This window comes from Geotrypetes seraphini, chromosome 9 (genome assembly GCF_902459505.1).
Source record: "Geotrypetes seraphini chromosome 9, aGeoSer1.1, whole genome shotgun sequence".
Lineage (NCBI taxonomy): Eukaryota > Metazoa > Chordata > Amphibia > Gymnophiona > Dermophiidae > Geotrypetes > Geotrypetes seraphini.
The window spans coordinates 65,730,137-66,018,494 of record NC_047092.1 but is presented as its reverse complement, the minus strand read 5'-3'; the positions used below and the strand labels follow the sequence as shown (position 1 = coordinate 66,018,494).

The window sequence follows — 288,358 nt, the reverse complement described above, 5'->3', positions numbered from 1 at the left end:
CCATGCTGGCTCGCCTTCAGTTGTCCATTGTTTTCTATGTGTTCGCAGATTGTGTCCTTAACCAGTGCTTCCATCATCTTTCCCGGAACCGAGATCAAGCTCACAGGCCTGTAGTTTCCCGGGTCACCCCTTGATCCCTTCTTAAAGATGGGCGTGACATTTGCTATTTTCCAGTCCTCTGGGATCTCCCCAGTTTTTAAGAAGAGGTTACATATTTGGCGTAGTGTTTCTGCTATTTCGTTTCTCAGTTCTTTTAGTACCCTTGGGTGAATGCCGTCCGGGCCCGATGATTTGTCGCTCTTCAGCCTGTCTATCTGTCTGAGGACATCCTCTTTGCTTACCTCTAGTTGTACCAGCCTTTCGTCGTGGTCTCCGGTTATAATCTCCTCGGGTTCTGGGATATTGGATGTGTCCTCTCTGGTGAAGACTGACGAGAAGAATTTGTTTAACCTGTCCGCTATCTCTTTTTCCTCCTTTATCGCTCCTTTCCTGTCTCCGTCGTCCAGTGGTCCCACTTCCTCTCTGGCTGGCTGTTTCCCTTTCACATACCTGAAGAAGGGTTTGAAGTTTCTTGCTTCTTCTGCCAGTTTTTCCTCATATTCTCTCTTAGCTTTCTTGACCTCTCGATGGCATTCTTTCTGGTGTCTTTTGTGCTCTTTCTGGTTCTCCTTTGTTGGTTCCTTTTTCCATTTTCTGAAGGATGATTTCTTGTCACTTATCGCCTTTTTAACTGCATTTGTTATCCATGCTGGGTTTCTAGCTCTATTTTCCTTTTTGCACCCTTTCCTAAACCTTGGGACGTACAGGTCTTGTGCCTCGAGCACTGTGCCTTTAAGCAGTGTCCAGGCTTCCTCTACGGTCTTCATCTTCCCTGAGCTGTTGCTGAGATTTTTTCCTACCATTTTCCTCATGTCCTTGTAGTTTCCTTTTCTGAAGTTGAGTGCTGTCATTGTGGTTCTTTTCACCTTTGATGTTCCCATGTTTAATTTGTACTGGATCATGTTGTGATCGCTGTTCCCTAACGGTGCTAGTACCACCACTTCCTTTGCGGGTCCCTCTAGCCACTGGGAAGTAGGAAGGACCAGCATTCTTAGTAGACTGGCCACACAGATATCCCAGCAGAGCAGTGGGGCACCTTAGGAGGCACTGCAGTGAACCTCATATAAAAAGTCCCATGTACACATATCACCATAACCCTCTTATATTATATAATAAGTCTTCCAAAACCCACCCCAAACCTACTGTATCCAGCTGTACATCACAACTTGTCAGAAAATATACATCTATGTGCACAATTTATTTTCTTTGGTCATAAATGCCTCTGCCTATCTATTGTGAAAAATGTGCAAAATAAAAAAATACTACTCAGTGTCAATTTGATTCTTTTTTAATTCAATTTAAAATTGCTTTTCTATCCCCTACATTATAAACAAAAACAAAGCAAATAGCAACATTACAAACTCTACTATTTTTTTAAATTATCTTAAAGCAATAACTTTGACAATGTTATCAGTGATATTCGACTCTCTATGCTACAGAAATGATCTAGGGATCATAGTAAAAGGTATATGTTCTCATTGCAGTTTAGTAATTGTGATGGGGATAACATATAACAAGGCTCCTGGTATGTATCTTTATAAAATTGCTCCTGAGAATGTAAACACCACATGTACAATTTTGGAAAACTGATCTCGTGATTGTAAGAGGGGCCGCCAAAAAGTTCTCAACCCAGCCAACAAAGTTGGGGAAGTCTCCATCGAGGGCTATGCACTTAGGGCCTGATTCTCTATAGGATGCTGATTTTGGCAGATGTTTAAGAGGCAGCTGCTGATCGCATGTCAATCACACTTCGGCGTCTTAAAGAGAATCGAGTCTATATCATTGAACAGATGCCTTAAATATAGGCCAGCATTTTGCAGGCCTACATTTAAAGTGTCTGTCTCGTATTTATGGAGACATGTAGGAATGATTAAGCACACCCAAGGCTACCTCTGGGTGAAACCATGCTCACACCCCACCTTAGGCGTGCTTAAGCATCCCTATGCATCTCCATAGAAATGCTACAGATGCCTACAATCTAGGCAACCTTTATCCTACCACCGCCTGAATCAGGATGTGTGTTTCGAGAATCAGGCCCTTAGTCCAGTGATTATTCACTTTTGTTTTGTTCTGTCGGAAAAATACAGAACAAAAAAATGTGGAAAATTGCTGGACTATAATGCCCTGATTCTGTATAGGACGCCCAGGAGAGGTATCCTATACAGAATCATTCCTACACTAAACCCCGATTCTGTAACCGGTACAGACGCCAGTTAGAGAATCGGGTTAAATTAGACGCGGCCGCTACACTTATGGCAGCAAGGGATGTCCCATCGCCGACAGGAGGATGCCCAGTCCTCCTGCCGGAATCCCCTAGAACCCCCCTCCCCCCCAAACTGGTAATCGCGGGCAGGAGGATGCCCAGTCCTCCTGCCGGAAAGCCCGACGACCCCCCCCCAAAACTAACCTCCCTCCCCCAACTAACCTTTACATGTTGGTCGGCTGGACGGGTCTTGCTGCCGTCCAGCCGATGGGTCCGCCTCGTGGAAATGAGACAGGCCCGCCCCTTCCCGGCCCATCCCCGCTAAATCTAAGGCCTGATTGGCCCAGGCTCTAGAAGCCTGGACCAATCAGGCCTTAGGCATAGCGGGTCTGCCCATCCCCACTAATCCTAAGGCCTGATTGGCCCAGGTGCCTAGAACTCTTCGGGGTATGGCGGTATACAAAAATAAAGTTATTATTATTATTATTATTATTTAAAAGTAAAAATTTTTTTTAAAATAAAGTATAATATATGCAATATTGTGATAAAAATGTATAAACAAAGCCCTGCCAGCTGAACATCTTTCTCTAGTTCAGCAGCCAGAACTTTGATATATAAGGAAGGAATAAGCTAAATATTGCAGTATTGAGGCTTGTATGGATGCTGCAGGGACGGGGACGGGGCGGGGACAGTGGTCATGGGGATGGGGCGGGGACAGTGGTCACGGGGATGGGGCTGTGATAGGGACGTGGTCGCAAGGACGGGGCAGTGATGGGGATAAATTTTTTCCCCGTGCCATTCTCTAGTGTGTAGGCTGGACAGACAGACGGAGAATCAATTAAAGTGAGGACAGCCTTTTTTCTGTCCTAACTTTATCCAGGCATTACCTAATTATATTGGACTATCATCCCTAACTGGATAAGTCATGGCTCTGCCCAAGCTAAACTAAACTAAACCTTAAGTTTGTATACCGCATCATCTCCACAGAAGTAGAGCTCAGCACGGTTTACAGGAATTGATATAGAAAGGAACTCCAAAGAAAAGTAGAAGAACTTGGTACGGAGAAGTTTAGAGAGACTTAGTATATCGAAGAGGGAGAGGTCGTTACCTTTTAGAGAAAAGCCATGTTTTAAAATGTTTTCGGAAGAATTGGAGGGAGGTCAGACTCCGAAGCGGGATAGTAAAGCTGTTCCAGAGTTCGGTGATCCTGAAGAAGAGGGATGTCCCTAATGTTCCTGCATGGGATATGCCTTTTAAAGAGGGGAAGTATAGTTGGAATTTTTGATAGATCTGGTGGTGTAGATCTGCTCTGCCCTGGATTGCCATTGGAATGGATCGTGCCAAGACAGTTGACTGGATATTCAGCAGAATTTTCTGCATTATGCCATTACAAATCCAAGTATGAAACCAGTCAGCAGGACATATCTGGGTAGGAGATGTTCCTAACTGATAAGTCCTACTGAATATCGAACCTTACAGTATATATATATAATACAACTGTCTATATATACTTTATAGTGCTGCTGAATAATTAAGGTGTTGACTTCCACCATTGAATATTACCCTCCAAGATTCCACTCAAATACAAAAAAATAATACAACATAAAAGTGGGAGGAGAAGAAAGACGGCTAGAAATGGTCAAAAATGCCAAAAGTAAGTACAATTTTGAAGCATGGTACCCCCCCCCCCCCCCACCATAAACCTTTGCAATGAAATAAAATTGTTTAGAAAGAATCACGGATGGGTTACATATACTAGTACTATAGATGTAGACCAAATCATTGAGGAGGCAGCTTGTATCAGTACGAACCTGACTTAATGAAGAGAACAAGACCAAAAGCAAACTGCCAGTGGAACTTTGAAAAGTGAAATATGGCAGAAACCCAGGATAAATTGCCAGAGCAAAAATATTTGTAAGTGGAATACCTAACTGACAGGGACACTTTCCAGAGAATATTTCAGATAGCATAATTTTTTTTAAAAAGCTTATTTTAAGTGGATCTGGCAAACGAAAATATTAATTTCCCTGCAACAAAAGAACATGAAAGGGCTTACTTATCCCAAACTTGTTACAATGCTAGGCTAGAGCAGGTGATTCATTTTTTGTAGTTGATTATGTTATTCAAAGAAACTTGAGTTTGCATATTTTTTGATTTGTGATCATATAACGGGGGCTCCATTGTTTAAATATTTCATTAGTATATATTGTGAAATACAGCTTGTTGGCTGTTTGCTAACTACAGTGCAAGTTCCAGTAACATGAGAGTGAACAGAATGTATACTTGATACAACTCAGTCAGAATACAAAGCCATGAAATTGCTCAATCACACCTACAAGTGTGGATTATATATGAAAACTGGCAATCAGTGGGAACTATAGACAGAGCACATGAATTACAAGTTCTCATATGCACAAAAACCGGTTTTAGGGGTAGGCGCTAAGCCGATGCAAACAAAAAAGCTAATGATGAAATATCAAGTTCAAGTTCACGTTTATTTGATTAATCGCCTATATAAGAAATTCTAAGCGATGTACAGTTAAAACAAATTAAGGGAAGACTAACTGTCTAATTATTAAAAAGTTAAAAAGCGTAGAACAAAACTGTTAACAGCTTATATAAAAAAGAAACAAGTTTAAATAAAAAACATATATCTCATTAATAGCAAATAAAACAATAGTAACCTGCAATTTAGGGATAAAACTGTACATTTAGTTTTATGACAGACATGACTGAGAGGAAAGGAGGGAAAAGTTACAATTTTTACTCAAATAGAAGTGAAAAACATGTAATGGAAAAAACAAAAGGATGGGGAAAAGAAGAAAGAAAAATCAAGAGACTAACTAATTAGTCGGAAAATGCGTCGTTGAATAAAAAAGTCTTTAATTGTTTTTTAAAAGAGATAAGATCTTTGTCCTTTCTAATAAATAGAGGCAGAATATATCATTTAGACAGCCAAATTCTGCAAACCTTAGGTATAATAGATGTTTTTACTATGTATTCCTGTACTGAGTGTATTAGTTTCTAAGATAACCAATTAAGTATGGTATATTAGTCCTTTATCTCTGTATATGAGATGAAATAATGGATACTGTCTATAAGAGCAATTCTATAACTACATATGTAAGTGATGAGGTAATTTCCACTTATGTGCATATGTGCACTGTTCTGTAAAGTAGCATGTAAGTGCATTAACTTGTAACTGCATGGAGGTATATACATGGGGAGAAGCATGTGTGGTATATAACTTAAAGATACATATGTAACATGTAGCACCCAGTTATGCCGGCCATTTGCTTGCTGTGAGTGCATCTAATTTTTTGTGCACAAATGTGGGTTTTATATCTTTCTATAATGGCATTTCATCTGTGCACACAACTGCCATTATACATTTGACAGCCTATATTCAGTACTATTTAACTGGGCAAAAACATCGCTGAGTGGTTAAAGAGTGCTTAGCCGATTAAATGCAAATATTCAGCATGAGAAACCATTATCTCCACTGAATATTCCCAGTTACAGCTATATTAGCCAGCAATTTTCAGTGCTGAGTGGCTAAGTTTACCAGTCAAATCAGGTCACATAAACAGCAATCCTATCTTTGGCCTCTATAAACCAAACCAGCTGGTGCTGAATATTGACTGAGGGGAAGATTCTCAAAACTCGCCGGTGGACATAGTGGGAGCGATTGTTTTACAGATGATTTTCAGCATAATAGCATGCAAATTATATGCATGTTATTTGTGTGGAGAATCGCCAGTAAAGAGCAGGAAGAACTGTGCCTGGCACTTGTTCAAAAGAGCAACCAAGTACAATTCCTCTCTTCTGTCAAAGCTACTCTCCCTGCCCTAATTAACTGAGCTGCAGTTCTCCCGAGTCCTACTGGCTCAGCTGATTGACCAGCAGGGAGAGCAACAGAGGGAAATGTTCCTCCTCTCGTCTGCCTTTGCCCGGCCCCCCACTCTCTTCCGCTACCATCGTTCCGCTACCCACCCCAACATCCTGCTTCCACTCCCAGCAGGAGGGATACCCATTCGGTCTTGCTGCTGCCAATACCCACACTTGACATCCTGCTGACACCCCCAACAGGAGGAATGCCCACTCCTTCCTGCTGCCACTGTCACCCACCCCCCTGACAAACTCCTGACTCTCTCAACAGGAGGGATGCCTACTCACTCCCTCCTGCTACCAGGGTCCCCTTCTCCATGACAGCTCCCCTGTACCTCTGACAACACCCTGCCCCTATACCTTTAGCATGAAGGCTGGCCAGAGGGATGCCTACTCCCTCTAGCTGGCAGGCCCACATCTTCAAAATGGCGAGTCTAACCCTTCCTGGTGTATCCTGGGATGCACCAGGGAGGGGCCTAAGTCTCTGATTGGCCCAGGTTCTTAAGGCCCCTCCCATAAGAGGGGCCTTAAGTGCCTGGACCAATCAGGGACTTAGGCCCCTTCCTGGTACACCCCAGAATGTGCCGGGGAGGTGCTTATGTCTTTGATAGGCCAAGTCGTTTAAGGCCCCTCCTATGGCACCTGGGCCAATCAGAGGCCCTTCCCCAGTGCATCCTTGGGGAGTGTGGGTTGTAAGGGGTATGGGAGTATTGTCAGGGGGAGGGGGACCCCGGCGGCAAGAGTGAGTGAGCATTCCTCCTGCCAGGGGTGTCAGGAGTTTGTCAGGGTGGGCAATGGCAGTGGTGGGAAAGAATGGGCATCCCTCCTGCCAGGGGTGTCATCAGGTTGTTGGGGTGGGAGGGAGTGGGCAGGTTGGCGGTGAGAGCAGTGGCGGTGGGAGGGGTGTTGACAGGTTGTCTGGGGGGTGGGCGATGGCACATCAGGAGGGAGTGGGCATCTCTTCTACCATGGTTGTAAGCAGGATGTTGGGGGCTGGTTGTCAGGGGGTGCGCAATGGTTGTGGTGGTGGCAGGAGGGAGTGGGCATTCCTCTTGCCAGGAGTGTTGGAAGGTTGTCAGGGTTGTTGGGAGTGTTGGGGGACCCCAGCAGTGGCAGAGGGAGGGAGTAGGCATCCCTCCTGCCGATCTTCAATTCAGGGGTCTTTTTTTTTTTTTAATTTGCAGGGTTCTCAGCTGTCAAGCCTTACTTTCCTTTCCTGTTAGTGCCTGAGCCAATCAGTGCTCAGGCAGTGACTGGAAAGTAAAGCTATGACAGCTCAGACCCTGCCTGAAAATTTTGCCCACAAATGTGGCAATGATAGAGAATCACCCAGAGTGCTCCTTTTAATATTAATGAGCACATTTTACTACCATTTTAACATTAATGACCTTGCTGTACTACATTTGCATGGCAGAGTCAGAGACTGCTAAGAAGCTCGGAAAAGACCAAAGTGAGTCATTCTGATAATTGGCCGGTAAAATACTGCCTTGCTAATCCAGCTGGAGCCAGTTTAGCGACCACTGTTAAAGGCATGGTATGTTTTAAGAATCCTCCTCTCAGTCAATTAAGTTATGACCAGCCAAAATAAACCAGATATTCAATGCCAGCCTCCGGACACAACCTGGAATTAAATATCTCTGGTCATGCTCCCTTTTGAGATTCATGCACTAGAATTTATGTGCTCCATTTTAAAGAATGCGCTTAGAAAATTGTGTGCGTATCTTCTAATTAGTGCTAGTTAATGTCAATTATTAGGTATTAATTGCCAATTAATTGAGTTGACGAGTTTGCTAAATAATTAAGTTGTGCACTACTTGGATTGCATTATACAAAATCTGGGCCTAAGTTCATAAAAAGTGTTAATTCTACAAATAAGCTTATTATATAAGGTGAACGTCAAAGTCATAGATAGAAATATAGCATATGTTTTGAGAGTCCAGTTCAAGGAAGTGTGGCACCCTGAGCTACATTGCATTGGGCTGGTGCCCCCCTCCCTTCAGTTCCATCCCTATGGCTCTGTCTCCCTGCCATCCACCTTTTCCCTAGTCTCCATGGTTCTTTAAACTTTGCTCAAGTTGCCAGTAGCAGCCAGAACAGAGGCTGCTTTTGCCCAGGCCCTGGATCTTCCCTATGCTATTCCACCTCCTCTGATGCAATTTCCTGTGGGCAGGACAAGACAGAGGGAAAACCCAGGGCCTGGCCAAAAGGGCCCTACATTCAAGCTGCTGCCTGCAACTCTCACAAAGTGTGTGTGTGTGTGTGGGGGGGGGGGGGAGGGGTGTTGAAAGAGGTGAAAGAGTAATGATGCTGGACTTGTGGGTGTGGGCGGAGGGGAGAGACTGGGACAGAAGTATGCGAAAAGGGGAGAGATACTGGACATGCAGGAAGGAGGGAAAAAATAGAAGAGAAAGCTTTAACCATTGCACCAGGTTATGTTAGAAGCAGGATGGTCTTTATCATCTGTGTTCTGAGTTTGTGCCTCACCTGGTCCAATGATTAAACTGATCCTGATGTTTTGATACTACTCTAAAGCGAGAGGCTATATTATATATATACATTTTTAACTCAAAGATTATTGAAATCAGAATCTCCATTTAATTAACACTTGTGCCTATGTTAGTGCTTAAAGAACTTCAGCTTTTTATTTTTATAATCCTATCTAATACTGATGGCAGATTTAAAGTACATTCACAAGACTGCTGTTATGCTTCGATTTTGTAGTGCTGTAGTGAAGTTAATAAGCGCTAAGATATAATATTGCTATCTATTGTAGACTTCAGGCAGACTTCAGAATGATGTAGTAAATTATTGTTAGGTGCTATATATATCAGGTAATACAGCTCCCAATTTCCTGGTTTATCTGTGACTGAAATATGAATTATCATTTATCCTTCCTTATTCGTCAAAGCTTGTGGTGGATTTCTCAACTGGAGATACTGAAACCTCTTTGCTGGCTACTAATAGAACAAGCTACTTATGGTAAACTATTTTTGCAGACCATTGTGGACTCTGATTTATCATCAGCTCTTAAATAATACCCCATTGTGACCTCCTCCAAGATGGCCCTTACTTATGTGGATAAGTTGTTGCCAATAAAATGGGCTGAGTCTGTCAAGACCACTTTATGGAATAACCATCTGATAAAGATCCAACAGAGTACCATCTATTGGACATTATGGAAGCAATGTGGCATTTGGAACGTAACACATTGTTTGAAGAATTATCAATGGATGCCCTTTGATGACTTTTGCTCCTTGCATAAATTGCCTCTTAGTCAGCAGTTTCAATGGCTACAATTGACACACTGTTTAAGAAAGACATATCCCAAGGTGGAAGAACTATCTTCTACCCCTGATCTGAAAATGTACGGTATTAAATCCTCAATCTCCAAAGGTATAGCCTCCTCTTGGTATAAACTAATACAATCAAAAAATATGTGATTGAGTCTACTAATAACTTAAAATGGTTTAATGCTCTTCAGTTTCCTGCGCCAACTGATCCACATATAGCAGCTTGGTCAAATATATGGTATCAGCTTTTCAAAACCATTAAATCTGCATCCTTGTTACAGTCAATGTACTTCCTTTTGCATAGAGCAGTTTGGATGCCAATTCTCTCGACCAAAATTAAATCAGACTCTTCCCAAAACTGCAACACTCTCTAGAACATATGTTGCTTCAATCTCCTCACAGTCAGAAATATTGAGAACACATCTGTAATACCATAACCAATGTCCTCTCCATTTCTCCTCCTATTGCTCATTCTCCCATACTTTTGGGTTGTATTGATGACTCATAATCCCTTTCGCTCCCTAAAGCTAAACTCTTTCGTATTATGTGTGCATTGGCCATACAGAATGTACTTTATAATTGAAAAAAATTTATCAAACACTGATCACAACACTTGATGGAACACTCTTTGTCTGCATGTTAAATATGAAAAGACAATTACTGTGAAACGTAATTCTGTACACTCCTTTCAGAAAATTTGGTCTCCGTTGTCTGATTGCAACATTTCAAGTGTTACATGACCTTTGGTATAGATGTGTTATCAGCTTTGGTATAGATGTCATTCATTGGTATAGATGTCATTCATTGGAGAGATGTCATTCATTCTCTCCAATGGTAACTGACCTACCATTGTAGTAGAATAGATTACCATGTCATATGTATATACTCAACTGTCTTTACGCATAATATCTATCTTTCTCTGTGTAAGCATTGTTTATTGTATTTTTATACTGTTTTATTCCTATTACATAAATTAAACTTTTTGAACCAAAAAAATAAAAAATCCTTCTTTATTAGTAGCTACAGTGGTGTGACTACTTCTGACTGAAAATCAGGACAACTGCAAATGATGGTGTCATATGGTAATGCTGCTATGCCTTTTATTTTCAGGGCCAGATGCACAGACTGAATTTCATTTTCCAAGTGATGCTCAGCATAAATAGCATGCAAATTACTGTATATGCATGCTATTTGTGCCAAGTACCCCGGTGAAATGGGGAGGAACTATACCTGGCGCTTGTGCACCAAATGCCAAGAGTTAGCCACCGCTCTTGTGCACGGCCTGTGCACAAGAGCGGTGTCAAATGCTGAAACAACTGCGATGAATCAGCCCATTCCACACTAGGCCTTAGTGTGGAATGGGCTGATTCATCGCGGTTGTTTCAGCATTTGACTTTTCATCACAGCCACGATGAATTGTCCTCTCCACCTCTCCATGTCACAGTCGGTGCCTCTTCTCCTTTCTGCCCTAGTGATGTAGTGTGGACCACCGCCCTGGGTGCCATCTTGCCAGGGGCATCAGTGCCTCTCCTCCTCTCCGCCCCCACGCATACCTCTTGAAAAATTCACCAGTGCGAGCAGCATCTTCCAGCCCTTGCTCACGCCGGCCTTGGCTCCCTTCTGATGTCACTTTCTAGTTGTGGGACCAGTACGTCACGTCAGAGGGGAGCCGAGGCCGGCGCAAACAGGAGGAGGAGGATACTGCTTGAACTGGTGAACTTTTCTAGAGGTATGCTGCGGCGGCAGTGGCAATGAAGGGTGTGTGTGTGCTCGAGTGGTGGGAAAGAGTAAGAGGGCATCTCTAGTTTGGGGAAGGGGGGCTAGGGAGCATCAACCCCCAAACAAGGTCAGGTGCTGCTATGATGTCCCTGTGCTAACAGCCGGGTGTAGGAACATTCTTCGTGGCCGATTCAGCACTGAAATGGCTGCACTGAATCATCCTAGACCAGTATTTCTCCTCAGTCCTGGAGCACCCCCTTGCTAGTCAGGTTTTCAGGATATTTACAATGAATATGCATGAAGTAAAAAAAAAAGTCTATGCATATTCATTGTGGATATCCTGAAAACCTGACTGGCAAGGGGGTGCTCCAGGACCGAGTTGAGAAACACTGTCCTAGACCCATACAGTGCAGGGCTGTGATCACAGAGTTCCTGTAAGCAGCAACAGAGACAAACTCAAATATACATGAGAATCCCACTACAGGGAATTATCCAGAGAATAGAGGATAAAAAGATTGGATAGATTTAATTTTTCATTATAGGATAGATTAATCTATTAAATATTATTTGGATTATAGGAAGGTTAAGTAAAACGGTTAAATGTTTGGTAAATTTGTACACTGAAGTTTTAATTTTGATCGGTAAACTGTATACTGATATTTAAAAATATTTATTTTAATTTGATCTTAATGTATTTTTAAGTCAATTGTATCTTATTCACTGATTGTACAGTTCTTCTATATGTGAACTGCCTAGAACTATGTGGTGTCGTGAAATACAAAAATAAAATTATTATTATTAAAAATTATGAAATGGAAAATACAATTAGTTCCCTGCCTACGTGCCAATAAGGCTCTGTGCAAGTGCTGAAGTTTCGGATGATTGGTGTAGGAATGTAAATTAATCTTGAATGGCGTCATGTTTAAAAAAAAAATAAATAAATAAAGCGCTTGTGCCAAGTACATAACTGCCTTTTATAGGGGCTGTAATCGACCTCTAATGTTACTGCAATCAGTGATATATTGGCTCTAAATATGGTGGGACGTACAATTGAGATCTTGCGCATATGTGGAATTCTTAGATGAATGGCGCAAGAATGTAAGTTAATCTTATTGGTGTCAGAGTTTACAATGTGGAATGCGCATGTGTGAAGCTCATAGATTAATTGTGCATAGGTTTAAATTGACCTCAATGGCGTCGCAGTTCAAAATGTTACACCGAGCAGTATACTGGCCCTAAGTAAGGCAGGATGTCTGATTAAGTAAGTGCTGTATGTGAGCTGTGCTTTTTAAAGTTTTTAAGAGGTATTTATGGATATTTAAGGGCAGAATCTTGATCTTCTTAAATGATATTTATTGATTGTTTAAAATGATACTTGAGAGTTCTTTCACAAACTAATTTGAATTGGGTTTCGAAATGTTAGGTAAGGAGAGTAGTAGAAATACAATTCAAGGGTGTTATAGAGAAAAATTTTTGGTAACCTTTCAAATGGGTGATTAAATGTTTGTATTTTGTAGATTGGCAGAGCATCCTGAGAACCCTTGAAAAAGCCATGTAATTGGCGAAACGGGTCTCCGTCGGGCTTGTCAGCAACTCTGTTATTTTAAAGATAAGTAACTTTTGATAGATAATATAAAAATACAACAGTGCTCATTTTAATACTAATGAGCTCCTTGTAATGCATTTGCATAGGATTCTTGGTGGCTGCTATCGCGATTAGTAAAGGCCCCCCCTTCCCCAGAACTCTTTTGTGCATCAGAGGCTGAGCTAACTTGCAAGTAAGACTGCTACAGGCAGTTTTACTTGCATGGCAAACTTTTGAACATCAGGGCTTTGGTACGTTAAAAAGTATCCAACTACAGCTGTCTTAAAGGAAGTTAAGAACTTCTCTAAGGGGGTCTTTTACTAAGGCGCTCTAGCCGATTTACCACATGCTAAATATTAGCATGTGCTAAATGCTAACGCACCCATTATATTCTATGGATGTGTTAGCTATTAGTGCGCGCTAAATCAGCTAGCGAGCCATACAGCTCCTTTTACAAAGGCACGCTAGGGCCTTAACGTGCGGAATAGCGTGCGCTAAAATGCCGCATGCGCTAACCGCTAACACCTCCTTTTGAGCAGGCAGTAGATTTTTGGCTAGTGCACCTATAGCACGCTCTAATCCGGTGTGTGCGGTAAAACCTGTAGCATACCTTCATAAAAGTAGCCCTTAGTAAAAGACCCCCTAAATCATTCATTAATATACGAAGAGGCGCTGAAAAGTTCTCAGTCCAACTTATAATCTGAAACAATGTCAAAAAATAGAATTTCATTTCTGCAAATTGGCACTTAACAAAATAAAATAACACTCATTTTAGCTACGATGGCAAAATAACGCTCAGAATTTAGGAAGTTGGTTGGTTGGGCTGAGAACTTTTTAGCAACCCCTTGTATTGAAACATTGCTAGTTATAGCTTTTCACCTATATGGGTGATGGATTCTCTATATATGATGTTACAGAATTGTTTTGGAAGGTAGTTTCTGCAGGTTTCTGAAATTGTTATGCTATAAGCTTTGTGAGCTGTTTTCAATTAATTATTTAGCTCTTTAGATTTTTAAAAGTTGTATTCAGTTTGCATAGATTTTGATTTTTCAGCTTGTAAGCATTTCACGCATTCATGAGGACTTGATTCATTCAACAGATTTTTGACCTTTACAAAAATGAAAATCTACTGAGATTGATACTTTTATTTTGAATAGCAACTGCTGTGAAATGAAATATTATGGATATATTCACTTTTATTAGATCATGAGGATTGATTTTTCTTTTTTAAAAGACATTCAGAGTTGCAAGAAATAGAGCTTCCATAGCTGGCCACTTAACATCCTCTTTTCTGCTGATGGATCTTTCCACATATATCATTCTCCTTAGACATATGTGCCTGTTCTTCATCTCTCAGGGACCTCAACTTCAAATGGAATTTACATCTGCTCTAGGCCAATGTAAGACGTGGTGGAATGCTAAACAGACTTTTTTTTCAAATAAAATCTACTTAGAACAGCTTGTACCTATTTACTCTATCTCACAATGTGAGAAAAATCATGTTGCAAAACCAGATACCTTTATATCCCTAGAACTGGTTTTTAAAGAGGCACCACCACTTTTTCTGTGGCATGTTGTTGAGATGTTCAGCTTCTCATGAATATCTTAGACTTGACCTTGATACCTGCTCTAACTTTTACAGCATGCACTTTGTCGCAACCCGCGGGTTCCTGAAACACACAGCGAGCCTGGGGCACAGCAACCAACACTATTCCTAGTGTGTTTCCTTCAACTAGGGAATCCTTCAGGAGCCTTAGGCGTCAGCCTAGGGTGAAAACAGAAAGTAAAACTAACCACAGTGAAAACACGCAAGGAATTCACTCACACAGAAAAGTCAAAGAATGCAAATAGACTTTTTATTCCTGACCCAGAGTCATGTTGTTCAGAGGTTCTTAGAAGACTGTAATATTTCCCAATACATTGTTGCACAAACCAAAACATGCAATATTGGGCCAACCTGGCCACACTGGTTGCACAAACGTCAGAATGGCCCTTATTTTCAAAGTCCAAAAGAAAAAAAAAAAAGAAACACAAAACCAAAATTATGGCTGGACTTCAGTCTTTACCACTCAGTCCTCTTCACCAGCCTTAATAGGTAAAGGTAAGTTCATCACTGCTCTCCTTCCTGGGAAAAAACAGTAAGGAAAAATACACAGAGTTCTTGTAGCTTGGAAAATAAGCTTTTCATAAGCTCAAAGGTAAATTGCTAAAGCTAGGGAACTCTGGCACTAGCTGACTGCAGCTAAGGAACACACATGGAGCTCTTCTGTAGCTGACATTCCCTGCAGTAGCTTATCAGTATCTCTAGCTTATCAGTATCTCCAGCATAAGGAGCATAAGGAAAAGGAGCATAAGGAAAAGGCTCCGTAGTTAAATGTTCAAGCAGTTTAAAGCAAAAGCAATGTAACAGAATGCTTCAGAGGTTAGCACTGAAAGTCAGACAATTCTGCTGTACACAAAAATAAACTCAGTCTCAGGAATTCACCAAAAAAACATAGGTAAGAAAAAGTATCAAAATTATTCCCACCTTTCAGCTTGTGCGCATAACTTCTAACCTCTAACTAGGCTCACTGGTCAAACCAATATCCATAAGTTCATAACTTTCCCACTGCTTCTCAATGGTGGGTTCAGACTCTTCTGAAATGTCCATCTCATACTCTTCTCCTAGCTCATCAGCATTCAGCCGGGGAGAGAAGTCATGCTGCCTTTCAGGATCATGTTCCCAGCTTCTCTGCTCCTCCCCCCTCTTGGGTCTCAGCTGCCTCGTTTTAACAGGCTCCCTACTCTGAAGAGGGGGAAGGGAGAAAGCTCCCTCTGCAGCTGTGTCTGCTTACATGACAGCTTCCTGCTAATACTCTGGCTTTCTGGGAGCTGTAGTTTCCTGGCTCCTGAGTTCTTTTGTGAGCTAATAGCAGGCTTGGTAGCATAACCTGCCTCAGGCCTAGACTCTCCCTGGCAGTCACTGTCTGGCTCATCAATGTCAGTGCAAGGGAAGTCAGTGCTTTCATACTTGGCAGAGCCAACCTGGTCAGCTCTCCTGCATAGGGGCTTACTGCTCTTCCTAGTTAAACCTGAGACAAAGCTAGGAGGAGAGCTAGATTTGTCACAACTTTATTTGCACATGCTTTTTCTTCCATTTTACTCTCTATTCATAGAAACAGAGAAAAATGAGGGCATAGAAAGACCATATGGCCTATCTAGTCTACCTAACCATGCCATCTACTATCCCTTCCTCTCTATTAGAGATCCAAGCTTTCTTGAATTCAGATATACTTTTGATCTCTACCATCTCTACCAGGAGGCTGTTCCAAGCATTCACCACCCTTTCTGTGAAAAAGTATTCCGAGTTTACTTCTGAATCTATCTCCTTTCACCTTCATCCTATGCAACACACCACTGGTAACATCCCTTTCCTCGGAGTGATCTTCATTGAACCCTACCAGTTCCTAAGCCAGTCCGTTACTTTGGAGCCCATACTGAGGGCACTCAGTTTATTAGATGCCTGTGTGGAACCAGTATCAAAGGCTTTGCTAAAATCTAAATATACCACATCTATCCAATTCTCTTGATCACCCACAGAATTCCTCATTCTCGGTTTCCAACCTCTATCCTGACAGAATTCAAATGTGTGACCAATGGACTTTCCTTCCACTGGTTGAAGAAATTGATGAGATTTGTCTGATGAGGCCTATCTCTAGTGAATCCATGTTGTCTTGGGTCCTGTAATCCATTGGATTCCAGAAACATCACTAATCTCTTTTTTTTTTTTAAAGTGTTTCCATTTATTTACTTATTACAGAAGTAAGTCTTACTGGCCAGTAGTTCCCTACCTCTTCCTTACTTCCACTTTTGTATAGAACAGTGGCTCTCAACCCTGTCCTGGGGACCCCCCAGCCAGTCAGGTTTTCAAGATATCCCTAATGAATATGCATGAGAGAGATTTGCATACCTGTCACTTCCATTATATGCAAATCTCTCTCATGCATATTCATTAGGGATATCTTGAAAACCCAACTGACTGGGGGGTCCCCAGGACAGGGTTGAGAACCACTGGTGTAGAAGGACATCAACTCTTCTCCAGTTCTCTGATACCATTACCGACTCTAGAGATGTCTGAAAGCCAGTAGGTAAGATATTCCAATGAAGCTTTTCTTCCTCTTAGCAGATCCTCACCCAGCACCTCTTCAGGATCTTCCTTTCTTTTATTCTCCCTCTCTGCACTGCATCAGAAAATAATCAGTATAATCAACATACTTTCTATATGCATGCTAAGCTTCTTATATGTATTATTTTTTCATCTACTCAAAGATAGAGCATAAATAGTATCCATACATAGGAGCCAGCTCTATGGGTGCTGGGTGCTTAAGCACCCCCAATATTGACTATGTTCAGGGAGAGGTTATTTCCATAGAGTTTAGCACCCCCAATCACTTTGAAAAGTTACATAGAAACAGAAAATAATGAAGGCAGATAAGACCATATGGTCCATCTAATCTGCCTAACCATGGCATCCTCTCCCTTAGAAATCCAAAGTACTTGTCCCAAGTTTTCTTGAATTCAGATACATTTTTTGTCTCCACCACCTCCACTGGGAGGCAATTCCAAACATTCACCATCCTTTCCATGAAAAAGTATTTTCTGAGGTTACTTCTGAATCTATCCCATTTGACTTTCATCCTATGCCTCCTCATTCTACAGTTTCCTTTCATTTGAAAGAGACTTGCCTCAGGCACATTTATTCTATGTGGATATTAAACGTCTTAATCATATCTCCTATGTATTCATAGGTCTGTGTCTTTTCAGGACTGTACAATAATGACAATAGTCCTATCAGTTAGCTCTGCTATATTACATTTCTATTTCAGTAGTAACATTCAGGTATACTAGGTATTTCCTTGTTCTACCATCTACGTTTGCACCTGAGGCAATGGAGTGTTTTGACTTGCCTGAGATTTGCTGTGGGATGTGAACTGGTTTTACCTGATTGTCAGCTTGGTGCTCTAACTGCTAGGCTACTCGTCCATTTTAGGACTTCATCGTATTCATATTTCTGCCACCTACTGAGACCATATGTTGTTTCTGCATACAAAACCAGTTTCACCTTTTGAAAATGGCTTTTATAAAGTTGCATATACCCGTAGTAAAGCAGGCACATAAAAAGAATGTTCCTCTTTTAGACGGACTATACTGTACATAGGCATTTTGGTGGCATCATTTGAGCAGAGAGGATGTAGATTTGTGATGTATGTACAAAGAGTCCATGCACACATTTACACCTTTATTGGAGCAGTGTAATATGCTAGCCTCATATGGCAAACTGGTCTGTACACTCAGGATAGGTTGGAACCAAACACCAGTTCATAACAAAACTGTTTATTCTTTCAGTTGCCTCACACTTTACAGTTAGCTTGGCTTACCTAGGCCAAGCAGTTACAGGCATCAGTCCTTTTCCCACAGCTCTACCCTCAGCTGGTGCCTTTTTCTGTGGAACATCAGGTCTTCCTGTTTTTGCTTCTCACTTTCATTAGACGGATAGGCAACCAGGGAACATCAGGTCTGACAATTGTTTACCTGTATGCGCCAAGATCATTTACAGTACCAGATTCCTCGGGGAGAACTTGGGATCAAAAAGGAGAAGCAGTTCACACTGAAAACCTGCATAAACATCATTCTGTCCAACAGAAGGAATGTTTCCACTAGGGGGGCCAGCACCTACCCTATTTAGTGTGGCTACCTTCTCTTTGTCTCGAGTCAGCCCTTGTGGAAGCGTCTGATGGGTATAATATCTCTTTAAGGTTCTGGTGACGACTGTAAGCAATTCTTAGATCTTTTTCTTTAAAGGTCGGATGTAATTGAATTATGGACCAGCGTTTCCGCAGTATCCTGGCTATATCATCAATGCCTCCACCAAACCCGAGTACACCAAGTTGCATATGTAGTCTGCATTATACAGCAGAAAATTAATCATATATAAAGCAATCAACAATACGAGTATAACCAGTATATACTAATGCTCGAAGTATGAAAAACATGATTCTGGATCTAGAAGCCGTAAGGAAGAAGATGAGTTGGATATAGTGGCGATCACAGAGACATGATTCATGGAGAACCATGACCGGGGTGTAGTTATACTGAGCTATAATCTGTTCAGGAAAGACAGGGTAAGAAGAAAAGGAGAGGGAGTAGCATTATATGTTAAAGATCATATTAAACAAAAAAGACTCAGATATTGTGAAAAGTTAGCAATATTAACAATCTTTAAATCACAGCTCTAATTTACTATATTTTATATAAAATAATTAGTAAAGTGCTCAGACCTGTAACCAATTTGTATTGTGATAACACAAGACTAAGGTTCATATGGGACCATCATCGCTCTTTACGGTCTCAACACCACTCGCTGAATGCCATTCATAAATGAATAAATAAATACAAATAGCTATTCAACTTATCTGAACCGGCAAGTGATTGTTGACAGCTGTTCTCTGTTAACAATAGTCTGGATTTAAAGTGCTAGTGCTCAAACGTGCATTGAAGTGAAACTCTAGCCACAGTAAAATCGATGACCCCCCGACTCAAGTTTTGCAGACTCTTCCTCAGGAGGAGACACTGTTGATTAAAACCACATAATCATCTGACCTATGATGTTACTGCTAATATTCATCTCAAGTGCTACCACATATATTCTTTATATTTATAATCAACTCATGATATCCTAATTTTTTCTTAAATCATTCATTAAATCAATTCTATGTAAAATCACCTACCCTTTACTGGCTCCTACCAACTCGGAGGGCTTGAAGATCAAGACTGAAAAAGGAGCACACATAACCACTCTTCTTTAAAATACTACTGAAACCAAAACCCTCCCCGAGGAAGTGACATCACTTAAAGCACAGATGCTACTAATAATATTCTTAAGATCACAATAAGAACCAATCAATCCTGAGGGGCCGCTTAAAAAAGTTCTCAGCCCAACCAACAAAGTTGGGGCAGTCTCCATCAAGTGACTGAGGGCTAATTATCAAAACGGCGTTCCAATTGTAGGTGGCAGTAGGCATTCTACCGCCACCTAATGGACCAATCGGGATGCATGTTTAAAAAAAATATCGATGTGGTGAGCGATGCCTACAAAGTAGGCCTCTGACTTGCGCCTATGGAATCACCAAAGCATGCCTACAGATGCTTAATGCTGGCATAGGCTTGGTATATGTCAGAAGTGGTCTTAGGTGTCTGTAGGCATGCCTAGGTGCTTCCGTAGGCATGAGTCAGATGTCTTAAACGTAGGTCTGTAAAATGCTGGTCTACATTTAAGGAGTCTGTGCAAAAAATAGATGCGATTCTGGACGCAGTGCCTACCAGTGACTGACTTGTGGTAGGCACCCATTTGCAGGAGCCTACCATGGCAGATGCCGTTTCCAGAATCAGGCCCTTGGTCCAGTGATTTTTTCTTTCCATATTTTTCCGACAGAACATAAAAAATGGAAAATCACTGGACTAAGTATATAGTCCTCGATGAAGACTGCCCCAACTTTGTTGGTTGGGGCTGAGAACTTTTCAGCAGGCCCTCATATACCACAGTACCAGGACACTACTGGGTATCTGATTATCCCTGTTTTGTGGTTTTTCATGAAGGGTTAAAATCTATAACAGCAGGAAATACTAACAGGGTATACTGTAAAACCAGCAGGGTATTGATCCAATGCAATGTAAAAATAAAAAAATAAAAAAGTATAGTCTATTAAAACAACATGCTAACTAGGCTTCCAATTCCAAGAATGAGGAGCCTTTTCCTGGGCCCTGGCTGCAGGAGGGCAGTCTTGAGAATGAGAAGAGCATGAGAGAGTGTCCAGAAATCGTTTCAATCAGTTGGCACAGATCTCTAAACAGTTCTTAAAACATTGCTCAGAACCTCAGATGCAGTTGGATGTGCACATTACACAGGTCTGTGAGTAAAAAGCTGTTTGATTATTTTCATCTAATTTCTATGTATTTTGGTGTGCTGAAAACAAATAAAATATTGAAAAAACTCCTAGACATCATGATTTGCCACAAAATACAAAATTGTCTTATAATTTATCAATTTTTTATATTATGGGTTTTAACCAAATTTAAAGTCCAAATTACTATTAATTAATTCATATAAGTGCATTTAAGATATAAAATGCCCAAAAAACCTTAAAGGGGTTGTCCGAGTTAGGTAAAAAAAATATAGCACTGTAAATCTGATGGTCAGCAATATATACATAAGCTAAGCAAGTTTTAGGGAAAAAAATTCTATTTCCTCATTTCCCTAGTTCTCTTCTGGCCCTTTGTTGTTATTTGCAGGTAAATAATCTCTGCTCCTCCCCCCCCCCTGCAAAGGGGGTGAATACAAGTGCTGCTCTGAGTGACATGTCTGACTACTGGGATACTCAGCAGCATGCTGTATATGTAAGCCTCAGCCCTTGTAATGGTAGAAGGCGTTAATCTTTCCAGAAGAATCCAGTGGGAGGGAGACTCAAGGCAGATAGCAGCAGCTCCAGTCAGTGCAGGGGGGGCCTGGCCAGCACTGTGATGACTCGTATAAAGACAAAGAGTTGCTCTCTCCTGCAGTCCACATGTGTGCACGAATCATCATCAGGTTCTTGGTTCTAGGCCAGTGATGGCTAACCTTTTTAAGCCCGAGTGCCCAAACTGCCGCACAAAACCAAAGAATTTTCTCAAAGTGCCAGCACGTCAATTAAACCTTAATAACAAGATTTTAGTATCTAAAAACTCTTTATAAAGTTGCCTGAACTATGTAACATCATTTTTAAAGGTTGGAATCTTTGTATTGTCAGAGAATCAATTTGATTCACAATCCTTTGGTTTTCATTTCAATTTATTGGCAATTTATAATGTTTTAATGATTTCATTCATGGGCCGAATACACACATACTTTTCTCTGTCGCCGCACTCTTTGACCAAAAGATTTGTAAGCCTGCAACCACGTCAAGGTAGACTCTTTCAGCAGCTCCCCTCCCTCCCCCTTACCTTTGTGGCCAAGTCAAAATGATCTACCAACAATAAAATTTTAAAAACACAAAGCACGCTGTACGCAGAGAAAATGTTAATTATCATTTATATTCTGCGGGTTTTCAAAGAGGTCAAGGCAGATGACTTTATGCAATGTCACCTCAGTAACAACTATACAAAAATAGACAAATATTCCCCTCCCTTTTTACTAAACCGCGATAGCAGTTTTTAGCGCAGGGACCTGCGCTGAATGCCCCACGCTGCTCTTGAAGCTCATAGGCTCCCTGCGCTAAAAAACGCTATTGCGGTTTAGTAAAAGGGGGCCATAGTGCAAAATATAGACAGCATATATAAATTCTCAAAACAGATACATTTTGATCACTAAATTGAAAATAAAATCATTTTCCTACCTTTGTTAATTTTATCAGTCTCTGGTTGCACTTTATTCTTCTGACTGTGCATCCAATATTTCTTCCCTTTTTTCAGCCTCCTGTATGCTTTCTCTCCTCCAGACCTCATTCCCTCCCCAAACTTTTTCTTTGTTTCACCCTGCCCCCTTCTTTCTTTTTCTCTCTCTCCATACCCCCTTTCATTCTGTATGTCTGTCTTTCTCTCTCTCTCCGTGCCCCATTTTTCTTTGTTTCACCCAGCCCTCTTTCTTTTTTTTTTTTGACTCCCTGTCCCCCCCTTTCTTTCTTTCTCCTTGCCCTCCCCTATGCCACCACCATTGGGAAAATGCTGCCACCGCCACTGGGGAATAGGCTGCCACTGCCACTATCGGGAACAGGCCGGCGCCAAGTTCGCCCTGCTTCTCTTCCCCACGGGGCCGACCAACTCTCGCCACTCGACGTCAATTCTAACATCGGAGAGGACGTTCTGGGCCAGCCAGGCAGCGATTGGCTGGCCCAGAACGTCTTCTCCAACATCAGAATTGACGCGGGTGGCGAGAGTTGGTCGGCCCCACAGGGAAAAGCAGGGAGAACTTGGCACCGGCCTGTTCCCAATGGCGGCGGTGGCACTCAAGTGGCTAAAGAGACGCAGTTTGCCAGCCTAGGGAGAACACTGGAGGGTGGCCAGCTGTGCACCCCCTTGGGGCGTAAAACCGGGGCAGACCGCCCCCACCCCCACCTTGGTATGCCACTGTCTGTACCTCACTCCCTCCCTATGACCAAAAATTCTCCTTTCTTCTATTCCCCGTGTACACAACCATCTCTTTCCCTCCCTTCCTCTCTCCCAAGTCCTTGCCTTCTGTGTCCAAAAACCCATTCCCTCCCCCACCTCAGCATCTCTTTCCCTCCCTTCCTCTCTCCCAAGTCCATGCCTTCTGTGTCCAAAAACCCATTCCCTCCCCCACCTCAGCATCTATTTCCCTCCCTTCCTCTCTCCCAAGTCCATGCCTTCTGTGTCCAAAAACCCATTCCCTCCCCCACCTCAGCATCTCTTTCCCTCCCTTCCTCTCTCCCAAGTCCATGCCTTCTGTGTGCAAAAACCCATTCCCTCCCCCACCTCAGCATCTCTTTCCCTCTCTTCCTCTCTCCCAAGTCCATGCCTTCTGTGTCCAAAAACCCATTCCCTCCCCCACCTCAGCATCTATTTCCCTCCCTTCCTCTCTCCCAAGTCCATGCCTTCTGTGTCCAAAAACCCATTCCCTCCCCCCACCTCAGCATCTCTTTCCCTCCCTTCCTCTCTCCCAAGTTCATGCCTTGTGTCCAAAATGCACTCCCTCCCCCTTTTGTGTTCCCCGTTTGCCTCCCAGCCCATCTTAGCAACTTTCTCAGCAAAATGTAGCTCGAGCCGCGTAGGCTTGTCTTCTATTTCCTGCCTGTCCCGCCGCGCACACATAGCCGACCAGAAGTCTTCCCCGACGTCAGCGCTGACGTCGGAGGGCAGGCTTTGCTTAAGCCCTCCCTCCGACGTCAGCGCTGACGTCAGGGAAGATTTCCGATCGGCTGTGTGAGCGGCAGGGCAGTCGGAGTAGAAGACGAGCCTCGTGGCTCGAGTTATATTTAACCCCGCGGGTCCCCCATCGTCCCCGTTCAGCTCTCTCTCCTGTGCAGCCCCTGGTAGTACTGCCCTGATGGCGGCCCTGCGCGTGCCAGCTGCAAGGCCTTCGCGTGCCACAGTTGGCACGCGTGCCATAGGTTCGCCATCGCTTTTCTAGGCTGTTCACACTTTTTTTTATCGCACTTCAGTGTTCCCGCTAAGCTGCGTTGGCCTGCGCTCGCGCACAAAATATTACATCGCAGCGCAAAGTTTCTCTTCACAGCGCACACACGCGTCGGTAAGGTAAGGGGACGCATTGGGGGGATTGCACTTCCCCACAATTGCCATGCTTCGGTTCCTCTTCTTCCTTCCTTCCTCCCCCCCCCCCCCCGCGGGACCCTGCGGCACCATCAACTCTTACTCCCTCTAATGTCGGCCCTGCAGCTCCAGACTTCCTCGCACCTTCTCCCCTCCCCCTTTGGATCGCTATTATTTTAAATGTTATAGCCGCGGAGCTGTATCCATCAGTGGAGATGTCTAACCTCGGCCTGCCCCGGAACTCTTACTGCAGCAGACGCCCGTCTAGGCAGGAACAGGAAGTCACTGTTGCAGTAAGAGTTCCGGGGCAGGCCGAGGTTAGACATCTCCACTGATGGATACAGCTCCGCGGCTATAACATTTAAAATAATAGCGATCCAAAGGGGGAGGGGAGAAGGTGCGAGGAAGTCTGGAGCTGCAGGGCCGACATTAGAGGGAGTAAGAGTTGATGGTGCCGCAGGGTCCCGCGGGGGTGGGGGAGGAAGGAAGGAAGAAGAGGAACCGAAGCATGGCAATTGTGGGGAAGTGCAGAGCTGCAGGGAAGAGTGTTGCGGTACCCAGCTGGAGGGAGAAGGAAGATGAGGGAGGGAATTAAAGGAGATGCCAGGGCTTGGAGCGTAGGAGGAAGGTATGCCAGTCTAAGGGAAAAGGAAGGGGGAGATGTGAGAGCATGGAGGGGGAGCGAAAGATGGAAGAAAAGGAAAGGAGAGAGATGCCAGAGAATCAGGGAAGGGGAGATACCAGACTATGAGGAGAGGTGTGGGAGAGGGAAGGCGAGGAGAGAGATGCCAGACCAATGGGGTGAAAGGAGAGATGGAAGGGGGAGGCATACAGTTTCTGGAAGGGGCATAGAAGGAGAGAAGATGCCATATAGGGGAAGAGAGACGGCAGACAGTGGATGGAAGGAAGAGAGTTACAAGAAGATGAGGAAAGGAGAAACCACAGAAGACAAAGGTAGAAAAAAATTTCTATTTATTTATTGCTTTAGGAGACATGTGTCACTGTTTCTGTGAAGCATTGTATGCAGAGTCCAGCTTCTTGCTGGTTCAATTTAACCTTTGTCTATGTATTTTTATTTTATCCCCCCTTTTACAAAACTGTGAAGCGTTTTTAGCACCAGCCTTGGTGGTAGCAGCTCTGATGCTCAGAATTTTATGAGCATCAGAGCTGTTACCTCCGTAGCTAAAATCCACACTACAGTTTTGTAAAAGAGGGAGGGGTTAGTTTGTGATTACATATTCCTTACTAGGCGAAGGTGTTTTCTGTGTTCTGTGTGTTCGAAAGACATGGTTTTCTGTTAGGATTGACGGTGTAGGATTGATCTGTGCTGGTCTGGCTTGTTTAGTTTTACAATGGGTGTATTGATGTACTGCTCACTGCAATATGTAAGATGCTGCCTTTTCCTAGGTACTCATGTGTGACGTGTGGTTTGTTACTAAAAATCATGTTTTTCTTACAGATGGGGGGGGGTGCCAAAAAATGATGGGCCCCGGATGTTACATATGCTAGGTACGCCACTGTATGTAAAGATACCAGAAAGCTGGCGTAGCAAAAACTTCTAAGTTTTGAGTATTTAACCCTCCCACAATCTCACGGGCACTCGTTTCAAGTTTATTGAGATTTTGATTTAAACGCAATATCAAATATTTTCAATGCGTATAACAAAAATAAATTTGGGGAAATAAATAAAACCATTTGAACCAGTGTTCCCGCTAAGCTGCGCTGGCGTGCGCTGGCGCACAAAATATTACATCGCAGCGCACACGTTTCTCGTCACAGCGCACGATCGGAAGAGGCGTACGGCAGATGGCAGGGCGGCGAGAGGAGAATCGGGCGAGTTGGCTCATAACTTGCTGGCGCCCGATATTTTTGGCTCACGGTGAAAAAAGTTTGCTCACAACACCCGCCCGCTTAGAGGGAACACTGACTTCATGTTAGCTCATCATTCTTCAACCGTTATGTTATGGTTCTGCGAAAGTGTATTAATTCGCCAGACAGTTTCTGTTTCATCTGTGGTGAATATACAGTGTTGAAGCAACAGCAGAATATTACACTTTGTGAAAAAAGTATACTTCGCATACTTTGGACTAAAAATTGGAGATCGAGATAAAGTTTGGGTGCCTCATAAAGTGTGCAAATGGTGTGTTGAGGATCTCTGAAACTGATTCAAGGGTAAGAAAAAATATTTCCGTTATGGGATTCCTATGGTATGGCGAGAGCAAAAGAACCATAGTGACGACTGTTACTTTTGTTCATGCAATGTGAAAGGGTTTAATTCCAAATGGAAGCATTCCATTTCATGCCCCAATCGTCATTAACCAATTCGTCCCATCCCCCATGGCACAGATTATACCAGTACCCAAGTCCCCTGCTACCTTGGAAAAGATACCTAGCTCCGATGAAGGTGAAGTCATACCTGAACCAGATGATGAATCAAGTTCATACTTTGAAGATGATACAAGACCAAAATTGTTTTCTCGGGAGGAGATGAATGATTTGGTAAGAGACTTGAATCTTCCCAAAGATGCCGCTGAGTTACTCGGATCAAGGCTGAAAAGCAGGAATTTATTGTTGCCAGGAGTGTCATCTTCATGGTTCAGACATCGTGAAAAGGAGTTTGTTCCTTACTTCGCCCAGGAAGACAAGTTGGTTTATTGCATCGATGTCGAAGGTCTGATGGGTCAATTTAAAATCCAATATGATTCAAAGCAATGGCGTCTTTTTATAGATTCTTCAAAAAGAAGTCTCAAAGCAGTTTTACTCCACAACGGTGGTTTTTATACTTCCATACCTGTAGGTTATTCCGTACACTTGAAGGAAACCTATGAGAACTTGGAATTGGTTCTTCATAAACTTAAATATGAAGACCATGGTTGGCAAGTGTGTGTGGACTTGAAGGTATTGTGCATGCTGCTTGGGCAACAAGCTGGGTATACCAAATACCCTTGTTTTCTGTGTCTATGGGACAGTCGAGACCAACAAAATCACTGGACCAAGAAGAGTTGGCAGCCGCGGTTTCTAACAGTCGGTGAAAAAAATGTCCTCCGAGAAACTTTGGTATCTTCCCATAAAGTTCTTCTACCACCTCTCCACATAAAATTGGGATTGATGAAGCAATTTGTAAAATCACTTCCAAGAGATGGAAAATGCTTCAAATACTTGGTCACCAAGTTTCCAGGCTTGTTGGAGGCAAAATTGAAAGAAGATGTGTTAGTCGGACCAGACATTAGAAGGCTTATAGTTGATCAAAAGTATGTCAATACCATGACAATTCCTCAAAAACAAGGGTGGACTGCATTTAAAGAAGTCGTACAGAAATTTTTAGGCAATAACCAAGATCCTCACTACAAAAAGATCGTCAGACGAATGCTGAAAGCATTTCAAGCTTTAGGTTGCCTAATGAGTTTGAAAGTGCATTTCCTCCAGTCCCACCTTAATTACTTTCCTGAAAATATGGGAGCTGTGAGTGAGGAACAAGGTGAACGATTCCATCAAGACATTAAAGAGATGGAAAGGAGATACCAGGGAAAAAGGAGCATTACAATGATGGCAAGCTACTGTTGGATGCTTCAGAGAGACATTCCAGATGCTACTCACAAGCGTAAATGTACCAAGAGGAGCCTCACAGGGAAGAAGAATCGAGTTTAGTGTGTGTAGGTGAACTCATTTCAGTTCAAAAAAGGATTTTCATGAAAAAAATTGTAATAAAACTTTAATTTTAGAAGTCTATTTCCATTTATTTTGAGGTATTGACTTATTTAACATAGTTACCTAATTGTCAGGAAATGTCCTATGACAAAATAGAGGTCATTTTCGGATTCAGCACACCAAAAAACATAAAGATTATGTGGAATAACCACAACAGTTTTTTAAAAAAAGTTTTTTGCAGACCTGTGTTATTAGCACATGGGTGCCTCCATGCTTTGGTGTGTTAGTTTATGTGTAATTCAATAAAATTTGGCATCCAGAAAGTATGCGCATCATCAAAAGATGTCATGCAGCCACCTTAATACTGAATAATTACGCACCACACAAATTCATTTCAGTGATGAAACCTCCCCCAAGAGAAAATGGCTGACAGATGTGGAGCAGTGCTTTCTAAAGTGTATTTTGTGTTGGGGGAGCTCAAATATCTAATGAGGGAGGTAAAACAACATTAATGCCCACTCCCTTCTGTCAAGAGACCCCCCTTCCTCTCCCCCAAAAAGGCAGAAGGGAGCTCCCCCGAACCATCCCCTACCCTCCTGAAAAAAAAGGCCATCACATGTTCCCCCAACCCCTCCGTACCTTTGCTAGATGTTGGGTGATGGAGGGAAGCCCCACCCATGGAAAATGATGGGCCTTCTCCTCCCTGGTGCACCATGTAATGCATCTGATGTCTGAGCAAATGAGGACCTTAGGCTCCTCCCCATGCATCACATGGGATTCAGAGGTCTTTGTTGAGTCCTGTCTGTTAGGTGTCCAAATATTTTATCATTTTGATTTAAGACATTTGTTTTATTTGAAGATGGGGAGTATTTTCAAGCCAAAAACTCAGAGAAGAATTCAAGATGAAAGCTATTCAAGCAAGAAGAAGAGCTATACAAAAAGAAACAACAGATAAATTACAGGGCTTCTAAAGCCATCCAGGGAAGGGGGGGGGTGGGTGGAAGGGAGAAGGATAATGTATAGGGACTGGTTTATTTATGAGTTGTTAGTACTATTGTATGGGTATCTTGAATATATTGAAATCAGGGGGGAGAGGGTGAAAATTATTCTTATGTATTTCACTGGGCTATAAGTGCTGTTTTTTCAGGTAACATGCAATTTTTGTATGCACTGTTTTTAGAATGAAAATGAATAAAGATGCTGTATATTAAAATAAAAGAATAAATAAATATAGCAGGGATTAGCTTGGGGCAGACAAAAAAGCAAGCCGTTTTGCATTTTCAATACTGCATGCATTTTTTGGTGGAAAAGATATCTACTGAAAAAGCAGGTGCATATGTCTGAGGGGACCTTCTTGCTGTGCAGTAATCAAAGAGAAAGTAGGTGAACACTCGCTTTGATTATGACTGCAAACCCTGCTGGTATAAAGTACCTATTGTGTTTCTGTAATAATTTTAATGTATTCAAGCCTTCTGCTTAATTATATTTGAGACTGGTATGTAATAGCCATGGTGACATCCCTGCTTGTTAGTTTGGACTTTGTCTTGCTTGTACCCACCCCTTTTTCTGTTTTATTTAGATTACTTTTCAATCTGCCTGGTACTGGAGAAAGACTACTTAGCTGTACCCGAGATGAGACCAGAATCAGAATTTTTTTTCTATAATGAGTTTAATAGGAAAATATTCTAATTTTGAACTGTATTTATTATTGGGGAGGGTCTTGGGTGTTTGAGTGCAGAATATGCTTACAATTACACTGTGATGGCCCAGTAAGTAGTGCTGGGTCAGTACTTTTAATATTAGAGTCCCAAGACACATACACCACAATTTTTGTTGAGTATAACCAGCATTGCAAAGATTTTTATTTTGTTATTTTATTATTATATTTACTATAAATAAGATTTAAAAATGTTTCTTGGGGTAACTCACCTGGCTAGTTTTCTGAAGCTCAAACATCTGGGAGCACTTAGATGACTTGGTAGCATCTTGTCTCTTTTGAACATAGGTTTTTCTCTTATGCATATGATCGAGTGATCCTCAGCCCAATCCATGGGACAATCCTAGCTAGTCAGGTTTTCAGGATATTTTCAATAAGTATGTGTGAGATAATTTGCTTATTTTCAATAAGTATGTGTGAGATAATTTGCTTATTTTCAATAAGTATGTGTGAGATAATGTGCCTTCATTATATATACCGTATTTTCACTTAGATAACGCGCACCCATGTAAAACGCGCACACGGGTATAGCGCACGGGGAACACAAATTTATGTTAAAAAAATGTAATATAGCGCGCACACGCGTATACCGCGCATGCTAAAACCTCCTCCCGCCTACTCTGAACCGGCATCCTCCCCCCCCGCTCGCTTACCCGCGTTTACAACTTTTTTTTTTCAATCCGATCCAGCATCCCCCCTGCGAACCGGCATCCTCCCCCCCTGCTTGCGTCACCCCCCCCCGCGATCCTACATCCCCCCAGCACCAAACATCTCTTACCCGATTGGGCACCAGCACCAGCACCAATGCACAGGACGTGCCAGTGCCAGTGCCCGAAGATCTTCCCTCGTTGGTTTGGGCTGGGCTGGGCGGTGCGGTGCAGGAGAGATCCTCCTTCTTCCTGCGCCGGGCTGGACTAGGCTTTGAGCATTTGCGCATGCTCAAAGCCTTCTGGTCTCGAAGCCTAGTCCAGCCCAGCGCAGGAAGAAGGAGGATCTCTCCTGCACCGCACCGCCCAGCCCAGCCCAGCCCAAACCAACGAGGGAAGATCTTCGGGCACTGGCACTGGCATGTCCTGTGCATTGGTGCTGGTGCCGGTGCCCAATCGGGTAAGAGATGTTTGGTGCTGGGGGGATGTAGGATCGCGGGGGAGGGGGGTGACGCGAGCGGGGGGGGGGAGGATGCCGGTTCGCAGGGGGGATGCCGATCGGATTGAAAAAAAAAGTTGTAAAACGCGTTCACGCATATAACGCGCAAGGTTATGCACGGTTTGTAAAATTGTGTATAACGCGCACGTTATATGCGTGAAAATACGGTGTTTCTCTCAAGCATATTCATCATAACTATTCTGAAAAGCAGGCTGGCTGAGTGAGTCTTGAGAACTGTGTTGAGAGCCCACGCTCTGAATACTTAATACAGACTGGATGGTTAGCCAATGATCCACCTAACTTTCTTTTTACATTTTTTGCCAAATGAACAAGGGAAAGAAAAGGTACAGTAATTTGTGTGGAGTTCAGCTAACCCAATTATTTTGAAAAACTTGCCTTTTCCCGAAGGCAACATTCATAGCCTTAGGGATGACGGAAGTAGTACCTAATTATTAGAACGGGAGTGGATTTGTACAGTATAGTTTGTAGATCTGTCTATTTTATTGGATTGAAAACTTTTAGGTCTAGGAAATCTCAATATTCACATTTTGTTGATTTAATAAGAATAATTGATGGGATATTGAAGAGTTAGCATTTATAGCCTGGGGTGGGAGAAGAAATGAAAAAGTCTGAGCTACACATGGGAAAACTTGCTAGAGGCTTTCCAAAATTGGTGCACACATAGAACAAACAAATTAAAAAATTTGCACTCACTAAATTGAGCATTCTCTGAATATCAGGCTCCTAGTGACATTTGTTGTTTGCTGCTATTACCACAGTTGTATAGTCTATTGAAGATTGCCATTTCTGTCCCTAAAGTCAGCCCTGTGACTCAGAAAGACATAGCAGTAGTGGTCCCCTCTAACAGGCAAGTTTGGGTGTGGCACTGAGAAATTTAAGCACAACACACAAAAGCTAGAGAGGGCAGTCCAAGAACAATGTCTCTTGAAGTCTTTCCAAAACAAGCAGCTGCAGGAGGAAGGACCTATGGAATGGCAGAGAACTGAAGAATCAAACTTAGCAAAGCTTTGTGAGGCAGAGGAAGACATGGAGATTGCTGTACCTGAGCTGGAGCCTACAGAAGCTAAGGAGGTAAATCTGACCATTGCTGTGCTTTCTATTTGCTGTTTGGTTTTTCTATTTTTGCTTGAAGAAAATGTTGCATAAAGACAGGGCTGGGAAAAGCCTTTTGGTTACTTGAAGCCATTTCAGCTTTAAAGGAAAATGTGGTTCTAGAGAACTGATAAAGTGGTTTAAGAAGACTGCTCTTAGACTGTATTTCTGTGATGAAAGTTTTTTTTCTTTTTTCCTGTTTAGGGCCTGATTACAACTGGGACTGCTGAGGAGTTTAAAGTTGTGGGGAGTGTGCTGAAAGATCTGAGTGGGTCTTTTTGTGGGATACTTTTGTACAACAAAAGGTAGTGAAAGCAGATTCAGCAACTTTTCCCTCCGTCAGCTCTAAGGAGCAGGAACCTGCTATTGATGGTGGAGAGCAGGTTTGATGAACTGAAAGTGCTAGAATTTGAACTCTCCTTTTGAACTTTCGTTTTTGATTGAGCTAAAAAAGGGCCCAGTAAAGTGAACTGGGGGGTTGGGGGGGGGGGGGGCTACTGAAGTCCGGGTGTGGCAAGTGGCCAGTCCAAAAGAACTGTACAAACTTTACTGAGTGTTGGGGTTTTTTTTCCCCTCTTTTCTCTCTATTCTTGGTTGGAGAGAAGCAGCCCAAGGGATTTGGGATTTTTGTTTAGTCTGTTTGAACAAAGTGCACTTGTTTTGCCATTTTGCAACAGAACTTAACAAACTTACCTGTGAGTCTAAGTTGATTTTCATTTTCCTTTCCTTTGAAGTAACAATATTAAAAACTTGTTTTTGCCTTCTACACAGTGCTTCTCTGGGGTTCAAGTTTCAAGTTTATTAAAATTTGTTAATCCGCTTATCATATTTCTATGTGATGTACACAGGTAAATAATATAAAATCTGGGTTTTACATTTAAAATCCAAAGATAAACTTACATTGTCAGACAGCAGGTTAGGAGGAAAAAATGCAATATTAGATAGGAGAGCAAGACATTGAGGGTAAGTACATTAGAAGAGGGAATTCATTCTAGAACTGAGTAAGATAAAGTAGCACTCTTGAACCTATTGCTATTACCACCCTGAAGGGCCAACCTCCATTTTGAGGGGCACACCGGAATCAGTAAGGCCATCCTCCACGGCGCTACGGCTACCAGAGCTAAGGTCAGGCGGGTGACAATAAGTATTGTTTTTAATATAAATGTGGATGTGTTTACTGTACACTGCCTAGGTGTTAGGTGGATAATAAGTGCTTGAAATAAATAAATAAAATTTAAGGAATGCATATTAGAGTTCTGTAGGAAGTTGCAATATGTGGCCTATATGAGGGGCTGCTGAAAAGTTCTCAGTCCAACCAACAAAGTTGGAGAAGTCTTGATCGAGGGCTATGTACTTAGTCCAGAGATTTACCACTTTTTTGTTGTCAAAAATATGGAATGAATAAAGTGGAAAATCACTGGACTAAGGGCTCATTTTACTAAAGTGTGCTAAATATACGTGTGCGCTAAAAGGGCTAACGCGCCTTTGTAAAAGAGGGGGTAAGTGTATAGCCCTCGATGGAGACTGTCCCAACTTTGTTGGTTGGGCTGAGAACTTTTCAGCGGCCCCTCGTAAGCCAAGGATGGTTGGTTGCTTTGATGGCTAGTCAGAAGGAAGGAGGAAAATGGTAAACGAAGGCTCATAATGTAGCAGATTCAATACAGGCTGGAAAGCCACAGGAACAGAAGAAAATGATTCAAATCTTTAGAATTCTAAATCTTTAGAATTCTAAAGTTGTATTTGCAGTTTTTTCTTTAACTTCAGAGTGTAACATACACTAGTAAAGATGTGTGTTTAAATCTGTGGAAATGGACAACTTCATGGAGATGTTTCAGAAGTGAAGTTTTGGTTTAAATCAGTGGTCTACTTTAAAAATACATCCAGAGTCTAATAGATACCAAAGCATCATATATATTTGAAAACATAAATTTTATTTATATGCTAATATACAGAAATACATCTTGAAATGTGCAGAAATTAATAGAAAAATATCTGAAGTAAACAGTTTACATTTTGGTCCACAGAAAATATGCATAGTTCAGTTTTAAAATTATTAGAGTTCATAGTTGCTTGTCAAAAATAAGTGCACATTGAACATAGTGATTGCCAGAAATGTCACTGGCAATGGCTTTGTACCTTCCTCAAATTAATTCGGATCAGAAGGCTTGAATCCTTAAAGTGAAACAGCTCTTACCAATCAATCAATCAATACCTAATCTATTAAGGAGGGAATTCATTGACAGGTGCTACTGCAGGTCATGCTCCTTCATGTGCGCCCTGAGGGTGCCTGAAGTTTGAATATGCTATTTTATAAACTATGATTTTTCTTACTTTTTCTGCTACCTGTTATAACACAAATATTTCCGGTAATCTGGGGTAATCATCCATTAAGGCTCCTTACTTTTTGGGCCCCTGTATCATGAGTGCTGCATGAGGCTGAGTTGCAGCCATATCATTCTTCCTATGAGTCCATTTCAGGGCCTGACTTACGACTGGGCTATCTCAATGTTCATTTGTTGAAAGGTAAGTACCAGCTGGTTAAGGATTTGATCTTATTCTATAATTTAAACATGTTATTTGGTGGAGACCTGGCTAACTGATATCTTGCATATTTATCACAGGCTATGCCAACCAATTTCTGCTATCAATATTATAATAGGCCTGGGAAGAAGGGAGGTAGATTAGTGTTGCACTGTAGGGATTCACTTCCCTTATGAGCTGTGGATTTGGGCACCATAGGTACAGCTGAGTATATGGTGTTCCAGATGTCAGGAATGTCTGGGTTTACTTTTCCTTTACTTTATGTACACCTGCCAATTTCAGGTGCTTCTGTCCATATAGTTCAGGCTCTACTTTCACATTATGTAACACTGGCTGCAAATGTGTTCGTTGTGGATGACTTGAATCTTCATATTGAAGGTCATACTGTGCCTTTTGTGAGAGACTTTGAACAGTTTCTAACAGATGGTAGTTTTGAATCACATATTAATGGCCCAATCCATGAGGCAGGCCATACACTTGATGTACCATTCTTAAAGGCTTACATTGCCTCCCAGTTGCCTGTCACAGGTCTCTAAGTACACTTGGTCTACTGCCTCTTTGATGGCAAAATCCATTTCTCAAAATTTGAGTAATTCTATAATGGATTTTAAAGAATTAATACTAGAAGACCAGGCTGAAAGGTGTAACCAAGCTCTTCATACAATGCTTGAGAATGCAGTACCCCTGGAAGAATCCTCTGAGCCAGCTTTGGTACACTATAGGTCTGAACCATGGTATACAGGTCAAATGTGCCTATTAAACAGGCAGTTGAAACCCTTTTTGGGTTCCGGGAGGTTACGTTAGATTGGTTCCTCTTACCACTTCCAAAGAACTGGTTAATACCACTGCTGTTTTCTTTGATTGTGACTGTTGGATCACAATCTTTACCTGTAATGCCTCATACTAAAAGGAAGGGAGCTCTGAAACCGAGTCCCTCCCCGTTCAGAAGATCAACCCTGGTTCTGTAACAGAGCTTGGATCAGTATCTGGACCAACTACTCACCAATTCTCCGAGAGATGGGGGCCCTGCTGTGAACAAGGACGATGGAGTGTCCAGTTTCTTGGGGCATGAAATATCATTGTCCCCTCCGGATTCCAATCCACCACCATGCACAATGTCAATGTGGGTTTCACCTAGGGTGATCCCAGGGGCGGAAGTCGTCGACCTGGGCTCAAGCCAGGAGGGAAAAGCGCCTGCGAAAATGAATGCTAAGGATCAAACATCAGGAGCAACGGCGGGAATTTCCCCACTTCTAACTCCACCGGTGTGACTCTAGAGACGATTTGGCAGGCCTTACAGAGGTTCAATGGAACGCTGACAAAATTCAAGCAAGAGGTACTTAATCTCTCAGTGAAAGTTGATAACTTGTCTAAAAATATGGAAAGGATTAAACAACTCTATTGACCAAATATCGCAGGTTAACTCTGAAATACAAGCTTTAAAGGAAGTAACAACTATGGTTAAGGATAAGATATATATACATTGAAAATTGGAACAATTTGAGAACTTTAATAGGAGGCTCGGTATACAGGTTTTGAATTTCCCTAAATCACCAGCCTTAAACCCTGTGGACTACTTTAAAAAATATCTAACTGAAATATTAACGATTCCTCAACAAGCTATTCCCTCATTCAGTAAGATATATTATATTCCTGGACCTGTTGCCAAGGCTGATGAGGAAGGAAATTCATCTCAAGAAGAAATGAAAGATTTGTCTGCTATATTAGAGGAATCCCATTCTGAAGTAAAAGAAAGGGCAACACTACTTGTTTCTTTAGTATTCGAGCAGGACTTGAACTCTGTAATGAAACTTTACTTTCGAAAATTTCATTTACTCTTTTCTGGGCAAAGAATTTGGATTTATCCAGATATTTGTAAAACTATACAAGATTGCAGAAAGGAGTTTTTGTCTATACGTGATAACACAAAAAAAATTGGGGGCCTCCTATTTACTAGCATACCCCTGTAAATGCTTAATTCATTATCTAGGGATTAAGTATTCCTTTTTTGTACCTTCACAGTTAAGAGCCTTTCTAGACCTGAGAGAGATCTCTAGAGATATACAGAACTAATGGGATAAGAATTATAGATTTGGTTATGTAGGCAGCTTTCCTAAATAAATAAATATTTGATTGGTTTTGTAGTAATCCCCTCCATGGGTTTAATGGATCCCTTCTTCCTTTATGGTGGTCTAAGAAAGGTAGAATGTTGATTTTTGCTATTTAATTTTTTCTTTTTTAAATACTTTTACTTTCCTGCATTTCTGTAACAAGTATTTTACTTGTGATGTTATTGTAAATTGAAAAAAAAAAAAAGAAACCCTGTCTCTGGTACTTCTTCTTTGCAGCTGAGGCAGGATTCAAGGTTGGAAGTTCCTGAATCAGAGACCAGGGTCAAACAACCTGTAGAAGGATGGGATTTGGTGACTTTCCTGATTCCAATGCCCGCAGATGTGGCCCAGGCCTTAGGGTGCCTTCACATCACTACAGCTTCTCAGGACCCTCTCTAATTAAATCACTTAAGGATATCTTCCTTCCATTCTTAGTCCTAGTACAATCCAGTCTGGTCCCACCAGCCTGGAAAACTGCGATGATTCAGCCCAATTTGAAGGACTCCTATTTAGAGACTGATCAAATTTCAAATTATAGACGAATTGTTCATTTGCCTTTTGTTTCCAAACTGGCACAGAGTCGTTAGAGACATGTCTGCCCTCAATATTAGACTGGTTACAAAGAAATAAACTGAAGTTGAATTTGACCAAGACAAAATTACTATTTTTTGCACAAAACCCATTGGTTCCTTTGCTTCCTTCATTAACTGTGCAATACTTGTATTCCAATTTGTTCATCTATTGGAAACTTGGGGGGGGGGGTGATCTTTGATCCAGCCTTGTCATTTTGACTGCATATCAATACTATAGTTCAAAAAATGCAATAGATGCTTATCTTTTGTAGAATTGTGCCTAAGTTAGGCGCCTATCTCTCAATTTTTATTTTTTTCAATTATGAGCTTGTTAAAGCTGATAATTGAAACCAGTTTATTAAGTTAGGTGCCTTTTTCTATTGGCTTTCTTTTCTTGCTTTTGATTTTACAGTATAATCTTGTTATAATAGAGTCGCTTATAACGGAACCTCGCCTATAGTGGTCCTGGTCTTGGCTGAGCGCAATTATAAACATACAGAAAATCATCAGATATAGCGGACTCGCATATAAAGGACTTTTGGATATAACGGACAACTATTTTGGTCCCCAGAGCCGCTTTTAGCTGTAGTTTTATTTGGCTATAATGGATATGCGGGCTCCGCCTACAAGGCACGTGGCATGCTGGTGATATAGTATCAAAATGCAGCCCAGAAAAAAAATGACAGAGTATTTTTCTTTCCAGTACATTGTTCTGGTTTGCAATCATTTCGTGCCATACCAATGTTTGGCTGAGTTTTGTTATTGATGTTGCTGATATGCTTGTGCAGTGACTGTTGTTCATCGATTTACACTGTTTCAAGTTGGCCTAAATAAAGTTTTAATAAAATGCAACTCTGGATATAACGGACTCTGGATATAAGGGACCGTTTTTCCAGATCACTTGAAGTCCGTTATAACGAGATTATACTGTATTGTATACCACTTGTATGGATACTGAATCCCTAAGCAGATAAGCAAATACAATGAACCTGAATGCATGCTAAACACTAAAGAGGCCCATTGGAATATAATGGATGTCTTTAGCATTTAGTGCAAGCTTAACATGGTTAGCACATGTTGATGAATTCCTTCCTAACTGTTAATTATGCCTAAAGGTTTTCAATTTAATATTCTGTACCTCCCTTTACAAAATTGTTCAAGTCTCTGATTTCTTTTTTTTTAATGTTTGCATCAGTCTGGTAGAGAGTAAGCAAGGAGTGCCTTCTCTCTAAGGCTGCCTTCAATTCTCTCAATGTTATAATCATGTTCTTTGAAGATCTATCTATAGTCAGAATTCTGGGAACGATCCCAGACATGGTTACTATATTCCAATCTGCTCAAGTCTTAAGAAAGCTTGCCTAAGCACCTTACCAAGCCTTGGACTTAAGCTATGCCATTGAAAGTCCTTCCTTTGATAGGATTTACAGGTACATACCCTATTTTCTGCTGGCAGTATTTAAAAAAACAGAGTTCCTAAGTGCTTGAAAACTCAACTATTAAGTATATGGCAGAGTAACATATATTATTATCATAGCAGTTCCATCAAGGACCATGTCAAACACATATATTATTCAGGGTTCACACTCAGGAAGAAAATATGAGATACCATTTCATTTTCAGGGGCAGTGGAACATCTTTTTGGCTGGAGGCACCAAACAAAACAATTTCCTGCCCTGCCATCGAGATCTCTAGTTGCTGATGCTCTTTTGGGCAGAGGCCCACCACTTTCTACTACCTATCTTTAATTCATACTCAAAGGTTGTGAAAATTATGCAGCTTGCTCCATCAAAAGTAATAAAATAGATGTGTTAATTAAAAAATATAATTTAATTCTTTCCTTTACAAACATTATGGAAAGGCATACCAAATGACTCGTGCTTCAACAAGAACTCAAACACTGGCTTTCTTCCTGAAAGTTCTCTTTTTGCACACTAACCTCCTCGTTTATTAAGCCGCAGTGGAGGTTTCTACTGTGGCTCGGAGCGCTAAATGCTATGACACTCATAGAATTCCTATGAGCATCGGAGCAGCATTGGCATATTTAGCACTCCGGGCCGCGGTAGAAACTTCTACCACGGCTTAGTAAAAGGGGGAGGGGTGGTAAGTTCCGGTGCTTATAGTGTAGAAAAGGCTGAAGTCTTTTACAGTGCAATCCTTATCAACAACATGAATTGAGCATAATGCCAAGATCCAGTTCTCCTCCCCCTCCCAAAATGAATCAATCATGCTTGTGGGCTACAAAATCTAACTGGTTTCATTACAAGACCTCATTCACCCAAGGCACTACTTAAACATTTTTCTGTGCCCTTAAGGGGCGGTGTGTTCATCATTGTTCTTTTTAGGCATATACAAAAATTGATATTAATTCTTAGTGGCAGGCTCAAATTAAATGAATAATGTGTTTATAGATCGTAAAAGAAGAGCACTTAGCTTTTGCCCGACGGCTGCCCAACCGCTTCACCATACAGCTTCCTCAGGGGCTGTGCCACTTCAATAACCCACCCATCAGCCCATCACCCTTGTTGCGCCCTGAAAACCGGTATAAGTTGTAATTGTGGTTCTTTTTGAACAAACTGAAGTTTTCCCTTTTTTTGTGTGGGCTACAAAAGCCATATTCCATTATAATCTTAGTAACAAATCTATCTTCCACCAAACATGCTATAGGATCTCTATAATTCAGTAACTTACCAACAAAAGGAAATGTTTCTTATAATATTCCAATTAGATATAATATTTTGTTCTTTATCTGTTCAACATGCAGTGATTTGCTCAACCTTGTAGGTCTGATAAATTATCCTTAACTTAGATCAAACTAATTTGAAGAAATAACAGGATCTTTCATATGAGGAAATATCTACAGGATTACTTTCCTCTAATAATCTGTATATTTAACAAAAGGAGCACATATACCCATTAAAGACTGACGGCTAGAGTTAGGACAGTGCATGGCTGCCTGTTAAAGCACCTTATTTATAACAGGCCTTGTTCTATAAAATGCCATTTCTGTGCGTTATTTGCAAATAGGCACCATTGCTTAAAATGGGATTCATGGAAAACATTACATTCTAACATAACATACTTCAGTAACTCTATTACATTTGGCTATGCAACGGAATCTTCCATAATTTTGAGTTGCAGTGGTTCTTTCCACTCTTCATCAAAAATATAAATGATATAACTGTACAAATACTTCATGGGATACAATGTACATACAAACCACATAGAAGTTTTAAATATGTGAACCGTATTTGATAAATGTAATAAACTATGATCTAAAACGTATGAACTGAATACAGAATGGATTTAAGAGGTTATTTTATAAAGGGTCATGGATTTGATATACCTCTTTCTGTGGTACAACCAAGTAGTTTACACTTATATTATATACACTTATTATATTATATGTATGTCCCTAATTTTTGTACCTGGAGCAACAGAGGGTAGTGAGAATCAAACCCAGTTTCTCAGTTTACTGCATTAACCATTAGGCTACTCCTTCAATCCACTTGAGCATTTAGAATTGTATTTTATGTGCTCAAGTCGACATTTATAAAATTGGCTGGAAGTATATGCATAAGAATAGACAGCATCTACTTTTACAAGATAAAAGATTTCTATGGGTGGAGAATAAGAGTGAGAATGAGATAAGCACTTATGGGCATACTTTATAAAATACCTTCATATACATTTTTTTGTGCCTTTCAGGCCCGATTCTATATAGTTCACCTAAAAAATTGGTGCTGACTAATATGGTGTTAAGCGCGATTCTATAAAAGTTAGGTTTCTTTGTCTAAATACCGGCATCTAATTCACAAAGAGATGCCCGACTTGAAAACACGCCCATAATCTGCCCTTAACCAAGCCCACTTTTAGGTAGGCTTTTTGGACTAGTCGCCTACTTTTTACAGAATTGGTTTTTTTTTTCTGATTTGGGTGCCTAACTTTCAATTAAGCCCAATTTAAACCAATTATGAGATGTTAAGTGTCAATTACTGGTGCTGATTAAGGCTATTAATCAATTACCGTATGTTAGGCACTTACATTGGCTAAGTGTGTTGATGTAGGCGCTGAACTTAGGCAGACTATATAGAATTTGCCAGCTCCTGTCTAGTTATCCCGTTATAAAAATTCATTAATTTTTTAGATTGTCTTTTTGAAAGTTAATTTTATATTAACAAATATCAAACATATTGATAAAAAATATACACTTTACTTGGACTAATGGTTTTACGTTATTACATTGGCAGTATAGCATCATGAATCCTACATAATTAAAATCGATTTCAGTTATTATATTGATAAGCTAAAGGTATGACATGTTTGGCCAAGAAATTACGAGTGATCTCTCTACACAATGAATCTCAGAAAATATTGAGATTCTTAAACTTCCCATACATTCTTTATTTTGTTCTCTTGAAGGAATATTATAATCCTTTTTGACTCTAGATAGAAGGGCACAAAGGGTAATTCTGTAAACTGGGCACTAACATGTAGACACTGATTACATGAGTAAATGTTTAGAATAGTGGCACAGATAAGTTTTCTTCAATGAAAAGCCTGAGGACCAATAGTGACCCCTGTAGACCTCTGGGGTGTCTCTCATCATCATTCTGGCTTTTTTTCTGCTATTCTCTGCCGCTCTACTCAAGCTCAGGACACAAAGGGGGTAATAGATGAAGGGAAGAGCTACCTACTTAAAGACAAGGCATTTTCAATAGATGAAAAGAATGCATTTGGAAATGTGCACCACTTTGAGGATATGTCCAATAGAAAGTTTGAAGGCAGGCTGCTGGAGTGGATGTCATTTTGCCACACACTGGTCAGCAATCTGGCATGGAAAGATATTGGTGGCTCTCCTTCAGCTCATTTGTGTTCAAAGTGGCCCTTACTGACTTAAAAATTAGAGAAAACCTATGACACAGATGCTGAAAATCTGCTTGAACACTATTCTGTAAATTTTACAGTTAAGTGGAATCTGGGTGGAGCATGGGTGGGACTCGGTGATACACATAGCTCTGGAAATCAGGCACAAACATTTACACAAGTACTATACCTGGCAAAAGTGCTTGTGCCTAAATTATAGGTGCATATTTCACATGCTAGTATTCTGTAAAGGAAAGTAGGTGCCTATTTTTCTTTATAGAATAGGTGCCACATATAGGTGCACTATTATAGAATTACTTCCAAAGAGGGTAAATTTATAAAAAGGTGCCTACATTGAAGTCCAAGGAGAGTAATTTAAAAAAGCAACATTAGGCACTCAGAAGTAACCCCAGTAGAGCACAAGTCCATATGCACAAATTTTCACCTGCTCCAAAGATAGTTTAAATCCGAGCATGTATTCTATGTATACACTCATGTCTCTTATACAATATGCAAGTCCATTGCAACTGTTAACTAGTCCACCCAAACCATACTCTGGAAATGCCTATGCATATATGTACAAGTGTTTGGAATACATCCCTTTTCTGCACAATTATTGGTCACACAATTTTGTAAAAGGCCTCATGGGAAAAACCTTTATAAAATCACCCCCAAGTTGCCTGTAAACTAGGGTGTCAGGTCAAAACCGCGGAAGACAAAGGCGCGTGCTGACAACTGAGCGCAGCGCGGAGGAAAATAACTGTTTTTAGGGGCTCCGACGGGGGTGTGTGTGGAGGGAACCCCCCCCACTTTACTTTATACAGATCGCGCCACATTGTGGGGGCGTTGTGGGGGGCTTGTAACCCCCCATTTTACTGAAAACTTCACTTTTTCGCTAAAAACAGGGAAAAAGTTAAGTTTACAGTATAATGAGGGGGGTTACAACCCCCCCAAACCACCCACAACGCCGCCGCGATCTGTATTAAGTAAAGTGGGGGGGGGGGCTCCCCAACAAAACCCCCCATTGGAGCCCCTAAAAACTGTCATTTTCTTCGGTGCGTGCCTCCGTCTTGCGCTCAGTTGTCGGCGCGCGCCTTTGTCTTCCGCGGTTTTGTCTATGAACCGTAAATTAGCACTCAAGCAGACTGATTATCAAGAGCGGAGTTCCATATTTAAGGCACTAGAAACATACTTCTGTCAAAAGTATTGCCTTTTGCAACCCTGAGACTGGCTATTAAATGCTAAATGAAAAGTGTTTTGGCACCATAGTTAGAATCTGTTGTGATCTAATATATCCTGTAGTCACATACACTTTGTAAACAATTATATCTCACAGAATGGTCATGCACAAATACTGATTATATTTTCAATGGCCGTCTTTGATGTATTTTAAATAATATTGTAGTAAGCGGTGAGATCTGCAGTTTAGAATGTATATAAGCACTACAGATAGATGTGGTATAAACTGAGAAAACTGGTGTCGAATTACACAATTATCTCAGTGCAATTTTGCCTCTCTTTCAACGTGGGGAGACAACATGGTGAGAGACACGTCAGTAAGTCACAAAAAGACAACCCTTTAACATATCATGGGTGAAAATACAACATGGCAATCCTCCCCCAGTAAGGTAATAATGCTCAAAAAAATATTGAACAGACTTTAAAAAATAGCTGACTATTAGAGATGTGCATGAAATTATAAAATATTAGCCTAACCAGGTTTCTATGTACGTACAATTCAGGCACAGGCGTTCATATCAGCTATAGACCCAGTACTGTATAACAACGGGTATCTAAATACAAAAGATAATCCACCTACTTTATAGTAATCTATATTGTACATACATAAATGTGCTCCCTGTCCACAACCTAATTATATGAATACCCCCTTGCAGATCCACACTATGCAAGATGTGTGCATATTTACACAATAGCACTTAGCCACAAATTTGGCACAAACCAATGTTATATTCTAAACATTTATGTATGTAATATTCTAAACATTTATGTATGTAAGGTGGGTGTACACATCTCCCTTCATATTTGTGGGGGTTAGGGGCACAGCTCCCCTGTGAATATTAAAAAATCACAAATAACTTTAGGGACCCTGCCCTGACTCTCTGCCACCTCCCGGACCCATCCACCTTTAAAGCCCTGGTTGTCTAGCGGTGAAGCTGGGCAGGAGCTATCTTTCTATGCTCCTGGTCCTTGCAGATCTACTATCAAAAATGGCTGCCTCAAGTTCCCGCAGCAGTCTCGCAAGACCGCGGGAACTCATGAGACTGACGTGGGAAATTGCGGCAGCTGTTTTTGATTCAGATCTGCATGGGGCAGGAGTGTAGGAAGATCGCTCCTGTCCCGCTTCACCACCAGGGCTTCAAAGGTTAGCTGTGGAGGCAGGAGGGAGGCTGCTTGTTTGGAGAGTCACAAATAACCAAATTCACGAATCCCCAAACCATGAATATGGAGGGAGACCTGTATAAATTAGTGCCTATTTTATAGAATTTCCCTCTAGAACTCTTTTCACACATAGAAATAGACCCTGAAAATTCTTAAATTAACATGATAAATTGATTTTGAGTGCATTAAGGGCTTTTTTTTTTAACTAAAGCTTGCTAAATGACAAGAAGATAATTTTGTACCAATTTCTATAAATGGCGCAAAAAAGAGAAAAAGAGCACTAAGTGCTGATCAGTGTGGTTGTGCAATTTTGAGTGCTATAGATAGAATTTGGGGATTTTTGTTAATGGGCATTTTTGCAGTTAGTACTTGTGAAATTTTAATAAAAGGCCCTAATCTTACTTTTAGAGGTACATTAACAAACTAAATGCCTACTAACAGTGGACATCCCTGGTGTTCAAACCCATCTATTTAATACAATTGTTCCTTCCCAATTGAAAATATTTCTTGATTTTCTTCATTAGTTTCCTAGTGAGTTATCAAAAAACACAATGTACAGATAAAAAAATATATATATACAGGCAGTCCCAGGGTTAAGAATGAGTTACATTTTTAAAGCTGTCCTTAAGTTGGATTTGTATGTAACTCAGAACTTGTACAACCACACACTGTTCTTAATGTGGCCATGCATCATTCCTGAATCTGCTACAGGAGAAGTGTAGGAGTCTTTGCCACTGGAAATACTGCTCAGTGAAATCAAATGAAGCCGCAACCGCGTTCTTAAGTAAGTCATACTTAAGGTGGGCATCTGTAACTCAGGGACTGCCTGTACATAGAAAGTGCCAAAGGTAATCATTCCACAGTCAGGTTCAAGGCCATAGAGTTCAGTTTTGCTTAATATCAATATATCTGTAGAGAGACATTTCAAAGTCACATATGGAGGGTAATTCTATAACAGGGACCTAGTGTTAAGGGCTAGAATAGTGCCTCAAATCTCACGTTGCTCCTTGTGACATTGGGCAAGTCACTTAATCCTCCACTGCCCCAGGTATGTTAGACTGTGGGCCCACCGGGACAGATAGGGAAAATGCTTGATGTACCTGTATGTAAACTTCTTTAAGTATGGTTGTAAAACTATAAAAAGGCAGTATACAAGTCTCAATCCCTTTCCCTTCCCCTATTTGAAGCCTATTCTATAAGACAACTAGATGCTTACTGTTCTTTATGCAATTCTAGCATTAGGGACAAAAAAATGCACTTATATTTAAGGCACGATCACTTACACAGTCAAAAGAGCTGGTGCAAATGCTCACACCTAGATTGCAAAAGAGCATGTATAAAATTATAATATTTTATAATCTATGCACATAAGTGTGTGCCTGCCCATACTCCACTCAACTCTGCTATGTCAATGCCCATTTGAAAAGTACTCAGCTTCAATCTTGGCATATACTTACAGATTACCAGATAGCCGGAAAACAATCATTTACATGTGTATGTGTCCATTTATGTGGATAAATGCTTAAAACACTGCATTTACACATATTTTTATAACCTAAAACTAGGTGGCTCTTATAGAATTACCCCTAATGGCTTTATTTACTAACATTTTTTTCCCCATTATAAATTATTCCCTAAAACTGTAATGTCAACTTGAAGAAAAATATAAAACGAATATTTTACTTTTACAGGCATTATATACTGGGAAACAATTTCCAATCTAGATATCTCTTGTGAGACATATAATTGATGACACTCTTGTGAGACATATAATTGGGGACACTCGATGAAGTTACAGGGAAATACTTTTAAAACCAATAGGAGTAAAATTTTTTCACTCAGAGAATAGTTAAGCTCTGGAATGCATTGCCAGAGGTTGTGGTAAGAGCGGATAGCGTAGCTGGTTTTAAGAAAGGGTTGGGCATGTTCCTGGAGGAAAAGTCCATAGTCTGTTATTGAGAAAGGCATGAGGGAAGCCATTGCTTGCCCTGGATCGGTAGCATGAAATATTGCTACTCCTTGGGTTTTGGCCAGGTTCTAGGGACCTGGATTGGCCACCGTGAGAATGGGCTACTGGGCTTGATGGACCATTGGTCTGACCATTGTTCTTAACATAATGGCAATAACAAAAACTTTGGGATCCTTTTACCAAATTGAGTTAAATTTTGCAGTTACCGTACCTCAACACAAGAAATAAATGAACAGTAAGTGCAAATTTAATGTGGCGCCTTTGGAGAAGTGTTTGTTCAGCATTTCTTTTGCAGGTCATGCATAAAAATGTCCATTACTGCGCAGTATTCTGATTGCAATTAGCACAGATGCACAGGCACTAATTGAACCTTCACTAACTGCAAAATTGTCAGTTAGTGAGCGGTAATTGCTACAAGCTAACTGCAATAAACTCTCCCTGCCATTTTTCTACCCATGCCCCACCTAGTTTGACACAAAAATAAGAATCTCAAAGCTTAAATCATTTCACATGGGAAAATAAATCTTTTTCACACTGTTCAAAGAGTGCTGTCTCATACGCTAATCTTCCACAAACTTCAGCCAGTGACTCATTTTACATGGAGGTAAAACCCCTTGATTCATCAACCTGATTGGTTTGTCCTTACACTTTTAACTGCCACTGCATCTGTATTGTTATAATCCAAATACTATCCTTTCAAGCAAAATTCATAATTATAAATACTGCTTGTACTTAGTTTGAGATGACCTGGTGCCGGCACAGGCCATGTTTCACTAAACAAAGCACTACTTCAGGTCTCGGTCTTGCAAAAAGAAATTAGCAGTGAAAACCAATACAAAACTTCAAAACAAAACAAGAATGACTCTCCCTCTATACCCCTTAGCTTACCTAACAATTATAAGCAGATCTGATATAATCTGGTATGAGGATAATTGCCACTTTATTCCCCTTTACTTTCAGAGCTTCCATCTTTACAGTTTGCAACTGAGTTTACCTATCAGCCAATTTTTAAGAAAACAATGAATTTGTTCAACCTTGGAAGATTTTGAAGTCCAATCACTTGATCTGATTAAGTGGTTTTTGGTGAGGGGTATCCCAGAGCAGCTGTATATAAAGCTTATTTGAGGGTTTGCTGTGCACAGAGGGACCTTTTGTTGGACTATAAATCTGACACAACCAATGATAAACTTGTGGCGATTATTGTATATACTCAAATATAGGCTGGCCTGAATATAAACCGAGGTAACCGTTTTCCTCCCAAAAAAGGAAGAAAAAAGGTTGACTCAAATATAAACAAAGGGGTTAATATTCAAGGACCCTTCCAAGCTCTGCACCCTGTACTCCCTCCCTTCCTACCCTGTCCCCTCTCCCTCCTTCCCTCCTGATGCCTTGCACACCTCCACTAGGCCTGCCATGAGACCTGGAGGGCTAGAACAAAAGCGATCCTTCCCACCTTCTGTCCTGGCTGAATGTTAAAACTTTTACCCCCCTCCCGCCTACCCTGCGTACCTTTAAAATCTCCGGTGGTCCAGCGGTGAACTGAAGCAGGAGTGGTCTTCCTGAACTCCTGCCCTGTGCAAAGCCGCTAGTGATTGGCTGCTGTGAGTTCTCAAAAAAAATCCAGAGAAGCAAATATTCACTGCGCTAAAGCTTTTGAAGCGGAAGTAAACGCTGTCTCAGCTTTAGCGCAGTGGATATTTGCTTGTCTGGCTTTTTTTTTGTTGAGAGTTCACCTAATTTGGTTATTTGTTCATCTTGTTTGAATTTGTATGGTCCCCTGAAGCAGGCACTGTTTGCCGAAACACGGCCCGTGTTGGATCACTCAATAAAGTGAACTTTGATATCCCAATTTATGAGGCCCCTGGTGCTGTTTTCAACTTATTGTTTGGTGTTTATTTTGACACACCGCCCATCAGAATAGTGCAGACACCTGCTTGCTGCTCTACTAGCATTTCCCATACCATATGCAGCTGTTTTAGAGACAGGTATGTACTATTTCATTCAGATGTTTGGGGGATGGGGGTAGGAAGGGGGGGGTCAGTGATCACTGAGGGAATGTGTGTGTGTCTGGGCGGGGGGTCATGCCTTAATCCCTCCAGTGATCATCTGGTCAGTTTGGGTACTTTTCTGGCACCAAAATGCTTTTATAAACAGTTCTAACTCATAATGGCTAAGTTTCGTCCAGGACATCTTGGGAAAGGTTTGATTATTACCACAAGATGTCCGTCCAAGTCTAAGCCCGCCCTGAACAAGCCTCCATCATGTCCCCCCCCCCCTTAGTTTTGGAAGCATAGTGGCTAGGATGCCTCGCAAGACGTTCAGAAAGAGAGTTTTGAAAATTGGCATTTGAACGTTTTGGTGAGGAAAACATCCACATACCAATTTATGCCATTTTTTTGGATGTTTTAATGTTTTGAAAATACCCTTAATAATTTCTAATTGATTTTAATTAGCACCAATAATTGTTCATTAAAAAGCCAATTACTTATATTAATTAGCTTCAGTCAATTAAACTGCTCATGCAATTTGGGTATGTGACCAAAACTGTGCATGCAATTTTTAACATATTTTATAGAATTTGGGGGTAAGAGCCTAATGCACTGTAGTAAAAAGGCCCCTCAGTTTGTCTAAATGGACTTAATCAGAAACTTTTCTGATTGGCCATTAATAACATACATGGCACTGTGATGCACTGTCAATCTGTAAAGTACTATTTTAGTTTTTTTCGTAATTTATCATCGGCACCCTTCAGGATTTCATCGGCCATAGTTCCCCATTGTTTCGTTATAATCTTCAGACGACTCTCATGTAAGATCTTCTGTGTCAGGTACTTCTCTCGTTTAATCTTCTCTTTGGTTTCTTTCGATACATCCGGAATTGCATATGAAATAATAAACTTCACCAAGTAAACAATATGCTGGAGAAAATCAAAGGATACATTATTAGTCCAAACAGATGGTTTTAGTGAGAAATACACAATATTCAACCAACCATAGAAAAAAGGTTTCTTTTCAAATTCAGTGTTGTTAGTACCTCCCTTCTGAACAGTATAAAGGCATCTATCTGCCAACTAGAGATCATGTCCTGGCATGTGTTCTGTCTGTTGAGTACCAAGATCTCAAGACATTATGGAGAGATTGCTAAGAATGCTGAAGCATACTGACTGTTGCCCAGTGGCACAGTGAGGAAGGTTAGCATCACAGTTTTCCCTGCCGCTTGAGCGCCTCCCTGCGTACCTCTTAAAATGTTTGCTGGCACTTCCATTTGCTGCTCGTGCCTGCCTCGGCTACCTTCTGACATCACGTTCTGGTCCCGCATCTAGGCAGTGACATCAGAAGGGAACCGAGGCCGGCGTGAGCAGCGAGACAAAGATGCTGCTCACACCGGTGGACGTTTAACGAGGTACATGCGGGGAGGGGGGAAGAGAGGTGCCCCCATGAAGATGGTGCTCGAGACGGTCCACCCTCCCCTTACTATGCCATTGCAATGACATTCATCTATATAAGAACATAAGAAGTTGCCTCCACTGGGTCAGACCAGAGGTCCATCGCGCCCAGCGGTCCGCTCCCGCGGCGGCCCATCAGGTCTATGACCTGTGAAGTGGTTCCTGACCATTTCTCTAACCTACCTCTACTTCTATCTGTACCCCTCAATCCCCTTATCCTTTAGGAATCTATCTAAACCTTCCTTGAACCCCTGTAATGTGCTCTGGCCTATCACAACCTCCGGAAGCGCGTTCCATGTGTCAACAACCCTCTGGGTAAAAAAGAACTTCCTAGCATTTGTTCTAAACCTGTCTCCTCTCAGTTTCTCCGAGTGACCCCTTGTACTTGTGGTTCCCCACAGTCTGAAGAATCTGTCCCTGTCTACCTTCTCTATGCCTCTCAGGATTTTGAAGGTTTCTATCATGTCTCCTCTAAGTCTCCGCTTTTCCAGGGAGAACAGCCCCAGCATTTTCAACCTGTCAGCTTATGAAAAGTTTTCCATATCTTTTATCAGTTTAGTCGCTCTTCTCTGGACCCCCTCAAGTACTGCCATGTCCTTCTTGAGGTACGGCGACCAGAACTGGACACAGTACTCCAGATGTGGACGCACCATTGCACGATACAGCGGAATGATGACTTCCTTCGTCCTGGTTGTGATACCCTTTTTAATGATACCCAGCATTCTGTTTGCTTTCTTTGAGGCTGTTGCACACTGTGCCGATGCTTTCAATGTTGAGTCCACCATCACCCCCAGATCTCTTTCAAGGTTGCTCACCCCTAGCAATGATCCCCCCATTTTGTATCTGAACATCGGGTTCTTTTTCCCTACATGCATGACCTTGCATTTCTCTATGTTAAAACTCATTTGCCACTTTTTTGCTCACTCTTCCAGTCTCGTTAGGTCCCTTTGCAGGTCTTCACAGTCTTCCGTGGTTCTAACTCTGCTGCAGAGTTTGGTGTCATCCGCAAATTTAATAACCTCACATTTCGTCCCCGTCTCCAGGTCGTTAATAAATATATTGAACAGGAGCGGTCCTAGCACCGACCCCTGTGGAACTCTGCTCGTGACCCATTGCCAGTCTGAGTAATGGCCCTTTACTCCAACTCTCTGTTTCCTGCCTGCCAGCCAGTGTTTGATCCATCGGTGGACATCCCCCTGCACCCCGTGGCACCACAGCTTCTTAAGCAGTCGTTCGTGAGGTACCTTGTCGAAGGCTTTTTGGAAGTCAAGGTAAATGATGTCTATGGATTCCCCTTTATCCATCTGGCTGTTTATTCCTTCAAAGGCATGAGGCATGACCTTCCCTGGCAGAAGCCATGCTGGCTCACCTTCAGTTGTCCATTGTTTTCTATGTGTTCGCAGATTGTGTCCTTAACCAGTGCTTCCATCATCTTTCCCGGAACCGAGGTCAAGCTCACTGGCCTGTAGTTTCCCGGGTCACCCCTTGATCCTTTCTTAAAGATGGGTGTGACATTTGCTATTTTCCAGTCCTCTGGGATCTCCCCAGTTTTTAAGGATAGGTTACATATTTGGCGAAGTGTTTCCGCTATTTCGTTTCTCAGTTCTTTTAGTACCCTTGGGTGGATGCCGTCTGGGCCTAGTGATTTGTCGCTCTTCAGTCTGTCTATCTGTCTGAGGACATCCTCCTTGCTTACCTCTAGTTGGACCAGTTTTTCGTCATGGTCTTCGTTTGTGATCTCCTCGGGTTCTGGGATATTGGATGTGTCCTCTCTCATGAAGACTGACGAGAAGAACTTGTTTAACCTGTCAGCTATCTCTTTTTCCTCCTTTATCACTCCCTTCCTGTCTCCATCGTCTAATGGTCCCACTTGCTCCCTGGCTGGTTGTTTCCCCTTCACATACCTGAAGAATGGTTTGAAGTTTCTTGCTTCCCACGCCAGTCTCTCCTCATATTCTCTTTTTGCTTTCCTAACCACTCGGTGACAGTCTTTTTGGTGCCTTTTGTGCTCCTTCTGGTTGTCCTTTGTTTGGTCCTTTTTCCATTTTCTGAATGATGTTTTCTTGTCACTTATCGCCTTTTTCACTGCATCTGATATCCACGCCGGGTTTTTGGTTTGATTCTTTTTGCACCCTTTCCTAAACCTGGGGACGTACAGGTTTTGTGCTTCGTGCACCGTGTCCTTGAGTAGGGCCCAGGCTTCCTCAACGGTCTCCATCTTCCCTGAGCTGTTGCTGAGCTTTTTTCCCACCTTTTTCCTCATGGCCTCGTAATTCCCTTTTCTAAAATTGAGTGCTGTCGTTGTGGTTTTTTTCACCTTTGATGTTCCTATTTCTAGCTTGCACTGGATCATGTTGTGATCGCTGTTTCCTAGTGGCGCTAGTACTACCACCTCCTTTGCAGGTCCCCCTAGCCCGTTGAGGATTAGGTCAAGAGTGGCATCTCCTCGGGTTGGTTCCGTGACCAGCTGTTCCATGAAACAGTCCCTCACCGCCTCCAGGAATTTTATTTCTCTCGTGCAATTTGAGTGTCCAATGCTCCAGTCTATTCCAGGGTAGTTGAAATCACCCATCACCACCACACTTCCGCTTTTGCATACCTGCCTCAATTCAGCCTCCAGGTCCTGGTCATTTGCTTCCGGTTGTCCTGGTGGACGATAGTACAGTCCCAATTTTATGTCTGCTCCATTTCCTCCTGTCAGCTTAACCCATAGTGATTCCAAGCCGTCCGCCCCTACTGTTGTTTCCATCCTGGTTGAAGGAATGGAGTCCTTTATATATAGCGCTATTCCTCCACCTTTCTTGTGTGTCCTGTCCCTCCTATAGAGTCTGTACCCTGGTAGGACCACATCCCATTTGTTGTCTTCGGACCACCATGTTTCTGTGACTCCAATTATGTCTAGGTCCTCCTTACTGGCTATAACTTCTAGCTCTCCCATTTTGGTTCTTAGGCTCCTAGCATTAGTGTATAGGCAATTTAAGTCCCTGTTATTTACCTTCTCTGTTGGTTTTCCTCGTGGTTTGGCGCTCCTGCTGATCCCTTCATGGGAGCCTCGTTCCGTTCATCCTCCTCCTGTGGTGCGTCTGTTTTGTCCTCATCCCCCTCCTGTGGTGTGACTATCTGGTCCTCAGCCTGCTTCCCCATTTTTGGGTGTCCCTCTGGCTCCAGCTGTTTCCTACTTTTCCCGTTCTTTAGTATCATTAGTTCCTTGGGCCCCTGCATTGCGTCTTTGGGTTTTTTTTCAAAAAATGTCCACTCAGTCTCGATCTCTCTATCGCTTTTTCCCGGTTCAGTATCCTTGTTTGATACTCTAGTCCGATGTGTCGATGTCAGATCGACTATCGGCTTTCCCCTTCTCCTCAGTTTAAAGCCATGTCTATGCTGCTCTGGACGTTGCGTGCTAGCATCCTCGTCCCAGCCGTGCTCAGGTGCAGTCCGTCCCTCCTATAGAGCTTGTTCTTCCCCCCAAAAGTTGTCCAGTTCCGTACAAAGTGGAAACCCTCCTCTTCGCACCATCTCCTCAGCCAACCGTTTATTGCTTGCAGCTCGGTCTGCCTCCTTGCATCCACCCTCGGTACTGGCAGGATCTCTGAGAAGGCTATCTTCTTTGTCCTCAGCTTCAGTTTCCTCCCCAGGATCTTAAACTGCTCAGTCAGTGTAGTCCTGTTGTAGTTCCTTCTACTGATGTCGTTGGTTCCAACGTGGATTATCACTGCTGTCTCCTCCGTCTCAGCTCCCTCCAGGATTCTCTCGATTCTGTCGGAGATGTCCTTTGTCCTCGCCCCCGGGAGACATGTCACTAGTTGGTCTTCTCTGCCTCCTGCAACGTGACTGTCCACCTCTCTCAGGATTGAGTCTCCCACTACGATTGCAGATTTCCCTTTTCTCAGCTTCCTCTTGGGTCTCAGGTCCATATCAGTGACTCGATCCTCCAATCCTTCCTCCGGGTTCTGATGGGTCTCTGCCTCCTCAGTTCCACCGCAAGGTCCTCCCCCCCTGGGGTCTGGTGGATTCTGTCCTCCATCTTTTGGTTCACTTTTGAATTGCTGGTGATCCTGTGCCTCCACCATCTTGCAGGCCTCCTCGATGAATCTCTCGAGCTCTCTAACCTGCTCGTTGATGTGGCTCTCTCTGGTGGTATCCTCAGTTGCCTCAATTGCCCACGGTTCCTCTATGGTGCGGAGTCCCTCCAGCTCCTGGACCTTGACCTGCAGTCTCGCGACCTCCTTCTTCAGGCTATCCAGTTCCTGACATTGACCGCATATGTATGCCTGCCTCCCGGAGGGGAGGTAGTCATACATATGACACTCGATGCAGTATACTGGGTAGCTTCGTTGGGTTCCTGCTGCCTCCATTTCTCTTTTCTCGAACCAAAAGTTCCTCAGTGTGTTCTCTTTCTCTCGGCCTGCTGCTGGTGTCCTCTCTCTCTCTCGGCCTGCTGCTGGTGTCCTCTCTCTCTCTCTGCCTGCTGCTGGTGTCCTCTCTCTCTCTCGCTCTGCCTGCTGCTGGTGTCCTCTCTTTCTCTCGCTCTGCCTGCTGCTGGTGTCCTCTCTCTCTCTCGCTTTGCCTGCTGCTGGTGTCCTCTCTCTCTCTCGCTCTGCCTGCTGCTGGTGTCCTCTCTCTCTCTCGCTCTGCCTGCTGCTGGTGTCCTCACTTATAAGCATGAATGATACTGCTAAGTATCCTCCCAAATATTGTATATCATTGGACTTCATGGTAGAGGTCTGCACGGGAACGCGGAAATCCCGCAGGTCCCGCGGGAGACCCGCAGGAATCCCCCCCCTAATCCACGGGACCCCCCTCTGGCCCACGGGACTCTCACGGGGACCCCCCTCTAGCCAACGGGACTCCCACGGGGATTGAAGGCTTTGAAAGCAGGGTTCGTCCATATAATATAATGGACACGTCAGCCTTAGTAAAAGAGGAGGTTTATAAGTTAATTACCTGAACAGAAAACAAAAAAAGGGTTCCACCAAAGAGATTCCACAAGGAAAACAGCAGCGCAAACACAAAAGAAACTGTGGAATTGATGATCCTGTCAGAAGTAATTGCTGCTTTTTATGGGGACGGGCGGGGATGGAGGTAATTCCTTGCGGGGATGGGTGGGGACGGAGAGGATCCTGGTGGGGATGGGTGGAGACGGAGAGGATCCTGGCGGGGACGGGTGGGGATGGGTGGGATTTCTGTCCCTGCGCAACTCTCTACTTCATGGTTCTACAAGAGAAGATAAAGCAGACAGATGCTCAGATTGTATTCAATTAGAGAAGTGGCAATTGTCTTCCAGACAGATCGGCAGACTTGCTAAGATTTGGGGATGGTTTATTAGAATTTGATAAATCACCTACTTTGTCAGGGAAATTAAGTTGATGTATGCCATTAAAATATAGGATATTAACTCACACATGCAAGATGCCCTTTCATACTATAGTGTCAGTAGCTACAGCCACCCTCCATCTGGTGACAGATTTGCCCAAGCCCTCCTGGATCTATTTCTCTCTCTCTCTTTTTTAAAGCATTAGTAAAGAATTGTGTTTTTATGTTAATTTTAAATTGTTTAAGAGAGAAGAGAGATGGGTGGACAAAACCATCAGGTAAGTAAAATATTTAAAAATTTTTATACAAACTAAACTAAAGTAAAACTTAGGGCTCCTTTAACTAAGCTGCGCTAGCGGTTTTAGCAGGCGTTTAGCGTGCACAGCACTGCCGCGCGCCCTAGACGCTAACGCCACCATTGAGCTGGCGTTAGCTTCTACGCATAGTGCGGGGTGCAGCACATGCTAATCTGCAGCGCACGCTAAAAACGCTAGCGCACCTTAGTAAAAGGAGCCCTTAGTTTTATAGACCGAGTCATCAACCAAGAGGAGCTCGACTCGGTTTACAATAATGTAAAACATAATACATAAATTTGTCAAGAAAAAGTAGACTGAAATAGTTAATTTCCAAAATGTTTAGCAAACAGAAAAGTTTTCAGAACTTTCCGGAATAAAGCAAAAGAACCTAAACTTCTTAATGTAAGCGGTAAAGCATTCCAGAATTTGGTTAATTTAAAAGCAAAAGAATGACTAAATCTCTTAAAGGTTCTGTTTTTACCACTGAGAGAGGGGAATGTAAGTTTTAATTTTTGAGAACTTCTGGCAAGATGAGATCTATGAACGTTCCAGTCTAAAGGAATCAAAGTGGCAAAAATGCCAAATAGGATCTTAAATGCAATACAAATGCACTTAAATTGAATTCTGAAATACACTGGAAGCCAATGTAATTCCTTGATCAGAGGGGTTACGTGATCAAATTTACTCTTACCGAAGATAAGTTTAGCTGCAGTGTTCTGTATTAATTGAAATCTCTGCAGACTGACCTTTAAAAGACCCAAATAACAAAGGTAGAAAAGGTAGAAAAAGTGCACCGCCTGGAAAGCAATGTATATTAATGCCCTTAGCATGGGGACTAAAGTCTGAGATCTACAGTGGAATGAAGAAGGAGCTGTGATCCTGGGCTTCAATTCTCACTGCAGTTCCTTATGACCCTAAGCAAATCACTTAACCCTCCACTGCCCCAGGTACAAAAAACCCACCTTAGACTGTGAGCCCACTAGGGACAGATAAAGTACCTGCATATAATGTGTACAGTGCAGTGGGAGAGTAAATCTTTTAATAAACTTGGATCTAACAAGTGGCCAGAAAGTTGGATTGGGGAGAATGCTAGATGCAGTGTATTTGAATTTCAATAAGACCTCTGACATATTTTTGTACAGGAGGCTTATACATAAATCAATTTCCTTTGGTATGGGTCCTAAACTTTCTAACTGACCAGGTTAAAAATTAGTCGAGTGGAAGGTGATAAGCAGTAGAGGTAAACTGAGTTCACTCTGAGGAAAGGAACATTATCAATGGTGTGTCATGACCGGGAAATTGGAAGAACTACGACCGTCTAAATTTTCCTTTCTGGTGGGCAAATTTTTGCTCCAGCTATAGATATGAAAAAATGAATGCCGATAGTTTGGGGCACAGTAATTTATATAAGCTGGTTTGGGGGCCGTTGACATCATATATTACTTCACTATAGTAGGTCTTGGATTATGAGTCAGTTTTTGTTTATTTTTGTACACATCCAGGAAAGAGTGGGGTGGGGGGGCTATTTCTGTCCTAATTTGACTTTTGAGTATGTCCACCAGGGGTAGGAGGAGGGTGGAAGGATATTTTTAATCTGAATAGGGTAAGGTTATTGGGATAGTCTATGTTTCTGTGTTTTATTGAATAATCATTGGGTGGGGGTGGTGGAAGAAAATGGTTGGTTATGCATATTTGTAAGTTGAATGTGTTTTTATTAACTTATTATATGATATATATTTGTGTATTGCACTTTTGAAGTTTAGAAAATCAATAAAGAATTAATAAAAAAAAAGGTGTGTCATAGTTATTGATCCTTAGTTCATTTTTTCCCAAACATTTTTATTAGCAATACTGCAGAAGGGCTATCAGTATAGGTTTACCTATGCTATACAGTGGTGCCTCGCATAACGAACGCCTCGCACAACGAACGCTGCACACAACGAACTTCATGTCTTGATTCACACAACGAACTTCGTTTCACACAACGAACTTCACACAACGAACTTCGTTTCACACAACGAACTTCGTTTCACACAACGAACTTCGTTTCACACAACGAAGTCGCCCGAGCTGCCGATGTATTGCATCCTTCCGCGCAGGCACTGCAGGCAGTCGTTAGTCACTGCGCTTAACTGCCCTCTCTCACTGTATACAGTCGTCTTTTTAAGATAAACTCAATATTTTTTATATATCATGGCTTCTAAAAAAAGCAGGAAGGTGATTTCTGTTGAAATGAAACGGGAAATAATTAGGAGTGAATGTGGGGTAAAACAGTGTGACCTCGTCAAAGAGTTTGGCCTCAACAAGACCACCATTTTCACCATTTTGACAAATTTATCTTTTTTTATGTCATCTTAGCATATTTTATGCTGCAGAACGAATTATTTTTTTTAACATGTATTGTTATGGGAAAACGCGTTTCACATAACGAACTTTTCGCATAACAAACTTGCTCCTGGAACCAATTAAGTTCGTTGTGTGAGGCACCACTGTACTTGGAAAGTATAGAATACATGAGAAGAGATCTACTGAAGCCTGGAGAATGGTCTAGAGCAGTGTACTGCAAACTTTGTTGAGTTGCAGCACACTAAACGTAGTGGCCAAGGCTCGAGGCATCTGGAAGTGTGCAGACGTCACCATGATGATGTCATGCGCATGCGTGAAGGCCCTCCAGATGGGCCCTGAGTTGCCAGTGGGGGGAGAAAGAGGCGCCGGCGTTGGCTGTATCGCTCCATGGTGCGGCCTAACCTGGAGTACTACGTTCAGTTTTGGTCTCCTTATCTCAAGAAAGATATAGCCGTGCTAAAAAGGGTTCAAAGAAGAGCAACCAAGATAATAAAGGGATAGAACTCCTCTCGTATGAGGAAAGACTAAAAAGGTTAGGGCTTTTCAGCTGAGGGGAGATATGATTGAAGTCTACAAAATTCTGAGTGGAGTAGAACAGGTACAGTTGGATCGATTTTCCACTCCGTCAAAAATTACAGATACTAGGGGACACTCGATGAAGGTACAGGGAAATACTTTTAAAACCAATAAGAGGAAATATTTTTTCACTCAGAGAATAGTTAAGTTCTGGAACGCGTTGCCAGAAGTTGTAGTAAAAGCGGATAGCAAAGCTGGTTTTAAGAAAGGTTTGGACAATTTCCTGGAGGAAAAGTCCATAGTCTGTTATTGAGAAAGACAAAGGGGAAGCCACTGCTTGTCATGGATTGGTAGCATGGAATATTGCTACTCCTTGAGTTTTTGCCAGGTACTGGTGACCTGGATTGGCCATCGTGAGGACGGGCTGCTGGGCTTGATGGACCATTGGTCTGACCCAGTAAGACTATTCTTATGTTCCTTTTCTATGCTATTGATCCAGGACAAGCAGTGGCTTCCCATGTGTCTGTCTCAATAGCAGATTATAGACTTTTCCTCCAGGAACTTGTCAAACCTTTGGGATGTAAAGAATCCAAAGGAGCATTACAGCAAGGGTGTGAAGTACTTCTGTGTATAAATTACAAAAAGGATATGAAATGATTGTATCTGATGAACTTAAGGTAGAAGATGATGGCAAAAGCCAGAAAGGCTCACAGAATGAGTGAGGATGAAAGGTGCAGACTCAGCAGTAATCAAAGAAACTCTTCCTTTAACAAAAGAGTGATGAATGTTTGGAATAGCCTTTCTAGTGGAGGTGGTGATGACAGACAAAAACTGAATTCAATAAAGCTTGGCCAAGTATAGAAGATCTATGCTTGAGAGAGAGAATGAAATTATAGAGTTAGGTAGCTGGTATGGATAGGCAGACTAGGATTAGAGGGCATAGAATGAAGCTACTAAGTAGTAGATTTAAAACAAACCAGAGAAAGTATTTCTTTACTCAATGTGTAATTAAACTCTGGAATTTGTTACCGGAGAATGTGGTAAAATCAGTTAGCATTGCAGGGTTTAAAAAAGGGTTGGCTAATTTCCTAAATGAGAAGTCCATAGGCCATTATTGAGATGGCTTGGGGAAATCTTTTACTTCTTGGGATCTTACCAAGTACCTATAACCTAGGTTGGCCACTGTTGAAAACAGGATACATGGCTTCATGGACCTTCGGTCTGCTCCAGTATGGCAATTCTTATGTTCATATTAGATCCAAACTGTGATTTTTTTTAACTGATATAGTCACTTTAAAGGCTGTTTATGCTGTATTTATACTTTGGTGGTGTCAGCAAACATTTTGATGATAAGTAGAACAGCAGCACTTCCAACTTTATTTAGAGTAGCTCAACTACTGGGAAAGAGGCATTTATGAAAATTGAAAACAAGAGTATTGCTTCCAGAGAGCCCATGAGTTCACCTGTTTACCATCTCTTGTGTGAAGATGGCTAAAGTGAGGGGATCTGAGGAGTAAGGTGGGGTGGGGTTCCCTCCAAGATGTGAGGAATCGAAGAGGCACACAGGTATCCAATTTCAACATTTCGTACACTTTTAAATGGTATAATAGGTGTGTGTGTGTGTGTGTGTTTTGCCATCATTGGGCTGGATGGAAACTTGTCAATGGCCACAGTTTGCTCTCCTCTAGATTAAGGTTTTGAATCAATTTTACCTCTTGGGATCAAATTAACAGCAGGCTAAAGCAATTGGATGTTTCAGGTGACAGATGAAAAGTAAATAATGGCACAGGAGGATTATATGGTGACACAAAAGGTAGTGCAGGAAAATGTGGGTTAATGCCAGGGCCAGCCCATCCTTCAGGAGAGATTAAGCTGTTACCTAAGGCAACAGCTTAAGGGGGGTGGGGGTAGCAAAGAGCCGCTATAGCAAAAGCAAAATAGATCCCAATAGCCACATAAACTCAAAGATCCATCACCTGCAGGAAGGATTGGCAATTTTCAAATAAGTTTCCACAATAAAGCAAGAAACTGGGCAGAAAAGATAAATATCACAAAACACACTTTCATCTATTCTCTACTACTGAGAGAGAGAGGCAGTAATAGTGTCACAAACCACTGGAGAAAAAAGACCTCACAATTATATCAAAGAGCTTAACATAACGGCTAAAGCTGAAAGCAAGTAAACTCAATCTTCATTATAGGTCAGAGAAAAACTCCACACTAGACAATATGCTCCTTCTTCTATGGCAGGCAAAGTCTTTAGAGGCATCGGTTGCTGGCCATACAAGTCTACTCACAAAATAAGTTCATTCATTCAATCACAAATTTGTAATCCATACGGGAAGGAAAAGCAAGCAAGCAAAAGGCAGTACTTAGCTGAAATTCACTGACAGTCCATCTACTGATAGCGTCCCTAGACTACAAAACATTTAGAAAAGAAATAAAGACCATACTTTTCAAGAAACCCCTGAAAAAGACTTAACACCCCAAGTTTACTTCGTCCTCTCACTAAATCCCCGACCCCCCCTGAAACAACCTGCTCTACTCTTTTATTTCCCTGAAAATGACCAGATATTTTTTTGTAATACACCTTCTATAACTCTTTTGTAATCTGCCTTGAACCGCAAGGTAATGGTGGAATAGAAATCCCTAATGTAATGTAACTTCATGTGCGTACTTCTCAAATTCAAAAGTCCCCAGTACCCTGTTTTGCAGTTGTATCTTCAGAGGGGGGTCATCGATGAAATGCACGACCCATCGCGTATGGCAGTATAGAGTTAATAAATGAAGAACAGGCGATTAGGGATAAGAATGTGTGGGGGGGGGGGGGGGGACTGGTTTGTGACAATATTGCTGCCTCTCTCTCAGTAGTAGAGAATAGATGAAAGTGTGTTTTTGCAATTTTCAAATGGCCCTTTTACCTGGGTAAATAACTTTTGGAAAGTGCCCTCATTATTTGTGTGTGTAGGTGTGGGATGTAAGTGAAAGTTTGCCTAGGGTGCACTGTTCCCTCTAAGCTGAGTGAGAGTCCTCCACCTATATTCTGACCAATAGTTGGTGCTATTTTGCCATCACATTTTCAAAAGTGAAGGACAAGCAAGCTCTGTAGGACTCTAGGGCAGTGTTTCTCAACTCAGTTCTGCCAATCAGGTTTTGAAGATATCCACAGTGAATATGCATGAAAGAAATTTGCATATAATGGAGGCAGAGTATGCAAATCAAGTTTTTGCATATTCATTGTGGACATCCTGAAAACCTGACAGGCAAGGGGGTTACTCCAGGACTGAGTTGAGAAACATTGCTCTATCCCTGCTTATCCCTAGCAATTGAAAACACAAAATTGAAGCAACACCCCCTTCCCTCACCCACACAGACTGGCGGCCATGCAGTTGGAGATCTCCTGCTCATATTAGAGGGGACAGTGCTAGGATACCCAATATCCTTGCACCCCTGGTTATTACTCTGTTCTCTGCTTCTCCCTTATATCACCAATGTTGCTTGAATGAAGAACGGGAGAAAACATTTTGAAAACAGAGGCCTGTGTGTTAATACCAGTTGCTAAACAAATAGAGAAAAGTCCAAAGACAATACTAAATTATTAACAACCAAAAACTATTTTTCTTGTCAAATGAAAGCTTTCTGTCATAAACCCCCCCTTTTACTAAACCACGATAGTGGTTATTAGCGCAGGGAGCCGCGCTCAGTGCTTCGCGCTTCTCCCAATGCTCATAGGAACTCTATGAGTGTCGGGAGCAGCGTGGAGCATTCAGCGCAGCTCCATGCACTAATAACTACTATTGCGGTTTAGTAAAAGGGGGAGGGGGGAAATTTTCTGCTAAATTATAAACCAGTAAAAATAGAAAAAAAAAATGAAATATACCTCTACAACAACAAGAAATGCCAGTTTTGCTGCAATCACATGCCAGTAATATATATTGTGCGAATATTCATATTCATGTCCAGGGGGATATCGGAAATCACGATACCTGAAAAAGAATAATAATTGAAAAAAGACATCCTTAATTATAGTGCACCACAATCAGAAGATGTACAATTTTTTTTTCTTTTAATCTGAAGTAGCTAGGATTGAATAGTATCAAAACAAAAGATGCAAGTAGGACCCGCAGTCAGCAGTAATGAAGAAGAATGTAGATCACAGGAGATGAGATAAAAATGCTTTTATTAACAATAGCCCAACAAGGCCTCGTTTCGTCTATAATAGGCTGCTTCAGAGGCAGCAACTGTTAATTAAACATACAGGGAGTCTTTTACTAAGGCGCGCTAAATGCTAACGTGCCCATTATATTCTATGGACGCATTAGCGTTTAGCGCGCGCTAAATTGGCTAGTGCGCCTTAGCAAAAGACCCTCACAGTGACTAATAAATTAAAAACAAATAATAAACAATCTAAACTAATAAAGACATAAATAAGACTTAAATTTTCATAAATAAAAACATATCTAAATCAGATCCATCAAAACCATGTAAAAACTGTAAGTAAATATGCCCAGCAAAGTAATCAAATGACAACCAAATAAACTATATCAATAACATTGAAATAAATACCAATAAGATCAATGAAATATTACTTACTGTATGTCTAATTAAGAATTGCTGCCCCTGAAGCTGCCTTTTCTAGGTGAAATGTGGCCACATTGGCCTATTGTTAATTAAATTATTTTAACGCTATCTCCTATGATCCACTTTCTTTCTTCGTTGCTAGGATTAAATAGGGCTTCTTTTATCAAGCCGCGCTAGCGAGTGCCTCGTGGCAATTCTCCAAAGCCCTTTAAACCTCTACGAGCTTTGGTGCATTTGTCTCGCCGGCCCATTCTAATTTCCTTAATAAATACCATGTTTCCCAAGGCAATGGGAACTGAGTGATCCCTTTCAGACCTCAATAAGTTACATAGAAACATAGAAACATAGAAAGAGACGGCAGATAAGGGCCACGGCACATCAAGTCTGCCCACTCCAATGACCCTCCCTATCTATCTTTGCGGATAGATCCCACATGTTTGTCCCATTTGGCCTTAAAATCTGGCACGCTTCTGGCCTCAATAACCTGAAGTGGAAGACTATTCCAGCGATCAACCACCCTTTCGGTGAAGAAGAACTTCCTAGTGTCACCGGGCAGTTTCCCGCCCCTGATTTTCCACTGATGTCCCCTTGTTGCCGCGGGACCCTTGAAAAAGAAGATATCCTCTTCCACTTCGATGCGAACCGTGAGGTACTTGAATGTCTCGATCATATCTCCCCTCTCTCTACGTTCCTCGAGTGAGTAGAGCTGCAACTTCCCTAACCGCTCCTCGTATGGGAGCTCCTTGAGTCCCGAGACCATCCTGGTGGCCATTCTCTGGACCGATTCCAGTCTCAGTACATCCTTGCGGTAATGTGGCTTCCAAAATTGCACACAGTACTCCAGGTGCGGTCTCACCATGGATCTATACAGTGGCATAATGACTTCAGGTCTACGGCTGACGAAACTCCTACGTATGCAACCTATGATTTGCCTTGCTTTGGATGAAGCTTGCTCAACTTGATTTGCAGAGTTCAGTTAGCAGGGGGAGGGGGGTATGTGTAAAAACTGAGCAATATTTGGGGTAGAGAGTGTATAGATCAGGGGTATCAAAGTCCTTCCTCGAGGGCCGCAATCCAGTCAGGTTTTCAGGATTTCCCCAATAAATATGCAAGAGATCTATTAGCATACAATGAAAGCAATGCATACAAATAGATCTCATGCATATTCATTGGAGAAATCCTGAAAACCCGACTGGATTGCTGTCCTCGAGGAGGGACTTTGACACCCCTGGTATAGATGAATAACAGGCCGCAAGGTTCAATTCTTTCTCCCCTTCTCTTTAATATATTCCTAGCTCCACTACTCACCCTGGCCCAATCTATAGGTTTCACTGTATACACTTATGCCGATGATATTCAATTACTTCATCTCATAAATCCTAAATCCACTGAAGACATAACAGAAATTAATCAAAAACTCAACAAAATCAGCCTTTGGCTTCGGCATAATAAACTATCGTTGAACATTCTTAAAACTACCAGTGTTCTTTTCTCGATTTCCCCAGATGACCATCTATGTCTACCCATCAGTACCCAATTCAAATGGATAACAAAGTTAAACTCCTTGGAGTCATTCTAGACAGGGATCTTACTTTCCATCAACAAATTAGTGCAGTCATGCAGAAATGCTTTCATAAGCTCAGGCTCATCCGTTCTATTCCCTCTTTTCTCGATTATTCCTCTATTAATATATTGATTCACTCCCTAATAATCTCAACTATTGATTACTATAATGCCCTCTATCAAGACATAACCCAGAAAGAAATCCGTCGTTTACAATTATTACAAAATACTGCTGTTAAATTAATCTATCATGCTATAAAGTTTGATAATGTCACCCCTCTTTTTCGTAAAGCAGATTGGTTACCTGTTTCTCATCGTCTTTCCTATAAAATACTTCTCCTCACCTTCAAAACTAAAACCTCTAATCAACCGGCATTTATAGACAAACTTTTGATCCCCTACTCATCATCAAGGGTCCTCTGTTGAAATAATCAAAATTTACTTTCTATACCGTCAATCCGGGAACTGTTTCATGACATCACTCGCAAATCCAGCTTCTCAGTTACCACCCCCTTTTTGTGGAATGCCCTTCCACTCGACATTCGATTAGAGAATTCCCTTGAAAAATTTAAAACTAAACTTAAAACTTTCCTTGTTAAATATGCTTTCACTCTCTAGCATCAGCCTCCATTTTTTAACTTCCTGATTCATATGTATTTTTGAAATGTCTAACACTTCTTCTTAAAGTCATCCCCTCCTGTTGTTTTTACCACTCCCCATTTACCGTCCTTTTTTATTAATTTTACTTCGATGTATTTTAAACAACCTCTCCCTCCCCTACCATCCTTTCATCCCATGTATGTTAATTTAAATTTGTCCAGTATTTTTAACATTTGATAAGCTACCGTTTTTTATTTGCCTCCTTTAATTGTTTTTATAATTTTTTATAATGTACACCGTCTAGACATGTATTTTTTATAGACGGTATATAAAAAATAAAGAATCTTGAATCTTGATTATGGATAAGAGTGTGTGTGTGTGTGGGGGGGGGGGGGGGGCTGGTATTTTGGAATGTTGGGCAGGGAATTATAGGCGAGGAGTGTATAGAGAGCTACCAAAGACAATAGGGGTGTTTTTGTAGTGGGTGAGCTGTTTGAAGTGAGGGTAGTGATATTGTAAGGGGTGGGTGGGAGGTGGGAGGGTGGACCACTCCGAACGCTTAGTGGGAGGCGCCGGCACCTCTCCTTCTCTACACCCCCCCGTACCTCTTTAACTCTTCGCTGGCATGAGAAGCATCTCCAAACTGCTGCTCGCACCGGCCTTGGCTCTCCCTCTGAAGTCACTTCTAGCAGTGCGGGTGCATCAACTCCCGATCCTGGCCTTCACTGTGTGTTTCCTGTTCCCATGCAGCCAGTGGTGCAGCAAGGGTAAGAGGTGCCTAGGATGCTGGCACCTCCCTCTCCTGCGCCCTCCTCTCCGCTTTCCCCCACTTCTTTCCCCCACTCCCGCTTGCCAGCCACACTTGTGTCCTCCCTTCGCCTGCAAAAACAGCTTCTCTGGCCTGCTGCTCACGCTGGTGTTCCCTTTGATGTCACTTCTGACATCCGTGAACTTGAAGTAATTTCAAAGGAAGCCAAGCTGGCATGGCAGCTGGCTAGAATAGTTGCTTGTGCTGGTAAATATATTTAAAGAGGTACGTGGGGGGCGGGGAAGGGAGAACGTGAGAGTGTTGAGGGGGAGTAGAGAGGTGCTGGCGCCTCCATCGAGATGGCGCCCGGGGCAGCTTGCCCCACCCTCCCCACTCTACGCCACTGCATGCAGCCACTGTAGCACTTACAGTAAATGCTTCATCTTGGGCTGCTTTGGGGTTCATAGTCTCGTGGTATGAACTATGAACTCACGGCATTTATCCAGAGACTTAGAACCCAACAGTAGCTCAAGATGAAATGCTTATGGTTGGGTAGTTGAACAGTCGGCTGGAAAAGGACCCGACACCTCACCTTGGGGAAGGGAGGGATCTCTTCTATCCCAGTTCATCTCACCACTGTATCACCAGGATTTAAGCTAGGACAGGAAAAGGCCAGCTCTGGGTATGGGAGGGGGGAAGGGGTGCAGTGGGTATAAAGCCAGCTGGGACAGGACCTGACATCTGTCCGAGGAGGAGGGACAGATCGCTCCTTTCTTGACTCACCACTTAAGAAACTTAATCATTGCTTTTTTCTTGATCTTTTCATGTTTTTGATGTATATTTTTGTCTGTGTCTGTTTGCTGTTGGTGAACTTATGCAATATATCATGTGCCTGCAAAACTGTGTCGATGATCCTTATCAGTTTTTTGTCTGTAAGTGTAGTTGTGCAGCAAATCATGTGTCTTCATTAGCGTCGGAGCACTGACGTAATGACACTTCCGGTTCTGACGACAACATACTGGGAGTATTCAAATCTAGTGCGAACTCTGTGAAGCCATCTTTGGATGTTTGAGACACATTCAGCGTCCGAATTAGAGGTAAGTTCTGCTGGTTTTATTGAAATTTTATGAAGATATTAGTGTTTAAGTCCGTTAGATTAACGGATGCTAGAATAGATGAGCAGACTTAACAGTTTAAAAAATTTACTGAAAACTTACCGTGAGAGCTTTAATATCCATTGTACAGTTGATTTCTTTCTGTATATCTGTCTCCCTGTCTGTTTTTTTGTTGTTGTCTGTCTCCTTGGCCGCTGTCTGTCTGTCTGTCTTTATTTCGGTCTGTCTCCTTGGCTGCTGTATGTCTGCCTGTCTTTTTTTGCTGTCTGTCTCCTTGGCTGCTGTATGTCTGTCTGTATTTTTTTGCTGTCTGTCTCCCTGGCCACTCTTTGTCTGTCTTTTTTGCTGTCTGTCTCCTTGGCCACTGTATGTCTGTCTGTCTTTTTTTGCTGACAGTCTCATTGGCCGCTGTATGTCTTTTTTTGCTGTCTGTCTCCTTGGCTGCTGTCTGTCTGTCTATCTTTATTTCAGTCTGTCTCCTTGGCTGCTGTATGTCTGCCTGTCTTTTTTTGCTGTCTGTCTCCTTGGCTGCTGTATGTCTGTCCATCTTTTTTTGCTGTCTGTCTCCCTGGCCACTCTTTGTCTGTCTTTTTTTGCTGTCTGTCTCCTTGGCCACTGTATGTCTGTCTGTCCTTTTATGCTGACTGTCTCCTTGGCTGCTGTATGTCTTTCTTTGCTGTCTGTCTTCTTGGCCACTGCCTATCTGTCTTTTTTTCCTGTCTGTCTCCTTGGCCACTGTATATCTGTCTGTCTTTTTTTGCTGACTGTCTCCTTTGCCGCTGTATGTCTTTTTTTTGCTGACTGTCTCCTTTGCCACTATATGTCTGTCTGTCTTTTTTTGCTGTCTGTCTCCTTGGCCGCTCTATGTCTTTTTTTGCTGTCTGTCTCCTTGTCCACTATATGTCTGTCTGTCTCCTTGACCACCTTATGTCTTTTTTTTGCTGACTGTCTCCTTGACCACTGTATGTCTGTCTGTCTCCTTGACCACTGTATGTCTTTTTTTTGCTGACTGTCTCCTTGACCACTGTATGTCTGTTTGTCTTTTTTTGCTGACTGTCTCCTTGGCCACTGTATGCCTTTTTTTCTAACTGTCTCCTTGGCCGCTGTCTGTCTGTCTTTTTTTCTGTGTGTCTCTCTCTCCTTGTCCGCTGTCTTTTTTTTCCTTTCAATCTCTCTCCCTGGCTCCCTGTCCGTCTGTGTGTGTCTTTCACTGCCACCTTTTCTGTCAGTCTGTCAATGTCCCGTCTTTCTGGCTCCCTGTCCTTCTGTGTCTTTCACTGCCACCTTTTCTGTCAGTCTGTCAGTCCCGTCTGTTTGGCCCCTGTCCGTGTGTGTGGAGATGTCAGAGGGATGTCGGTGGAGGTCCGGGATGTTGGGGGAATATTGGGGATCTTAAGCGGGATGTAAATTATTGCGCCTCTTCTCCCACCTACCTTTTTAAAAAAAAATCAAGCAGCAAACGGCAACCGGCACAGAATAACGCTGCTGGGAGAAGTATACCGCCACTCACAGCAAATCGAACGCGTGTGCGCGCACGCCTCACGCATCGCAAGTGCCGCACACGCACGTATGCTTTACCAACTTCTCTGCTGATTTGTCTGCCGACCACGGAGCTACGAAAATTGAAGTGCGCATGCGCGCTAAGGGAATTATTATTATAGATGCAGTGGTCCAGTTCTAACTTCAAGTTTGTGGTTCTGGTTTCAGCTTGATCGGATACGTTACACCCTGAGGCAGCAGACTTGTGAAACACTGGCCACCGTTGGTGTACCGATCAACAGAAGATAAGTTGAATATGTTTTTTCATCTATCTTGCAATATCTTCTAAGCTAAGCATAACACAGCACAGTGCTTGTTTCTTTTAAAGGAGGTTTTTTGCCAGTGAGGTGAACGCTCCACCACCGCTATTCCATCATTGTGGAGGTGGGAGGGCCCTGGTCTGAGGCTTTTTCCTCCGTTTGAAAATTGTTATTCAGCCTGCTCTGTGTTATCAAAACATCAAAATACCATCGAACATAGTACATCTTACTGTTGTGGAAGTGTTTTACTAATTATTGTCTATTTTCACTATATCTGAGTCCTTTTGACTCACCACTGGACCATCGAGGCTTAAGAAAGGCTTGAGGAGAGGTATGTGGTAGGTCTAGGGGGGGGCTGGTAGGTGCAGAGTCGGCCGGTACTTGGTTTATATTCGGGTTAACATTTTTTCCATCCCAAAAGGGGGAGGGGGAAATGTTATATCAGTTTATATTTAAGTATACACTGTAGTTTTTCATTGCTCTACTAATATTGCTTAAGATACATAATGAAATATTTCATAACTATCTATTCAAATAATTTTTAACAAATACAGTACATCACTGCGAATTCGCTATCGGCGGACTCAGTCATTCGTGGTATTTTCTGACCGCTTCTTCTGGTCAGAAAATTCAGCGAATGACTGACCAATGGAAAAGCTCTCTGTTACTATGGGCCTTCCCTTCCCCAACCTGCGGTTTTTCCTGGCCACATGCCTGCCGTGCATCCTCCCACGCCTCCCGTGAATCCTCCCACAGTGAGAGAGGAAAGCAGAATTACAAATTCCCTCATCCTACCATCAACATTGCGATTGCGTCACTCCCGTCAGCATCTTCACGCTCGCGAAAACCTGTGCTAGGTAACGCCCCTTCTCACGGAAACCTGGAGCACGCGTCCGTGTTGGGTTGTGCAGGAGGAGGAGGAGTGCGCAGGAACCAGCAATGGGGGAGCTGAGTTTCCCAAGACAGTGAACCGGTGGGTGTGAGTAGGAAGAATTGGGCTACACAGTGAGACCTCTCCATTGCTGGGTAGGTATCCCTGCTTCACCTTGAACATAGGAGTGGGGGGCCATCTGCATAGAAAATCACTACTGTCTCCTCTAGGTGCGAAACCGGCTCTCTGCGTGCCAGGCTCGGAAGGGGGAGTGCCAATTACAGTACTCTTCCGATATTTGCGTTTTTTCAATATTTGCGGTCACTCCGCGAACGTAACCCCCACAAATTTCGGGGGAGTAGTGTAATTGGAAATAAGGGTCAAAGAAATTGTGGGCGCTATCCTTTCATTGGACGAAGAGTACATCTGTGACGAGCATACAAGAGTTATTCTTTTCATCTGATTAGAAAAGAAACAATGCAGTTACACTGGATTTAAATAGTACAGACTCATGTAGGTCTTAGGCTATCTACAGTATACAGGTCATTACAGCACAATATAAAGGGGTTGGGGTACAAGGGGAGTGGTTGACTTAGGTGGTATGACAGTAACATTTTGAGGTTGAAATGCCCTTTATCTGATAATGGATGAGCTATACCAGAAAAAAGGTATTCATAACAACTGAAAAAGAAGGAATTAAAAGAAACCTACAGAAACTAAGCACCAACTTCAGAGAGTAACTGGAGAAAGATCTACAGGAATTCCATGAAGAGCAACAACACAGAGTCATTCAGAGAAAAACAAAAGAAAACTGAATGGCCTCATGCATAACCAGCTGGAGACCAGTAACACCTCCCAGGCCAACAGCACTTGAGGCAAAAGACCAGGCTAAGAATAAATCACTTGATACTATGGTGCCAACTGATGAAGATGAATGTTAGAACTAAAACATTTAACTGCTAAAACTCCCACAAACAAACCTTTACAAATACCTTCAACTGTCACAGTGTGAGCTCTCAGCACTGTCAAAAGGACTAACACTCTGCTCTTCTAAAAAAAACACAACTGTTTTGACCTGGTGAATTCTTCACAAAAATGTATCTAAAGATGCATGTCTACATAAGGGAGGACACTCCTTTAATTATACTTGATTACAAAAAAAAAAAAAAAAAGAGAACACTTGCTATACTCCTCCAGATGAACAGAATCATAAACTAGATAACTACACAGAAATATTTAGACATATTGTAAAGACATCCCCCAGCGATATTCAGCCGGCAGCGGTCAGTGTGTTTTTACATGCTGATCACTGCTGGCTAAATTATCTGGTGATATTCTGTGCTGAGTCTTGTGTGGGCACTGGCACTGAATGTCCCTGGATAATTCTGACCAGCTAAATATCAGGCTGGCAGCATAATTTTTTGTTTTCACAAAAATCTACCCCCATTGCTATAACATCAGAGGCTTTAGAGCAGTGTATCACAAACTGTGTGCCCTGAAGGATTCCAGGTGTACCCCATGATGCCGGTGCGGAGGAGAGGTGCTGGCTGCCTGCTTACAGGACATGCCTCTTGCAGAGAGAGGCACGTCCTGTAGTCAGTCAGCCAGTGCCTGCGCCTCTCCTCGCTGGCGCCTCTGTTCCTTCTCCTCACCCTTCTTCTGCAGTCACCCCCCACCCAGCGGTAATAGAAGGCTCAGGGCTGCAGACATTGACGTGATGATGTCCACCCCCTACACAGTGGTAATAGAAGGCTCAGGGCTGCGGACGTTGACGTGATGATGTCATGCATGTGCGTGATGTCATTGCGTCAACAACCGCGCATTTCCGGATATCCTCCAGCCACAGCCCTGAGATTATTGTGCCAGCAGCTTAAAAATTGTGTGACATACTGCAATAGAGAAACCATTAAAAGATTCAGTGAACAGATTAATCTCTTCTCCTCACATAAGAAATCCCCCTGACCCCCCTTTCTATCTCTTCTGACCCTCCCCCGAACATGGGGGGGGTATTGTTGGGAGACAGAGAGAGACTTGGGTGTGCTGGTGGATGCATCACTGAAGCCATCTGCACAGTGCGCAGCAGCCTCGAAAAAAGCCAACAGGATGCTGGGCATCATAAAGAAGGGCATAACAACCAGAACACGGGAAGTCATCATGCCATTGTATCGAGCGATGGTGCGTCCGCATCTGGAATACTGCGTTCAGTATTGGTCGCCGCACCTCAAGAAGGACATGGCGGTACTTGAGAGAGTCCAAAGGAGAGCAACGAAAATGGTAAAAGGGCTGGAACACTGCTCATACGCCGAGAGGCTGGATAGGCTGGGGCTCTTCTCTCTGGAGAAAAGGAGACTCAGGGGAGATATGATAGAGACCTTCAAGATCATGAGGGGCATAGAGAGGGTGGATAGGGACAGATTCTTCAGACTGAAGGGGACAGCAAATACGAGGGGGCATTCTGAGAAACTGAAGGGAGACAGGTTCAAAACAAATGCAAGGAAGTTTTTTTTTCACCCAAAGGGTCGTGGACACTTGGAATGCGCTACCGGAGGAAGTGATCAGGCAGAGTACGGTACAGGGATTCAAGCAGGGATTGGATGGATTCCTGAGGGATAGAGGGATCGTGGGGTACTGAGTAAACCAACCTGGTCGTACATGTGCAAGACCGGAGGGCTAGGACTTCGATAGGAGGGCAGAACTTAAATGGGAAACCAAGGTGGCAAGGGAGCCCCTTCTGATGATTCAGACAGGCCTTGACCTGTTTTTGGCCGCCGCGGGAGCGGACTGCTGGGCAAGATGGACCTGTGGTCTGATCCGGCAGAGGCACTGCTTATGTTCTTATGTTCTTATGCTCCTCTGCCCTCCTTCCCAGACCGCTACTCTCCCCACCTGGTAAGCCCTCTAATCCCCAAAATATATGTAGGCCCCCCAGGCCTACCTTTGTCTCTGGTGGTTCAGCGTGGGTTGGTGGGGGCAGGAGCACAGCCTCTTGCTCCTTCCCCTAGCGGCAGCTCTTCAAAATGGCTGCTACGATCTCTCACAGCAACTTATGGTACTTATGAGTACCGCAAGCAGCTGCAAGAGGTCACAGCAGCCATTTTGAAGAGCCACTGTGAGAAGCTGTGCTCTTACCCTCACTGGACCATCAGAGACAAAGGTAGGTCCAGGGAGGCTACCTTCACATTGAGTGGGTTTTGGGGGGGGGGCCTTCTGAGAGGGTGTGCAGCGTGGGTGGGAGGGTGGGGGAGGGGGTCAGGAGGAGGAAGGGCAGGGGCATGTTTGGAGGGAGGGTTGGGATTTTGTCTTGTTTAAATTTAAAGAAAAATATGCCGGCACCTGCATAACCTGGGGTTCCTCCCCAGTGCTGCCCCTTTCCACTTTCTACTTGGGCAGTCTGAGGGAATATTCAGTGGCATGTTCCATTTAACTGCCATTGAATATCCCTACTCTAGGCAGTGGCAAGTGATTTAAGTGGGCAGGAGAACGTCCTACCCGCTTAAATTGTTCTGAATATTGGTTCCACTGTTCTTTATTTAAAAAAATCAGTATAATCTTTCTCCAGAAAAAAAGGAATGCAATTAAAAATTTGCAGAACAGTTTTAGGTCAGTAATTTTATACCGTCTGTCTCTCATAGGGAAAAATTAGAGGGTTCAATTACAGAAGCAGAAGTTGCCTTGGTCATTTGCTCCCTCCCAGCTCATATAACTCCAGGGCTTGATGGCTTCCTAGTTAATTTTATAAAGTTAAAGCACAAGTCCTTTGCCCTAGGTGGTAAAAGGCAGGGCCAGCTGTGCAGGACTCCACCCTTGCATGTCCCCTATTTCTGGACCCCTGCACTACCCTACCTTAAAAGACCATTTCTTCCTAGAGGAGTCAGGGCAGCAGCAGGGATTTACACAGGCTGTCTGCTGCTGACTCTGATGCCTGCTTGCTGCTGCATTCCACCAATTTTTGATACAACTTACTGCTTTTACAAAGGCATGATGCAGCACAGAGTGTAGGCTCCAGGCTTGGAGGCAGACAGCACTGCTGCTACCCTAAGCCCTCATGTTGAGACACACTGCCCTAGAGGAAAGGAGGGACAGGGGAGATATGATTCAGACGTTCAAATACTTGAAAGGTATTAACATAGAACAAAATCTATTCCAGAGAAAGAAAAATGGTAAAACCAGAGGCATAATTTGAGGTTGAGGGGTGGTAGACTCAAGAGTAATGTTATGGAAATTCTTCTTTACGGAGCGTGGAATGTGCTCCCATGGGAGGTGGTGAAAAAAACGGTGACAAAGTTCCAACAAGCATGGAATGAACACAGAGAATTTCTAATCAGAAAATAATGGGTATACATTGAAGGAACTAGGGGCTAGGTTTACTAAGTAAACCAATTGTGTACCGATCATTTTGTGACCCGATTTTCCTCTGACCCGATTCACTAACCTCTGTGCTGATCCGATTCTGATCCGTGCATGCAAATGAGGGGAAATGGCATGCAAAGTAGGCAGGGACGCGATTCACTAACAAATCTGGGCCACCGACTGGGCTGACCAATCAACAGAAGAAGCGACTGTTGGGGACCAGTCGCACACGTCCCTGCCGACTCTCCTGCTCCATTACCATCCTGAAATCTCCCGTGTTTGTTGGGAAGGGGGGGGGGGAGGCGTTTTTTGACAGGTCTGCCTGTCTTTACATTTTTTTTCCCATGGCACAGATATTTTGCATGTGTTACATACACAAAATATCTACCCCATTAAAAAAAGACAGGCAGACCTGTCAAAAGACGGCCGAGGGCCCCCCGACAAATGCGATCCCCCCCTGCAACCTAAAAATAGCAGGAGGGATGCCCACTCCCTCCTGCCACTAGCTGCTCCACCCGACGCTGCCCTCCCCTCCCGACTCAGCAACTGGCCCGGCCCACTCCTGACCGGCCTGGCCCAACACCCCCCTCTGTAACACCCCTCGCTGTACCTAAAAGTTGGGAGCAGGAGGGGTGCTCAGTCCCTCCTGCTCCTTAGGACTCCAGTGCTGTCTTTGGGAGCAGGAGGAACTACAAAGTCCTCCTGCTCCTGCTCCCAACGCAATGTGAATGTGGGCCTTAGGCCCCGCCCTGGTGCATCATGTGATGTATGGGGAGGAGCTTAAGGCCCTGATTAGCTCAGGTGCCTCAGACTCCTCCTTTGGCAAATCATGGACTTCCTTAGGCTCAGCCCTAAGGAAGTCCCTGATTGACTCAGGCCCCTCAGGCCCCTCCCAAGGGAGGAGCCTGAGCCAATCAGGGCCTTAGGCTCCTCCTCGTGCATCACATGATGCACCAGGGCGGTGCCTAAGGCCCACATTCACATTGCGTCGGGAGCAGGAGCAGGAGGACTTTGTAGTTCCTCCTGCTCCCAAAGACAGCACTGGAGTCCTAAGGAGCAGGAGGGACTGAGCACCCCTCCTGCTCCCAACTTTTAGGTACAGCGAGGGGTGTTACAGAGGGGGGTGTTGGGCCAGGCCGGTCAGGAGTGGGCCGGGCCAGTTGCTGAGTCGGGAGGGGAGGGCAGAGTCTCAATCAATACTGGTCACCTACATACATACCTGTACATAGGAACACAAATATAATGATAATAGATGTTGACTACGGAGGAGAAAAGACCTCAAATGTCCCTGTACATTTGAGGTCTTTTCCCCTCCGTAGTTAACATCTATTATCATTGTATTTGTGTTCATTTTTTATTTCATATTTTATTTCTTGAGCACATATTGCCTTCACTTTAATTAGTGATTATATATCCATTCTGTACATAGGAAACCAGCTGACAGATGTAATTTCTTTTATAGCTCTGGTTTTCATCCTTCACATATGAAAAAATCCATTATACACAGCCAAGCCACACAACACCAACATATATTACCCGACCCACAGGATAAAATTAATACCTTAATTAACCCCTGGTTTCCTATGTACAGGTACATGTAGGTGACGAGTATTGATTGAGTCCTTAAAGCAACAGAATCCAAGAAATTTCCAAGAAAACTGTAAGGAGAATCACGAAACGAGTACCACTAAAAAAACCTAAGGAAAATGATACAAGATCTTCAACTCCTATTTCTGGAAGATTAATTACTAAAAGAAATATTCTGTGCCCCCCCTCTAGTCTTATTCTAGCAACCACCTACCCTGAAACAAAAACATGTTAGGAGTAAACTCCAGAATCCAAAATAAAAGAATATGGCACAAAACCACACAAGACACCATGATGCAAACAATGTCAACACATATCATAGAACCCTACAGCTATCCATATGGCAAATACATTCAACATGAAAGGTTTACATTGCTGCTTCTCTCTGTATGTAGTATACATGTCCTAATGCAAAATAAAAATGTAGAGGAGTGTTACATCAATGAAACAAATAAAAAATTAAGGATGTTAGGTATCAATCTTAATAGACAAATTACTACAGAAAAAAAACCCCCAAGACAGGTTTAAGAACCACTGGTCTTGATAGAACAAGAAGGACTGCATGAATGTCAGTACTACTCTTAGACGGCCGTACACATAAAACTTCCTCTCCCCCACATATAATTATCTCCTTCCACTCCTCAACACATATACAAAAATCCCTCCTACAAAAAATTCTCCCACATAAGGTCTCCTTCATGTTTCTTTTTCTCTATTTTCCTTCCCCAACTCCACGGTCTCTAGAATCCTTCTCTTGCCTGTCCTCCCAGTGGTCTCCTGCATCTCTCTCTCTCCTCCTACCTCCCCTTTCATCCATATGAATCACAACCCACATGCCATGGTTCCCCTCTCTTTTCCTTGCCTCACAATCTATGTGTTATAGTTCTCCTCTTCCTTCCCTGCTCCACTATTCATGTACTCCAGTTCCCCTCTCTATCTCCCTTCTTACCCTATCATTTTAAAAGAAAAATACTGTAGTTTCTTCTACAGAGAACTTGCCTGCATGTGGTGCCATTGCCAAACCAAGCTATGGGGTCTGGTCGGCTCTCCTCTGTAAAATCTGCTATGCTGAAGACTGAAAGTGAATTGTTGATGTATCCATTCATGGTGTAGCTGCTATGATTCCCATAAGGAGGGACAGAGAATGACCAGTAATAAACCAACCGGGGAATCATATCCGATGTAAAAGCAATTATCATTGCCTAAAAGAGAAACAGATTATTATTTTTAATTTATATATAGTCCTACCTATGATTTCTGAATCTTATTTGCCAGTTTTATCTTGTATTTATAGTGCTTCACTTTGCATAAGCTATGATTAAAATGGAGTGGCAAATCTAGGGGTTTACTATTTTGTTTTTTTTAAATCAACTGCTAGTTATTTGGATTTTACATTTACTCACCTTTCCAAATCAAGGCAAGTTACAATTCAGGCAGTGGTAGTTCTTTCCCTGCCAAGGAAGGCTTACATTTACTGAGATTAATAATTTACCCCCTTTTATAAAACTGCCAATTTTGGGGGAAGCCACAGCTCCAGTGCCCCCCACCCCTCAGCTCTTTCTTCAGGTACTCTCTCATTTTACTAAAGACTGCACATTTGAAATCCAGGAGTTTGAGTTTTATGTGGCTGCCTTTCACTTTAGCTGTTATATCAAACCAAATCATTTGATGATTATTACTGCCCATGTAGACACCAACTCGGACGCTATAAACACTTTTCCATTTGTGAGCACCAGATCAAGCATTGCTCTTTCCTTCATGGGTTCCGTCACCATTTGCCTGAGCAGAGCTCTTTGAAGGCATTCATGATCTCTCTGCTTCTTTCCGATTCTGCAGACAAAACTTTCCATTCACATCCAACAGGTTGAAATAATCCAGCAACAACAGAACTTTCCCTTTCCTTCCCAACTTCTGGATATCTGCAACCGGATCTATATCAAGTTGCTCCAATTGTGTCAGAGGTCTGTAGACAACACCTATGTAGATAGAAGTTCTATCTTTTCGTTTCAAAGTAATCCATATCACTTTTTTCCTCAGGCCCCCTGCATTTCAGTTACTTGGATATTGTTCTTCACATAGAGAGCTACTCCTCCACCTTTTTGGCCGTCCCTGCCCTTCCTACAAAGATTATAGCCCAGTATGTTGGTATCCCATGGGAATCACTGAACCATGTCTCTGTGATGGCAACAATATCTAAGTCTGCCTCTAACATCAGGACCATCAGGATCATGAACTTTGTTGCTTAGACTTCGAGCTTTTGTAGTCATTGCTTTCCAGCTACCTTTCAGGGGCAATCTCACTTTTTGTATATTTTTTGGGTTAGTCTCATTTACTACTGCATCACTTAGAAGTGAATAGCTAAGTTTGTTGTTCACATTGCTATCTTTACTACTGGGACATCTTGTATTTTGCTGGAGGTGGCCACCAGAAGTGATATGCATCCATATGTCACCTCCACCTTCTAAATTTAAATGCCCAAAACATATTGCCTAAATTTCTCACCAAGGATTCTTTTTCCTGTCACAGTAAAATGCAGCCTGTCATTACAATGTAGACATAATTCCTTCTCCCCCATAAGTTACATCTTGGTGGACCACAAGTCACTCTAGGCTATTACAGAAGAAGATATAGGGGAATCATGTATGGTCTGACCACAGACCTATTTGGGTGTTTTGAAATAGAGAGCACTTAAAGCAAGGGCCATATTTCTGTTAACTAAATTAAACATTGTTAGATTTTAAGGTGACACTGAATAAGTTGTGACTGACCATTACAGAATACTTTGAGTTCAATGCTCAGGATGATATTTACCCTGAGACTCTTTGGGAACAGTAGCAAATTGCCTGGACCGGATGGTATAACATCCCAGAGTACTGAGAGAACTGAAAATTGAACTTGCAGACCTATTGCTAGTGATTTGTATTTTATCTTTAAAATCCAGCATGGTAGTAGAAGACTGGAAGGTGGCCAACATAATGCAGATTTTTTAAAAAGGTTCCAGAGGTGATCCGAGAAATTATAGACCAGTGAGTCTGATGTCGGTGCCGTGCAAAATGATAGAGAATATACATAAGCATGGATTAATGAAATAGAGCCAACATGGATTTAGACAAGGGAAATCTTGCCTCACCAATCTATTCTACTTCTTTGAAGGGATGAATGAACATGTGGATCAAGGTGAGCTGGTTAGTATTGTGTATCTGGATTTTTACCTCATACCTCATAAAAAACTTCTGAGGAAATTAGAAAGCCATGGGATAGATAGGAGGTAATGTCCTATTATGGATTAAGAGCAGGTTGAAAGATAGAGAGTAGGTTTAAATAGTCAATATTCCCAATGGAGAATGGTAAATAATGGGCTCCCCAGGGGGCTGTACTGGGACTGCTGCTTTTTAACATATTTATCAATGATCTAGAGCTGGGAATAACTAGTGAGATTATTAAATTTGCTGATGACACAAAGTTGTTAATTTGCAAGAGGACTGTGAAAAATTACAAGAGGACCTTGTGAGACTGGGCATCAAAATAGCAGATGACGTTTAATATAAGCAAGTGCAAAGTGATGCATATGGAACCCGAACTATAGTTATGGGACCCAGGCCAGCCTCCCCCCTCCCAGGCAGGCAGGCCTACCCCCCTCCCAGGTAGCCCCCCAGTCAAGCAGGTCTCCCCCCTCCAGGCCTCCCCACAGGCAGGCAGGCAGGTCCCACCTCGCCCTCCTTATTTTTAATTCGGCAGGCAGGCAGGTAGGCACCCACCTCTCCCCCCCCGTACCTATTTTTAATTAGGCAGGGCAGCTCCTGGCCTTCCTCCCCCCACTGTTACCTTTTTAAAATTCTGACACCATCCCTTGTTGGACGCGGCTGCCTGCCTGGTTCCTCGAGCACTAACAGCTAATGCGGCTGCTTCTGAGTCCTCTTCCCTTGCAGCAGAGCGGCGCACAAGGCTGTCGGCCTGATACCGCACCACTTTCCACGAGAACTCTCCTATTAATAATTAGTGAATCTAGGCTAATGTTAGGCATTATTAGAACATTTAGGAAAACAGGAGGCGAAAGAGGACTATCTAGACAGATCCAGAGCTGTCAAAAAAGCAGTCAGAGAGGCCAAAATCCGAATGGAGGAAGATCTAGCATGGAACATTAAGAAAGGGGATAAATCTTTCTTTAGCTATATTAGTGACAGGAAAAGAAACAAAGATGGGATTGTACGCCTGAAGCAATCGGACGGTAACTATGCAGAATCAGATTCTGCCAAGGCATAATTACTAAACAAATATTTCTGTTCAGTCTTCACATGTGAAGCACCGGGAGATGGTCCACAGCTTCAGACAGGAGATAGCCAGAAAGATCCGTTTCAAGATTTCGAATTTACGGCCAGTAGCGTCTACAGCGAACTATCAAGACTCAAAGTGAACAAAGCCATTGGACCGGACACCATACACCCCAGGGTGCTCAGGGAGTTATGTGAAGTCCTGGCGGAACCATTATCTGTGCTTTTCAATCTTTCCCTACGCACAGGAAGAGTCCCCTTGGACTGGAAAACCGCCAACGTAATCCCACTCCACAAAAAGGGCAGCATGACAGAGACAGCGAACTACAGGCCAGTGAGTCTCATGTCTATAGTGTGTAACTCATGGAGACATGAGGAAAACCTACGTGATCCCCACCAACACGGGTTCACCCAGGGTAGATCCTGCCAATCCAATCTTATTAGCTTTTTTGACTGGGTTACTAGACAACTGGATGCCGGGGAGTCACTGGACGTGGTATATTTGGACTTCAGTAAAGCATTTGATAGCGTCCCACACCGAAGGTTATTGAACAAGCTGAAATCGATGGGTTTGGGAGACACTTTAACTACATGGGTTGGGGACTGGCTGAACGGTAGACTACAAAGGGTGGTGGTGAACGGTACCCCGTCAGAAGCATCGGATGTGCTCAGTGGAGTGCCGCAGGGCTCAGTCTTGGGCCCGATTCTATTCAACTTATTCATAAGAGATATGACGCAAGGGCTTAGGGGAAAGGTATCACTGTTCGCCGATGACACCAAAATTTGCAACATAGTAGGCAACAGCTTATTACCTGACAATATGACACAGGACTTACTGCTGCTAGAACGATGGTCAACGACTTGGCAGCTAGGCTTCAATGCTAAAAAATGCAAGGTAATGCACCTGGGTAAGAGAAACCCGCGCAGAACTTATGCACTAAATGATGAGACCTTGGTTAGGACCACGGCATAACGTGATCTAGGAGTGATCATTAGTGAGAATATGAAGGCTGCCAATCAAGTGGAAAAGGCTTCCTCCAGGGCAAGACAAATGATGGGTTGTATCCGTAGAGGTTTTGTCAGCAGGAGACCTAAAGTCATTATGCCGTTGTACAGATCCATGGTGAGGCCTCACTTGGAGTACTGTGTTCAATTCTGGAGACCACACTACTGTAAGGACATGCTGAGGATCGAGTCGGTTCAGCGAATGGCCACCAAGATGGTCTCGGGGCTAAAGGATCTAACATATGAAGAAAGACTAAAGAAGTTGCGGCTGTACTCACTTGAGGAACGAAGAGAGAGGGGAGACATGATTGAAACGTTTAAGTACATCACGGGTCGCATTGAGTCGGAAGATGATATCTTCTGTCTCAAGGGACCCTCGACCACCAGAGGGCATCCACTGAAAATCAGGGGAGGGAAGTTTCATGGAGACTCCAGAAAGTACTTCTTCACCGAAAGAGTGGTGGATCAGTGGAACAGACTCCCACTGCAGGTGGTTGAGGCCAGCAGCGTGACGGATTTTAAGAGTAAATGGGATGCTCACGTGGGATTTTTAAGGGAGTAAATTCGGGAGCGAATACTTGGAATGGGCAGACTTGGTGGGCTATAGCCCTTTTCTGCCACTATGTTTCTATGTTTCTAACACAAAATTTTATTTTTATACCGCAAAACACCATGAAGTTTGAAGCGGTTAACAAAAATGAGCTAAAGACCATACAGTGAGGTAAAGTACAAACAGCTTAGGAGCAAGACAAAGTCAGCATCAGATACAATCACACTAAATATGAAAAACCCAAGAAAGTAAACAGCCTGTGAATACAGTTAAAATTATAGATAAGGATTCCCAAATGGAGGTAGCTAAGGGGGAGAGGGGTAGGACATAGTAATCCCTAGGTATATCTGTGCATGGAGCATTTATAGTTATCTGGGGGGGGGAGGGGGAGAGAGAGCATGAGTGACATGCAGAAAGAGCACAGGGTTTAAGGCTTTGCTCGAAATGTATTGAACAGGTATGTTTATAAATCATCATAAAGCCTCTGTACTACTCATGGTGCAACTGCATCTTTGAGTACTGTATGCAATTCTGATCGCTTCATCTCAAAAAAGATATTGTGGAATTAGAAAAGGTACAGAGAAGGGCAACAAAAATGAGATAGAACGGCTTTCATATGAGAAAAGACTTGGAGGTTAGGGCTCTTCAGTCTGGTGGACAGAAGGCTGAGGGGAGATATGACAGTGGTTCTTAAAATCCTCAGTATAGTGCAATGGATAAATGCAAATTGATTGCTTTTTTCAAAACATTTAAGACTTGGAGACATACCGTAAGGTTGCTAAGGAGTACATTTAAAATAAATTGTAGAAAATACTTATTTACTCAACACATAGGGGTCCTTTTATCAAGGTGTGATAGGAGTTTAACGTGCGGGAATACCACACGTTAAACTGCCTGCCGCGCTAGTCGCTAACGCCTCCATTGACCAGGCATTAGTTTTTTTTTGCTTGCTGCGGGGGTTAGCGCTTGATGAAATGTCCCCATAGTTTAACTTGTTGCTAGATGATGATGTAAAAGCCATTAGCTTAACTGGGTTTAAGAAAGGTTTTATACTGGCGGTATATCAAATAAACTGAAATTGAACTTTAGACAAATTCCTGGAAAAAAGTCCATAAACTAGTAAGGTAATCCTGGGGAAAAGTAGCATGGAATATTGCTACTTTCTGGGATCCTGCCAGGTATCAGTGATGTGGTTTGCTCACAGTTGAAAATAAGATGCTGGGCTAGATGGGTTTAGCAGACTGTCAGAATGAGTGCAAAAAATAAACGGTCTTTTTTGCTGAATCCATTCTTATACAATAATTATACAGCAGTGAAATTCTGCATTAACAAATATATTTAAAACTCATGCAAAGCTTTTCAATAAATTTATATTTTCTACTCTCAGTAAACGCACACATCTATATCCAGCCTTGCCCCCCTGAAATACTATTAATAGAGTGAAAATAATTTGGAGTTGTTATATTGAACCTACATTGGTTGCCACAGCAAGAATAGCTACACTTTGCATAATGGGCTGCCATGCTCCGATGTCCTGTGCTTTTTCTGGTACTGCACGTCTATATTGGCTGGTAAGCTTCCAGGCATCCAGTCGTATTTCCATCAAATTATTAACAAGTGCCAGAAGAGGTGCCAGTGGGAACGAAGCCACAAACAAAGTCACAAATCCAAACTGTATAACTGAGAATGAAAAAAATTAGAAAATTATTCTCTATATAAATTGGAAGGAAAAATTTCTGCTCTGATTGGCTCTTGGATTCGTCTTCAAAATAAATATCTAACGTAACAAGATTGGTAAAACAGCTGTACTCATATTAGGAGTCGAGCCACAAAATGGGATCATGACATAGTGGACAGAGTAGGAGAGACAGGACTGCCTCCTCATATGCTGTTCCCACCTGTAGCGGGAGACAAAGGCTCGGTCCTCTGAGCACACAAGGACACTTGTTGCTCTTACTGCCGCCACTGTCATGCACTTTCACATTTTTGGCCTGTTCTGCAGCTGCTGCTTCTTCCCTGCTTTAAGTAAATTGAGTGGAAGAGGCCAGCTGAAGGAGGGAGAGTGGAGGCTTGCTATGGGGAGGGGGACAGAGTATGAGCTGGGTCGGGAGGTGGATTTAACACCTCCCACTTACAAAATGCTCTCCCTTGGCATCTCTGGAAGTATACATACATCAACCAACCATTTATACGTGCTCTGAAGCAGGTACAATGCAAACCTGCTCCTGTTCTGCTCAGACTCCATTGTGGGAAACACTTATGCACTGTCTTGTCACCAAATATACTTATAGCAAATAAACCACAGGGGAATTTTATTTAAAAAGTTTTTTTCTGTGTTCACAACAAGCTTTACATGTGGAAAAACTTTTATAAGATTAACGCCCAAATCCAAATTAATGGATGGATGGATCATGCCACTGACATCCACCCTGTGATGTTTCACAGCAGAGTACAGGGGTGATTTGCCATTGTCTTCTCCTATGCAGTGTGTGGCTTCAATGTGTCACTGCTGCCCAACATGGGGCCTCTCAGCCTATATAGCAGCTGGTATTCCCAGGTGGTCTCCCATCCAAGTACTTCTAAAAGCAAAAGCAGGTTTACTCAGTGCAGCCAGGCTGTAGGCAATACATACCAGTAAATCTAGCCCTAAATTTGTACCTGAGGCAACACAAGGTGAAGGGTCATTCCCAAAGTCACAAGAAACATCTGGAGGATTTAAACTCGGTCTGCTGTCCTAACCATAAGGATATTCATCCTCATATATTTTAAGGACTCTTTTACTAAGCTGTGCTAAAAAAGTAGTCAGAGTTTTCCTCAGCACAGGGCTCTCCTGTTTGCTGAGGCCACTTTTAGTGCAGCAGTAAAATGTGGTCGGAGTATATTCCTCTTTAGTGTGTGATTAGAGTATATCCTGTGGTAGTGCTATTCATGTCAGGGCTTACCACAGCTTAGTACAAGAGCCCCTTAGAGAGGTAGGCCAATTTCCAGCTAAAGTTGAAGCAGGTTTGTAGAAATCCAAATGATATTTTAAGATATGCTTAATGTGAACATTTATTTTTTTTCCTCAAAATGGGATATCTACTAATTTTCAGTCTCGCCCCCAAATTCTTCCATTCATTTTTAATGTACACACAATATCTTATTAATTCATAATGGTAACCATAAAATTAAAAAAGCACAAAGCACACTGTATGCAGAGAAAATGTTAATTATCATTATCATTTATACTCGGTTTTTTTTCAAAGAGGTCAAGACAGATGACTTTAAAATATGCAATGTCACCTCAGACAAATATAGTGCAAAATAAAGACAAAAGATATAAATTCTCAAAACTGACACATTTTAATCACTAAATTGAAAATAAAATAATTTTTCCTACCTTTGTTGTCTAGTGAGTCTCTGGTTGCACTTCCTTCTGACTGTGCATCCTATCTTTCTCTCTCTCTGCCCCCCCCCCCCCAAGCTACCGCAGCCACACTCCCCCAACTTTTGCTCTTTCTTTCTTTCTTTCTCCCCCCACCCATGCCACTGCTGCAGCAGATTTCTCCCTGCTTCTCCGCTGCTGCTGGCACAGCAACAGGGCCAGATGAGCTGCGTGCAGCGACTGTACAATGGCCGGCCCACAAGCCTTTCCCCGTTTTCAATTCTGACATCAGAGAGGAAGTTCCGGCCAGCCGTTTCCAATTTGGGCAGGTCTGAGGGATTCACTATGGAAGAATATTCAAATAGGGGCGCTCGGGTGAATGTCCCTATTTGTGAGCAGGGATCGCAAATGTGCGACCCCCGCTCATACGCAGACCCTGACAGTAGTGACAGGAGAAGCAGCCTCCAGTCACTGCTGTCAGGGCTCTGCCCTGATCTCTCCTTCCTTCCCTGCTCTGCCCCGATCTCTCCTGCCTGCTCGCCTCGACTCTCCTGCTCTCTGCCGCCCTTCCCCGCAGTGCAAGGCCCATGGTTTTAAAGCAGGCCTGCACTATGGGGAACGGCGGCAAAGAGCAGGAGAGTCAGGGCGAGAAGTCAGGAGAGAGCAGGGCAGGCAGTAGATTCTGCAGTAAACTGCAGGAGAGACTGCAGTAGCCCGACACCCCCCTTGAATCAACCCCGACCGGCCCACTGGCCCCACCCATGACCAGCCCACCCCAGGTCTGGCCAGGCGGCTGTGCCCGACCCACCCGCCTGGCGTACCTTACTAATCGTTGGGAGCAGGAAGGGTGCCTGGTCCTTCCTGCTCCTTAGGCCTCCCCATGCATATCTTCAGGAGCAGGAGGAAGCGCAAAGTCCTCCTGCTCCTAAGGCCACTATGCCAAATGCATCAAATGATGCATCGGGGCATGGCCTAAGGCTACACTTGTTGGTGGAGGAGGCGTGGAGCAGGAGGGACTGAGCACTCCTCTTGCTTCCAACAATATTACGGTACTGGGAGGGGGTGGCCTTGGCCGGTCATCCTGCCGGCCTCAGAGGAGGCCTGGAGCAGGAGGGGCTGAGCACCCCTCTTGCTTCCAACAATATTACGGTACGGGGAGGGGGTGGCCTTGGCCGGTCATCCTGCCGGCCTCAGAGGAGGCCTGGAGCAGGAGGGGCTGAGCACTCCTCCTGCTCCCAACGATTTTGAAAAGTACGGGGGGAGAGGGTGGGCCAGGCACAGTCAGCAGGCCTGTCTAGGTTAAAGTACAGGGAGGGAGGTTGGCTGGGCTGGGCCTGGCCAGGAGAGGTTTCACATGGCAGGAGGGACTTGGCATCCCTCTTGCTTTTTGTGGGGCATTGGCACAGTGTGAGTGGCATGGGGGGGCACTGGTGCAGGGGGGGCCGCATAGGGGAGCATGCTTCTGCCGTGACTTTAAAAAAAATTTTTTTTCTTTTTTACTTTAGGCCGGGGAGCCTGGCTTAGACCTCCAGGCCTGGCTTAGATTTTTTTCTTTTTTTTACGTTAGAAGCCCGTGGTTTTAACCCGCTTATAAGCCTGCGGGTTAAAACCACGGGCTTGTACTGTGGGGAAGGGTGGGAGTCGGGGCAGGCAGGCGATCGAGGCAGGCAGTTTTCGGGGCAGGCAGGCAGGCGTTTGGGGTAGTGGGAGAGTTGGGGCTGCAGGAGGTTTTCAGGGTCGTGACTTTTTTTTTTTTTTTTTGCTTTTTTCATCGGAGCGGCAGGCAGGAGAAGAGCATGGGGCAGAGAGGGCAGGAGAAGAGCATTGGGGCATGCAGAGAACAGGGCTAGAGGGTCGGAGAGACATTTTCAACTGCTCCCCAGCAGTCACTTCTTGGGTTGATCGGCCAGCCCAGTCGGTTTTAAATTTTTGGTTGATGAATCGCGTCACTGTCCAATTTGCATGTATTTCTCCTCATTTGCATGCACGGATTCGAAGCGGATCAGAGGAGAGGTAAGTGAATCAGGCCCGAGGGAAATTTGCTCGGTAAGGTGTCGCAAATCGATCGGTTTGCTTAGTGAATCTAGCCCCAAGTGCACATTGCACTCAGAGCAAGATTCAAAGCCAAAGTACATGTGTACTTTCACTTTGAAAATTGATTACAAAACCTGTGGGTAAAAGTACATCCTGTTTCTATCACAATGCAGAAAGGTTGAAAAACTGCTCCATAAGAAAAAAAAAATCAAATAAAAACAAACAATTCCTATTAAGCTTGTAGTTATCACTTCATTTACATTTTCTGCCCTGTTATGAAAACCCTAGATGTGAATGTAATGTAACAGAAGAGCTGTAGTAACTTACCCATTTCAAGATATTCATAAAACAGCCCTAATTTGCCAATGGGCTGCAGATGATAGTCCTGTTCCCAACGAGGAAGAATATGTTCTGAGCCTGTAGATACACGACATCTTCCAATCATATTCTTAATCCAGCTATTAAAAATGGAGAATAGCAATATTAAGATCATTTCACAAAACATTTCTTCATCAAGACCTTTGAAACTGCAAAAATAATAATAAAAAACCCCCCAGGTCATTTAGAATTACCCCCATAACTGCTATTAACAGGAAAAACTCTTTGTCTTCCAAATAACATTCTTAAATCTATTGTGCGATAAATTGCTTAGCTACGACCTATCTACAAGTTGTTCACCGTAATGAATACAGATAGAATATATGATCACATAGACTTTAATAATATCATGGCAACAGAAGATCAACAAAGAAATATTTGGAATCAAAATTAGCTGATATTGAATAAAGCCACCATGGATAGATATATTTATTTATTTAAAAATTTATATACCCCATAAAAACTATGCGGTTTACAAAATAGAAAATGAAAATCTCGGTAAATGAATAAAAAAGCTTGTGAAAGCATCCCACATTCTTGGATAATAAACTACCTTGAAATGTACAGAATAAACACTGAAATGATTGACTACATCAAGTTTATCATGAAAATGTGAAACATTAAACTATCTGAATTATTAAAATGGACAATATATCATTCCTAACATCAGATTTAGCAATATTTCAAACATTTCCCGTCAACATTTTTGTTTTTCCCGGCATTGAGAGCGGGATTCTCAAAACTTACCGTGCCTTTAATAACGGTCACTAAACTGTCTCCAGCCAGTTTAACGTGGCCATATTTTACCGCGCAATTATCTGAATGGCTCACCATGCAGTCTCCAACTCTGCCATGCAAATGTATCACAATGAGGTCCTAAATATTAAAATGGTAGTAAAATGGACTCATTAATTTTTAAATGAGCACTCTGAGCGATCCTCCATCATTGCTTGGTGATTCTCCAAAACACGATGCTGGCTTTTAAAGACCAAACATTACTGGCTGGTTCGGAGCTGTCGGTACTATGAAAAGCGTGTCTCAAGCATGTGTTTCTGGCTGTGGCTCATGATAAAATTTTTAAAAAAATACATCATTCACATAAATTATAGTAATAGTATAACAGCTTTGGGGGGTAAAAATCTCAAAAGCACGCATCTTGGGTGCGTGTACTACAGGCATGTCTTATGTGCGCTTGTTGAAAGCCAATGCTTGCACCTCCTCTCTCTTCCCTTCTATCCAATAGCGATGTCATGCCTATGATTGACAGAACAGTCGCATGTGACACGCACCTATGACGTGTTCTTATATTGTGCTCCAATAAGGCATGCCCACGATATGCATGCATATGACATAGCTTTTTACCAGTACATGCACACATTTATACCTCTTTCCATAGTATATTCTGTGCTTGTGCTCAGGGCTGGATTAATGGATATACCCAGTAGGCATGTGCCTCGGGCCTGAAAATAATAGGGGGGCCTCAGGGCCGGCATTAGGTGTTTCCTGCCCGCCGCAGTTCAGCAGCGGGAACTGGAGCGGGCTGGTCGACGGGCGCTTGAGTACGGTGTAAACGGCAGAAGCAGGTGGCGGACACCCTGAAGAAGAGAAGAAGAAGGAGGAGGAATGGCAGCAGCAGTGCTGGTCGTAAACCCGTTACCCTTCTCCCCCTGCTCTGCGGCGGTATGTCCTGGGGCGGCTGAGGAATTCTGGTCTCTGGCCCGAGTATGAAGCCGCTGCTGGTGGTGCTGATGGAGGTGCGCTGGGGCGCGGCCTCCTTCCCCCTGGAAGTGCTTGTTAGCAGCTACCAATTGCCCCAGGTCGTGCGGTTAGACAGTGGTGAATCTGTCCGGAGCTGTGTGTGTGTGTGTGGGGGGGGAGGGATGGGACTCTGATGCAGAGTTGGCACTTAGCATGTTTAGGGATGGAGGGGGTGAAAAGAGGCTCCACTAGGGAAATATCAAGGTGTTTGGGGGGGGGTGACAGGGCGGGACTGTTTCTCTCTCTCTCTTCTGCCAACTCCAGGAGGTGTGATGCGCATCTTAGACGTCACTGGAGTTAGCAGAAGGGGACGTCTGGGCTCCTTGGCTCCCATTTATTTAGAGAACTAAAATATATATGTATTTGCGGTGCAGGAAAGCTAGATTACAATATCAAGTTTGTTTTCATCAGGATACCGGAGATGCAAGGTAACCTGATTTACTAGGGTCACAAAGCTGGTGAAAAAAATCATCTCTAGTACTTTTTCCTAAAGAATCTATTGCTCTGACATCTAGATCCCCCTCCACTTCCCTTTATGAATTGTACAAATGATTTGGATGGTTGTTCTTAAGGTTAATGATTAGGTTTGGTAACTGATCAGGTAATAGTTTGAGGGGCAAAAGTGCTATTGTCTAAAGCTGAGTTAAAATGTTTTAAATTTCTGGGCATTAGTAATGGTTCTCTTTTACTGTTGCCTTCATGAATGGTTTTGTAGAAAGCTGGTCAGATTTGGCTGAATGCAACCGAACAAGTGTTTTAACCTTGTGTATGTGGGTGTAAAGAGTTCCTTATCAGTTATTCAGTTCCTTGTTTTTAAAGATTAGGTACAAATTCTGTACAACCTAGCCAGCAGATTAACCATTCCCCTTAACTGTATCATGGCATCCAGTCTGTCTTGTCTGTTTAAATTATAAGCTCTTTCCAGCACGGTTGTCTTCTTTGTGACCCTGTACAGCGCTGCGTACATCTGATAGCACTATAGAAATAATAGTATTAGTAGTAGGGGGGTGCAAACAGGGCAGGGGGGCCCCCGACTGCCTGGTGAGGTCAGCTTCCCTCCCTTACACTCCCTCGCTGCCCTCATACCCGCAAGCAAACTGAACCCAGGCCGCGGGGCTCTAACACTGCATGCACCAATTTCCCTTCTCCTCCCTCCCCCTCATGATGTAACTTCCTGTTTCAGCGGAGAAGGGAAGCTGGCGCACACAATGTTATGGCGAACTGAGCCCAAGCTGGGGTGGGGGGAGGACTCAAGCTGGAAGGAAGTGGGGAGGAGAAAGGAAAAAGGGCACATGCTGGATTGGGGGAAGGGGATAGAGTTAGATACTGGAAGGGGTGAAGGAAAGAGGTGGCAGGCTATAGTAGACACAATGAAAGCGGGAAATTGAGGACAGTAGTAAGAAAGAATTTGGACAGAGGCAGAAAATAAATTGAGAAGGAAGACCGGGGAAGAACAGGAGGAAGGGAGCGGAGAGAGATACCAGAGTGTGTGTGGGGGGAGGGGGGAGGGGAGGAGACAGAGATACCAGACCTGGGAGGATGAAAGGAGGAAGGAGACAGATACCAGATCTGAAGGGAGGAAAGGAGGAGAGAAAGATGCTAAAATCTGCTGGGAGGGAGGGAGAGATGGAAGGAAAGAAGACAGATGCCACACCATGGGGGGAGCGGAGAGAAGTAGATGGATGCCACAACATTGGGGGGGGGGGGGGGGTTAGGGAGAGATGGAAGGGATAGGCAGACAGTTTCTGGAAGAGGCATGGAAAGAGAGCAGATGCCATATGGAAGAGGCAGAGAGAGGGCAAACAGTGGATGGAAGGAAGAGAATGATGAGAAGATGAGGAAAGCAGAAACCAGACAACAAAGGTAGAAAAAATTTCTGTTTGTCCTATTTATTTATTTACCCCCTCTTCTACAAAACCGCGCAAGTGGTTTTTAGCGCAGAGAACCGCGCTGAATAGCCCGCGCTGCTTCTGACGCTCATTGAGTTCCTATGAGCGTCGGAAGCAGCACGGGCCATTCAGCGTGGCTCCTCGCGTTAGAAACTGCAAGTGCAGTTTCGTAGAAGAGGGGGTTAGTTTTGCTTTAGGATAAAGTATTATTGTAGCTGTGTTAATTGTTTATTAATAGAAAATGGAAATAAGTTGATCTTGTTTATTGGACTAATTTTAACACATTTTTTTACTAATTCAGAGACCATAGCTCCTTTGCTCAGGTCAGGACAGGGATACTGTAACAGCAGTATAGTTTACTGACCTGAAAAAAGAGGTTTTAACCAGAGGAAAGATCCATTGGAAAATTTAACATTATTTCTTGAAATGAGTTACAATGATATTTCAGATCGTGCCACCCTCTTGGTTACCTTTGCCTCAGAGAATTGTAAAAGTATGGTGTTGGGGGGGCGCTGCTGAGCCTGAGCGGAATGGCGGCTGAATTCTAGAACTCCCGCGTTACACCTCGTGGAACACTAAAATCCTGCTCCAAATCGGCTCCTAAACGCGGCGAAACGAGTTGGTAAACATTCGGAAGTGTCACAGTCCAAAGTAAGCTCATTCATATTTACCCAGCGCCTCTTTATCGATGGCTGAAAAGAAAGTAGGGAAGCGGCACAAGCCCGAGCCGCTTTCCCCTTCAAAAGCGCCGCTTCTTCCCTCCACCGGCGACTCGAGCCGCGAGATCTTAGCGGAGCTGCGAGAATTGAAAGAGCTAGCAACGGACACGCGGGCATGCACTGACGAGATCAACGAAAAAGTAACTACTCTGTCGGCGGATTTCACCCAGCTGCAAACTCGAGTGTGCACACTCGAATCCAAAATGGAGGCAACCACGCTGGAGGTCTCTGGCCTCAGAAAACAAGCTGCCCGCATAGCTGCACTGGAGAGGGACCTGGAAGACAGCAACGACAGGTCCAGAAGATGTAACATCAGAATCTTGGGCTTACCAGAAAATGGCCGTGACGGGGAGCTTATAAAAACTTTGGAAACTTTGATTCCTCGCCTTCTGGATCTCACTTTCATCCGGGAATTTGAAATTGAACGTGCACACAGGATACCCTCATCTACTGCTGGAGACCGTCGCCCCAGACCAGTAGTTCTCAAGCTGCTCAGATATCAGCACGTACTAGAGATCATGCAGCGGGCCAAGATTAGGGCACCGATCAAGCATGAGGGTTCTACCATCTTATTTGTTCCTGACTTGAGCAAAACTACTGCCCGCCGACGCAAGATGCTTCTCTCATACAGACCTCAGCTAAAGTCCCTGAATGCAAGATTTGGTTTACTTTACCCAGCACGCATGAGAGTGACTCTGAACTAAGGACTTTGTAAACCCTGAAGAGCTGGCTTCCTTTATTGAGCTACATTCACCCACTCCGATAAATCAGGTTTGACTGTATGCCATCATGCCTTTCCTACTGCTGTTACATTGAAAGTTTATATTTTTGCAGTGCTTGCCATGGTTGTTTATTATGATTTCCAGGTACTGCACTGAATCTATGACACCTATGCATACTATTCAATGACTCGTTTTGCTATTGTATATGTTTATGTATCAAATTAATTGAGAAGGGGGTGTGGAGATTTGGCTGTCATTCTGGTTCCCTCAGATGCGCTCACACGGTTAAGGTATAGAAGTGACCGTTTTGTCACTTTTGTTAGTTCAGGGTGTTTGTCACTGGGTTTATTCTATTATAACATTCTGAGATATGTACTGATATGGTGTTTGTTTTACTCCTGGGTTCAAGCTATAGGAATGTATAATTGGTCATACTATACACATGCCTATTATTGTCTCATGATAACATGCCTTTTCTACCTCCACAATGTCTCTTAAAATCATATCTTTAAATGCAAAGGGTCTTAACAACAAAATCAAACTGAAAAAGGTTTTAACATATCTTGATAGCCACAAACCAGATGTTATAATGCTTCAGGAATCTCATTTAGATGCCTCTGCCTCAGCTAAGGTGCTCCTCCCCTGGTCCTTGCCTCCATATTACTCCCCGGCATTAGATAAAAAGGGAGGAGTTATCACGCTGATTCGTAAATCCAGTAATATTACCATCATTTCTTCTTCTAACGACCTTAATGGTTGCTGGGTCAAAGTCACAATACATTATGCAGGGGAAGATTATTGTTTGTTTAATATATATGGCCCAAATCTTGAGCGCCCAGATTTTTTTCATTCTGTATCTGAATCTCTATTGGAAGAAACCACGGCAAATCTAATTGTAGCTGGTGATTACAATATGGTCTTATGCCCCAAAATTGATAGGAAATCAAATTGCACATATAAGAAAACCAAAGCTTGGTACACTTTGCAAGACCTTATTACTGATGTTCACCTCCTAGATATCTGGAAACACATGCACGCAGAAACGGAAGCCTATACTTTTTTTTCTCCTCCACACGCCTCGTATTCAAGGATTGATTTCTTTTTGGTGAGTGATTCCTTGTGCTCTACCATCATAGATGCCACAATACATCCGATCATCATCTCTGACCATGCGGCCATTACAATAACTCTTAAAGGTCAGGCCCGTCCATCGAAACCTCAACAATGGCGTTTCAACAACTCACTACTACAAGATGAACAGTTTTGTGCATTGATAAGATCTCAAACACAGGAATATTTCCAGCTCAATACTCCTGAACAAACTTCATGGACTTGCTGCTGGGATGCTTACAAGACTTTTATACGCGGAATTATAATAAATTATACAGCTCACAAACATAAACAACTAAAAATAGACCAACAAAAGCTGGAAGATGAAATCAAAAGTCTAGAATCGCAACATCAACAAACTCCTAATGACGTTGATCTCCTTATCAGATTAAACAAGACTCGTTTCTCCTATAATTCCATATAAGAACATAAGAACATAAGAAGCGCCATCTCCGGATCAGACCTTCGGTCCATCAAGTCCGGCGATCCGCACACGCGGAGGCCCTGCCAGGTATACACCTGGCTTATTTTATAGCCAACCATATCTTTATATGCCTCTCTCAAGGAGATATGCATCTAGTTTGCTTTTGAAGCCTAGGACTGTCGATTCTGCAATAATCTCTCCTGGGAGAGTATTCCAGATGTCAACCACTCTCTGTGTGAAGCAGAACTTCCTGATATTAGTCCTGAACTTGTCCCCCCTTAGCTTCATTTCATGTCCTCTTGTCCGTGTCAAATTGGACAATGTAAATAATCTCTGCTCTATTTTGTCGATTCCTTTCAGTATTTTGAAGGTCTCGATCATATCCCCACGCAGTCTCCTCTTCTCAAGGGAGAACAATCCCAGTGTTTTAAGTCGATCCTCATATTCCAGTTTCTCCATACCCTTCACCAGTTTAGTCGCTCGTCTCTGCACCCTCTCCAGCAGTTTTATAAAGCTTCCCATGCAATTTTCCAACAGTCTGCATCCTACTTCGCTGAGAGTAACAAAAGCAGTCATTTATTGGCAAATCTACTCAAACAACGTGAGGTGAAATCCAATATTGCCTCCATTAAATTGGACACTGGATCTGAAATTACAGATCCTATAGCCATTTCACAAGCTTTTATGTCCTTTTATAAATCTCTATATACCGCTGACTCAAGTGAACAGCAACAGATCACGGAATTTCTGGCCAATATCCCTCACCCATCATTAGATGAGGAAGATAATGAATACCTTAATAAACAGATTTTGCCGTCAGAAATCTCCATGGTCATTCATTCCATGGCCCTTAAAAAATCACCTGGACCCGATGGCCTGACAGTTGAGTTCTATAAAGCTTTCCAAGAACTATTACTTCCGTTCTTCCTTCCATTCCTCGAACATCTCATCTCTACTGGAGAAGCTACTGGCACTTTCACAGAAGCCACCATAATTGTGCTGCCCAAACCGGGAAAGGATCCTCGCCATATAGCTCATTACAGACCACTTTCTTTAATAAACGTAGACACAAAAATATATGCCAAACTACTGTCGACTCGTCTACAATCGGTCATAACTAAACTCATACCTGCTTCACAAAGTGGTTTCATTTCTGGGAGATCCTCTAGTGATAACACAAGAACATTTTCCCATATCATAGCTCAAGTGCAACATCAGAAACAAGATCTGCTAGCGGTTGGGCTAGATGCGGAGAAAGCCTTCGATCGTATTGAATGGCCGTTCCTTTTCAACACCTTACTCTGGTTTGGCTTCTCGGAAGACTTTATTAATAAAGTGAAAGTTCTATATTCCAAGCCCACTACTAGAAGTTCATTAATGGTACTCTGTCAGACGCTTTCTATCCCAATAGGGGTACCAGGCAAGGCTGCTCTCTATCTCCCTTGCTCTTTAATCTGGCGTTGGAACCACTGATACAGAGGATACGTAACAACACTGGAATAGTTGGCTTCAAAATCAAAGAACATGAACAAGAAATTAAAATTTCCGCATATGCGGATGATATCTTACTGTATATCACACCCTCTTCTTTCGCCAAACTACTCTCAGAAATAGAGTTGTACACTTCTGTCTCGGGATACAAACTCAATATGAGTAAAACCGAAGTGATGCCACTTAACTGCCCGGAAGTACAGTCTGATATCATAGCACATGGCATAAAATGGTCAGCAAACTATATAAAATACTTGGGCGTGCTATTTGGGCCGAGCATTGATGAAACTATTCGCCTAAATGTAGATTATATGCTGGACATCATCAAAACATCTATATCCAAATGGACTCCACTAACTTTGACATGGTGGGGAAGATTAGAGACGATAAGAATGATGATTGCCCCCAAGATCAACTACATAATATCAATGCTACCCTTCCACCTACCTTTAACATGTTATAAACAAATTGATTCCTTACTCACGAAGTTTCTGTGGAAAAATAAACAACCCCGTATAGCACTGGTTAAATTAAAAGCCCCATGAGATATGGGTGGAGTGAACTTTCCCAGCTTCTTACACTATCACCACACCTTCATCTTGAAGCACTGGTCTATGGGTTATCATAGACCAGATAATATGGATACACCCGTCTGGATACAGATTGAAAAGGTCATATATGGGGATAGACGCCTTAAATATCTGACTGGATTCACGTTATCTAAACTAGATAAACTTGATAGAATATTGGTAGCTTATAAACTGGCGGTAGATAATGCAGACTCCACCTTCTCCTCTAGATGGATAAATACCACCATGATACCCCTATGCAATAATACCCCTCCTCCTATAGGACAAATTAATATCACTACAATCCAGAATCTAATATTTGATCATTGCACGGCCACTACCCATCCATTGATCTTGGGTGATTTTAATATACATTTCGAAGAACAAACAAACTCAAGTACAAAAGATATGCTCACTTTTATTAACACTATTAACTTATCCACAATCATTCATCAACCAACTCATATAGCCAATCATACCCTTGATATGATACTAGTACCTAAATCTCCAACCTTTGCTCATTCTATACCATTAATTCATTCAGTTCCTTGGTCTGATCATTATCTTATATCTTCTACCTTTACTTTTCAACAAATTATTCCAGATCCATTACTCACCTCTCGTAAACCAATCTCATATAGAGACTTTTCTAAAATTGAAATGAAAGACGTCTCCACTATCTTTAGCTCTATCAGTACACAATTCTTTTCTTCTTCTTTTGACGTTCAATTACAAATTTGGGACGATACATTAAAGAATCTCGTTAATACTAAAGCTCCATTAATATATAAAAATCCCACATTACGCAAACTACTACATCCCTGGTATTCTGAAGAACTTTCACTGTTAAAACAACAACAGAGATCACTGGAAAGAAAATGGAGAAAAGACAAATCCACTAGTAATTTACAAAATTATAAGGAACATGCATCTTTCTACAAACACAAAATCAATCAGGCTAAAAATAACTACTATAATAATAAAATCATTGAAGCAAGAAACCCATCGGCTTTATATTCCCTGGTGAAATCCATTTCTCCTTTAGCTAGAAAAAACCCTACGCAAACATGTTCTCTTTCATCTCAAGAAATCGCAGATTATTTTTCAATGAAACTAGATCTTATACATAATTCTTTTCCATTAACCACCCCTTCTCAAATCACAGACAATGATAATTCCTACTATATTTCAACTTCTAAATGTTCTAAATTCAAAATTCCAACATTAAATGACATAAAACTCAATTTAAGTAAAATTAATCTAAAGGGAACTCGCAACGAACCTATACCACCATACTACCTCAAAAAATTTTTCTCTTGTTTAGGCCCATTCATTCTGTCTTTAATACAACATAGTTTATCTACAGCTACCCTTCCTCGGGAATGGAAAAATTCGTTAACCTTTCCGATTTTGAAAGACCATAAGGTCTCCCCAGACAATACTTCCAATTACCGTCCTATCACCAATATTCCTTTTATGGCTAAACTTACAGAGAAACTGGTCTTTGAACAACTCTCTGATTTCATTGAAACTACTAATGTTCTTCATCCACAACAAACCGGATTTCGCAAATTTCACAACACTGAATATACTATGATAGGCTTGACTAATAACATTCATTACTTTTTGGATCATCACAAGTCGGTAATTCTTATTTCTCTAGATCTAACAGCTGCTTTTGATACCATAGACCATGACCTTTTATTAGACCGTTTAAAATCAATCGGGATCAAAGACCAAGTTTTGGATTGGTTCTCTTCTTTCCTCGCAAATCGTTCTTCTGTCATCAGCTTCAACAACAGTATCTCCAAAAGTTGTTCAAATACTTACGGCATTCCACAAGGATCAATACTATCTCCCCTTCTCTTTAACATTTTTCTTTCTCCACTTCTAAATTTAACCCAGTCTCTAGGCTTTACAACTTATGCATACGCTGATGACATACAATTAATTCATCCTTTAGACCCAGAAAGCCTAGACGATATTACAAGTATCAATAATAAACTTCTCTCAATAAAAGATTGGCTTACCACAAACAAATTAGCTTTAAATTTAGATAAAACGAAAACAATGTTTTTTTCCTGGAAAAGTGATCTAAATTTAATTTCTCCAATTTCTATTAATAATACGGAATTAAAACAGGTTTCCACTATCAAAATTCTAGGCGTCTTATTAGATAATAATTTCACTTACCATGATCACATTAGTAATACTGTCAAATCATGTTTTTTTAAATTATGTCTTATTCGTTCACTTGCTAAATTCTTACATTCTAAATCCATTAATATTCTTATCCATTCTCTAATCATTTCCAAATTAGATTATTGTAATTCCCTTCTCATCAATACCACTCAAAAGGAAAAAAGAAGATTACAATTAATTCAAAACACTGCTGTAAAATTAATTTACAATGCCAAAAAATACGATCACGTCACTCCCCTCTTAATAAAATCTCATTGGCTTCCTGTAAACCACCGCATTACGTTCAAAGTATTACTTCTAGTTTATAAAGCCATAAATTTTAATGAGCCACAGTTTATAAATAGATGGTTAATCCCTTACAATACTTCTCGTTCACTTCGCTCCTCTTCTTCTAACCTTCTTACTGTCCCCTCTTTAAAGGTAATTGGTACTAGGCGTAATGATATGTTTTCAGTATTTGCCCCTCAATCATCGAATCATTTACCTCAGTATATTAGGGACTTAAAAAACTTAGCTGTATTTAAAAAAGCATTAAAAACTTTCTTCTTTAAAGATGCGTATGATTCTTAAAGTTTTTTTTTTGTTCTTTTTTACCAAATTTAACTTCCCCTCCTATTTGTTTTTTTACCATAGTTGTAACCCTCTTTTTCTTGCTAAAATATTGTAATTTCTCCCCTATTTTTCCTCACAATTCTTGTATGTTCTGTCTAAAACTAATATTTGTTTTAATATGTAAGTATTTTTGTTTGTCATTTTTTTTTTTTTTTTTTTAAATCTATAACAAAAATCAGTTTTTATATTATCACCATTGTCTATTTTACATGTTTTATGGTTTTGTACATCGCCTAGTAATCTATAATAGGTGATTCATTAAGAATCAATAAACTTGAAACTTGAAAGATTTAAGATTGCACATAAGCAAATCTCCTGGCAGGAATGGAAAAATTGTGACATTTGGCTGGTGCAGGATTTAATGAAGAATGATTCTTGGGTATCCTTTTCAGACCTTTCAGCAGAATATGGTCTTGTTGACGCTCAATACTTTAGATGGCTTCAACTAATTCACTGCGTTAAATACTCAACACAGGAGGATAGTTTACGATCAATGGAACCTGGTCTTTTTCATTTTCTTTACATCTCACATAATGATTCTATTAAAGCCTCACATTGGTATAATATCCTACAAAGAGCTACTTTCTCGGATCCTTTGGAACTAGAAAAGAGATGGTGCAAAGAACTCAAGTTACCCTCTGATGCCATTGACTGGATGTCATTGTGGCTAATCTTTTACAAATCCATACGGTCAGCCTCATTACAATCTCTATATTTTCTACTTCACAGAGCAGTTTGGACACCTGTGTTGTCAAACAAAATTGATCACAATTCATCCTCCTTGTGCTGGTCGTGTTCAACATCTATTGGTTCTATAGAACACCTTCTTTATACATGCCCACTTTTACAGGATTATTGGAATAAGGTGTGGAATGTGATATGTGATACACTAGGTTTCAATATATCATTAACGTATTCTATTCTTATTATCAAAGCACAAGCTATTCCTGAACCTATAGACTCAGATAAGGTACGCTTACTATCCATTATGATATCCTTGGCTAAACAGACGGTGTTGTTCTGCTGGAAAGATTTTACCAAAATTGATTATCATATGTGGTGGAATGCTCTTTGTCTTACAGGGAAATATGAAAAAGTATATGCTGATAGAAATAACACTATGCGTAGATTCCTAGCTGTCTGGCAACCTCTCTTGCATTATTGCAATGCTTAACCCTCTGCATTTTCAAGCCTCTGTAACTTCGCTTGCTTACATTCCTTGCAATTAAATCTCTTAATAATACATCCAAGTCATGAGTAATTTGATATTGTTTCTTACAATATCTTAATCCTACTGGAGTATATTAAGATACATTCCTATATTCCTAAGTACAACATTTATTCATAGCGGTGATTTGCATTCTGAACTGTATTGTATTGTGTTGTTTGCTTTACTTCCTTATGTAATTTTGAAACTTAATAAAAAGTTTTGAACTCAAAAAAAAAAAAGTATGGTGTTGAAAAATTATTTCTTGAAAAAAGATTTCCTCTTTTGTGGGCAGAAACTGCAAATGTTTCTAGACGTTTGTAGAGCGATATTAGAGAATCTGGCCCTGAATCTACTAAGTATTCTTATCAGCTTTTTGAACTATGTATTTGGTTTGTCTTAATCCTAGAGACAATAATGACTTACAAACAACTACTTTAACACCTTGTTGTGCAAGGTGGTATATGAGAATAAATCAAATCAAATAAAACGTCATGTCTACTATTTTGATGACCTAAAGTCTGAGGGACATAGAGAAATAAGGGGCCCATGTAGAAGACTCATTTCAGGGCCTTATTGCATAAATCAGTAAGGGCTGAAAAGCAGGACATGAAAACAGGGCCACGAGTGATAAACAGTTGCTCAATGGTAGGGCTGGCCCTGAATGTACAGGGGTAGGCAATTCCGGTCCTTGAGAGCCACAGGTAGGTTAGGTTTTCAGTATATCCACAATAAATATGCATGAGATAGATTAGCATCTCAAGGAGGCAATGCATGCAAATCCATCTCATATATATATTCATTGTGGATATCCTGAAAACCTGACCTGCCTGTGGCTCTCGAGGACCGGAATTGCCTACCCCTTAAAGGAAAACTAAGCAAAACTATTACTGTTACTACTTCTTATCATTTCTACAGCACTACTAGACGAATGCACCACTGTACACAAACACATAAGAGACAATCCCTACTTAGAGCATATAATCTAAGACAGCCAAAACAACTACAGTAAAAACATTTTCCTGACTGAAGACTAACATAAAAGAACTTCAGCAGGAGGTTAGGTAGAAACATCTCAGAGTTAAAGATTTGCAAAACTGCAGCAGACTGAAACTGATTGAAATGTGCTTTAACTGCACAGAATAAGCACTGCACTTTCTACCGTTTTGGGTTCACAAAGATATTGAACAGCTGGATATAAAAACAAGAAAACTCTTCTATGCTTACCAGGCAAACTTTAGGAACCAGTTTACGTAAAGACTGTACATTCCATAATGTGAGAGCGGCATAAACATACAAATAGATCAGGTACACTCAACAGAATTATTAGATCCAGTATTCAAAAAGCACTGAAATATGAAAGTTAATGACCAGAATCAATTTCTATCTCTAAGCTTGGACAAGTGCTCTGACAAATAGAAAGAATGAATGACAATCAACCAACACACGAGACAAGGCATAATAAAGGAAAAAAATCATTTAAAAAGCTGGAGCAGCAAACAGGGAAAACCAAATGGCCAAAGCACAAAAATAGCAGGACATACAGAGAGATACTTTAGAAAGTATATCAAAACCCAAGGCTCACAGCCAACATAGAAAAAAATTGGTAAAACAAACAAATGCAAATTCTCTAGCACAGAACTTGAAACGGTTACACATTGTGTTATTAGATGTGGTATGCTGATGGTTATGTCCTGTTTACTAAAGTAGCATGGCTCATCCATTAGAAACTGAGGGGCAAATTCTATAAATGTAGGCGGTGGTAGGCATCCTACTGCTGTCTAACCAGCCAATTGGGACGCACGTTTTTTTTCAAAACCACCCTGAAGCAGACTGCCTACATTGTAGGCATTTTCATGAGCCTAGGGAGGCGTGTAGGGCCGCTTAAGCTCGCCGAAGGCTAGGTGTGGAAGTGACCTTAGGCGTCCCTAGGCATCTCCCTAGGGCCATGATAGGCGCTTGAAATGTAGGCCAGCATTTCAAATAGATGTGGCTGCTGAACTGATCGCAGCAAGCGAAGGTGCATTCACACTTCTAAATTACACTATTTTACTTTTGACAAGCTGAACCTTTTACTTTATATGCTCACCCCCCTTTTACAAAACCATAGCACGGTTTTTAGCGTCGGCCGTGACAGTAACAGCTCCAGTGCTCATAGAATTCCTATAAGCGTCAAGAACTGTTACAGTCACAGCCGGTGCTATAAACTGTGCTATGGCTTTGTAAAAAGAGGGGGGTGTGTGTGTGTGAATTTTTATATGCTGAGCTTTTAAGAATGTAAGTATCTTTATTTCAGTCATTATGGGCTCCTTTTACTAAGCCACGCTAGTGGTTTAACATGCGTAATAGCGCGCGCTAAATCGCCGGATGCGCTAGCCGCTACCGCCTCCTCTTGAGCAGGCGGTAGTTTTTGGCCAGTGCGGGGGTTAGCGCGTGATGAAAAGTCATGCGCATTAACCCTGCTAGCGCGGCTTAGTAAAAGGAGCCCTATGTCTTTTATATATAAGTGAAACTTTAAGCGTTTTTTTGAGCCTCTGGAATAGTGTTATATGAGTGTATGATATATGCATTTTTACTGAAGTTTGAGGTTGAAATTTATTATTATGGATGGTTCTCTTTTAGATTTCCCTTTCAGATGTGCTTCAGTTTGTTTATGACCCATTTTACTTTCAAATTTTGTTTTTTATAGGGCTTATATTGCACCCATTTTTGTATGTTATGTGAGTAGGTGCTGTAACATAGTAACATAGTAACATAGTAGATGACGGCAGATAAAGACCCGAATGGTCCATCCAGTCTGCCCAACCTGATTCAATTTAAATTTTTTTTTTTTCTTCTTAGCTATTTCTGGGCGAGAATCCAAAGCTTTACCCGGTACTGTGCTTGGGTTCCAACTGCCGAAATCTCTGTTAAGACTTACTCCAGCCCATCTACACCCTCCCAGCCATTGAAGCCCTCCCCTGCCCATCCTCCACCAAACGGCCATACACAGACACAGACCGTACAAGTCTGCCCAGTAACTGGCCTAGTTCAATATTTAATATTATTTTCTGATTCTAAATCTTCTGTGTTCATCCCACGCTTCTTTGAACTCAGTCACAGTTTTACTCTCCACCACCTCTCTCGGGAGCGCATTCCAGGCATCCACCACCCTCTCCGTAAAGTAGAATTTCCTAACATTGCCCCTGAATCTACCACCCCTCAACCTCAAATTATGTCCTCTGGTTTTACCATTTTCCTTTCTCTGGAAAAGATTTTGTTCTACATTAATACCCTTTAAGTATTTGAACGTCTGAATCATATCTCCCCTGTCTCTCCTTTCCTCTAGGGTATACATATTCAGGGCTTCCAGTCTCTCCTCATACGTCTTCTGGCGCAAGCCTCCTATCATTTTCGTCGCCCTCCTCTGGACCGCCTCAAGTCTTCTTACGTCTTTCGCCAGATACGGTCTCCAAAACTGAACACAATACTCCAAGTGGGGCCTCACCAATGACCTGTACAGGGGCATCAACACCTTCTTCCTTCTACTGACTACGCCTCTCTTTATACAGCCCAGAATCCTTCTGGCAGCAGCCACTGCCTTGTCACACTGTTTTTTCGCCTTTAGATCTTCGGACACTATCACCCCAAGGTCCCTCTCCCCTTCCGTGCATATCAGCTTCTCTCCTCCCAGCATATACGGTTCCTTCCTATTATTAATCCCCAAATGCATTACTCTGCATTTCTTTGCATTGAATTTTAGTTGCCAGGCATTAGACCATTCCTCTAACTTTTGCAGATCCTTTTTCATATTTTCCACTCCCTCTTCGGTGTCTACTCTGTTACAAATCTTGGTATCATCTGCAAAAAGGCACACTTTTCCTTCTAACCCTTCAGCAATGTCACTTACATACATATTGAACAGGATTGGCCCCAGCACCGAACCCTGAGGGACTCCACTAGTCACCTTTCCTTCCTTCGAGCGACTTCCATTAACCACCACCCTCTGGCGTCTGTCCGACAGCCAGTTTCTGACCCAGTTCACCACTTTGGGTCCTAACTTCAGCCCTTCAAGTTTGTTCAACAGCCTCCTATGAGGAACTGTATCAAAGGCTTTGCTGAAATCCAAGTAAATTACATCTAGCATATGTCCTCGATCCAGCTCTCTGGTCACCCAATCAAAAAATTCAATCAGGTTCGTTTGGCACGATTTACCTTTTGTAAAGCCATGTTGCTTCGGATCCTGTAACCCATTAGATTCAAGGAAATACACTATCCTTTCTTTCAGCAACACTTCCATTATTTTTCCAACAACTGAAGTGAGGCTCACCGGCCTGTAGTTTCCTGCTTCATCCCTGTGACCACTTTTATGAATATGGACCACATTCGCTCTCCTCCAATCCCCAGGAATCACTCCCGTCTCCAGAGATTTGTTGAACAAGTCTTTAATAGGACTCGCCAGAACCTCTCTGAGCTCCCTTAGTATCCTGGGATGGATCCCGTCTGGTCCCATCGCTTTGTTCACCTTCAGTTTTTCAAGTTGCTCATAAACACCCTCCTCCGTGAACGGCGCAGAATCTACTCCATTTTCTCGTGTAACTTTGCCAGACAATCTCGGTCCTTCTCCAGGATTTTCTTCTGTGAACACAGAACAGAAGTATTTGTTTAGCACATTTGCTTTCTCCTCATCACTCTCCACATATTTGTTCCCAGCATCTTTTAGCCTAGCAATTCCATTTTTTATCTTCCTCCTTTCACTAATATATCTGAAAAAAATTTTATCTCCCTTTTTTACATTTTTAGCCATTTGTTCTTCTGCCTGTGCCTTCGCCAAATGTATCTCTCTCTTGGCTTCTTTCAGTTTCACCCTGTAGTCCTTTCTGCTCTCCTCTTCTTGGGTTTTTTTATATTTCATGAACGCCAACTCTTTCGCCTTTATTTTCTCAGCCACTAGGTTGGAGAACCATATCGGCTTCCTTTTTCTCTTGTTTTTATTGATTTTCTTCACATAAAGGTCCGTAGCCATTTTTATCGCTCCTTTCAGCTTAGACCACTGTCTTTCCACTTCTCTTATGTCCTCCCATCCTAACAGGTATGCATTTATGTTTCTTGATTATACATATGTTCCTTGGGTTATACATGTGTTTTCATCTTCTTGTCTATATTTTATATGTAGTTTCATTTTAATAGAACTTCTTTGATGTAATTTTTAAATTTATTTTTAAATTTCACATTTCATGTATTTTAATTGTTTATTTTTTTATTATTCATTGTACGTTAAAGCAGTGTTTCTCAACTTCTTCAAGCCAAGTACCCCTAAGCCTAACAAATACCAACCAAGTACCCCCGCCCAAGCTCCACACCAGACCTACCCAAGCTCCGCCCCTAACTTCACCCCCATAATAATAGTACTAATTGTAATGCAATTTCTTCCATCCATTTTTCATATACACACAATATAATCACATTAATATATAATGGTAACCACAAAATTAAAAAAAACACAAAGCATACTGTATGTAGAGAAAATGTTAATTATCATTTATATTCTTTTTTTTTTCAAAGAGGTCATGGCAGATGACTTTAAAATATGCAATCAGTAACAACTACAGAAACAACTAAAGAACTACAGTAACAACTATAGAAAAATAGACAAATATAAAGCAAAATATAGACAGCAGATATAAATTCACAAAACTGACATATTTTGATTTCTAAATTGAAAATAAAATTATTTTTTCCTACCTTTGTTGTCTGGTGATTTCATGAGTCTCTGGTTGCATTTCCTTCTGACTGTGCATCCAATATTTCTTTCTTTCTGCCTCCTGTATGCTTCCTTTCCTCCGGACCCCATTCCCTTCCCCAACCAACATCTTTCTCTCTGTCCTTCCATGAGTCCAATTTTTCTTCCTCTCTCCTCTACTCCTATTGGCAATATGTCTCCCTCTCTCTCTCACTGTCCATCTTTCTTGAGAGATCCAGGCATCTCTCCCACATCCTCTACTGCTACATCCAACATTTCTCCCTCTCTCATCCCTCGGATCATGTGTAGCATTTTTTTACGACTGCCCACCAGCCCCATGCCCATTTCTCCTTCTATCACCCTCTCCAGCACAATGCCACATTTCTCCCTCCATCACTATGTCCAGCATTCCTCCCCCTTGCATCCCCTTCAATCTGTCCCTCTGTTCCCTCTCCACCACCATATCCAACATTTCTCCTCTCATCCTTCTCTTCCCATGCATCTCTATCACCGAAGGCAGCATGCTTACTTTACTTATGCTGCCAGTGGCCCCGAAGAATGAAAGAGTGGCTACAACGATGGATCCCACCAGTGGGGAGGGGGGTGGGATGGAATGGAACCCTGGACTGCTTCATGAGCTGGCCAAAAGTTCTCTATGGGCCACCATTGACTTGCGGGTCTTGCAATGAAGACTACTGCCTTCGAGGGAACATTGCTGACTACCCTGTAATGCAGCCTATTGGCATCCCTTACTCCCCCTAACATACTTTACAAGCATGTTGCTGCTTATAGTTTGGCCTACTGTGGTACCCAGGCCCTAGGCTGACATGGCCCAAAGCTGCAGCCCGACTATACATTTGCATTCATGTTGTAGACAGGCTATTATAATAAATCTCAGTTTTTAATCTCTCTGGTACTTATAGAAGCGACAGTATCAGCCATAGCCACATGTCAGTTTTTTTCTATTATAGGCTGCAGTTTCACTCATAGCCATAAGACGTCTGTGTGTTTTCCAGACAAACACCAGGTAATTATTATCTGAAATCCAGACCTAATTTACAGTCAAAGGGAGTATTTCTCTTCTGTAACCTCTGAGAGTTTTCGTAATGAATCATCATGAACATGATTTTCATGCATGCTGTTATGCATCATTGTTCAGCATACTTACGGCAGAAAGATTTCTTGGATATTATTCCAGATGGCTTTACCCCCCATTATTATTGTCAGCTGAGTTGTGAGTTCCAGGAGACAACCACCAGGTTCACACTTAACAAATGGAGAAACAAAGAATTCAGTGGATGTTTACCAAGCATAAAATAGTGTATCATTATATTTCTTCAGCTTAGACACTCAGAGGAGTGTGTGGCGCAGTGGTTGAAGCTACAGCCTCAGCACCCTGGGGTTGTGGGTTCAAACCCCGCGCTGCTCCTTGTGATTCTGGGCAAGTCACTTAATCCTCCATAGCCCCAGGTACGTTAGATAGATTGTGAGCCCACCGGGACAGATAGAGAAAATGCTTGAGTACCTGATTGTAAAACCACTTAGATAACCTTGATAGGTGGTATATAAAATCCTAATAAACAAAAAAAAACCACAACAGTAACTAGTGATGGTTCAATTATTTTTAGGGGCTCTTTTACCAAACTGTTGTAAATAGTGGTTTAGCGTATCCTTACGCAGGCTATTCTTGTGCACTAATGCCATTTTTTTCTGCAGGGGTAAAATGGCTGATTTTTCTGTTTTCAGTACTAATTTTCCCATTAGCGTGTGAGCTCTCACTACTGCCTATTTTGTAGGTGGTAAGGGCTCATATGCTAACCATGGGCTAATCGTCTAGACAGGTAGTGCTGGAAGACCTACCGTACTTAATCAATATCTATAACACCCTACTTGATCAGTGTTTGTCGATATTTATAACACCCTACTTGATCAGTGTTTATCAAGGCTGTGCTAGTGGTTGCTGTCCCTCCCGGGAGGGAAGAGCCGCTTGCAAGACTGTTCGGCCGAATGCATTTGGAGCGTGGAATGCTATGTCGAGGCAGTAGTGCTTGGTGAAGGTGTGCATGGAGGACCAAGTGGCTGCATCGCAGACGTCCCCTATTGGTGTGTGGTGCAAATGCGCCGTTGTGGTGGCTATGGCTCTGAGCTGGTGGGCGTGGGCTCCCACCTGCGGTTCACACTGTGCTCTTCTATAGGTGAAGGGGATGCACTAGGAAGCGAGAGCCTGCGTTTGGTGGCCGGCAGTCCTGGTCTGTTTTGGTCGTAGGAGACGAACAATTGAGGCTTGTCTGGTCTGTTGCATAGTCAGGGCCCGCACACAGTCCAGGAGGTGTCGCTGAGGTGGCTGTGTGCCTCCCTGTGGGGGGATGTAGAGTGCAGGGAGGATGATATAGGTCTAAGTGCCCCAAAGGTGAACAAACTGACAAGAAGACCACTGGAGGGTTTAAGGCATGACCTCCCCCCTTACTCCCCTAGTGGTCACAACCCCCTCCCATCACCCAGAGATTGGGGAGGGGGGGAGAATAGCACATTGAGGGCTTGCTGTCAGCTCATTGCGGCAGAGAAATCCCCATCAGCTGAGCTGGTTATGGGGATTCCTACCCCCCATCACCCGACACCCCCAACATGAGGCAACAGTGCCTCCCACATCACCCAACACCCCCGTGCCTTCTGATGCAAAATCGGCAGGAGGGAAGTCAACTCCCTCCTGCCTAAAGGGCTGCATGCTGCGAATGAGGGATCTTCCCCCTCCCAGTGCATCTTGTGATGCAGTGGGAGGGGACTAAGGCCCTGATTGGCTCAAAATCACCATTTTGAGCCAGGAGGCATTTTGTATATATTTCTAAGACATGCAGTTATTCTGCCTTATATATACATGTAAGATTTGACTGAAAAGTAATGAGACTGGCATCTGGTTTTCTTTCCAAGAAGTAGACATGGCAATGCTGTGCTTGTTCTTTTGATGCTCATACATTGATGTTTCTAAACCTGCAATGCTCATACATTCATGTTTCTGAATCTGCAGTTGGACTGCTGTGGGTCACAGCGAGAAGAAGGTGTATGATTGAATTTTGTGTTAAACTTGGAAAGAGTGGTAATGAAACTCTTGAAACAATGAAATCCTGAAAAAACAACTAAACGGAAAGAAGTTCTCTTCAGATGATGAAGTGAAAAACACCACAGCTGCAGTGCTAAAAGTGATGTTACAAAACAGTCTACTGAATGTCTTTGAATCATTTTTGAAACGCTGCAAAAAAATGTTTTGAATGTGAAGGATGCTACTTTGAAAAAGAAAAATGTTCAGATTCTGTAGTCATCTGATTCCGAATAAAAAACCCAAATGGTTTTGTTACTTTTCAATCAGTCCTCATATATGTATAGAATTGGATTATTTTAATTTGGTAAAGCTAATGAATCCATTTCTGTCAGATATATGAAATTTGGATAAATTGCACCTTAAAACTTTTTAAAAAGGACATTCTTAGAAAGAAAGTACTCTGTAATACTAGTTGTACCTCTTCATTTCTGTATCTTCCTGGCCAGTAAATGGGATCGCCAGGATATCCTACAAATTTTCCCTTAAAGAATGCAATGTAGAAACAAGAAGAGTAATAGTTGACAAACTGAAATAAGAACATTTTTGTAGTCAGACTATTTTCATAATCCGTTTGTGTTCTTGGGAGTTCTGCAAGAAAAAAATAAATGAAAATTTAACTGGTGAATCTTCCTGGGAAATGTATAGTGGGAACAATTAAAACACACTTAAAATTTAAATTTTAAAAAATGTAATATAAGTGAACGGGGTACTAACAGTAATAATATACTTCCCCTTTTACAAAGCTGTATTAGGCTTTTCTATCACCGGCTGTGAAGGTTTAAGCTCTGACGATATGAGCATCGGGGCTAATACCGCCATGGCAGGCAATAAAAAAGCCTAACGTGGCTTCGTAAAAGAGGGGGGGGGGAATAGTTTGCAATAAGATTTGAGGGTTGATTAATGCATTTTACAGTCAATGTTCACAGTCATTGAAAAATCCTCCAGCTAATCTTAACTAATTATGTGTAGGTTAATTTTCAGGCAAACCTAACTGGCTAGATTTTCATCTGGAAATTCTCTTACACCCAGCTGGACACAATGGCCCTGTTTCTCTAAATGGTGCCTAGGCTAGGCGCCGCCTAGCTTATTTTGGTACAGAATTAAAAAATTTTTAATCGGCACGATAATTGAAAACACCATTAAAAGCCAATTTAAAAAAAATAAAAAAATGATTATTTACTAGTGCCTAACCAAAAAGTAGGCATGGTTAGGGGTGGAGTTTGGGTATGGATTGACTTAGATATCAGTAGGCTTCTCTGTTAGGTGCCAGGAAATTAGGCCAGGAAAACCCTGGCCTAATATACCAGCACTTAATATTATGTCTACCAGTGCATTAGTTGAGCTAGGCACCATTAGACAAGTGCCTAACTTTGAATGATATGCAGTAGCTGTCATTTCCAACGTCACCTATCGAGTTAGGTACTGTTTATAGAATCAGGGCCAATTTGCCTGGCTAGATTTGGGGACAGCTAGTTGAGGGGTTCTTTTATAAAGCTTAGCATGTGCTAATGTAATCAGCAAGTGCTAAATGCTAAGCAGCCCAGTTCATACCTTTGGGCTTCTTAGTATTTAGCATGTGCTAATTCTGTTAGCATTCACTAAGCTTTAGTAAAAGGGCTCCTGAATGGCTGGATTTGCCTGGATAAACTGAAGGTCAGTACTAGCCACCAAGTCATAAGCCCCAGTGGCGTAGTGAGAGTGAGAGGCTCTTTTCCACCTCCTGCTCCTTCCCTGCCCCTTCTCTTCCTCCTGTGATAAGCTACCTATGCCTGCTAGCAGTGTCCTAGTAACAAAGGAATTATTGGAGCCTAACATGAACAACACACTACAGTTAAAAACACACTTTTCAGAATCTGAGGTTGTTCCTTCCAGAACCTCTAGTGGGAGCAGGAGTGCTGGCCTACCTTTAGCTCAGAGCACACGTCACATTAAAAAGTTATTCCTTCAGTCATGGGGGGAGGGGAGGGGGGAGGGAAAGGATGGAGTTGGACAGCACTGTGAGCAACTCCTCCACCTGAAGGTTTGAGGCATTGCAGTAGTTTCTTAACCAGGGAGGCAGAGAGAAGAAATGCATGACATCAGCAGTGCAAGGATCTCTCAGGGCTGAGGGTCCAAGAGGGCACTGAGCAGTCAATAGCCATGGAGCTGGAGGAAGCTGGTCACAGAGCCAGAAAGCCTGGTTAACCAGCCCATGGAAGTGGAACCATTCATGGACCTGCCAAGCCAGAAGTAGCAGGAGATGGAAGTTTGCTGTACAATGAAGGCAAGTGAGAATTAATGTCTTGCTTCAGAACCAGTTAAAAGTTTTGTTTTTGTGAAATGAAAAGACTTTCTTTTCATCTGCTGGTAATCCTTGCAAAAGACTATTGATTATAAGTGACTGTTTGAAAGCAGTGGAAGTTTTTTTTTTTCTCATACCTGATACCTGAGGGCCACGTGACAGGTTTTTTCTATGTGTCTCTCCTGGTAAATACAGGGCTTTAGACTTAAGAGCTTTTGCAAGGGTTATGCAAAAACTGGCAGTAGCCATTCAGTGAGTGGCTCAAGGCTGAGCAGGAGCGCAGAAAGCTCGTTCCTGCCCAGGACATCACTGGGCCATGAGAACTTGAGGCAGCCATTCAGGGAGGGGCTCAGTGCAGGGCAGGAGTGCGGAAAGCTTGCTCCTGCCCGATACACCATTGGACCACCAGGGATTCAAAAAGGTATGCGAGGGGAAGTATGTAAAAAAAATTGTCAGAGTCTGATGGGACAGGAGACACAGGAGATGGGAGGGATCCCTCCTGTCCCAGCCCACCAAGTCATATTGCAGGCCGGGGAGGCCTGTAACAAGTCCAGAAAAGGGGGGTGGGTGGGCGCTGACCTGAATATAAGATGAGACCATTTATGGGCCATATTTTTGGCCCAAAAACCTTGCCTTATAATCGAGTATATGATATATGGTATTTCCATAAATCTTTGCTTTTGTGACCAGGAAGGATAGTCCTTTTTTGAAATTTACCTATTTAAAACATGAAAATGCCAAATTGTCGCCATTTCATTCTTATAAAGTCATTAAAAGCAACCTATGAATCACAATGAACATGAATTTATATTGAAGTTATACAAAGATGACCACAGAAGATTTTGAAGTGAGTAGTCTCCTATCATGTTCTCATTATATTATCCTTGATAGCAGTGTTTGAAGTCCAGTATATCCTGGTGGAAGCGCTCACCTTGCTCATCTGAGTATGCTCCAGTATTTTCTTTGGATGTCTCAAGATGAGCATAAAGGACATGGACTTTGAGAGACATCCTCCAGCCCATTTTATTGTAATTCTTCACCAGATTCTCAAACAACTCCATGTAGTTTTTGGCCTTGTGATTGCCCAGGAAGCCCCTGAACTACTGCAACAAAGCTGTTCCAAGCCACTTTCTCCTTCCTAGTTAGCGTCTTAGGAAATTCCTTGCACTCAAGCATCGTCTTTATCTGTGGTCTGACAAAGACTTTGGGAGAGTTCACTAAGCAGGCAAAACGAGCCTTGACACATCCTTTTTGGCGAAACATGAATTCATGCCAGCAGTAGTTTCTTTCCCGATGAGTTGATAAAGGGAAATATTTATGAGCTTATGAAGCGTGTGTTAAAATGAAGCATATGAAAAACAAATAAGAATACTATAGTGAAAATTAAAAAGTGTTGGACTGATGATGATGTTAATGAAATTGTAAAATATATGTTTTCTACGATCCAGGACAATGTAAACATTTTCAGGATAAATTTCTTATCTAAATAGGAGAGTTGACTACCACATACTCATGAGTGTTTTAAGTTGATTAGGTATGACGAGCTCAATCTAAAGTCTGTAATTCAGCCTTTTCCTTTGCAGTAATTTCCTGAGAAAAGTATCCCTGTGAAAATGTTGTTTCGATTTATTCCCTTCTATTTTGGGGACTATAGAAGGATTCCAACTCTTTATTGCTGGCTGGTAAGATAAATGCTCTGATACTTATAGAATTCCTATGAGTGTCAGAGAATTTACCTCGACCTCGGCCTGTGGTAAAAATCTCTACCACAGCTTTGTAAAAGGAGCCTTATATTTGTTGTTTTCTTTTATGTATTTTCTTTTGTATTTTTGCTAGAGTTTGAGAAGCTATTTGCTGTATGAACATATTTCTTGTTTGTATTACATTTTCAAATTACTAATTGAAATAAAATTAAAAACATATTTTTTTAGCACATGGTTTGCGCACTCTGATTAGGAATTTACCACAGGATGCTTTATCATGTTCCATAGTAAGCCTTTTTAAACTGCAGTAAGCATATTATTAAGATGGACTTGGGGAAATCCACTGCTTATTCCTAGGATAAGCAGCTTACAATTTGTTTTACTCCATGGGATCTGGCTAGGTACTTGGGACTTGGGTTGGCCACTGTTGGAAACAGGGTATTGTGCTTGATGGACTTTCAGTCTGTTCCGGTATGGCAACTCTTATGTCCTTATATTTTTGTGCAGTAGCAGTTACCGCAGCTTAATAAAAGGACCCTACATTTTTTGGCCAGCATACATACTTTCAGAGGAAGACTAGAGCTGTTGGCAAAGCTCATCCTGCCAGCCAAAACAGTGGGCAGAGCCCAACCAACCAGCAGTGATAGAGAAAAGGTGGCTTACATGCTATTGCAGATGCTTTGGAGGGAGGGAATGCAGATAAGGGAGAGGAAACGGAAACAGTATACAAGAGGAAAGAGGAAGGGGGGATGAACTTTACATTAGTGTTCACAGGGAAAGACAAAAAATGATGGGCGGAGAGTGAAAGGGAGAAATTTCAGCACAGACATCACTGGGTAGTTTGGAAGAATTTGTCATTGTTCAGCTGTTGAAACAGGAAACAGTGTTTCTTAGTAAAAGGGCAGAATGAGTCATGTGGGAAACATATTTGTCTTTGAGGTGAGAGGAGAAATCCCATGCTAGACAAGGAGCACATGTTTTCTTGAATTCTCTTTAGCCACAATCTGCCAATTATGCTGTTTTGCAAGCGAGCCTTTATGTGTGTATGTGTGGGTGGGTGAATGAGTGTGTAAAAACCCCAAATTCCCCAAATCATGGCAGTGTGGTTTTAAACTACTGCAAAATCCATGGGAAATGAAAAGTGAGGAAGGAGCCCTGGAGAAAAAGAATCTCAATAAGTTTCGTAACAAATGTTACATGTTTATGCAATCTTTTCTTACAAAAAAACATCCAGAGTAAAAGACAAAATTATAAACATTTCATGAAAAATAATATTCCAAAAGAATTCCAAAAATTAAAGGAAGATAACTAGTAGAAAAACATAAACATATGTGCCTAGAAATTATGATAAACGATCAATCAAATTTTTAATAAACTTGAGAACCCTTAGATATGAAACTCATCTAAGCTATGGCATCAATATTTCGCTGTTACACAGATGAAAATTTTGGTTTCTCTTTCATTGGAAAAACTCCACTTTTTTCTTTTTTAACATCCTTGTAGACTAAGAACATAAGATTTGCCGCTGCTGGGTCAGACCAGTGGTCCATCGTGCCCAGCAGTCCGCTCACGTGGCGGCCCTTAGGTCAAAGACCAGTGCCCTATTTGAGTCTATCCTTCCTTGCTTTAAACAATCAAACTGAAGTGTTATCCTAAATAGTGCATACGATCTTCCTTCACCGATACATGATCTTCCTTCACCATTGCTTTAATTATGTACTGAATACTTTTCTGACACGTCGTCAGGAGCAACGTTCTGAAAGTATGAAAGTCTCTTTTTCAGTTTCTCTTCAAGTGCTCCCCTAATAATCAGGCTCGACACCATGGGTTTCGCCTCAATGACTATTTCAAAGAGGTGAGCTGCAAATCTAGTCCCTTGTCAGGAATCATCAATATCCAAAATGCTACATAGTCTCTATTTTAAGATGGTGTGACAGCATTCTACTGTGCAGTGGCGTACCTAGGGGGGAGCGGGGGGGGGGGGGGGGGGGGGCGGGCCGCCCCGGGTGCCAGCCCTAAGGGGGTGTTCCCGGCCTTGCCGTTCAGTCCCCCGCCACCCCCGAAGGACCGCTCGCCCCACTGACCTTCCTGCACCACCTGTGAAGCAGCCCGCAGCAGGATCGCGAAGTCAGCGTCAGCATCCCTGCGCTGCTTCCTGCGCCGCGATCCCGCCCCTCCTCTGACGTCAGAGGAGGGGCGGGACCATGGCGCAGGAAGCAGCGCAGGGATCGCTGACGCTGACTTCGCGATCCTGCTGCGGCTGCTTCATAGGTGGTGCGGGGAGGCCAGGGGGGCGAGCGGTCCTTCGGGGTGGGTCGGGGCATCAGGCCTTCAGGGTGGGGCGGGCGGGCAGGCAAGCAGGCTTTCAAGGGGGAGGGGGGTGACAGGCAGGCAGGCAGGCCTTCAAGGGGGGACAGGCCTTCGGGGGGGGTGCAGACCTTCAAGGGGAAGGGACAGGCCTTCAAGGGGGGTGCAGGCCTTCAGGGGGGTGCAGGCCTTCGGGGGGGTGTAGGCCTTTGGAGGGGTGCAGACCTTCAAGGGGGGGAACAGGCCTTCAAGGGGGGAAAGGCAGGCAGGCCTTCAAGGGGGGGACAGGCCTACAAGGGGGGGGGGACAGGCCTTCAAGGGGGGGTGCAGGCCTTCAAGGGGGGTGCAGGCCTTCAAGGGGGAGACAGGCCTTCAAGGGGGGGAAAGGCAGGCAGGCAGGCCTTAAAGGGGGGACAGGCCTACAAGGGGGGGGGGACAGGCCTACAAGGGGGTGGGACAGGCCTTCAAGGGGGGGACAGGCCTTCGGGGGGGTGCAGACCTTCAAGGGAGTGCAGGACTTCGGGGGGGGGTGCAGTCCTTCAAGGGGGTGCAGGCCTTCAAGGGGGGGAAAGGCAGGCAGGCAGGCCTTCAAGGGGGGGACAGGCCTACAAGGGGGGGAGAAGCTACAAGGGGGTGGTACAAGCCTTCAAGTGGGGGACAGGCCTTCGGGGGGGGGGGTGCAGACCTTCAAGGGAGTGCAGGCCTTCGAGGGGAGTGGTGCAGGCCTTCAAGGGGGTGCAGGCCTTCAAGGGGGGAAAGGCAGGCAGGCAGGCCTTCAAGGGGGGACAGGCCTACAAGGGGGGGGGAGAAGCTACAAGGGGGTGGGACAGGCCTTCAAGTGGGGGACAGGCCTTCGGGGGGGTGCAGGCCTTCGGGGGGGTGTAGGCCTTTGGAGGGGTGCAGACCTTCAAGGGGGGGAACAGGCCTTCAAGGGGGGAAAGGCAGGCAGGCCTTCAAGGGGGGGACAGGCCTACAAGGGGGGGGGACAGGCCTTCAAGGGGGGGTGCAGGCCTTCAAGGGGGGTGCAGGCGTTCAAGGGGGAGACAGGCCTTCAAGGGGGGGAAAGGCAGGCAGGCAGGCCTTAAAGGGGGGACAGGCCTACAAGGGGGGGGGACAGGCCTACAAGGGGGTGGGACAGGCCTTCAAGGGGGGGACAGGCCTTCGGGGGGGTGCAGACCTTCAATGGAGTGCAGGACTTCGGGGGGGGGTGCAGTCCTTCAAGGGGGTGCAGGCCTTCAAGGGGGGGAAAGGCAGGCAGGCAGGCCTTCAAGGGGGGGGACAGGCCTACAAGGGGGGGAGAAGCTACAAGGGGGTGGTACAAGCCTTCAAGTGGGGGACAGGCCTTCGGGGGGGGGGGTGCAGACCTTCAAGGGAGTGCAGGCCTTCGAGGGGAGTGGTGCAGGCCTTCAAGGGGGTGCAGGCCTTCAAGGGAGGAAAGGCAGGCAGGCAGGCCTTCAAGGGGGGACAGGCCTACAAGGGGGGGGGGAGAAGCTACAAGGGGGTGGGACAGGCCTTCAAGTGGGGGACAGGCCTTCGGGGGGGTGCAGGCCTTCGGGGGGTGCAGACCTTCAAGGGGGGGACAGGCAGGCAGGCCTTCAAGGGGGGGACAGGCCTACAAGGGGAAGGGACAGGCCTTCAAGGTGGGACAGGCAGACCTTTAAGGGGGGACAGGCCTTTGGGGGGGGACCATGATTTAGACGTACACGGAGGGAAGGGGGTGTTCAAAGAGACATGCATATGCCAAACTTTGGGGGGGGGAAGAAATAATGGGTCTGAAAATAGAGGAGAGGGAGAGAGATGATGGACCATGGGATTTAGGGAGGGAAGGAACAGAAAGGGAGAGAAATTGGACACAAGGGATGGTGTGGAGGAGTGATAGAGATACTGGATAGGAGGGTAATTAGGAAAAGAAAGGGAGAGATGGTGGACTCTGGGATGGTGGGGAAGGAGGGAGAGATGCCGGATGAAAGGGTATTTAAGAAAAGGTGGATCTGTGGAGGGAGATGAAAAAAAGGAAAGATACCAGACTTCCTGGGAAGGGAAGGGAAATGGAAAGGGAGGACAGAGTTGGCAGATGGATGGTTAGCATGCAGAAAGAAGGAGACCCTGGCAAGCAAGTTATCAGAAGAAAACCAGAGCCTTGGACCAACAAGATTTGAAATATAACCAGACAACAAAAGGTAGAAAAATTAATTTTATTTTCTGTTTTGTGATTATAACATGTCAGATTTGAAATGTGTATCCTGCCAGAGCTGGTGTTGGACTGCAAACGTGAGCTAGGATTTAACAGAAAGAGGAAAAGTCCTTTTTGTTTCTTTATTTTATTTACACCACAGCGCCAGTGTGGTTAGGAGAAGCCAAAGGGGGTGAAAAAGCTATAAAACCCACCAGGAGTTTTGAAAAAAATCACCCAACTGGGCAGGAAAATCGAATTGAAAAACCAATTCAATAGGGCTGAATCGAATCAAAATTTTTTTTTCCTGTATCTGGCAGCATTAGTTTGCGCTACTGTCTTAGACTTTAGGACCTGGGATTGGGGAGAGATGGCATCCTCAGTACTTTATAATGCAAGTGAAACGAGGATTTGGTCAGACTTTTGAAGGGTCTGCAGAAAAAAAATATTGTATAGGCCGGGGACATGAGACAGCAGGAAATGGGAACTTTTCTTCCTTCTATTTTTGTGAATGGAAAGGCTGAGGATGTCAGAGAGGTCAGTTAAAATATGTGCTTTATAAGAAAATATAATAATGTGTTTTATAAAGTTTATAGCATAGCTGGCCTACCCAGTGAGGTGTTCCTAGTGGTGATGGTGGCAGCGTGTCAATGTGTTGAGAGGAAGAGGTGGTCTGGGAAATTCTGCTGAGCAAACTCCGGGCCCATTTCCACCCCCCAGTTAGTCCACTCCACTCAACTGATTCACACACTGAGTGGGTCTTTGGGTGTTGTTTTGGGATCTCTTCCAGTGGTTTATCTCCTTCTGGTCCAAGGAAGGAAACTTTGTTATCCTTAGCATTGACCTACAGAATATGTTTGTAACAGCGCTGCTTGTGTGGCATTAGGCTATGTAGTGATTGAAAGAAAAAAACAGACCTTTGCACATTTTTGCACTATATGGTGGGTGTATGAGGAGATTCACATTTCCTGCACAGCTAAGTCCATGTGAAGTTACCTTGTGCTGTATTTGACATCTAGCAAGGTCTCTGTTTGAAAGGAAAGATCTAAACTTAAAAATGAAGTGGCCAGAAGTTATGGTAAAAGCAGATAGTGTAGCTGGTTTTAAGAAAGATTTGGACAAATTCCTGGAGGAAAAGTCCATAATCTGTTATTAAGACATGGGGGAAGTGTCTGCTTGCCCTGGATCGGTAGCATGGAATGTTGCTACTCTTTGGGTTTTGACCAGGTATTAGTGTCCTGGATTGGCTACCATGAGAATGGGCTACTGGGCATGATGGACCATTGGTCTGACCCAGTTAGGCTATTCTTATGTTATGTTCTCATCTGTAGGGGCCTTTGTTTTCACTTCTTATTTTAATGTATTTTTTTTCTGGGAACTTATCAGTGTTTTTTATAATGGGAACAAAAATGGAAGAGAATTAATGTGTGTGGAATGGGGGGGTAACTAATTTCTTCAGCTAAATAATTCAATCCACTTCAAACAGACATAGGAGAACTTGTGCACCATTCACACACCCTCCAACCAAAAACGTCAAAAGAAAAAAACTGTTCGACAACCTCCTAGCCATTCGAGCTGCAACACTCGACCCCCAACTCTACAACCAATTGATATCAACCACAGACTGCAAAACCTTCAAAAAGAAATAAAAACCCTTCTATTCAAAAAACACATAAAACCGAACTAACACAATCAGAACTGTCCCAAGCATCACCTGCAACTACTCCATATGTACTTCTAATGTCATGACAATTTAGACATAATTTATGTTATGTTATGTTTGGAATAATGGTTACATATATGAGGTTCAATAAAAGAAAATTTTCACTGCCTGTTTCTATTCTGACCATTTATTCCATTTCATGGTTATTGCAAAAAAAAAAAAAAAAAAAATTTTTACATGGGGGGGGGGGGGGGGGGGGTGGTGTCAAAAAATGATGGGCCCCAGGTGCCACATACCCTAGGTACGCCACTGCTACTGTGCCTTTGGAAGAAGGAACTTGACTTGCATTGGCACAGTTCTTCTACTCTTAAATATGAACTTTTCAGGTGAAAATACTTTAACACTGGACCTTTGAGCATTAGCATCCAGGTCACAAATACCTGGCAGATTCCCAAAAAGTAAAACAGATTTCATACCTCTTATCCCAGGAATAAACAATGGATTTTCCCAAGTCCACCTTAATAATGGTTTATGGACTTTTCTTTTAGAAATGTGTCCAAACCTTTTTTTTAACCCTGCTATGCTAACAGCTTTTACCACATTCTCTGGTAATGAATTCCAGAGATTAATTAAACATTTAATGAAGATATATTTTCTCAGATTTGTTTATATGTAGTTTATACTAGATAGCAGATTTATTTCATGCTATCTAGTATTTTCACTTTCAAAAATAGTAAACAAACAATTTACATCTACCTGTTCTAGTTTACTCAAGATTAAGAACATAAGACTAGCCTTACTGGGTCAGATCAATGGTCCATCTAGCCCACTAGCCCATCCTCAAGGTGACCAATCCAGGTCACTAGACCTCTATCATATCTCCCCTCTGCTGAACCCAGGCCACTTTGGCATTTCCTTATATGGAAGCCATTCCTCTCTCTTTCATTTCGGTTGCCCTTCTCTGTACCTTTTCTAATTCTTTTTGAGCTGCAGTGACCAGAATTGCACACCATATTTGAGGTGCAATTTTGTCCTCCATTCCTTTCCTAATAATTCCTAACAATTCTATTTGTTTTCTTAACTGCTGCTGCACACATTGTCAATGATGACACCTAGACCTTTTTTCCTTGGTGTTTAGTATAGTTTCTTGCATCACTTGAAATTTTTTTTTTTTCCTTTTTTCCCTCTTTGATTCATTTCAGGAGCAATGTCAATACTGAATACTATTGCTCAAATAATGGAGGAAAGTGAATAGTGAAGAGTATGACTTAGATGGCCAGCCACAGTCACTGAATGCGTCTGGCAGAACACTGAAGAAAATTATGCTAGTGCAATCTAGCTTATTTATTATAGATCCAGACCAGTGAATCCTATTCTGGTCCTTGGCACCTTGAATTAGTGAGAGATAGGGCTCCTTTTATCAAGCCGCGCTAGCGGGGTTAACGCGTGCGACGTTTCATCACATGCTAACCCCAGCGTTGGCCAAAAATTACTGCCTGCTCAAGAGGAGGCGGTAGCGGCTAGTGCGGCCGGCAGTTTAACGCACGCTATTATGCGCGTTAAACCATTAGCGCGGCTTGATAAAGGAGCCCATAATCATGATGAATTCTGTCATCTTTCTTTATGGATTTGCAACATTGCTTATTAATTAGTATAAATGATTTGGCTGACATCAAAACTTTTTTTTCACACTTGTGGTCTGATTCAAATTTGAACTTAAGTTTGAAAAATAGAAACATAGGGGTCCTTTTACTAAGGCACGATAACTGATTTAACACACGCTAAATGCTAAGGCGCCCATAGAATATAATGGGTTCCTTAGCATTTAGCATGCGCTAATCTTTAGTGCGTGCTAAATTGGTTAGTGTGCCTTAGTAAAAGGACCCCATATAAAAATGAAAGCAGATAAAGACCATATGGCCCATCTAGTCTGCCTATCCATCCCATCTACTATCCCTTCCTCTCCCTTACAGATCCAATGTACATGATCCAAGTTCTCTTAAATTCAAATACAGTTTTTATCTCTATCACCTCTACTGAGAGGCTGTTCCATGCATTCACCACCTTTTCTGTGAAAAAGTATTCTCGGAGGTTACTCCTGAGTCTATCTAAGATCTATTCTGCTTCATCCCTTCTAAGATGTAATTTTATTAATGCACAAAATAATCTTACCAAAGTCAGTAATTAGAATTGCCACGCGTTCATACACCATGTTCAGAATCATGATAATTACAAAGCTAATGAAAGAAGCAGAGATTGAAGTGGCTGTTTGTGGAGTCAAGTACTTCTGGATTGCTTCTGTCCCATTTATATGCCGTGGCAAATTTGCAGAAAATACAAAGAATACGGAGAGTCGATACACAATAATTCCAACTACTGAGGCAATAATCAATAGAATCTGAAAAATATAACAAAAATAACTGCATGTATATATATATATATATATATATATATACTACACCATATGCAATTTTTCCATTAAATTAATTATTAACTATAACAGTGATAAACTACACAATTCCTTTCATCCCAAAGAAATTTCAGTGTTCAAGTTAATATTTAGAATTCTTTTTCTACCTCTGGGATGAAATGTCTTTACTGTTACCCAGATGGCTTTTAAGAATTCAGTTGAGTAAGGGGAGATGACCCATAATGAGGACATTAAGCAAAGTCCTTACTGTGGGTATTCAACAATATGTATGCCTTTACCCCTTTAAGTATGTAGGGGTTCCAGAGGCAAGCCACCAAAGTTGGTGTGTAAACTAACTAGCAGCTCCTTTTATCAAGCAGCGATAGAGTGTTTTACTGCGGGCCAGCGAGGTAAATGTTCCAATGCTCATAGGAATTGAATGAGCATCGGAGCATATACCTTACCGACCCTTAGTAAAATGCTCTACCACTGCTTGATAAAAGGAACCCTATCAATCAATAATTGGTATTAACAAGCACTTGACTGGCAGTATTTAAGTATTATGGCCCTGATTCTGCAAAGTGCTACCGATTGTAGGCAGCTGTAGACGTCCTACAGCTGTCTAATCAGCCAATCGGGAGGCATGTTTTCTAAAACAAAATGCTCCCCAGGCAGGCCGCCTATATTGAAGGTGCCTCCAGGGAGCCTAGAGAGGCCTACAAGCCCGCCTAAGCTCGCCTAAGGCTAGGCGGTAGCCTTAAGTGAACCTAGGCGGTCCTACGCGTCTCCCTAGCAGAGCGGGAGACGCTTACAATGTAGGCTTGCAAAATGCTGGCCTACATGGTAAGTAGACACGGCTGCTATACCTAATCGCGGCAAGGATCTCCCTGTCGCAATTAATATAGCGGCCGCGGCTAGGGCCGCCAGTCTCCCCTTCCCAACCCCCCCGACGATCGCGGCAGGAGAGTGCCCATCCACTCCTGCCAACAAAATCCATGATCGCCGGCAGGAAGTTGCTCAACATTTCCTGTCAACAGAACCCGCCCCCCCTGATGATCACAGCAGGAGGGTGCCCAACTTCTCCTGCTGGACCTTTCAACGGCCCCCCCCCCGAAAATCACCGGCAGGGGGGTACCGAACTCCTCCTGCCGGATCCCCCAACAGCCCCCCCTATGATCACCGGCAGGAGGGTGCCCAACCCCTCCTACCGTACCCCCCTAACGAAATCCCCCACTCCGGAACCCCCCTTGGGCTTACCTGCAAATTGGCCGGATGGCTCCTTGCACCATCTGTCCAAATGAGGCGGGTCTGCCCCTCCACTGCCCAACCCACAGGATCCTAGGGCCTGATTGGCCCAAACGCTTAAGGCCCCTCCTATATCGGGATCTGCTCTACACCCTTTTCTATAACATACACACCTAAATTTCATTTCAACAACCACAACCCAGTCAATAGTATCTTTTATATCAATTTTATAACCATGTATGTAAACGATCATTTATACCCCCAAATTTTTTTGAATGCATAGAATTCTCAGTAGGCTCTCATTTCTTTACATGCATTTGATATAAGAATCGCACAAGCCACTTTCTTCACCAGATCCTTTTATATATATATATTTTTTGCTTAAACACCCATAGTGATTTAATACTTAATATTTAGTAGGAAAACTTATCTTATAAGTAAATCATGGGAGCGCCTCCACTGACAATACTTTTCTTCAGGGTTGAGGCTCCCAGCACAAAATTAACGAGCTGTGTTGGTGAAATTTAATGATATCCCAGTCGAATTGACAGCCTTTAGTTTAATTTGAACACCTAAATTTCATAGCACACAACTCCAAAGGGGGCATGGTCAGGGGAATTCCCAGAATTCAGTTGCGATGATATAAGAATATACCCAAGTTAGGTGTGAAATGTGCACTAAGCTATTATTCCATAAAGGCTGTTCTGCACAGACGGCCAGATTCTTTAAAGGGCATCGAGATTAGGTGCCTGGTTGTGGATGCCTAGTGATGCCTAACTACAATCTGCATGCAACCCAAATTATGTTAATTAGCTTAAAAGGCATGGTAACTGACAGGACCACTGAAGTTAACTGATACATTAAAAAAAATTAAACAAGAATTCCTTGCAAAACTCAGAGCATCGCCTAGTGACACCTAAGTCGAGGCATCCTCTGATGTGTAACATCATCTATCTGAAAAGTAGGTCTGGAACAGAGAACAGACACCTAATGTACCGGCACCTACCTCTAGGACACCCAGTGATGCCTAAGTATGTGATTGGTTCCTCTTACCATGGTCCAGCATTTCTCTCTTCCCTTCCTTCCATTGAACAGCATCCTCACTCCCTTCTATCCTGGTTCATTCTCCCTCTTTTTCCCCTCCCCACACCTGCACAGCATTTCTTCCTCTCTCCTCCAACCCCATAGAAACATAGAAATAGACGGCAGATAAGGGCCATGGCCCATCTAGTCTGCCCACCCCAATGACCCTCCCCTACCTTTCTCTGTGAATAGATCCCACGTGTCTATCCCATTTGGCCTTAAAATCAGGCACGCTGCTGGCCTCAATAACCTGAAGTGGAAGACTATTCCAGCGATCAACCACCCTTTCAGTGAAAAAGAATTTCCTGGTGTCCCGCCCCTGATTTTCCATGGATGCCCCCTTGTTGCCGCGGGACCCTTGAAAAAGAAGATATCTTCTTCCACCTCGATGCGGCCCGTGAGATACTTGAATGTCTCGATCATGTCACCCCTCTCTCTGCGTTCCTTGAGTGAGTACAGCTGCAACTTATCCAGCCGTTCCTCGTACGGGAGATCCTTGAGTCCCGAGACCATCCGGATGAACCTATGATTTGCCTTGCCTTGGATGAAGCTTGCTCCACTTGATTGGCAGTCTTCATGTTCTCACTGACGATCACCCCTAAGTCTCGTTCTGCTTCAGTTCTTGTTAGGATCTCGCCATTAAGGGTGTAAGTCTTGCATGGATTTTGGCATGACTTTGCATTTTTTGGCATTGAAGCTGAGTTGCCAGGACCTAGACCAGCGCTCCAGTAGGAGTAGGTCATGCATCATGTTGTCGGACATTGAATTTATGTCTATTGTGCTTTTGCCCACTACATTGCTTAGTTTGGTGTCATCGGCGAATAATGTTATTTTACCTCGTAGCCCTTCTGCCAAGTCTCTTATAAAGATGTTAGAAACATAGAAACATAGAAATAGATGGCAGATAAGGGCCACGGCCCACTAAGTCTGCCCACCCCAATAACCCTCCCCTACCTTTCTCTGTGAAGAGATCCTACGTGACGATCCCATTTTGACTTAAAATCAGGCATGCTGCTGGCCTCGACCACCTGCAGTGGAAGATCATTCCAGTGATCAACCACCCTCTCAGTGAAGAAGTATTTCCTGGTGTCACCGTGTAGTTTCCCACCCCTGATTTTCCACGGATTCCCTCTTGTTGCCGTGGGGCCTTTGAAAAAGAAGATCTCTTCTTCCACCTCGATACGGCCCGTGAGATATTTGAACGTCTCGATCATGTCTCCCCTCTCTCTGCGTTCCTCAAGTGAGTATAGCTGCAATTTTTTCAGCCTTTCCTCGTACGGGAGATCCTTGAGTCCCGAGACCATCCGGGTGGCCATTCGCTGGACCGATTCAAGTCTCAGCACATCCTTGCGGTAAGGTGGCCTCCAAAATTGTACACAGTACTCCAGATGGGGTCTCACCATGGATCTATACAATGGCATAATGACTTCGGGCTTCCGGCTGACGAAACCCCATATACAACCTATGATTTGTCTAGCCTTAGATGAAGCTTTCTCCACTTGCTTGGCAGTCTTCATGTCCTCACTGATGATCACCCCTAAGTCAAGTTCTGCTTCAGTCCTTTGTAGGATTTTACCATTAAAGGTGTAAGTCTTGCATGGATTTTGGCTGCCAAGGTGCATGACTTTACATTTTTCGGCATTGAAACTGAGTTGCCAGGTCCTGGACCAGTGCTCCAGTAGGAGTAGGTCGTGCACCATACTGTCGGGCATTGAGTTTCCGTCCGGCCCTGTGCTTTGGTCTGACGTGTTCCTGTCTACTACATTGCATAGTTTTGCATCATTGGCGAATAGCGCTATTTTACCTTGAAGTCCCTCAGCCAAGTCCCTTATGAAGATGTTGAATAGGATCGGGCCCAAGACCAAGCCCTGCGGCACTCCACTGATCACCTCCATCATTTCGGAGGGGGTGCCGTTTACCACCACCCTCTGAAGCCTACCTCCAAGCCAGTCCCTAACCCATGCTGTCAACGTGTCTCCTAATCCTATAGAGCTCATCTTGTTCAACAACCTGCGGTTTGGTACGCTATCGAATGCTTTGCTGAAGTCCAAGTATACGATGTCTAGGGACTCCCCAACATCCAGCTTCCCTGTCACCCAGTCAAAGAAGCTGATTAGGTTAGATTGGCAGGACCTCCCCTTAGTAATTCCATGTTGACGCGTATCTCGTAGATTTTCCTCGTTCATGATCGTTTGATTGGCGTTTGATTAGAGTTTCCATTAGCTTGCACACTACTGATGTGAGACTCACCGGTCTGTAGTTAGCAGCCTCCGTCCTGCATCCTTTTTTGTGGAGTGGAATGACATTAGCCGTTTTCCAGTCCAATGGGACTTTACCTGTACTAAGGGAGAGATTGAAGAGCGCGGATAGCGCTTCCACCAAGACGTCACATAATTCCCTGAGTACCCTGGGGTGTAGGTTGTCTGACCCCATTGCTTTGTTAACCTTGAGATTAGATAGTTCAAAGTGGACAGTGCTGGGTGTAAACTCGAAATTTCGAAATGGGTCTGCCGAACTATCCCTTTTCTGCAGCAGAGGGTCGGATCCCGGCGCCTCACGGGTGAAGACTGAGCAGAAGTATTCATTTAATAGTTTAGCCTTTTCGGAGTCCGATTTTACATAGTTCCCGTCTGGTTTCCTAAGGCGTACTATCCCGCCTGTGTTTCTGTTTCTGTCACTAATATACCTGAAGAGGGGTTTATTACCCTTCTTGATGTTCTTCGCTAGATTCTCCTACATTCGAAATTTGGCCTCTTTGACCTTTGTTTTGACTGCTCTTGACTTGGCCAGATAGTCTTCTCTAGAGTCCTGCTTCCCTGATTGTTTATAAGAGATGAACGCTCTTTTCTTTTCTTTTATGAGGTCTCAGATCTCTGCAGAGAACCACTGTGGCTTATTGTTTCTTCGCCGTTTACTTACCAATTTAATAAAGCGGTTGGTTGCTTCTTGTATGGTAGCTTTTAAAGTTGACCACAATACTTCTACATTATCTGTTTCTGCTCGGTTATGCAGCGTCTGATGGATGAAATCCCCCATGCCCTCGAAGTTGGCGTCCTTGAAACTGAAGACCTTGGTTAATGTGTTAGATTTTGTGAAACCTTTCCTGAGATTGAACCATACCATGTTGTGGTCCCTGGAGGCCAACATGTCACCCACCGAGACCTCTGTGACACTTTCTCCATTGGTAAGTATCAGGTCCAGTATTGCCCGATCCCTTGTTGGCTCCAATACCAGTTGCCTGAGTCGTGCTCCCTGAATAGAGTTTAATAGCCTCCTGCTGCTGTTGGTCGCAGAGGAAAGTGTGGTCCAGTCCACATCAGGCATATTGAAGTCACCTAACAATACAGTGTCCCCACGCAAGGTGATATTCTCTATATCCTCGATTAATTCCATATCCAGGTCCTCGTGCTGTCTTGGGGGTCTGTATACTACACCAAGATACAGGCATTTGTCCTTCCCCCTAGCCAGATTCACCCAAAGGGATTCCCCTGTGTACCTGACATCTGCGATTCTGGTGACTTTAATGTCATCTTTGGTATAGAGTGCTACCCCTCCTCCCAATTTACCCTCCCTGTCTCGGCGAAGCAAGTTGTAACCCGGTATGACCGAGCCCTGCAGCACTCCACTGATTACCTCGTCACCCAGTCAAAGAAGCTGATCAGATTGGATTGGCAGGATCTCCCCTTAGTAAATCCATGTTGACGGGGATCCCGTAGATTCTCCTCGTTCAGGATCGTATCCAATTGGTGTTTGATTAGAGTTTCCATTAGTTTGCACACTATTGATGTGAGACTCACCGGTCTGTGGTTTGCTGTCTCCATCTTGGAGCCTTTCTTGTGGAATGGAATGACGTTAGCTGTCTTCCAGTCCAATGGGACGTTACCCGTACTAAGGGAGAGATTGAAGAGCGCGGATAGCGGTTCCACCAAGACATCACACAACTCCCTGAGCACCCTGGGATGTAGGTTGTCAGGCCCCATTGCCTTGTTAACCTTAAGCTTTGACAGCTCGCAGTAGACACCGCTGGGTGTAAACTCGAAATTACTAAACGGGTCATCTGCGTCAACCCTTGTCTGTAGCTGAGGGCCGAGTCCTGGCGCCCCGCGGGTGAAGACTGAGCAGAAGTATTCATTTAACAGTTGGGCTTTTTCCGAGTCCGCTTCTACATAGTCTCCGTCGGGTTTCCTAAGACGTACTACCCCGCCTGAGTTCTTATTTCTGTCACTGATATACCTGAAGAAGGATTTATCTCCTTTCTGGATGTTCTTCGCTAGAGACTCCTCCATGCGGAATTTGGCCTCCCTAACTGCTGTTTTGATGGCTTTTGACTTGACCAGATAGACTTCCCTAGAGTCCTGTTTCCCTGATTGTTTGTAAGAGATGAATGCTTTTTTCTTCTCCTTGATGAGGTCCGAAATCTCTGCAGAGAACCACTGTGGCTTATTGTTCCTTCGCCGTTTACTTACTGATTTAACATAGCGGTTTGTTGCTTCTTGTATGGTGGCTTTCAAAGTCGACCACATTTCTTCCACGTTATCGGTTTCTGCTTGGCTTTGTAGCGCCTGGTGAACGAAGTCTCCCATTTCTTTGAAGTTTGTGTCCTTGAATTTGAGGACCTTGGTCATTGTGGTAGATTTAGTGAAACCTTTCCTGAGATTGAACCATACCATGTTGTGGTCACTGGAGGCCAATGTGTCGCCCACCGAGACCTCTGTGACACTTTCTCCATTGGTAAGTATCAGGTCCAGTATTGCCTGATCCCTGTTGGTTCCAACACCAGTTGCCTGAGTCTTGCTCCTTTCATAGAGTTTAATAGCCTCCTGCTGCTGCTGGAAGCAGAGGAAAGCGTATCCCAATCCACATCAGGCATGTTGAAGTCACCTAACAATATTGTGTCCCCACGCATGGTGATATTCTCTATATCTCCAATTAATTCCATATCTAGGTCATCCTGTTGTCTTGGGGGTCTGTATATTACGCCAAGATACAGGCATTTGTCCTTCCCTCTGGCCAAATTTACCCAAAGGGATTCCCCAGTGTAGTGGACATCTGTGATTCTGGTGACCTTAATGTCATCTTTAGTATATAATGCTACACCTCCTCCCATTTTGCCCTCTGTGTCCCGGCGAAGCAAGTTGTAACCCGGTATGACCATGTCCCACCCGTGGGAGTCCATGAGCCAGGTCTCAGATATCGCCACCACATCCAGGGTGGCATTCCTCATTTGTGTTTCTAATTCCAGGATCTTATTTCCCAGACTGTGGGCGTTTACGTACATAGCCCTCCATGTTGTATGTTTGTTACGTCTCAGTGGGGATGTTCCCGCTTGAGCTACTTGGACACCTTTAGCATTATTCGCATGTTTTGTACTTTCCCTAGACCCAGAGTTACAACGTGCACCTATCCCGGACTCCCCAGACCCAGAACTACAGTGTGTTCCTATCCCAGACTCGGAAATGTGTGTACCCTGTGGGGGTATTCCCGCTTAGGCTACTTGAACTCCTTTAGTACAATTTGCAATGTGTTTTCTCTCGCTGGACCCAGAATTACAATGTGTACTCCCATTAGACCCAGAATTACAATGTGACACAGAATTATAATGTGAGCCAACCCCAGACTCGAAAGTGTGTATACTCTCCCCTGACCCAGATCGGTGTTTACTTACCTTAGTCTCAAAAAAGTAATGGCAGCTTAGCTCGCCAGTAGGTTGTTTGTGCCCGTACCCTCCCCCAACTTACCTAGTTTAAAGCCCTGTGTAGTAGGCGGGCTAGACGGTGTCCAAGGACGTTCTTCCCTCTTCTGGTCAGGTGTAACCCGGTCTGGTCCCTGTAATCCTTGCAATGCCTCTCCATGGTGCAAGAACCCAAAGTTCATCTCCTTGCACCATCCCTGCAGCCAGTAGTTTTCCCTCTGGATGCGATCCTCCCTGCCCCTTACTGGGAGGATCGAGGAGAAGACCACCTGCACATCCATCCTCCTCAGCTTCTCACCCAGGGCTCTGAAGTCTTCAGGTATGCTCTCCGGGGTGCTTCTGGCAGTGTCGTTGGTTCCGACGTGGATGAGAATCATGGGGAAGTGGTCACGGGGCTTGATGAGTCTGTCCAGGCAAGCGGTTACATCCCGGATCCTGGCCCCTGGCAAACAGCAGACCTCTCTTGTGCAACACGTCTCCCTCTCTCTTTCACTGTTCATCATCTCTCTTTCTCTCATTCCCTCCCTTGCTGCAAAGGGAGTGGGGAATGACAGAGAAGGATCCAGGGTGCATCTCTCCCATCCCCTCTACTGCCACATCCAACATTTCTCCCTCTCTCATCCCCTGGATCATGTGCAACATCTTTCGTCTCTTGCCACCAGCCCCATGCCCAACATTTCTCCTTCTATCACTCCTCTCCAGCACCATGCCACATGTCTCCCTCCATTCCCTCCATCACCGTTTCCAACATTCCTCTCTCTTGCATTCCTTTCAATCTGTCCCACTGTTCCCTCTTCACCACCATATCCAACATTTCTCCCTCTCATCTTTCTCTTCCCCATGCATCTCTACCTCACTCCTCTCCCTCCCTATGCCCAACAATTTTCCTCTTTCTCCCATTCCTCATGTGCATAATCTCTTTTTCCCTCTCACTCTCACTGACACACCCATGCCCAACAATTCTCCCTTTCTATTCCCTCCCTCACTCCATTATCTCTTTCCCTCCCTCCCTCCATCCTATGTTCCAAGTTCGTGCCCCCTTCCTCTCCCTTCAGTGCCCCAAGTTCATACCCCCTCCCTTCCTTCTGTGTCCAAACACTCTTCCTCCCTCCCTTTTGTGTCCCAATTTTGTGCACTCTTCGCTCCAGCCTTTGTCCCAAGCTCATGTCCCTTCCATGTCCCAACGCGCTCCTTCCTTTATCCCAAGTTCATGCCCCCCTTGGCCCAATGCACCCATGTGCTCGCTTGCTTGCTCGATCCATCCTTTCTGTGGTCCAACTACTTCCGTGCTCCCTCCCACGAGACTGTATTAGAGTCATCCATGTTGGCTTCCTGCCTTCCAGCCGCACTTTCTTCTGACAATGGAGGGAAGGCTTCAGGGTTGGCTGTGGGTGGAGTGCTGGGAGCGCTGCACGCTGCTTTGTGAAAGAGTTGAATGCAGCTGGAGGGCAGGAAAAGGAAGCGCACTACTGAGGTAACTTGAGCCCCTCGAGGTGCCTCCATCTCAGCACAATCCTAGTGACCCCAGGGAGATCCCCATGATCCAGGGGGGTCCCTGTGGGATCCTTGCACCCTGTGAGTTCCCCGGGATTCTTTTTGCCCCGTGCAGCTAATACAGAATTTAGGGATTAGTGCAAGTTAAGGTCTTAACTCTGTTTGATGAATTCCCCCCTTAACTTAATATCACATTTATTCCACTTAGCCATAACATTTGGTTCAAGAGTCAATATTCAGCTACCACAGTCAGTGTTATTGTTTTTTTTTTTGTTTTTTTTTTAAATGACATCTGTGATGGTCAATAAATTTTCAGATATTCTGTGCCACTATCTGGCCCTGTGCTGACAATCCATATAAAGTAGAAAGAACTGGAACCTTTCTGGATAGTTAATTTAGGGCAGCATTTTATCTGCCCTAAATTAACTAGATAACCAAATAGCAGACTGAGAGGAAGATTCTCAAAATTCGCCGGTAAAATCCGATGAGTCCCATAGTGGGAGTGATGTATTTGACGGGGGATTCTCAGCATAATAGCATGCAAATTATACACACGCTATTTGTGCGGAGAATTTCAGGTAAAGAGCGGGGGGAGCTGTGCCTAGCAATTGCTCAGAAGAGCAATTGCTAAGCACAGCTCCTCCCTCCTGTCAAAGCTGCTCTCCCTGCCCCAATCAACTGAGCCACAGGTCTTCCCAAGTCCTGCCGTCTCACCTGATTTACAGGCAGGGAGAGCAGCAGAAAGGTGAGACCTCTCCCCCTTGCATGCTGTTGCCCAGATCCCCCCAACATACTGACTCAATATTGGCAGGAGAGATGCCCACTCCCTCCTGCCACTGCTGCAATCACTGGGCCCTGTCAGCCCCACCCAACACTCCTGCTGCCGCCACCAGGCCCTGATAGCCGCCCTGACACTCCTGGCAGGATGGATGCCCACTTCCTCCTGCTGCTGCCAGTAGAGGGGGGTGGGAGAGATGTGCCCTGTACCTAATCTCTCTTTCTATTCTCACTGTCTGTGCAGCAAAGGAAGACGTAACAGAGAGATGGTGAACAATGAGAGAGAGGGAGACATGTTGGACATGCAGGTGGAGGAGAGAAGGGGGGGAGGGAGATGGATACAGAGATAGTAGGGACTTTGGATGTTGTACAATGGAGGGAGGGAGGGAAGAGACTGAGAGAAATGCTGGACCATGGTAGGAGGGACAGAAAGAAATAAAGAAGGGAGATGAGGATGCTGGTGGGGGTGGAGATTTCAGGCTTTGGGGGTGGGGAAGGGAGAAAGAGGGAGCAGATGCTGGACAGGAAGGGTAAAGTAAGGGAATAGCTGGGAATTGTGGCACCATGTGTATGTGGGGGGAAGAAATGGCAGGGAAATGAATGAGCAGAGAATAATGATTACAGTGGGTAAAAATATGGTAATGGGATATAGACTGAAGATAGAAGGGAACTGAAGAATGGGTGACAGAAGAAGATGGAGAGTTGATAGGTAGCTGAAAAGTATCTGATAAGGGCCATGTCAGGTTCTCAATAAAGTTTATCTCCATATCTATGAGGGACTGCTGAAAAGTTCTCAGCCCAACCAACAAATAAGGGGCAGTCTCCATCAAGGGTTATACACTTAGTCCAGTAATTTTCCACTTTTTTTTTGTTCTGTCGGGAAAATATGGAACGAAAAAAGTGCAAAATCACTGGACTAAGTGTATAACCCTTGATGGAGACTGCCCAAATTTGTTGGTTGGGCTAAGAACTATTCAGTAGCCCCTCATACTTGTGCCCAACTGCACTTCCTTTTGGAATATTACTATATTTCTGAGCTGGTATTCCCCTCTGCTTTGTTGGTTATGATTTCTGTCACCCATAAAAAGGTCATTCACTTCAAGCTGCTTCATTTACTAAAACTGCTGTATTACCATCATTTTCAGATTAGAAAACCATAGATTAAATAATAGACAGATCAAAACAATTTTACCCAGAAAAGGACAGCACTGGTACAGACCGCCATCCTGAAACATTTTCCACAAGCTGTGTAAGGAACGTGTTCTTCTCGCTATAAGCAGAAAATAGCACAATTCATTAAACAAGGCAATTATCCATCCTTTATCAGTCAAACACATGTAGCACTGTAATTTTTCACTTACATTTGTAAACTTTAACAATATCTTTCCTTAAGTCAGTTTAGTGGTTGATGCTAATTCTGTTTCATTCTTTTCAGAGACTATGCCAAAACATTGTGGGATTGCCTTGTTCTAAAAATACAGTATATTAAATAACACAGGCCAACAAAAATAATTTTTTTTCTTGGTGTCTTCGGTTTTTGATCTGTTCCTGGGGTTTTTGACCTGTTCCTGTGGTTATTTGGGGTGCTGATTCAGAAAATTGCATTGGATAGATTGCAACAGCTCTAGTTTCTTAGATATGGTATCCTTGCTTTTTATGCATTTGGGATAGTAGAGTCAAACATAAACATTGGGCAAAAAAAGATTGGCCTTCGAGGGAATATATGGTGCTTAGAGGATAAAATATAATCCATGAACCTTTGGTAGCATGAGATAGAATCATACTGCCACCACTACATGTAAAGCTAAGCCTGATGAAACATTTTATAAAGCCTTTGAATAAAGATGGTTCATGCATTGAATACTTGGAGGGGCATAATAAAAAAAAATGTCTAAGTCCGATTTGGACGTATGGTGCTAGACGCCCAAAGTCGGCTGTGGTAAAATGTCCATTCTCAAATAGGAAGACAAGACATTTTTTAGATTTATCAGTGATAGGAAGAAGTATAAAAGTGTAATTGTGAGACTCATAAGTGAAGGGGAGGAATATGTAGAAGCTGATAAAGAAAAGGCTGAATTGCTTAACAAATATTTCTGTTCTGTGTTCACAGCTGAAGATCTGGGAGTGGAACCACAGAAGACAAATGTGAATAGGGATGATGGAGTGGTAGACCCTGATCAGTTTTCAGAGGGTTGTTTTCATGAGGAGCTAGCTAAATAAAGCGATGGGGGCTGATGGTGTACATCCAAGGGTGCTGAAGGAACTTAGGGAAGTTCTGGTGGCTCTGCTGACTGACCTTTTCAATGTTTCTCTATAACAGTAGTCTCAAACTCAAACCCTTTGCATGGCCACATTTTAGATTTGTAGGTAGTGGTTTAAGAGCATAATTTGTTCCAGAAGCATGCTCTTAAACCAAAACACTCGTATATCAAAGCAACTTTCCCCATAGAAGATAATGGAAACTTGAATAATTTGTTCCACATCCCCAAAAACTTAATTACCATTAGGGACGCCTCCACCGCTGCTTCTGCCACAGACCCATCCACGCGGCTCCTCCAATTCTCTTCCTCTGCTGCTGTTGGCTGCCTCTCACTGCCGGGTGGTGATGGCTAAGCAAACGCCGCCACCGCCGCAACAGAGCCCAACTGGACACTGTTGGCTCTGCCGCTCCCGGACGCTACCCCTCCTCCCCCCGGATGCCACTACCCCCTCTGCTGGGACTCTCAAGTGCTGGCTCACTCCTGCCAGACGCACCCTGACTCCCATGCTCCACCCGAGGCCACCGGCGCTATCGCCTCTTCCTCCTCCCTCCCCGACTGGCCCTGTCCTTACCCCTGCACCGCCGGTGATAAAAGTGCCTGCTGCTGATAAAAGTGTCTGCTGCTGAGCCTTGAGCATCTGCGCATGCTGAAGGCCTTCTGGATCGGAGAGGGTGAGATCCAGAAGGCCTTGAGCATGCGCAGATGCTCAAGGCTCAGCAGCAGACCGGCGGCAGGCACTTTTATCACCGGCGGTGCAGGGGTAAGGACAGGGCCAGTCGGGGAGGGAGGGGGGAAGAGGCGATAGAAGCGCTGGTGGCCTCGGGGGGAGCAATACTGTTGGTTCCCGCGGTCGGGTCGGGTCGAGTTGGGTGGGGGCTCGCAAATCGAGTCAATGCTCGGTTTACGAGTCATAAGTTTGTTGAGTGTTTTGCTCGTCTTGCAAAACACTCGCAAACCGGGTTGACTGTACTTGGAGGGCCTCAGAAAAAGTAGTTAATATCTTATTAAAGTAGTTAATATCTTATTAAAGAAATGGCAATTTTGCATGAGGTAAAACTCTTCATAGTTTATAAATCTTTCCTTTTGGCTAAGTCTTAATAATAATATTGTAATTTATAGCTAATGAGACATATGATCAAGAAAATGTTTTATTATACTTTTGTGATTATGATAAACATACCAAGGGCCTCAAAATAGTACCTGGCGGGCCGCATGTGGCCCTCGGGCTGTGTGTTTGAGACTACTGCTCTAGAGTCAGGAGTGGTACCAGAGGACTGGAGAAAGGCGGATGTAGTCCCTTTACACAAAAAGTGGAAGTAAGGAAGAAGTAGAGAAATACAGGCCAGTAAGTCTGACTTCTGTGATAAGCAAATTAATGGAAACACTTCTAAAACAGAGAATGGTAAAGTTTCTGGAATCCTTTGGATTACAGGACCAGAGGCAACATGGATTCACTAGAGGTAGGTCTTGCCAGACAAATCTGATCAATTTCTTTGACTGGGTGACCAGAGAATTAGGTAGAGGGAGTGCACTAGATGTGGTGTATTTAGATTTTAGCAAAGCCTTTGACAGTGTACCACACAGATGTCTAATAAATAAACTGAGTGCTCTTGGGATGGGCCCCGCTCTTCTACAAAAGTTCTTCACTCCCCAGACTATACTGATCCCTGGGGTTTTTGCAGCCCATAAGCATGACCTTGCATTTCTTAGCATTAAATTATAGCTGTCAAATTTTAGACCAGAACTACAGGGATAAGATGGGCTACACCTGACCAGAAGAGGGAAGAACGTCTTTGAACTACGTCTGGCTCACCTACTCCGGAAGGCTGTAAACTAGGAGAGCTGGGGGAGTGGACCCACTCTTATCCTCATAAGGTAAATAACTCCATCTTTGAGTCTGAGGTAAGTATCTGCGTCAAAGACAGTAGTGAGGGGGGCAAACTAACTCTAACGGGAAAATCTCCATGTAGACCGGACAAACATAGAGAATGGAAGGCTATGTATGTTAATGCACGTAGTTCGGACAATAAAATTCTGGAATTGGAAACAGAAATGAGAAATACCGACCTGGATGTGGTAGCGATAACGGAAACCTGGTTCTCGGAATCCCATGACTGGGATATGGCTATACCAGGGTATAACTTGCTCCGTCAAGACAGAGAAGGCAAAACCGGAGGAGGGGTAGCACTATATATCAGAGAGGACATCAAAGTTACCAGGATCATAGATGTCAAGTATATGGGGGAATCACTCTGGGTGAACCTTGCCAGAGGCAACGACAAATGCCTGTATCTTGGTGTTGTATACAGACCTCCAAGACAACAAGACAACATAGACAAAGAACTAATCGAAGACATTGAGACCATCACTCTGCATGGAGACACTGTGCTGTTGGGGGACTTCAATATGCCTGATGTAGACTGGAACAAACTTTCCGCTATGACCAGTGGCAGCAGGAGGCTACTAGCCTCCATACGAGGTTCACACCTCAAACAGATGGTACTGGAGCCCACCAGGGATCAGGCGATCCTGGACCTGTTGCTCACCAATGGTGAGAGTGTCACAAAGGTTTCGGTAGGTGAGGCATTGGCCTCCAGTGACCACAACATGGTTTGGTTTCACCTCAGGAAGGGAGTCACTAGGTCAAATACATCGACAAAAGTCCTTAACTTTAAGGGAGCTAACTTCCAGAGCATGGGAGATTATGTCTATGAGACACTGCAAAACCGGGACACAACGGACAGTGTTGGTTGCTTCCCTACAGGAAGCAACCAACCTCTACATAAAGACTGTGAGTAAACGACGGAGAAATAACAGACCCCAATGGTTCTCAGCGGAGATCTCGGAACTAGTTAAGCAGAAGAAAAGAGCATTTGTATCCTACAAACAACGACCGGAAGCTAAAGAAGCTAAACAAGCCTATCTGGTGAAATCTAGAACTGATACAACATCAGTCAGGAATGCCAAACTCTGGATGGAAGAGAATATAGCTAGGCATGTAAACAAAGAAGATAAATCCTTTTTCAGGTATGTTAACGACAGAAAAAGGAATACAGATGAGATTGTACACCACCCCAATGGATTTAGAAGTCATGGAACCCCTCAGTTTGTAGATTTTACCAGTGTGGGGATGTTGGAAGGTATCCCCCTTCAAAGGTAACTCACATACCGCACAATTCTGACATGCCATGTGACCTTGATGCCCCCAGGCTCCACTCATATTATTTGAATGCCTTACAGAGGTGAGATGGTTGGCCAAATTCTTAGGTCTCGAGTAACACAGGGACCCTCACATAGTGAGCATGTGCCAATGCTGGCGAATACTGTGAGCCACTTGAGAAGCCTTGTCAGAATAAGAAAGGACACACACTTGTTTCTCCAAAGGGGGGCGGTGTTGAGGTTGTAATAGCAGTGAAGGATTAGCATATGGAGCTCTTCGATATGCTTGCTGTATAGTCCATTCAGGATAAGAACTTGCTTGGAACCGTTGAATAAAGTTCTTGGCTTGACGTATATATTCCTGTTTTGTTGAGCATATACGTCTTATCCTGAGAAACTGCCCTATAGGTAAGGCCTGTTTAAGTCTAGGGGGATGACAACTGTCATAAGTCAGGTAGGTATTCTTGTCCGTAGGCTTACAGAATACTGTAGTGGTGAGTTGTTGGTCCACTTTAGCAATTTTCACATCTAGAAATGTTGCTTCACTCAAGCTATATTTCTTGGTAAATTTTAAATTCTTATCTACACCATTCAACCATGTGAAAAAATTCACCAATTCAAGTGAGTTCCCATCCAAATGCAAAATACATCGTCTATAAAATGAACCCAGATGTTAATTTTATTAAACCAGTCAGAAGTATGCAAAAATGTTTCTTCAAAGTTCGTGACATATAAATTCATCACCTGAACCAGTGCTAGTGGGTGAGCAAACAGAGCAGTTGCCTTGGACCTCACAGCTTCAGGGGGCCCCCTTGGGCCAAGATGTCCTTTCCATTTTCCCACCTGGCCCCCCCTCACCAGTAAAAATGCAAGGAGGTCATTGGCGTGACAGTGATTCTCTAGCTGTGTCAGTGGCCTCCTCAGCGCTGTTCCTTTGTGTGGCCTGCCCCCTCTGAGGCAACTTCCTGTTTCCGCTTGTGTAGACTGTGGCAGAGGAATAGCGCTGAGGAGGCTACAGACAGCATTAGAGAATTGCTACTGCTCTGGCGACCTCCTTACATTTTTACAGGTGAGGGGGCTTTGGAACCAGGTGGGGAGAAGGGAAGAATGTCTCGGCTCAGAGGGGCCCCTGGAACAGCTGATATTAAAAATGAAGGCATGGATGTTGGAGGGGGGTTTATTTGGTGAACCTGGGGTGGGGAGGGAGGGATGGAGGAAGAAGAAGGGAAAAATGTTTATGTTTATTAAGAACTTTATATACCACATAACAGCCTAAAAGGATCCAAGCGGTTTACAATACACAATTCACATTCATCAAGAGAACTCCATTAAAAATAGAAAAGGAAAGATTAAGAACAAAAGTTAAAAGATTTTTTCCCCATAAAATATCATAGCAAATATTTCAACAGTAACAATTCTAATAGTAAAACAATAAAACACAGATCATAGTCCCAAACTCTGGAAGGGAGGGAATTTGGTGGGTGGGGAAATTGGGGAGGGGAATTGAGGAGCCCTCACGTTCTGCCCTGGGCCACAGCATGTCTAACACCAGCCCTGCAGGCCACACATGCGCAAATATGATTTTATAAAATTACTCCCCAAAAGCCTACTTTGCTCTTAGCTGCACATTTAGTTAGAACATGTTCCTTACTTGTGTGATTGGATTTATTACTACACGAGTGCATTTTGCTTCATATTCTGGACGAGGGTGTTCTTCCTGTTCTAAGAACTCTGCAGTGTCCCAGTTATACTCTAGCTCAGCCTGCTGTCGCTTCCAGAGCTCCAGAAACACTGTCACTGGAAAAAAAGATAATGAACAGGGCTATCTGAAATGAATATACAATTTTGGTGTTACCACTATTCTCTGTGGACAATCTTTTCCTACTTAGTCGTGAATGGCAATGATGCCTGGGTGAAAGAGCCAAAGAAAGGATCTCTGTGATATGAAGGAGGAGATTCCTGTCTCCTTAAACAAAACAAAGTTCATTCTCAAGAAACTGGCAGCATATCAGGATGTTACATAAAAGGTCGATGATACATAAAGGTCATTGTTATTTATGCATAGCACATAAATAGAAAAATTGTGGTCACTCTGAGTACTATGCTCCCATAAATCACAAATTCTCAAAATCAGAGTGTGCATGGACTCAAACATATTTGTATTATTTTGTTTCTCAAGCAGATCTAAAAAAGTATTTTAGACAAGCAGACTCTAGTTTATTCTCCATGTCAGCACCATGAGGAGGTGCTGAAAAGTTCTCAATCCAACCAACCAACTTCCTAAATTCTGAGTGTAATTTTGCAAATGTAGCTGGTCTAATGTATGCTTTATTGAAGATACAGTCATAAAATCCACATAATAAAATGTCTAGGACCCATAAGATGGCAGGAAAGTCGGGCCATTATTTTCAGGGGACCATAGGAGAGCAGAGAGCAGGAGAGTCGGGGCGGCTTCTTGGGCAGGAGAGTCAGCAGGGACGGGAGCGACTGGTCCTCAGCAGTCGCTTCTTTATTGATCGGCCAGGCAAGTCGGTGTTCCTGAAAATGTTTAGAGAATCGCTGCCTTCCTACATTTGCATGCCATTTTCACTCATTTGCATGCGCAGATTGGATTGAATCGGAGGTTGATCGGCACCAAGGTTAGTGAATCGGGTCGGTACACAATCGCAAACACGATCGGTGAGCATAGTGAATCTAGCGGCCTATAGTGATCCTTTTTCTAAGCTGAAGTAAGTGCTAGCACATGCTTACCACAGCTGTGCATGATTAGCGCACAAGCTTTTACCAACTATACAAAAGGGGTCCGTAAGGGCTCACACTAATTTGTTTTAATGGTCGCTTGCTAATGGCTGTGGTTGAAAGTGGCCTTAGTGCACAGGACAAAGGAGCCCATAGACTTAAGAAACCTCACCTCTTGTAGTTGGCAGCACAGTTTTAGCTCACTGGTCCCACCCCATTTATTTTGTCTGTATTTGTCTTTATTGGATTTAGGGATCAAGATGGAGAAGGATTATGTGTGTCTGAAAAACACTGTGTACCTTTGGAAATATTATACAAATAACAGCTGCTCCTTGTGACCCTGAGCAAGTCACTTAATCCCCCCATTGCCCTGGGTACGTTAGACAGATTGTGAGCCCACCGGGACAGACAGGGAAAAATATTTGAGTACTTGAATAAATTTATATAAACCATTCTGAGCTCCCCTGGGAGAACGGTATTGAAAATTGAATAAATAAATAAATACTAATAAAATAACTCAAAAACACCACGAGAAGAATTTCTGGTAAACATAGTTTGTAAACATCAGGGTCAACATTCACAGTCACTAAGTTAGGACTGCATTTATGTGGCCTGATTTGGCCACTACACGTGGCTGCTCAGCATGGAAAATTGGCAGTTATCGTGTTATATAGAATAAGAACATAAGAATTGCCGCTGTTGGGTCAGACTGGTGGTCCATCATGCCCAGCAGTCCGCTCACGCGGCGGCCCTCTGGTCAAAGACCAGCACCCTAACCGAGCCTTAACTGAGACTAGCCCTACCTGCGTAAGTTCTGATTCAGCAGAAACTTGTCTAACTTTGTCTTGAATCCCTGGAGGGTGTTCTCCCTTATTACAGACTCCAGAAGAGCGTTCCAGTTTTCTACCACTCTCTGGGTGATAAAGAACTTCCTTACATTCGTACAGAATTTATCCCCTTTCAACTTTAGAGAGTGCCCTCTCATTCTCACTACCTTGGACAGGGTGAACAACCTTTCCTTATCTACTAAGTCTATTCCCTTCAGTACCTTGAATGTTTCGATCATGTCCCCTCTCAATCTCCTCTGTTTGAGGGAGAAAAGGCCCAGTATCTCTAATCTTGAACTGTACGGCAACTCCTCCAACCCCTTATCCATCTTAGTCGCTCTTCTCCAGACCCTTTCAAGTAGTATCGTGTCCTTCTTCATGTACAGTGACCAGTGCTGGACACAGTACTCCAGGTGAGGGCGCACCATGGCCCAGTACAGCGGCATGATAACCTTCTCTGATCTGTTCTTGATCCCCTTCTTTATCATTCCTAGCATTCTATTTGCCCTTTTCACCGCCACCGCACATTGCGTGGACGGCTTCATCGACTTGTCGATCATAACTTTTATCCACTGACTGAATATTCAGCATAGATAACCGATTATCTCACACTGAATATTCATATTTAACCGACTAAATGCTATTTAAGCAGTCAGCGCCATTTCTGGATGGTTAAATAGTGGTATATACATTTTGTCAGATTTTCTCGAGATACCTTTAGATAAAACTGAATGTTAAAAGGTTTGCAAAAGAATAAAAAGTTACTCAGCTTACCCCATATCCCCATGAATACTGCAAACACTAGTGTTCCAAAGCTATCAAATATGCAGAGTTTCTGTAAAACATTCAACACATTTTATTTTTAGTTTAGTTTATTCCCATTTCTAGCCCCCCTTTATCCAAGGCAGGTTACAAAATATACTTACACAGTAAAACAATTAAAATACATACAAAGCAATCAACAAAGCTCTTTGCCTCACACCCAGGCATCTCACCAGGGCTGCTAGGGAAAATTGAAAAGCCTTCCAATTCCAGATAAAAACTCAAAAATAACAAAGTCAGTTCAGAGCAGAGCAGAAAGAGATCTTCCAACTCGTGTGTAGAAGGAAAGACTGAGGAGCTGCAGCACAGTCCAGTGAGGAAGGAGGTGGAGCTGAAAAAGGTAGATGATGTCTTCTACACCAGTGGTTCCCAACCCTGTCCTGGAGGACCTCCAGCCAGTCAGGTGTTTGGGATATGCATGAGAGAGATTTGCATATAATGGAGGTGACAGGCATGCAAATCTGCCCCATGCATATTCATTAGGGCTATCCTGAAAATCTGACTGGCTGGTGGTCCTCCAGGACAGGGTTGGGAGCCACTGTTCTACATAACTCGCGGTTAGAGGAAAATAACCCATTGGTCAAGACTGATGTGCCTTTTGCACCAGAAGTTCACATTAGTGTCTGGTACCAGCACAAAACTGAAACCAAAAGTAGGGTCTAAAAGATGGCTCTTCTTCCTAGGTGCATATCTAACATCAAGGTTTATTATCTCATACGAAACCCAACACAGTTATCATGTTTTGGCAAAAAATGCCTTCCTCAGGGGTTAGCAAATAAAATCTAGAAATTCCTGCAGTTAGAGTTCTTGCAAAATACAGGGAGCTGTAAGTAGCAGAAGCTCTGGGTGGAGGGTTGGGTAGGAAACAAAACCTAGGAAGTTGCTCAGACTCACAGCTTGGGGAAGGCAGATGAGTAGGGTTACTAGATGTCTGGGAAAACTTGGACATGTTCTCTTTTCAGAGGAATGTCCGGGTACCCGGATAAATTTCCCAAAACCTGGCAGTTTGTTCTGGAAGGTTCCGAGCTCGGGGCTGCATCTGGAGAGCCATATCACTGTGTTGCATCCACGCACGCTCAGTGGCCCTCCAGATGTAGCCCCGAGCTCGGGGAAGAAGAGACAAGGTTTGTGTGTGGGCAGAGCTGGGAGTGGGGCTGGAGGCAGAATGGGGCGGGGCTACGTCTTCTTTTTGTGCACAAACAAATAGGATAACCCTGGCAAAATTACTCCCCAGAAGTAATTTTAGATGAGGACCTTGTCAATGGTAGTAGCAGAGACTTTCACTCACCTGCACAAAATTAACATGGGAACACTTACTACCTTCTATTTAATTGGTGCTAAGGGCTCCTGCATTAACCTAGTGTTATCCAGTTAGTGTGCACTAATTGGAACGTGTCAACTGAATAATGCTTCCACATCCATTCTCCACCCATGACTTTCCACCTGAAATATTTTTTAATAATAGTGAATGCATGATTTAGTGTGTGCTAATAGGCAAAATACCACAAAATACTGAGTGTTAAACCTTTTCTTGAGCGATAAATGCATGTTAGGGTTTAACGTCTGCAAGCTGGAAAGCTAATGAAGCAGTGTATGTTCAGGTACAGCATTTATTTTTGTGACCCTAAAATGAGGCAATGGAGGCAATGGCCAGTGACGTAGTTAGGGTAGTAGGTGCCTGGGGCGGTGGCACTCCCCGTTCACTCCCCGCCACCCCCCCTCCTTCTGCGTTCCCCAGGCTACACTCGTGCCCTCCCTTCCCACTCCCGCACCTCTTTAAATCTTTGCCAGCGCAAGCAGCTTCTCTGGCCTGCTCTTGTGCTGGCATTGGCTTTTCCTCTGGTGTCATTTCCTGGTACTGTGACATGGAAGTGTTTTCTGAGGGAGCCAGGCCAGGGGGAGCAGCAAGCCAGAGTAGTTGCTTGTGCTGGTGAAGATTTAAAGAGGTACGGGGAGGGGGCGTGGAAAGGAAGGGAGGGCATAAGCATGGTGTGAGGGTGGGGTGGGGTGGCGAAAAGGTGCCAGTGCCCCCACCAAGATGGCGCCTGGGGCAGTCTACCCTCCCGCCCCCTCTTACTACGGCAGTGGCAATGACTTGCCTAAGATCACAAAAAAGCTTTAGGTGAGATTAGAACTGGGCTCTACTGGTTCTCAACCCACTGCTTTAGCCATTGAGCTATTCCTCTACTCCAGCTCCATTTTTATTTTATGATTCACAGAGGCAATGTCATATGCTGGCAAAAATATCACAGTATTGTAACTTTATTTTCCCAGTGAGAGCAAGTCCATTTGCACTGGTGCTGCAAGTAGGACTTGCTATATTATTTGTAGACTACATGGTAGGAGGAAATGTACTGCCTTTCTGTGGTGCAACCAAAGAGATTTACATTTATTATATATCTGCTCTATCCCTAATGGGCTCACAATCCATGTTTTTGTATCTGGGCCAATGGAGGGTTATGTTACTTGCCCAGGGTCACAAGGAGCTGCAGTGGGAATCAAAGTTCCCTTAGATCTTCCTTGATAAAGCCTAAACTAGAAAATGACACGGGGACAAATTTTTCCCTGTCTCCACGGGAACTCATTTTCCCATCCCGGAGAGTTCTTTTCCTGCCCTTGCCCTGTTCCTGCAAGCTCTGTCCTCATCTGCACAAGCCTCAAACACTTTAAAATCATAAGTGTTTGAGGTTTGTGCAGTTAAGGCAGGACTTACAGGAATGAGACAAGGACAGGGGCAGCAACAAAACTTGCGGGGACGGGAATGGGGATGGAAAAATTGAGCTCCTGCAGGGATGGGAAAAATTTTGTCCCCGTGTTATTCTCTAGCCCAAACCAAAGAACATATTCAGTCTGTCACCTTTAGACTTATTCTCCCCAAGTGTCATGTTTCTTCCCTATTCATCTAATGGTCTGACTGATTCCCTCACAGAATGCTGCATTAAATGTAATTGAACAAATTTTTTATTATGAGCTTTTGCCTCAAATTCCCATTTTGCCTTCTATCCAGATAAGTGGCTTTGAATACTGGGCTGTCTAACTTTATAAAGCTTCTTATTAGATAGGTGCTGTACACTTAGAGGTGCATAATCGAAAGGGACGTCTAAGTCCGTTTACGTCCATCTCGCAAGTCGTCCAAAGTTAAAAAGAGCCTAAGAGACATTTTCGAAAGAGACGTCCAACTTTTTTTTACTGATCGTCCAAGCCACTAAATCGTCCATCTTTATACCACATTTCCGTCCAACTTTCCGTCCAAGTTCAAAATGCCTAGAACAAGCCCTGTTGGATGTGGGAGGGGTCTGCAAAGTGATGGACTGCACACCCAGACATGCCACCTAAATAGTGGGGTACCTTACAGGGCACTGCTGTGAACTTCACAAAAAGGGTGCCATGGCTTCTCCTCACTACAGCTCCCTTATAGGTGACGATGAGCCCCCCCAAACCACCTCCAGAATCCCCTAGACCCACTTATCTACCACCCCAATAGCCCTTATGGCTGTGGGAGCCATTTATATGCCAGTAAAAAAGGGTTTTGGGGGTGTATAGGGGAGTGCATATGTTTAAGTATCAATGCCCTGATTACAGGGGCTTATGGGCATGGGTCCTCCTCTCCATGGGTCCCTAACCCACCCCCAAGACGACTTAAGCTGCCTCTGGGCTGGACGACTAGGCTTTCCTATGCCAGGCGGTCAGGTGATGATGGTCTGGAGGCTGAATTTTAAAGTTCTGAATAAAATTTTTATGGGGGTGGGGGGGGTCGGTGATCACTGGGGTAGTGTGTGGGGGTCTGTGTTATGTGTTTGCAGTGCTTATCTGGTGAGTTTAGGTGGGTTTTTGTGACTTAGACCATGTTTTACATGGTCTAAGTCACAACGTCCAAGTTCCGTCTAGGCTCTGTTGTTAAACTTTCGGTTATACATGCTGTACGACTAAGCCTAAGCCAGCCCATGTACCGCCCAACTCCTGCCTTCAACACGCCTCCCGAAACACCCCGTTTAGCTTTGGACGTTGAGCGGCACTATGAAGGCCTAGGTCGTTTAGAAATACGTCCAAAACCCGTTTTTATTTTCGGCGCTTGGACGTTTCTGAGAAATGTTCGTCCAAGTGCCGACTTAGGCCGGTTTTTGGATGTTTTTCTCTTTCGATTATGAGCCCCTAGGATACAGCCACACAGATATGAATAATTAGAAAGAAGATCAAGTGTGGGATAAATAAATAAAATAATTTACCTTCGATGATTCACAGGTGATGTTGAGACGCCAGTATGTACATCCTTTATCACATTGAGGGCACATTATAATTTCACCACCAATGTTGGCATCGCACACCTCTTTGCTTAATAAAAACAAAGAATAGCTCAATTATATTTCTTATTATGAATACTTCCTCAATATTTTCATTCTTCTCTGCATTCTCTCCATTTATGCTCCATTCTCAGTCCCTCACTAGGGATGTGTTTTCATTTCAAATAAAACTGGAACATTTCCACACATTTTACTGTTTCATTTCTTTCTTTCTTTCTTTTTTTTTTTTTTTAAAGAAAAATAGGAAATGCCACTTCTTCCTTTCATTATTAAATGTAAAGCAGGTGGATGGGGCCCATTCCCTGCCACTATTTTAACTCCATTCCTGGGTCTTCTACAAATCCTCACAGCTTCCCAAACAGCCACTTAATCCATTCCATGAGTTTAAAAGGGACAGAAGCCAACCCGAGGTCAAAATGGTGTCTGCAAACCAGAGGCTGGTGCCATTGTATAATCTTGCCAAGAATTCAGCTAGCAAAAAAAGGACAAAGGGCCTTCAAGTTTCAGGCAGTCAAACCCAGTTTTATTATAAGACCCTACAAGAACTGTGTTTTGGCATACCCACCTGCATCAGGGGTCTGCATAAAATAATAGATATAAAAAATGATTGACAGGCAATTATAAACCATAAGATGTTATTACAATTATAAAATAATATAAAAACATGGTACAAAAAACCATTAAAATCTGATCAACAAAAATGTACCGTATTTTTCGCTCCATAAGACACACTTTTTTCTCCCCAAAAAGTGGGTGAAAATAAAGGTGCTTCTTATAGAGCGAATACCCAAAACCAACCTTATTTTAATTCTGGTGCCCCCCTATCGCTGGATGCGGCTGCCTCCGAGTCTTCTTCTCTTGCGGAGAGTGGGCACAAGGCTGTCTGCCTGGTCCTGTGCAGCTTCCCGTGAGAAGTGACAGCTGACACAGCTGCTTCTGAGTCCTCTTCTCTTGCGGCAGAGCGGTGCACAAGGCTTCCTACCTGGTCCCGTGCCATTTCCCGCGAGAACTGACAGTTCTCATGGGAAGTGGCATGGGACCAGGCAGGCAGCCTTGTGTGCCGCTCTGTCGCAAGAGAAGAGGACTCGGAGGCAGCCGCGTCAGCCGTCAGTTCTTGCGGGAAGTGGCAGGGTCCAGGCAGGCAGCCTTATGCGCTGCTCTTCGCTAGAGAAGAAGATTCAGAAGAAGCTGCTTCCAGCGAGGGAGGGTGCCAGAATTTTAAATAGGTACAGAGGTGGGGGCGGGCTGGGGCCTGTCTGCCCAGCCAAATTAAAAATAGGTACCGGGGGGGGAGGGGGAGGCTGAGGCCTGCCTGCCCTGCCAAATTAAAAATTGAGAGGGAGAGGCTGGGGTCTGCCAGCCTGCCTGGGGGGAGGCCGTGGGGGGGGGAGGCCTGCCTGCCATTAGACCTGCCCTGTGCCCTGTACCCTGTCCCAGCCTACCACTAGACCATCAGAGGGGGGGACAGGGTACAGGGCACGGGCAGGTCTAGTGGCAGGGTACACCATTCGGTTCAGAATTTTTTTTTCTTGCATTTTCCTTCTCTACATGTAGATGCGTCTTATAGTCAGATGCGTCTTATAGAGTGGAAAATACAGTATATTCAAATAATTGCCATATCAAATAAACTGATTGAACTAATATGGAACTAATGCAAAAAACATATGAAGTGACATTGTGTGGTTGTCAAATGTACTCCCTGAAGTGGTTGTTCTTTGGAAGACCAACAAACAAGCCATTACAGTAGTTCATGCGTGATGATAATAATAATAATAATAACTTTATTTTTCTATACCGCCATAATCTTGCGACTTCTAGGAGGTTCACAATGAAGAATAGCTGAACAATCAGCGAATTACAGTAAGTAAATAGGTAAGAATTACAGTAAATAAATAGGTAAGAGGTCACTGAGTGGTCAGTGATTACAGGTGCAAGGTGATTAGAAGCAAAGCTAAACATAGGTTGCAGTATAAGAATTAACTATTATACATATTACATTGAAAATGGTCGGACACCAGTGAGTATCTGGATAACAATTGTGGAGAGGAAATTTTTTTTTTTAAACAAACAAAGGGTGTAGGATACCTAGTATGAAGATGAAAATCGGGCTAAGGTGTGGGAGTTTTGTTCGCGGGGAGAAAGTCTGGCTAGGACATGAATTTCTTAAACAAAGTGGTCTTTAATTCTTTCCGGAAGACGCTGTAGGTCAGCCTAGCTACATCCATGAAATAACCTAGCCAAGATTGCTGTCTGGCAGCTTGGAACTTGAAGGTTCTGTCCAGGAAGATTCGATATCTGCAGCCTGCGATTTTCGGGTATGCAAAAAGGTTGCGGTTTCTGGTAGATCTAGTGGAGGAGTAGAATTCGAAGTGGGGTAGAAGGCATACAGTAACTGGGCGAAGTCTGCTTCAGAGAAGTACCTTCTAAGTTTTTTTAAGTTGTCGGAGATAATAGAAGGAGGTGGACACTACCTTAGAGATATGGGACATTAGAGTCAAACTGAGCAATCCACTTTCTGCCAGTGCAACTGTTGAATACCTTTTTAGCTGTGCTAGTTGAATAGTGATTCATAAGCACACTTGCATGAATGACAGTCACTTTCCAAAATTTAGCTTTCATAAAAGCAAGTGAATTGAACAGTAGAGTAGTAAATTTGTTGGGATAAAAACATTAACAATAGTGCGTTCATTGTAGTTTCAACAGTTTTACTTTTTACTCAAAAAGGCAATAACTTTTTTTTCACTTTTAAGTAAATTTTTAGTGTGTTCTTCATTGTACTTTTACTTAAGTATTAAAAATACCTGTATTTGTACTTTAACTTAGGTACTTTGACCAACGCAACCTTTGAGCTGCATGTTACTTAGCACACACTTTGTTAGTGTGCTAAGTAGTAAAATGATATTCTAGCAAGCATGAACCTCCATTCTTCCTCTTTAGTTGCTTTCTGGGCTTGTTTTCTTAACAATTATTTTGTTTCGGAACTGTATATTATGTATATTAATATTAGAACCCTACTATGTGTCAAGTAGGATAAAAACTTGTACGTAAACTTGTACTGAAATTATGTATGTTTAACCTTTATCCCGTTCTGAGCTCTTTGGGGACAACAGGATAGAAAACAAATTACATAAATAAATAATGAAGAACTGCAAATACTTTTTAAAAAAAACAAAACAAGGCCTCTTATTTAGTATCATTTTGCGGAATATAGTCTCACTAAAATCATTCTAGGGCTCACTCACAAAAACATTCAACTTTAAAGCACAAACACTATTGAGAGCGTTATAGTGTTTTTGCATTACCATATTATAATTTGGCCACACTAGCTTGTTAACCCCCATAGCATTATGGTTAACCCCCATAATACTATAGTGCATGCTTGTACTGTTCCAAAACCCAATTGCTAGCAAGCCTAGAGTCAATGAGCTGGTTAGAAGTAAGGCTTTCCTCCCTCCCAGGCAACAAGAAGCCTGTTTGAAGCAACCCCATTTCTTCCTCTATGCTGTTCCATCACAATCCCACTCTGCCTGGTGAAAAATAAAAGGCTTCTATCCCTACCACTCAGAAGGCTTCCCCATGTCAAAAGATCTATAAGGACTTGGACCTGTTCCAAATCCCTTGGATCCCCCATCCCCTGCCAGCCCCTCGGCTGAAGCTGAACTCACACATCTAAAGTTCCTGGTTTTCATAGGAAAGGATGTAAAATGATATTACTAGGGGTATTTGACCACTGTCATATGGGTGTGTGTGTGTACAGGGGTCCAGGGTTTCTGAGAGCTTTTGATATGGGTGGGGAATCCTTTGACATGAAGGAGGGGAAACTGATACAGTGGAGGTGGGGGACAAGGGGGCTTGGGGGATGCTAGACAGGAACTATGATCACCACAGGAGAGAGGGAGGAAAGGATAGAGATGTCCCAGATGAGGATTGTCATTGCTACACATGGGAGGAGTTCCCCAATTGCTACCCTAACCCACTTGCTTACTTTGAGCTGGTTAGCGGAACAGATTTCAAATGATACTAGGCACAACAATAAGTTAAAACTAGATCTTAACAAGTTTTACATGACTGTTTACTAAAAAAATTGTAAATAGCATGGAAAGTAAGCACAGTCCCATGCTATTTATTCATTTCTGGCAACCCTCATTGCCATAGGATATTCATTCATTTTTAGGCCTGGGGCTACACATTTTTAAGTGCTCAGAATAACATTTTCTAGGATTATTTTAACATGCATAGTAGGTCCTCACTAGAAGAGACTCCAAATGTAAAAGAAAACCTAATAGCTGAAAATCTGGCTTTGAACTGGGTCCATAATTGACTGGAAATTTCAGCCTTTCACATTCTTTCACTGGATTGTGATTCCATTTTCCTATTAAAGCACTGGCGCTCAACCTGAAGAAGTGTGGAAATACAGAAGATCAGCATTTGCTTAAACATTACCTCCAAGTACATGAGTCCTGAGATTTATATCCATATAAAAAGCAAGCGAGTCCGACTATTGCTGCAGAAACCAGCATTATTGTGTAAAAACCAAGCCAGGCAAAATAGATTCCAATTTTCTCCCCGTAATATTTCCTGTAAAAGACAAATCTTTATCAGCAAATCTAATTATAGTCTATTCTTCAAATTCACTTAGGGTGTAATTTTCTGAGAGTTATATATTAAACTGTAGTTCAATCCCATGCATTGGTGAAGGGCAGTTTCAGACCTAGAAATTGACTAAAATCTCTTAACCTGACATAGGCCAGCATTTCTCTCTGCCTCCCTTCCACCTCCTATGGAAAATTATTCCCTCTATTCCTGCCCCCGCCAGCCTGGGAATTCCCACCACCAGTACCTACAAAAAGTAGTTTGCGCCACAAAGCAGTGATCCTTGGAGACTGCTTGCAGCCTGCCCTGGACACTCGCTATGATTCCTCTTGTCAAATAGGAAGTTGACTCATTTCCTGGTTTGTGGGGGAAATGAGAAAGAATGCTCTAGGGCAGGCCGCAATCATCCTCCAAAGATCACTACTATAACCCAAGTTGCTTCATTTTCTAATTCATTTTCTCAAAAAAGTGTGGGATGAACACAGAGGATCTCTAATTAGAAAATGAATGGTATACAAAACCAAAACTTAAATGGTTGCATGTGTGTTTGATATGCCAAATGGTGCTTAGATGGTGACTTTGAACAGACTTGCAAGATCTGTTTCCTATATATTGCAATTTGGTTTTGGATGAGCTGGAGAAGGCTTTGATAGAAACTCCAGTAATTTGGAATGTGAGGATAGTGCTGAGCAGATTTTTATGGTCAGTGTCTTGCAAACGACGAGATGGTTTGGATAGACTGGTGTTTGCTTCGATGGCAACTCTAGTAGTTGGAACTTAAGGGCAGACAGTCCCAGAAATGACAAAGAAACAACTTAATCATGAATCAATGACTGTTGGGCAGACTGGATGGATCATTGAGGTCTTTATCTGCTGTCATTTAGTAATTTTTTTTGCTGGTACTGGTGGTGGGAATTCCCAGGCTGGCAGGGGTAGGAAGAGGTGGTGAAAGGCAGTGAGAGAGAGGTGCTCAGTAGGGGCCCATAGATAAGTTGATCCGGTTGTTTCCAGGGCTTTTTCCCCCCCAAATTTCTTGACTTATAGTTGAGTATACGGTATACGTGGCAGACTTTGTCTACGATGTGTACCATTTGTGGACAATAACAATATGAATGATCAGAAAAAAACACATTTCTTTTACTTTTAATGTTTCAGATTAAACCATTATGTATCACATAATGCTTAATCATTAAACCATACCATAGCAATAAATCATTACACAAACCATAGCAATAAAGGAAATAAAAGATTCCTGTTCAAAAGTTTTCATACCCTCAGTTTTTAGTATCATGTATTGCCCCCTTTTGCATCAATGACAGCTTGCAATTTTCTCTGATAGTTGTGAATGAGGTCCTTTATTTTCTCATGTGGTAGAAACATAGAAATATGATAGTACATAAAGGCCAAATGGCCATCCAATCTGCCCATCCACTATTTCCCCCTCTTCCTGCCTTATCCATAAATTCTTTAATTCAGACACAGTCTTTCACTCCACCACCTTTACTAGTAGACTATTCCACGCATTTACAACCTTTTCTGTAAAAAAAAGTATTCCCTTAGATTACTCCTGAGCCTATCACCCCTTACCTTCATCCCATGTCCTCTCACTCTGGAGCTTCCTTTCAATTGAAAGAGACTCACCTTATGCCTATTTATGCCACATTTTCCCTTCTCCTGCTTTTCCTCCAAAGTATACATATTGAGATCTTTGAGTCTGTCCCCGATTCTTCTTGGCAAAAAGACTCCAGGATCTTTTATTCATGAACGGGTCTGATCTCTTGAGATTAGAGTAGCAGATTTGGAGGAGCTGAGGGAGACATAGAGTACATAGAGGAGATCTATAGGGATGTTGTAGAGAGGCCCCTCTTTCAGTCTGGAAATCTCTGTGCTGCCTTGGAAGAGAAAGGTCTCCTGAAAGGAGAGCATTACCATACAGATATTACCATAGAGACTCTGGAAGTGATTCTGTAGCCAGGAACTGCCCTCCAGTGGATGCAATGTTCTCTTGCAGTGAAGATATGTCTCCAGGGGCTTTTGCCCAGGATGGATTAGGATGGCTATTGTAGTGGGAGATTCAATCATTAAGCATTTAGATAGCTTGGTGGCTGATGGATGTGAGGACTGCTTGGTCACTTGCCTGCCTGGTGCAAAGTGGCAGACCTCACGCATCACCTAGATAAGATTTAGACAGCTGTCTTGGTACATAGGGAAATGTAGTAGGGAGGTTCTGGAAGTCAAATTTAGGCTCTTAGGTAAGAAGCTAAAATCCAGAACCTCTAGGGTATCATTTTCAGAAGTGCTCCCTGTTCCACACACAGACCCAAGAGACAGGCAAAGTTCCAGAGTCTCAATGTATGGATGAGGCATTGGTGCAGGGAGGAAGGTTTTAGATTTGTTAGGAACTGGGCAACACTGTGGGGAAGGGGGAGTCTATTTTGCAAAGATAGGGTCCACCTTAAGCCGGGTAGAACTAGGCTGCTGGCATCAACATTTAAAAAGGAGACAGAGCAGGTTTTAAACTAGAAACGGAAAAGACTGACAGTTGTTCAAAAGAACATGGCTCGGAACAAGGTACCTTTAAAAAATATCACCAAAACACGAAAGAAAGGGCATCCTGATAGCGAAGTTGTAATAGAGACTATAGTAGACCAAGTGTGCTTAAATAAGAGCAGACAAATTTTAAAGATTGCAAATTATCCATGTCAACTGCTGAGCTAGTTGTAAATGGGAATGACAAACCTTATTTGAATTGTCTGTATGCAAATGCCAGAAACCTAACAAAGAAGATGGGAGAGTTAGAATATATTGTATTGCACTAAATGAAAAGATAGATACAACAGGCATCTCTGAGACCTGGCGAAAGGAAGATAACCAGTGGGGCACTGACATACCGGGATCCAAACTATATCACCATGAAAGGGTGGATCAAATTTGTGGAGGCATAGTGCCATATGTTAAGTAAGGCCTTGAATTGAATAGACTAAAAATTCTACAGTAACCAAAACACACCTTGGAATTCCTTTGGGTAGAAATTCCATGTGTAAAGGGGAAAAGGATAGTGATAGGAGTGTACATGTACTTGGTATTGTTCCTGCTGGGAGAAAGGGATTTGAATTTGAATAGAAGATCCTTATACCTGAGAAATGAGCTAAGTAGCGTTAGGCAGCCTAAAGCACCTATGGAGGCGCAATTCACATCATAGATAGGTGCTGGAAATGTAGGTCAGGAAAATCCTGGCCTTCATTTCCAGTACCTACTTTTGCCGGAGGCACGATTCTGTATCCAGCACCATCACGTGATTGAGAGTCAATCGGTGGCCATTGACAACGGCACCAGTTACAGAATCCGGGCCTTAATGCCAGTTGATGGATACGGCATTGGCATTGGATTTCCAGGTTTGCCGCAGACCACAGGAGATATCGGGGCGGGGGGGGGGAAGGGGGCGGATAGTGTTTATGGTGACCATAAAGTTCAAGTTTGGTCTCATGACTCCAAATTATTTTGTTTCAGAAGTTTTGAGGCTTCTCTAGGTGCTGTTTGGCATATTGTAAGCATGCCATTTTGTGGTGTTGGTGCAGCAATGGCTTTTTCTGGCAACTCTACCATGCAACCCATTTTTGTTCAAGTATCTCCTTATTGTGCATGATGAAATAACACTTTATTTCAGAGAAGTCTATATTTCAGTAGAAGTTGCTTGTGAGATTTTCTTTGCATCCCTACAAAGTTTCCTGGAAATTATGTCTGAAATCTTTCAGACCCTGTCTTGGTATTAACACATTTCTTTTACTTTTAATGTTTCAGATTAAACCATTATACATCACAGAATAGCACAATCATTAAACAAACCATAATAATAAAGGAAATAAAATATTTCCAATGGTGTTTGCCTGGCAGGAGCCAATTATGCTGGTGAGTATGTAGGTTTAAAGTTGATATACTGCCAAAGCACAAGTATTTGGTTGGCATTACATGGCCCCGTTGGAATCAAAATTCTTCAATCTCACAGCTAAGTTATTTGATATTATTAATGCTATTTTGACCACATTAAGCTATATATAAATGTATAAGAGTTTTTTTTTTAATGACCTGTAATTACAGTGATGTCTTGTTCAACTGACCAGCTTTGGCAGCTTTGAAATAACATAATCGTTGTCTGAGGTCTTTTTCCCTCTTTCTTGAATAATTTGCCATCAGGTTTGACATGATCCCATTTGGGAATAGTCATATAAGCTCTACTTTGTGTGTTGGTATTAACAGAACCCATAATTTTCCAAATCTTGATCAGAGTTTGAACTGAATGAATTCTTTGCTTCGGTCTTTACGGAAGAAGATGTAAGAGATCTACCTGAACCAGAAAAAGTTTTCGAGGGTGATGATGTGGAGGAACTGAAAGAAATCTCGGTGAATCTGGAAGATGTACTAAGCCAAATCGACATGTTAAAAAGTGATAAATAATAACTTTATTCTTCTATACCGCCATAGTCGTGAGACTTCTAGGCGGTTCACACCGAAGAGAGCTGGACAGTCAGCGAGTTACAATATGTAGAAATCCGGGATACAGTATTTAGAAAACTTACAAAAAAGCACATAGAATCTTACAAAAAGGTCCGAGATACAGTATATAGAATCTTACAAAATGCAGTGAAATATAGCAAGCAGAATCTTAAACAGAATCTTAAAAAGGCAGCAAAATTAATGTTGGGCATATCAGACTTAAAAACTGGAGAGGATATATGTAGTGTTAGGTGTAGATACTTTATTAGGTGGTGATTTTGTCGAATAAGGTAGTTTTTATGGCTTTCTAAAGGCATTATATGTCAGTCTTGCTCCATTTATGTAGCTGTCCAACCAGTGTTGTTGTTTGCTAGTTTGGTACATAAAAGTTCTATCCAGGAAGGTTTTGCATCTGTAGCCGGTAATGCTTGGGTATACAAATAGGTTGCTGTTTCTGGTTTGTCTTGTAGGGCTGTAAAGAGTGAAGTGAGGTAGCATGTAGGTAGGAGCTAGTCCCTAAGCCAGTTTGAAACATATACAAGAGAACTTGAAAATTATTCATGCCTCCATTGGCAGCCAGTAAAGCAGTCTGTAGTAGGGGCTAACATGGTCGCTCTTTTTTAATCCAAATATCAAGCGGACCGCTGTGTTTTGAACAATCTAAACTAAACTAAACTAAACCTTGGGTTTATATACCGCACCATCTCCACGAATGCGGAGCTCGGCACGGTTTACAGGAAGAAAGATGAGAGAGGAACTACAGTGGAGAGATTAAAGAGTTAGGTGTAAAGGGGGAAGGTGAGAGGCCTAAGAGGGGGGAAGTGTTACAGTTTTGAGAATAGCCAGGTTTTTAGGTGTTTGCGGAAGAGTTGGAGGGAGCTTGAGGTTCGGAGAGGGGAGGTGAGGTTATTCCAGATCTCAGTGATTCTAAAGGGGAGGGATGACCCAAGTTTGCCTACATGGGAAATACCTTTTATGGAAGGGAAGGATAGTTTAAAAATTTGGGAGGATCTGGAGGAAGTAGGGGTTGGGGAGTTCCAGGATAGAGGGATAACGGCAGGAAGGATGCCATGTAGGATCTTGTAGGCCAGACACGCACATTTGAAGTGGATCCTGGGGATTACTGGGAGCCAATGGAGCTTAGACAGGAGTGGTGAGACGTGATCAAATTTGCTTTTCGCAAAAACAAGCTTAGCTGCGGCGTTCTGAATCCGCTGAAGTCTGAAATCCTAAATTTCCTTACAGTTTTTTTGGGTATACCCATATAAACAATATTGCAGTAGTCCAGTGTTGAAAATATTAGTGATTGCACTAGTAGTCTAAATGATAGAGGGTCAAAATATTTTTTGATGGACCTTAATTTCCACAGTGTCAGGAAACATTTTTTTACTACTATGTTCGTGTGTTCCACCAGGACCGAATGGTATACATCCCAGGGTACTAAAAGAACTCAAACATGAAATTGCTGACCTGCTGTTAGTGATCTGTAACCTGTCGCTAAAATTGTCTGTAGTACCTGAAGTTTGGAGGGTGGCCAATGTTACGCCGATTTTTAAAGAGGGCTTCAGGGGAGATCCAGAAAATTACAGACTGGTAAGCCTCACTCCAGTGCCGGGCAAAATGGTAGAAATGATTATAAAAATTAAATTGTGGAACATGTAGACAAATATGATTTGAGATGGAGTCAGCATGGGTTCAGCCGAGGGAGATCTTGCCTCATCAATTTGTTTGACTTCTTTGAAGGTGTGAATAAACATGTGGATAAAGGGGAGCTGGTTGATATAGTGTATCTAGATTTTCAGAAAGCTTTTGATAAAGTTCCTCACAAGAGGCTCCTGAGAAAATTAAAGTGTCATGGGATAGGTGGCAAAGTTCAGTTGTGGATTAGGAACTGGTTATGGGATAGAAAACAGAGAGTAGGGTTAAATGGTCATTTCTTTCAATGGAGGAGAGTAAACAGTGGAGTGCCGCAGGGGTCTGTTCAGGAACCGGTGCTATTTAACTTATTTATAAATGATCTGGAAATTGGAACGATGAGTGAGGTGATTAAATTTTCAGATGACACTAAACTGTTCAAAGTTGTTAAAATGCATGCAGCTTGTGAAGAATTGCAGGGGGACCTTAGGAAATTGGAAAACTGAGTGTTCAAATGGCAAATGAAATTTAACATGGACAAATGCATAGTGATGCACATTGGGAAGAATAACTTCAATCACAGTTACTGGATGCTAGGGTCCACCTTGGGGATTAGTACCCAAGAAAAGGTTCTGGGTATCATCGTAGACAATACGATGAAACCTTCTGCCTAATGTGCGGCAGTGGCCAAAAAATCAAACAGGATGCTGGGAATGATTAAAAAAGGGATGGTTAACAAGACTAAGAATGTTATAATGCCCTGTATTGCTCCATGGTGCGGCCTCATCTGGAGTATTGTGTTCAATTCTGGTCTCCTTATCTCAAGAAAGATATAGTGACGCTAGAAAAGGTTCAAAGAAGAGTGACCAAATGGTAAAGGGATGGAACTCCTCCTGTATGAGGAAAGACAAAAATGCTGAGGGCTCTTCAGCTTGGAAAAAAGACAGCTGAGGGGAGATATGATTGAAGTCTACAAAATCCTGAGTGGAGTAGAACGGGTACAAGTGGATCAATTTTTAACTCTGTGAAAAATTACAAAGACTAGGAGGAATTATTTTTCCACTCAGAGAATAGTTAAGCTCTGGAACGCGTTGCCAGAGGATGTGGTAAGAACAGATAGCGTAGCTGGTTTAAAGAAAGGTTTGGACAAGTTCCTGGAGGAAAAGTCCATAGTCTGTTATTAAGACATGGGGGAAGCCTCTGCTTGCCCTGGATTGGTAGCATGGAATTTTGCTACTCCTTGGGTTTTGGCCAGGTACTAGTGACCTGGATTGGTCACCATGAGAATGAGCCACTGGGCTTGCTGGACTATTGATCTGACCCAGTAAGGCTATTCTTAGTACTGGTTGGCATTTTCAAATCTTTGGATATCTTTTTATATCCTCCTGATTTATAAAGTTGAACTACTTTTACTTACAGATACTTTGACAGTTCTTTTGCTTTCCCCATGCTTCAGTAACCAGCAAAGTCAATGCAGCCCCAGATGAAATGCACTAGATTTTCTCTAGAGCTAAGAAGCTCATTGATTATTATATACAGACAATAATTACAATCAAACAAGGCACAGGTATGGATACTTACCCTTCATTGTCATCTCAACCTGTGTGTGTCATGAATCAGCCCAAACATTCAAGGGTATGTAAGCTTTTGATCAGAGCAATCTATGTGTGTTCAGTTATCATTACGATTAGTAAAGGACACACAAAATTCTGTGATGATAGATTGCTTCACATGACCAATATTCCTACTACTACTAATCTTTTACACCTAAGCAGCAATAGGACCAGCCGCCACTACCGGGAACCCTTTGCCACGATCCAGCCAGACATATAAGATCTTCCCCCAGCATTCCATTGGATAGATCAATCTACCTGCTTTAAATATCTGCAGCAGTAGAAAAACAACTGCTTTTACATACAAGCAGCAGCGAGACCTACCGCAACCACCAAGAGCCCACAGACCCGATCCTGCCAGGAGTGTGAACTCCTCCCCCTGCAGTCCATTGGAGAGATCAATCTGCCTGCTTTCAAATATCAGCAGCAGTGGAGATCAACTGCTTTTACACCTAAGCAGCAACGAGACCAGCCACAACCACCGAGAGCACACAGACCCGATCCTACCAAGAGTGTGAACTCTTCCCCCCCTGCAATCCGCTAAGAAGATCGACTGTCGGCTCCGGGCGGCTTTCCCGCAGAGGAGAGAATCCTGCATTCACCGTGGGCCTCATCTGGGGCAGCCTCCTTGGAGCGGCTGAGGCATGGGCAGTGTGTCTGGGAGGGAATGCATGGATGGGAGAACATCGCAGGGAAGGAGACATAGGCATCCTGGGACTGTCGGCCAAGTCTCTTCCCTGAAGAAGCCCTTTCTGGAAACGTCAATCGCTCCTCCTAAACTTACTTGCTCCACTTCATCACTGACGCTGAAACCGTGGATTGAAGACAAAGTTTTATTTTATTTTTCTTTCCAGCTTATGATTTATCTTTAATCTTATCTATTGTTTTGCCTTTCTATCATTTAAATTTCTCCAGAATTCTACTGTGCAACGGCTCCCCCTTCTGCTTCTATTCCTTTCTCTCCTCTCTTCTACCTTCCAAAGTATTTAGATCAATGCTGTCTTGTTAAAATGTTTATTTTATTTTTATTTTTCCTCTAACTCTACTTTTCACTTCTCTATTACCCTCCAGGTACTTTAGTTAGATTGTGAGCCTTCAGGACAGTAAGGGAATTTTTCAAGTACCTTTCTTATTTCTAATCTTAATGTATATTTTCTGTAAACCGCTTAGAACCTAACGGATGTAGCGGTATATAAGAAATAAATTACATTACATTACATTACATAGTGCTACTAGACATATGCAGTGCTTTACACATTATGCAGGTACTTTCTCTGTTCCTAGTGGGCTCACAATCAAAATTTTTGTACTTGGGGAAACGGTGGGTAAGTGACTTACCCAGGGTTACAAGGATCTGCAGTGGGAATTGAGCTCAGTTCCCTAAGATCACAGTCCACTGCACTAACATTAGTTTGATTTTCTTGTAAATGTATTATAAAGTTTCCTGATAAGTACTTTTTCTTTGTACCTCAATAGCTACATTCTTTTTTAATCTTAAGAAGTTAGGAACAGCAACTGTGGGCTCCTACAACCTTGATATCATGTATAGCTGATCTATAAAATATAACCTAATCATTCACCAGCTTCTTAGTTTCCTATTTTTTCCTTACTTTAGGTTGTCCTCCACAGCCAATCAAAGGCAGACCTCACATGCTCCTATTATATTACTCCTGTGTTCTGTGTAACCTGTCAGGTCTATTCCAAATTGAAGTCAGTGAGAAAATTGAGCCTGTATTTGGAGGACACTACAGCCAGGCACTTCTGGAGTCCTGTAAAACAAGCTTGGCCTTCACTACTGAAAATGTGATATTGAAACAGCACCTCCACTAGCAGGATTGTAGGTGGAATCCCCCCACACAGCTAGAAGGTACACAGGTCAGGTGACATACAAAAAGAAGAGTAAGCTTCCAGTACAGGGGAATCTGCCTTTGATTCTCCTTTCTGCAGAACTGACAACTGACTTAGTTACTCTATTTAATCTACTATGAAGGTCTTGGGGGTAATACTGGACTAGGGCCTAACCATGAAAGACCAGGTGGACTCTTTGGTTAGAAAGGGTTTTTTTTACTCTCTGGAAGCTTTAGTCCATTAGAGCATATTTTGATGCTTCATCATTCAGAATTTTGGTACAATCCCTTATACTGAGCCAACTTGATTACTGTAATATCACCCATCTAGCAATTTCCCAGAAGAATATGCGGTGATTACAACTGGTACAAGATGCGGCGGTCAGGCTGATTTTCAGGTTGAAGAAGTCCGATCATGTAACTCTTTCCTACCGACTCCTGCACTGGTTGCCGATGGAAGCACGTGCGAAGTTTAAGTTCAGATGTTTCTGCTTCAAGGCACTATCTGGTTTAGCCCCTAAATATATAATTGACCTCTTCTCTTTCTGAACCAATAGACACAAGAGAAGCTCACACTTGAAGTTTGTTTCTCCACCGGTTAGAGGATGAAAATTTAAAAGACATCATCAACATCTTTTCTCTTATCAAGCAGCATTATGGGGCAAAGATCTAGAACAATTGCTTATGCATGCTGATAACTATGGGGAGTTTAGGAGACATCTCAAAACATATCTATTCCTGAAGTACTTAGCTACTTAGGTAGCTGATGTGCACAACCTTTCCCACAACTATTGATCTCTAGAACTGTTAGTCACTAACTTCTAACTTTGTTCGATCTACTCAATTTGTAGCATTTTTAATCATTGTAAACTGCATAGAACTTCACAGTCCTACGGTATATAAACTGTTATTATTATTATAACATAGGGTTCCTGAGTCAGTGGAGTCCTAGGTGCTGATCTAGATCTAGGACAACAAGAAAAGGTGTATGGGTGAAGTGCTAATCTAGCTTCATCTTAAACCAATGAACAAAGGAACCAGAGGCTCCCCCAAGAGTTTTCCTGCTGCTCATAGACAGGTGGGTACCATGTTGTTAGTCAGAACTCTGTGAAGGGAGATCCTAAAGTGCTAATCCAGCCAAGGGCTGAGGAAGAGAAGGATTCTCAGAGATCAGGTATAAGAGGCCTAGCAAGACACAGGAAGGAATCCATGTGGAGTGAGTGTAAAAGATGAACGAGAGGCCATAAGAGAATGTGAAGAATCTGAGTGGAGGAGTGGCCTAATGGTTAGAACAATGGGCTGAAAACCAGGGGAACCAGCTCCTTGCAATTTTGTTCAAGCCACTCAATTCTCCATTGCCTCAGGTACAAAACTAGATTGTGAGCCCTTCGGGGACAGAAAAGTATCTCCTGCACTTGAATATATACCAATTCAATAGCTTTTAAGTTTGCAGGCAGTATATAAGAAATTAAAAGTCCAGGACCAGAGAAACCATAAATATGAGTAGTTGCAAGTGTGAAGACAGTGACAACTTCTACCTTAGTAGAGAAGTGGGGAAAAAAGAAAAGAGGAACAAAGAAGAAGATTCCAATGTCCAGGAGGTAAAGTCTCATTCAGTATGAAGTTAAACTACATTTGAGTGACAGCATGATTTACTAAGTGCCATGAAGGTCCGTGTCCATGTCCCGTGTCCATGTCCATAACCCAAGGGAAATAGAAAGTCATGCACAGATTGAGAAGTTATTGATTTACCTAAGAAGCTAAACAGAGGTGAAAGGGTGTAACCCTTGAGACAGTTTTTATTTGTGAGGCAACAAACTGATATTAATTTCTTACAACCCATGTTCTCACCCATAGTAACAGAAGGCAGAAAAAGACCAGCATTGTTCATCAAGTCTTTCCAGCAAGATGGTTAGAATCATATATGCGGCTCTGTGTAGAACATGCAAGTTACCTTCTCTATGCCTTTGTTTAGGATTACACCTACCTCTCCGCATATCTTATACCCCTCTATGTCATTTGCTTCCCTCCTCTTGCTAGATAGGGATCCTCTGTATTTATTCCATGCCTTTTTGAAGTATGTTACAGTTTTTGTCCCCATCACTTCTACAAGAAGGGTGTTTCAGACATCCATCGCCCAGTTAATTAAAGTTATTAGAGGAGAGTGATAAGAAGGAAGATGTAGACTGGTCTTGAGGACAACACAGTTTGCATCATCTAATCAGGGCCCTAAAAAAAAAAATTGTTCCCCATGTATCCCCAGAATCCGCTTCATCATAAAGTTGGTTTGCTTACAAAAAGCAGAACATCTGTAGAATATGTAAGGAAATCTACGAACATCTTGTCTTTAGGATAGTGAGAAAAAAAAAAATTCCCTCTTTGGATATGCTATCATTCAACCAAAAAATGCTAACCATAAGCCAAAATAGAACGAACAATAGGCACAGTAGAGAGATTGCTTAGCTTATGAAGATCATATAAATAAATTGATGATAGAGTATCACCATGGAAATAAAAAGGAAATGGTTGATTGGGTAGCCTCACTGACATCTAAGGATTTCAGGAAGACTTTATTTCATACTTCCCATCACCTGATAAGATCCAGTGGCTGTAGTTTTAAAAAGCTTCGCGGATGAGCCCAGTTCCTGTAGAGAAGATATCGTTCACTAGGGTGGTTTGGATCTTCTGCAGGACAATTAAATTTGCACTGTATAAAGTAAAGGATAATGTAAAATTTATTAAACAGATTCTCTTTCAGACTTTGGCAACTCTCATCACTCTTAATTCTTGTTTGGATGCTGAACAAATTTTCTCTCTCACCCTACAACTACCTTGACTTTAGAAAATTACTCAAAACTCACCTATTCCGAGACCAAGACCCTTAATGCCCCTTTTCAATCCTCCCCCCCGTTCTGATCTATTCCCCTCCCCCATCTCCCTCCTCTCTCCCCTACTTCTCTCCTTGCTGTTTGCAACTCTATGATCAATTCGATATGTAAACACTTGTAACTACTCTCGCCTTGCTGTTTGCAACTCTATGATCAATTTGATATGTAACCACTTGTAATCTCTGTCTAACTAATGTGAACCGCCTAGAACTCTTCGGGGTATGGCGGTATACAAAAATAAAGTTATTATTATTATTATTATTACAAAGACCCCAGTTTCCATTAAGACCAATACATAGCATACAAGACCATCAGAAAAAGGAAATTTTATGGCAAAAACTAATAGAAGTAAGATTATGTTTGTGGCTAAAATGAAGTGATGGTCTTCCTAATGGAAGAGGTAACAGGAGCAATGAAACTTCCAGTGCTGTAAATTTGGCAGTTTCACGTGTATTAAACCAAGGTACAGAAAAATAATCATGTACCTGTATTAAACCATTATTTATTACAAAGAGAAATAAATAAAACACTTTTTTATGGCTTATTAGGCTTATTTTGTTTGTTTTAATACAACCCAATACAATAATCATAAGAATAAAAATGTTAGGAAGGGTTTTAAAATATGATGTAACAGGGTGTTGCTCTGGCTGGCCCTAGACCAGATATTCAGCCGCACTGAATCTAATAGCACTACTGATCTACTTCGAGTACCATGTTATGATCCTGTTAGTGCCAAGGTGGACCCGGAAGTTATCCGGCTAGCTAACTGGCAGTTGGAGCACAAAAAAAGCAGTCTTAACTATGGCCAGTTAGCTATGCAATTATGGCACTGAATCTCAGTCATACCCGGATAACTTGCTGGTGCCTGGATATGTGCCGGCACTGAATCTCTGGGCCTAATTCAGCCCTTGGCAGTCAGGCCCTGATTCTAAAAAAGATGCCAACAGTTAGGCACCTAGATCGGTGTGTCTAGCTGATCTAGGTGTCTAACTTAATTTTTTTGAATTGGCTTAATAAGTGCTGATAATTGAAAGCACCATTAAAAAAACAACTAAAAAAAGATTTTAAAAAATTAATTTGCCGGTAGGTGTCTACAATGAGGCACCTACCGGCAAGTAGGCATGGTTAGGGGCAGATTCGGGATGGGTTTGGATGTGGATTGACTTAGGTGCACTCATTTAGGCTAAGAAAACTCTAATCTAATCTAATTCTTAGTCTTATATACCGAATCATCTCCTAAAAATAGGGGGTGGGTCAGTAGAGTGGGCAGACCTGATGGGCTGTGGCCCTTATCTGCCGTCATCTTCTATATTTCTATGTTTCTATGTTAATTAGATCACAAAGAAAGATTCCTTAACGTTCATTGGAGCTATAACCTAAAAAGCCATGAAACATAGTGGTTTTTAAGGTTTTGCAAAAGATCTGAATAGAGGAGGAAGTCAATTCCATATCGCAGTTAGTAAGTATGGAAAGGCGTGTGAAATTTTACTAATGGACTTGATTCCTCTTAATGATGGAAAAGAAAACTTATACATATGAGTTGTTCACGTGCTCAAATATCTCATGGCGTTTAGAGATAAAGACATTAAAGGAGCAAATAATCCATATAAAATTTTAAAGATTATACAGGAACATTTAAATTGAACTCTCAATTGAAATGGAAGCCAATGTAATTTCTTCAACAGAGGTTGATGTGGTCTAAATGGAAGCGCATCTAAGGATTTAATGCTTACCAGTTGACTGGCAACTGCGCCAAATGGTGACTAGGAGTTAAACGTCATTTATAGAATCAGGGCCTTAGTGCTTACAAAAACTCTGACTGCTGTGAATTGAACATTGTTTCCTTAACTTACTGGGATCCTTGTGTAGAAGGCTTATTGATACATGCATTATTTTTTGGGCCAAAAATAAAGTTTTCAAGTACATCCTTACATCATGAAGAGGAAAAGCTGCCTTATAGATTCCAGAGTCCAGCAGTTTGTTAATGCCAAATTTCTTCACGTTGTCTCTCACTGCATACTCATTTCGGGAAAGAATAAAGTGAACCTGCAAAAACAAAAATATTTTAGGTCTTGACAACTTTTCTAGGAGCCATACTATGAACTTAGGAGCCAATAATTGAGACCTCTCATCCTCTCTCCCCAGTTCCCAATTGTCCCCAGAGAGTTCAAGAGCAGGGCAGTGAGATGTATCCACCCTGATGTCTGTTGCAGTTCTTTCAGGTCCTGATTTCCCGAGAGTTTTTCAATTCTATTTCCAGAGGTGGGGAGGGAGGGACTGAGAAAATCAGACTCATAATGTGCTATGGTGAAATTAGCCTCCAGTATCTCTTTTCCAAGCATTCTGCCAGCAGCATACTAGTGTTCCCTTTTAGCTGCATCAGAATCGACTTTGTCTTTGGTTTACTTGTTGACTGTTGTGAACCATAAATATAAACCTGTGAACTGAAGCACAACTTCCAAGTTGACTGCAGACATCAATAAACTGCTAGATATTGAAAAGATATACTGAAGTAGGGTTACCATATTTTGAGAAGAAAAAACCTGGACACATGGCCCCGCCCTGTTCTGCCTTCAGCTCCGCCCACTTCTGCCTCTAGCCCTGCCCTCAGCCCCACCCCAACAAGCCTCACTTCTTCTTCCCTGACCGCCAGACTGTGTCTGCAGGGCCTCGAGCATATGCGGATAGGTGTGATGTCATCCACACATGCTCAGAGGCTCTGCAGATGCCGCCGGAGCTCATCGGGGCTTTACAAAATCCGGACAAACTGTTGGGTTTTGGAAAGTCCATCTTTTCCCAGACATCTGGTAACTCTGTATTGAAGCCTCTATTCAACTACGGCTTATGTGCAGGAAAAGGCTAAGTAGAAATGTTTGAGATTTTAAAAGGAGAGGTGCTGTCATCCTTTAGACAAGTGGTTCTTAATCTTTTTTGGTTTCAACATCCTTTTAACTGATAAATGAAACCTCAAGTTACTAGTAACAGCTTCATATGTTACCGTTAACTATTAATAGTGTTAACTGCTAACATGTCTCTAAAATTACAGTAATACACAACACAGTTCTCTCTAAGCTGAGCAGGAGTCCTCTGACTGCATTGCTACGTGTGTGTATGTGTGTGTGTGGGGGGGGGGGGGTTTGCTTCAATTCTGTGTTTTCAATTATTAGGGGCAGGCAAGTTCCCTGGAATCCTGCAGAACTTGTCTGTCCCTTGCAATTGAAGATGTAATAGTGAACCCCCCCCCCCCCAGTGGCAAGACTGGAGGTGGAGGACTCCTGCTCAGCTTAGAGGAAACAGTGGTATACAAGTATACTAGCAAAAACTGATGGTCAGTAGAATTTGTTATCTGGCATCCATGGGGATTGGTGGATACTAGATAACTGTTTTTCTGATCGAGAGTGTGTTAGAAATCTTGTCTAACACACTCTCAATTCCCACAACCCCAGAAACACTAGCGCAGCAGCGATTCTGAGCCGCAAAGCTTTCCTCCCTCCCTCAAGCCCCAAAGTGGCAGAAGCAGGTGGTGGTCCTGAGCCGCGAAACCCCTCGTTCCCTCCCTCTCTCTCTTCCTTACCTGAAGTGCAGTGGTCAGCAGGAGGCAACCTCAAAAGAGGCTACTTGTGGCTAGCTCTGGCAGGACCTTTCCTCATGTCAGAAATGATGTGTCAGAGGAAAAGCCCTGCCGGGGCTGGCTGCGAGCAGCCAGTGCCTCCTGCTGACCACTGCACTTTGGGTAAGGAAGAGATAGAGGGAGGGAGGGAATGAGGGAGTTCATGGCTTGCTTCTGCTAATTTGGGGTTTGAGGGAGGGAGGGATTGATGGCTTTGCAGCCCAGGACTGCTGCTGCGCTGGTGCTTTGGGGTGGGAGAGGAATTCGTAGCTGCTTTGGGGTTTGAAGGAGGATTCGCGGCTCAGGATGCTGCCACTGGTGCTTCGGGGAACATTTTTTTCCCACCAGCAATATTTTTAACGGTTGTGTGAGAGTCCCAGTTAACTAAGACCGAGTTAACTGAGACTCTACTGTAATAATTGCTTTCAGTCTGTCTAGAAAGTTTCAATACATTGCCTCAGATTTCAAGACCCTTCCCACCCTGTTTGATCTCTTCTAGATACCACTGGTTAAGAACCCCTGTTGTAGACTTACAATTCGGCTTCTAGTAGCTGGGGTGAAGAAATCATCTTTTTGCATAACATAAAAGTGTTCTAGCTGGTCCTTTCTAAAGGGGGCTGTGAAAAATTCTTGCTCTGGTTTAATGATGTCCTCGCTAATTGTGAAAAGCTTGGTGAACCACTTGAAAGCAGATGGGCTCTCCTTTAAATCATTGGCCTGCAGAGGCAGTTTGATGTGCATTATCTCGGCATACGTGCAGAGGATCTCCCAAGGAGCGTGCACTTTCACAAAGACAAGCTTTGGATCCATGACCTGCAGCAATATAAGAGTGATAAAAATAAACAAAAATGAAAATGTGAAAAAAAACCAATGTTTGCCATACAGCTGGAAATAATCCCATGGATGACAAAGGCCAGATAAAGCATTAAGGAGACAATATTAGAAGGTTTATATGTGTAAAGAATGTCCGTTTAAGTAGTGATTTTAACAAAGGTGCTTCAGTTACACCTATGTGACTGTAAGTACAGATTTCACGGGAACGTGTTCTGGACATGGTTTTGGCAGACCTTTAAACTATATGGGGTAAATCTATAAATTTGGTAGCATGATGTAGGTGCCGCAATGGGGTGTACATTCCACCAATGCTCCAACAACTTCTGGGCATATAGTATTGAATACTAGTACAAAGCTGGGTATTATTAAGAAGGGTATTACAACCAGAACGAAAGAAGTCATCCTGCCGTTGTATCGGGCAATGGTACGCCCGCACCTGGAGTACTGTGTTCAATATTGGTCACCGTACCTTAAGAAGGATATGGCAATACTTGAGAGGGTCCAGAGGAGAGCGACACGAATGATTAAGGGCATGGAAAACCTTTCAAACACTGAAAGATTGGAGAGACTGAGGCTCTTCTCCCTGGAAAAGCGGAGACTCAGAGGAGACATGATAGAGACCTACAAGATCATGAAGGGCATAGAGAGAGTAGAGAGGGACAGATTCTTCAAACTTTCAAAACATAAAAGAACAAGAGGGCATTCGGAAAAGTTGAAAGGGGACAGATTCAAAATGAATGCTAGGAAGTTTTTCTTTACCCAGCGTGTGGTGGACACCTGGAATGCGCTTCCAGAGGGCGTAATAGGACAGAGTACGGTATTGGGGTTCAAGAAAGGATTGGACAATTTCCTACTGGAAAAAGGGACAGAGGGGTATAGATAGAGAGCTACTGCACAGGTCCTGGACCTGTTGGGCCACCACGTGAGCGGACTGCTGGGCTCGATGAACCTCAGGCCTGACCCAGTGGAGGCATTGCTTATGTTCTTAAGTCAAGCATGCTAATTTATGCAATGGCAATGATTAGTGTAAGTTGGCGCACCTAAGCACACTATGCAACACACACAATTGATAGTATTCAATAAGATGCATTTGTGGCTTTTTTACACTCCCTTGCAGTTGTGCACCAACCCCCAAGTTCTATAAAATTGTGGGCCCAAATTACACTTAGCACTCACATTGGCACATTCAAGTTATAGAATGTCAGTTGCGCATACAAATTAATTGCATAATAATTAGGAGCTAATTGGGGTTAATGAACAATAATAGGCCATAAATGGCCTTAATTGGCACACGTTATCAGAGGCAGAGAGAGGGATGTTGGTGTCAGGGTAGTGGCACCTGGCATCACCTTGCCATGTGCCCCCACTCTTCTACAGTGCTTGAGCGCCCCTCATCCTCCACATACCTCTTGAAAGGTTCGCTGGTGTGAGCATCTTCTACCTGCTGCTCCAACTGGCCTCGGTCCTGTGACTAGGAAGTGATGGCAGAAGGGAGCTGAGGCCGGCGCAAGCAACAAGTGAAACATTTAAAGAGGTAAATGGAGGGGCAGAGAGGAGGAGAGGCGCCAGTGCCCCCCCCTCTGAAGATGGCACCTGGGGAAGTCTGCACCTTCACCCTCCCTTACTTCACTACTGCTCATTAGCTCATTAGCAATGCCCTTGGTTGGTATTCTAGCTCATTAGTGCCCATTAGCTCATTAGTGAAACTGCCCTTGGTTGGTATTCTAGAAGTTGCGTGGGTAAAATCAATTGCATGCAACTTCCATGGGGTTGTGGACATGGGATGGTCAGGATAAGCATGTAGAGGTTATAGAATACTATTAGTTACATGCATAACTGATGCAGGAACACACATTTACACCGGCCATTGAACTGGCAAAAGTGGTCACACCTAAAGTTAAGTGTGAAAATGGATACTAAGGGCTAGATTCACAAACCTTGACTTCTGCTGCGGCTGATTTCAGCAGGCCCGACGAATTCACAACAGCCCAATATTGTAATGAGGGCGCTCAGAAGAACGCCCCCCTCTGCATGCACGGATCACTAGTGTGCGATCCTGATGCATGCGCAGACCATCTGCTATCCCTGCAGATGGTCTGCGCATGCATTTTGTGTCCTTTTTTTTTTTTTTTACTGTGGTTTTTTTTTCAGGCCCCGACTCTCCTGTTCTCCGGCAGCAGCAGCCTCTTCCCGCCGGCGGCGGAAGCCTCTTCCTTTGCCGACACTTAGCTGGTCCATGCCCTGCTCTCTGCACCTTTCATGCAGTGCAAGCCTGTGGGTTTAAAGCGGTGCCGCACTGCGGTGTGCAGCTCCGCTTTAAACCTGCGGGCTCGCACTTCAGGGAAGGTGGCAGAGCCAGGGGGAGCAGAGAGGACATGGAGGAGAAAGTAGGGCAGGAAATGAACCTCTGAGGGCAGAGTGCAGGGCGGCAGTGGAAGATTGGGGCAGAGTGCAGGGCAGCAATGGAGCAGGATGTGTGCGATTAGTCCCCAGCAGTCGCTTCTATTCTTGATCGGCCATCGCAATCGGTGTCCCACAAATTAAAGCTTCATATAACGTAATAGATGATTCTAATATAAGGTTGATTTGTCCCCAAATTTACCTACAGAAACTAAGTAGCATTGGACAAAAATACAAGGGAGAAATCTCAAAAACCAGTATAGTTTGCTGGTCCTATGCTTCCAGACAGATTTCCTAGGGCATCAGGTTGCCCACTGGTACAAATTAATATCTGAATTTTTGAATAAGAAATCAAAGACTGGTCTTCGTGACATTTGGAGCATTGAGATAAAGCAGCAGATTTCTGCATCTCAATGGCTACGAATTTGGACTTGGAGGATGAGATATATGGCGTCTGCATCTATGAGACAAACATGGTTTTTCTTGTTAAATAGATCTTTTTGGACCCCTGTTTGTTTACAGAAATTGGATAGTTCTAAGTCTAATAGATGCTCGCACTGTCATCTCAATTTAGGGACATTGGATCTAGAGAGTTGCGCGGGGACAGAAATCCCACCCGTCCCCGCCAAAGTCCCACCCATCCCCACCCGTCCCTATGAGGACTCCCACCTGTCCACACGAGGAATTCCTCCGTCCCCACCCGTCCCCACGAGGAATCCCCTCCATCCCCGCCTGTCCCTATAAACTACAGAAATAGTTATTTCATTTAATTATGCTACTGAATTAGAGGTTCTGGTAGAAACCCATTTAAAAATAAGCAAAAAGACTTTATTAATTTGGAAATATTAATTGGAAAGAATACATACTTTGTAAATAGGTTTTTACCAGAACCTCTAATGTTTATAAATTTTTATCAACACAACTAATATACTACTTTATCCTGAAGCAAAAAAAAAAAAAAAGAATTTTTTTCCTACCTTTGTTGCCTGGTTTCTGCTTTCCTCATGTTCTCATTCAATTCCTTCCATCCACTGTCTCTCTTCGTCTTCCATTTGCTCTGTTACTGTGCCCCTCCCTTTCTCCCCCCTCCCAAATTGGTCTGGCACCCATCTTCTTCCCTCCGCACCCCCCATAGTCTGGCATCTCTGTCTTCTTCCCTCCAGCGTCTTCTCCCCACTCTCTCTTCCCCATTTCCTTTCAGCGTCCTTCCCCCCCCCCCATCTTCCCCATGTCCTGTCAGCATCCTTCTCCCCCCTCTGCCTTCCACATGTGCTTTCAGTGTCCTTCTCCCCCCTGTCTTCCCCATGTCCTTTCAGCGTCCTTCTTCCCCTCTGTCTTCCCCATGTCCTTACAGCGTCCTTCTCCCCCCCGTCTTCCCCATGTCCTTTCAGTGTCCTTCTCCCCCCGTCTTCCCATGTCCTTTCAGCGTCCTTCTCCACCCCTTTGTCTTCCCCATGTGCTTTCAGTGTCCTTCTCCACCCCTTTGTCTTCCCCAGTGCTTTCAGCGGCCTTCTCCCCCCTCATTTTTACCCATTTCCCTTAAGCGTCTTTTCTTCTCCACTCCACCTTCCCTCCCTTTCTCCCTCCCTGCCCCTTACCTTTGTGGCGCTTCCCCACCCGACCGACAACAGAACAGGCCCAGTCGGACAAACCTCCCTGCCCTGTAGCCGCGAATCTAAATTACCTTCTTACAGCAGCTGGAGTATTGAAGCTGCTGTAATAAGGTAATTTAGATTCGCGGCTACAGGGCAGGGAGGTTTGTTGGCCGGGCCTGTTGTCGGTCGGTCGGGGGAAGAGCCACAAAGGTAAGGCCCCCTGACCGTCTGTGCACACTCCCCCCCATGGCTGCAACCGGGGCAGACCGCCCCCTCCCTTTTGGTACGCCATTGCCTTCTCCCTACCTGCCCTGCCGCATTCAGCCAACCGGAAGTCTTCCCGATGTCAGCGCTGACGTCGGAGGGAGGGCTTTGCTTAAGCCCTCCCTCCGACATCAGCGCTGACATCGGGAAAACTTCAGTTTGGCTGTGTGCTGCGGCAGGGCAGGTAAGGCGAAGGAGACTAGCCTCACGGCTCGAGTGCCATCCAACCCCGCAGGAACTCCGTGACCCTCGGAGGCGTCCCCACGTGATCCCCGCGACCCTAGGGGGCGTCCCCACGGGATCCCCGTGACCCTAGGGGGCGTCCCCACAGGATCCCCGTGACCCAAAGGGGGAACCCGCGGGATCCCAGCGGGATTCCTGTCTTCCCCGTTCCCGTGCAGCTCTCTAATTGGATCATCTACCGTACTATTGTCCCTTGATACTTAAGTTTTGGAGATCCATTTAGGGTCAAGTGAATAAAATATTGGAAAATCCAATGGCATTAATGTACAATACAGTGCTATTTGGCACGTTAATGAGGGCTAAAAGCCCAATATCTTCCCATAATAATAAGCTTCTCTTTATTATGATGGGAGTTGCCATACAACTTATTTTGAAGAACTGAAAAAACTGGGACTGGTTAAATTATAATTTCTGGTGGGAATCTTTATGCCACATTTTTAAAATGGAACGTATGATTGCTATACAGCAGGGTCACTATAGGAAATTTAAGGATGTTTGGGAGCCATTGACAAAATTCTGTAAGGAGTGATTATGGATTTTGCCCTTTGAACATACACGTCCAGGGTGGGGAAATACTTTTAATTTAATTATGGTTGAGTGCAATTCTTGGTTATATAGAAGGGGGGGGAGGATACATGTATTTGTTATGAAATATAATTTGATTGAATTTAAGTGCTGTTGAAGTGTAAAATGTCTGTATAATATGTTGCACTTATTTTTAGCTTTAAAATGAATAAAGATATTTAAAAAAAACCAAAACAATTCTATAAAAATAAACCCATAGAAGGTTGATTAACCAGCTTTGTGTTGGAAAGTTGGCCACGGCAAATAGTTATTTGAGACATTTGGAAAAATATATTATAAAGCTATTCTAAGTTTGAGAAATTAATCCTTGAGGTCCAAACAGCAGTGGGACAAAACCTTAACAGATATCAGGAGTAGATCTGATTCCAAGCTGTAGAATGCATTATTAGCCTATTTCTTCCTTTTGAGACATATGTTTTTCAATTCTATTTGCATGAAGGAAGTATACAGTCTGTGAGCAACAAATTGCATAATTGCAACTAAGGAAAAGAAGGAAAAAATGCTAGCCTGTGTTGCAATTATCATACTTTTCCATTTACATATATTCTTATACTTTTTTTTTTTTTTAACCAGCCTACAGAATATAAGGGAGAAATAAACAGCAGCAAACCATATATGTGTTGCGAAAACCCAAATAAAATCCCTGTTGATAGAAGCAGATTTGCGGGGCTAGAGAAAACATTCTGTATTTTATAGGTCCTGGGCATGAAGGGGGGAGGGGGAGACAGAAAGGGGGAGGGGGCAACCCTTCTTCTTGTACAAGGAAAGGCTAAAAAGGTTAGGGCTCTTTAGCTTGGAAAAGAGATGTCAGAGGGGATATATGACTGAAGTCTACAAATTCCTGAGTGGTGTAGAATTGGTAAAAGTGGATTAATATTGTACTCTTTCAAAAATTACGAAGACTAGGGAACACTCAGTGAAGTTACATGAAAATACCTTTATAACAAATAAGAGGAAACATTTTTTCACTCAAAAATAGTTAAGCTCTGCAACTCGTTGCCAGAAGATGTGGTAACAGCAGTTAGTGTAGCTAGGTTTAAAAATGGTTTGGACAAGTTCCAGGAGGAAAAGTCCATAGTATGCTATTGAGACAGACATGGGGGAAGCCACTGCTTGTCCTGGAATTGGTAGCTTGGAATGTTGCTACTATTTGGGTTTCTGCCATGCACTTATGACCTGGACTGCCGCTGTGGAAACAAGATACTGGGCTAGATGAGTCATTGGTCTGACCAGTATGACTATTTTTATGTTCTTATAAAATGCAATAGTTTTGGAAGCTATAAAATAGAACCAGCTGTGGTCCTGAGGATCATATTTCAAAATTTTATGCATAAGCTTTTCCCATCTATACAAATTTTCCTTTCTTTCAATCTTAGTAGTCTTATCCATAAACTTACAGTATGGCATCCCCTATCAACACTCATCCCTTGTACTGGTTCCATGCCTTGAAGCATTGAAGATCTTTGTGTGACATCAACAAAAGATAAGAAAATATGGCAATGGAACCTTATCTGGCTCACATCTGCCTGGCCTGCAGAACAACACAGATCATTCCCAGCATTATAATAATAATAATGATAACTTTATTCTTATATACCGCCAACAATCTTGCGACTTCTAGGCGGTTTACAATGAAGAGAAACTGTACAGACAGCGAATTACAGAGTATAGCATTGGACATCTAGTGATAGTGCTATACTCTGTAATTATATATTATAATAAAGGGTGCCTTCATAAATGCCACTTTTGTCTGGGCTCAGTATACTTTTCGACCTCATCTGCCACTACATGGAGAAAAAGATTATGGTAATAGGAACATTCTTAAACCTTGTGTCTACCTTGGGTCAACTTCTAAAGCTAACCCCCACTCCATTTTTGTCATAATTTTATAACATTTTTCTTTTAACCACTCTTAGCTGAATTTTTCACTTAGGGCTTCTTTTAGAAAGCCGTGGTTGCTGCTACGATAATCTCTCTGATGTCCATAGGGATTTAATGGGCATCGGAGCATTTGCCGCACAGCAGCTGCTCCCGCGGATTTGTATAGGGGGGAGGGTGTTAGTTAATATACATGCAAGCCTAATACTCAAAAGGAATTATCCAGATAACAGCCATTACCTGGATAATTCCCTTAACCGGTTGCTCTCCATGAATATTTAGCAGTACTATCCATATCATCCTTAATTCTAATTGTGCGTGCCCAATTTTGAGCTCAGCATACATAATTGCATATGGAACTTATAAAATACCTCCAGTTACACACGTAACTTAATTGTTAATTTAGGTTCAAATTGGTATTACCAATCAATAATTGGCTATAATTGGAGCTAATTAGCGCTAATGTGCATTTACACATGTAACTGCACTTAGTTGGTATTCTATAACTTTAGGAGGAAATTCTATAGGAGGCACCTAAATAAATAGGTGCTTAAAGTTAGGTGCCTAATTTAATTGGTATATTGGCTTTAATAATGAGCTTTAACAAGCTCAGATTTAAAAAAAATTAATTGGGAGATAGATGCCTATCTTCTTAGATGCGATTCTACAAAAGATAGGTGCCTATCGGTGCCTAATATCAAAGTAGATGTGTTTAGGGGTGGAGAAAGACTTAGGCACTGCTAAGCGCGATTCTCTAAAGGACTTAGGCACCTATAATGTAGGCCTTTAAAACCCTGGCCTACATTACAGATGCCTAAGTTTTAAGTTAGAAGCAATTCTGTAATGGGCACCTAAGTGTAACTGCCCATTTGCCATGCAACTTTAATTGCCTTTTTTTTAGGCACCAATTACAGAATTTGTCCCTTAGTGCATAATTCCTTTAGCGCTCATAAGAACATAAGAATTGCCATACTGGGACAGACTGAAGATCCATCAAGCCCAGTATCCAGTTTAGTTATTCCATGTCAAGTGATCAAGGGCTCCCTGCATGACCATCACGGATTTTGATAAAACTTTATGCACAAAGTCCCACATGTATCAAACAAACTTTGGTAAAGTTTTAGTTTCGCCTGTGGAATATTCGTGGAGATATAGCCATTTGTTTGACCCCATACTGCAATGACATACAGTATGACAGTGACATTCTGACAACTTTGAGACACAATATCTCACGAGCTATGTTTCCAAAAAAACTGAAACTTAGCTACCCTGCACAACTTTTGGAGCTCTATTCAGTGCTACCAATAATAATTTTTGTCGAGCACTGAGTGAATGGCTGAATTACAGTAAACTTGGCCGAAAAAATTAGTGCTCCAAAAAAAGTCAAAGTTTGACATTACTTAGCTCCCACAATAATTGAGTAATAAATGCGAAATTTGGCGCATGTCTCAGTACAACGTTGTTTTCAAAAGTACAATTTCAACCTCCAAGCTCTTTCCATTAGTTTACAAATTAAGTGTAAAGTTGCTAATTTGTGTAAAAAGGCCAAAAATAGGGTATTTTCAGCCTGCTTTTACAGAAAAATACCTTTTAGAAACTCTTTCAAATCAGTCTCATTAGAAAGAGCATATTTCAAACCCCCTAGAAAAGTGGGCTTCATTTTTCAACGCAGGTTAACAATGCCTGAAAAAGGGGGACAAAGTTGGGAGATGTCACCATGGCAACGGCCTACGTTTCAACTTACAATTATGTCACTTTTCACACTGTTTTTCCCTGTTTATTTTTACTCAAGCTTTGGGTACAATTATAGTGTTCTTAATTAATGATTATTCCTAACTAGAAATTGATGTGATAATTTTGTTGCATGTAGATCACAAATTATAACTTGTTTTCTTTTTCAGATCCACATTATTATTAATTCAGTTTAAAATGGATGCCAACGAATCGACTAATAATAATCCTTTTCTGCCAGACTGTGCCATTGGGCAAAAATTGTTGTCAAAGTGTCATGACGGCACATTTTATTCTAAAAAATGTGGGCTAATTTTTTTACATAATTTGTCAACTGATGAAAAATTGCTTATCACTCGGCGCTCTGAAGTTGAACTGATGGATAAAGACCAAATCTGCCTCCACCACAAAGCAAAGTATCTCGACAAATACGAATTAAAGCAAACATCGTGTTGTAATCCATTTGAAAAGAAAAATCACATTGTTCAAAGTGGAACTTAAAAAAAAAAAAAAGTCGATCTGAAAAGTGGCAAAAATAAATATCAAGCCAGGTCAGAAACTTTGCAGTAGGTGCAAAGCCCAATACGTTTCAATGAGTGAAGCTACTGCAGCATCTTCATCTTCAGACGATTTTGATATCAGCATCTTCGATGCAGTTGATCAAAGCTTGACTGCTTTAGGAATCTCTCCATTGAAAATTCGAAGGTTAGCTAGTAGAGATAAAGCCGGCTATGTGATACGAAAAATTGAACGTGTGCAGAATGTGATAGCCAAGAAGATTACATCTGCTGCTGGAGTTTCAGCTGAAGAAGTTGGGCCGTCTCGTCAGTCTGTAGAATGCAAGTTATGTGAAGATTACACTGACCTCATTGAAGAAATGAAAACGAAAATTGCAATATCCAACAGGTCAATGAAAGTTCAATTATTGACGATAGCCCCAAAAAGTTGGTCAATAAAGGAAACAGCAATGAAGTTTGGCGTTTCAGCGCGCATGGTCAGAAAGTAAAAAGTAAAGAAAGAGAAAGGCATTTGTTCTATACCTGATGCAAAAATTGGCAAGTCCCTTCCAAAAGAAATTGCAAATAGAGTTCAAGATTTTTACGAAGACGATGAATTCAGCAGAATATGTCCTGGCAAAAAAGATTGCATTTCAGTCCGCCTCAATGGTTTAAAAGTACAAAAGCAAAAGCGGCTGCTGTTGTGTAATTTAAAAGAGCTGTACGTGGCGTACTGTAACAAATACGGAACTGAAATTGGTTTTTCCAAATTCTGTGAGCTCAGGCCAAAGTGGTGTGTAACCGTTGGTGCATCAGGTGCACACTCCGTGTGTGTCTGCACGATACATCAAAATGTAAAGCTCATGCTACAAGGCGCCAATGTCAAAGAGAACTACAAAGTTCTTATGGAAAAAACTGTGTGCGACCTAAATGTCAAGGACTGTATGCTACAACGATGTCAAAACTGCCCTGGTTAAGAAGCACTAACAGCATACCTGGAAGAAATATTCAAGGATTTAGATCCAGAAGAATCAATAGAATTTAAGCAATGGGTTCACGCTGACCGTGAAACATTAGAAACAAGCGTACTAACCATGGACAACTTTATTGAAAGACTTGCAAGCAAGATTTGGAAGTTGACAAGCCACCATTTCATTTCAAAACATCAAAGTGAATATTTGAAGATGTTGAAGACAGGCTTAAAAGAAACGGAAATGATCGTTTTGATGAATTTCGCTGAAAATTACTCATTTGTTGTACAGGATGCCGCCCAAGGCTTTCACTGGGAAAATTCACAAGCTACGGTACATCCTTTTGTTGCATATTACCTCAATGAAGTGGGCACATTGCAAGTTGTAAACTGTTGCATTATTTCTGATCATATGCAACATGATACGATATCTGTACACGTGTTTATTCAAAAGTTGATCGAATTTTTGGTAACTCAAACAAACATTACCAAAATATACTACTTCAGTGATGGCTCAGCTGCACAATATAAAAACTACAAGAACTTTGTGAATTTGTGCAATCACAGAAATGATTTCAACATTGAGGCTGAATGGAATTTTTTTGGAACTATCCACGGAAAATCACCCTGCGATGGAGTTGGTGGAACAACTAAACGACTGGCTGCCCGGGCTAGCCTCCAAAGACCATCAACGGATCAAATATTGACGCCAAAGGATCTATTTAACTTTTGTGACCAAAATATACACGGAGTTAAATACATTTATGTTCCAAAAGAAGAAATTGAAGAAAGCAAAAAGTTTAAAGAAGAAAGATGGCATGAAAGCAGCACAGTAGCCGGTACCAGAGAGCACCACCAATTTGTACCAGTCGACTCAAACTCGGTTCGTGTCAGCAAAGTTTCAAATGACACAATAAATTTTGTTGCCAAAATTTCTGATACTGCCATTCCAAATTTGAAAGTGTCCGAAATCTTTCCTGGTTGCTACGTTGCCTGTACTTACGATAATCAATGGTGGATAGGCAACGTTGTTGAAGTCTCAATTGAACAAAATGATGCATTGATAAAATTTATGCATCCTCACGGTTCAGCTCATTCATTTTATTGGCCAGAAAGGCAAGACGTTTGTTGGGTTCCAGAGCAACACCTCATCTGCATGCTTTGTGCCCCTTCAGTTACATCATCCGGCCGCCAATATCAATTTCCAGAAACTGCATTGAAGAAAGTGGCTCAAAAATTTAACAGAATGTTATAAAGATTGCTGGCAGTTAAAATCAAAGTGGACTTCACTTCGGCTTGGGAACCATATAAGATACCCAATTTAGACTTGGGAACCTAGGATAAGACACCCTAATCATTGGCTTTGGAACCAGAAAGATACCAACAAAAGGCTTTGGAACCTTGACAAAGAAACCAAATGCGAGGCTTGGGAACCTGGACGAAGTGGCCCACCTGTGGCTGGTATTGCACAGCTATCGGGCGTGACCCCTATGGCGATGGGGTTGCCAGTTCAAACTCTTGAACTGGTAGTGACAATGTCACCATGGACCAACGCAATAGAGTAGTAGTAATACTATGTCAATACAAAACTGTAACTTTAAAAATGACAGAACTATGTTGAAATAGAGGTTGTTGCCGTGGCAACGTCTCCCAACTTTGTCCCCCTTTTTCAGCCATTGTTAACCAGCGTTGAAAAATGAAGTCCACTTTTCTAGGGGGTTTGAAATATGCTCTTTCTAATGAGACTGATTTGAAAGAGTTTCTAAAAGGTATTTTTCTGTAAAAGCAGGCTGAAAATACCCTATTTTTGGCCTTTTTACACAAATTAGCAACTTTACACTTAATTTGTAAACTAATGGAAAGAACTTGGTTGAAATTGTACTTTTGAAAACAACGTTGTACTAAGACATTATGCGCCAAATTTCGCATTTATTACTCAATTATTGTGGGAGCTAAGTAATGTCAAACTTTGACTTTTTTTGGAGCACTAATTTTTTCGGCCAAGTTTACTGTAATTCAGGCATTCAATCAGTGCTCGGCAAAAATTGTTATTGGTAGCAATGAACAGAGCTCAAAAAGTTGTGCAGGGTAGCTAAGTTTCAGTTTTTTTGGAAACACAGCTCGGGAGATATTGTGTCTCAAAGTTGTCGTACTGTATTTCATTGTGGTATGGGGTCAAACAAATGGCTATATCTCCACAAATATTCCACAGGCGAAACTAAAACTTTACCAAAGTTCGTTTGAGACATGGTGGACTCTGCATATGAAGTTTCATCAAAATCCGTGATGGTCATGCAGTGCACTTTCCAAGAATCTGATCACTTGACATGGAATGACCCAGTTTCCAACAGTGGCCAACCCAGGTCCCAGGTACCTAGCAAGATCCCAAGTAGTAAAACAGATTTTATGCTGCTTATCCTAGAATAAGCAATGAATTTCCCCAAGCCATCTCAATAATGGCCTAAGAACTTCTCTTTTAAGGAATTATCCAAACCTTTTTTAAAGCTAACTGATTTCTCCACTGCTAGGGGGTGTAGATGTAGGAGGAGCATGGGCAGGTCAGAGGCGTGCCTAGCACTTATGCCTAAGGTTATACAATACCAACAGTTGTGCTCCTAACTGACAGATGTTAAGTGTGAACAATTATGCTAGTCATTGAGCTAGCATAAGTGCTCACACCTAAAGCTAGGCATGTCAACCATATAGGCAGCTAAACATGATGGGGATGATAAGTTGAATACAGTCAGCAGTATGTCACATATCAGTCATGATGCCTTCCCCTCCCTCCTAGGCTGCTCAGTCCCTCCCACTTGCAGTATGTGACAATAAAATGATCAACACATTGGAGTTGTTGAACCTTCACCTTTTGCTGTGTGCAGGACACAGATCATAAAAGTCTGTCTGGCATTGGGTTCTATTCCCCCAAGCTGGATTTGGCCACTCTTCTTGGTCTCTCACCAAGCATGGGACACAGACCATATAGATTTGTCCAGCATTGGGTTCTGTTCCCCCATCCTAAATTTGGCTACTCTTCTTGGTCTCTTGCCATGTGTAGGACACAGACCATACAAGTCCATCCGGCATTGAGCTCCTTTCCTCTATGCTGGATTTAGCTGCTCTTCTTGGTCTTTCTCTACGTGCAGGACACATACCATATAAGGCTGTCTGGAATTAGGCTCTATACCCCCATGCTAGATTTGGCCACTCTTCTTGGTCTCTTGCTCAATCTTTCCTCTAATGATCAAGTTCATGTGAGCAAAAATTTATTTTCATGAGCAAAGGACTGAGTTGATGTGAGCAAAAATTTCCTGTTACATTACCCTGATGGTATTATACATATTACATTACAAATTAAGAATTACAAATATAAATTTTAAAAATGGAAAATAATATGATATTTTATTGAAAGGACTTACAACATTTCTCAGTTAGCTCTCAGAGGCCAAAACCTCCTTCCCCAGGTCAAGAAAGTAAACTGTCCTGACCTGAGAAAGGAGGTTTTGGTCTCTGATAGTTGGTCAAAAATGTATTAAAATTAGTCCAATGAATAGATATCATCTTAATTTTATTTTCTATTTCTATTTATTAACCTTTATAAACACAAGTACCACATTATCCTAAATTAAAAATAAAATTCTTTTTCTACCTTTATTTTCTGGCCATTTACTTCTTTAATTTCTGCTTTCCTCCATTTTAAGCCTCTTGCCAGGATTTTTCTCTCCTTTTCGTTTCAGCTTTCTTCAATTTATTTTTCTACTTCTATGTTCAGATTTAACTCATTCTTACTATCTAGTCAAGCTCCCTCTTTTTTACAGTCTACCAGCAGCTTTCCATCTCTTTCCCTCACCCTGGCTCTCCTATTTTACTTCCTCTTATTTCCAGTCTTTCACCAACTCTGCCCTCTTCCTCTCCCCCTTTTCTATACAGTGTTGGCCCCCTATATCTACCCTTTCTTTCCTCTTCCATAATCTCCCTCCTTTCTATCTCTCACCCCTTCTATCCAGCAGATAGATCTGTCTCTCATAAAACCATACTGCCTCGGTCAGGCAGTCCATTTGATTCTAGAAATCTTACTATCCACCACTTAAGAAGCATTTCCATTAGTTTACTCACTACCGATGTCAGACTAAGTGGCCTATAATTCCCAACCTCTTTACTTCCGGTCGTGCAGAGAGACCACATTCGTCCTTCTCCAGTCCACCAGGACCACACCAGACTCTAAGGAAGCACTGAAAAAATATGAGACACCACTGACAATATAGCGGCAGTATGGCCCACTTTACCTGGATATTCAGCATCACTTGAATGGGGCTAGCAGTGGTGATTATCCTGCTTTAACTTCTTCAGCTGGTGTTTAAAAAAAAAAATGCTGATCACAGCATTTGAATAGTGATCCAATAGAGTTTTCTGATATTTTTATTTCATAAACATGACTTTAAAAAAATGATGCTTACCGATCTCGTCGCCTCTAATTGCAAGCCCTTGATGATGATGTTTGACTCAAATACTTGTCTCTTCCTCTGTTAAAATGGAATTAAATGTAAATATAATATAATACTTTTACATTTAATTTAAAAGCACAATGCTCTAAGAGCTGTTTTTAATATGTCAAATACTTGGCAGGTAAAGTATAAGATGAAATCAGGAATTTAAACATGAAAAATGTGCTATAATTTATGATGGAAACTAGCATTCCACAGAGACCTTTAAAATTTTCTAAGGACTGTTATTAAAAATACTGCACTACTATTTATTTATAAGAATTTAAACAGTTTCTGGGTAACTTCCTTTCAAAATTAATATGAATTTGAGATGGTTATCACTTAGTTCCCCTGACAGGTAGCTGAATACTAAGCATAAAACTCTTCTTAGAAAACAGTATTAGGTTTAGCAAGCTTAACACATAAGAGGCATTGGAAGACCGGCGGCAAGATGGATTGATTCAATCACATTGACTATGAAGATGCCATTGAGTAGTCTTCAAGTCATTCTACAGTATCACCAGGATTCTATGAAGGTCGCTCAGATTTGGACACCCTAAATAATTAGTCAGTGGGGCTCCAATGATATAATTATTGGGGCTAATAAGCACTTAATCATCACTAATTATGATTTGGGTGCCAAAATACACATACAGCTCAAATGGGGTGTGAGCATGGGAAGGGCATGAGCAAGTTAGGGGCATTCAAATAGGATGTGCGCAATGTTAAGGAATAGTGGGGATTCATGTCCAATTTACATGCCAGGATTCATATCAGTTTTCAACTGGTCTAAGTCCTTGTGACCAGCTGAGTGCTCAAAGCTATTCTATCTCAAAGCTCCTTTTATAGAATAGCACTGAGCACTGAATTTTATTGGGGCTGAATTTTCAGTGCTATTTATAGAATCTGGCCCTACATGGTCACCAGGAGTCATCCTTGACTGGACATTGCTTGATCATCACTGAGGGTCGGACACACAAAAATTGTCATTAAAATCCTGTAGGTTGCCGTGGGGCTGATTAATTGTCCGATTTGGAAAATGCAATTGATGTTCAAACAATTTCACATGCAAATGAGTTGCCCAGAGTTCCACCTTAATCCCATCCAATCAGTTGTCGGAGACAGCAACTGAGACATGTGCAGAGCTGGCAGGGGAAGTCCCGAAGAAGCTCTGAAGCAGTATCCTACTGCTCAGCTGTTCAGGGCAGGAAGAGTAGTTTGTTTGTTTTTTAAATGGGCAAAGATATGCATGTGTTACACATGCATAACATGTATGCCCATTTAACAAGAAAAAGTCATGCCGGGACACCCCCTGAACTTTAAAAAGAAAAATCAGTGTCAGCCTTCTATTTTGGCCATCCAGACCCCCCCAACATGTCCAATCCCCCACCTTTAAATTAAGTAGTGGCAGGAAGGATGCCCACTCCCTCCTGCAGCCAGGGTCCCCTCAAACTCTTGACACTCCCTGAAATCTCGACACCCCTCCAGAACCCCCAATACCCTCCCCACAACCCTGTAGCTGTTAGATGACAATCCGGCAGAAGGGATGCCAACTCCCTCCTGCCGGCAGATCCACCTCTTCAAAATGTGGGCCTTCCCCTTTTTGGTGCATGCTGGGATGTACTGGGATAGGCCTAAGACTCTGGTCCAGGTGCCTAAGACCCCTCCCATAGGAGAGGCTTTACGCACCTGGGCCAATCAGGGCCTTAGTCCCCTTCCCGGTGCATCCTGGGATGCACTGGGTGGGGCCTAAGCCTCTGATTGACCCAGGCCCCTAACATAGGAGAGGCCTTTAGTGTCTGAACCTAGCTGTACTACAAAAAGGAGGTTACATATGTAAACCACTTTGATTATAACCTTAGAAAGGTGATATATCAAATCTCATCCCTGTTCCTTTTCATATGTGATATGGTAGATAATGATTTTTCTTCAGTGGGATTACAATGTGTGCTGGGGGTGGGGTGGGGAGGGGAGGCAAGCCAAAATGACATTTCTATACATCATGCTCCCTTCTCAACTTCAAATAAACTCTATAAGATGCTACAAGAAAAAGTTCAAAGGTTCTTCTAGATATAAAGAAATCACCCCAGCAAGTTCCATCCCAAAAATAAAACCACTGGCATAGTAAGGAGGTTGTGGAGCGTGGTGGTCCACCCCAGGCGCAGTATTTGTAAAGGGGCAGGCACCCGTGCCCTCCACCCCTGTCACACGCTTGTGCTCCTTCCCTTGTACCTCTTTAATTTTTCCTGCACAAGCAGCACTAAGAACTTGCTGCTCGCATTGGGCCCCTCATCTAGGAAGTGACATCAGATGCAGGCAGCAGGTTTGTGCTGTTGCTCTTGCCTGGAAATTTAAAAAGGTGCACGGCAGGGAGGTTTGGGAAGCAGCCGGGGGTGGTGATGGGGAGTGGAGAAGAGAGCAGTGGGGAGGGATACTAGTTACCCTCACTAAGCCACTGAATACAACTATCATTATAAATAATTGCATTATTTGACAAATTCTTTTATATGGAATAAAAGTCTGAATTCTATACAGGACTGGATAGAATGAAAATATAAATCTGAATTTCCCGTTTTGGGTATCATCTCCCTCTTCTCTTTTCTCCTTCCTCTCGTCTTCCCATCTTTCTTTCCTCTTTCACCTGACTTCCATGCTCTCCTTCTTCATTTCTTTCCTTCCCATCATCTTTTTTTCTCTTGCATCTTGATAAGCTCTTCCTCATCATTTGCTATCTCGTATTATTCTCTTTATCCACCTCCAACCCCCCTTATCTCTTTCCTTCACTGGCCCTCTATCCCTTTCCCAGGGCTGGCAAAAGTAGTGACATCTTATAAAGCATCAGTTCCTTAAAGTGTGCAGGGATTGTCTTGTGATATTTGCAATGAGATCTATGGGAATTCATACTACTTAAGAAGCTTTGTGAAGGTTGCTGCCCATACAGAGGAGGATTAGTGCATATTCCTTATCTTTGTCAGCATCCTGCCTGCCTGCCTGCCCATTTGCTCTGTGGTTGGGGGCAGCCAGCATTCAAATTTGCTGCTGCTGCAGGTATGATTTGAAATATATTAGAGTGTTTGCACAGAAGCTGGTAAGGCAAGCCATTTTTTTTTTTTTTGGAGGGGGGTGCCATTTGCCACCCCATAGTGACACCTCTGCTGAAGAGTTAAAATTTTCCTGTTTCAGTGAGAGATTGTTATAGTTGTTTTAAAATAATCAGACCTCAGCATGGCCTTCCTTAACATCCAGCTATAGACATTGGAGGGATGACTTGATCCAGAGAGTGTCTCCATGGTGCCAAACTTTTTTCACATTACGATGATGAACTTAACAGTACCTTGAGGAACATTACTTTCAAACACATTTCCCCCCACCCCAATATTCAATGCCAGGCCAAACATGGGTACAGTTCTTGTTCAGCTGCAGGAAGTTACCTTGGAATGGCCAATATTCAGTACCAGTACCCAGATAACTATGTGTACAGTTCTACTGGTCAGATAACTATTTGGGCATCAGCACTGAATATTGGCAGTACCCAGATGGTTCATAGTCATTTGCGCGCGAGACTTCAGCACAACAGCAGCGCGAACAGTCTGAAGTAAAGTGGGGGGTTCCCCCCCACACCCACTGTCGGAGCTCTTTAAAAGTCACTTTTTAGGCGGCGCACTGGTGTCTTGTGCTGAATTGTCGGCGCGCTGAAGTCTCGCATGCAAATGTCCCGTCACCACTCAGATACCAGGTCTATCCCAATTCTGCCACAGACTGCCCTGGCACTACTTGGATAGTCTATATTTTCTCACATGCACCCGTGTTATCCTTGTTATCAGAGCCTCAGCAATACCACTTAAAGCTCAGGATCTTCATTGCTTTAAGCTTTATGTGTTTGCTCTTCATCGGCTCATATTTTATCAAACTTATTATTTTCTTTAGTTTAACTTTATAACTGCTAAAACCAGTTTATATATGGTTTATATATGTTTAGCAGTAAACTGCTAAAATGAGACAGCATACAGATGGTGGTTGAGAAAAAGGTAGGAAATTTGAATTGTTGCGAGGTTTGTGATTCATAATAAGACTTTTAATGAACGAACCCATTTAGACTCATGAGTATTTCTAATTTAAATCTTGATTGACTTGTATAACAAAAAAAGGGAAGTTGTTAAAGTATCGTTTATTATCTTTCATGGGCAGCCTTGACAAAGCAGCAGGTGAAACATGTTGGCAACACTAGTTCCTCATGCTTAAAACCACAAGCTAAGTAAAATTCAATTAAGAATACTTTGGTTATAAAGTTAAAGAAAATAATAAATTTTATAAAATATGAGCCGATGAAGAGCAAACACATAAAGCTTAAAGCAACGAAGATCCTGAGCTTTGAGTGGTATTGCTGAGGCTCTGATAACAAAGATAACATGGGTGCACATGAGAAAATATAGACTGTTTATATGCAGAATTGGTTGCTGCACAGTACTCCCCAGATACCTTTTTGGAGTTCTTTCATACTTTGCATGATTTTGTGAAGTCGGTGGCTTGGCAGTTGACTCAATTTAAAATCCTGCATAGGGCTTATATCACTAAACAGAGGGGGGCTCACATAGGTTTGTGGGAAGAGACTTTGTGTACCAAGTGTTGTGAGGCCCCTGGGACGGTACTGCATTCCTTTTTGGAATGCCCTGAACTATCCATATGGAACTTTTCCTTTACATAACTTCATCTAGTCCTGCAACGCACCGTTGAGTGGGATTACCAAACACTGCTCCTCGGTGACCAGTCCTTGTTGGAAGAGCAGGGCCTTATGGTTCCTCAACGGCGTTTCATTTATCTGACTTTGTTGACGGTTAAACGAACGATCTTACAATATTGGGTCCAGGAAGGGTCTATTCCCTTTGACAGTTGGCTCAGCCAAATGATTGAGCTGGCGCGTTTTGAACTCTGTTATTATAAACACTCCACTAACCCTGAGGTGTTGGCCTATTTGGCCCTTTGGAGGGTGTTTCTGCGGTCACCCCTGGTCTTCTGGCTTGGGGGGGGGGGGTAGGGAGGGGAGGGCCTGACTGACTGGGGAGTGTGAGCGGGGTGTATGTCTGATTGCTTGAATGTTGTGTGTTGACTGGTATGTGTGTTGTTCCATGAGTAGGGAAGTCTTGGGGAGGGATGACATATATTAAAAACTTTCTGAGGCCACATAGAGAGGCGGGCTGATTTGCTCTTGGACAGTCCAATGTTTTCTTGGTGTATTTTGAACTTTTGTTGCTGACTATTGTGCCCTTGTACTGGTTGCTACTGTTTGCATTTTCCTATTTTTATTTTGGAACCATGCTTGCTCTCTTGTGGACTCTTCAATAAAAAATGATGTTAAAAAGAAAAGAAAAGATAGTTATCCAGAAAATAATATTGAGCTGAATTAGTTAATTTGACTACTAGGATAGTAACATGGCTGTCTGTGCTAATGGTCTAGTTAAATGCTATTGAATATTAGTGGTGGGGCTCCCTACATGATTTAACTGGGCAGGATCCTCTCCTTCCTGGTTAAATTATTTTAAATATCTACCTAAGAACATAAGCATCGCCTCTGCCGAGTCAGACCATAGATCCATCGCGCCCAGCAGTCCACTCCCGCGGTGGCCCCCCAGGTCAGTGACCTGTAAGTGATCCTTTATTTAAGGCATTTTGTCCTGTGTAGTACCCCTCTAATTATACCCTTCAATCCCCTTTTCCTTCAGGAACTTGTCCAACCCCTTTTTGAAACCCAAAATCGTACTCTGCTCTACCACCTCCTCTGGAAGCGCATTCCAGGTATCCACCACCCTCTGTGTGAAGAAGAACTTCCTAGCATTCATTCTGAATCTATCTCCCTTCAATTTTCCTGAGTGCTCTTTTGTTCTTGTTTCCCCCACCAGTCTGAAGAATCTGTCCCTCTCTACCTTCTCTATACCCTTTATAATCTTGTAAGTTTCTATCATGTCCCCTCTAAGTCTCCGTTTTTCCAGGGAAAAAGAGCCCCAGTTTCTCCAGCCCTCAGCATATGGAAGGTTTTCCATGCCCCTTATCATTTTTGTTGCTCTTCTCTGGACTCCCTCGAGTGTTGCCATATCCTTCTTAAGGTACGGTGACCAGTATTGAATGCAGTATTCCAGATGCGGGCGTACCATTGCCCGATATAGCGGCAGGATAACTTCTTTGGTTCTGGTAGTGATTCCTTTTTTGATAATGCCCAACATTCTAAACTAAACTAAACTAAACTAAACTTTAAGTTTATATACCGTATCATCTCCACGGATGTTGTGGAGCTCGGCACGGTTTACAAGAACTTAAAATATAGGAAGAGAAGGAAAAAAAAAGGTTTACATGAACTTATATATAGAAGAGAAGAGTAAGGGGGGATAGAATTACATTTTAGTGAAAAGCCAGGTTTTCAGTTGCTTGCAGAATAATTGGAGGGAGCCCAGGCTCCGCAGCAGGGTAGTAAGGTCGTTCCAAAGACCTGTGATTCTGAAGAGAAGGGATTTTCCCAGTTTGCCTTCATAGTGAATACCATGTAGAGAGGGAAAGGATAATTTATACCTTTGGGTGGGTCTGGTAGAATCAGGACTCGAGGAGTTATAAGATAGTGGGATTAAGGGAGGAAGGATGCCATGAATGATCTTAAAAGCCAAGCAGGAGCATTTGAAATGGATTCTGGAAATCACTGGGAGCCAGTGAAATTTGGCTAGGAGTGGGGAGACATAGTCAGACTTGTGTTTTGCAAAGATCAACTTGGCTGCAGTATTCTGGATTAGCTGGAGTCTTTGAAGACTTTTTTTGATAGGCTTAAGTAGATGGCATTGCAGTAGTCTAATTTGGAGAGGATGATGGATTGGACAAGGACGGCAAAATGTTGTTGGCGAAAATAGGATCTTACTTTCCTCAGCATGTGGAGGCTGAAAAAGCATGATTTAGCCAAGGAGTTGAGGTGGTCATTGAGGGAGAGAGAAGAATCGATAATGATGCCAAGGACCTTGCTTGAGAACTCAAGCTGCAGTGCAGCGCCTGAGGGTAGTGTGAAGAGGGTGGGCAGGTGTTCTAATTTTGGGCCGAGCCAGAGTAATTTTGTTTTTGATTCTTTCAATTTCATTTGTTTGCCTTCTTTGAGGCTGCTGCGCATTGTGCCCTCGGCTTCATTGTTTGGTCCACCAAAACCTCCAAGTCCCTTTCTAGGTTGCTTTTCCCCAATCCCATTCGCCCCATCTTGTAGTTGTACATCGGGTTTCCTTTCCCTATGTGCAAGACTTTGCATTTCTCTACATTGAAACACATTTGCCATTTATTTGCCCATTCACTCAGTTTGTTCAGGTCCTTTTGTAGTTCTTTACATTCCTCAACAGTTCTAACCCTGCTGGAGAGTTTTGTGTCATCCGCAAATTTTATAACTTCGCACTTCATCCCTACTTCCAGGTCATTAATGAATATATTGAACAGCAGTGGTCCCAGCACTGACCCCTGCAGGACACCGCTCGTAACTGCTTCCCATTCAGAGTAGTGTCCTCACTGAAATGTTCCCCCAGATGTGCATTATACTGTATAACTATCCTGGAATTCCTTCTGCAGTTCAAATTCACTTCATACACACAGACAACCTCCCACAAACCCAATTACAAAAACAAACCCCCTACATAAACCCCACAACTCAATTCTTCATTCAGGAGTATTTCAATTAGCTAAACTACTGTGATTGGACCCAGTGGGTGGGCTTTAAGTTTCATAAATTAAATTAATTAATCAAGGGTTTTGTTAAAGCAAGTTTTGTAAAGTGAGTTAATTTGGGTTTTGTTGTGATATGCAATTGAGATTTTTAGTTTCTTAGGGGTTCTTTTACCAAGCTGCGGCAAGCACTAGTGTGTGCTTACCTCAGCTTAAAATGGTTTACTGTAGGGTGTGCTTGGGAGGCCTGGAGTAAGTTCCGGGTTAGCATGTGCACACTACGTGCTGAAAAATTGATCTTATTTTTTTCCACTAAGGGGACATGTCTAGGGGTGGGGACTTGGTTTCTTTGGTAATCAGTTAGCGCAGCTACATTTCCATATGCTAACTCATTAGCATATGAGCACTTAGGCCCTGATTCTAGGCACAAAGGAGTGCAATTGTCAATCAACTGCTAGGCGCCATTTACAGAATAACACCTAAGGGTGCCTAAGTGGTCTTAGGCATCAGTAAATGTTGAAACCTTAGGCGCTCTCCATTTACTCAGGGTTTTCTTGGCCTAAATGAATGCACCTAAGTTAGGCACCTATCTGTGCCTGTCAAAACATGCCTAAAATCTACCCCTAAGAATGCCTTCTTTCTGGTAGGCACTTTGGAGTAGATATCTACCTTGAAGTGGTAGGTGCCTACTGAGTTATGTGCCTAACAGCTAATTGTTTTTAAATTGCTTTTTAATGGTGCTTTTCAATTAACGGCACTGATTAAACCTAAATGAATAAATATGCTTAGATTGGCTAGGCGTGCTGATCATTTATAGAATCTGGGCCTTACTGCCTACAAAATATGTGGCACTAAGGAATCATGCGCTAATCTTGTTTTAATGGCTACACACATATGGCAACATTAGCGCGTGGCCATTAATGCAAAAATTCAGAAATCAGCCATTTTACTGCTGCGCTACAAATGTCCTTAACACATGGGAAAGTCCTGTGTATGGGCATGCTAAGGCCACTTTTTAGTGCTGCTTTGTAAAATGGTCCCTTAATCAAATTACTTTGTGAATATTTTTTTATAATTGTTCTTTCATGTTAAAAGTCAGTTAGCTTAGTAGGGTTTAAAAAAGGTTTGGATAATTTCCTAAAAGGGAAGTCCATAGGCTATTATTGAGATGGCTTGGGGAAATCCACTGCTTATTCCTAGGATAAGCAGCATAGAATCTGTCTTACTACTTGGGGTCTTGCTAGGTACTTGGGACCTGAGTTGGCCACTATTGGAAACAGGATACTGGGCTTGATAGACCTTCGGTCTGTCCCAGTATGACAATTCTTATGTTCTTAATATTGTAGATCAGTGAAATAAGTTCTTTTATGCATTATGAATAATATTTTATTAAGACAACATCATGTGAAAGATGTACAAGGATGTAAAAGATACTGAATGCATCCTGAGCTTCTCTGCCCTTCTGGCACATGTTTTAGTGAAAATAAAAATATTTTTCTAGGACAATAAAATAAAAACAAGCTGTCGAGTGTTCAGAGTGGAATTATATTATGGTATATTGTACTACAGCCACGCTCCAAGCAAGAGAGAGCAGGGACCTCAGTGGCATCAGCTGCCTAATTCATCTTATAAAAGCTTTTGCCAAAAAGATGAAAAATGACTTTATGGCCTACCTGGAGATAGAAGGCAGATAAATTCATAACTGTCAGTAAGCAGCTGAAAACTTGATTTAAAAAGTAATGCAGTACAATGGAAAGATCAAATCTCTGAACTTTTTTCCCACTGGCCCAGATACAACTGAGCAAATGCAAACATTTGTCATTGCAAATATGGTTAGATGTGGGCTTTTTTTTATCAGGCTAGATTATTGTCTAAGGTTTGATCAGATATTACGGCTGTCTAAATTTTCTTTATATGTCTTAATGTTTTCAAAGCAGTCTTTCAAATGTTCCTTTTGGCTAGCTGCAGTAGGGAAAGTGGCTAAGCATGAAAAAGGGGGTGGCCAGAAATTAGATCTAGTTGCCCTTTATGCCTCCTCCTCTAATACACACTAGAGAATGACACGGGGAAAAAATTTATCACCGTTCCCGCCCTGTCCCTGTAAGCTCGGTCGATTTGATTTAGTACATCTTCCAGATTCACCAAGATTTCTTTCAGTTCCTCCGCATCATCACCCTTGAAAACCATTTCCAGTTCCAGTAGATCTCTTACATCTTTTTTCGTAAAGACCGAAGCAAAAAATTCATTCAGTCTTTCCGCTTTAGCCTTATCCTCCCTGAGCAAGCCCCTTTTGCTCTTTGATCATGCAACAGTCCCACAGATTCCCTTACAGGTTTTCTGCTTCTGATGTACCTAAAAAAAATTGCTGCGTTTTTGCCTCTTTTGCAAGTTTCGCTTCATATTCTTTCTTAGCTGTCTTTATCAATGCTTTGCATCTAACTTGTCAGTGCTTGTGTTTCTTCTTAATTTTCTTCATTCGGATCCTTTTTCCATTCTTTAAAGGATGTTTTTTGACTCTAATAGCCTCTTTCACTTCACCTTTTAACCACACCGGCTCTTGTTTCCTCTTTTTTCCACCTTTGCTGATACGTGGAATACATCTGGTCTGGGCTTTTATGATGGTATTTTTAAATAACATCCACACCTGGTTTACCATCCTAACCTTTGCAACTGATCCTTTTAGCTTTTTAAAACCATTTTCCTCATTTTATCATAGTTGCCCTTTTGAAAATTAAACGCCCCTACAGTAGATTTCTTTTGCAACGTTATTTCCAGTATCAGCTCAAATTTGATCATGTTATGATCACTGCTTCTCAGCGGACCCAACACAGTTAACTCCTCCTATGTCTTGCATTTCTCTAAGGACCAAATCTAAAATAGCACTCCCTTTTGTCAGTTCCTGGACCAGTTGCTGCAAGAAGCAGTCATTTATGACATCTAGGAATTTTACCTCCCTAGCACTCCCTGATGTAACATTTAACCAGTCAATGTTGGGGTAATGATTGGGTGAAAGAAACAAAATAAATTGGAATAAATCAGAAGTTCTTCCACTAAATGTACATTGTGTAAAAGGATTATTTGATTCGTTTCAGTTTAGTTGGAAGGAAGATGGAATAAAATATTTAGGTATTTGGATAAAAAGTACATTGGAAGAAACAATGAAGGTAAATGAAAAATCCTTATTGTTGAAGGTTATGGAATTGTGTGAGCAATGGAATCATTTATATTTGTCTTGGTGGGGGAGAATTCTAACAGTAAAGATGATGATTTTGCCTATGGTTTGTTACCAAATGGGTATGTTGCCAGTTTATTTTCAAGGGTCCTTTTACAAAAAATTAAACAGTATACTATCAAAATTTGTTTGGCTTGGGAAAAAAACAAGAATTGCTTTAGTATCGTTACAAAAACCAATTATGAAGGGTGGGGTAAATTTTCCCAATTTTTATAGGTATCATTAAGCCTATATAATGTGTCAAGGTATGTATTGGATCCTCCCCGAGCTTATGGAACATCAACCAGATTGGTTATATCTTGAATGGAAAATTATGTCCCCTATGCGACTATCTCATGTACTAAGTATTAGATTACCTAGATATGCTAAGGAGAACATAATTTTATTGGATAAGTGGAAAATAATTAAATTTATTGACAAATTAACAGAGGTTCCAATAATGAATTCTACTTTACAGTCCTTATGGTTAAACTCCAAGATTCAAATAGGCGGTGCTGGGATCGCTTGGAAGAATTGGATGCAGGCAAATATTAGGACATTAGATGACGTTATATCTAATGGTAAACTGCTTGAGTTTTCACAACTGCAGCATTCATTTGGCATTTCAAAGTCTCAACAATATAGATGGTTGCATTTGAAGCAAGCTGTTAAGAGTGGGTTCCCTGAATGGAAAAAATTAAAAACTTATTTCAGCTTGCAGATCCTTTGCTACCAAACAGATTTAGTAAGACATCAGGCAGCCCAGTGGTACAAATTGATTTCTGAATTTTTAAATAAGAAGCCAAAAAATAGTCTTAGAGACATTTGGAGTTTTGAGATAAAACAGTATATTTCTGTGTCTCGTTGGCCACGAATTTGGACTTGGAGGTTGAAATGTACAATGTCAGCATCTATGAGACAAACATGGTTATTTTTATTACATAGGATTTTCTGGACTACAGTTCGGTTAAATAGAATAGATAATTCTAAATCTAATAGATGTTGGCATTGTCATATGGATATAGGGACTTTGGATCATCTGATATATTTTTGTCCATTGATACTTAGTTTTTGGAAGTCAATTTGGGGACAAATTAATCTTATTTTTGAAGCATCTATCCCCTTGACATATGAGGCGATAATATGTGGAATGATTCTCCATATTAAACCCACTTTAGATAAAAATAAAAGTCGCCTTTTAATGATTTTGACAGGAATAGGGATTCAAATGATTACATGCAATTGGAAAAATCATGATAGGATTAATTTCAACTTTTGGTGGGCAACTGTGTGTACAACATATAAGTATGAAAAGATAATGGCAGAACATTTAGGTACGAGCAAGTCCTTTAATGAGATATAGGGTCCATTGACTAATTTTATTACGTTATAATTATGATTTTTTTTTTCTTTTTTAGATTCCTTTACACATCCAGGGAGGGTGGGAGGGTGGGGGTGTGTGGAATATTTATTTGGAAGAGTAAAATTAATTTTTATTATATTGATAGTATAATATATTGTTCAATGTAATAATGTGATGATAACAATATATTTTCATACAGTTTTTTCTGATTCTTTAATTGTATACATTATAAAGTTTTGAAATGTCAATAAAGATAAAAAAAAAAAAAAAAGAAACAAAGGGCTGATGCATTGGCAGTGTGGTGAGAAGATGTGACAGAGGCAAGAGATTGCAAGGGGCTGCTGAAAAGTTTTCAGCCCATCAAAGAAAATGTGAAGCTTACAAGTTATTCCACACTTTTCTTGAAACTTTTCATTTCAATGATATGAAATGAAAAGTATCGAGGAAAGTGTGGATGAAAGAGTGGCCTAGTGGTTAGAGCTAGAGCCTCGGCACCCTGAGGTTGTGGGTTCAAGTCCCATGCTGCTCTTTGTGACCCAGGGCAAATCACTCAATCCTCCATTGCCCCAGGTATGTTAGATAGATTATGAGACCATTGGGACAGATAGGGAAAATGCTTGAGTACCTGATTATAAACCACTTTAATAAGCAGTATATAAATAACGTGCAAGTTTCATGGCTCTACATCATTCTCTTCTTGATTGGGCTGAGAACTTTCATCGGCCCTTCGTACACTTGATAATCAGCAATGAAATCCATGTCCTTGCTAAAATTCATGATCTTTATTTTGAAATGCATGATCATTTTAATTTTCTATATTGTACATTCTTAGATAGTTCTGAAGTTAAGAACATAAGAATTGCCGCTGCTGGGTCAGACCAGTGGTCCATCATGTCCAGCAGTCCACTCACACGACGGCCCTCTGGTCAAAGACCAGCACCCTAACCGAGACCAGCCCTACCTGCCTACATTCCGGTTCAGCAGGAACTTGTCTAACTTTGTCTAGAATCCCTGGAGGGTGTTTTCCCCTATGATAGACTCCGGAAGAGCGTTCCAGTTTTCTACCACTCTCTGGGTGAAGAAGAACTTCCTTACGTTTGTACAGAATCTATCCCCTTTCAACTTTAGAGAGTGCCCTCTCATTCTCCCTACCTTGGAGAGGGTGAACAACCTGTCCTTATCTACTAAGTCTATCTCCTTCAGTACCTTGAATGTTTTGATTATGTCCCCTCTCAATCTTTCGCTGTACGGCAGCTCCTCCAACCCCTTAACCATCTTAGTCGCTCTTCTCTGGACCCTTTCGAGTAGTACAGTGTCCTTCTTCATGTTCGGCGACCAGTGCTGTATGCAGTACTCCAGGTGAGGGTGCAACATGGCCCGGTACAGCGGCATGATAACCTTCTCTGAACTGTTCGTGATCCCCTTCTTTATCATTCCTAGCATTTTGTTTGCCCTTTTTGCTGCCGCCGCACATTGCGTGGATGGCTTCATCGACTTGTCGATCAGAACTCCCAAGTCCCTTTCCTGGGAGGTCTCTCCAAGTACTGCCCCGGACATCCTGTATTCTTGCATGAGATTTTTGTTACCGACATGCATCACTTTACACTTATTCACGTTGAACCTCATCTGCCATGTCGATGCCCATTCCTCGAGCCTGATGATGTCACGTTGCAGATCTTCGCAATCCCCCTGCGTCTTCACTACTCTGAATAACTTTGTATCGTCCACAAATTTAATCACCTCGCTGGTCGTACCTATGTCTAGATCATTTATAAAGTGTTAAAAAGCAGGGGGCCAAGCACCGAGCCCTGTGGCACCCCACTGGTGATGCTCTTCCAGTCCGAGTATTGTCCATTTACCCCCATTCTCTGTTTCCTATGCTCCCGCCAGTTTTTAATCCACGTGAGTATTTCACCCTCGATTCCATGGCTCAATTTTCCGAAGTAGTCGTTCATGCGGAACCTTGTCGAACGCATTCCAAATCATTAGGTCACTGATGCAGTTGTCTGCTTCTGTTTGAATAGAAGTTAACCACAGATTTCAAGCACATCAGAGTTCCAGCTCAAGCATGGCTAATAATGTTTAAACAATGGAAAAGATAAAATTAAATTCTCATTTTTTTAGTAAGAACAACAGATTACCCTTATATGGAAACAAGACCCCTCAGCAGTAATATTGCAAGACTACCTTTAAAGATTAAGGATTGCTGTTGCCGATTTAGATGGAAGGTGCCAGAGGGGGCAGAAATGTGTGGGGATTGCTCCTGCCTCTGTGGAATCTGTAAATAAATAACACTAGCTTGTGCTCTGAATTAACAATCATTTATTAATATATCGATATATGAGGACCTACACTACTTAAATATAGACAAGGTATGTTCTAAATTCAGATCTAAAGCCAGTCCTTATATAGGGAATTTGGCATCTTAAACACAGAGAAATCACATGAATACATAAAAATAGATTCATTATCACAGATGCATAGGTTAATTTACTTTTCCATGATACTCTCTCCTTCACCCCTTGACCATCTGGAGGCCTGGAAGGGCATAATTGAAAGGGACGTCTAAGTCCATTTACATCCAACTTGCAAGTCGTCCAAAGTAAAAAACAGCTGAAGACACATTTTTGAAAAATACGTCCAACTTTTTTTTCGTTTTGAAAATCGTCTAATTATACGTCCTGCCGATCTGATCTTCCAAGCTGCTAAATCGTCCATCTTTATACCACATTTTAGTCCAACTTTTTGTCCAAGTCTAAAACGCCTAGAACAAGCCCTGTTGGACGTGGGAGGGGTCTGCAAAGTGATGGACTGCACACTAGAGAGTTGCGCGGGGACAGAAATCCCACCCGTCCCCACCCGTCCCCGCCAAAGTCCCACCTGTCCCCACCCGTCCCCGTGAGGAATCCCACCCGTCCCTACCCGTCCCCGTAAGGAATTCCTCCGTCCCCACCCGTCCCCGCGAGGAATCCCCTCCGTCCCCACCCGTCCCCGCGAGGAATCCCCTCCGTCCCCGCCCGTCCCTATAAACTTCAGAAATAGTTATTTCATTTAATTATGCTACTGAATTAAAGGCTCTGGTAGAAACCCATTTACAAATAAGCAAAAAGACTTTATTAATTTGAAAATATTAATTGGGAAGAATACATACGGGTTTCTGCCAGAGCCTCTAATGTTTATAAATTTTTATCAACACAACTAATATACTACTTTATCCTGAAGCAAAATAAAAAAAAGAAATATTATTCTTTTCCTACCTTTGTTGCCTGATTTATGCTTTCCTCATGTTCTCATTCAATTCCTTCCATCCACTGTCTCTCTTCCTTCTGCATCTTCCATTTGCTCTGTTACTGTGCCTCTCCCTTTCTTCCCCCTTCCAAATTGGTCTGGCACCCATCTTCTTCTCTCCGCTCCCCCCATAGTCTGGCATCTGTATTCTTCCCTGCCAGCGTCTTCTCCCTACTCTCTCTTCCCCATTTCCTTTCAGCGTCCTTCTCCCCCATCTTCCCCATGTCCTGTCAGCGTCCTTCTCCCCCCTCTGTCTTCCACATGTGCTTTCAGTGTCCTTCTCCCCCCTCTGCTTCCCCATGTCCTTTCAGCGTCCTTCTCCCTCTCTGTCTTCCCCATGGCCTTTCAACGTCCTTCTCCATCCCCCCCCGTCTTCCCCATGTCCTTTCAGCGTCCTTCTCCACCCCTTTGTCTTCCCCATGTGCTTTCAGCATCCTTCTCATCCCTCTGTCTTCCACAAGTGCTTTCAGAGTCCTTCCCCCCCGCCCTTCCCATGGCCTTTCAGCGTCCTTCTCCACCCCTTTGTATTTCCCATGTCCTTTCAGCGTCCTTCTCCCTCTCTGTCTTCTCCATGGCCTTTCAACGTCCTTCTCCACCCCCCCTGTCTTCCCCATGTCCTTTCAGCGTCCTTCTCCACCCCTTTGTCTTCCCCATGTGCTTTCAGCATCCTTCTCATCCCTCTGTCTTCCACAAGTGCTTTCAGAGTCCTTCCCCCCCCCCCCCCGCCCTTCCCTTCCCTTCCCATGGCCTTTCAGCGTCTTTCTCCACCCCTTTGTATTCCCCATGGCCTTTCAGCGTCTTTCTCCCCACTCCTTCTCTACCGCCCCGGGTGCAGCACAGCCGGCCAGGTCCCCTTACTTTTGTGGCACTTCCCCGACCGACTGACAACAGCCCCGGTCCGACAAACCTCCCTGCTCTTAACTGCGAATCTAAATTACCTTATTACAGCTGCTGTAAGAAGATAATTTAGATTCGCGGCTACAGGGCAGGGAGGATTGTCGGACCGGGGCTGTTGTCGGTCGGTCGGGGAAGTGCCACAAAAGTAAGGGGACCTGGCCGGCTGTGCTGCAACCGGGGCGGGGTGTGGCGGGGCGAACCGCCCCCTCCCTTGGTAGCCACTTGAACCGCGAGGCTACTCTCCTCCTTACCTGCACTGCCTGCAGCACAGAGCCAAACGGAAGTCTTCCCGACGTCAGCGCTGACGTCGGGAAGACTTCCGTTCGGCTCTGTGCTGCAAGCAGAGAAGGTAGGGAGAAGAGCTGCGCGACTGAGTACATCCAGCCCCGCAGGAACCCCGCGACCCTCGGAGGCGTCCCCACGGGATCCCCGGGACCCTAGGGGCGTCCCCACGGGATCCCCGCGACCCTAGGGGCGTCCCCACGGGATCCCCGTGACCCGAAGGGGGAACCCGCGGGATGCCCGCGGGTCCCGCGGGATTCCCGTCGTCCCCGTTCCCGTGCAGCTCTCTACTGCACACCCAGACATACCACCTAAATAGTGGGGTACCTTACAGGGCACTGCTGTGAACTTCACAAAAAGGGTGCCATGTCTTCTCCTCCCTACAGCTCCCTTATAGGTTACGGTGAGCCCCACAAACCACCTCTAGAATCCCCTAGACCCACTTATCTATCACCCCAATAGCCCTTATGGCTCCAGGAGCCACTTATATGCCAGTACAAAAGGGTTTTGGAGGTGTATAGGGGAGTGCACATGTTTAAATATCAATGCAGTGATTACAGGGGCTTATGGACATGGATCCTCCTCTCTTTGGGTCCCTAACCCACCCCCAAGACGACTTAAGCTGCCTCTGTGCTGGAAGACAAGGCTTTCCTATGCCAGGCGTCCAGGTGATGATGGTCTGGAGATGGAATTTTAAAGATGTGATTAATAATTTTATGGGGGTGGGGGGGGTCGGTGATCACTAGGGTAGTGTGTGGGGGTCTGTTTTATGTGTTTGCAGTGCTTATCTGGTGAGTTTAGGTGGGTTTTTGTGACTTAGACCATGTTTTACATGGTCTAAGTCACAACGTCCAAGTTCCATCGATCGTGGGCTGTATAACTTTCGGTTATACACGCTGTACGACTAAATCTATGCCGGCCCACGTCCCGCCCAACTCCCACCCTCGACACTCCTCCCAAAACACCCCGTTTAGCTTTGGTCGTTCAGCATCACTATGAAGGCCTAGGTCGTTTAGAAATACGTCCAAAACCCATTTTTTGTATCGGCACTTGGACGTTTTTGAGAAATGTTCGTCCAAGTGCCGACTTAGGCCGGTTTTTGGATGTATTTCTCTTTTGATTATGAGCCCCCTAGTGTTTATTAGGGTTATACAAGTGAATTATTATGTTTTTCCAGAAGAGCAGTGAAAAGCAGATTCAGCAGAGGTCATTCATAGTGCATGTAGTTAATGATCTTACTAGATCCAGAAGAATCCTAGCTTAATACTAGAGATATATTTTTTCCACACCTCGGTACCACTGGATCATTAGTCTTGTCCTGGCAGGTGTGGTGGTGGTTGTTGTGGTGGTGGTGGGAGGAGAATGGGTATGGCTCACGGGGTAGGGATCTTGATTTAGGAGGCTGGGATGAATACTGGACACTAAGATGGGGCCCAGGAGTATCGGGCTGCAGCTTTGAGGCCTGTTTCTCTCAGGAAGGTAAAATAACCCCACCTTTTTGCTGGAGCAATTTTTCCAGCTATACTGTGGCTTGCTGTATGGCATTTGCATAGTAATGAGATGTTTTAATAATAATAATAACTTTATTTTTTTATACCGCAATACCACAAACAGTTCAGAGCGGTTTCCAAAGTAAGAGACTGTACATATACAGCGAAGATACAATGTAAGGGAATGTATTATGCAGCTGAGAGCAATTTACAATGCAGGGGACTGTACATATTCAGCATAGGTGTTAATACAGCGGAAAACAAAGCAGATTTACAAAGCAGGAGACTGTACATATACAGCAGAGATATTTATACAGTGAAAATACGGTGCGAGAGACTTAAAGAGTAAGATACAGTGCAAGAGACTGGATAATGCGGTTGTAGCGGTTTACTATGCAAAGATAGTTACCTATATAGCGAGGATAAAGAGTAGTAAATGACAAGTATCAATTACGGGAGGGTGCCGAGAGGGGAGGGGTAAGTAAGAAGGATGAAAGTATTGGATTGAGGGGGAGGAAAGGAGAGATCGGGGGGGGAGGAGAGGTGGTAGAGTTTGGTTATTTGGAGGGGAGGGTTCAAGAAATTTATCATAGAGGTAAGATTTGAGAGATTTCCTGAAGAATGAGTAAGATGGGGCAAATGAGATGAGGGTGGTCAGGCAATCTGTCCATCTGCCAGCTTGGAATGAGAGAGTTCTATTAAGGAATCTTTTGTAGGTGCATCCCTTTGGGGATGGGTAGGTAAATAGGCATTGCGTGTGCGAGTGGTGCCTGGGAACGCAAAGTGGTGAGAGAGATATATCGGGGACAAGCCAGTTAGGGTTTTGAAGCAGAGGCAGGCGAATTTGAAGATGATTCTCGCTTCTAGTGGCAACCAATGAAGTTTTCTGTAGTAAGGGCTGATATGGTCTGACTTTTTGAGGCCATAGATTAGGCGGACGACATTTGTATACTTTGGATCTCATTACTATTTACCCTGCAGTGATTTCACTTACACTAACGGTTGTTATTGTCCATGCATCTTGATAATTTCATTCCTAAGCTTGATGGTCCCCAAACATTGGTGGTCTAAAAACCCAGAATGCAGGTAATAGTGTAGCTATGGGTGGGTGGGGGTGGGCACAGCCTACGCATTCTTGGCTCAGGCCCACCCAAAGCAATTCATCAGTGGTTGTCTTGCTTCCTCTATCTTTCTCTTCTACATCTGGATCCGGCATCTGCCTCTGCCTGCCCACAGCCCAGCAACTCCTTGAAAAGAGGAGACTGCGAGGGGACATGATCGAAACATTCAAAATACTGAAGGGATTAGACTTAGTAGAGAAAGACAGACTGTTCACCCTCTCCAAGGTAGGGAGAACGAGAGGATACTCTCTAAAGTTGAAAGGGGATAGATTCCGTACAAACGTAAGGAAATTCTTCTTCACCCAGAGAGTGGTAGAAAACTGGAACGCTCTTCCGGAGTCTGTTATAGGGGCTCCAGGGTTTCAAGACAAAGTTGGACAAGTTCATGCTAAACTGGTGAGACTGGACTCATTTGGAGCACTGGTCTTGACCTTGGGGCCGCTGCGTGAGTGGACTGCTGGGCATGATGGACCATTTGTCTGACCCAGCAGTGGCAATTCTTATGTTCTTAACTCCCCTCTCTCTCTCTAAACCTCCCCCTTCACGGTGTTCTTCATCACCTTCACAGGTGGAGGTAGCAACACACATCCACTGACTGTGCCAGCCTTGCAGGCTTTCCTCTGCTTGTCCCACCCTCACTAATGTCACTTCCTGTTTTCTCTCTGGCAGGACATGGCAGATGGAACTCTGCAGGTCTGAAACAAGCAGCAGATACGCGTCACTGCTGCCACCTGTGAAAAAGCTGAAGAACACCAGGGGTTGGGGAGGGTGGGGGGGAGTTGTTGGGCCTGGCTGGCTGGCAATTGCCAAATTCAAAGGCAGAGAGAACAAAAATGGAAGACCCACCTGACTTAACTGTGGGACCACACAAAATAACAGGTCTGGCTACGCTACTGCATGAGGGATACATGAGGAAAGAAAAAAAACAAAACAAAACACATTTATGTAAAAAACAATCACCCATCCACATTTCCAAATACCATCACATCCAATAGAGTCTAGGTATGCCTTCCAACCCACTTTCCCACTAACATGGAAAAACCTCAAATGGGAAAGCTAAATAAAATATTATCTTGCAACTTAATGACACATTTACATGGAGCAAAAAGTTCTTTCTGTGAAGATGGGAACTGCTTTCTTTGTCTTTGGGATTGTTTTGACACATTCTGAAAACCTCACAAATGCCTTTTCAAGATGCACTTGCTTTTTATGTAAATACTAGTGTTTAAGCCCGTTACATTAACGGGTGCTAGAATATATGGCTGTCTGTCTTTCTTTCTTTATGTCTCTCTCCCTGCTCCTGTTTCTTTCTTCCTTTCTTTCTGTCTTTCTCCCTCCTGCAATTTTTTTCTCTCTCTCCCTGGCACCCTTTGCCTGTCTGTCTTTATTTCTGTGTCTCTCTAGTAGCAGCATTTCCCCCCACCCACCCCCCATTCCCTTCTCTCCCCCCCCCCCACTTTCCTTTGCAGAAGCAGCAGCGGTATTTCTCTTTCCCTCCAGGTCCTTGCTGAAGCAGTAGCAGCATTTTCCCCCACCCCCCATTCCCTTCTCTCCCCTACCACCACTTTCCTTTGCAGAAGCAGCAGTGGTTTTCCCTTCCCCTCCAGGTCCCTGCTGAGTAGTAGAAACATTTTCCCCCACCCCCCATTCCCTTCTTACCTTGAGCTGCCCTGCTCCGTTCGGCCCCTCCCCCTTCCCTTCCCGTGTGCTGGCCTGCTGCGGCTGAAGGTTTTTTTCGGCGACTCCTCCTGTTAAAACTCCCCCCCCTCCCGCAACCGCTCCTGTTCAAAGCGGCCTACTGAGGTTCGCGGCCGCTGTAACGAACCTCGCAGGCCGCTCTCCAACTCGGTAGCATGTTCCCTCTGACGCGATTGCGTCAGAGGGAACGTGCTACCATGTGGAGAGCAGCCTGCGAGGTTCGTTACAGCGGCCGCGAACCTCAGCAGGCCGCTTTGAACAGGAGCGGTAGCGGCTGTTGCAGGAGGATTGGGGGGGGGGAATTCGTGAGCGGCGGCAGGACCATGAGGCGGGATTGAGTTTTTTCGGCTTCCCCTATCTGGGGAAACCGCCGTGCCGAACTGAGCTGCGCGTGGGGCCGTAGTAAGCGCGGGGCATGCTGCAGTCTTGGCGGCCACGGACATACGGATCACGGAAGCACGCCGATAAGATTGCGCATGCGCCGCCTACGGTTTTATTATATAGACTAGTCTTTAAGCCCATTACATTAACGGGTGCTAGAATAGATGTGTCTGTCTGTCTGTCTTTCTTTGTCTCTCTCTCTCATTGGCCGCTGTCTTTCTTTCTGTCTCTCTCTGTCTCTCTCTCTCTCTGGCTGCTGTCTGTCTGTCTTTCTTTCTTTCTTTCTGTGTCTCTCCTTGACCACTGTCTGTGTGTCTTTCTGTCTCTCTCTCTCTCTCCTTGGCCGCTGCCTGCCTGTCTTTCTGTCTCTCCCTCTCTCCTTGGCCGCTGTCTTTCTGTGTGTTTCCCTCTGTCGCTCTCTGTGTGTATCTGTCTTTCTGTCTCTTTCTCTCTTTCTCCTTGGCTTCTGTCTGCCTGTCTTTCTGTCTCTCTCTCTCTCCTTGGCCGCTGTCTGTCTTTCTGTGTGTCTGTCTGTCTTTCTGTCTCTCTTTCTCTCTCTCCTTGGTCACTGTCTGTCTGTCTCTCTCTTTGGCCGCTGTCTGTGTGTCTGTCTGTCTTTCTGTTTCTTTCTCTCTTTCTCGTTGGCAGCTGTGTGAGTGTCTGTCTTCCTGACTCTTTATTTCTCTCTCTCTCTTTCCTTGGCCGCTCTCTGTGTATGTTTCTGTCTCTTTCTCCTTGGCCGCTGTTTATGTGCCTTTCTGTCTCTTCTCTCTCTCATTGGCTGCTGTGTGTCTGTCTTTCTGTCTCTTTCTCTCTCTCCTTGGCCGCTGTCTATGTATGTTTCTGCCTCTTTCTTGCTCTTTCTCCTTGGCCACTGTTTATGTGCCTTTCTGTCTCTTTCTCTCATTGGCCACCGTCTGTCTCTCTATCTCCTTGGCCACTGTCTGTGTGTGTGTCTGTCTTTCTATCTCTTTCTCTCCTTGGCTGCTGTCTGTATATGTTTGTGTCTGTTTCTCTCTCTTTTTCCTTGGCCACTGTTTATGTACCTTTCTATCTCTTTCTCTCTCTCTCATTGGCCGCTGTGTGTCTGTCTGTCTTTCTGTCTCTTTCTCTCTCGTTGGTCGCTGTCTGTCTTTCTATCTCCTTGGCCGCTGTCTGTGTGTCTGTCTATCTTTCTATCTCTTTCTCTCCTTGGCTGCTGTCTGTGTATGTTTCTGTCTTTTTCTCTCTCTCTTTCTTGGCCGCTATTTATGTGCCTTTCTGTCTCTTTCTCTCTCTCTCTCTGTCCTTGGCCGCTGCTTGTGTGTCTTTCTGTCTCTCTCTCTCTTTGGCCGCTGTCTGTCTTTCTATCTCTTTCTCTCTCTCTCTCTTTGGTCACTGTCTTGTCTGTCTCTTTCCTTCCCTCCCTCCCGTTCCCTGCCTGCGCCCCGCTCCCCTTCCTTTGACCGCCTCCCCAGTCCATCCCACCCCCTCTTCGGCAGTGCCACCAGCCTCCAACAAATCCTCATCCTCGACCTGGAAATTCACCCAGAGGGGAGAGGAGAAGGCTGTGCGACCACGGAGCGGCAGTAGTTGTGGCCTTCCCTCCCCTAGCTCCGTAGCTCGGTCGCCGCCGCTGCCTCCTTCTCTCCCCGATGTCGGCTCCCAATGTGCGCAAGCGCTGCACACGCCCCACACTCTGCAACATTTCTCTGCCAACCACAGAGCAACGGACGCATGGAGCCACAAAAATCGAAGTGCACATGTGCGCTAAGGGCATTATTATCTTAGATACTCAGCTCAGTTTTATGAGATCCCTTTTCTGTGTATAAAATGGGCTTTACCCTCAGAAAAAGCTTTACAAAATGACCCCTTTCATCGGCTCTATGCCTTATATAAAAAGAACAGAGGTGAAATAAACTTACTAGTTGCTTTTCAATCAGGGCACTTTTAGTATTTTTAATCTGGGCCTTCATATGTTCATCTTCATACACCAGAACATAGTCGATTCTTCTTTTACCATCATTAAAAAATAAAAAGTCTGACTTTGCATCAAACTCCACCTGTGGGGAAGGAAAACAGTTTCTTTCATGCCAGCTTATGCATTTTTTAGCCTTTAATCAGACCACTCCTCTCCTACAATGTGTTCTGCCTCAGGTTCCCTTGTGGCTCAGGGCAGTTCTGGCCAATGTTCCTGCTAAAGACTGAGCTTATAGTTTATTGACTTATATCCCATTTATGCAAAGCGGGTTGCAACTGATCCATACACAATTAAGAACAACTTTACATACAGTACAAACAGATCAGACATACCAAATCTATCAGCGACCAGTGCTTACAATTATAATAAAAACTCATGTGAGTTCATGCGGGCAAAATTTTTTTTCGCGAGCAAAGGAATGAGTTGATGTGAGCAAAAACTTTCTGTTATATTACCCTGATGGTATTACACACACTGTACATTACAAATTAAGAATTACAAATATAAATTAAAAAATGGAAATTAAGATGATATTGTAGTGAAAGAACTTAAAACATTTTTCAGTTAGCTCTTAGAAGCCAACCCCGCCTTCCCCAGGTCAAGAAAGTAAGTGCCCCTTTTACGAAGCCACGCTAGCGGTTTAACGCGCATAATAGTGCGCATTATACTGCTGGACACGCTAGCCGCTACCGCCTCCTCTTGAGCAGGGGGTAGTTTTGGGTCAGTGCGGAGGTTAGCGCGCGATGAAACGTCGCGCGTGTTAACCCTGCTAGTGCGGCTTAGTAAAAGAAGCCCTAAGCTGTCCTGACCTGAGAAAGGAGGTTATGGTCTCTGACAGCTGGTCAAAAATGTATTAAAATTAGTTCAACGAAAAGATATCATTTTAATTCTATTTTCTATTTATATACATTAACCTTTATAAACACAGGTACCACATTACTTTATCCTGAATTAAAATTAAATTATTTTTTCTACCTTTATGTTCGGGCCATTCACTTCTCTGGTTTCTGCTTTTCTTCTTCTTAAGTCTCTTTCCAGGATTTTTCTCTCCTTCTTTTCCTTCCGGCTTTCTTCAATTTATTTGTCTACCTCTATATGTGGATTTAACTCATTCTTACCATCTAGTCTTCAAGTACCCTCTTTTTTATATATTACCATCATTATCTCCCTCCTGTCTCTCCCCTCCAAATATCTGCTCATTTTTCTCCGCTCTTCCATCATCTGCCCCCTTCTATACAGCATCTGCCTCCTCTCCCCCTTTCCATCCAGCATCTCCACTATCTCTCTCCTCCTCCATTAGTATCTTCCCCTGTCTTTTCCCCCTTTCATGTAGTCATCTGCCCTTCTATACAGCATCTGCCTCCTCTCCCCCTTTCCATCCAGCATCTCCACAATCTCTCTCCTCCTCCATTAGTATCTTCCTCTGTCTTTTCCCCCTTTCATGTAGTCTGCTCCCTCTCTCCCCTTTCAGTTCTTCCTTTCATCTCCCTCCTGTCTCTCCCCTCTTCCATCCAAGCTTCAGTCTCCCTCCTTCTTATTCCTCCTCCCCTTTCCTTCCAGCATCTATCCTCTCTCCCCTTCCATCAATATTTCTATCCTCTTTGTATCTCTCCCCTTCCATACAACATCTGTCATCTTTCTCCCTCTCACCTTTCATCCAGCATCTCCCTTTTCACTTGCCATCCTGCAAAGCCATTCCATCATCTCCCTCTTCTTTGTACCCCACCCCAACATCTGTCCTCTCTTCCCTGTTCTATCTAGAATATGCCTTCCCACTTCTATACAACATCTATCCCCCTCTCTCCCACATCCCAAACCATTTCCATTAGCTTATGCCCTCCTCTTTCTCCTCACACCTCACTTCCATCAGTCTACTCCCTCTCTCTCCCACACCTTTTCCAGCAGTCTGCCTCCCTCCCTCTCTCCCACCCAACCAACCACATCCACCAGTGCCTGTTCCCTTTCTCCCACCCACCCACATTCACCAAAATCTGCTTCCTCTCTTCCCCCACCCCACATCCACCAGCATTTGCCCCCTAGCATCCCCACTACTGCTTTCCTGAAGCAGAAGTGGCAAACTGAAACACATCGGCTCTAGGTCCTTACCATACATATGTGCAGCTGCTGGCTTTGCTCTAGAACAGTGGTCTCAAACTCGCGGCCTGGGGGCCACATGCGGCCTTCCAGGTACTATTTTGAGGCCCTTGGTATGTTTATCATAATCACAGAAATAAAATAAAACAGTTTCTTGATCATTTGTTGCTTTAGCTATAAATTACAATATTATTATTAAGACTTAGCCAAAAGGAAAGATTTATAAACTATAAAGAGTTTTACTTCATGCAAAATTGTCATTTCTCTAATAAGACATTAACGGTTTTTTTCTGTGGCCCTCCAAGTACCTACAAATCCAAAATGTGGCCCTGCAAAGGGTTTGAGTTTGAGACCACTGATCTAGAAGAAGAAGTGAAATCAGAGAGGCAGGCTGGCAGCCATGGGTATATATGGGAAGATCCCACAGCTGGTTTGTTTCAGTTTGCCACTGCTGCTTCAGGAAAGCAGCAGCAGTTGTGGCCCAAGATGAAAGAGTGATACCAGATAGGTGCTGGTCCAGACTCCACTGGCTGCGGTCTCCTGCTAAAAGGTATGCAGTCACGCAGCTTAGAGGGACCATTGGTTCCAGTTCTAAGCATTGCTGCACTAAAGTCAACTCTCCCCACTCCTTCCCTCTGGCATCGAGTAGCACATGAGAGTGTCCCACTGCACTGTGTAATGTTACAGCTATAAGTGATGATGGCCACTGCATTACAGACAAGTTTTACCAAAATATGTAGAAGCAGAACTCATAGAAAAACCTAAGAGCAACACTAGTGCCACCAACCCATGCAACTTGAAAATTTTAAATTATTCTGTTATCCAGAATAACACATAGTAAAAGTAGTCCTAAAATAGGCTATTTCACATCATCATTTTATAGTTTTTATTTTTATTTTCTTATTTGCATTTCTGAAAAATATATCTTCCCATAATCAGCAAGGAAAAAGTATGTAACTCTATATTATTTCATACAAATACTCTAGGAAATAACCAAAAAAATACAAGCCCACATCAAGAATGAAGGAAGATTCAGGGTCAGCTGGGGTGGCCCCACAGTCTGGGCAACACCAAGCTAACTCCAGTGATGAAGAGCCCTCCTTCTTCTGCCACCCTCCCACTGCCTGTGAGGAAGTGCAGATTCTATACATGGCCCAGCACTGATGTTAACACAGAGTCTTCGAGTCTATCCTCTCATGAGGCCCTGTTGGTACCGCCCCTCTGACACAAATGTGTCAAAGTGGGTGAAGCTGACAGAGCCTTCCCGAGCGCATGAACGTTAAGGCTCTTTGTTGAAGTTAGCGCCGGTGTCAGGTCCTGTGTGGAATCCAGATTTTGGGTCAGGCAGTGGTAGGGTGGCTGGGGTAGAAGAGTGGGAGTCATGTTGGACTGAGGGATGTGGGGAAATGAGAAGAGTTGGTAAGGCTGGCTGGTTGGCTGGGTGTGGAGAAATGCTGGACATGGATGAAGGAGAAGGGGAGAAAGGATATGCTTCTTATGGAAGGGAGAGGAAGGGAAGAAAGAGGAGGAAATGCAGCAGTGGAGCAGGAGCCTGAGCAGTGGAGCTCATTGAGCCTGCGAGTTGAGAGAAGAGCTAATCTACATAGAGCTGCATGTGCTGCTGGGAGCTGTCCACTCACCCTGAGTGGATTGGGGTGCTGAAAAGAACAGTTCCCAGCAGAGAGCTCAGATGGCAAGGAGCTGGGTGACCCTTGGGAGGAGAAATGCTGGTAAGCCTATTGCTGACTGGAGCTGATAGGGAGCCTAATACAGCAGAATAGAGTAGCCAGGCTGATCAGTCCTGACAAGGTGCAGTGGAGAACAGAAGCTTGGTGGTGGGAGGGTCCACAGGTACCTATATACTGGCAGGAAAGTGCTAAGAAGTAGCTGGGGCCCAGTAGAGCATGGTGTTGAGGGGCTTAGGCTTGATGATCAGAGGTAGGACCAGTGAAGAAAGAATCCAAGTGAGCCTTCAGTGTATGTGTCTGCAATAAGACAACTGAGGGGCTACAAGAACCCTCAGTGTGTGTGCAGGATAAGATGACTGAGCGACAGTCTTCAGGGCATGCATCTGCAAGAAGACAACTGAAGGGCTGGGAGAGCCCTCAGTGCATGTGTGCAGGATTAGACAATGGAGCAACGGAGCAGCTAAGAGTCCTCAGTGCATGTGTCTGTGAGAAGATGGCTGAGGGGCTGGGAGTGCCAGGATAAGATGACCGAGTGACAGAGAAGATAGGGAAGTAAAAGAACCCTGGGAGCATTGGCCAAAGAACTGAGGAGCAGAGGGACCAGCTGGGATAGTGGCAACCAGCAGAGGAACTGGTAAATGGCATGGACACTGCCAAAGACCTGGAGGGCCAATGCAGGGTCGGAGGAGGAACTTTGGAGAGGATCTGGAGAGATGGAATCCTTGGGGACTCAAAAAATGATCAGGAGGAGCTGGGAAGATCTGTCAGGATTTTAATGGAATGTGTGATATGTATGTAACCTTGTATTTGTGTTTTAACAGAGAACCAAGGTACCCGGGGGTGGATATGTGATGGGTAATACTGCTCGGCCTGGTCACATGATGACAGTCTGCCTGTTTGCTTTTTGGGACTATTTGGAAAGGGCCAAAGTGGTTTTACTGGATAATACTGCTGAAAATCTAGTTATGGACCCAATCAGTGGAACTTACCCAGAGAGGAGCCATTCCGACAACATTGGCATACAAATCTTTTCCAGAGATGGGGAAGCGGTAAAACTAAGACTTGGATTGATTTGTCAAGGTGATAGATTTAGAGGTAATATCAGGGAGTACTTTTTCATGGAAAGGGTGGGTAGATACCTGGAATGCTGTCCTGGTGGAGGAGGTACAGACTAGTCCTTCCTGATTCAGGGAAAAAATTTTGATTCGATTTGATTTGATTCAGCCTATTGAATTGGTTTTTCGATTCGATTTTCCTGCCCAATTGGGTGTTTTTTTTCAACTTCCTGGTGGGTTTATTTTATAGCCTCTTCACCCCCTTTGCCTTCCCTAACCACACTGGCGCTGTGGTATTAACAAAACAAACAAAAAAGACTTTTCCTCTCTCTGTTAAATCCTAGCTCACGTTTGCGGTCTAACACCAGCTCTGGCAGGATACACTTTTCAAATCTGACATATTGTAATCACAAAACAGAAAATAAAATTATTTTTTCTACCTTTTGTTGTCTGGTCAATATTCAAATCCTGGTGGTCCCAAGCTCTGGTTGTCTTGCTAGCCAGGGTCTCCTTCTTTCTTCTTTCTCCATGCTAACCATCCATCTGCCATCTCTGTCCTCCCCTTCCATATCCCTTCCCTCCCCAGAGGTCTGGCATCTTTCCTTTTTTCCGTCTCCCTCCACAGATCCACCTTTTCTTAACTACCCTTTCATCCAGCATCTCTCCCTCCTTCCCCATCACCCCAGGGTCCACCATCTCTCCCTTTCTTTTCCCAACTACCCTCCTATCCAGTATCTCTATCCCTCCTCCACACCATCCCTTGTGTCCAACTTCTCTCCCTTTCTGTTCCTTCCCTCCCTAAATCCCATTGTCCATCATCTCTCTCCCTCTCCTCTATTTCCAGACCCATTATTTCTTCCCCCCCAAAGTCCAGGATATGCACGTCACTTTGAATCCCCTTCCCTCCCTCCCTCCATGTACTTCTACCACAGGGCCCCCTTCCCCTGAAAGTCTGTTCCTCCTTGAAGGCCTGCACCTCCCCCTGAAGGATGGCATCCCACCCCTAAAGGCCTGCCTGTTCCACCATCCCTGAATGCCTGCTTCCTCATTGAAGGCTTGTCCCCCCCTTAAAGGCCTGTCCCCCCTTAAAGATCTGCATCCCACCCCTGAAGGCCGGCCTGTCCCCCCCCCTTGAAGGCCTGTCTGCCTGTCCCCCCCTTAAAGGTATGCATCCCACCCCTGAAGGCCTGCCTGTCCCCCCCTTAAAGGCCTGCATCCCCCCGAAGGCCTGCCTGTCCCCCCTTAAAGGCCTGTCCCCACTTAAAGGTATGCATCCCACCCCTGATGGCCTGCCTGTCCCCCCCCTTGAAGGCCTGTCCTCCCTTGAAGGCCTGCATCCCCCCTGAAGGTCTTCCTGCCTGCCCCCCCCTTTGAAGGTCTGTTCTGCCCTGAAGGCCTGTCCCCCCCTTTGAAGGCCTGCATCCCCACTGAAGGTCTGCCTGCCTGCCTGTCCCCCCTGAAGGCCTGCCTGCCTGTCCCCCCTGAAGAACTGCTCACCCCCCCCTCGGGAAGGCCTGCATGTCCCCCCTGGTCTCCCCTGGTGTCCGGCTTCCTCCCTGACCTCCCCGCACCGCTTACCTTAGAGGAACAGCAAGCAGATATGATCGCGATGCTAGCGATCTTTTCACTGCTTCTGAGCTGCTTCCTCTGCTGCGGTCCCGCTCCTCCTCTGACGTCAGAGGCAGGATCGCAGAGGAAACAGCTTAGAAGCAGTGGAAAGATCGCTAGCATCGTGATCTTATCTGTAGGCTGTTCCTCGAAGGTAAGTGGTGCGGAGAGGCCGGGGGGGGGGGGGGGGAAGCCGAATGCCAGGGGAAGGAAACGGATGCCAGGGGGAAGCCGGATAGCAGCCCTTCCTGACTGACCCTCCCCCCTCGCCCTCTAAAGCAGTTGCGGCAGCGGCCGGCCAGCAAGAGCAGCGCTGCCGCTCTTGCTTTAGGGGGTGAGGGGGAGGGTCAGCCAAATCGGGAACTGATATTTTTAAAATTTGAATCGATTCGAATCGATTCACCTGAAGTGAATCGATGAACCGATTTGAATCGTGAATCGGGCAGCATTAGTAAGAACAAAACCAGTGATGAAATTCAAAACCACAATGGATAAACACAGAGGATCCCTAAATAGAAAGAGGATATTATCAAAACAAAATTTAAATAACCTCATAGCTGTTGACATGTTATGATGGACAGGAGTGGTGCAACTCCAGCAATGGGGAAGTGAGGCCAGTATTGGGCAAATGTTTCTAGTCTGTGTCCCATATTTAGTAAGATAGATCAAGATGGGCTTCAAGAACAACTCCAGAAGATGGGAAGTAAGGCCAGTGCGAGGCAGACTTTTATGGCCTATGTCCCCAAAATGGCAAAGACAAATCAGGATCAAATATTTGACCTTGACTACTGTAACTTCCTCTACTGTTGCATAGCTGAGAAAGACCTTAAAAGACAGGCTAATCTTACACAAGACCAAATATGAGAGGGCAACACCTCTACTTAAGGAACTACACTGGCTGACAGTCAGAAGCAGGATCTAATTCAAAATTGCATACTTGGTACACATGGCCATATATAGAGAAACTTAGCTGGCCTCACATCCGCCATCCAAATCACATAATCCTTCCACAACTTGAGGCCAATCCAATGCTGGAAATTACCACCCCTGCGCCCGCAAGGTTTGAAGGAAGGCTCTCTTTGAGACCACCTTCGAGTTCCAGGACCACAGAATCTAGAACAGCCTCCCGAGCAGCCTGCGAGAAATGCCCACATACTTCCAATTCAGGAAAGCGCTGAAAGCACATCTATTCTTCTCACTGCTCTGACATAATCCTATGCAATCACCTGCATGATAGCTATGTCTCTGTAACATTTCTAATATAATTTAAGCCACAATGATTCCTAGTCAACATTTGCAGGATACAAGAATTGATATGGTATGGAATATGGTTTTTTATACCACAATATATATATCACATGCTTAGTACGGTTGCTGTGAAACTTAGTGGGGGAAGGGAGGATATTCTAAAAGTAGAATATTGTTAGTTAATAACATTGTTGGATTGTTGGTTTAATCACAAACTGATAATGAATGTGACTTGGACATACTGGATGGAGTGCACTGATCTTTTTATCTGCCATCATCTATTATGCTATTACTAGTATTTTAGCCCAAAACATTAATGTGTGCTAGAATATATGACTGTGTGTCTTTATTTCTGTCTCTCTCTCCCTCCCGCTGTCTCTCTCCTTGGCCCCCTTTGTCTGTCTGTCTTTCTGTGTCTCTCCCTGCCCCTGTGTCTTTCTTCTTTTCTTTCTATCTGTCTCTCTCCCTGCTTCCTATGCAGCAGCATTTCTCTCCCCCCACTTCCCTATACAGCAGCCACAGCAGGATTCCCTCCCCCTCCATTTCCCTCTCCCCACACCACTTCCCTGTGCAGCAGCAGCGTTTCCCCTACCCCCCCTTCCCTTCCTTTCCTGCGGTCTGGCCAGCTCTCTTAGTCCCTTACTGCCCCCACTTCCCATCCCGTGGTCCTGACTAACCTTCCGATTCCAGCGATTCGGGAAGCAGCGTGTGTAGAGTGCTGCAGACGCTGCTTGAATCGGAAGGTTTCAGGACCCACAGCCCTTGCCGGACCCGAAGCGAGTTCTGGGTTGTTGTTTTTTTTTTTTTTTACGCGGGCCCAGCCGGAGCAGGAGGAGAAGCCTGGGAGGCAGCAATCAAGGTCCGTTCCGGCCCCCGCTGACATCGCCCTGGCCAGTTCACATCCTTGAGACTGCAAGAGCGCTGTGTCCGACAGGCTCCGCGCCGCTGCGCGCATGCGCACTCCTACCTGCGGGTCTCTACAGCTCACAGAAAACAGGAGCACGCAGGTGGGAGTGTGCATGCGCGCTTAGGGCTTTATTATATTAGATGTTATTGTTACGTCCTGCTAAATACTGACACCTGTATTCACCAACTGTTCAGTGCCAGGGGGATACCATTTGTATTCTGAAATTTGCTGTTTGTCCAGCCCTCTTCTCTGTAACATGTTGATATTACGTTTCTCACTAATTGTACTCTGTAATCACTGACTACTCAGTGACATCTTCCCTATTTGTACTCTGTAATTCGCTGATTTTCCAGCTCTCTTCACTGTAAACCGCCTAGAAGTCGCAAGATGTGGCGGTATAGAAAAAAAAAAAAAGTTATTATTATCTTTATCCATTCACAAGTACTAAAGAAATCTATTATGTATGTCACAATAATCACAAACAGTTCCGTGCATACATTTCCAGGATGCACGAAACAGAACAGAAACACATACACTTCTCCCTAAGTATTCGCAGTTTCCCTACCTGCTGTTTTGCTTATTTGTGATTTTTCGGCCGCTGACTCCCCCCCTCCCCCCCAAAAAATGTCATCACTAAAGTTTTTTCCTTTTACTTTTCTGTACAGTACCGATAAAAAAGTTTCATTTACCATTACTGTAATTACTGGTTGGCTGCCCAGAAATCACTGCTTGCATGCCTTCCAGCAACCCAAAGAGACCCGATTAGGCTTAAGAGCAGAAACCAAGTCTCAGATTGTAACCCAGATCTCCCACATGGCAGTGCAGCACTGCCACGGGAACATTCAAACGATGGCAAGCTCTGTATTTATTCAGACTGTTTGATGTGAAAATACATTAATTCACTAGCTGGAAAAAAAAAACATGTGCTGTGTACTTAAACCAGTGATTTTTAATTAGTCAATAAATTAGCAGAAGCCTTCTCACAGTAAATGTATGTTAGAGATTCATCTCATTGTACAATTACTGCTGTGAGAACAGTCCTAGCACTTCCGTAAATCCCCCCATTATTTAGCTCTGTGCTGGACGGTGCAATCAAAGGCAAAACCCACGTCTGAAACGTAAGAGCACTCTTTAGCCTATAGCAAAGAGCCATGGATTTACAGATGATCATATGGATCGAAAGCGATGCACTGAAAATATATTTGACCAGCAGAATATAGAGTAATGTCTGGGGGTTTGTCTTTAGAAAGTGATTTTTTTTTTTCTATTGAAAACTTTTTCCACTTTTCGATATCTTCTTGGTTTTTATCTTTCAAGGGAATTCTGGCTTCTAATATACTTTCTTAATCAAGGGCTACTGTTTCTGACATGCACAGCTGCAGTAATGTGTATTTGTGTATTTATTGTAATCTAGCTACTCATAATTAAAAAACCGTGAATAACAGTTGATACGTTATTTAAGGTTTCAATAGTAAAAACGATGTCACTTTCCAAAAACCGCAAATAACAATTAAAAAAGTTATTCACGTTTTTTTCATATTTGCGCCTATTGCCAGAACGCATCCACCGCGAATACGGATGGAGAAGTGTACAGGATCCAAATCCAAAAAACAGAACCAGGATAAGAACCAGATTTTTTGTTTTGTCACTTAAGTTTGCTCTGAGAACTTTGCAGTTTCCCTCAAAAAGCAAACATATGTAGCACAAAGGATATAAAAACTGTTACTATTTCTGTTACAAAACAATGTGGCAAAACAGGCTTTGTAGCTTTGTGGATAGAACAGAGTAACAAAGGCTGAAGTGTCTCTAACAGCAAGCCAAGCCTCAAAATGACTCATCCACATGTAATAGTTTTAGTAACTTAACAGTTCAAGAAGGCATTTCTTAGATACTAGAAATGATTTAAAAAATTCTGACACAGTAGGAGCTTATAATGGGCCATAACCAGTGTACTAATATCCTAAAATATTTATCCTTACTATTGGGACACTAGGAAACATTTCAAGCGAGCAGAATCTTAGGGGTAAATATTCATTTTTTAGCCACTGCTGGCATTATGTCCAGATATCTAATGCCAGGCCATGTCTGGGAATCAGCATTGAATATCTGGGTTTATGTGGCTATCTTTTATCTGGTTAAGGGCCCCTTTTACTAAGCCATGGTAGAGATTTCTACCTTGGCTCAAGACGCTAAATGCTCCGACGACGATAGGAATTCTACGAGTGTCAGAGCATTTACTGCTTCGGGCCACGATAGAAACCTCTACCGCAGCTCAGTAAAAGGGAGGGGGAGGAGGGGGGGAGGGTGTTATTCAGCACTTAAACTGCCTAAACAAAACTAGATAAAGATAGGAAAGTGTTTAATATGGTCCACTTTCTTCAATTAACTTAGGTTGTTAAGTGCTAAATATCAACATTTAACCGCATAAGTGCCGACTCCGTACCTATACACCCACAAAATAGCTGGCTATGGCTTTAGTGGCTAGTGCCAATATTCAGCAGCACTAACTGGTTCAGTGTCAGTGATTACTGGTATCACCCCAATAAACAATTTAACTGACTAGGCCCCAACTGACCTGTTAAATTGCATTTTATAAAATCACATAATTCAACATCAAACCTTGTTTTGCAGGTAAAGGTTCTTTGAGTTTGTGTAGCTGTAGGACTTACTCTTGTGCTTTGGTTGCAGCTGCTTTTTCTTGCTCCCCCCCCCCCCCCCCCGAAGCTGCTGCTTAAACTTGCCTAATGGTTAGGTCTGCCCCGATTATTACTATCATTATTACGCGTATAGCACATAGAGAAGACTGCAATATAGTACAGAGAAGCACAGAGGCTGCTTTTATAAACCACTTTGGTGCATAAGATGACTATTTCCATGCATAAATAGAAACAAAGAAACATAATTGCCAATAAAGGTCAAATGGCTCATCCACTCTGCCCATTCATTATCTCCTTTCTATAAGAGATCCTATGTGCTTGTCCCATGCTTTCTTGAATTCAGGCATAGTCTTTGTCTCCATCAACTCTACCGGTAGACTATTCCATGTATCTACCACCCTTTTTGTAAAAAAAAGTACAGTAAAACCTTGGATTGCAAGTAACTTGGGTTTACAAATGTTTTGCAAGACAAGCAAAACATTTTATTAAATTTTAACTTGATAACCAAGCAATGTCTTGCAATACAAGTACATACAGTATACACACATCACATCATCGCAATTGAGCCAATGGCTCTTCTCTCTCTGACACTGCAGGAGTGTAGTGACTATTCTAAACAAGAGAGGTCTTGCAATACAAGTACATACAGTATACATGCGTCACATCATCACAACTGAGCTGATGGTTCTTCTCTCTCTGACGCTTTGGGAATGTAGTGACTGTTTAATGTGGTCCACTGTTCTAAATGAGTGAGCTTATGCAATACAAGTAAATGTACAGTATTTTGTATTAAAGTTTTTGGGTTGTGGAACAAATCATCTGAGTTTCCATTATTTCTTATGGAGAAATTCACTGATATAGGAGTGTTATGGATTACAAGCATGGTTTCAGAATGAATTATGCTCGCAAACCAAGGTTTTACTGAATTTCCTTAGATTACTTCTGAACCTATCACCTCAATTTCATCCTATGCACTCTCATTCTGGAGCTTCCTTTCAAATGAAAGAGTCTCGTCTCATGTGCAATTTATGAGTGCCATGTAGGTATTTGAATGTCTTTATCCTATGTCCCCTTCCTTTACTCCAGAGTATATATATATTGAGATCTTTACTGTCTCTTCTATATTTTGATGTATAGTGTTGCATATGTCGAGTGGCGCTAGAAATGATAAGTAGTAGTAATAGCAGTAGTCATCTTTAAATCTGTTCCCATATGTCTTATGATGAAGACCACCAACCATTTTAGCAATTTGGAAGCTTTGTGAAAGTGTTATGTGTTATTATTATTATTGTTATTATTAGTAGCTTCAGTTCAATACAAAAATTATAAGTAAAAAAATATAAATTAAAGATCACTCACAAAATCTGCCTTATGTAGAGATGGCTGTTGTTCCTGCATCGTTCCATAGGCAGGGGCAATGCTTTGTTCCATGGTGTCCAAGACTAAGTAGGAAACAAAAGCAAGATAAAAGACAACACATGAGCATAATAAATTCATGGATGAATGGCTCATTGTTTTTCATAAACTCATGCAAGTACAATTTATTGACAAAGCATTGCAAGAGATGCTGGGATTACACAACGTGCATTTATCTCATGATTATGTCAGTTAGGGGGTAATTGACCAAGTGCATACATCATGCCGTATCAGTAGTTGTGCAAGGTGAGTTACATTCAGGCACCAAAGTTTTTTCTCTTTCTCAAGAAGCCCTTTTATTAGGATACACGCTGTGCATCCTAATATGGGACTTTCTTGTTGTGACAGGGAGAGTCCTGTCATGCTGGAAGAAACACTGCAGTTCTCTAAAACTATCCCTAAACCTACCCCTAGAAGCAGGCAGGTTAGAGAAACTGCCCTGCAGAATTTATCCCCAGTGAAAGGTAACCCAAAAGTGACCCGATTATACTTGCCTAGTTCTAGTGTTGGAAATGCTAAAGGAAAGAACTACAGGTACCCACATGCACCAGGCAGGTGACAGCAAAACCCACAAAGGGATTAGCTCCTGCAATCAGCTCTGCTGGGGACAGGGTCAGTGAGCAGGGAAGCAATCCAGGCTCATTAGCAAAGCACCAGGGAACCACAGGTGTATTGAGAGGCAATCAGCCCCATGCTAGAGAAAAGGGTGTGGTCTCTAGGCCAAGGAGGCAGCCACAAGCTTACAGCATTGCTGAATCCTTGGAGAGAGGCAGACCTATGCAAGCCTGGATTCAGAAGGCAGAGATTAGCACTTCCCAAAGCAAGCAGGTAGATAACCTCAAAACTAAAGCCTCTAATCATGATTCCGAAGGTACTAAATATGATGAGGAAATGCCAGAAGAAATGTTATAGGGGATATTAAAATGGAGCCTGAGGAATTAGACATGTTTGAAGGCATGGTCACAGAATAACATTTGAGGGAAGTAAAAGCTGTTTCTGATAAGGTGGTGTTGCCTCATCAAACAAAGTAACAGAAAAATTAAGAATTAATGCATCTGATTTGACTAAAAGTAACAGAAGAGATAAGAATCTCATGCTCAGGGTGAGAAGGATCATTACATCCTGAGAATTGCTCCAGAGGCAAGCTGTTTGAAATTGCCTGTTTTTCTTAAACAGTCATGTAAATAAGCAGGTTGGGCTAACAGGCTGTTTAGCCACCAATGAGAGTTGTTTTTGTTTGTATGTTTTGAGTTGCACTACATTATAAAACCAGAAAATAAAGTCATCTTAAAATTCAGTTAAACACTTGTACTGGACCTCTTTTATTTTGATGCAGACACCCTTCTACCCTCCATGCCTCAATCAACCGCTCGGCTGAGGCTTGGGTGACCCAGGTCAAGGATCAGGCTACTCCAGTCCAGCCCATTTCTAGCATGTCCATAGCAAAGGGCATGTTTTATTTTATTTGCAGGTCATGTGCTAATGTTGTCATTAACAAACAGCAGCTACAACTAATTAATTAATCAGGAGCTCTTACCACCTCCTGTTTAGGAGATGTTAAGGGCTCCTGTGCTTAACCCTGTTTTATTCAGCTAGCGTTAATGTGAACACACTACCTGACTAGCACTTCCATGCCTATTCTCTGCCTCTGTCACTTCCCCTCTCCAACAATTTAAAAAACAAAACAAAACAAAACACTGCACAGTTAGCACATGCAAAAAGGAAAATTACCATTCTCTCCAAATTCAGTCAGCGGTGGGAAATGTTGTTAATGTCTGGTGCCAGCGTTGAACCCGGATATTCAATGCCTGGCCATATCCAGTTACCAGCATTTAATATCCAGGTTAAAAAAAAACCCAAAACAACCTGGCTAATGTTTGTGGTATTGCGGTATACAAAAATAAAGCTATTACAGTGGTGCCTCGCATAACGGACGCCTCGCACAGCGAACGCTGCGCACAACGAACTTTATGTCTTGATTCGTACAACAAACTTCGTTTCACACAACGAAGTCGCCCGAGCTGCATCCTTCCGCGCAGGCACTGCGCTTAACTGCCCTCTCTCCGCCTGGCTCCCTCTTGCCCCCCCCGACTCCCCGACACGATCGGGGCAAGAGGGAGCCCAAGCCCTCTTGCCCCCCCGACTCCCCGACACGATCGGGGCAAGAGGGAGCCCAAGCCCTCTTGCCCCCCCGACTCCCCGACACGATCGGGGCAAGAGGGAGCTCAAGCCCTCTTGCCCCCCCGACTCCCCGACACGATCGGGGCAAGAGGGAGCCCAAGCCCTCTTGCCCCCCCGACTCCCCGACACGATCGGGCCAGGAGGGAGCCCAAGTCCTCCTGGCCACGGCGACCCCCTAACCCCACCCTGCACTACATTACGGGCAGGAGGGATCCCAGGCCCTCCTGCCCTCGACGCAAACCCCCCCTCCCCCCAACGACCGCCCCCCCCAAGAACCTCCGACCGCCCCCCAGCCGACCCGCGACCCCCCTGGCCGACCCCCACGACACCCCCAACCCCCTTCCCCGTACCTTTCTGTAGTTGGCCGGACAGACGGGAGCCAAACCCGCCTGTCCGGCAGGCAGCCAACGACGGAATGAGGCCGGATTGGCCCATCCGTCCCAAAGCTCCGCCTACTGGTGGGGCCTAAGGCGCCTGGGCCAATCAGAATAGGCCCGGGAGCCTTAGGTCCCTCCTGGGGGCGGGGCCTGAGGCACATGGGCCCAACCCGACCATGTGCCTCAGGCCCTGCCCCCAGGAGGGACCTAAGGCTCCCGGGCCTATTCTGATTGGCCCAGGCGCCTTAGGCCCCACCAGTAGGCGGAGCTTTGGGACGGATGGGCCAATCCGGCCTCATTCCGTCGTTGGCTGCCTGCCGGACAGGCGGGTTTGGCTCCCGTCTGTCCGGCCAACTACAGAAAGGTACGGGGAAGGGGGTTGGGGGTGTCGTGGGGGTCGGCCAGGGGGGTCGCGGGTCGGCTGGGGGGACGGTCGGAGGTTCTTGGGGGGGGGCGGTCGTTGGGGGGAGGGGGAGTTTGCGTCGAGGGCAGGAGGGCCTGGGATCCCTCCTGCCCGTAATGTAGTGCAGGGTGGGGTTAGGGGGTCGCCGTGGCCAGGAGGACTTGGGCTCCCTCCTGGCCCGATATTGTCGGGGAGTTGGGGAATCGGCGGGGCAAGAGGGCTTGGGCTCCCTCTTGCCCCGATCGTGTCGGGGAGTCGGGGGGGCAAGAGGGCTTGGGCTCCCTCTTGCCCCGATCGTGTCGGGGAGTCGGGGGGCAAGAGGGCTTGGGCTCCCTCTTGCCCCGATCGTGTCGGGGAGTCGGGGGGGGGGCAAGAGGGCTTGGGCTCCCTCTTGCCCCGATCGTGTCGGGGAGTCGGGGGGGGCAAGAGGGCTTGGGCTCCCTCTTGCCCCGATCGTGTCGGGGGGGCGGGGGGCAAGAGGGCTTGGGCTCCCTCTTGCCCCGATCGTGTCGGGGAGTCGGGGGGCAAGAGGGCTTGAGCTCCCTCTTGCCCCGATCGTGTCGGGGGTGCCAGGGACCACACGGAGTCACCCACCGTACCACCCGATTCGGGTAAGCGCAGGTATCGGTGGGTGGCTTATTTGCGGGGGGGGTGCCTTATTTTACATTTTTTTCTAAAAAGGGGGGGCTGTCTTATTTGATGGCCCTGCCTTATCATCGGGGAAACACGGTAGAAAAAAAAAAAATGAACAGTTAAGTCCCAGTTTTTGCCGCTGAGACTCTGCCCTCTCTCACTGTAAAATTAGACTCTACTTAGTCTGTCTTTAAATTTAAAAAATGTGTGTTGTTTTAAAAAACAATTATGTTTTTAGATGTATCTAAATAAAAATAATAACCAAAAATTTATCTTTTTTTATGTCATCTTAGCATATTTTATGCTGCAGAACGAATTATTTTTTTTTACATGTATTCTTATGGGAAAACGCGTTTCACATAACGAACGTTTCGCATAACAAACTTGCTCCTGGAACCAATTAAGTTCGTTGTGTGAGGCACCACTGTATTATTATTATTATTATTATTATTAATAATGTATGCCCAATGAATTCACTATTTGGCACTAACCAGCAATTTGTTAGCACATAAAGATAGGCCAGCTACTGTATTTATGTGGTCCTACTGATCCACTCCACACACAAAAAAGAATGCAATGCAATTCCCACAGAACACTAAATGTGGCAGAAAACCAGTGGAAAAGACAAAAAACTAACCTCAAAACAAAAACCCGATGATCCAGGAATTTCCATGATAAAAATCTTTTATTATAACATCTTATGATGTACAGTTGTTGAGTGGTACGGACTTGACATGAGTTGTGATTTGGCAAAATTTGTCAGGAATCCAATAAACAACTAAGAAAGAACATAAAAATACTGTACATATAAACCATTGTGAGGGAGTCTATAAGATGCTACCACTCCTACTGCTGGATACCCTCAGAATGCCACAGCCACTTTAATATAGATTGTTCCTTCTTAGGGGGAAGTGACACGGGAAGGAGGAGGCAGGGAGGCTGGAACCAGGAAGTATAAGAGGCCAGGCTATAACTAGCTAAGGCCCAGGGGAAAGAAGGAGGAAAAGGTGATTCCCGTATGCATCTTATCAACAACCCTTAGATACTACTCATAATGCCTGTGCTTCAGAGTAAGTAGAAGTGTCTGATGCACAATCTTGACATCATTTTGACATTATCAATATGCATCTAGATGACACAATGCCACTAAAAAAATAGGAATATGTGCTGGGGTATTTGACCATACTTGAGATTTGAACCCATGACCTTTGGAAAATGGAAGCAGTGTCTTTAACCACTGAGTCACAGGTGCTTTCTTTTAGGTATGGTGGGTTCCTGCCATGTGTGATGTAAGGGCATCATAAACAACCTTGGGGTAAAAATAAGTTTCCCTCTAAACCAGTGGTCTCAAACTCAAACCCTTTGCAGGGCCACATTTTGGATTTGTAGGTACTTGGAGGACCTCAAAAAAATAGTTAATGACAATTTTGCATGAGGTACAACTCTTTATAGTTTATAAATATTTTCTTTTGGCTAAGTCTTAATAATAATATTGTAATTTATAGCTGAAGAGACATAAGAACATAAGAAGTTGCCTCCACTGGGTCAGACCAGAGGTCCATCGCACCCAGCGGTCCGCTCCCGTGGCGGCCCATCAGGTCCATGACCTGTGAAGTAGTTCCTGACCATTTTTATAACCTACCTCTACTTCTATCTGTATCCCTCAATCCCCTTAACCTTTAGGAACCTATCCAAACCTTCCTTGAACCCCTGTACTGTGTTCTGGCCTATCACAACTTCCGGAAGCGCGTTCCATGTGTCCACCACCCTCTGGGTGAAAAAGAACTTCCTAGCATTTGTTTTAAACTTGTCCCCTTTCAGTTTCTCTGAGTGACCCCTAGTACCTGTGGTTCCCCACAGTCTGAAGAATCTGTCCCTGTCTACCTTCTCTATGCCCTTCAGGATCTTGAAGGTTTCTATCATGTCTCCTCTAAGTCTCCGCTTTTCCAGGGAGAACATATGATCAAGAAACTGTTTTATTTTACTTTTGTGATTATGATACACATACTGAGGGCCTCAAAATAGTACCTGGTGGGCCGCATGTGGCGAGTTTGAGACCACTGCTCTAGACCCTGCAAAGGGCAGAGTACAAATGTAAATGACAAAGTCCACAATCCATACTCTCTTATGAGACAAAAAAGAAGCTATTAAGGTACAAGGGTGAGTTTGTGGGGATTTGAACCCATGACCTGTGGAAGATAAAAGCAGTGCTTTTGACCACTGAGCCACAGAAGCATTTGTTTAGGCAGGGGTTCCTATTATTTTTTTTAGTGCCATTCTGCCTTCTAGGTGCATATTGATGATGTCAAGATTGTGCATCACACATTCAAAGGCCAATAATAAATAATCAATAAATATCAGCTTATAAGTGAAACAGTTCAATAAATCAGTCCAAAACCTTAGGCTACACTCTTATAATCATTCCTTTTGTTTAAATATGAATAAATAAATAAATACTCAATCTTCTAATATCATTCCAATGCAGCTTCATTAATCTTTAGATACTTTCATAATCAAAAATCATTTTAGCAACTTCATATATATAATGACCTCAGTGGCTACACTCAAACCATCTCTTTCATGTAAGGCTTTAGTATATGTAGCCAGCATCCTCATTGGTCATACTTATTTCATTGCTGTGAATAATTCAATAATAATTTAGTATTGCCTATGGCAAACTTATCTTAGGCAGCAGGGAGGGACTCCAATGTGAATTCGCATTTCGCCATTAGTTGTATCAAGGATAGTCCCCATAATGATCAGATCACCACATACTCCATCTAAATCGCGTCTACCTAGCGCCCAGCTCATGCTCAAAAGTAGACCTGATTTTGCAATATCTACATTTTAGGCTTTAGGTAGACACGTTTGGGTGCTGAGCGGCATGCGATTCTGTAAATGGACGTCCAAATTCAAGCCATTCCCGCATCTATTTTTTAGGTGTGAATTTTCCGATAGGCATCCATGAAATTGTGGACGTCTATTTGTAGAATCATGTCCAGCATTTGGATGTCTAAGTTCCAATTAGAGAATGTCACGGGGACACATTTTTCCCCGTCCTTGCAAGAACTCAATTTCCCTGTCCCATCCCCGGGAGTTTTGTCGTTGTCGCTGTCCCTGTCCCATTGCTGTAAGCTCTGCCTTAACTGCACAAGCCTTGAACACTCATGATTTTAAAGTGTTTCAGGCTTGTGCAGATGAGGACGGAGCTCGCAGCAATGGGGCAGGGACAGGAAAAGAACTCGTGGGGACGGGACGGGAAAATGAGTTCCCACGGGGACGGGGAAAAATTTGTCCCATCGTCATTCTCTAGTTCCAATTAATGCTTGTTAAAGTCATTAAATGGACTCATTATCCACTTTATTTAGATGCCTAAGTCGATGGACGTCCACATTGTTGACGCCTAAAGTTAGACGTCTTTTACAGAATCTGGCCCTTTGAGCACAGTATGTTTTTGTAGATATGCCTAATGAATGATAGAAACTCTGATAATCACCTTTAAGACAGTGTAAGCTATTGAACTGCTATCGTATATATAGAGGCCTCAAAACTACAAAGACTGGTGAGTTCTTCAGCTGTGTCTGACTCTCAGCTTCCTCTTAGAGATGGAATGAAGGGACATTTTTGATTCTTCCTTTTCCTCTTTGTAAATTGTCATACAAATCAAGAACCAAAACTGGTCTTCTAATCCAGAGGTGGCTCCATGCAGATCTGTAGGACACCCCTAATGAATATGCATGAAGAGATTTGCATACCTACTGCCTCTCTCTCATGTATACATAAAAACAGCTTTACTGGATCAGACCAATAGTCCATCTAGCCCAGCATCCCGTCTTTATGGAGGCCAATCCAAGTCACAAGTACCTGGCAAAAACCCAAATAGTAGCAGCATTCCATGCCACCGATCCAGGGCAAGCAGTGGCTTCCCCCACAGCAGTTTATGGACTTTTCCTCTAGGAACTTGTCCAAACCTTTTTTAAAACCAGCTACATTAACTGCTTTTACCACATCCTCTGGCAATGCATTCCAGAACTTAACATAAAAAATATTTCCTCCTATTGGTTTTAAAACTATTACTCTGTAACTTTATCGAGTGTTCTCTAGTCTTTGTAAATCTTAATTCAGTAAAAAAATTGATCCACTTGCACCCGTTCTACACCACTCAGGATTTTGTAGACTTCCATCATATCTCCCCTCAGCCATCTCTTTTCCAAGCTGAAGAGTCCTAACCTCTTTAGTCTTTCTTCATATGAGAGAAGTTCCATTCCCTTTAACATCTTGGTCTTTGAACCTTTTCTAGTGCTGCTATATTTTTTTGAGATAAGGAAATCAGACTTGAACGCAATGCTCAAGGTGAGGTTGCACCATTGAGCGATAGAGAGGCATTATAACATTCTTAGTCGTGTTTACCAACCCTTTTTTAATAATTCCTAGCATCCTCTTTGCTTTCTTGCCCGCTGCCGCACATTGGGCAGAAGGTTTTAGCTTATTGTCCATGATGACACCCAGATTTTTTTCTTGAGTGCTGACCCCCAAGGTGGGCCCTAACTTCTGGTAACTATGATTTGGATTATTCTTCCCAAAGTGCATCACTTTGCATTTGTCCAAATTAAATTTCATCTGCCATTTGGACGTCCAATCTTCCAATTTCCTAAGGTCTTCCTGCAGTTTTTCACAGTCCACATGTGTTTTAACAATTTTCCACAGTTTAGTGCAAATTTAATCACCACACTCGTAGTTCCAATTTCCAGATCATTTATAAATAAGTTAAATAGCACTGGTCCCAGTATAGATCCCTGCAGCACTCCATTATTTACCCTCCTCCATTAAAAAAAATCAAACAGAAAACCCCCCATTTAACCCTATTTTTTGCTTTCTGTCTGATAACCAATTCTTAATCCACAATTGAACATTGCTTCCTATCCCATGAATCTTTAATTTTCTCAGGAGCCTCTCATGAGGAATTGTCAAAAGCTTTCTGGAAATCTAGATATACTACATCAACTGGCTCGCCTTTATCCACATGTTTATTCACACCTTCAAACAAGTCAAGCAAATTGGTGAGGCAAGACCTCCCTCAGATGAACCCTTGCTGACTCTGTCTCATTAACCTGCTCTTTTACAAAATCGTAGCTCGGTTTTTAGTGCCGGCTGCAGCAGTAACAGCTCCAACGTTCATTGGAATTCTATAAGCATTGGAGCTGTTACCGCTGTGGCAGGTGCTAAAAACCATGGTACAGTTTTGTAAAAAAAAAAAAAAAAAAGGGGGGGGGATAAATCATGTTTATCTACAGTATATGTTCCACAATTTTATTTTCTTGTTTCCACTATTTTGCCCAGCACAATTTTTTTTTAAATTGTTTCCACTATTTTGCCCACCACTGAGATCAGGCTTACCGGTCTGTAATTCCCCAGATCTTCTCTGGAACCCTTTTAAAAAAAAAATCGACGTAATTGGCCACCCTCCAATATTCAGGTAATACAGCCAATTTTAACAACAAGTTACAGATCACTAATAACGATTTGGCTTTGTACGTCTTCCAGGTTCACTGAGATTTTTTTCAATTCTTCCACCTCGTCACTCTTAAAAACCATTTCTGGTTGTAGAAGATTTCTTACATCTTCTTCCGTAAAGACTGAATCAAAGGATTCATTCAGTCTCTCTGCTATGGCCTTATCCTCCCTGAAAACCTTGGTAGCCTTTCAAGGATAGGATCTGAAGATCAAAGACCTAGACCAGAATTTTGGGTACCTAGGGATGTCCCTTCAGGAGCATATGGAGTGATGATTTTTCTGATAGAGTAATATACTGTAATATTACATTCTCCTTTTTTCTCCTTCTAAGACATTGTGAGTCCCTATGATAACTGAAGGTTATAATGTACAATGATTCTAATGCAGAAGCTCTCAGTGCCAGGCTATGTCAGCAGTGCCTGTAACATGGTATTAAGCTTTCTCCTTCCTCCTTCCTCATTGCTTCCTCAATGAAATTTGCATTGCCAGCCCCTGCAAAGACCAGGAGACCAATCCAAAAATATTTTTGTAATGTAGCATGTAATCCACTGGAGTCTGATATTTCAGTCTTAAAATGGAATTCATAGGCACGGTCTATCATAATGCATAACAATTCCACAGCTGTACCACACTGTTACAAGACTTTAAACGCATTCATTTTGCCTAAGGAAATCCTTCACAATATGTTAAAAAATAGGCAGCATCTAGGAACAAAGAGTGCACTTTATCTAGAATAACAATGGTACGATTGTGTCAATCTTTGATAGCTAACTTCATTATACATGCTTGTAGAGCTTTAAGCTTGAGTTAATTATAGAAGTATGCAAAGTCATACGTCAATAGTAAAATTCATATTATAAAAAGAAAAACATTTGCTCTGTTTAGTGTGCCGGAGCTAAAAAAAAAGTTTGAGGGACACTGAAATAGAGGGTTAAATGACTTGCTTCTTAGGTCTCTGGCCACTGCTCTCACCATTAGACTACTCATTCATGGATGTTACATACTCTTTATAACACCAATTTATATACTCTTTATAACACCAATTTAAAAAACAACTACCACATTACCAAACCTACCTCAAAATGAGATTTGCCTGAGAAATATCTGCGAAGAGCTTGTAGAAAATGGCATAAAACACCCTTTCCTTAAGCTTATTGCTATAGGATTATTGTGAAGCTAGTGTTTGCTCACTCTGTGTAAGGAGGATATCAACAAAACAGAATAGCACAACCCTTTTATAAATTCTTGTGCAAATACAGACATCCTTATTTACCCTCCCTAATTTAAAGTGGCAGCACTAACTACATTCATCAACTCACTCACTGAGTCAATGCTATTCATTTCTAGTTCTTTTTTTTTTTTTATATCTTTATTAATTTTTCAGTCTAAAAACAGTGCATAAAGGAATACATACATTTGAAAAACAGAACTTACATTAATCAATAAATATATGAGAAACCATTTTCATCCCCCTCCCACCACCCTAATTCCAATGTATTCAATAAATCATACAACAGTACAGACCACTTTCGGGCCCCCTCCAGCACCAGCAGGATCAGAGGAGAGGTCGCGTGGGAGCCCTGCTCCGCCCCTCTCCCCGACCAGCGGCGGACCCAGGACACACTACCAGCGCCAACGGCGCAAGACCACTTTCGGGCCCCCTCCAGCACCAGCAGGATCAGAGGAGAGGTCGCGTGGGAGCCCTGCTCCGCCCCTCTCCCCGACCAGCGGCGGACCCAGGACACACTACCAGCGCCAATGGCGCAAGACCACTTTCGGGCCCCCTCCAGCACCAGCAGGATCAGAGGAGAGGTCGCGTGGGAGCCCTGCTCCGCCCCTCTCCCCGACCAGCGGCGGACCCAGGACACACTACCAGCGCCAACGGCGCAAGACCACTTTCGGGCCCCCTCCAGCACCAGCAGGATCAGAGGAGAGGTCGCGTGGGAGCCCTGCTCCGCCACTCTCCCCGACCAGCGGCGGACCCAGGACACACTACCAGCGCCAACGGCGCAAGACCACTTTCGGGCCCCCTCCAGCACCAGCAGGATCAGAGGAGAGGTCGCGTGGGAGCCCTGCTCCGCCCCCTCTCCCCGACCAGCGGCGGACCCAGGACACACTACCAGCGCCAACGGCGCAAGACCACTTTCGGGCCCCCCCCAGCACCAGCAGGATCAGAGGAGAGGTCGCGTGGGAGCCCTGCTCCGCCCCTCTCCCCGACCAGCGGCGGACCCAGGACACACTACCAGCGCCAACGGCGCAAGACCACTTTCGGGCCCCCTCCAGCACCAGCAGGATCAGAGGAGAGGTCGCGTGGGAGCCCTGCTCCGCCCCTCTCCCCGACCAGCGGCGGACCCAGGACACACTACCAGCGCCAACGGCGCAAGACCACTTTCGGGCCCCCTCCAGCACCAGCAGGATCAGAGGAGAGGTCGCGTGGGAGCCCTGCTCCGCCCCTCTCCCCGACCAGCGGCGGACCCAGGACACACTACCAGCGCCAACGGCGCAAGACCACTTTCGGGCCCCCTCCAGCACCAGCAGGATCAGAGGAGAGGTCGCGTGGGAGCCCTGCTCCGACCCTCTCCCCGACCAGCGGCGGACCCAGGACACACTACCAGCGCCAACGGCGCAAGACCACTTTCGGGCCCCCTCCAGCACCAGCAGGATCAGAGGAGAGGTCGCGTGGGAGCCCTGCTCTGCCCCTCTCCCCGACCAGCGGCGGACCCAGGACACACTACCAGCGCCAACGGCGCAAGACCACTTTCGGGCCCCCTCCAGCACCAGCAGGATCAGAGGAGAGGTCGCGTGGGAGCCCTGCTCCGCCCCTCTCCCCGACCAGCGGCGGACCCAGCACACACTACCAGCGCCAACGGCGCAAGACCACTTTCGGGCCCCCTCCAGCACCAGCAGGATCAGAGGAGAGATCGCGTGGGAGCCCTGCTCCGCCCCTCTCCCCGACCAGCGGCGGACCCAGCACACACTACCAGCGCCAACGGCGCAAGACCACTTTCGGGCCCCCTCCAGCACCAGCAGGATCAGAGGAGAGATCGCGTGGGAGCCCTGCTCCGCCCCTCTCCCCGACCAGCGGCGGACCCAGCAGATACCACCAGCATATACCACCTTGAACTGGAAGCAGCCAGAACTTTAATCTCAACCTATACATCATAGCTTACTAAACCGCAGTCCTCACAAACAATATAAAAAAAAAAAAAAAAAAAATGGCAATGCGTACACCCAACCTCATCCTTATCCTCATACTAATTGCCACATTTATAGCAAAATGGAAAACTACCGGATATCAAACTCATACCATCCCTATCCTAACAACAACGCACAGACCTGTTCTACAAACCAGAAAACTGCATACCACTAGAACGCTAATTCCATGTCCAATATCCAACCAAGCCAGCAACTCCACTATCGGAGGAAAAAGACCCCCAACAACGCCTAACTCAAGCACACAAAAACACCAAACTTCACTAAGAACTATCACAAACACTACCTATAACCCCAACACAAAAATCTCCGCAATATCTTGCGCATACATGAACATTAGATCCATCAACCCAAAAGCAGAATTAATCAAAGACTGGCTGATCAAAGACAATCTAAGCTGCCTCTTTTTAACGGAAACATGGCTCACCTCTGATTCAGATCCAAGCATCACAGAATTCTGCCCCAAAGGATATAAACTAGAACTAGTATGTCGAGAAAACAGGAGAGGAGGAGGTATAGCAATCATAACAAAAAACAATTTCAACATAGACGTCCTAAGCAAGCACTCCACCCCTTACCTAGATCTATTAGCCTGCCAAATATCTGACAAATCACTCATTGGAAACATGAACTGTCTTCTCTGCTACACTACACCAGGAAAATGGAACTCTGCAAAACAAGAAATCGAAGAATTCATCTTCCAGAACTCTCTCTCCTCCACACATAACTTGATTCTAGGAGACTTAAACCTCCATTTAGAAGATCAATCATCCAAACAAGCAACAGATATACTGTCATACCTCAACTCACTATCTTACCAAATTCTCAACCCAGAACCCACTCACGAAAAAGGTCATCAACTAGATATAGCAGCTTATTCATCTCCAAACCAAAACACACAAAATATTCACATCTCAAACGGGTTCTGGCACCCCACCCTCTGGTCAGACCACTTCAAATACTCATTCACTATCAATTGGGCTCAAAACAACAACAAACCCATCCCAAAGAAATCACACATCATGATCAGACCGAAAATCGAACCTAACACATTCTGGAACACTGTCGACCCCAAAATCGAACCCAACAACCCCAAAGAATTCATAAACAGCTGGCGGACCCTAAGTGAATCTACACTAAACGAACTAGCTCCAATAAAAAATAAAAACAAAATAGACAGACCATCTAACAAATGGTTTGACGACGAACTCTTACACCTAAAAAGGAAATGCAGACAATTAGAAAGAACATGGAAAAAACAGAAACACAATCATACCAAAGAAGAATGGAAAATCCAAATAAAACAATACAATACCAAATTGAAGGAAAAACGGAAAAACTTCTACTCTAAACTAATCGGCACCGAAAAACCAGACACAAGAAAACTTTTTGACATCATAAAAAACCTCACAGATACTAAACCATATCTCGCCACCCAAGGAAACCAAACTCCCACAGCCACTCAATTAGCGGACTATTTCAAACTCAAAATCCTCACAACCAGATCCACATTCAACAATTCAAGAACCAACATAGAAGAAATACAAATCAATCACACAAAAGACGAAGCAATCCCAGCAGACAGGACCTGGACAAATTTCCCAAAGATACAATGGTCAGACTTGAACAGACTTTACAAAAAATACAGCAAATCCTCATGTGACTTGAATAATTGCCCCTCATACTTATTAGCTACAGCTTCCACCAAATTCAAAGCTGGCCTCACATTATGGCTCCAAACTACACTAAGTGAAGGCCATTTCCCACCGGAATTAGGAGAAATCATAATCACACCTATCCTGAAAGATCCCAAAGGTCCTACAGACAATCCTGCAAACTACAGACCAATCGCTTCAATCCCATTATACATCAAACTAATAGAAGGCCTTGTCGCACAACACCTCTCCAACTACCTTGAAGACCATCACATACTACACCCCTCACAATCCGGATTCAGATCTAACCATAGCACAGAAACTCTACTGGTATCACTATTAGACACTGTCCGACAACACCTCAGCATAGGTAACAAACTGCTTCTCATTCAACTTGATCTCTCAGCGGCATTTGACCTAGTTGACCACCACATACTACTCCAGATATTAGACGCAATAGGGATCTCAGGTAACGTTCACAACTGGTTCCAAAGCTTCCTAAAAACTCGAACATACAGAGTCAAGTCAAAGGAGCACATATCCGACCCATGGTCAAACCCATGCGGAGTACCACAAGGATCACCATTATCACCAATATTATTCAACCTCTTCATAACATCCCTCGGCATAACCCTAGACGCCCTAAACACAGTATCATTCAGCTACGCGGATGACATAACTATCATCCTCCCATTTAACAGTCAAGACCCCTTACCCACAAACCACTTGAAAATAATAATGGAAACGGTAGAAAAATGGATGTCAAGTCATAAACTAAAACTGAACACGGAAAAAACCAAATTCCTCCTTCTAGAGAAGGAAAAAAACCCATCTTTCACTGAACTAGAATTAAATACAATCAAGTACCCAATGCAAAACACACTCAAAATCCTGGGAATACAACTTGACAGAAATTGCACAATGCAGACTCATATCCACAAAATCATCCAAAGAGCATTCTTCACTATGCGTAATCTGAGAAAAATAAGAAAATACTTCAACAAAGATCAATACAAGTTATTGGTACAATCCCTGGTACTAAGTATGTTAGATTATTGCAACAGCCTCTACTTGTCTTGCCCAAACTATATGTTAAGACAACTGCAGTCGGTTCAGAACACGGCCCTCAGACTCATCTACTCCCTTGGCAAATATGACCACATCACCAACGCATACCTAGACTCACACTGGCTACCAATAAAAGCAAGATCCCAGTTCAAATTCTACTGTCTACTATACAAAGTAACACACGGAACAGCACCCATATACCTAAATAACAGACTACACCGTAACCTATCTCATAGATTAAGGAGAACTCGGAGCCTATTCATTCACCCCCCTCTCAACGGAACAAGACGAAAGAAAACATACGACAGCCTTTCAGCGACACAAGCAGCAAAGATTGATCCCACCATCAACAACCTACTGATAAATTCAACAGACATCAAAATATTCCGAAAAGAAATCAAAACTCATCTCTTCAAAAAACACTTTCCATCATCATAACCCCTCAACAACAATAGAAAATACTCTCATGACCACCACCATCACCACCATAGCAATACATCAGAACCCGGACTCTTATTATTTCTATTCATCACAACAACCTACCAGAATCCTGACTTTACTATATCTACTCATCACAACTACTTATCATAATCTACTATTAGTTTTCAAGTTCTTCCGAAAAACCCAGATTAACAAGTGTATCTTGACACATTCTTGAATTTATGTACTGCACCGCTACTGGAAATGTCCAGTCTTATAAATTGTAATCCGCTTAGAACCGCAAGGCACAAGCGGAATATAAATCACTAATGTAATGTAATGTAATACATGTAATTAATAAACCAATCCAAATATAATATCCCTCTCCCTCCCACCCATCCCCCTTCCCTGGATGTGCAAATCAAACCGGTAACAGGGGAATAAAACATTCAATTAAAATTGGTCAATGGACCCCACGTCAGTTTAAACAACTTATTATTACCCATTTGTTCAGAATTCATTTTCTCGCATTTATAACACAAGCATAATGAATTCCATCAAAAAGTGAAATTTAATCTGTCGAAATTCTTCCAATTTTTAGTGACCATTTGCATGGCTACCCCAAGTCATTATATCAAGTAATCTGCTTTTATGTCTATTGTCACCGGCAGCCTCAGGGCAATGGGTCCTAGGCCACCGGGACAAGAAAAACTCTTGTGAGCTGCTGCGGGCAGCACAAGGAAAGGAAAAGAAATGTTAACAGAAGGAAACACTACCTCACCAGGTAGGTAATCTTGAGTAATAACTGGGTTTATTCTTGAAACCAAAATAAATCAAGCTAATTTGCTTGCTTTCATATTAATCAGTTCAAAACAAAACACAAACTTGTCAGGATGTTCAGTGAACAAGAATAGTCCCCAAAACAATCAAAATATATCATTAAACAGTCTCTGAGTAAATGTAAGTTGGATGCAAATCTTCCCTAAAGCTGTGGCTGACTCTCCAGCCAATTAACTGTCCAATCACTTGGAAAAACTTCAAACCAAAAACAGTCTCTTGTGCTGATATCTTCAGCCTGAGTCAGTGCTACGGCACTGACCCTCCCAGCAGCTGACGTGCTGGCCAGGCAGTGTGCTCCACTTGGTAACAACTTTGCCAACAATAGGCCCTCTATCCCACCACTGAGAATGCGGGGTAAACCCCACTGCCTGGGACTGGAACAGTCCTTTTACCCCTCATCCAGGAGAAAAAAAACCCCTCAAAATTCAAAACATGTCTTTCACAGTTCCCATAGGAGCCCTCACAGTTCTTCAGCTCCCACAGGGTTACCAGAAACAACTTGGAGGCAGCTTAGATAAGCAAGGTTACTCACATAGGCAGTATCAACTACTTGCTTCTGGAACAGCAAACTTCCATGGGCAGGACTTCATTCTGTAACTCAGCCTTTGGCTCTGGGTCCAACTCCATGTTCTGAGGAACTTCAGGTATGCAGAGAGGCGGTTCCACTCCAGCCTCAGTCAACTCCATGCATTCCACATGGGGGCTGCCATTCAGAGCTCTCAGCCCTGAGCGCTGCTGCCGGTCCCCTAGCTGTAGCTGCTCTCTCTGATTCTGCTTCTGCCTCTCTAACAGCTCAGCTCTTTGGGATAACAGTCTGCAGCCACGCCCCAAATCCTCAGGTGAAAATGATTTCCTGGGAACTAACCTAGGATTGTGTGGTGGATGGGAAACCTGCACTTCTGCTCTCCTACACCCTCTAGAGGTCAAAGTTTGGGGTTTAAAAGGAGCTGTTTGTGGAGTGTCAGCTCTTGAACTGTGCACTGCTCTGGGGACACTCCTAGCAGGCATATGCTGCATACCACACTATCTAGTGGAGGTGTAAGAGATAACAATGTTGCACAGATTACCGCTTCATACGACAGCGGAACCACAGTCTCCAGAATCAAATTAATATGTCCCCAATATAGAATTCCAAAAGTTGAGTATCAAAGGACAATAGAACAACAGATGATCCAGTGTCCCTATGTTTAGATGACAGTGCCAGCATCTATTAGATTTTGAACTATCTAACTTTTGTAATCTAACAGAGGGTCCAAAAACTTCTGTGCAACAAAAAAACCCATGTTTGTCTCATAGATGTTGACGCTGTATATCTCATCCTCCAAGTCCAAATCTGTGGCCATTGAGTAGCAGAAATTTGTTGCTTTATCTCAATGTTCCAAATGTCTCTTAGACTAATTTTATTATTATTATTATTATTATTCTTTATTCTTATATACCGCCATACCCAGTGAGTTCTAGGCGGTTTACATCAATTAGTAAATGATCTGCATTGAATAGCAGATTTACAACAAAATTAGAGGTAGATTTACAAAATTAGAAGCAGATTTACAGCGTTGAATAGCAGATTTACAACAAAATTAGAAGTAGGTTTACAAAATTAGAAGCAGATTTACAGCATAATTAGAAGAATTTTTGACAGAAAATTGCAGGCTGAATTACGATAAATTACAGTGATTTGTCGCAGTCAGCCGTGAAGTTACAGCGATTCTTAACTGTCTGCAAAGAGGGCAGGTTTACATCAATATTACAGAAATTGCAGGTTTGACCGAGCTAGGTAGGGGAGGTAGAGAGTGGGGGAGGGAGGGACTGGTGAAGGAGGAAGGGGGCAGCGGTGGGGTAAGTGTCATGTGAGGTGAATGGGTTATTAAGGGTCGTGTTTGCTGAAAAGGTACGTTTTTAGTAGTTTTCTGAATGATAGGTAAGTGGGGGTCTCGAGTATCATCTGAGCTAGCCATGGGTTCGACTTGGCTGCTTGGAAGGCAAAAGTTCTATCCAGGAATCTTTTGAGAGGGCAGTGTTTAGGCGAAGGGAAGGCGAACAATTGAGTTCTCCGTGATGTCCTGTTGCTGCAGTAGAGGTTAAAGTGTGTGTTTATGTAACTTGGGGAGGAGCCGTTAACCGATTTGTAGCAGAAGCATGCAAATTTAAAAAGAATTCTAGATTCAAATGGTAGCCAGTGTAGTTGGTGATAGAAAGGGGTGACATGTTCCCATTTCTTTAGGCCAAAGATGAGGCGCACCGCGGTATTTTGGACTGTTTTTAGTCTCCTGGTAGTTTTCTTAGTGGCGTTAAGGTAGATGATATTGCAATAGTCGAGGATGCTGAGGATGGAGGATTGTACAAGTAGGCGGAATGCATTGTCATAGAAGTGTTTTTTTATGGTGCGGAGTTTCCAAAGTACCGAGAAGCTTTTCCTAATTATGAGGTCGGTATGGTTATCTAGAGATAAGTTTTTGTCCAGCGTGACTCCCAGAATTTTTATGGTCGGATCAAGGGGGAAGGTCTTTCCTTTTAGTTGAATTGTGGTTTCCTTAATTTTATCTTTGGGGGAGGCTAGAAAAAATTTTGTTTTGTCTGGGTTTAATTTCAGTCTGAATGAAAGCATCCAGAGTTCTATCTGGTTGAGAGTGTTTGAGATGTGGTCGAGTAGTTCTTGTGAAAAGTTGGTTAATGGAATGGTTATTGTGATATCGTCTGCATAAATGAAGAATTTGAGATTTAGGTTGTGTAGGAGTTTACCTAGTGAGGCAAGGTAAATGTTGAATAGGATGGGGGATAGGGGGGAGCCCTGTGGGACCCCGCAGGTGTTATCCCAGCAGTATGAGAAAGAGTTATTCTTGAGTACCTTGTATGATCTATTTTGTAGGAACCCCTGAAACCAATTGAGGACCTGGTCTGAGATGCCTATGTGCGCTAGGCATTCCAGGAGGATGGTGTGGTCGACCAGGTCAAAAGCACTGCTCAGGTCGAGTTGTATGATCAGGGCACTTGAGCCTTGACTGAAGAGTGTGAGGAGGTGGTCGAGAAGGGAGGCTATGATGGTTTCAGTGCTGTGGTCCGCCCGAAATCCTGATTGGTTGTCACTTAGAATGTTAAATTTTTCAAGGTATGCGGAAAGTTCCGCTTTTACCAGCCCTTCCGCTATTTTGGTAAATAGGGGGATACTGGCGATCGGCCTATAATTAGAAGGGGAGTTTGGTGGTTCTTTCTCATTTTTTAAAATTGGGGTGATCATTATTTGACCCTGCTCCGATGGGAAGTTACCTTTGGATAATAGGTAATTAACCCATGTCATCATTTTTGCTTTAAAATGGGGGGGGGCCGTTCTCATGATTTTTGGTGGGCATGTGTCCAGATGGCAGTAGGAGTGAGTATACTTGTTGTAGTAAGTATTGAAGGTTTGCCAATCGGTTATTGCGAACTGTTTCCAACTAAGGTCGACTTTGGCTCCCGGGTCTGGGTTTGGTGGATTCATGTCTGTGAGGATGGGGAAGAGCTCGAGGGGGTTGGGGCTGGCTGGTAGAGTTGTTCTTATTTTTTGGATCTTGGTATTGAAGAAGTCAGCCAGGGTGTTGGCGGTTAAGGTGGCTTCTTCGTGTAGGTTTGTGTAGGTTTCTATGTTGTAAAGATCATTTACCAATCTGAAGAGGTTATTGCTATTGGTATTAGGATTACCGATTTTGTTGGAGTAGAATTTTTTTCTTTTTTCACTAGTGAGGGTTTTGTACTGTTTTAATTTTTGTCTCCATGCCAGTCTGTGTTCTAGCGTTCCGGTTTTTTGCCATGATCTTTCGGCTTTTCTGAGGTCCTTCTTGCATTGCAGCAGTTCAGAATCAAACCAGCCTTCTTGGTTGGGGGTTCTTATTCTGCGGGTTTTTTTGGGGGCAATCTCGTTTAGTATATTGGTACTATCTTGTATCCAGGAGGTCATGATTTGTTCCGTATCTTCTATTGGATTGGTGTTGATTTCGAAGTGGGACCAGAATTCCATTGGTCCATTTTAGGCTTTTTATTCAGATATTCAGATATTAATTTATACCACTTGGCTGCCTGATGCCCTAGCAAATCTGTCTGGAAGCATAGGCCTGGCAAACTATACTGATTTTTTACGTTGCGCCAATCAGGGAACTCCTTCTGAATGGCCTGTATAAATGCAATCACTTATGTTTGAGACTTTGCAATGCTGAATGATTGTTGCCGTTGTGAAAAATCAAGCATTTTCCCATTTGATAACACATCATCTAAAGTACGTATACCTGCCTGCAGCCAATGTTTCCAGAGGATCTTAGACTCGCCAATTTGAATCTTGGAGTTCAACCATAAGGATTGATTGACACGTGGATTGTTGCACTGATATAGATGTTAAATTATCAATAAATTTTAAGGTTTTCCAGGTGGTAAAAAGAATGCTATTGTCCTTTTAAATTCATTTCTAGTTCTTAAGGGCAGCAAGAGGTTCAAGTTTTCAAAATATCCCTAATGAATATGCATAAAATAGATTTGCATCCAATGGATGTAGTATGCTTACAAATATACCTCATATATGTTCTTTAGTGTTATGCTAAAAATCTTTGGGGCGATTTTTAAACACAGTTTTATGTTCATTGGTGGCCAACGAATATAGAACTTTGCTATCCATATTTTCAAATCTTATATGGATAATGTTGTGTTGAAAATCTGTCTGAACAATTATCTGTCAGAGGAGCTAACTTTTGAAAATGATTGGGGGTACTCAACTCATAACTCACAACAAATTTCCCCTCACCCAGCAAAGATAAACAAAGCAGGAAAAACAAAATACATCTGGTAGCGAATGGTAGTGATGACCAGCCTATATCTAAATGTCAAGAGCAGGGGTAGGGAATATGGACAAATGAAAAGCTAGGGTCCATACACTCTCTCCTTCCCCTCCCAGCATGTCAGCATTATATTTTCTCTCTCCCTGCCTCCAGTCAATTCATTTATATGAGGGATCTTCAAAATATTTCTGCACTTTTAATTTTTAACACTATTAAATACAGTGGAACCTTGGTTTACGAGCATAATTCGTTCCAGAAGCATGCTCGTAAACCAAATTGCTCGTATATCAAAGCGAGTTTCCCCATAGAAAGTAAGGGAAACTCGCTTGATTCGTTCCCACCCCTCCCCACCCCCGAGGCCAGCAGCACTGCTCTATCCCCCCCGAGAACCAGCATTGTTCTCCCCGCTCAAGAAGGCCTCCCCGCGTGATCCGGAATCTCCCCCGCCACGAGCTGGCATCCCTCACGTGATTTAGCACCCCCCCCCCACCACAATCCAGCACCCCCCTACCACGATCCGGCACCCCCCACCCACCCACCCGAACACTTCGCTTACCCTCCATCTGGCACCCGGCACTAGCACCAACGCACAGGACATGCCGGTGCCCGAAGATCTGCAGTCCTTTTTGCTGGGCCTTGAGCATCTGCGCATGCTCAAGGCCTTCGAGTTCCCGGTCTCTCCGAGATTCTCGAAGGTCTTGAGCATGCGCAGATGCTCAAGGCCCAGCGACAAGGACTGCAGATCTTCGGGCACCGGCACCGGCATGTCCTGTGCGTTGGTGCCAGTGCCGGGTGCCAGATGGAGGGTAAGCGAAGTGTTCGGGTGGGTGGTGGGGTGCCGGATCGCGGCGTGGGGGGGTGCCGGATCGCGGGGGGGGAGGGGGTGCCGGATCACGGGGGAGGTGCTCGTACATCGAGGCAAGCTCGTTTTGCGAGGCACCAATTTTGCGAATGTTTTGCTCGTCTTGCAAAACACTCGCAAATTGGTGCACTTGTAAACCGAGGTACCACTGTACATCACTTTTCCAAATAATTACCTTGTTTTGCCTGACTGACTAGTCACATGGAATTCTACAACACACCCTCTTATCACTTCTCCTGCCCTAACCATTTCCCATGAAAATATGAAAGCATGGAAACTTTTTGAAGAACCCTCATACAATAACACTTTTCTCCTGCCCCGTGGTGCCGCTAGACCATCAGGTAAGGTCCGGGGAGGTTCAGGCAGCCTGCAAAAAGAAGAAGAAAAGAATAAGAAAAAAAAATCGCAAATAATCAAATAATAATCGCAAGTAGGGAAACCACGAATCCGGAGGGAGAGCTGGTAGCCTTATTTTTAAGGTGAAAGATCAGTGGGGATATGTGCCAAAGAAGTTTTTTGATATATGGGTGTACGGAAGGATGACATCATGCAATGAGAACATTACAATGCTAGCAGGCTGAAGATGAGAAACAGATTTGCATAGCAAGGACTTTATTTTACAATATAATAGTACTCTCAAGTAAAAAGAATTCCATGAGCCATGCTCTACATGCTTTTACCAACTATGTAATGAAATAAACATTCTTTCTCTCATTCTATAACAGGTCACCTAAATTTAAGCACTTTTTCACACATATGCACTTATATGTGCAAACAGCAATAGCATGTGTAATGGCTATTCTGTATTTACATGCTAAAATGGTTTAGCATATAAATGCCTCTCCCCTGTGAACACCCCCTTGCATGAGCAGGGCTTAGGAGGGTCTGACATTTATCTACGTGGAGGCCATATTCGACAGATCATCTAAGTTCGACTTTGGTTATCCTGAGAAGTACGCCTAAAATACAAATTCTGAAAATGTCCATTTTTGAAATTGCTAAATGTCCAAATTCTCTTTTCGAAAATTGCCTACTTCGATGTCTTGGCTGTCAGGATGTCCAATCTTAGGATAGCTAGCTTTTTTGGGCATTTTCAACCACAAACCTTCCTTCAAAATGTCCAAATCCAGACCATTTGGACATGGGAGAGGCCGACTCCTAAAAAACCTGGGCTTCTGCGACCCCGTCACCCCTGCACTTCCATGCACTGGCTGCCTATCCAAAAATGATCCGCCTTCAAAGCCTTAGTGTTAGCTTTCAAGACATTCCACAAGATGACAACAAACTACATAGCATCAAAACTACAAACTTATGTCTCCAACCGATCACTGAGATCTCAAACAGAAAAACGGCTGATCCTGCTACCTGGCCATTCGCTCACGTCTGAGACAGCCCAAGGATGCTCTTTTTCTCATTACATACCCAGATTGTGACACATCATTCCCCCCATCCATTAGATCACCAGACAGTCTTTGGAACTTCAGGAAAGCTGTGAAAACCTTTCTCTTTACAAACCCAGCTCCTTAACAACCCGCGTCTACACCCCGAACAGATGGATCTCAAAGGCACCGCCTAATACACCAAATGACATCTCTAAACTCACAGGCCACCACAAATATAACCGGAATTACCACCACATTCTCTGACAACAAAGATACACCCACCTGCTAGGAAAGCTGTTACCTCCATGTTATATCTACACTGTAAACGCTGCAATTTAATCCACCCTATACCTACTAAGTCTGTATTTTAAGTCTGTATGTTGTCTTCACTGTAAATGCTGTAACCTAAACCCCCTTGTCTATACTGTAAATGCTGTAAAGTCTGTATTTCTCAGTAAAGTTTGTCCTACCCATACTATGAATGTACTTCTGTAACCTGTTCTGGGCTCCTTTGGGAGGATGGGCTAAATAAATGACTAAATAAATAAAATAAATAAATTGTAATGGACTGGCCGGATAGACATGCCAATAGAGCAGTGGGGCACCTTAGAGGGCACAGCTGTGAACTTCACATAAAGGGTGACAGAAGTATATCTCACTATAACCCCCTTCCAATTATGGCAAGACCTCCAAAACTCCCCCAAAACTTACTATACCCACCTGTCTACCACCCCAGTAGCCCTTAAGGCTGCAGGTGGCACCTATATAATAATAATAATAACTTTATTCTTGTATACCGCCATACCCAGGGAGTTCTAGGCGGTTCACATCAATTAAACAAAGTTTAATAAGAAATTACAATAAACTAGAATTACAAGTAATGTAGATATTCAGGTGAGCAGGATATGGCAGGATAGTAGGATTTTGGTGGGCTCACACTTTCCATCACTAATGTAGTGATTAGAATGGTTTATGGGCCTTGGTCTCCTCTCTATGGGTCACTTTTCCACTCACCAGGCTACTTAAGACACCTGTATGATGCACTACTAGGATTTCCCATATAAGGTGCTGCTGTTCTAGAGACAGGTATGTACTGTTTCATTCAGATATTTTGGGGGTTGGAGGGGGTTAGTGACAACTGGGGAGTGTGGGGATCTTTACTTAATCCCTCCAGTGGTCATTTGGCCAATTTGGGTAGCATTTTAGTACTTAGACTCTTTTAAAACAGGTCTAGCTCTGAACATCTAAGTTCTGTTCTGGATGTCCTGAGAAAGGTTCAGTTTTTACTGCAAGATGTCGAAGTCTAAGCATACCCAAAGCCCACCCATAACACGCCTCCAACATGCCCCTCTTGAATCTTGGATGCTCTGCGGGTGGAATGCCTCGCAAGACGTCCAGAAAGTAGGTATTGAAAAACGGCACTTGGACATCTTGGCAATTAGGACATCCAAGTACCGGTTAATGCTATCTTTTGGGTGTCTGCATTTTTTTGAAAATGAGCCCCTTAGTTTACAAAATATGAGTACTGTAATTTATGTGTATAAATATTGCATTTAGGAGCTAAAACTTATACAAACCATAGACCTGGCATAAATGTTAGCACCTAAATGTAGTCATGCTGATGATAACTTATGCTAGTTTTCTATCTGAAAAAATGTTTGACGTTGTACATTCCACCACCGAAAATGAGATCTGAGAATCACAGGTTGTTGGACACAAAGTGTGCCTAACAGTGCCTAAGTGACGCCTGCTGTTTAGGCATCCAATTTAAGTGGTTAATGAGTGATTTAAGGGTCTTAACAAGCGTTAATTGGGACTTAGATGGCGCTAGGCGCTAGGTAGGCGTGCTTAGAACATAGATGTGAGATAGACATGAGATTTTTTGGACGCCACTCCATATTTGTAGGCGTTCTTAACAAAAGTTGCGGCTAAGTCTGTAGATGTGGGTGTAACCTGGGCATGGTTAGGGTAGGCTAGAGACAGACGCTAGTTAGGCGGCAGACCGCATCTAAACATCGCGGAAATTGTAGATGAATAGAAAGCTGGTCTAAGTGTGCTTTCTGCTTAGTTTCTGCTTGGGCTGAACGCGACTTTCTATGAGTGGAACATAGACGTGCTTTGGGCTTTCGAAATGATATTTTCTACATAGACTTCAGGAATATGGCTTTTCCTCTTTTTCCCCCCTCCTAATAGATTTAATAAGCCACCATATCAATAGGGCATATCAATACAAACATATTGAATGCAAAATATAGTACCTTTCTGCCCAAGCAGCAATATGATTTACTAATTACAGCACATGAAAAACACACACCTTTGGATATCCTGCTTAAAAAGAACCCCTTTTTTCTCACCAAGTAGTGCTGCAATCAGCTCTTTCTTGAAAGCAAAGAAAGAACATGACTTCATTTCTCAAAGCTTAAAAATAGAAAAACCAGATACAGACCTTAACATGCATTTTGCTTCATTGCTAATGAAGGTGTGCAACTGCACAATGCTGACCTCACTGTGAGATCATCAAGGGGCACCTGCAAGGTAGAATGCCTCAATTAAAAGACACGCTGGGTTTTGAACTCACAACCTCTGGAAGATCAGTAGAGGATTTTAACACATTGAGCTACATCAGCTTCTAATCAAGTGCATCTCACTGCCCTGCCCTGTCATATCATAGTTTACTGACCTGCCTATGTATCATCTGCTTAGGAATGATATCACAATCACTACAAAGAAAGCATTTCTAGCTCACCAAGCTAATGCACCTTCTCTATTCTTTCTAGCTCACTGGTTCAAATCCTACCATCGCCTTTACTAATTTTAACAGCTTCCGATTAGCTCTGCTAAGAGAGTCTAGATCAGGGGTGTCAAAGTCCTTCCTTGAGGGCCGCAATCCAGTCGGCCTTGAGGGCCGCATCCAGAACATGCCTGAGATCTATTAACATACAATGAAAGCAGTGCATGCAAATATATCTCATGCATATTCATTGGGGAAATCCTGAAAACCTGACTGGATTGTGGCCCTCGAGGAGAGACTTTGGCATCCCTGGTCTAGATAGTGGACTTTGCCATTTTTCATCAGTACATTTCCCTTTCCAGGCAAACTTATTTTCACCTTCACATGGCTAAGACATCCTAAGCTGTCATGGTAGGAAACTTCTCCCCTGACAGAAAGAAGCCATTTGTTGCTCACCGAGTTAAGGCACCTTGTCCGTCTTTTCAAGCTCACCGGTTCAAATCCCAGTCTTACCTTCACTCATTTTAACAGCTTCCTAACAACTTCCTATTAGGTCTCATAGGAGTATACATGGTGGACTTAGCTGTTTTTCTTCAGCACTGTGCAGTTTGCAGGCACACTTATTTTGATCTTGCCATAGCTAGGATATCCTAAGCTCCCATGGTAAGAAACCCCTAACTCAAAGGAAGTGGTTGTGGCTCAACAGTTAATGGCACATCTCCCATCCTCTGAAAATCAAATCCAAATGATATTTGGATACCCAAAAACATGTTCAAGTTTTTGTTGACAATCTTCCATCTAGGTGCATCTTGATGATCTCACAATGAGGTCAACATTGTGCATCAGATACATTCAGTTGCTCTTAACTACAAGCCATTGTGGTAGGAATGTATTTCTTTATATGCAATATATGCATAAGGCAACAGGTATAAGAGTTTACTAAAACTTCAGAGGGCTTGGACAGGTGTTGAAGGAAGGTACATGTTTTGAGATGTATTCTAGAGACATTACTATTGGTAAATTCAGCTTGGCTTTTTAATTGGGGGTGTGGTTTCATGCCTGAGGAGTGTGTGTTGGGGTGGAGGAGGGGGGTTTAGGATGTGAGAACAGGCTGCTTTAGACATCTGATGCCCAACCTGATTCAATTTAAAAATTTTTAAATTTTTTTCTTCTAAGCTATTTCTGGGCAATAAAATACATTGTAAGGACGTCCACCTGGCGTCTACAAGTGAAAAAAATATATTATTGGAGACACGTATCTGATACCTATGTCACGCCTAAGTAACATGGAGCATGACTTGCGCGTCATGGATGTCTAAACTACGCCTAAAGTTAGGCGCAGTTTGCAGAATTGGGGCCAAAAAGAGAGCATAACACTCATTATGTATGAACAAAGAGTTCCTATTTCTCTATAGCCAGACCATTGATGTGGAATGCTTTGTCCAGAACATTACGTTTTTGTGGAAATCTTCTGCAATTCAGGAAGTTGCTTAAAACCCATCTGTTTGTTAAGGCTTTATTTAAGTGAATATATAACTTCTTTTAAGTTATATTGTTATTGGACATCTGTGTATTAAATTGAAGAATGATGTTGCTTGATAATTGCTTAGATGTAGTCCTGCTGAAGATGCAATGATATAATATTGTGACTTTGTATTTTCCTCTACCTGATGTGTGTCTCCTTTTAAAATGTTCATTTTATTATGTATGGAAATTTGTGAGTCGCCTTGGATAAAGGTGGATTAAAAATGTTTTAAATAAATAAAAGTAAATAAATATAATTGCACTTATCCATGTAAAAGCTCTGAGAACACAGGCACACTATCCACTCATTTTTGGCACCTAAATATTGACACTTTGTTATTGAATTGCCCCCCCTCAATGAGAAGAACATTCTGGGGTCAACATTCAAAGGTACTTACTCGGTTAGCAGGTACTGATAACAGGATAAGTGCCAGCCAGTGAAATACTTGGAGGTATTAACTGGGTAGAGCTGATGAACATTTCCTCTGGCCACCTTGGCACCATCTAGATCATGGCAAGGTGCCAGGAGGAAAAGTTATCTGATTAGTGGGGGTATTCAGTCTACTATGCATAATTAACTTGATAATGTTAGGACACCAAAAAGAATGTCTATGTCCTTACAAAATCACAGGTAAGTCTTCCTAAATAAATTTAGAAAAGGAAAGCCAGCAAAGTGGTTGGGTATAAATGACACTTACATTAAGCAAAAAATATTCAAATATACAATTTTCATAGCTGCTACAATTTCTACCTCAGGCAACTCTCAAAGATTCTGTATTAAATTGTATCAAATTATCTGTCTTCAGTATCAAATAGGAATTGTGGAAAAGCTAAAGCAAGAAACCCTGGCTGTGTCATCAAGCTGCTATACAGAGAAAGCATATTATGGGAAGATATAATAAGCAACCAGTATTCACTGTACCCTCAACTCAATTAACTACTCTATCATAGGCTGCAATGGATGGAATTCTTTAGGGATCAAGGTTTTATCTAAAGTAAACATCTTAATTAGCAGCAAGACTTAACGTCATTACTACTGCTGGCTTCGTTCCCACTGTTTAAGAAGAACTCAATTGAGTTTCAGTCAAACTTTATTAGAACAATGATCCAACATAAGATTCAGAGGCCTTGTTAATCACTGTAACTGGACTAAGGCAATTACATGGTAGATGATGGCAGGAAAAGACCACCCTACTCTTCAGCTTATTCAGTGGTTTTGTTTACATTAAGAATTCATCCCCATTGTCAATCACAGTGTGGGACCACCTGCGATATGAGGGGGTGCTGAAAAGTTCTCAGCCCAACCAAGAAAGGAATGATGTGGATACGGTTCAATCAATGATCTGAAACAATGTGAACACAGAATTTTGTTTCTGCAAACTGGCACTTAACGAAATAACACCTTTTTCAGCTACAGTGGCAAAATAATGCTCAGAATTTAGGAATGGTTGATTGAGCTAGAACTTTACAGCATCCCTCCCCCCCTCGGTATTTCTCCTTACTAAGCCAATCATTTAATGTCCATAAAATAAAGAGAGAAGTGAGGATTTATAATTCAGAAAATAATCAAATATGCAGGAAACCTGAATGCTTATTTCAACAAGCAGTATAGGGCCAGATTCACCAACCTGCCCGATGGGGGCAAGTCCGATGAATTCAGAAAACTAAAATATGCAGATGGGGATGATCGGAGGAACACTGTCTGCTGGCACGGATCACTTTTCTGCGATCCCCACGCATGCACAGACCATCTGTAGATGGTCTGCGCATGCCTTTTTTTTTAGTTTTTAGCCGTGCGAGCCCGTGGTTTTAACCCGCTTTAAACCCGTAAGTTAAAACCACAGGCTCGCAGAGTGGGGAAGGGCAAGGAGAGATTCGGGGAAGAAGGGCAGGAGAAAACCGGGTAGCGATGCGGCGAGCAGGCAGGAGTTTCGGGGAAAGTCAGGAGAGATTAGGGGAAGAAAGGCAGGAGAAAACTGGGGCGGCTTGTGAATCTAGCCCATAGTTTCTTATCCCAGAGATACAGCAGACAAATCAGCATTTTGGCTCACAGTAGAGGCAAACTTTAGCCACTGCACTGGAACAGCAGAAAAATGAAAATAAACATGAAAGTCCCTGAGTTTTAAAGACTTATGGATATCAATGTACAGTACTACAAAGCAACTGATCAACTTATACACAATCATAAGCAAAGTGTGGATGGAACTGTGAAATGTCAAAATATAGGAATCATTTATTTGAAAATCTTGCTCAACCACTCTTCCACCAGGGTTTCATTTTGGTTTAAAATTTTAATCATAATTTAATTTAATTTTAATTGTGATTAAAAATTTCTAACAAAATGCAGCCCTAAAAAAATTAAATAAAAAGTAATGAATAGATAAGAAATACAAACTACAAATTGAAAAACTGCAAATTAAAGAATCTAAAATAACATACAGAATAGTTATAAACAGCCATACAGATTTCACAACCTTCTTGAGAAAAGTAAGTCCACATCCAACTATAAGTCTATCAAAATGGTTCACTATCTAATAAAATAAGACCAACAATGTAATAATTAAACAAACAAAACCATATGAGAGGGTGCTGAAAAGTTCTAAGCCCAACCAAGAAGATAATGATGTGGATATGGTTCAATCAATGATCTGAAACAATGTCAAAACAGAGAATTTTGTTTCTGCAAATTGGCATGTAACAAAATAAGATAACACTCTTTTCAGCTACAGTGGCAAAATAACGCTCAGAATTTAGGAAGTTAGTTGGTTGGGCTGAAAACCTTTCAGCACCCTCTTGTATAAGATATGCAAATAAAAAATAAGAAAAGCAGACATAAGTAAAAACTAATTTAAAAGCAAATAAATAATAAGACAGTCTATAGAAACCTTATTGCAACTACTCCAACTGAAATACAAAATTTTAAACTCTTAACCTTTTCTTAGAAATTCTTGGCACAGTATAGACACAGTACATTCCAAGGGGAAGGAGCCAAAAATGTGAAAAAGGAATTACGTGCTATCACATGATTATGGAGGTGAGCAGGGAAATAGCAAGTAGAGACAAGGCAATCGGAAAGATAAGAAGGTTGATCAGAATGTAGAGCTTGGTTCACAAGAAACAAAATTTTTAATTTGTGTGGCAGTAGACTGATCCCTAGTTCTACAAATTTGCACGCAGAATTTGCTCTTTATGGCCTAATTCTATAAACAATTCAAGCTTGTAGCAGAATAATTTTGTGTACTACTGAGTGAATCTGTTAATTCTACATTCTAGGAGAAATTTGTCTTGAGACAGCGAGACTGCAAAACATGTACATATCGGCAGAATGAACCCCCTGGCCGACTGGGACATAAAGAAAATGCAATATGAAAAAGCTAAGGTATAAATTTTGCTCTTCATAAAATATATGTTACAAAGTGATAGTTTGATATTATATTAGATACAGAAGAATTACAATAGAAAACTGGATCGGTGAAGATTTGATAAACGACCATCTTGAGAAGCAATTCACCAGGATATATTCATTCAGAGAACTCAACAAGAATCCTTGCAAGCCCTTGTTTCACCAACTGCATCAGGAGGAACCTCTTCATATTACAGACTGCAAGGAGTAAGAGAATGGCTCTGCTGAAAAAAGATGCCAAAAACTATGACGTCAAAGTGGCATGAAATTCAAAGGGATCCACCCAAACAGAGAGCTAAGAAAATTTAAAGGCAAACTGGCAGTAAAAGATTTTTGGAGGGGCGGACAATAACAAAGAATTTTAACCAAATCGATGATAGAACCCACAGATGAGGTGCAAGCAAAAAAGACGCTAAAAAGTCAGACATAGCAAAAGATGCAAAACATGGCAAAAAATCCAAAGCAAAAGACCAGGGCAATTATATAATCCTGCCAGCCCTGTACTTCAAAAAAATCTGTACAATCTGTACTTCAAAAAAAGTGATCTATTTGATTAAATGTCCATGCGATAAGATCTATATAGGTCAGACAATACACTCATTTAGCACCAGGATAATGGAGCATAAATCTTGCTGGCACAATAATTGTATAGAGGCCCCATTAGTAAAACATTGTGCACAATATCATCATTATTTTGACAGCCTCTGGTGTACTGTAATAAAGCAGCTTGGTACATTGGTAGAGGAGGAGATGTGATAAAAAATGGCTCCGTAGACAGGAACAGAGATTGATTTTTGAACTGAGAACTTTGGAGCCAGATGGTCTGAACACAACTATTGAGTGGAAAGCCTTTTTTTTTTTTAATGAAATGCAAGTTTAAATGATGGTATCTAACATCGGCTGTAAATGCTGCATGGTATAGCCCATTATTTGTAAGAAACTCTATGAGGCCTTTTGCTGTGGAGCTGATTAGTGAGCGCTGGGACGCCGAATATAGGTGTTCTCAGAAATTATGGGCTGGCAGGATTATATTTCTAACAAAATTATTTTCAGTTTGACACCAAATTCTTTTTACAAATTAAAGGCACTGCCATGGGTGCTACCATGGCTCCAACCGTGGCTTGTCTATATGTGAGTAACTTTGAAGAACATTATGTGTACACTTCTCCATTTCATCAACACATACATATATGGAAGAGATGTATAGATGACATCTTTGTAGTCTGGACAAGCACAGAAGAACAGTTACAAGGTTTTTTTTTCACAGTGGCTTAACATGGCTGATCTGAATTTACAATTTACAGCATCTAGGTCCAAGTCAGTTATCCTCTTTTTGGATATAGAGATTCATTTAGATCATAGCCAGTTTAATACCACTATCCATCGCAAAGCCACAGATAGGAATAATTTATTGCAGTTCGAGAGTTACCATCCTAGACACTTGCGAGTGAATCTCCCAGTGGGCCAATTTTTGAGGCTATGGCGATTATGCAGCACGGTTGAGGAATACAAATCAAGATCCACAGAAATGTGGCAGCGTATTTTGGAACGGGGCTACCCAGTAGGGGTTACTACAAAGGCATACAAAAGGGCTTTATATGCCCATCGGGAACATCTTTTAATCAACACTAATGCCCCTGCCGAACCCCGTTTAGTATGCACGTTACCTTACTCATACAGGGTGTTTGAGATCAAGAGGATTATAAAATCCCACTGGCATATCTTACAAGATCATGAAGCACTGGCTCAACCCCCCATTTTTGCATTCTCCAGAGGAAGGAATCTGCGTGACTGTATAACCTCGTCACAAGTCCTAAGCCCTGATCAAAGTTCTGTTACAGCTTCAAGAGGCCATTGGAAATGTGGTGGGTGTAGTGTTTGCCTGAATGCCATTCAAACGCAGGAGATCACACATCCTCGATTGCATAAATTGTTTACTTTGAGACTTCACACAAATTGTGGCACTGAAGGGGTTGTATATTTGATTGTTTGTCCTTGTCATCTTTTTTATATAGGTCATACTACCTGATCTATTCGAGTACGAATCACGGAACATCTTAGCAAGATTCGCCTGGGAGACATGGCAGCTCCACTTACCCAACATTGGCAAGTACAGTCACATACTCTAGTTGATTTGAAATTTGTAGTATTAGAAGCCCCAGTGCTGAAGAGAGGTGGTAATAAACAAGCACTGTTATGGAAAAAGGAACAATCGTGGATTTTCCATTGGCAAACAGTGACTCTAGCAGGTTTGAGTCGAGAGGTGGAGTGGTGGGCGTTTCTACACTGAGACTGACATCTGCAGTAGTATTTCTACCGGGCAACCAGCAGGAAGTGGCTCTAATAGGAAGTGATGTAATTTTGGGAGCAGAGTAAGGCATCCACCAGCAGCGATGTGAGTTTGTGTGAAACTTTTTATATGTTTTACATCATCGATGGCTTTCTTTCTTCTTTCGTTAGGGAGAAGTTTTACTCTTGATTACAGCCAGCAAATGGGGGTTCTCTGAGGAAGCCACTGGCGAAACGCTTCAGGATCCGCTGGAGTGAAACAACTTCCTTTCTCCTTTATTTCAGTTAAGTTAAGTTTAAAAAAACTTTTTTTGTTAATTTATGAGCTTTATTTAGAACTTTTTGGGAGTTTGTTCTACACTACTAAGTACACTTGAGATTTTGTTGAAGTCTATTTCATCCCCTTTCTACCAAATGAAGATGGTGCAATGATAGACGACTGAAAACACTCACAGGGGAGTAATCCCCGACTTGTGATTTTCTCACCGTTACATGGTTCTGAGCACCGCTTTGGTTACAAAGGCTGAAATAGTCAAAGTTCCTATTTTTTGTTTTGGTGTTGAGTTCTACACTTTGGGAACATCGTTGTTCTACTTTCACCCAGTAGTTTAGTTAGGATTATATTGTTGCCTTGGTCTTTTTCTTTTGATTTTTCCCATGTATTTTATCTTTTGTCATGTCTAATTTTTTTTTTGGGGGGGGGTCTGAAATACCTTTTCAGATTAGTTTTACAGTTATATCACAAAATTCCTAATTTGGTTATACTATTAAAAATACATAGATACGAGGGGGTGTGAATAGTTCTCAGCCCAACCAACCAACTAACTTCCTAAATTCTGAGTATTATTTGGCCACTGAAGCTGAAAAGAGTGTTATCTTACTTTAAGTGTCAATATGCAGAAATGAAATTCTATGTTTTGTTATTATTTCAGATCACTGAGATTATTCCATTCTCTTCTTGGTTGGGCTGAGAAAAGGTACATATTTTGTACCTGGGATAATGGAAGATTAAGTGGCTTGCCCAGGGTCACAAAGAGCAGCACTGGAATTTGATCACGTGGAGGGGCATAATCAAAACATATGTCTAAGTCCGAGTTGAGCATATGGTGCTAGATGCCCAAAGTCAGAAGTAGAAAAATGCCCATTTTTGAAAAATATCTCCAGAATATTTTTTTTTTTGAAAATCGTTTATCTGGACGTCCAAGCTATTGTTCATCCAGAGCGCTAGGACGTCTATGTTTATACCACATCTATGTTTATTCCAAATTTTGTCCATGTCCCAAACACCCAGAACAAGACCATTTGGATGTGGGAGGTGCCAATTTTGTAATGGACTGGCAACCCAGACATGGCAACAGAACAGTGGGGCACCTTAAAGGGCACTGGTGTGAACTTTGCAAAAAGGGTGCCAGATAAACATCTCACCAGAACTCCCTTATAGGTTATGGTGAGCACCCAAATACCATTATACCCATCTGTCTACAACCCCAATAGCCCTTATGGCTGCAGGTGGCACCTATATGCAGTAGAGTAGGGATGGGGGGGGGGGGGTTGGTGGGCACACATGCTCCACCATAAATGTAGTGGTTAGAATGGCTTATGGGCCTGGGTCCTCCTCTCTATGGTTCACTAGCCCACCCCCCAGGCTATTTAAGACACCTGTGTGTAGCTCTACTAGGCTTTCCTATACCAGGTGCTGATGTTCTGGAGACAAGTATGTATTTTTTTATTCTGATCTATGTGAGGGTCAGTGAACACTGGGGGAGTGTGTGTGTGTGTGTGTGTTTACTTTGTCTCTGCAGTGGTTATCTGGTCACTTTGGATAACATTTTGGCACATACCGTATTTTTCGCTCCATTAGATGCACCTGACCATAAGACGCACCCTAGATTTAGAGGAGGAAAACAAGAAAAAAAACCCATTCTGGACCAAATTCTCCCTGACAGGCTCTGCACCCAACCCCACACTCCTTTCCAAGCTCTGCATCATGTCCCCCCTCCCTGCCAGGCTCTGTACCCTGTCCCCCCTCTGGTGGTCTAGTACAGGGGTAGGCAATTACGGTCCTCGAGAGCCGGAGCCAAGTCAGGTTTTCAGGATATCCACAATGAATATGTATGAGATGGATTTGTATGCACTGCCTCCTTGAGATGCAAATCTATCTCATGCATATTTATTGTGGATATCCTGAAAACCTGACCTGGCTCCGGCTCTCGAGGACCGGAACTGCCTACCCTGGTCTAGTGGTAGGTTGGGTTAGGGACAGGGCCTAGTGGCTGGCAGGCAGATAGGGACAGGACAAGCAGGCAGGTAGGGACAGGGGACAGGGTGGCTGGGTTAGTAGGTAAGCAGGCAGGCAGGCCTTTCCTCCTCCCAGGCAGGCAGCAGGCAGGCCCTGGCCTCTCCGGGCTAGTGTTCCCTCTAAGCTGAGCAGGAGTCCTCCACCCACAGTCTCACCAATAGAGGGTGCTGTTTTACTGTCACATTTTTCAATTGTGAGGGACAGGCAAGTTCTGCAGGACTCCAGGGAACATACCTGTCCTTAGCGACTGAAAATATTCCACCCCCTAGTGGTAGCAATGCAGCTGGAGGACACCTGCTCAGCTTAGAGGGAACAGTGCGTGAAGTCCCTACCTATTTTCAATTCAGTAGGGCGGGCAGGCGGGCAAGCAGGTCTCGGCCTCTCCCTCCTCCATCCCTACCCACCAGGCAGGCCCTGGCCTCTCCCTCCCTATTTTTAATTCGGCAGGGCGGGCAGGCAGGCCCCGGCCTCTCCCTCCCTCCCTATTTTCAATTTAGCAGGACGGGAGGGCAGGCAGGCCCCGGCCTCTCCTTCCTCCCTCCCTATTTTTAATTCAGCAGGGTGGACAGGTCCTGGCCTTTCCCTCCAAGTGCCGACTTGGGTAGGTTTTAAGATGAGTTTAAGTTTTGATTATGAGCCTCATAATGTCTGGGTTCAGAAGCCGCAGCTCTACTACTAGGCCACTCACTATCTTCTATAGCTCACTCTTCATCTTTTTGTTTGTTCATACTGAGAAAATTTTTTTAAGATGAACACTGAAATGTAAGAACAGAATTCTTAGTAAACAAATTGCAACCTGACTGTTGTTTTGAGTAGACCATATCTGTTTACTAGTGCTGAAATGTTTTTCTCTTCCTGTTCAGATGTGTCCAATAATCAATTCTTTACCTACAAACAGGCTATAATTATGAGCAAGAGATTTACTTTCTTTGTCTCTGATAGTACAGAAGAAGAAACAACAACAACATTCTAATTTGATTAAACTATAGGCCCCTGGAGCATTTAATCCACAATCCTTTTTCTGTACAGATTTTTCTTTGCAAACAACATATGGGATTCTGAATGCCATTTAGATTGGAGGTGAAACATTACAATTCTTGAAGGTTTCCTACTATTATACCATTCAGAATACCTTTAATGAATTTACATTTGCATGCACTGCCTTAACTATTGCATGCATAGTCCCCACGTATATTGTGCAAAACAGGGCCATCTGTGGTCCTTGAGGACCTTATAGGGGCTTCATTGTCATGTTGGCGCAGGAGAGGGGTTTCTGTGATGTCACAGGCTTGGTTATCATGTCCGGAGGGTTGAGGATCAGGTTGCCATTAGGTTGGGAATATAATGGGGAGAAGGGGGGGAGGGAGAGGAAACTGGTCACTGATACTGGGATTGGGGCAGCAGTGATTTTAGAAAACTGCTCCCATATCTCTATTAGACTGGGGGTGAGAAGAAAATTTGTATGCCAGAATGAAAATAGTATACCAAGATGAAAATTCAACAAGATAAGTAATGTGCAACAGCTGAGTTATACTCATATTTAAAGAGTGTAAATGTTTTAAGTAATAGCTTGGTGGAAAGGGACCAGAAAGTGCCATGATGGTCCCTTTATCAGCCTGTACTTAATTAAGCACGTAAAGCTGGTGATCTGAGCACTTCACTTAAACAATTAAAAAAAACTGTATTAGTAGATTGATGTTTATGGGCAAACGTATCCTGTGGAACATAAGAATGAGTTAAATATTGTAGACATAAGACAATTATATGTGTGTGTGAGTGTGCATATAGGGCTTAATTTCTCGGGCACAACCTGGAGTACAGTTCTCTCACTTTTTTCCCAAACTCCAGAGCAACAGCAAATAGGACAGGAGTGTTCTGCTCCAGTACCTTCTTCTCTGGCAGCCTGCGGATAAGGGCAGGGCTGTAAAGAGCACAGAGCAGAACAAAGAAGTTCTTTATGCTTCCCAATCCGGCAGTTTTCTCCTGTTGCTCCTGCCCTGGACCTCCCGGTTCACCCTCACCCAATTCTTCTTCCTTTTGTCCACAAATAAAGCCCTGAGCTAGCTTGATATTGATATAGTTATACAAACACAAGCATGTATTTATAATGATACATATATATTGTGGGACAATATTCAAAGCAATTTAAATGGTGGGGACTATTTGATAATATCCTGGGCACTTACATAAGAACATAAGAACATAAGCAATGCCTCTGCTGGGTCAGACCTGAGGTCCATCATGCCCAGCAGTCCGCTCACGCGGCGGCCCAACAGGTCCAGGACCTGTGCAGTAATCCTCTATTTATACCCCTCTATCCCCTTTTCCAGCAGGAAATTGTCCAATCCTTTCTTAAACCCCTGTACTGTACTCTGCCCTATTACGCCCTCTGGAAGCGCATTCCAGGTGTCCACCACTCGTTGGGTAAAGAAGAACTTCCTAGCATTCGTTTTAAATCTGTCCCCTTTCAACTTTTCCAAGTGTCCTCTTGTTCTTTTATTTTTCGAAAGTTTGAAGAATCTGTCCTTCTCTACTCTCTCTATGCCCTTCATGATCTTATAAGTCTCTATCATATCCCCTCTAAGTCTCCTCTTCTCCAGGGAAAAGAGACCCAGTTTCTCCAATCTCTCAGCGTATGAGAGGTTTTCCATCCCTTTTATCAAGCGTGTCGCTCTCCTCTGAACCCTCTCGAGTAACGCCATATCCTTCCTAAGGTACGGAGACCAATATTGGACGCAGTATTCCAGATGCGGGCGCACCATCGCCCGATACAATGGCAGGATAACTTCTTTTGTCCTTGTTGTAATACCCTTCTTGATTATGCCTAGCATTCTATTTGCTTTCTTAGCGGCTGTTGCGCACTGTGCCGTCGGCTTCATTGTCATGTCCACCATTACCCCCAAGTCCCTTTCTTGGTTGCTCTCATTCAATAATATCCCTCCCATCGTATAGTTGTACCTCGGGTTTCTGTTTCCAACATGCAATACTTTACATTTCTCAACGTTGAACTTCATCTGCCATCTCGCCGCCCATTCCCCCAACTTAATTGGATAGCACTGCTGAATATCAGCAATAAATGCCAAACCAGAAGCCAGCTATTTTCATGGGCAGTCCCAGGGCAGAGTTGGCACTTATGGGGCTCATTTTTTTTTTTTAATGCAGATGTCCAAAAGATGGCATAAATTGGCACTTGGACGTCTTAATTGCCAGGACGTCCAAGTGCCAATTTTTGAAAGTGACATTTTGGACGTCTTGCTAGGCATCTCAGCAACTGCGCATTTAGAATTCAAGGGGTGTGTGTTGGAGGCATGTAATGGGAGGGCTTTGGGTGTGTTTAGACTTGGACATCTTGCAGTAATAATTGAACCTTTCCCAAGATATCCTGGATGGAACTTAGACGTCCAGAGCTAGACCTGTTTTAAAAGCATCTAAGTGCTAAAAAAATACCCAAACTGAAAACATTACCACTGGAGGGATAAGTAATGACCCCCCTCCCAAACATACATGCCCTCAGTGGACAATGCCCCCTCTCCCACCTTCCCATCCTCTCAATATCTGAATGAAACAGTATACACTTGTCTCTAGAACAGCAGCACCTGGTATGGGAAATGCTAGTAGAGCATTATACAGGTGCCTTAAGTAGACTGGTGAGTAGGCTAGTGAGCCATAGATTGGAGAACTCAGGGCCATAAGCCACTCTAACCACTACATTTGTGGTGGAAAGTGTGAGCCCACCAAAACCCTACTATACTGCAATATAGGTGCCACCTGCAGCCATAAGGACTATTGGGCTGGTAGACAGGTGGGTATAATAGGTTTTGGGGGAGTTTTGTAGGTCTCACCACACATTAGAAGGGGGTTATGGTGAGATGTACTTCTGGCACCCTTTATGTGAAGTTCACAGCAGTATCCTCTAAGGTGCTCTACTGGTATGTCTATTTGGCCAGTCCATTACAATGTTGGCCCTTCCCACGTCCAAATGGTCTGGATTTTGGACATTTTGAATGTGGACATTTTTGTGGTTGAAAATGGCCAAAAAAGTTAGGCATCCTAAGGTTGAATGCCCTAATAGCCAAGATGTCTAAGTAGGCAATTTTGGGGGAAAAATTTGAATGTCTAGTGGTTTCAGAAATGGACGTTTCCCCATCCCGAATTTTAGATGTATTGTGGGAAACGTCCAAAGTCAGACTTAGATGTCATATCGAAAACGCTCCTCTATCTGACTATGTGCCAAGACAAAGTTGGACATGTTCCTGCTGAACCAGAACTTACGCAGGTAAAGCTAGTCTCAATTTATGGCACTGGTCTTTGAATGAGTGGACTGCTGGGCATGATGGACCACTGGTCTGACCCAGCAGCGGCAATTCTTATGTTCTTAATATTCGGAACCAAGGGCTCATTTTACAATGGTGCGCAACTTTTTTTAACACACGCACCAGATTAGTGCGCGCTATAGCGCACACTAGCCAAAAATCTAAGGCCTGCTCAAAAGGAGGCGGTATCGGCTAGCTTGCGCGGCAATTTAGCGCACGCTATTCCATGCGTTAAGGCCCTAGCATGGCTTTGTAAAAGGAGCCCTAAGTTAACTAAACAAATAGTACTGCATAAAATACATTCCTCCCTTTGTCTGCATTTTGCTTAGGCAGTTACTTGCTGAAAATCACACTTTCACTTTTACTAGCAGTTTTCACACTGAGCATCAGCCCATCTGTAGTTTTGACTTCAATTCACAAATTTAAGGACTTTATACAACACTGTTATATTCCATGTAGTTCTCTATTAGCGAAGCATAGGACAGTTTGGACCTCTGAAGGAGTGTTTCTCTGAAACACAGATCGTGTTGGGTCTGTTCTCCATGTTAATGAGATCCATTTTCTGGATTACAGTATTTTATTGATATTTAACTAGTGTTTAAGCCCGTTACATTAACGTGTGCTAAAGTAGATGTCTGTCTGGGGGTTTTTTTCTTTGTCTCTCTCTCCTTGGATGCTGTCTGCCTGTCATTCTTTCTGTCTGTGTCTTTCCCTGGCCCCCTGTCTGTCTGTGTCCCTGGCCCCCTGCTTGCCTGTATTTCTCTGTTGCACCATGCCTGCCTGTCTCTCCGTGGCCTCCTTCTGTTTCCCCCCCTCCCAGAGCACAGCATGATTGCTGTCTGCCCCACAGCACACCCCTCCCCCTCTCCCCCTCCACTTCTTACCAGCATGAGACACATGATTGCTATCTACCCCCAGCATACCCCTCCCCCCAAAACAGACCCCCCTTTCCCTCTCCCCCTTCCCCTGTTGTGCCATGCCTGCCTGCTCCATGGCCCCCTTCTGTTCCCCCCACTCCCAGAGCATAGCATGATTGCTGTCTGCCCCAGCACACCCCTCTCTCCAAAGCAGCCCCCTTTCCCTCTCCCCCTGTTGTGCCATGCCTGCCTGCTCCATGGCCCACTTCTGTTCCCCCCCAGAGCAAAGCATGATTGCTGTCTGCCCCCAGCACACCCTTCCCCGCAAAGCAGCCCCCTTTTCCTCTCCCCCTGTTGTGCCATGCCTGCCTGCTCCGTGGCCCCCTGTTCCCCCCTCCCAGAGCAAAGCATGATTGCTGTCTGCCCCCCAGCACACCCTCCCCCCAAAGCAGCCCCCTTTCCCTCTCCTCTTGGTCCTCTGTTGTGCCATGCCTGCCTGCTCCAAGGCCCCCTTCTTTCCCACCCTCCATGATTGCCCCAGCATACCCCTCCCCAAAGCAGCCCCCTTTCCCTCTCCCCCTGGTCCCCTGTTGTGCCATGCCTGCCTGCTCTGTGGCCACCTTCTGTTTCCTCCCCCTCCCGTTCTTACCTTCCCTCCATCCATGGTTCCTGGTGTCTTCAGGCCAACTGGCATGAACCACTGCCGCTGCCGCTGCTCCTCTTCAACAAAGCAGCCTACTGAGGTTCACCAGCTGGCTGTAGCGAACTTTGCAGGCCGATCTCCACCTCGGTAGCATGTTCCCTTTGACGCGATCGCTGCTTTGAAGGCTGCTTTGAAGAGGAGCAGCAGCGGCGGCAGCGGTTGGTGAGTGGGGGCGTCGCCGGCGTGTTCCCTGCCTCCGTGCTCCAAAATGGAATTCGGCAGTGATCACAAAACCCTAAGTGCGCATGCGTGCTTAGGGTTTTATTATAGAGGATTACTTTTAATAAAAGTTCCTACACCTTGTACATTCCTCTCTGCAGTCTTTTTTTGTTTTTGAAAATCACACTTAACCAGCTAAGGGATAACTGGCTGCACTAACAGGGACTGGCTGCACTAATAGGGATAGTCAATGCCAGTATCCAGACATGGCCTAGCATTGAATATTCAGGCATAACGCTGGCAGGGGCAAAAAAATAAAAATAAAAAAAGCTGACCACCACCAGCTGAATATTTACTCATTATTATTATTTTTTATATATTGCCTGCAATACATCAAAGCAATATAGTAACACTCAGGCACAGTATGCATTTTTCTGTCCCTGAAGGGCTTCAATCAGAGTTTGTACCTGAGGCAATGAAGAGTTAAATGACTTTCCCAAGAACACAAAGAGCTGCAGTGGGACTACTCCTTCACTTCATGTTTGTCTAAACAGCCCCAAGATATCCTTAGACTGGACTGGAGGAGGGTCACGAGTGGTGATCCGCAGGGGTCGGTGCTCGGAGCGCTGCTATTCAATAAATTTATAAATAATATAGAAACAAGGACAAAGTGCGAAATAATAAAATTTGCAGACGACACCAAACTATTTAGTGGTGCTCGGACTAAAGAGGACTATGAAGAATTACAAAGGGACCTGAACAAACTAGAAGAGTGGGTGATGAGATGGCAGATGAAGTTCAATGTAGAGAAATGTAAGTATTGCATGTAGGAAGCAGGAACCCGAGGTACAGCTATATGATGGGAGGGATGTTATTGAGTGAGAGTACCCAAGAAAGGGACTTGGGGGTAATTGTGGACAAAACAATGAAGCCAACGGCACAGTGTGCAGTGGCCGCTAAGAGAGCGAATAGAATGCTAGGTATAATCAAGAAGGGTATTACAACCAGAACAAAATAAGTTATCCTGCCGTTGTATTGGGCGATGGTGCATCCGCATCTGGAGCACTTCGTCCAATATTGGTCGCCATACCTTAAAAAGGATATGGCAATGCTCGAGAAGGTTCAGAGGAGAGCGACACGTTTGATAAAGGGTATGGAAAACCTTTCATAAACTGAGAGACTGGAGAAACTGGGACTCTTTTCACTGGAGAAGAGGAGAATTAAAGGGGATATGATAGAGACTTACAATATCATGAAGGGCATAGAGAAAGTAGAGAGGGACAGATTCTTCAAACTTTCGAAAACTACAAGAACAAGAGGGCATTCAGAAAAGTTGAAAGGGGACAGATTCAAAACCAATGCTAAGAAATTTTTCTTCACCCAACTGGTGGTGGACACCTGGAATGTGCTTCCAGAGGGTGGGATAGGACAGAGTACGGTATTAGGGTTCAAGAAGGGATTGGACAATCTTCTGAAGGAAAAGGGGATAGAGGGGTATAGATAGAGGACTACTACACAGGTCCTGGACCTGTTGGGCCGCCACGCGAGTGGACTGCTGGGCACGATGGACCTCTGGTCTGACCCAGCAGAGGCACTTCTTATGTTTATGTTCTTATGTTCTAAGAGAGGAAAACTTTCTTTCTTTTAAATGGTCTGGACATAATGAGAATGCTCTCTGCAGCATTACAGAGGCCTACCCAATTTCATTCTTAGTACAGTGCCACAGAACTCAGTTGGTCTCCAGTCCTCCCTTCATATTTTCACAACTTGGATTCCTCTGTGCTATTCACATGCTTTCTTGAATTCTGTATTTTCTGTTTTTGCCTACTCAGTAGTAAATCTCTCAGATCTTCTGGCCAGATGCCTTTAACTTAGAAACTATGGAAACAAAATTCTTGGCAGTTCACAACACATTTACTGGACCAACATAAGAATTATCCAGACCACATGGGACTCTACTGCAGACAGAAGAAGGGAACAATTAGAATGTAGAAACTCAAAACAGCAACATCTTTGAGGATGGAATAAAACATAGCACATCTGGCAAAGAAACCAGTTGTTCCCAGGTACACCACAGCGAATTAAACTTTGCACAATGAGAAAAAAAATCACTGCTCATATGTTGTTCAACCTTAAATCTGGTCTTCCAAACTATAGACAATTTCAGTTATTGTTATATGCAACAATAAAACAGTGAGGATGACAAGTTGACCAGCGGGCAGCCAATTGTTTTTCAAGTGCCTTAATACACTTAGGAAATAAATAAAAAGGGACCTGACATGGGCCATGTTTGTGAGCAACATTGCTAAAGGGTTAGAAGGAAAGGTTTGCCATTTTGCAGATGATACCAAGATTCGTAACAGGGGGGGAGGGGGTTCAAAGTAGAGAATGACAGAGGGACAAATTTGTCCCTGTCCCTGTCCTGATCTACCTCCATCCCTGTCTTGTCCCTGCTTTAAACCAGACCACATAGAGGGAGTGGAAAATATGAAAAAGGATCTGTAAACGTTAGAAGAATGGTCTAATATCTGGCAACTAAAATTCAATGCAAAGAAGTGCAGATTAATGCATTTGGAGATTAGAAATCAGAAGAAGCTGTATGTACTGGGTGGTAAGAGGCTGATATGCATGGATGGAGAGAGGGACTTTGGGGTGATAGTGTCTGAAGTTCTAAAGGCACAGAAACAGTGTGACAAGGTGGTGCCAAGTTGTTGCCAGAAGGATACTAAGCTGTAGAGAGGTGTAATCAGTAGAAGAAGGAAGGTGTTGATAGAAACATAGAAACATGATGGCAGATAAAAGCCAAACGGCCCATCTAGTCTGTCCATCCGCAGTAACCATTATCTTTTCTCTGCTTGAGAGATCCTCTGTGCCTATCCCAGGACCTTTTGAATTCAGACACTGTATCTGTCTCCATCATCTCTTCTGGGAGACCGTTCCATGCATTTACTACCCTTTCTGTAAAAAAGTATTTCCTTAGATTACTCCGGAGCCTATCACCTCTTAACTTCATCCTATGCCCTCTCATTGAAGAGTTTCCTTTGAAATGAGACTCGACTCATGCGCATTTATATTATGTAGGTATTTAAACAACTCAAACATATCTCCCCTCTCCCACCTTTCCTCCAAAGTATACAGATTGAGATCTTTAAGTCTATTCCATACGCCTTATGAAAAAGACCACATACCATTTTAGTAGCCTTCCTCTGGACCAACTCTATCCTTTTTATAGCTTTTTGAAGGTGCGGCCTCCAGAACTGTACACAATATTCTATATGAGGTCTCACCAAAGTCTTATACAGTGGCTTCAATACCTCCTTTTTCCTACTGGCCATACCTCCTTCTAGCTTTTGCCATCACCTTTTCAACCTGTTTGGCCACCTTAAGATCATCACATACAATCACTCCCAAGTCCCGTTCTTCTGTTGTGCACATAAGTTCTTCACCCCCTAAACTGTACCGTTCCCTCGGGTTTTTGCAGCTCAAATGCATGACCATATATTTCATAGCATTAAATTTTAGCTTCCAAATTCCAGACCATTCTTCAAGCTTCGCCAGGTCTTTCTTCATATTATTCACACCATCCGGCGTGTCTACTCTATTGCAGATTTGCAAAGAGGCAAATCTTATTCGACAAACCTGTACAGGTCGTTGGTGAGACCCCCACTTGGAGTAATGTGTTCAATTTTGGCGACCATATCTGATAAAGGACATAAGAAGACTTGAAGTGGTCCAGAGAAAGGCATCAAAAATGGAAGGAGGTTTACACCAAAAGACATATGAATGGAAGCCCTGAATGTGTATACCCTAGAGGAAAGGAGGGGCAGTGGAGATATGATTCAGATGTTCAGATATTTGAAAGATATTAATGTAAAACAAAATATTTTCCAGAGAAAGGAATATGGTAAAACTAGAAGGCATAATTTGAGGTTGAGGGGTGGTAGACTCAAGAGTAATGTTAGGAAATTGTTCTCGTGCTGTAGGATCAGTTTGACCACCACTTATAATATAATATCCAAAAGTCTCTTCTCAGGTGCACTGGTTATCACTATAGACTTCCATAAATCATATTTATATTTTAAACTCTTCTACAACTGTAACACATTGCTAATCTTGCCTCTTAAAAAAAATATTTATTTTATTGCAATGGTTTTATTGCAAGGTTACATACAAAATTCTGATACATATGCAATCTAGAATAATGAGAGTACAAGAAGGAATAAACATAACATCCAAAAAGGAGATGAACTGTATACCTATCAGCACAGTATATCCTATGGTTAGACCATAAGCGTAAATTTCTGAAACTAATCACCCCATTCAAGTATGTAATGATGATACCCATATCCACTATCACAATTCCCATAGAAGGGAAGTTAATAAGAAAAAAGATAGCTGACCACTTCAGACCACTGTAACTTTTTACTTTATGCCCCAAGTATCCATGCCTCAAACTTTCTCAAACAACCTTCAAATATTCACACATCACATTCATCCCTACACAACCCTATACATACCATTCTCCCTTCCTCCCACTCCCACTCCTTCAATTGCCATGACACCGGGCTCTTTTACACATTTGCTCGGTGTACTTCCAAAAACTTATAGCATAAGGCAATGTCACATTTTTTGTCTCTGTGAAACATATACTGATAAGACCTAATTTTGAAGGTGGCCAATTCTTTCATGTGTGCCAACCAATGCTGCAACAAAAAAGAATCACCTGTTTAATTAGAATACATGCATTGAAGAGAAATCTACATTTCAGGGCTGATATTTCCTGGGTCACTAAGAGGTCCTGGGAACCCAACAGCAAAGTTCCATAGTCCCAATCAGGGGAGTACTAAATAAACTATGCTACTACAGGCAGGGCCTCATACCATATGGTCAATACATCAATTCTAGGAAGGAATACACTAGAGACCCCTGCATATGTTTACACTTAATGCAAAGCCTGCTCTCCCATTATCCTATGTGAGCTCCTTTATCCAATGATAAGCAAGCTCTATCATAGATCGTAAACTGTGTCTCCTGCAAGGCCACTGACTTGGTAAACTCATATAGTGTGGTAAAGAGCTCCAGAAACTGCCATTCCATATAATCCTGCAAGCCACTCTAATATAGTGAATGCCTTCTAAGTTTAGGCTGGACACTCATTGATGACATCATTACTTCCTGCCTTCTGTTTCTATCTACCTCTCCTGTAAGGAGTGTCAGGAGACCTCCTTTTCAGGACATCTACACCTATCCAGCTCTTACCATCTACAGAGGAGCTGGGAGGTTGAAGCCAATGCCGAGGCAGTTGGTTACTCGATGACATCACTACTCCTTGCCATATAGGGACACTGGCTCCAGAGGTACCTTCAGTTTTTATCTACCCCTCCTGCGAGAAGTGTCAAGGGACCTCCTTTTCAGTACATCTGCTCATATCCAGCTCTTACTACAGGATTTACAGAGGAGCTGGGAGGTTGAAGCTGACACAGAGCCAGTTGGATGATCATTATTGACATCACTACTCCCTGCCATATAGAGATGCCAGCTCCAGAGGCATTGCACTGAAGGGGCATGCCAAAGGGGCACACCTCACCCCTTTGTACACTCCTTCAAATGTACATCATCCTGGACATTTCTAGCAGGCATATTACCTGGCAGGTTTGAAGTAAAATTAAGGTAGGTTTTATCAAATTTATTAGTTTTAATTGTTTCCTAGCCTGTGGAATGGAGAGGTTATACTCATTCTTACTTTTTTCATTCTGTCTGGGGGTTGTAACTTTTCATGTGGCCAATCTTTAGATCTAGGTCATATTCCGGTACTAGAGTCATTCCTGTACTGTTTAGAAACAAGCTCTATTATTGATCCTCAATTTAGATTTTTAGAAAATTTATCAGAAGTATTCACAACCTATTTAGGTTGTTACTTCTCATATCAGATCATTTACTTTGTTCTTTTACTATAAGCTGGAAAATATTTAAGAATTCATATGTTCAAATAACCACATGAAAAAGCTTGACCCATTTTTCGTTTAATATCTTACTGGGATGCTTTTGATTCAAGCTCCTTTGTGGATAGCTGGAATACTTTTAGCACTGAAATACTATACAAATTGGCACTTTATACCACTAAAACAAAGTGGACACACCCATGTTGCAAATGGTTTTACACTAGATTTAAAATGCTATTGCAGAAAGTTGGAACAAATCTGGCAGAAAGATCAAGTTGAATTAAATAAGCATAATTGGAGAACTGCTATTCATACTTACAAATAAGTTTTAAAGACTGGCCGAAAAAATTATTATTCTAATCTGATAGGAACAAATAGAAGAGTAGTAAAACAATTATTTTCCATTACTAACTCACTGATAGAGAAACCTTCCTTACTGCAACCATAAACAAGTGATGCCCCGACAGCTGTACAGTTAGCATCTAATTTTCAGGTTAAGTTTAGTTCTATTAGATCAACACTACGATTACAATGTGGTAGGGGTTCAGGGGAAAGGAAGAATTCTGGTTGACAGATTCTGGGATACTTTTTATCCAACCAACCAACAAAGTTAGGGCAGAGTGGCCTAAGGGATATGACCAACTGGAATGTTAGGCCACTCCCAGTGCATCCCAGAATGCACTGTGTCACACCCCACAAGCTCCTGTTCATGGCAGCGAGCTGTGGACCCCGTGACCGCAACTGTCCAAACGTGTACCCTTTGACCAGGGTATCCTTCAGGCCTTCTTAGGCGCCTGCCTAAGGTACAATAACAGATTCTGTGTCATTACAGAAACCAGGCAAGGGAAAAGAAATTCACACACCTTCAAAACAAGATTAGCAGAATAATAAAGTTCTTATGTTTCCGGATTATTTTGTACAGTTATTCATAGCATCTTGCAACAATTCTCACACAGGTTGTAGAAAACATAAAACTTTAGGTTAAGTTGAACACTCTGGTTTTATGCATACCAGCCTGACTCTCATGTCCAGAAGATATACTCAAAATAAACCCTTTAGGCTGGACTCTAGTCTTTGTAACATAGTCCTCTTCACCAGCCTTTTGTGTGTCAAGGATGGCCTCAGCAAAATTCATTCTCCATGCAAAGGCAGAAGAAAAAACAAAACTATACTCCTGCAGTCCAGGCAAAATAAAGCTTTTACAAAAAAAAAAGTCAAAAAGAAAACAGCTAACATTGCAGCACTGCCACGGAGTGCCTGCAGATAAAGACCCCTCCTTAAAAGAAGCTCCCCTGTGCTTGCCGTTCCAGCGAAGCTTTATCTTCCTTAATTAGCCTCCAGCTGGGCTGAGAGGGAACCAACAAACGCTCAGTGCTACAGTGAAATTCCACAGTTCAATTATATCAGTGCTTCTGAAGATAAGCTTTGCTAAGCTCCCCAGCGTTTGGCATACAAGCACTTTTCACTCAAACCTTTAAGCAAAAAAAAAATAAATGGTAAGCAACAAAACAAAGCCATTCACTTCCCACCTTTTCTCAGTTTGTGTCCATTGCCTCCAAGCATTCACTAGGCAGACTAGATACTCCAAAGTCCATGGGTTCATAGCTTTGGACTTGTTCCTCTGCTTCAATCTCCAGCACCTCAGACATCTTCACAATTAGGGCTAAGTTCCCCACACCTCCGTGGAGGAGCAGTGTGCCCTCCTGGGCTCCCCACTCTGTCTCAGCTGCTCACTTTTAACCCCAATCAACTCGCCCCTCCCTGCTCTGAAGAGGGGGGAAGGGAGAGAAAACTTTCTGCAGCTGAGCTTGCCTCAGTGACAACTTCCTGTGCTGAGGCTGGCCTTCTGGGAGCTGTGGTTTCTTAACCCCCTGAGCTAGCCCGAGTGAAGTCAGCGCTTTCAATAAACCGTGGAGCCAACCTGGACAACTCTCCTGCCTCAGGGTTTCCTGCTCTTCTTCCCTAAATCCTGTGCCAAAACTAGGAAGAGAGCTAGATTTGTCACAACTGCAAGAGAGGCCTAAGATTCCGGTTGGCCCAGGTGCCTAAGGCCCCTCCTATGGGAAGGGCCTTAAGCACCTGGCCAAATCAGAACCTTAGGCCCCTCCCCAGTGTATCCCACAATGCACTGGGAAGAGGAAGGCCCGCTATTCGGTGGAGGCGGGCCTGCCGGCAGGAGGAAATAAGCATCCCTCTGGCTGGCCAACTCAATAAGGTACTTGGGAGGGTCTGGGTGGATGTGTTGGGGGTTTCAATGTCTTAGGGGTTGGGGGGTTCCAGCAGGAGGGATGTTTCGGGGGAGTGTGTGGGGTTTCTGGCAGGAGGGACTGGGCATCCCTCATGAGGGGAAAGTGTTGGGGGTGGGGGGTTTCTGGCAGGAGGGACTGGGCATTCTTCTTGAAGAAGGCTGTGTCGGGGGTGAAGGGTTTCCGAGAGAAGGGATTGGGCATCCCTCCTGCCAGGGAATGTGTTGGGGTGGGGGTTCCAGCAGGAGTGACTGGTCAACCCTCCTGCTGGGGATGGGGGGTTTCTGGCAGGAGGGACTTGGCATCCCTCCTGCCGGGGGATGTCTTGGGTGGTGGCAGCAGGAGGAATTGAGCATTCCTCCTGCCGTGGACATTCGGGGGTGGGGCGGGCTTTGGAGTTCCGGCAGGAGGGACTGAGCATCTTTCCTGCTGGAAGTCTTTGCAGGGGGATGACGATGACACACAGGTTCCCTGCCTTGGCTGCTAATCTGATCGCCGGAGATTCCCTGCTGCAATCGGATCAGCGGCTGCGTCTATCTGAAATGTAGACCAGCATTTTGCTGGCCTACATTTCAGGCACTTATTGCAGCCCTAGAGAGACACCTAAGCTTGCCTAAAGCCACTTTAGGGTGAAACCACACCCATGCCTAGCCTTAGGCAAACTTAAGTGGCACTACATGCCTCCTAGGCTCAGGAAAATGCCTACAGTGTAGGTGACTCTCCTCGAGGCTTTAAAAAACCCTCCCACCAAAAACGTGCGTCACAATTGGCTGGCTAGACAGTGGTAGGATGACTACCGCCACCTACAATTGGGGCGGTGTTTATAGAATTGCCTCATAGTGTCTGCTCTGCTCTCTTTTGCAATATGAGGTCAATCTTTCCCCTGAATTCTTGCAGTGTGCTCCCTCTAAGGACTGGCAGGGTGCGTGCAAATTTTTTTCTTTTAACCCAATTCTCAATAAATATTATAGGTTACTTAGCTTGTGATTAGCTTGAAAATTGGGTTAAAAGTTGTTTAATAACTAAATGTAAAGCCAGTGAAGATTGAACACGTAAAGCTTAAAGTATTGAAACTTTTGAACTTTAAGTGGTGTTGCTGAGGCTCGAGGACAGATAATGCACCTGCATGTGTAAAATTACTGTTTATATATGCATGATTATTAATGGTACAAGTTTTATATCCTATAAGAAAAGTGTACGTTGATACTAAGGAGTTTTGGAATAGGCATGTGCTACCCATGAGCTATAGGTTTTAAATTTTAGCCTGGAGCCTTCTGGAGGCAGAGAGTAGGTGTTGCCATGTGCTAATTGGTTAGCATGGGAGCCTTTACTGTCTATTAAGAGTGGCAATAAGAGCTCACACGATAATTGGCCATTGATAGGAAAAATAGGAAATGCTGCCATTTTACAGTTGCACTAAAAGTGACCTCAGCATGTGGGACACATTTTTTAGTGTAGCTTAGTAAAAGAGCCCCATAGTGAGGATTCCAAAACTTTGTATCATAAAGTTTCCTAGATTACCATCTTGCAATAGTGTAGGAGCTGTATAAGCAATATTTGAAAGAAATTCTTCAAAATTCCAGAAGAATCTATGCCTCCGCTTTCTCGAGTATATTATTTACCATCAGCATAGAAAGATGAGTCTAAATTTCAGAAAGATCTGGGTCCAGAAATTAATTATAGTCAAAATTTTGGAAACCTCCTCTTCTACTAAACCGTGCTAGCGGTTTTAGCGCGGGGAGCCACGCTGAATGGCCCGCGTTGCACCCGACGCTCATAGAGTTCTTTGAGCGTTGGGAGCAGCGCGGGCCATTCAGCGTAGCTCCCCGCGCTAAAACCGCTAACGCAGTTTAGTAGATGAGGCTCTCAGTCTATGACTGGCCACTTTGGCTCTTCCTTCAGATTGGGAATGGTTCGTTCGTATATTCTTTTAGAAATGTGATATACCTTTTTTAGGCAGCCTGGTTAGGGTTTCTTCCTGATATGACTAAGGAAATTCAGAGGAGAAGGAAAAGTTTCTTATTGCTTAAACCTGGAGTACTGCAGTTTGCATGTTTTCTCAACTGACTCAGCTTTTTACCTTCATTAGCAGTAGGAAAATGATCTCTAGCTTACCAGTTAAATCTGCTGTATAATTTAACAATAGATATTCATTTGGAGTTCCCAGTGCTACTTGATCTGATTTCATTTTTCAAATAATTATACGTATCCTTACATTTTTCCTTGACTTTTCCTCTTGTGTTCTCTCTCACCATGTCATGACTTGATGACTTAATGCTATGTGCCATTTTTCATTTTACATAATTAAAATGTTGTTTTTAGCAACTATAATTATTGGTAAATATAATTTCTTCAAGATTTCCGTACATGTTGTTATTACTTGGTTGATTTATGGAAATGTTTCATTAAAAGATCAAGTTAAAAAAGGATCAATGGTAAAAATCAGTTCTATAAATGCATGCTTACAGTGTAGTGAACTAATATCTAAATTGGAACATTCAGGTGATTTGAAGTATGGTATTATTTCTACTGCCAATGGATTCTCCTCTGTCTCAGCTGGCAGGGTTTGGAAAACCACCATTGGTTCTGCTGCTGGTAGCTTCACTGATCTATAACTGACAGCCTTACTGCTCTGGCTTCTTATGGTTCCTTCTTGTCAGCTGGCAGGATCTGGAGATCCCTACCAATCCTACTGCTCCAGCTTCCAGCTCTCTTCTTCTCTTTAGTTGGCACTGCTTAGTAAACACTGTCAACGCCAAACTAGCACTACAGAGATCTTTTCCTCACCAGCATCTCTGCTCTTGTTTGATTAGCCTGATTAGTGCTTCTCCTCTGCCTATGATGTCATGTCACAGATGAAAGGGTGATTGGACAGATACATCAAAAACAAGCACTTTATTTCATCTAGCATGCAAAAAATACTAAAGAAATGCATTGGAATATTGCATCAAAAATGCATATGAAAAAATGTCAAAAGTCCTTGTAACTTCGTCGAGTGTCCCCTAGTCTTTGTAATTTTTGATGGAGTGAAAAATCGATCCGCTTGTACCCGTTCTACTCAGGATTTTGTAGACTTCAATCATGTCTCCCCTCAGCCTTCTCTTTTCCAAGCTGAAGAGCCCTAACCATTTAGTCTTTCCACATTCGAGAGGAGTAAATTAACTTTGAGTAGGGAGTAAACTAACTTTGATAGTGTATTTTTAAAACAATTATTATTTTTTTTACATAATTCAGTTGCATGGTAAAGGGGAAATAATCTCCTCAAATCTTTCTTGCTTTTCAGTCCTCTGGTAAAACTTAGCATTGCTGAAAGCGTTCCATAATGCATTTTATATGGAAAATAAAACACTGCTTTTAAGGGGCCACTAATGGGATCTGTGAGCATCTTGGATTTCTGGTAAGATAATGAAAGCCATATGGACCATGTTGGATTTCACTGACTGAAACTCTAACCTAGTTTTTTTTGGATTTGAGAATGCTGACACTACAGTCACTGTTTCATTAGACCAGGGATTTTCTACCCTGTCTGTCAGGTTTTCAGGATATCCATAATGAATAAGTATAAAATAAATTTGCATACAATGGATACAGTGTATGTGGGCCACACTAGAAGAAAAATTAAACTCAGAATTGCTCAGCACTTGAGTAATCTAAGGCTTGGTAAGGTTGATATGCCATTGGTTAGCCACTGGGTTGAGGCGGGTCATCAAGTGAGTGATGTCAGGTTTGTAGTACTGATTCATGTGAATTTGAATAGGGGAGGGAATGTGACTGACGTGTTATTACATAAAGAACAGCGGCTGATCCATCAATGGAAAACTGTTGAACCAGCAGGATTAAACAAGGAGGTGGAAAGTGACAGGTGGATATAATTTAGTTAAATGGAGGTGAGTCTATATATATAATGCATGGTAGGAGGGTGTAATCTGTCTTTAGTTTGGAGGAGGAGAGAGTTGCTACGGAGGTTTTGAACCGCATGCTACCGCTGCTGTTATATGATAAAATGAACTATGATAAGGTAAATTTCATTCATATATGTTGAAATAGTTATGTATAAGTCAAACTGTAGAATATTAGGATAATAAGCAGATGGAACCACACTAGTAAACTGAAATTTATTGCAGAGGTGAAATAACTCAGTGAAAACCTGAAGCAGTCGTGGCTCCTGGAGATGCTGATCTAGCAAAACACAGCCCTGTGTTGGGCCGACTGAACAACATGATTGTAGAGTCCAGTGGTGATATCAGAAAGCATAAACTATAATCATCGTGGTTGAGCAACATAAGAATGTGGCAACAATTTGAAATACAGCAAGAGAACGTGTGATAATTTTAAAAATGGGACAATGTGGTGTTGAAAGGAACTGAAACGGAAAAGGCTTTACTCTAGTCCAGGTTTTCTGGCCCAATGGGATATTCCTGTTGAGCTATTTTATAAAGAAAACAGTTGTGCAGTGTGATTTGTTCACAGAGAGTGTAGTTTGGTAATATGTTATTTAAATCAGTGTGATATGAATATTTATTGTGGATATTTGGAAAACCAGAGTGACTTGGTATGTTCCTAGGAATGGGGTGACAACCCCTGCGTTAGACCAATGACCTAAACAAAACTAGTCCAGTTCAGAAATTTATATAAAAGGAGAATTGTCATTGTGACAGGATCTATAGTTACAGTATGTGTGCTTCTTGTATTTTTGAAATTTTAATATGATCCTCAAGTTGGCTTCCAAGCTACTGAAGAAAAGTGTACAGTACTTATGTCCTCTGCCTCCTTCTCCTCCATAAAACTGCGTACCCTGGCACATCTCCTTCTATTGATTATTAATTTTCCTATATCAAGTCCTAATATTCAGAACCAACATGTGATGCAGTGGTTAAAGCTAGAGCCTCAGCACCCTGAGGTTGTGGGTTCAAACCCACGCTGCTCCTTGTGACCCTGGGCAAGTCACTTAATCCCTCCATTGCCCCAGGTACTTTAGATAGATTGTGAGCCGGCCGGAACAGAGAGGGAAAACTGCTTGTGTACCTGAATAAATGCATGTAAACTGTTCTGAGCTCCCTGGGAGAACAGTGTAGAAAATTAAATAAAAAATGTACAGCTCTTTTTATTAGTTCAAGCATGAGTTATTTGTATACTTATGGTATATTTAGTTGCATTTTTTAAAAGGTAACTAAATTATAAATAGAAACATAGAAAAAGGAAGACAGATCCTATCAAGTCAGCTGATCCATACCATTTACTATCCCTTCCTCTCCCTTACAGAGCCTATGTCCCATGCTTGCCTGAATTCATGCAATCTTCATCACCACCTTGACTGGGAAGCCACTCCATGTATTCACTGCCCTTTCCATGAAAAAGCACCGTATTTTTCACTCCATATGATGCACCTGACCATAAGACGCACCCTAGATTTAGAGGAGGAAAAAACAAGAAAATATATTCTGAACCAAATTATGCCTCTGAACCCAGCCCCCTAGAAAAATAGACAAATATATTGCAGCAGACAGATTTTGATCACCAAATTGAAATCCTACCTTTGTTTGGTGATTTCTGGTTGCACTAGATAGTTCTTTCTTTCCTTCCTTCCTTTCTTCCTTCATCAGATCCAACAATTGTCTCTTTCTATTCCCTCCCTCCCTCCTTCCTATGTCCTGAGATTGTGCCCCCTCTCCCTCACTGCCTTCCAGCCTTTGTTCTTCCTCCCTCCCGCACCGAAGTCTGCCTGCCTTCCTCTCTCCTGCACCAAAGTCTGCCTCCCTCCCAACCGCATCGAAGCCTGACTGCCTTCCTCCCTGCCGCGCCGATTCCTCCTCCCTGGTCCACCACTTGCTCACTGCTGCTGCAACTCCATGAAGCCTGCCTTCATCTCTGCCGCTCTGATTCCTCCTCCCTGGTCCGCCGCTCACCCACTGCTGCTGCAACTCCACGAAGGGAAGGGCTGGCGGCGTGCAATTGGGTCTACAAGCCTTCCCCCGAAGGGATTGGCTGGCTTGGACCTTCACTCCAACGTCAGAATTGACATCGGGGGAAGACTCATGGGCCCAATTGCATGTCACTGGCCCTTCCCTTCCTTTCCTGCGGCGGTGAGCAGGTATGAGGGCGATGAGCAGCAGCAAAATGCCAGGGAGGGGGGGACGACGAGCAGGAACAGATCACAGGGGGGGGCAACGAGCATCAACAGAACGCCGGGGAGGGGGTGACGAGCAACAGAATGCTGGGGGGGGGGCGCCGAGAAGCAACAGAACGCTGGGGGGGGGGGGGGGAGGCAGAGGGTGGAAAAAGTGCATCTTATGGAGCGAAAAATACAGTATTTCTTTAAGTGGATTAAAGATGCACAAGTAGGCAACAGCTGCACCTGAAGACTTTATGACTGACATCATGCTGACAAGTTTCAAAATTGTGTGGCTTTAATCATTTTAGGTATATTAGACTGCTAAGAGGGTAGATGTACTTTCCATATACTTTTTATTCATATTTTACGTATGTTTCAGTCATGTTTATTGGAAATAAAAAGACACAACAACAGCCAAAGATAAACAAAAGGGCTGAACACAACCTCCAAAAACAAAACAGAGGGGAGTAAGTGGGTACAGCTCCAGCTCTCAGGACCAACACTTTCAGTTTTCTATTCCCTACCTAATCTCCCAAACACAACCCCCGAGGACTGGCTCTGTACATACTCCTGGAAGTAAATATAAAGCAAAGTAGTGACCACAGGCCAAAGTTAAAGAAAATTCACAACTTTGTGTCATGTAACATGTGGCATGGAGATCCAGAAAGGTTCCCAAGTCTGTTGAAACAGTTGTCCTTTAGAGGATGATGGGTATTAGATACATTGCTGCTCCAGTATCAAAAGTGATATCACATGAGAGCGCCATACACTCCATAATGGTTCATTCATATTTTAAAAAAGAGAAGAAAGAAAAATAGAAAGGTTTTACAAGAATTTTATGGGGCTCATAATCGAAACAGAAATACGTCTAAAAACCTGCCCAAATCCACACTTGGGCGACCTAAAAGACAGGTCATCTAAGTACCGATAATCAAAATGACTTTTTAAATGTATTCAGAGACTTTTTTAGGCCTCTGAATCCTGCTGTACGCCCAGAGCTGAAAGGGGCATTTTTGAAGGAGTGGTTAGGGCCAGGACAGGATTAACCAATAGGCCAAGTAGGCATGTGCCTAGGGCCCGAAATAGTCAGGGGGGCCCGATGAAGGAAGGCATCAACATTGTTTTTTCCAAATGGCGATGGGCCCCTCCAGCATCGATCAGCAACGCAGGACCCTCCCGATTGGCAACACGGGCCCCACCCCGATCGGCAACCCCCCCATCGATGGAAAGTAAGACAAGCAAGCAACGCGGGTAAGAAAGGCAACGAGAACTGTAATTGTGCAAGCGGTGCTGCTTGCCCAAAGCTTCCCTCTGACGCAGCTTCCTGTTTCCGCCTGGGTGCATGGCGTGGTAGGGTGGGGCAGGGGGCCCAGTGTACTTGTGTGCCTAGGGGACCTCGATGAATTAATCCTGCCCTGGTTAGGGCGGAATGTGGGTAGGATGTGGGCCGACCTAGACTTAGTCATACTGCAGGGACAATCAAAAGTTTTACGAAGCTGCCTGGATGGAACGTATACGTTGTGACATAGGTGATCTAAAACCAGGTCTAAGAGCCCAGAAGGTATCCAAAGAGACCAGATAACCACTGCAGACACAAAGTACAGGCCCCCCCACTACACACCACCATAAAAATCAGAATAAAAAGTACATACCTGCCTCCAGAACATCAGCAACTGGCATAGGAAAGCCTAGTAGAGCAGCACAGAGGTGGCTTAAGTAGTCTGGGGGGTGGGCTAGTGAACCATAGAGACCCAGGCCCATAAACCACTCTAACCATTACATTCATGATGGAAAATGTGAGCCTACCGAAACCCCCCAAAACCCTTCTGCCATATAGGTGCCACCTGAAGTCATAAAGGCTATTCGGGTTGTAGACAGGTGGGTATAGTAGGTTTTGGTGGGCTCACCATGACCTGCAAGGGAATTGTGAGATGTTTATGTGGAACCCTTTTTGTGAAGTTCACAGCAGTGCCCTATAAGGTGCCCCACTACTCTGTTGCAATGTCTGTGTGTCTAGTCCATCACTTTGCTGACCCTGTCCATGTCCGAAAGCTCTTGTTCTAGACGCTTGGGACTTGGACGATTTTTTGGATTAGAATGTAGTATAAACATAGACATACTCAAACGACTATATGTAGAAATAGATGATTTAAAAAAAATAAATAAATAAAAATTGGGGGATGTATTTTTTGAGAATGGACTTTGGACGCTTCTGAATTTGGGTGACTAGTGCCCTAGGCCCAAAACGGACATTTGTTTTGATTATATCCTCTATGTATTTTTTAAAGGACAGAGAATCTTACAGAAAAGAGATTTTGGCCCTGGCAAGGTGAAGCAGAGGTGCTGTCACGCCAAAATAAATAATATCAATGGGATTTGATTTCATTCAGCTGTTGAACCAATATTATGGTATGTTTGTAAGTTCCTAGTCCTGCTTGTCAATTCCCACCACCACAAGCGATGGGGTCCTTTTACAAAGCTGCAGTGAAAGTGGCCTTAGTGTGCGAGAAAGACCAGCATAAGGGCGAGCTAAGGCCACTTCCACTGCAGCTAAAAAATGGCCGATTTTACATTTTCAAAATTAATGGCCACATACTAATGTTACCATTAGTGCGAGGTCATTATTAAAAACATGCCCCTTCTCAGAAAAATTTGAATTTAATTTAAAAATGTTTTATTTACAGCAAATCTGCGAAGCTAAGCAGTTTACAACATACATGCATAAAATATATTAACATTAATACATAACACTTCTCAAAATATTCACAAACACGAGGAGCCGCTGAAACGTTCTAAGCCCAACCAACAAAGTTGGGTCAGCATTCATCGAGGGCGATACACTTTCCCCCCTTTTTTACTAAGGCACGCTAGCTGATTTAGCGCACGCTAATCGCTAACGCATCCATAGAATATAATGGACACGTTAGCATTTAGATCATGCTAAATCGGCTAGCACACCTTAGTAAAAGGAGTCCTTAGTCCAGTGATTTTCCACTTTTTTTGGTACTATATTTTTCCGATGGAACATAAAATGTGGAAAATCACTGGACTAAGGGCTCCTTTTACTAAGCTGTGATAGTGGTTTTAGCGCACGCTAGATGCTATCGCCAGCATTGAGCTGGCGTTAGTTCTAGCCGCGTAGCGCGTGTTTAGCCCACGCTAAAAATGCTATCGCAGCTTAATAAAAGGAGCTCTACATGTATAGCTCGCGACGGAGACTGCTCCAACTTTGTTGGTTCAGCTGAGAACTTTTCAGCGGCCCGTCATACATATTCCGTGTTATACATCTGACGCATCTAAAACATATTTTATCTCAGAAGAATGCCTGTGAAAACAAATATGTTTTATAGCACATTTATGCACACACAAAGTACATATTTATCACAGCACAGTAATCTGTATCAGTGCTTACTATTGCTTAGTAAAAGGAGCCCTATGTAAAGCAAGTTGCTTCTGGGAAAGATCTTTCCTGATCTGAAGCAGTGTAAGCAAATTTTGACCTCAATGCAACATCACGATTAGGGAGCCCCCAAAACTGTTTGAACAATGACTCCCCTTCCACCTTACAAAAACAAATAAGTAAATAGCACAGAATCATATAGGAAGGTTTGATCTTGGGGGGAGGGGAAGCTCCCAGAAAAGGTGGGATCTGCTGCAATTGCATTGTTTGCTGTTAGCTTTAAATTCGCAATGAAATTCCTGATGATGCATGAATTCAAGTTGGGAAAGTTTGAAATACTGAGAGTTCCACTAAAACAACAAATGCACACCTTTTCTTGCAAATGTATGCAAGAATACAAGGAACAAAAGATACCGTAACAAATAAACCTAGGAGGGAGATGAAAAGAACAAACAACAGAGGCAAGACACACAGTCTTGCTTGAGAGGTTACAAGGGCAGGGAGTCTTGGCTGTCAGTTCCCTTCATGTTACTGCTGGTGCAAGCCTGTGCAACGCAGTACGCACCACTTCCATCCATGCTACTATAAGTGCTTGCCTGGCATGTTTTACAGTAGATCTGGCAAAGCAGCCCAGGAAGGCGACCCTACAGCCATTCAGTCCAATGCTGATTGCTCAAAAAGTCGTGGCTGCATCACATAAACTTATCATGCCATACAGTGAAAAAGGAATCATATTTTTATTTTCAATGTCCAGGGTTGTAGCATCAAATAAGTTCAGATCCTGGCCTGCACTCTACCTCCAATTTCTTCTCCCCTTATTTCTAGGACTACTGGGTGTCCTATCATCATCTCTGCTGTTAAGACTAAAGCCCAGTGCAAACAGAATTCCCATTAACTTGTCAGCCAGCAGAAGTAGTTTTTTTTTTTTTCCATTTGCATTTTGCACGATCGCTACCCATACTTCAGTTAAAAAGACATTGCTTCAAAAGATTTAAAAGGTAACGGACGATTTCTACTGCCCTATCGGGTGTTAAGTTCCATCTTGCATCCCCACCGAAGTTTGCAGGGTACCGCGCCTGTCCCTTGCGGATGGGACTCAAGTGCTGGCTACAGCGGGAGCCCAGCCAGCCTCATCCGGACTTACCGATGTCGCCATCCTCCTCCACCTCGTCCATGTCCAGCAGCTCGCTCTCGTTCCCGAAGCTCATCGTCGCCCAGCTTTGCTTTCCTCCCCGGGAGGCAGCAGCAGTCCGGCGGGGCTCTCTGTGTCTCCAGGGGCTCAACCTCTTCCTAGGACGTCACTGAGCACCCGAAGGGCGGGGCTGAGAGGAACACCGCTCTTGGCGCGCTTTTTCTCTCTCGCTGCAGCAGGGCGTGTTAGTCACAGGAATTTCATTTCTTTTCCTGTCAGGGAATGGGATAGTAAGAGATAGGGGGAGACCGTAGGGCTCATGGAAGACTCCAGGGCTGGCGGGACAAGCTCTGCTCGGCAGACAGGGAAGAGAGAATGGAAATAAAGAATCACTATTTCCTCCCTTTGTGACAGAGGAGCAACAGAAACGCCTCTCTCTCTTTCTCTTTTTTTTTTTTTTTTTTCCTCTAAAAGTGAATTGTTTTGATTTGCCTTTTTTATGTGGAACCAAGAAACGGGTCTTTTCCAGATAAGCCCCGCCACTAATGCAAAAAGTGCACGGGCAAAAACTTAAGCCCCGCCACCTTATAAATTATTAAACTATTGAAGCCCTCCGAGGAAATTATTCACATGATTTGAATAATGACTCGGTGGGGTTCAAGGGGGGGGGGGGGGGCTCCGCCCCCCCTTATATATCACTTTCCCCAAGTATTCACTTAGCATGGTGTTAGCTAAAACTGTGGCGGGGGTTAACTTTTTGGCGGGGCTTATCTGGAAAAGATCCCAAGAAACTTACTCGCTATTCCACACTTTTCGTTTTCTTTGAAAAAAAATTTGTAGTTCTCCCTTTTGCCTTTCGTTCCTGTTTGTCTTGATTTCTTGTCTTTTATACTAACTCCCCCTGTCGTCACCTGTTAAGTTTTAACATTGATATTTATGTATGTATGATGTTGATAGATTTTATTATTGTACACTGCTCAGAAGGCTGATGAGCGGTATAAGAAATTTTAAATAAACTTGGAAATCACTGAAACAAAAAGGGTCAAGAAAACTGTGCAATAACTTTGTAAGTTTCATGACTCCACATCATTCTCTGACAGGTCTGAGTTGTCAAGCCTTACTTTCCTGTTAGTGCCTAAGCCAATTAATGCTCAGGCAGTGATCGGAAAGTAAGGCGACAGCTCAGACCTGTTGGCAAATTTTGGCCACAAATGTGGCACAACAAGGCTAGAGATTCGCTCGGTGTGCTCATTTTAATATTAATGACCTTTTTGTACTACATTTGCATGGCACTATTGGAGACCGCTAGAAAACTTGGAAAAGACCACAGTAAGCCATTTTAATAATCTGCACATACATGCACGCTAAACTGTCTGGAACTGCAGACACAAAGTACAGACCCACACACACTCCCCCAGTGATCACTGATCCCCCCCCCCCCCACACACACACATACCACCATAAAAATACATACCTGCCTCTAGAACAGGGGTGTCCAACCTGTGCAGCCCCGGTCGAGGGCGATACAGTGCTTTCCTCTGTTGCCCCCAGGTGTTTACCATCTTGCTGGCTCCCTCCTCTGTCTTGCTGCAGCGTTTGCGCATTTGTGCTGCCCCAGAAACATTTATTTCGGCCAAAAGGTTGGACACCCCTGCTCTAGAACATCAGCACCTGGCACAGGAAAGCCTAGTAGAGCTGCAGAGAGGTGGCTTAAATAGTCTGGGGGGTGGGCTAGTGAACCATAGAGAGGAGGACCCAGACCCATAAGCCACTCTAACCACTGCATTCATGATAGAAAATGTGATTCCACCCCAAAAACCCCAAACCCTACAGTACTGCCATATAGGTGGCACCTACAGTCATAAGGGCTATTGGGGTTGTAGAAAAGTGGATATAGTAGGTTTTGGAGGGGCTCACCATGACCTGCAAGGGAGTTGTGGTGAGATGTTTATGTGGCATCCTTTTTGTGAAGTTCACAGCAGTGCCCTATAAGGTGCCCCATTACTCTGTTACCATGTCTGGGTGGCCAGTCCATCACTTTGCTGGCCCCTCCCATGCCCAAAAAGTCTTGTTCTAGGCGTTTGGGACTTGGTTGATTTTCTGGATGAGAATGTAGTATAAAGATAGACATACTAGCAGTCTGGATGATCAAATGGCTAGACGTAGAAGTAGATGATTTTGGGGGGAAAAATTTTTTTGGACCTATTTTTCAAGAATGGACTTTGGATGCTGCCAACTTTGGGCAACTAGTGCACTAGGCCCAAAACAGACTTAGAATTTGCTTTGATTATGCCCTTCTATTTGTTTAGATATTTCCTAGGAAATCAGTTAATGTTGAAAAGCATGACTATAAAACAAATCCTCCACCAGTAACTCAAAACTGCCAGCCAGGTGTTTTAACCATTTTATAATGCCAGTACTTGTTTTACATTTGTGGGAAAGACAAATACTATCATATTCTCTGCAGATTAATTGTCGTATTATTTCCTTCTGGTTTTCTTAGTACTTATGGCATTTTAGCACCTTTCCCATTAAAACTCTTGAATGCAAAAAAATAAAAAAAGATAAAAATTCAGCTCTTAAATCCTTACATGAATCTTACCTAATGAAGAACAGCAAGTATTTTAAATACAATGGTGTCAATTTTCACAAGGGATTATATGTTTATCAGCTGCAGATAAAGGTAGAACTCCTCTGCATGTACATATTCAAACACTTTACTGCTAATTTTCAAAGCAGATGGATGTCTCACAAGGTTGAAATGGCTGTCCATGTACTTGGCACAAACAAACAGAAATTGACCCTTGGTGCTTTACAGCACTGAAGAACAACCGAAAGCAAAAACACACTGTGGAGAAGATGTCCAAGATGCAAGCTTTATTGAAAATACAGTCATTTAATCCACATGATAAAATGGCTAGGACCCAAATGATGGGGACTATGGACCCAACATGGTCCGTGTTTCGACAACCCTATTACCTATGAATAATAAGACATTAAGGGCTCCTTTTACAAAGGCACGCTAGCGATTTAACATTCATAATAGCGCGTGCTAAACCACCGGCTGCGCTAGCCGCTACCGCCTCCTCTTGAGCAGGCAGTAGTTTTTCGGCCAACGCGGGGGTTAGCGCGTGATTAAAAGTCACGTGTGCTAAACCCGCTAGCACGGCCTTGTAAAAGGAGCCCTAAATGGAATATATCCTGAAATGATATTTAGTTAGTTTTTGAATGACGTGTGGTGTATTGTAATTAAAATAACAAATTAAAAAGTGACTGGTGTCAAAAGAATATTTTGTAGAGGATAAGTGTTAGAAAATATATGTTTAATCTAATATTTCCCAACTGGTTTTATTATGAACAATATATTATATAAATAGATAAACTTACGGCTCCTTTTACAAAGCCACGCTAGGGCCTTAATGTGCAGACTAGCGCGCGCTAAATTGCCGTGTGTGCTAGCCACTACCTCCTCCTTTTGAGCAGACAATAGATTTTCGGCTAGCGTGCGCTGAAACCGCTAGTGCACCTTTGTAAAAGGAGCCCTTAGTAGGTTTTTGTAATCAAAACTTGTTATGATAGCTGGTCTATACGGAGCTTTTATAACTGTCTGTGAATAAATGACTTTATACGAACTTTGGATTGATAACATAGATGCTTTTGTCCCCGTTGCATCTATGATTTGATTGTAAGGAACATTTTAATTGTAAAACATCCTTGTTTTTGATTTATTTGTGATTGATTGTAAGTGATGCTGTTAACTGTAAAATATCCTTGATTAATTTTATTTAAACAATATAGAGGGGATTAGTAAAAAGAAACGTCTTGGCCTAAGGCCCTAAACGTTGAAAGTAGAAGCAGGAAAAATGTCCATTCTCAAAAAAAATGTCCAACCTGCTTGCTTATGCCATTTTTCCACTGCATAAGCAAGCAGGTTAACACAAATATATTGAAAGACCCCTGAAGAAGCCGATACAAAGGTGAAATGGGGCCCTTAGGGTGAACGGCTGCAAGGCACAACGAAGAGCAGTAACAGCACAAGAGCAGAAACAAAAAGATAAGTGCCGGTTATTAAGCTTCAAGTTCGTTGTCATTTTAATAAGTTGCACGTTACATAGCACTTTATTATTTGGCACAGCATACAGCACTTTAAAAAGTTTATAATCATTATTTAAAAATTTAAAAACACAGCTCGCAGCTCGATGAAAGATATCCTGTTCCTGCAATTACTGATTTAAACACCTTGAATTATCAGTGCAGGCTTCTGAGAGCTTAGAAGCATTCTCTGACGATTAGGTCAGCAAGTCCTATTTTTTCATTTGGTCTACAGACGTGGAGGATTTAGCCCATTGAGTATAATTCAGTGTTTTCCAGCAAAAAGGATGACAGATCTTCCGGCACTGGCATGTTCTGTGCGTTGGTGCTGGTGCCGGGTGCCAGATGGGGGGTAAGTGATGTGTTCGGGTGGATGTCGGATGTGATGTGTTCGGGAAGGATGTCGGATCACGGCGGGGGAGAGGGGGGGCGATGCAAGTGGGGGGGATTCCAGATTGCGGGGGGGATGGCGGATCATGCGGAGGGGAAGGTGGATCACGCGGAGAGGAGCCTTCGTGAGCAGGGGGGAGCAATGCCGGTTCTCGGATGGGTAGAGCAGTGCCACTGGCCTCAGGGGGGGAGGGGTGGGAACGAATCAAGTGAGTTTCCCTTACTTTCTATGGGGAAACTCGCTTTGATATACGAGTAATTTGGTTTACAAGCATGCTTCTGGAACAAATTATGCTTGTAAACCAAGGTACCACTGTACTTTCCATTATATAAAAAGTGTTGTAGAATATCTGAGTAAGTGGACAGAGAGGATTTTTTTTTTAAGCGTAACAAACTGAAGACCAGGTTGCTCTGGTTTGGTGATTATGATTTGCTTCATTATATTGAATTAGCTCTGATTACAGGAGAAAAGCTTAAGATTGAGAGAACATCAAAAGGATTAGGTGTTATTATAGATTCCAATCTTACTTTTGTGGATCAGATTAATTCTTTGGTTAAGAAATTTTATTTTAGATTAAGGCAATTAAGAACAATAAGGTCAGTTTTAATTCAGTCTAGCTTTAGGATCATTGTGCAAGCTTTATTGTTTCCGTATATGGATAATTGCAACTCTTTGTATTGTGGTTTATCAGAAAAGGAATATAAAAGATTACTGCTACTGCAGATTACTGCAGCTAGATTAATTTTTCGTATAAACAAATTTGAGACGGCTAGGCCAGTTTTGAATGAGTTGCATTGGTTACCATTGAAAAAAAGAGTCTATTTTAAGATTGTTTGCTTGGTCCATAAAGCTATATATGATATCAACTCTAGGGGGCGCATTTTTAGTATTAATTTTTCAAGATCCTTTCATAGTTCAACATCGATACAGAGTTATAAGTTAAATTTTCCTTTCCCTTTATATGTTTGTCGCAAACAATTACATGAATTTACTTTTGAATAGCAAGGACCCAATGTTTGGAATAGTTTACCATTGAGTTTGCATCAATTCGAGCCATATTATCAGTTTAGGAAATTGCTAAAAACACATCTTTTTCTCATTAACTATTCTTGAATTATTGTTCTACTCTGTAGAACCTAGTTGAGGATTATCAAGACTGTAAACTGCATTGGATCCTTGTTGAAATTATGCAGGATTTAGGAAACTGTATGATATGGTTCTATCCCCTTTGGTCAATCTTCTTTGAACCTTTTCTAATTCTGCTATATCTTTTTTGAGATACGGTGACCAGAACTAAATGCAATACTCAAGGTGAGGTTGCATCATACTGAGGCATTATAATATTCTTGGTCTTATTTACCATCCCTTTCCTAATACTTCCTTGCATCCTTTTTGCCTTCTTGACTGCTGCTACACATTGGGCAGAAGATTTCAGCATACTGATTACAATGACACCTAGATCTTTTTTATGGGTGCTGATTCCTAAGGTGGATCATAGCATCAGGTTACTGTGATTTGGATTATTCTTCCCAATGTGCATCACTATGCATTTCTCCACATTAAATTTCATCTGCCATTTGGATGGCCAGCCTTCCAATTTCCTAAGGTCTTCCTGCAATTTTTTATAGTCTGTGTGTGTTTTAACAACTTGGAATAGTTTTGTGCTAATTGCAGAATAGTTTTGGGAGCTAGGCATCTCAAAATGGACCTTTCAGGGCCATGTCGAGGGCAGCATCATGATCTGGACTTCAAAATGTGATAATGTATAGTAGGCCAACATCCAGAACTGGAAGTGAGAATATCCATGCTTAAACCAGAAATACAAATGAACAAGTGAAGCTGTAACCTGTCTTTTGTGATCCATCTGTGTTTTAGCTCTGTAAAGTAGAGTAAAGGAGGTGGATTGTGCTTTTGCTTGCTGTCTGTGTGCCCCTTTTGGCACCATTTTAACCCCATGTATTGAGTCCTGCATGTTGTGTTCTTCTTTGCTTGTACTTGTTGTCTATACCTGCTTCCATCTATCCACACCCATCCCCTGCTGTAAATTAGGCCCTCATCCCCCTTTGGTGTGCCCTTCCTCCACCAAACCCTCACTGTCCCCAAACCAGAATACCTCCTGACCTGCCTGCATTGTGTTTCTCATTAACCCTATGTGCAGTGCCTGTGGGTTTGTGTAGTCCCTATTTGTCACTGTGCAAGTGTCCAGGTGCTGACTGGTTGTGTGTAGGATTACCATATCTAAAACTGTAAAATCCCAGAATAATAGTAATAACTTAATTTTTGTATACCGCAATACCATAACAGCTCTAAGCGGTTCACAATAAAGTGACAACAGTGAAGTACAAGCAGCAAAAAAGTACAGGAGAAGATTATGAGGTAACAAATTTGTCAAAAAGATAGGTCTTTACTGGCTTCCTAAAAGATTGATAGAAAGAAGCTTTTGAAATAGTTTCACTTAGCCAAGTATTCATTTTACCAACTTAACATGAGAGTATCCTGACTAAGAATCTCTTATGGAGGCAAGATTTCAATGTCGGAAAAGCAAATAAGTGAGATCTACAAGAACATTTAGTGGTATGAGCCAGCTCAAAATGAGAGGAAAGATAAGTTGGAGCCAAGCCAGTTAAAGTTTTGAAACAAATGCAATCAAATTTGAAAATAATTCTTGCCTCCACTGGCAGCCAGTGCAATAGTTTATAATAAGGGCTGACATTATCTGTTTTTTATTAAAACAAAATGAAACAGGGGAAACAAAACCACAAACTCAAAAGCACAGAACCAGAGTGGAATTGTCACAATCAGAAAGGTGAGCACTAAAAAAGTGTCCTTCAACTCATCTGATAAACAGAAATGCCATATAGTGTACATAGATGCACATGCCCTCTAAGCACGACTACTAAAATACAAAGACGTAAACCAGTGATCCACACGTCTTTGTATTTTAGTAGTTGTGCTTAGAGGGCGTGTGCATCTATGTACACTATATGGTTTTCTAATACACTTGGTGAAGACTCATAAGACTCCTGAGGCAGGCTGGTTAGGCCGAAACATGTGCATGTCGGGTCGTTGAGTCATTGGATGCATATACGTTATTTTGGATGAATAAAGGCATTTCTGTTTATCAGATGAGTTGAAGGACACTTTTTTTAGTGCTCACCTTTCTGATTGGGACAATTCCACTCTGGCTCTCTGTTTTTTTTTAAGCCAAAAATGAGGCAGAGTTGAATTCTGAATAATGCTCAGTCTTTTGATGGTTCTCTTGTAAGATCCAAGATATATTATTATTATTTTTTGTTATTATCATTTCAATTTATTTCATATACCATTGTACAGGAAATACTGAAATATCAACTTCAATTAGTCCATATCTAATTGAGAACAGAAACAAGAAATAAGGAAAAAGAACACCTTTTTAACATAGTCCACCTATGGAGGGAGAAAAAGTTTTAAGAAACAACCTTTGAGGGAATCAAGGTATCACCTAAAGAAAAATTAAAAAAAAAGAAAAACATGAGCAAAACATCATTCCTAATCATTCATAGACCACCTTCAAGGTATTTCAGTCTGGGATGTGGTAGATAAACCTTTACCCTTCATAAAGAAACCTAATTGGGCAGGTTAAAAAAAAATATTTGTTACCTTGATAGGTAATGAAACACTTACAAGGAAATCGTAACTGAATATCTGCCCCCCAGGAAATCACTCTTGTACGATATGTAAGAAACTCTTTCCTATGAGATTGTATCCATTTAGATACATCTGGAAACATGTTCACTTTTTCTCCTAAATAGGAGACCCTGTTTAATTTTAAAATAGAATTTCAATAACATTTCTTTCTCTTGCTAGAAAACAAGAGAAACTAACAAAGTAGCTCTGCCTAAGACCTCTATCTCTGAAGATTCTAAAAGTGCAGATATATCTAATTCAGCCTTCTCCCCTTGACTAACATCCAAAATCTTTTTTAAATAATAAATTCTCTGTATGGGGGATAGGTTTGAATCAGGAACTTAACACTGTTACCAAAAAAATTTTTATGGAGATATATATTTAGCAATTGGAAAATTTAAAAGTTTTAAATTAAGGTTTTTTTTTGTTGATTCTCTAGATTTTCCATTTTTCTCATAAGTAACATTTTATCAGTAGACTGCTTAACAAGTAAACTCTTCGTTTCATTTGTTGTTTTCTCCAATTTTGCCAGCACTTCTTTTTGATGTTGAGCAGATATCTCTAAATGAGTTATTTTAGCTGATGAATTTAGCGTGTTTGTAACAAAGTTCATATATATCGCATGAAGTTTTTCTAGTGCAGTCCAAATTGAGTCCAATGTCACCGCCTGAGGTCTCACGAGCGGCTTGAGGTGGGGGGGTGGGGGGAAAATTGACAGATGGTCTTTGGCTCCTTCCACTAGACGCTGTCCCTGGGCTTCTTCTCTCTCACCTCTGCTCGATTTCAGTGGGAAAAGACTCCCTGCATGCACCGGCTCCACGATGGGGGTCGGCAGCAGCATGCTGACATCGGGTTAGCCACTCCTCACCAGGTCCTTTCCGTGAGTCCTCCAAGCTCGTCTGTTCCATCACAGCATATCTGGGCATTGGGGGAGTATGTGGTTCATGAGGGCTCAGCGACATCTCGCTGTACAAGCTATGCACTTCTCCTGGCATAGCAGCAGAAAAGCCCGGTAAAGATTAATGAACTGTGAATGCTGTTATCATAGTATGTCGTGGTGTTGAGGTTTCTGGAGCAGCAGGAGGATTGCCCCTCGGCCTACCCAGTCTTTTGGGAATCAGAATAGTTTTAATTATAAAATAAATCCCAAACACGGTGGGAGCTCTCAACAAGATATATTATATTATAGTAATCAAGGATACTTAATATCAGAGATTGAACCAATAATCTAAAGGATACTGAATCAAAGTATTTTTTGATGGTACGAAGCTTCCACAATACAAAGAAACATTTTTTTACCAATGAATCGATGTGTTCATCAAAAGCTAAATGATGCCCCCAACTCCACCCTCTTCCACCTCCAACCCCATTCCATTCCACCCCCAGCCCCATCCTCAGACAGCCTTGTCTCTTCTTTCACGCTGGGTCTAGAGGGCCTCAGAGCATATGTGGATGCATGTGGCATCATCTGTGCATGCTCAGAGGCCCTCCAGACATGGTGGGGCTTTCCAAAATCTAGACAAACTGCTGGGTTTTAGAAAGTCCATCTAAAAAGAGGACATGTCTAGGTTTTCCTGGCCATCTGATAACCCTAGTTGTGCGGAATGTGCTGGTGCTGAGTCTGTGCTTTGTATTGTGCCGGTGCTGTGTGAGTGTGTGTTGTGTGCTAGTGCTAGATAACAATCTCACTAAGTAGTGTTTGGACCTGCAGTAGGTGACGGTGGCACACTGGTGTTAGCATTTGCATCTGTGGAGGTGGGACAGCTCATAGCCGTCAGAACGGGGAGGGGGGGGCAAAGGGGCTGTGGCCTCCCCAAAAATTGCCCGGCGTTAAGGGGGAGCAAACAGGGCAGCTGCCGTATCTTCTGCTGTAGCCTGCAAGTGACTTCATGAGGGCAGTTACATCATGAGGGGAGAGGGAGGAGAAGTGAAGCCGTCAAGTACAATGTTAGAACCATGGAGCATGGGTGAAGTCGCTTGCTGGCTAAGGAGGGAAGAATCCTTAACAGAATTCAACTAAACCTGCCATCCACAAAATACTTCCACTACAAGTGAATTTTCCACTCTATGCTAACTTATCTGGGTGTAAAAACCTGGAATGACCTCCCAGAAGCAATCAGGAAAGAGACAAACTACACCGCATTCAGGAAAAACCTAAAGACCCACCTCTTTGACATTTAACTGTTTCAGCTTCTGT

General features: G+C 43.0%; 1 protein-coding gene across 3 annotated transcripts; it reads right to left on the bottom strand.

The window, feature by feature from the left end:
- Positions 1–47,494: 47,494 nt before the first annotated feature.
- On the bottom strand, positions 47,495–278,220 carry ANO6 (anoctamin 6). 3 transcript variants are annotated; one of them, XM_033959705.1, is made up of 20 exons: positions 278,025–278,214; positions 217,496–217,578; positions 204,824–204,961; positions 181,485–181,550; positions 166,568–166,846; positions 164,356–164,469; positions 162,127–162,242; positions 149,797–149,931; positions 145,279–145,384; positions 141,005–141,065; positions 138,316–138,461; positions 132,437–132,514; positions 120,716–120,941; positions 108,835–109,004; positions 106,488–106,585; positions 86,844–86,974; positions 82,593–82,798; positions 76,292–76,494; positions 61,959–62,064; positions 47,495–49,079 (listed from the first exon to the last, which is right to left on the bottom strand). In XM_033959705.1, exons 1-20 carry the CDS (start codon positions 278,086–278,088, stop codon positions 48,873–48,875), a joined length of 2,733 nt encoding a protein of 910 aa, XP_033815596.1. In that variant the 5' UTR covers positions 278,089–278,214; the 3' UTR covers positions 47,495–48,872. The 3 variants fall into 3 exon arrangements, 2 of the variants coding, with proteins under 2 accessions (XP_033815596.1, XP_033815597.1); XR_004540720.1 differs by lacking the exon at positions 76,292–76,494 and having other exon boundaries at positions 49,043–49,079; positions 278,025–278,220; XM_033959706.1 differs by lacking the exons at positions 181,485–181,550; positions 204,824–204,961; positions 217,496–217,578; positions 278,025–278,214 and adding an exon at positions 181,314–181,350.
- Between the last annotated feature and the right edge of the window lie 10,138 nt (positions 278,221–288,358).

Excerpts from the sequence above, each read along its gene's own strand:
- ANO6 (XM_033959705.1), bottom strand. The coding sequence starts at position 278,088 with ATGAGCTTCGGGAACGAGAGCGAGCTGCTGGACATGGACGAGGTGGAG. Across the intron at positions 106,586-108,834 it reads GAAGATACAGAAATGAAGAG|TGTGAACCTGGTGGTTGTCT; the intron begins GTACAACTAGTA and ends CCATTTGTTAAG. Across the intron at positions 82,799-86,843 it reads TTATGAATATCTTGAAATGG|TTATACAGTTTGGATTTGTG; the intron begins GTAAGTTACTAC and ends TTTCATTCTCAG.